We start from the raw sequence: 245,442 nt of genomic DNA, 5'->3' as shown, positions 1-245,442 counted from the left end.
TCTAATCTGTTAATGATTTTTACTGTTTATTTATACTTATATCAGTTCTTGGGAAAGGGGGTGATTAGAATTTTTAGGTTTTTTTATTATAATTTTTTTTAAACTTTTTTTTATTTTTACTATTTTGCAGACTCCCTAGGCTACTTTAACCCTAGGTTGTCTGATCGATCCTATCATATACTGCCATACTACAGTATGGCAGTATATGGGGATTTTCCCCCTCATTCATTACAATGTGCTATGACACATTGTAAAGAAAGGGTTAAAACAAGACAGACCGAAGACTGTTGACATGCTGACGGTTTGCCGCTCCCCGATGACGTCACGGGGAGCAACAATTCTCTGCAGGATGGCGGCCCATGTGCCACCATCTTTTTGAAGCCGACAGCAGGTGTTATCGATCGCGGGTTTTACCAGTAAGTCTTTGCTGCAATATGCAGGAATGTATCAAGAGAGGGATAGATGGCATAGGTAAAGGAATGGATGCTTCAGAACAACAGAAACCTAACATGCAGATGTCAGCTCACCTATCTTGATGTCATGGCGGTTGATATACTAGACAGGTTCAAGAGGAGCCTCAATGTCTTTATTAAAAGCAAAAAAATCATGTTATGGTTACAAAATGAGAATGTATTCTGACAGTATGGCGAGGACTCCGTACAATACAAGTGGCTGCTATATTATACTGGAAGTAAAAGTTCTCCTTGGGGATTCTGGGAAAATATATAAAGTTTTCCATGATTGGATAAGGAAAACCACACCTCTTTTAGCCACCTTGTAAGGCAGCTCCCTTGACATCAGGCATGACCTACAAGAGGCCTTATGACATGATGCAGGATTAAACATTATAGGTTACAGAATATGACAATACCAAAGAATTTTTATAAAAAATTATTATAATGGTATAATATATAAATATATATAATATAAACCATAAACCATATACCTTATATAATATCCAAACTATATAATGGTACTGACCCCAAGAATATAGGGGATATGTAATTTGGACTTTACATGGAAAAATGGAAAAATAAAGGCAATAAGAAAATGGCACAACTGTGTTTTCAGTCAATTGTGCTGAATATTGAATTTCCACCTTTCCAGTACATTGCACGGAATATTAAATGCTGCCCCTAGGAAGTACAATTTGTACCATAGCTGAAAATCCCCCATCTCTCATATGTCTGTGAAAGGGAGAAATAAAAAAGTTACAGTTTTTGGAAGTTGAGGATTTCAAAATTGGAAAAGGGCTGTGTCGTTAGGACGGTTAATAAGCAATGTTGCCAATCATAAAGTTACGTTTCTAAGCAAATGCAGGTTTAGTGCAGAGTAAGTGCATCTGTAACTTTTCTTTATATCATCTAGAGACTGTGGATTTACATTGCAGTTGTGCAGTGCGGCTGGAGATTTATATGATTGTCAAACATGAATCCTACAGCTTGTTAATACTTGTGGTGATTGTATCATCCTTCACTTGTAGCGATATATTGGTTGTATGAATTCAGCCTCGAGATTTATTGAGATAATCATTTTCACAATTGCCTAGTTTTTCCGAGCAGTGTGTGTATTTTTGGTGGAATGCAAACAGGCCATATAACTAATCCTACTGCTTACAAAATGGGAATATCAATTTAAACAAATGAGTATGACTTGGAGAGAGTTTTGGAAGCCATTACTGTGTGGGCAGATTTATTTAACCACTTCCTTACTACTGTACAACAGTAAGGGCTGCCTGGAGAGGGCTCCATGAAAAAATTCAAAGCACCCCTTTTTCCTGAGAACACAAATTTAAAAAAACAGTAAAATCATAAACAAGTTAGGTATACATGTGTCCCAAAATGTCTGATCCATCAACATAAAAAAACACTTATTCCCAGTAATGAACCCCATAGCTGGAAATTTTTTGATTTGCCACTTTTTCACCATTTTGCAACACATAAAAAGATCTAAAAACAAAGTGCATAGGAATGTGTCACAACTGTGTTTTTTTTGTTTTTCTACCACATTTGGATTTATATATATATCGTATATACTCGAGTATAAGCTGAGGCCCCTAATTTTATTGACTCGAGTAAAAGCCGAGGGAGGGAAATGCATTGGTCACAGCCTCCCCAGTATATAGCCTGCCAGCCCATACCCCCCAGTATATAGCCAGCTCCCCGCCCCAGTATATAGCCAGCAGCCCCTGTCCCCCAGTATATAGCCGGCAGCACCTGCCCCAGTATATAGCCAGCAGCCCCTGTCCCCCAGTGTATAGCCAGCAGCCCCTGTCCCCCAGTATGTAGCCAGCAGCCCCTTCCCCCAGTATATAGCCAGCAGCCCCTGTCCCCAGTTTATAGCCAACAGCCCCTGTCCCCAAGTATATAGCCAGCAGCCCCTTTCCCCCAGTATATAGCCAGCAGCTCCTGCCCCAGTATATAGCCAGCAGCTCCTGTCCCAGTATATAGCCAGCAAGCCCTGCCCCCAGTATATAGCCAGCAGCCCCTGCCCCAGTATATAGCCAGCAGCCCATGCCCCCAGTATATAGCCTGCAGCCCCTGTCCCCCAGTACATAGCCAGCAGCCCCTGCCCCAGTACATATCCAGCAGCCCCTGTCCCCCAGTACATAGCCAGCAGCCCCTGTCCCAGCATATAGCCAGCAGCCCCTGTCCCCCAGTATACAGCCAGCAGCACCTCCCCCCCCTACCCCATCATACAGCCAGCTCCTTGTTTCCCGTTGTGCAGCCAGTTGATTAAAAAAAATTAAAACTCACCTTTCCGGCGGCCCCGTGGGTCTTCTGTGCGATCAGCGGCAGGTCCGTGTCGCAGCACACACAATAACATTGCGGCTGATGTCAGAGCATGTGATGTCGTACGGACCGGCTGCCGCTGCAGTTTCGATTTATTTTTTTTGACTCGCGTATGAGCCAAGTTTGATTTTTTCAGAACAGATGTTTCCGACTTTGCCGATTCCTCTGTCTTGGTCAGAAAGCAAAATTAAAGGAAACCTACCACTTCGGGTAGGGCTTATAAGCTGGACATGCCGTGCACCAGCTCAGGGTGAGATGATGCCGGCGCTTATCTCCGTTATGTTTTTAAAAACTTTTTGAAAGTGTTTTAACAGTTTATTAATGTTTATATCCTTACTAGCTTCCCTGCACCGGGGTCCGCGCTCGGCACACCATGCGCGCTACCATTTCCTATTCAGATGCACGCACGGTCGCGCGCATGGTAATAACCCCAAAGGTTATCAGTGAACCTAAAACAGAGAAAACCCCTGCGTCCAAATCTCCCCTCACCCCCCTCCAATGCTCCAGAGACCTCACCCCCATACATCTTCATCCATCAGCTATCTGGGACCTTCAGGTTACCCAGCCTACCTGTGAATATCATCTTTATCGGAGAGAGAGGTACATGGAAGCAGCTAAGGAAATAGAGAAAAGAGAACTTTTCACTTTATTGTATTCACTTGTATTATTGATTGTACAACTTAAAAAAAAAGTTACATAAATCTCGTATACTTTGGTATCATAAAGTGATGTTGGCTTTTCAAACAGCACAGGGCAATAAAAGCCAGCCTTGTTTGTAATAAAAGTCACTGAGAACTAGATTGAAATTACTATTAGAAATATTTCTATGTAAGAATAAAGCAGCTGAGGTTAAGCGGGCTGATATATCATGATAACATTTATAAATATTTGTATAATATATGTTTAACAAATCAGCCTTTCTGACATTATGGGGCACATTTACTTACCCGGTCCTGTCGCAATCCCCAAGGTGCGTTGTCAGACGAGGATGAAGTCCGGCGCGATTCACTAAGATCGTGCTCCCGATATCCTGCATGTGTCGCTTCCCCGCTGAGGTCCACCAGAGTTCACCAACCCCCAGAGTTCCGCCCCTATGTGTGTAAAAAGGCTGTAGTGGAAGCTGAAATCCTCTTCTAGTGCTCCAAAGCAGTCAGGGCACATACATTACTTATATTTACATTCAAAATGTTGGATAAATGTTGTGATAAATAGTAGTAGATAAAATATTCAAAATATTCTATAAGTATCATTTCTTGTTTATGAGACCACCCTGCTGGGATTTTTTTCTGTAGAGCCTTTTTAACCTGTTTTTGTTAATATAAGACTAATTTTAGCAGATTACAGTCTGTGCGTTAAGTTTCTTATATTGTACCTACCCATATTAACTATCATATACGTCATACTATAGTATGACGGAAGAAGCCGAGGTTGGCGAAACCCAGGGTCGGGCGAGCATGTGTAGCTGGCATTCTCTGTCATTTTTGATATGCACAGTTTCAAAGCCTTTTTTGTGAGTGTATTTTAATAAAAGACCCAATTTTAAAGGAAACCTACCATTTAGAATGGTAGGGGTAAGCTCTAAGTACCAAGCACCAGCGCAGGGTGAGCTGGTGCCGGTACTTACTTTCGTTATTATCGCGGTTTTAACACTTTTTAAACTTTAGAGCAGAAGGGGCTTCTGCGCTGCGCGCGACCGTGCACGCGCAACATCTCTGCTATTTCCTATGGAGGCGCGCGCACGATCGTGCGCACGCAGCGCCGAAGCGTCTTCTGCTCTAAAGTTTAAAAAGTGTTAAAACTGCGATACCGCGGTTTATAACACTAACGAAAGTAAGTACCGGCACCAGCTCACCCTGAGCTGGTGCTCGGTACTTACAGCTTACCCCTGCCATTCTAAGTGGTAGGTTTCCTTTAAGACTACTATGCTATTTGTGCGAATATTTTCTTCTAGCGGTCTGCTATAGTTAATGGTGGAATCGGGGAAGGGAAACCGCACTAAGGAGGTGCTGAATGGTGGTCTATTCCCATTGGAGGTCTTTCACTTGCATAAATTGTGGAGAAACTTTCTTCTATCTTGGAAAGTGTTTTTTTTTGGGGACTGTTTATTTTTTCGGATCGGCCTTGGCCGTTTTGTAGCTCCTTTTATGAATAGTGCTGCACAACATAATAGAAATTTTTGTCCTATGTAAAGATAATCATGTACAAGAACAAAAACTTTACAATCCATATTATTTACATGTATAGTAAATACAGGCCTACAATGCGCATGTTCTGCTCGTGCTTTTGACGCGCAGAACTTGCATTGCAATCTGACCCATTGGGGCAGATTTACTTACCCGGTCCATTCGCGATCCAGCGACGCGTTCTCTGTGGTGGATTAGGGTCTTCCGGCGATTCACTAAGGCAGCTCCTCCAACGTCCACCAGGTGTCGCTGCTGCGCTGAAGTCCGCCGAGGTAAGGTGAAGGTAAGCGCGTGTCCAGCGATACTTTTTTTTAAATGCGGCGGTTTCTCCGAATTCTTCAGGTTTTCGTTCGGCCACGCCCCCGATGTCCGTCGCGTGCACGCCGGCGCCGATGCGGCACAATCCGATCGCGTGCGCCAAAAACCCGGAGCAATTCAGGGAAAATCAGCGCAAATCGGAAATATTCGGGTAACATGTGCGTTTAAATCTCAGCATGCTCTACTTTTGGAAGTCACGCGCGTGAAAAATGCACCATACAAGTCTATGGAGATGCATCAAAAGCAAGAGACACATGCAAGTCCAATGCGTTTTTCACGCATCAATTGCCATAGAAAAGATAGACCTCAGTCCTGAGTCCTTTTCACGCCCGTTATCTGCGTGTGAAAAACACATTGAAAATGCATTGAAAACGCATGTGAAAAACTGAGACACTGAACAAACTCTGACTGAAAACTGATTGAACTCTGATAAAAAATATAAGTTTTTCACAGACCAAACCCTTTTCGCTCCCTGATCAGACGTGAACTGCAACACAAGTGTGGAAGGGGCCTTACTGTATGTGAATAAAAATAATGCAAATACATACTCTAGTGTACTCAACACACTTATCTACATAAGATAGTTCATAACACAACTAACAATAACCAAAAACATAATGCTGCCCCTGTTCATAGTACAATATAATCCATAAACGGATGAGATTGGGACTCAGTGGTACAGGTTGTTACAGAGTGTTACAGGTTGTCAGGCATACATATGGATCATGGTGGAAACAACAGTCTGGAAAATATATTTGTAAATGTCATGCAAAGTGAAGTATTCTTTATAATCTGTCTGCGTCTTTTGACAGCATTGTTGAATCACTGTGACTTTCGCTACCTGTTGTCTCTAGGTTTCCTGCACCACTTGTTGGTGCAGCCATAACTCTGAGATCTTGTTATTAATGATCCTCCTTCTCATTACCAGAAGACATTTCTCCATTATAAATCACTTCTTACTGTAGCCGCAGCCTGACAATCTGCTAATTTGTCTTGCAGATGTCAAAACTGACTGTGGTAATACATTTCTTAAGGAATAAAGTATATACTGCAGATATACCGCAGTGACTTCTAAAGAGAATCACTGTGTCAGATACATCATCAAATGTGGAATGGACTATGTCAGTGATGGGCAACCTTTTGAGCTTGGTGTGTCAAAATTCGCCAAAAAACCGAGCATAACTCGGGTGGTGTGTCACCTTGACAAAAAAAAAACATAATTTTGTGATATTTATAGTTTAAATAACAAATATGTATAATTATTTAACTTCTAGGGTACTTTAATCCTAGGTTGTGTGATTGATCCTACCATGTACTACAGTCTGGCAGTATATGGGGATTTTCCACATAATCTATTTATTACAATGTGCTGGACAATCTCTCAGACTCCCGGCTACTGCACCTGGCCGTGTAGGAGCCGAGGATGAAACTTAACTCTCCGGCTTGGCCATCACTGGACTATGTTTTGCATCTATAACAACTAGAGATGAGCTGACCCGATGGTCGCGTTGAGGTTCGGTATTGGGGTTCGCCCACCTGACCGGGACATATTGCCGGACTGGTGGCAGAACAGTGAATCCAGCACATTGATGCCCCTACCAAACTGGCCATGGCCAGATCAAATTGATCTGTAATCCACTGGTCACTCTCTGGCCGCTAAATACAGGGTTAGTAATACAGTATATTTACAATGGACTCTACTGTCCAGTAGGAAGGGATTATTATTACTTGTCAACTCATTCTAAGGTGCTTCACACAGGTGATATTTTCTCATGTCCATCTCAAGTCTAACCTTTAAGAATTGAATAAATGTTTTTTCCCCATAACCCGTGATATTTTTTCTCTCCAGAAAGGCATCCAGGCCTCTCTTGAACATGTACATAGTGTCCGCCATAACAACCTCCTGCGGCAGAGAGTTCCACAGTCTCACTGCTCTTACAGTAAAGAACATTTGTCTGTGGTCACAGGCCTAGGTATAAAAAGATCTTTGGAGAGATCCTTGTACTGCCCTTTCAGGTATTTGTACATTGTAATGAGGTCTCCACTCAGTCGTCTTTTTTTCTAAACTGAATAATCCCAAATTTTGTAATCTGTCATTGTATTCTAATCCCCCCATTCCCCTCATAATCTTGGTTGCTCTCCTCTGCACCCCTTCTAGTTTTACTATGTCCTTTTTACACACTGGTGCTCAAAACTGTAAACAATATTCCATGTGTGGTCTGACCAGGGATTTGTATAAGGGCAAAACTATGTCTTTATCATGAGAATCTATTCCTCTCTTGATTAATCCCATAATTTTATTTGCTTTAGCAGCAGCCGTCTGGCTCTGGTCACTTTTTCAGCTCCGGTTTTACCAAGTAATTGACTGTTTAGAACATAATTATACTTTTTGTTTCCATGGCCCAAGTGCACTTTACATTTATCTACATTAAACCTCATTAACCATTTCTCTGCCCACTCCTCAAGCTTCCACAAATCCCTCTGTAATGCTAAACTATCAACCTCAGTAGTAATTACTTTACACAGCTTAGTATCATCTGCAAATATGGAAATTCGACTGTGTAAACCCACTACAAGGTCATTAATTAAAAATATGAAAAAGAAGTGGCCCCATTACTGACCCCTGCGGCATTCCACTGGTAATGTCAACCCAATCACTAAGTCAATTACTTACCCAAATACACAGATTTTCCCCTTCTCCTGGCAGTCTCATTTTATGTACCAACCTTTTATGCGGCATGGTGTCAAATGCCACAGCGTCCTCCAGATCCAGTCTGGAACTTACCTCCTCATAGAAGCCAATCAGATTATGAACAGGTTTATGAACAGTGATATACACCAAACCTATGAAAACAAATTGGGCTGAGGATTGAAAGAGATGCACAATGGCACAACAGCGCTCAAAGGTGCAGCAGGGCACAAAGAGTACAAAGGACTCATATGCTCAAAATAGCAAGCAATACCAAAAAAGAGGGGGAGCATATAGTACTAAAATAGTCAAAGTTTATTAGGTCCAAATTAAAAATAGAACATATGAACAAGGTGGTTACAAGGCATGAAACATGTAGGTGCTGGGCAGCAAATACACATATAAAATTGAATGGTAATAATTTCAATCTCTTGGCCTTGCACTATGCACTTTATGAATTTCATGTGCGTCACCAATGTCATCTCGCAGGACAGGCTTGAGGCAAGATTTCACATATAAACAAACCCCTCCCCCTTTTTTATTCATACGATCCTTTCTAAAAAGACTATAACCATCTATAGTAACAGCCCAGTCATAACTACTGTCCAGCCATGTCTCGCTGATACCCACTATATCATATTTGCGCTCCAAAATTAAGAATTCCAGTTCCTCCATTTCATTTGTGAGGCTTCTGGCATTTGTGTACATGCACTTTATATGGTTTTCCCTGTCCATATTCCTTTTGTTCTTATTCCCCAATCTTATTCCAACCCCCTTCCGCCCCCATGGACTATGACTCTTCCCAGTTCCCTATCTACACTGTCTTTTTTCCCATGCACAAGTGTAGTTGCCCTCCCCCAAAGTCTTTAGTTTAAACACTCCTCCAACCTTCTAGCCATTTTTACCATAAAACAGCTGCAACCTCCCCATTGAGGTGCAGCCCATCCCTACTGTAGAGCCTGTAGCCGACAGAAAAGTCAGCCCAGTTCTCCATGAACCCAAAACCCTCCTTCCTACACCAACTTTTGAGCCACTTATTTACCTTCCTAATCTCCCGCTGCCTTTTTTTATGGTGTGACATGTGGTACAGGTAGTACTTTGGAGAGAACTACCATTGAGGCCCTTGCCCTGAGCTTATGGCTTTAATGCCTGAAATTTTGAAGGACCTTCCACCTACCTCTTACTTTGCCATTGGTGCCAATGTGGACCATAAACGTTGGTTCCTCACCAGCCCCTCCCAGTAATGTGTCAACCCAATCCGCAACATGCCGAACCCGAGCACCCGGCAAACAACACACTGTTCGGAATGCACGGTCTTTGTGACATATTGCCCTGTCTGTACCCCTATTTATAGAATCTCCCACTACCAGCACCTGTCTGACCTTGTTGCTGTAATGTTTGCGGCTGTAATGTTTAAAAATGAAAAAACATTAAAGATATATGAATACTTTATCAACACACCATATACGGTACAAACTACCGTACATAGATTTTTATTGTATCATTAGATTTTATTTTATTATTCTAGATGCCATCAATGCTTTGCATTAAGCCAGTGTTATTACAAATATAAATGATTTTTTTTTCTGTGTTAAAATGATAAAATGATTTTACTGCTGAAATTTCAGTTATGAGATTTCATGCAGCATTAATATATAGTAATGTTACAAGAAATAGCTTTTGCTAAATCAAGGCGCAGATTCTTGGCAGTGATTTAAATTGATGCATAAAGCACTTGATCAGATTTTACTATATGCTGATGTTTTCAACTAATAAAGGCTTGCAAAGATCACTGCATGTAAGAGGCACTTGCCTGCATTTGCTTTCCTTCCTTGCTGACTGCCTGGATGCTATTACTACTACTACTTTGTGAGGACACATCTTTGATCTGTGAATGCTGTTGTGTTGCTTTGTTTTAAGTAGACAGACAGAAAAACTTCTCACCAGAGATAGAAGGCTAGCGTTCAACATTGACATCAGTGCTCTGCCTCCTATGTACATTGTTATTTTACTGGGGTTTGAAGTTGTATGAAATGCTTTATAAATATAGCGCTGCTTATTCAAACGAGCTACTGTGTGTAAGCACAAACCAAGCAATAATTTAGCCAATCAAAATCAATTATGGCTAACGATGGAGTCACCGCGCATCCATGCTATTGTCTTCAGGTTCAGAAACCGTGACAAGATACTAAATCTGTAATCCTATTCAGGGTGTAATTGTTTTCTTAAAATAGAGCTGTGTGGGGAGTGCAATGATATCAATAATGCCCCACCTTTGCATTGTACATAGGTTCATGATTAACTTGTTCTAGAACATTATTATAATTCCAGGTGTACAATTGCTACTTATTACAGTTTGACTTCAGGGAAACCATCAACAAGCTGCTGCTGAGGGAGCTGCCTCTCCCACCCATTAGCACATGCCTTTTGATTGCCTAATAATCACCTAAGATCAGCTGACAGGTAGCCTTAAAGGGAACCTGTCATCAAAAGCCCTTTTTTCAGGCTCCCCCATGTCCCCATAGAGAATAGTGTACACATTGCCAAAGAGTTTTTATAGCAAAACTGGCATCAAAGTTTACCTTTCTGTATGCAGAGCTGTGTCCCTAGTGCCATGGGACTGGCCAGTGAGGAGTGGGGCAGACATGATGTCCTGGAGGGAGAAGCGACGGGGGGAAAGAGGAGATATGGAGGACATGAGGGGTTTTTGTAAATTTCAAATCGATGCATGGCAGAACGATTTCCCAAGAGTAGGGGTGGAGGTGGGGGGAGGACCATTTCCCACTGGACATGGGTCTAGGACCACGGCTCCGCATACAGAAAAGTAAATGTTGATTAATTTTTACTATAAAAACTCTTTGGCAATGTGTACTCTATTCTCTATGGGGACATGGGGGAGCCAGAAAAGGGGATCCTAATGACAGGCTCCCCTTTAATACACTGTGCTAAATAAAAGGGATGAGGTAAGTTATCAATTGATCACAACCCCCCCCCCCCCACCTGTAAACTCTGTGCCAGCATGCAGAATGCAGCTTAGTAGGTGTTGACTCGGCCAATGTTGCTGCTTTATTTGATCTGATTGCACCACACCCAGTTCATCTGCAGCTCTGCTCTGGTCCAGTACTAGTTAACTAGCTGCGATGGACAGACCTCTGCTCTGGTCATCTGGGCAGAGGCTCTTTTTCCACCTACCATATATATGTTTCCATTCACAGCTGGTCCAGTGCTGGTTATAGTCCTAAATTACTGTAGCTTACTGTTCTCTGTGCGCTCGCTGTTCTTCTGATTATTATGGTTTTCCGATATTGGGGATTGTACTTTTGATTGCCTCCGATTTTGTGCTGTATATGCTATCTTCTTTGTGACCCTTACCCCTGACCAGGGAAAACTCACCTCGGCTTAACCCACTAGGCGGCCGAATGCCAACCCTGTATGGGAACGCCAAATCTGCTTATCTTTACCCATGTTCATTAAAGTTAGATTGCTGAAATGCTGAAAGCATTAAAAACTACTGATAACACTGGGTACTGCCCATATATCCTATAATACAGAACCACTAAATTTTATTTGAATGTCTATAATATAATCCACCACTTGGCCTGCAATGACTGACATTTGATGACTTAACTGACTAGATTATAGATTCACTAACCATCCTAATTAGGCCCAGAGAGATGATTAGATGAGTAATCGCCCATCATCTAACTCTTTTTGTGAAGAAAGAGCCCCCCCATTTGTAACCATTAGAATGAATGTCTGCCAATGATTAGGTATGGATAACATGATTAAAAGTTCATGTAACTTCTCCCATAAGATGACAGGAGGAGGATCTGTCATTTTCTTTCTCATCCTCTCTTCTCTTTTCTACATAGGATGAAGTGTGATCAGAATATTAAATGCAGAGTCATATTTTGTCTGAATTTGGGGAACTTTTTTTTTTATAGATAAACAAGTGAGATTTCAAAAAAAAAGAAGAGAGAATTCCTCAACCTGAGGGGACCAGTAGTTTAGTGGGCTCTTTAACGTTTAGGTTTTCTTTAAAGACAAAATTGAAATTTCCTTTTTCCATATCACATGGTATTTAGAACAATCTATTCCGGGCCACCTATCACCACTAACCTACTTCTTTTTGTAGGGGAGAACAATTCTCTATAGAGAAGATGTTTGGGGTCTGATCAACCTGGAACAACAACCCCGACCCCCTCTTTTTTGTACCCTCCCTCTAGAGAGGGACACTCTCTCTAGGAATTTAAGTGATAGGAAACTGCCAAAGGCAAAAATCTAAGAAAGATGGGCTCCAGGTATGTAACTTGAGGGGGTGCAGAGGGTGCTCAGAACCGGGCCCAGAGCATTAGGGGGCCCATTAGTTGTTACTTTTCCATATAAGAAGACTAGGACTATAGACCATACAATATAGTCAGGCCTGGTAAAAACTTTTGCTTCAAGTTATGCCACTGATGGGCTCTATGGAACATGTTTGATTACAAGCAGTTCTTTTGGGAGGACATTTCACCTGCAATTCTTGTGATATGTGTGTTTTGTTATGACTCAGAGTCATGCCAGATATGGCTGATGTAGTATTGCATTGTAGTCTGCAATTGATTTTATTCTGGAACTACCCGCTAAAAAAGAAAAGGATATTACAGTATATTAGCTAAACCTCAGCAGCACCTCTAAGCAGATATAAGGCTCCATATAACAGACTTTTAGCCTCACTGTAGGATTACACATGGTGCTAAACTCAATTTATCTTAACATGAAAGTAGCTAAAATGCTAAACGGAAAATCTTAAGCCTAGTCTGTGTAGAGGTTACCCGCAACCTCTCCATTCCATTACTTCTTTCACAATCTATCTGTAATTTAGACATTGCAAACTTATACATAATGTATGTATCATCAGCTACAGCTCTAAGGTGAGAAACAGGAAGTCTGTATGAGAAAGTGGGTCGAACAAGGAAACTTCTGTCTCAGCTAAAAACCTGTCTCAACTTCCTGGAGAAGTAAATATTTAAATTTCTTCCTTTTTTTCTTTTTTTTTCAGGTAGATGGTTATGTTTAAAGAAGGCAATCTAAGGCGGGAAAAAAAGGAACTAGATATAATAATGATAGTGTTGTACAATGTTATAGCATTACTTTCCTGTTTTACATACACAGGATTATAGTATAACATGAATGTTTGTGAATAGAGGTGATTGTGAAAATGTTGCTTTGTTTTATTACTTGTGATGTAGTATTTTGTAGGACTGTTAGCTTAAGGCCTCCTCCTTATTGTATATGTGCTAACCTTCTATTCCACAGCCAACCCGCTTCCCCAAATCTCTCGATGGCCATTGTTTCTATGGCTCTATGTGATATCTGACTTCCCGAGCCGCAAATTAGAACAGGTCTTATTACTATCTGTGTTTGTGGCTCAGCTTTCTCTACAGTCTTCGGCGTTTGAGCAGCCTTACCACACTGATGACACAAATGGGCTACAAACAATAAACCATGGGTCCTATGTTTGTTGCCTGTAAAAAACACACATTCATGTCCAGGTATCCTTATAATGTAGGACTTATGATATAGTTTTCCTATCTTAGGTCCATCTATACTACATTTAATTTCATAGAGAATTAATTATCTTGTCTTGTTCTTAGGTTAATTCTGAACACATTACTCCTATTCCAAGAAGCAACAGTTCTATTAATCCGCTTCAACCCAAAATCTGCATCAACCCAAAACCTCCCTGTTGGTGTAAATTCACAAAATAATCTTTCTCCACTGCTCCTATTCATGTCAGTCAATAGTACATTACATATTATCCTTTTAGAACTTTGTCTGATCACCTTGATTTGTATAAGCATGCATTTATCCAATATCTGTGCTCCATATCTGGGATAGCATTTCACAGGTCATGTACTGTAGTATTGGTCGTTGTGATAGAAAAAGAATGTATTTCAGTGCAAAGGACAGACAACAAATAGAAAACTGTGTGCAAAAATACTAAGCCTTTAGATACCATAGATACTAACTACTCTACTATACTAGAGGTCATTCAAGTCTGAATAAATCTGTTTCCTGATGACCTCATGTTGGATGATAGCTTGAAGAGTCTTATTATATAAGAATCACAATTGTATATGATCCTATCTAAAGAGTTAACTAGAATGAGAGAAGCAAGTTTGCAGTATTTGACAGCTGCAGGTTTTTAAATCATTATTTGACATCTTTGTTCTCAGAAAATTGTCATCTATTGCATTTGTGACAACAGCTCATGATCAGCTGGTGACTGGAACATGATGACACAAACATGACAGGCTGCGGAAAGAGAGGAAGCGATACCGAGGAAATTTCATAAAGATAGACCTGATATTTGTAAGGGTCGGGGGTAAGCTGGTGCAATATCCTATAAAATTTATAGTCAATATTTCTAAGTATTTTTCAATAATTTTTAAAACAGTTCAGGCTCCCTTTCATCAGATAATTCATTATAAATATTTAGTACAGAAAGAACCCAGGAAACTTGAATACATAATCACTTTTGATTCACTAAGGTAAATGAGATTTATACACTCACCGGCCACTTTATTAGGTACACCTGTCCAACTGCTCGTTAACACTTAATTTCTAATCAGCCAATCACATGGCGGCAACTCAGTGCATTTAGGCATGTAGACATGGTCAAGACAATCTCCTGCAGTTCAAACCGAGCATCAGTATGGGGATGAAAGGTGATTTGAGTGCCTTTGAACGTGGCATGGTTGTTGGTGCCAGAAGGGCTGGTCTGAGTATTTCAGAAACTGCTGATCTACTGGGATTTTTATGCACAACCATCTCCAGGGTTTACAGAGAATGGTCCGAAAAAGAAAAAACATCCAGTGAGCGGCAGTTCTGTGGGTGGAAATGCCTTCTTGATGCCAGAGGTCAGAGGAGAATGGGCAGACTGGTTCGAGCTGATAGAAAGGCAACAGTGACTCAAATCGCCACCCGTTACAACCAAGGTAGGCAGAAGAGCATCTCTGAACGCACAGTATGTCGAACTTTGAGGCAGATGGGCTACAGCAGCAGAAGACCACACCGGGTGCCACTCCTTTCAGCTAAGAACAGGAAACTGAGGCTACAATTTGCACAAGCTCATCAAAATTGGACAGTAGAAGATTGGAAAAACGTTGCCTGGTCTGATGAGTCTCGATTTCTGCTGCGACATTCGGATGGTAGGGTCAGAATTTGGCGTCAACAACATGAAAGCATGGATCCATACTGCCTTGTATCAACGGTTCAGGCTGGTGGTGGTGGTGTCATGGTGTGGGAAATATTTTCTTGGCACTCTTTGGGCCCCTTGGTACCAATTGAGCATCGTTGCAACGCCACAGCCTACCTGAGTATTGTTGCTGACCATGTCCATCCCTTTATGACCACAATGTACCCAACATCTGATGGCTACTTTCAGCAGGATAATGCGCCATGTCATAAAGCTGGAATCATCTCAGACTGGTTTCTTGAACATGACAATGAGTTCACTGTACTCAAATGGCCTCCACGGTCACCAGATCTCAATCCAATAGAGCATCTTTGGGATGTGGTGGAACGGGAGATTCGCATCATTGATGTGCAGCCGACAAATCTGCGGCAACTGTGTGATGCCATCATGTCAATATGGACCAAAATCTCTGAGGAATGCTTCCAGCACCTTGTTGAATCTATGCCACAAAGAATTGAGGCAGTTCTGAAGGCAAAAGGGGGTCCAACCCGTTACTAGCATGGTGTACCTAATAAAGTGGCCGGTGAGTGTACGTAAAAGCTGCAGCTTAAAATTATTATAGTCTAACTATACATTTCATAGGGAATAAAATGTAACTAATGGGGACTGACTGCTGAGACTCCGCAGCGATAACTAGAACAGGGGTCCTAATTCCTCCAATTGAATAGAGTAGAGGTCACACTTGTGTGTTGTTGCTCCATTCAGATCTATGGGAAACCACGTAAGCTAAATAAAGTGCTTAAGTTATATTTGTATATCCACAGAACTGAATGAAACTAGATGTCCAGCACAGTATCCGATGACTTGGGTAATCATATCACTCGAATTAACAGATAATCAGTAATATTCAGAAAAAACCTGACTGCTACTGCTTTGCTACTGTTAGTAGAGACTATTCTGCTCATTGATCAGTCTCTGGCACTCTTTATGGGGAGTTCTGGTTGGCACTGCTCACAAACGAAATCATTTGAAGGGAATTTTAGCTGCAGCTATTTATGAGTTGGCTCTGTTCATTGGGGAAATTCTGACACTGTTTATGGGCACAATGATACGAGGTCAACTGTGCAACATATGCCATGTAGTAGAGATAACCAAAGGGCTTCTATAACTGACACATAGAAATGTTATAGGGGTCTTGTGGCTATTTCCAATATTTTGTGCTCATTTACATGTGTTTTTTGTTCCTACAGTAAATACTTTGCCAAGAAAAAGAACACATGTGACCATAAAGCCCTGTGCATGGTATTCTTTCCTACAGAGCCATACAGATAATACACCTAGTTCATTGGTCCTTTATTTTCATGATAGTTTGACCTATTCTGCATTTTATTTTGCTTTGTGCCCCAACTCTGTATTTATCTGTGGGACTGGTCACTTACATATACTTTACTAGGTTTTCATTCCCCATTTGTTTGCTCTTCACTTGGGTTGAGTGGACCTGAGCGGGTACCTGAACCTGAATGTCAACACCCATCAGCAAAGATTCCACTAAATTTGGAGGAAAGCCATCATTAAGTCTAGAATGGGTTAACTAGGTTGACTTCTATTGTTTATTGTGTTTTTTACACCATACACTCCATATGTTTCTTTTTAAGCAGGCTGCTATCCGGACATACATGTCTACTATGGATCATTTTCAACATTAACAGAATTTGAACAATGTGTATAGATCTATCCCCTCATTGATGTGAACAACTTTTTATAGTATATTTTCACTGCCTACATTGTGTAATTGTCATGTTTTTTTCAATAAAACTGTTGAAAAAAAAATGGTGGCAAGCCGGTGGCATTGAATGGGTTAACAGCTGCGATTGGTGCCATCTGGTGAGGTTCGTCCAGAACACCTAACCCGCACTTCTGAACCCTATTCTTCACATCTCTGATTTGCTAGTTCGCAGCAACTCGGGGTCAATCTGGATATTTCATATGGCTGTATAAGGGTTAAAGGGTTAAAATTTGCAATGCCTTGGATGCAGCTAAGTAGACAGCCCAAGGCTCTCTTAAAAAGAGCTGATCAACACTGTTAGAATTTAGGACAATTTGTCCACTATTGATCTCATATTGTTTGGTGTAGATACAATTTGGATAAAACATATCTGTTAGGGGCATATTCTGGGCATGTCGTTTATTTACCTGACACAAAGATGAACAGATTTTGCTTTGCTCTTAAATATCACTTTTACACATATATATTGCTTAAACTCAAATTATAGAGATATTTTGAAGAACAACAGTTTTTTTTCAATTTAATAAGATAAAATAGAATTGTGTCGATAGTTCATCAAAATTGACATAATGACAGTGTGTGCTCTTTCCATTATTGGATATTTATGGCATCTGACACATGTCTCTCAGATGGAAAACATCAAAGTCTCAGACTGATTCATTGATAAGAATATGGCAGATTTATTAACTGGACTGGACAATGGTGAGAAATACAATAAGTAGAGTGAAGTGTAGAAGGTTCTGATAAATGAGCCATGTACAGGACCACATCTCAGCATTGTACAGCCCCAGTTTAGTGCAGATTGCTTGACATCTGTAAATATTAGCAGATTAAAGGGGCTTGAGAATTAAAATACTTGCATGTATCTTATAAGTTGCCCCCCCACCACCCTGTATCTGTGTTATTGTATGGTCCAAAGAGGTTTCTCAGTAGCTTTCAGATTTTCCATGCAAAGCAATATACTACCTTATATACTCGAGTATAAGCCTAGTTTTTCAGCACAAAAAATGTGCTGAAAAACCCAAACTCGGCTTATACTCGAGTCAAAAAAATAAATAAATCAAAACTCGCCTTTCTGGCGGCACCCGTAGATTTTCTGTGCGATCCATCCGGTATTGTTGTGCTGCACGACGGGGAAGGGGGGGGGGCTATATACACTGGGGCAGGGTCTGGCAGGCTATATACACTGGGGCAGGGGCTGGCAAGCTATATACACTGGGGCAGGGGCTGGCAAGCTATATACACTGGGGCAGGGGCTGGCAAGCTATATACACTGGGGCAGGGGCTGGCAAGCTATATACACTGGGGCAGGGGCTGGCAAGCTATATACACTGGGGCAGGGGCTGGCAAGCTATATACACTGGGGCAGGGGCTGGCTGGCTACATACTGGAGAGGCTGTGACCAATGCATTTCCCACCCTTGGCTTATACTGGAGTCAATAGGTTTTCCCAGTTTTTTGTGGTAAAATTAGGGGCCTCGGCTTATACTCGGGTCTGCTTATACTCGAGTATATACGGTACATGTTACACTTTAAATCTTTTTGTCAGGTTTTTTTTGGAAACTGTGTCATTCTCTTCAGTAGGTAGCTTAGTCCCATTTACTTGAAGTAGGCTAATCTGAAACACCAGACAAGAGTGGGACAAGAGAAATCAGACATATTTTTGTAATATTTTAAAGACCCTTTAAATATTAATGAAAATTTAACCCATATGTAGTTCTATCTACAGGATGAGATAATGTTGATACCAGTGGCATAACTAGTAGTGGCAAGGCCCCATAGCAGGCTTCGGCATGGGGCCCCACTTCCCACTTAAAAATTATACATATTTGTATACTCACACATGCTAGTTACAATCACACATTTATACACTTATGCACATATGCTCATATAGAGAATAGACACACATACAGTGACATTTACAAACACACAGCATATATACACACTTACAGTATATGCAAACGCCATACACTGTATACACATACAACATATACACATCACAGATGCAGCATATATACGCCACATATGTAATATACATATTATGATGTACAAAGTGCAGCATAATATGGATATAATGGTGCACATCCTCCACTCTTTATTGTGTCAGGTCTGATGACGGGGCCCCCTTACACTGTGGGCCCCATAGAGGTTGCTATGGCTGCTACCACTGTAGTTACGCCCCTGGTTGATACCATTCTAAGTATATTTTGTGATTAAAACGGAGGAGTCATTTAGAACTGTGTCCAAGAAATAAAGTGTTTAGGCATTATAAGAGCTGATATAGCGGTTTTGTGAGTATATAATGGAGCTGGCTGTGCAGGTGACTTATGATATTGCAAAAGTTCTTACATCTCTGCTACATCCCTTAGTTACACTGGAAAGTTTAACCCTGTAATAAAGGAAGACCAATATTCCTGGATAAAATTTCTCATTTCTGTAACTAATATATCAATTATCTGTCTGGGCGTCTCTGTGATCTTGTTGATATTATCCATTAGACTTGTCTGGGCACCTCTGCAAGCATCAGAGATGACTACTTAGATTCCATGTGACTAGAAGCTGAAACACCTAAAGTGTTTGACAAAGAGAAGCCATGGCCTTGGTTGACCACCATTATTTGCCTAATTAGAAACCTAATAGTTTCTATTGCAAGAATATTGTAGAATACTGTGTACTCCAAAATATTATTGAAGCAAAACATTGCAAATTGTTCAGGAGGGAGATTTAGGACACTGGATACCAGAAATATCAGCTGTTAAATGGAAAAAGTAGCAGTCCGTACATTCATATGTCAAGTAGGGGAGAAAAGAATGCAACTGCAAGGGTTACAGTATATCCATCAAATTTGATAAAAGACTGCTTAACTACCCATAGAGCAACATAACGGTACCTTTAAGGATGTATGAAGAAGGCTCACAGTTGAGGTTAATATTACCCCTCTTTCCCTAGATCATAAATATAGAATATATATGCCACTTTATTTATTCCCACAGGAAAATTCTTTTGTACAGTACTTTTCCTTTCATATTACAATTAATATAAGATACAATAGACATCAAATATATATTCACAAAAATTTGGCATACACATACATAAAAATGTTAGGTATCGTCGTATAACAAAATATAAAGACTATTTCCAGCTGTATGAGCCCTGTAATGGAAAATAACGTCCAAATGACCAATTCTTCATCATTTCGCATGACATAATATTTTTAATAAAAAGTGATGAAAAGATTGTATAGTCCCCAAAATGGTAGACAGCTTGTCTATGATTTACATTAACCGATCCCCTTTTGACATCCCCCATCCTTCAACCAATACCTGCCCAATTTCTTACTCTTTCACGTTACTAGTCCTGGTGCATCATGAGAGACAACAATTGATTCATAACACATTTTGACAATATTTTCATAAAGGGGTTGCCCCAGCAAGTTAGGCCCTATCCACAGTGGTCTCAGTGATGGGACTCCCATGGATCTCCACAGGCTGCTCAGTTCATCTTGGGGTGCGACAGGGTGCATCATTGATACCCTCCAGTGAAGAGGGATCCATCACTGAGACCCTCACCAATCAGTAAGGTCCTATCCTGTGGATAGTGCTTAACGAACTTTGTGGGACAACCCCTTTAAAGTTCCTGGCTTGATGATGTTTTAATGGGTACTCACTATACTCACTGTACTGTCATACATACATACATCTTGACAAAAAGTACTTAGTTTTAACCCCTTACCGACATGTGACGTAATAGTACGTCACATGCCGGGTACGGTTGCATGGAGAGGGCTCACGGGCTCACGGTCTCAGCACATTGTAATGAATGAGGAGAAAAATCCCCTTATACTGTCATACTGTAGTATGGCAGTATATGATTGGATCAATCAGACAACCTTGGGTTAAAGTACCCTATGGAGTCTGAAAAATAGTAAAAATAATAAAAATGAAAAAAAATTATAAGAAAAAACCTAAAAATTCTAATCACCGCCCCTCTCCCTAGAACTGATATAAATACAAATAAACAGTAAAAATCATAAACAGATTAGATATCAACATGTCTGAAAATGCCCGATCTATAAAAATATAAAAACTGTTTTTCACTGCGTTTAACCCCGGAAAAGAAAATAGCGCCCAAAGTAGAAAATGCACTTTTTTGCCATTTTAAAAAATATAAAATTTTTTAATAAAAAGTGATCGAAAGGTCATACAGTCCTAAAAATAGTAGCATTGAAAACGGCTAGGTTTTAATTTTTGTAAATGTATGAAAACATTATAAAACCTATACAAATTTGGTATCCCCGGAATTGCACTGACCCAAAGAATAAATTAACATGTCATTTGGGGCGTACAATGTAATCCAAAAAATCCAAGACCCCTAGTTACAAACGGACCTCTGGATGTTGGTAATTTATGCACCGCCGGCATCAGTGTCTTACAGCCATCAGGACTTACAGCCATAGTACACAGCCAAACATGGAGCTACAGCTGCAGTACAGAACCATACATGGAGCTACAGCTGCAGCACACAGCCACACATGGAGCTACAGCCGCAGTTCACAGCCATACATGGAGCTAGAGCAGCTGTACACAGCCATACATGGAGCTACAGCCACAGTACACAGCCACACATGGAGCTACAGCCGCACTACACAGCCATACATGGAGCTACAGCCGCAGTACAGGCATACAGGGAGCTCACGGGCCACAGTATACAGCCATACATGGAGCTACAGCTGCACTACAAAGCCATACATGAAGCTACAGCCACAGTACAGGCATACAGGGAGCTCACGGGCCACAGTACACAGCCATACATGGAGCTACAGCTGCACTAATAATCCATACATGGAGCTACAGCCACAGTACAGGCATACATGGAGCTACAGCCACAGCACACAGCCATACATGGAGCTACAGCCACAGTACACAGCCATACATGGAGCTACTGCGGCAGTACACAGCCATACATGGAGCTACAGCTGCAGTACACAGGTATACATGGAGCTAGAGTGGCAGTACACAGCCATACATAGAGCTACAGCTGCACAGAACAGCCACACATGGAGCTACAGCCACTGTACAGCCATACATAGAGCTACAGCCACAGTACAGAGCCATACATGGAGCTAGAGACGCAGTACACAGCCATACATGGAGCTAGAGCCGCAGTACACAGCCATACATGGAGCTAGAGCCGCAGTACACAGCCATACATGGAGTTACAGTCGCAGTACACAGCAATGCATGGAGCTACAGCCGCAGTACACAGCAATACATGGAGATACAGCTGCAGTACACAGCCATACATGGAGCTACAGCCGCAGTTCACAGCCATACATGGAGCTACAGCCACTGTACAGCCATACATAGAGCTACAGCCACAGTACAGAGCCATACATGGAGCTAGAGACGCAGTACACAGCCATACATGGAGCTAGAGCCGCAGTACACAGCCATACATGGAGTTACAGTCGCAGTACACAGCAATGCATGGAGCTACAGCCGCAGTACACAGCAATACATGGAGATACAGCTGCAGTACACAGCCATACATGGAGCTACAGCCACAGTTCACAGCCACACATGGAGCTACAGCCACTGTACAGCCATACATAGAGCTACAGCCACAGTACAGAGCCATACATGGAGCTAGAGACGCAGTACACAGCCATACATGGAGCTAGAGCCGCAGTACACAGCCATACATGGAGCTAGAGCCGCAGTACACAGCCATACATGGAGCTACAGCCACAGTACACAGCCATACATGGAGTTACAGTCGCAGTACACAGCCATACATGGAGCTACAGCCACTGTACAGCCATACATAGAGCTACAGCCACAGTACAGAGCCATACATGGAGCTAGAGACGCAGTACATAGCCATACATGGAGCTAGAGCCGCAGTACACAGCCATACATGGAGCTACAGCCACAGTACACAGCCATACATGGAGTTACAGTCGCAGTACACAGCAATGCATGAAGCTACAGTCGCAGTACACAGCAATGCATGGAGCTACAGCCGCAGTACACAGCAATACATGGAGATACAGCTGCAGTACACAGCCATACATGGAGCTACAGCCGCAGTACCCAGCCATACATGGAGCTACAGCCGCAGTACCCAGCCATACATGGAGCTACAGCTGCAGTACACAGTCATACATGGAGCTACAGCCGCAGCACACAGCCATACATGGAGCTACAGCTGCAGTGCACAACCGTACATTGAGCTATAGCCACCGTATAGTACACAGCCATACATGGAGCTACAGCTGCACAGAACAGCCACACATGGAGCTACAGCCACTGTACAGCCTTACATAGAGCTACAGCCACAGTACACGGCCATACATGGAGCTACAGCCGCAGTACAAAGCCATACATGGAGCTAGAGACGCAGTACACAGCCATACATGGAGCTAGAGCCTCAGAACACAGCCATACATGGAGCTACAGTCACAGTACACAGCCATACATGGAGCTACAGCCGCAGTACACAGCCATACATGGAGCTACAGCCGCAGTTCACAGCCATACATGGAGCTACAGCCGCTGTACACAGCCATACATGGAGCTACAGCCGCAGTACACAGCCATCAATGGAGCTACAGCTGCAGTACACAGTCATACATGGAGCTACAGCCGCAGCACACAGCCATACATGGAGCTACAGCTGCAGTGCACAACCATACATGGAGCTATAGCCCCCGTATAGTACACAGCCATACATGGAGCTACAGCTGCACAGAACAGCCACACATGGAGCTACAGCCACTGTACAGCCATACATAGAGCTACAGCCACAGTACACGGCCATACATGGAGCTACAGCCGCAGTACACAGCCATATATGGAGCTAGAGACGCAGTACACAGCCATACATGGAGCTAGAGCCTCAGAACACAGCCATACATGGAGCTACAGTCACAGTACACAGCAATACATGGAGCTACAGCCGCAGTACACAGCCATACATGGAGCTACAGCCGCAGTTCACAGCCATACATGGAGCTACAGCCGCTGTACACAGCCATACATGGAGCTACAGCCGCAGTACACAGCCATACATGGAGCTACAGCCGCAGTACACAGTCATACATGGAGCTACAGCCGCAGCACACAGCCATACATGGAGCTACAGCTGCAGTGCACAACCATACATGGAGCTATAGCCCCCGTACAGTACACAGCCATACATGGAGCTACAGCTGCACAGAACAGCCACACATGGAGCTACAGCCACTGTACAGCCATACATAGAGCTACAGCCACAGTACAGAGCCATACATGGAGCTACAGACGCAGTACACAGCCATACATGGAGCTAGAGACGCAGAACACAGCCATACATGGGGCTACAGCGGCAGTACACAGCCATACATGGAGCTACAGTCACAGTACACAGCCATACATGGAGCTACAGCTGCCATACACAGCCATACATGGAGCTACAGCCGCAGTACACAGCCATACATGGAGCTATAGCCGCGGTACACAGCCATACATGGAGCTACAGCTGCAGTACACAGTCATACATGGAGCTACAGCCGCAGCACACAGCCATACATGGAGCTACAGCTGCAGTTCACAACCGTACATGGAGCTATAGCCCCCGTACAGTACACAGCCATACATGGAGCTATAGCTGCACAGAACAGCCACACATGGAGCTACAGCCACTGTACAGCCATACATAGAGCTACAGCCACAGTACACGGCCATACATGGAGCTAGAGACGCAGTACACAGCCATACATGGAGCTAGAGCCTCAGAACACTGCCATACATGGAGCTACAGCCACAGTACACAGCCATACATGGAGCTACAGTCACAGTACACAGCCATACATGGAGCTACAACCACAGTACACAGCCATACATGGAGCTACAGCCGCGGTACAGAGCAATACATGGAGCTACAGCTGCGGTACACAGCCATACATAGAGCTACAGTGGCAGTACACAGCCATACATGGAGCTACAGCAGCAGTACACAGCCATATATGGAACTACGAGCTACAGAAGCAGTATACAGTCATACATGGAGCAACAGCGGCAGTACACAGCCATACAAGGAGCTACACAGCGGCAGTACACAGCCATACATGGAGCTTCACAGCGGCAGTACACAGCCATATATGGGGCTATAGCCCCGAATGTCGGCTGCGGGTGTTTGGAGAGGGCCCACAGGCTGAGCCCTCTCCATAAACGGTGGATGTTCGCTGAATATTGCCGGCAGCAGTAAAATGAGCGCTGCCATATTTGCTTAGATGGTTGCTCCCTTGGAATCCGAGGCCGCTTAGCTTCAGATCATTTGTTACAGTCATTCAGGATAGTATGGCAGTATATGGTAGGATCAATAAGACAACTTAGGGTTAAAGTGCCCTAGGGGGGGGGGGTCTGAAAAATAATTAAAAAAATAAACTAAAAATGTATAAAAAAAAATCACCTTCTTTCCCTACAACTGATCTAAAAATAAACAGTAAAAATCATAAACATGGTAGATGTTGCTGTGCCCCAAAATGTCCACTTTATCAAAATATAATACTATTTCTTACGTTTAAATGCCCCAAACAACACTTTTTCATAATTTTGCAACATGTAAAAAATGTAATAAAATGTGATCAAAATGCCAAATAGTCCACAAAGTGGTAGTATGAAAACATGCTCGCATATAACAAAAAAACCTCATGTCACACAGCTCCGTACACCAAAATATGAAAAAATTATTAGTGCAGAAGAAGGTTTTAATTTTTTTAAGTGTATTAAAACATAATAAAACCTATATAAATTGAATCCCTGTGATTGTACCGATCCAAAGAATAAAGGAGACATGTCATTTGGGGTTCACAGCGAAAGCTGTAAAAACCAAGCCCACAAGAAATTGCAGCAAATGGGTTTTATTTATCAATTTTGCTGTATTTGGAATTTTTTCCCCATTTTCCATTACACAGCATGGAAACTTAATTCATCATTGTGAGGTTCAATTTGTTATGCACAAAACAACCCCTTATACAGCTCTTAGCATGGAAAAATAGAAAAGTTATAGATTTTTGAATGTAGGGAATGAAAAACAAAAAATGCAAAATCGAAAAAGGGCCTGGTCTTTAAGGGGTTAATGTAGTGTTATATGCTTTTGTATAAGTATTTGCAAAAAAAAGTCTTTAAAAAATAATAAGAATATGGGAACATGAGCTTGTCCAATGCAAAAAAAATGACACCTTATATAGGTCCATGAAACAAATAATGTTTTTTTTGGTGCAAAATATTTTAAATTTATTAATGTATTAAAACATAATAAAACCTATATAAATTTGATATCTCAGTGATCATACCGACCCCAAAAAAATGACAGTTATTATTTGGAGTGCACAGGGAAAGCTGTAAAAACATATTCTATAACAAAATGGCACAAATCCATTTTTTGTCAATTTCACCATATTTGTAATTTTTTTTTCTAGCTTTCCAGTACATGACATGGAATATTAAATATATGTACAGGCAGTCCCCGGGTTACGTACAGGATAGGGTCTGTAGCTTTGTTCTTAAGTTGAGTTTGTATGTAAGTCGGAACTGTATATTTTATCATTGTAGCCCCAGCCAGTGGTCTCTGTGACAATTGAATTCTAAAAATGTTGGGTTGTCATAAGAACCAGGATTAACAATAAAGCTTCATTGCAGACACCTTTAATACCTGTAATAGCTGTTTATTGTGGCCTAGAGTTAAAGTACAGTAAATTGCTAATATCCAGTGGTCCGTTTGTAACTAGGGGTCGTCTGTAAGTTGAGTGTTTTTAAGTAGGGGACCACCTGTATTTTGTTACACAGGAAACAAGCTCTGTACACTGAAAAATATTGGTATATGAAAGGAGGGGAGAAAAAACTGTTGTAATATAATATATATTTATATACATTATGGGGCAGATGTACCATATAATAGCCACCATGCCCATTGCGACCGGCTAGATACAACAAGAGGCTTAGGCTGACCTGGCGTAGTTTTGCAGGAAAACCGTGCCCTTTATGCCCCCTCCTGGCAGGGAAGCAGTGATAAATCTCTTCCTATATGCATATAACCCAAACATCCCAGAGCGGGACTGTCCCACATTTTTAATGATGAGAGCATGGCCCTCTGATCCAAGAAGTGAAGGAGGATCCTGGAGAACAAAGGAACAAAAAATCAGTACATGACTGCATGAAGGAACATTACACAGGCAAATACCACTATCACTATGAGGCTTAACCGTTACGAGTTTTAATGGGAATCTGTTTGCATATTCATTGAATTACGGATGCATGAAAGGGAATCTGTCAACACTGCTCACCCTGCTGTGCACTTAGCACTGGGCAACTGCTTCAATAGAAGACACAACAGTACACAAAATATCACCAGGTAACACAAGAGTATAAAAACAGTATACTTTATAGACTTCTGGAGATGATTTTATAGAATTGATTTTGTTGCATTCTACATCAAAGTGGAATAGACAACAGCATCACTAAAATTATACAGTGGATAGTGGTGATTCTAGTGGCAATGCCTCTTAAGATGATAGTCTTGACAGGTTGGCAAGGGCAGAGGAAAAGTTGAACTGATGGTCTTTTGGACAAGCTGTCCTATGCTTCGGTGGCATGATGGACTGGGAAGGTGGGCTTTTTTCACCGTCACTCGAAATGAGAGTGGCAATTTACCTCCATAGAATAGAAAAGACTTAGAAAGTGAAACAGTAGGGCTCCAAAAGGGCTACACATTAGCTATGAATATATGTATGAGTGTATTAATATATTTAAAGGTCATTCTGATTTCAATGTGTATATATACACTTCACTTTTTTACCATTTCCAATATTTCTTTATGTATCTGTGATTGACAACATTGATTGTTAATATGCATTTATGCATAAAATCGCTGTATCAGTTTTGTTGACATTAAAGGGGTTTTCTAGGAATCCTGTTATATACCCCCTTGCAGCTGAGGCATGGATTACCTTATCCTGCTACAGATCCCAGTTCTTCCAGCCAATATTTTAGTGTCAGGGGTCACAAGGCCTGCTTGGGCCAATCGGCGGCCTTGGTTGGGCACAGGATGTAACTTGTGGCATAGAGGAAGTAAGTTGTCAGTGCCAAAGACAAAAGACCACTGCAATGACGGAACCAGGAGCCAAAGCAAGGCAAGTACACTTTGTATTGGTGACCTACCATTGTCCAGCTACCACTGCCTGCAACCTTCTGAGATCCATGGCTAGCCCACTTTGGGGTTTCTTAGTGTAATGTTAGGTTTTCATGTTAAAATTCAAGAAATTATTAGTTGAAAGTGAAGGCCACTTGTGAGACATAAGGTAAGGTTACGCGGAAATATTAGTTTTCACAAACATGATTTGTTTTGCACACAAACACAAATACTCAGAGAGGATTTGTTCACATTTGAGGAAATATTCTCTATGTAGATGTTCTCCAAGTAATACAAGCTACTACCTCTTAATGAATGAGGTAGCAGATGGAAGAAGTTTATCTCCTCTACAACAACAGACTCTGCTTTCCACTATCAATATGCATTGTGCTGGGAAATGAGTCATGTACCATGCGTCTGTGTATTTCTTCCATATGTATCACATCACTTGATTGACTCTTTGGTGCTGTGATCCAGAATATAGAGGAAAAAGAAACATGGTATATGTGCAACAAGAGTTGAGCTGAATGAGACAAGTGCTGGTTAATACATCTCCGTGACAGCTCTCTAAGCTCCCTCTGTTAAGGATATCAGAAGAGAAATCTCTCTGTATAAAGCTAACAGTGTCAGAACATTGAGATACACAGTACAAGACTGAGTCAGCAGATCTGTTCTGCCAGCACAGACCAATTACACAGTGTCCTCCTTCCAGACAGCTCGGCTGTATTATCTCCAGTGTGGATGTTTGTCTCTCCTGTCAGAATGTTACCAATCAGAAATGTTATTCATTATACCGAAGGATTATGCTAAAAGTAGATTTACATAAATATTAAAGACAACCGAATATGCAAAGTTTGTGATGACATTAGAATATGTTTTGAAGTCAAAAGGTAAGAAGTTCAGTAATTTCTGTGTTTTTTTATAATTCATGTTATGATCTGCATTTTACTTAAATGGTCACTCAGTTTTTAACAACTTTTGCATAAATTAATACAGGTAAACATTAGAAACCTTGAAATATATTTTAACAGAAAAGAATGATTATTTCTTCTTATCAGCCTATGCTGCTCCACCCTATCTACCCCTAAACTGACATTCATTCTAAAATATCCCAGAATCCATCTCAGTCTCCCCAAAATGGACTGTAGCTCACTAAAGTATCCAATCACAATGTTATTCTACGGAGAGATGAGGAGGGGTTCAATAAGAGCTAAGAAGGGGCACATGAACAGATGTAGCGCCAGATGATACTCCTGTGTGCTGTCAACACTACGTGTGAATCTTAATTTATTGTATATGTCGTGTCGCGGTCTGTGCTGCGACACAGTATACGCTGTATGTCTGTGCAAATGTATGTAACTCTGACTTATGCTCATTCAATAAAGCCAGATGATGAATAATCACAATCCAGGGCTTTATTCACATAATAACTTCTTTATAACCTTTATATGCTATGTGTGGAAGACATAAAAACACAGTCTCCATAAAAAAGACTGTCTCCATCCACCATTACTAGGAAAACTGAGAAATAAAGGTGGAGCCTGCACCAACTGTTGGATAGACTGAAAGTGCAAAATACAAGTCATAGTGATCAGACACAGTTTTATTCTTTAAGTACACATACATGCCCATTCTGAAAAGTCATGTTTAAGAATGCAAATTTGAATGTTATGAAATGAATACATTACAAGTGTTAGAGGCTTTATCCAGCGCTCCAACAACCCTCTGTTAAGGAGATCGCACTGGTTTCGGACGCCATCTTGACTACTGTCCGCAATCTTAGATACAGCGGCCATGTTCCCTGACCATTGTCAAGGTAATGTCATGATTCAAACTTCATTTTATGTAACCTGTTTGCTCGCCTGTCAGCTAATACCCTTTGACATTTAATGAGAAGCCAGTCTGTTCTTGATTATATTGTGATTCTGGAACCACTTATCTTATTCTTCTCAGCAAATTAGTATAAACAATATCTGTGTACAAGGTCTCTGAGAGCTGAGCACAATTAATTAACTTTTTCCCAGAATGTGCTGATGTCCAATAGAATCTAAGTTCTTTATCTCCTTTCATACAACACCCAAAATGCTGATTTCTCTGTATTAAAATACAGATGGTGTTTTTTTTAAATAAGCAGTTTGATTTGAGTGAATCTAAAGGCCAGACTGTGTCTTTCATTTACTCTGTCATCTCGCTGCCAGCAGCTATCTCATCCTCTCTCAAAGGGTTAATTAGGACTCACCTTACAAAAGTCAAGAGGGCTGTTGGGGCCCTGCATAAAAAATCCCTATCACCTCCCTCAGTTGTAAGGTGATCTCCAAATGATATGAGTTTTTGTTCCCAGCGCTGGGATGAAACAGCACAGAAAGACACAGACACCTGGTCATTACTGTACTCAATCACACTTTATACAGGGTGCGCAGCCGTGTATGTAGAAAACAGAAATGCTTTGCATAGGGTGTGGAAACGTGATGGGATACTGAAATGCTATAGGTTAGCTTGAATATACTTTGAGCACCTCCCCTTAGGCTACTTTCCCAGAATAATGTTGATGAACTCTATGTATCGTTTTTTTTTCTAAAAAACATTGTTCTCAAGGGAACAGGATCTTATCACTAAATGTACTGTCAATCCCACACTAGTCAAAACATGATAAGCAGGTGCTGCAGAGAAGAAGGAAAACAGCAGGAAGGACAAATTATCTCTAGATTACAGAATATGGTTTCTGAATCATGAGATGGCTGACACTGAACAAGATGGCATCTGGGTAGAAATAAGGAACCTCCAGTCTTTTCTATTTTTAAGGTAACGTAACCTCTCAGTGTGATTTGGGAAACTAAACAATCTCAGTAATTCTCTGGTATCCTTTATGCCTAGTACTGCTTTTCTGAGGGGCATTTTGGTGTTTCCCCAACTAAAAACCTAATCTTTCTTATACAGCTTACCGCTGTTATGCCCAATTATGTGTATACAATACTTGTAGGTAGACTGCACTCCATTAATGGCGGTGTTGGTCAAACCCAAGATGAATCAAACAAAGGTCCATATTTTTGTGATGTGAAATAGGTAATTTGTTATATTTTCTCCTAGAAACTAAATCACAATGAAGGAAATATCTAAGAATACTACATCACACCATGGGAGAGACCATTCCGGTAGTATGTGACGTCAGTGGGATGGGTCTATTACGTTACTTTGGGGCACATTTACTTACCAGTCCCTGCGCGATCCCCCAGGTGCATTCCCCGACGAGAATGCACAGATGCCGCGATTCACTACCAGAGTGCTCCCGATATACTGCATCTGTCGCTTCTCCGCCGGAGTTCACCTTCTTCTTCCCAGTGTATGTAAGTGCTTGCGACAATTTAAATGTTAAATCCTGCGGTTTGTCTGAATCAGTCGGATGGTCTGGCGGTCTCCCCTGATTTCTGGCACATGTAAGCCGGCGGCGATGCACAAAAATCAGATCGCGCGCAAAGCGATCCCCGACGCAATCCCCGAAAAGTAAGGAAACCCAACGAAAATGCGGCCGCGGGACCCTTACTAAATAAGCCCCTTTGTATTAAATGCTGTACCTGCATATATATATATATACCGTATATACTCGTGTATAAGCCGGGTTTTTCAGCACAAAAAATGTGCTGAAAAACGTCCCCTCGGCTTATACACGAGTCATACAGTCATAAAAAAATATTTAAAAAATAATAAACTTATATACTTACCCTCCGGTGGCCCCGACCTGCAGCGCTGCTCCCCCGATGTCCGCGCGGGTCCTCTTCTGGCTTCGGCGCCCATCTTCTGTCTTCACTAACTTCGTGCCGGGCGCCGCCATGTTTTTCCTCTGGGGGGGTCTGTGACTAATGCATTTCCCACCCTCGGCTTATACTCGAGTCAATAGGTTTTGCCAGTTTTTGATGGTAAAATTAGGGGTCTCGGCTTATACTCGGGTCGGCTTATACTCGAGAATATACGGTAGTATTTGAAAAAGGCATGTGGATGGACCGAAATGCATCCTAATGTCATGCTATGACTTAAGATTGCATAATTAAAGACACTGATGCAGAAAGCAAGTGTCGGGATCTTTGTTTGATTGTGATTCAGTTATGTGTATAGACTTGCCTCTAAGTTTTCTTTTGGGCAGATTTAGGGTTACCATAAAGTTACTTGTAGTTAATATAAAGTAGAATTCAACCCCTTGAATGTCTATTATATAATTGTTTGTCCGGTTTAGTGTATCTAAAGGATCCATGTCATTCTATTATCTCAGGAACATTACGGGGAACATACGTTGCAGAGAGAGAAACAATGGAAGAAAACATTTTGTTTACCATTTGCGACGTCCCTGTCCCTTTACTTAAAGGAAAATGAATGCACAAAGGTCTGATTTCTCTGCTCTCCAGGGCTAGTATCTAACACTATCTGCAGTTTTACATGGGCAAAACTGGTGATAATTTTAAATGGATTTGTTTTGGTAAAAGGGATCCTAAGATGTATTTGTGCTAATTGCAGTTTTGTAAATACATAAAAAACTGATTATGCTATCCTCAACACCATTTCCTCAAAAGAATTTAGGAGCTTTTAATGACTTATATGATGAAAAACATGAAAGTGTATAATTGTATGGTGGCTGTGGGTCACACATAATCACTAAAATGGGGTCCAGAGTGCCATTCAAAGTCTATGGTACTGATAGAGGTAGCAGAGTTCTGTTATCTTCATCTATTATCTTAACATGAAGTAGAGCGACTTTGCTCACGTGTGACCACGGTCCACCGGTCCAATCAAGCTGCTCTGCAGTTGAGAAATACTGTGGATAGGTAATGTTTTTCATAGATAAATCCCTTTAAAATGGCATCATATTTTTTTATTGGTATATTTCAAAGCCAATATTATGATGAATACATAAATTACAGTCAAATATGGGCTGTTTTAAAAAGGTACAATATTCCCCTTATGAGCACTGTAATAATGAGAATGCGAAAAGCATATAATGGATTTTACTCCAATTTCTTTCTATATAGACACTGCAATAAAAAAATTATGATGCAGAAAACTGGATTCTCTCCATCAATATTATTTAGCCCCTTTAATGGTACCATAGATTTCAGACACTTAATCTATACATATAACTTTCAAGCAGCTAACCTACCTCTGTGCTTTGCTGCTACCAATGCTACATGAACTAAAATGGTAAAATCAAATATCTATTATGTAAATGTGGTATATGAAAATACATTAAATCTAAATGATGATACATGAGAGTCAGGACTGAGAAGGATGTGCACTGTTTTGCTTGGATAGTGTTTTATGGAGGTCAGACACATAAATAAGAAATTCAGGGACACTGGAAATAAATGAAATTCAGTAATCTTCAAATTCTCACTTCTAGAACCTTGAAAATATATTGATACACAGGCACATGAGTCACTATGCACCAAGTGCACTGTATGGGTGTGGTAGGTAGCCCTGCCAAGTCCATTTATTGCCTTGCTTGGCTTGCCTTGCCTGCTGCAGACCATTTTCCTGGAAGGAAGCACATCACTGCTGTACAATACAGGTTCAAGAAGTCTAGACACTGGCAAGGAGCATTATGTCCACAGTGTATCTGACCAGCAAATTAGCACAAACAAGTAAAGAAAATCTCATCTGTAGGACACAAGAAAATGATGATTGATTGAATTATACATTGGTGCACAAAACATTGTACTGGTGATCTCTGCTTAAGAAAAATCTATCAATAGTAAAAAAAATGTATGGCAATAAAACTATATGGAGATGCTTCCCCAGCTACTGTCCTTAACAGGAGATGAGTACAGTTTGAGCTATTCCAATGTATAGTAACCAATAAAACAACAAAAAAATTTACCAAATATGCACAGGCTCACTTTACTTCATTATCAGACATCTGTATTTCCTTATATCTGGCAGTCCGACAGCCTGTAAATATTTTGAAACTGAAATTCACTGAAAGCATATTACAGAGAACAGAGCTACAGAAGTTAAAAGAAAAAGAAAGGCCCCAATGTAAAATGTGTAACAGAGCTTAGAAGGTGCATTAAGCATATACAGGAAGGCCTGCGGGCAATGGCCCTGGGGGCTGCTCTCTGGAGGAAACGAGGGGGGGGGGATGCCGGTGACAGCATACTGCAATGTAAAAAAAAAAACAGTACTCACCTTCAGCGCTCCCAGCAGGACCTCTTCTCCCTCCTTTTTAGCAGTAGCGCTGCTTGAGCCAAGTTTGTGCCTTATGCCCACTCTATGACGTCATGAGGAGCCTCATCATAGTGCATTGACCTTACTCTGCCTGCGCTGCTACTGAAGAATCTTCGGGAGAAGAGGAGCTGCAGGGAGCACCAGAAGGTGAGTACTGAGTTTATTTATTTTTATATGCTGTGGGCAGTGTGCTGACTATCTATATACTGTGTGGGGAACAGTGTGCTGGTTACCTATATACTGGCGGAGCAGTGCTGCGGGATACCTATATGCTGGGGGCAATGTTCTGGCTACCTACATTAGGGAGAATGGTGTGTTGGCTCCCTGTATACTGGGGGATTCAGTGTGCTGCTACCTGTATCCTGGAGGGCAGTGTGCTGGCTACATATGTACTGGTGTGGGCAGTGTTCTGGGATACTTATATACCGGGGGGAGTGTGTTGGCTACCTATATATTGGGGGGATTGCTGCTACCTATATGGGAGGAGCAGTGTTCTGGGATACCTATATACTGGGAAGCAGTGTGCTGGCTGACTATATACTGGAGGGTTCTTGTTTTTTTTATGGTACCAATCCTAGTTTTTAACAGCAAGATTTTAGGTTTCATATATCCTGATTTTTATTTACCCTTTTTTTTTTATTTACCCTTTCTATACAATATATTTTAAAAATATGCAAATCTGAGGTTGTTTTATGTCATAGAAAATGTTGGTGGTACCTAAATAACATAAGAACTTTTTGCTTTGGATAGGTCAACAACTTCATTTGCACAATGAAATCCTTTTGGGGAAAAAAAAACTTTTTAGCATCATTACCTTCCAAGAACCATAACCTTTAATTTTTTTGTCAATGTGGCTGTGTGAAGGCTTATTTTTTTTGTGTAGATTGTGCGCCCGATATCCTGCATGTGTCGCTTCCCACTCAGGTCCGCCGGAGTTCACCTTCTTCTTCCCGGTGTATGTAAGTGCATGTCTTGCGACATAATTAAAAGTTAATCGTCGGAATGCCGCAAATCATCGGAATACCCAACGAAAGTGCGGTCCGCGGACCCTTAGTAAATGAGCCCCATAATCTTGCCTGGTATCTATGCATCTTTGGAGCGAGTCGAGGGGGTGTGGCCTAATGTCATTTGACCAGGGGGACATCATCACAGTTCCTTAAGCTACTTAGCATTAGCAAACTGTACACCATGTACATATCTGACCACATAAAACAATCACAGCAGCCATCATGGACTCCTACTCCTCTCCATGCTGGCTTCTATGATTTCATGTGATACAATATGCTTGGTGTACAGTTTTCTAATGCTAGAAAAGATATAGGACCTGCAATGATGTCACCCTGGTGACATTACAGCTGCATACAGAGATAGGATGGGGAGAAGCTGCTGGATTCAGCCCGAGGAGGCCCAGGTAAAATTATAAAGTTGAAAATATGGGAATCTCAGGGGAAGAATTTTTTAGCTAAAAGAAAGGTGTCAGTTAGTTACTAGGGCTCTATTTTTACTACATGTATTTGTGAAAAATGTGGTGATGGGTTCCCTTTAAGTTAAAATTCAGTAATGTTGTGAGACATAACACTCACTAGATGCAGTCATATCTACTGTTTGCTGAAACAACTCGCTCCTTTTCATAGACTTCAGTAGACCTGAGCTGTACTCTTGTCTTCAGATTTGTGAATTCAGACAGTGCCCAGTATAGGGCAAGAAGAAGGATACGAGGATAAAAGGGAATAAAAAAAAAAATATATATATGAAATTTCTTATCCACTTGGCTCTACAGGCTCTTCATCGGCCACTCTTTTTTCAAAGTATTGCTGGTCCTTACTTCAGGGATTAGAGGTCCATTACTAAAAAGAAACATCCGGCTGTGACTTGTTTAACTTAAGACATGAAGTAGGATTTTGGCCTCTTACGCAAAGAAAGAAAAGTTACATCTGTGAATAACTTTGTGGTTTTTCCTTTGAATCTTTTAGTTTTCTCCAAATCACATGATATGGACATCACGACTTGTGACCGATAACAGTGACCGGATCACACACTGTTTTCTGTGAACAGAATATAAAAGCACAAACTGTGAACACCGCATACAAATGACCTAAAGTCCCAGGACGGAGAAGAGTCACACTAGAAACTCATGGCTAAAAATAAATCCCATAGGTCCCATGTGCGTCTCTAGATGATGGAAGTCTCTTTCCTTTAGACTGTTGCCTATGAAAACCGGACACCACATTGGCCAGGAATTGTGGATGGTGATGGAGAATTAATCTGTCATCCAATACTTCAAGGTAGGGGGGTTAAACGGTTTGGCCACTCTTTTACAAAAACTGCCTTTGCCTTTACTGCATTAATAATAATCCCTGAATGTTCAACAATTGATTAATTATCCCTGATGTTTCCTTTATTTCTGTGTGCAGACTCTCTCTGGATGTTTGTTTACATCAATCCACTGATAAATAGGAAGGACCTGTAACTGGAGTTTATGACTCATCCTCTCCCCCCCCCCCCACTCTCCTTGCCTGTTAGTGAGACAGACTGAGGTAAAAAAAAAAAAAAAACATACTGAAGGCTGCCATTAGGACGGACCGAAGGAGTGAGAAATAGGAAGTTGTATGCAAATGCAAAGTGCAGTATGTGGGAAACAAGGAAAAGCTGCTGATCTCACAGGAGGCAGACACAGGTACATATACATTCAGAGTTCTGTCTAATGGAACAAAATGTATTGAAAAGTGGCCAACTCCTTTAACAAGAAAAATCCTGGATCTCATCGATTCTTCTTGCAGTAGTAATTGCCAGACGAAAATCAGTCCCAAAATAATAGCAGCCTTCATGAAATTTTCTGAATGGGTTTAATCTGAGCTTTACTAAGAATTAAGAAGGCTTGGGTCAGATCCCACGGGGGAACTCAAGAGTGGATAAAAGGACATCCTTTCAGAGGCTTTCTAAAATCTTCTAATCCAGCCATTTTCATTGGGTCATGTGTCCAGAAAAGCACTAAGTGCTGCCATTTGTACCGGTTTTAAGGTCTCCATCTAACCCTTTTTAGAGAAGATCCAAAATATTAGAAATATTTAGAGAAACCCAAAAAAGTCTTCCAGAAATGAAGGTAGATCTTTGGTGCTAGCTTCATCCTGCTCTGAAGCTGGGTCGTAGAGGCCTTTAGTTTTTAGGAAGTTTCTTTCAGCATCTATGCTGTCAATTGTAACTTAGGAAGGTTTAGGTGACAAAATAGACCTCGACACAGAAGACCTTGATTGAAAGGCCGAACCCAAATGTGCATGTGTTGCCAACACTTGTTCTTTTATTAGGTTGTAATGCAGTGCAACATTAAAGACATGATGAACAGAGAAAAGAACGCTAGGAAACAGACATTTTCCGATATTTATTCAGTCAGGTCCGTGAATGAATAGTAGCACCTGTGCCGGAGCATCCGGCTGTGACGAGATACAAAATGTACCTGGCTCAGCTTTATAGAAAGGGCTTTGCTATGCTGTGCCACAGTGTAATAATGGAAACTTCAAGAACACATTCCTTTCATCAACACAGCTTCCTCAGTAAACTCCAGCATAGAATATATTACCTAGAGCCCATTGACTGAACTGAAACTAAAAGAACACAAATGAAATATATCCTAGAAGTGGTTTTGGATATCATTATGTACAATGCAGGAAAGGAAAACTGCAGTCTAGCAGCAATTCAGTTTGTAAAGCAAGACAAGGGAAGGTGGCTGATAAAATAACCATTAGATGTCACTTCATTACTCAACATGGTGGATACAAAAATGAAACTCAAAATTTTTCTTTTTCAAAAAGTACATTGGTTTTGAAATCCTGGAAGTTCCTTTAATGCCTCTAAACAGACATTAATACATCTCTCCACAGTGATTTTTATAATCACTTTGTGACCACTGGACTATGATGTTGAGACGTCTAGATGATTATTTAAGGGTTAATAACTTTTTACGATTTCTTAATTTCTTTTTGCAGTATATTGGGCTTTTATGTGGTACCAAAACAGTATCAGTATCTAACATGTTTGTTAATTTTTCTCCAAATGAACTCAACATTTAAAAAACTTTTCATTTTATTTTCTTCCACCCATTTGTAAACAAATATAATAAATCTCATCAAATAGTATAATGCAAAAAAATAAATAAACCTTATTCTCCCATGTATGGAAATTTACCATTGCAGTAGTGGACCTACACACGTATGCCTGCACCTCACAGCACCGCGCTTGGTGTGATTCAAGGTAGTTAATGACTAAACTGTGAAGATATTTAGAAATGACATAAGAAGGTCATGGTTTAACATACAAGAAAACGTAATAAAGGAGTTTTTCTGGATTCACTCTGGTTAGGCTAGTTATCACATATAATAGAGGCTGCATGCCATTCACATATAAGAAGCAGCTGTGCCCCATGCTGTGGGTCCGCTATCTTTTTTCCCCCAGAGAGTTGATCAGAATTGGTACAAAGTCATATGCCCATTGATAATGATAGTAGATGCTTGGGGCAGCTAAACACACAGATTCCCAATTTTATTCCATCCTAATTCTAAGGACAAACTCACTTGAAGACCTTATGCACCAAAATGTAAAATGTGCCTGCGTATTATGCGCTTAAAGTATAGCACACAGACAAATTGATGTCTGTGCGTTCACACACAGCTGTCTGACACAGCTACCAAATCCAGAGCAGATCCTATTCCAGCAGTCATCTTGACCCGTGCCACAAATAACACACTGTGTACTGGTTGTAGCAGCCGATGAAATGCACACGTTTCTTCCGGAATTGTATCTTTTCATAAAGATTTTTAGTTGTACAGAAAAAAGCAGCTATACATAAATGTATAAATACTAAAGACACAAATATCATACTGCACTTTTACTGAAAAAACAAACTCCCCTTCTACTCACATAACTAGAGAGGTCCACATGTAAAGAGCAGCAGAGATGAAAAAGGGATCTGTTCCCTTATCCAAACCAAAAAAAAAAAAAAAAGGTTTGTGTTCACTGATTTTCTTTTACTAGAATCAGTAGGGATGGGGTTATAAAGAGCACACACTAGACTAGAGTACTCTACAGAATTGCACTAGAAGTAATGCACCGGGAGGTGGTGCAGGGCAGAAATGCACCCAAGTGGCCATTTACATAAAAAAAGCCTTGTGGTTTAAAAACATTAAAATATGTAACACAGACAGCAACACAAAAACAAAATATATATGTAAGTGCTAGGGGGAACACAGGCTCCAATTTATCACCAAAAAAGTCCTATCTGCACTTAGATTCTGTCAAGAATCTCTGATTAACATTGAGGCATAAAATTTGTGTCAAAATCAGATTTCAGCTTCCTGAGGCTACAAAAGCCGCCGGCTGCACGTACCCCAAGATAAGCTTCAGAATAGACAAGAGAAATATAAGAATACAGTAATCTAGTTATATACAGATATGTTTCATTAACCCCATATAAGATGAACACATTATTCTCCCCTGTAGAATAATGACAACCATAGCTGTGTAGTGATGCTTCCCATGACGTATAGAGGTAAGTAATGTATCCAGTGTGGCGTCTTGTAATATGGACCTCATATAATAGCTAATGAAAGCATACAATTAGCTATATGACAGTGAAGATACTATACAGCATGCTATGATATATATTCATGAAGATGTTCTCTTCTCACAAACCTCGAGTCCTATTACTATGATGTGAGCCCCATTCTCAGCAGCTGTAACCGGGATATGAGTAGAGGTGTATTGGAGTGGACCCCATGTAACAGTGCTTGCATAATGGTATCCTGCATGTGCATCGGGAGCTAAAAGAGCTATAAATAAAAGACCCAAATCAGGGTCCCAGTGGAGGAGTGTCCGATTGTCTAAGCCTGCTCTGCTGAATGGTGAAGTCAGTGTCTTCTGGATACTGAAGCTGTAGTTCTTTATTTGCTATATAGTGCTCTCCTGTAAACTCAGAGAAGTAATGGGCAATATCAGGGTGCTGAATCGGTCCTGGATCTGGATGAGGTTCAAGATTTTCTGTGAGGGAGAGAAGAATAGAAAAGATTAGTACATGTTGGGGATTTATCTATTCATACAATACAATACTCTGAGAATCACCAGCAGGGGCTGGCAGTGTATGGGGGCAGATGAGAACCAGGAACAGAGAGTCTGGCTTGGTTGCAGCCTAGCCGCAGGGGTTATGGTAGAACAGTCATAGTGTAGGCCTCTTCCCCACTCAGGGCCAGCAGGGTGAAGAAAGAATATAGGCGACAATGGGTCCTGTCTGATGGTACAGGGGGGGACCATGATGTTAGTTGTTGTAGCCAAGTTTTCCAGTGTATTAGGAGGACTTGCAGAGAGCTCAGCAGTAGTAACAGGCTGTGCAAAGCTGTGGTGCAGATACCCTTGTTGAAGGGGTAGGAATTGCTAATTCAGGGTGGAGGCAGCTCTAGGACATCACACTTACACCGCAATGACTGCTAGTAAATAACAGCCAGAACAGAATGTAGCCATAAACATTAAGTCACAGAAAAGAAAAGGTCCTTAAAATCTGCTGATCTCATTTAGGTCCAGTACACATGGTCACAAATAAAAAGACAATGGCATCCATGTACAAATAATATTTCTTTCTATCAGCTGCTTTTTTAGCATGGCTATGGACTGTGGGAAACCAAGCGCAACAACGTCTCTTATCACCAGGGCCGGTTCTAGACAAAGTGGGGCCCTGGGCAAAACTAAAAGTGGGGCCCGAAATAAAACTATTTTATGACCAGTCACAGTCAGCAAGAGGCCCCCTTTAGTATGGTAAAACAAACTGTAATATGGTAGAATTTTATAGGAGATAGATAGATGATAGGGAGATTTATGGGCAGCATGGTGGCTCCGTGATTAGCACTACAGCCTTGCAGCGCTGGTCGACATCTGCAAAGATTTTGTATGTTCTCTCTGTGTCTGCGTGGGTTTCCTCCGGGTCCTCCAGTTTCCTCACACGCTCCAAAAAATTACTGGTAGGTTGATTAGACTGTGAGCCCCATTGGGGAGAGGGACCGATATTTTCTGAAAGCAGACACTTGCCCCATTTTCAAAATTGCTTCAAAGAGTTTATAGACATAGGCGCCTTCATGCAATTTTGATTCAAATTGAAACATTTTATAAAAATATACTTAAAATTTGACTTTGATGGCAAAAAATTTGATCCAAACAGAAAATGTTTACCTTCACATCTCCTAAATGTAATAGACGGACATGTGTAGAGTTCACAAATGTCCCATATTGATATGTTCACATAAATAAATCCACATAATATCACTAAAACTGTAATAACTAGATATCTTCTTTTCAGCTAGAAATTTTTAGACAGTCACAACCTGCAAAATATATCAATAAAACAGAATAAAAAGAAAAGGCGCCATAAAACCTACAGAATTTTGAAAGCAGACAACCAGGCCATGCATTTGGCAATTAACATTCAAAATTTCCTCTAAAATATGTACAAATCCAGATACTTACATAAAGAAAATATACTTTCCTAAAACAGTAAGATGTGAGGAGATCATACAGACCCCACACCAATACACTGTATTCACCAAAATATGCAGCAAATGGAAATGCAGAAAATTCACACAGATGTAACATTGTCTGTTCCTTACACAATAGTAACCCAAATAAATAACTATATATCCATAAACCTCTCTAATGAGATAATAAAAGTCACTTTTAGATGTGCGCCATTGTATTATCCGCACAATAACAGAACCCTCCCCGCTTCATAAGAATGAGAGTGAGAACGTCATAACATGGGTGTAAATAATGGAGGATGGTGGGAAATAAGAACTTTATTACAGAACATGTGTGTGTTTGGTGTTACATATAACTTTATGGACATGTTCTGGTCGCGGTGTAGTCACATTAGGCGAAGAGGATTGAATGTTCATCGTATCAGTCAATTTTCCCAACAAAAAAAAAATAAAAGGGAATAAGAGAGAAAGGGCCACATTTATCACTTTTGTGCGCCTAAGTGTAGTAGTTGCGCCTAAATTCTGGCGCACTGTTTTCCAGAATTATCACAAGCTATAACCAACTGTGATAAGGTAATTTTCTGCCTCTTATTAATCACTTTACTTTAACACAGTTTAGGCGCAATTAAGGCATAATGTTAGATTCAGGCACTTACATGTCATCCTGCTACAAGCTCCTCTCTGCTTCTCCCACATCCCAGAATGAAGATAACACCCACAGCAGCACCCAGGTGTGTGACACCCAGTGACCTCCTCAGCAGGGGCTTCTCCTGGAGGGGATCCCCCAGTGCTGGTCTCCTGCTGCACCCCTGTAATTCTGCACAGTATCCTCCTCAGACACACTGGTGATACTGTGCAGAATTACACGGGGGACACTTGTCTGTACTATGTGCAACATTCTGTAACGTTCTCTTCTCTCTTGCTTTGAGCTCAGGATTCTGCAGAATGTTTTGTAAATAGAAGGTGATGAACTGTAAATAGAGTCTGCAGCTCCTGTCTGCAGAGTATCTCATGTCTGTATTATCTGTACTCATGTCTGTAATGTCTGTATTATATGTTCTTGTGTCTGCAGTGTCTGGCTGAGCTTTGCTGCTAGAAATGAGCTGTTCTGCAAAGGGGCTCAGTGCTACTTCTCCGTTAACGCCACCTTCCGGCTGGAGTGTCTTTGCGCCCGTTTTTGCGGCCAAATGAAAAGTCGCAAGTGATGAATATCATTAAGAGCAGCAAAACATCTGGATTGCTAGGATAAATGAGGGAAAGCTGGTTATTTTTGCTGCGCAGCTAGTTTGGCGTTTAGTCGCAAAAAAGGCGCAAAAACAGTGCGCCAGAATGAAAATGCGCAAAAACAACAGAAAAAAACGATTGATACATGTGGCCCAAAGTGTGTTCTTAGATCGTTCTGCATAGAGAAGGGAGAAGGGTTAAAAACATGAATATTAGTTGATATTATCCCTTCTCAAAATGTAGTAACATATAAAGTGAACATTTCCATTATCTGTGAGGTGCAGCAGCTCCTGTGTGCAGCAAATGCTCCCTGCAGTCTGATGGCTAAGAAGTGTGTGTGTGTGTGTGTGTGTGTGTGTGTGTGTGTGTGTGTGTGTGTGTGTGTGTGTGTGTGTGTGTGTGTGTGTGTGTGTGTGTGGTACAGTTCATAGAGCTGTATCTCTGGCTCTGTGACACATAGAACCTTACTTCTTTTTTCCTATTTCCTTTTATATGAATCTAAATTTGTGTTTCTATGTTTTTGTAAAACGGAGATATTAACTGTTAAACTGCCGTTGGAAGTGATTTTTATATATAAAAATGGCACCTGATATTCTCACTTTAAACCTGAATATCTCTGGATCCATGGCACCTAGAAACACAATTCAAGATTCATTTGAAAGAAGAGGGGCCCTGGGCCCCTGCTTATCACATATCACACCACAGTATTTGGTGCATTATAGATGCCTGTAAATATCGATGTTAAATTGCCAATAATATTCCATAAATCATGGAACATCCTGCCCCAATATCAGCTAGTGGTCACTACTCACCCTGTGCAACATAACTACAAGATCCGTCTTCAAGCAAAATGCTGTAAAATGGCTGGTTTGCTCCTTGAGGGAGTTGGTGTACACTCAAGTTTTCAATCCAGTCTGGTGGCATCATGCACACAGGATCCCAGCCAAAAATCACACCGCTATAACCATATCTATATATTTCAAAGAAAGAAGACAGAAAATAATAAATGTAAACATAAAACAATGTAAAAGGAGCATTTCTAGAGATTTTTTTTTTTTATTCCTGGTCATTATAGAATCAGTGGGTGTCGAACACCAAGTAGCTTTTTAACCCCCTACGTGCACCTGGATGTTAAAGTATTTCCCAGCGGGAAGATACTTCCCGCACAGGGACATTCTATAATGCCCCGCTTCTGGGACCGGCTCACGAACAGAGCCGGCACCAGAAGCAGCAGCTGTCAGCTCTAACACTCGCGAAAGGAGTCGATTTATGACCGCAGCGTTTAAGGGTCTTCCTATGGAACGGATCCCCCATGCCGCTTAGCGGGGGATCTGATCCACTTCTGGGCAGCCCCAAGGTCTGCCAAATGCCCCGGGACTGCCCGATGTTCTTGCCAGTCAGACTGTAAACTGTCTGCGCATGCATCTGAATGCTCAGACAGTTTATACTGCGCTATAATGAATTAGTATTGTAGAGCAGTGTATTGTACTTGAACCTGTGATCAGAGCATTGGTGGTTCAAGTTCAAGTATGTATAAGCAAAATAAGTTAAAAACAATAACGTTTAAACATTAGAATAAATGAAAAATAAATACATAAAAATATAAGCCCCTAAAATGTCACTTTCCCATAAAAACACTTAAGTATAAAAAAACACAAACACACAACCCCCCCCCCCCACACACATATTTGGTATTCCCGCGTCCGTAACAATCTGTATAATAAAATAGAATCATTACTCAACCTGCATGATAAACGCAGGGGAAATCAAAAAAAAAAAAAACTTTCAGAAGATAATTTTTAATTAATACCTTTAAAAAAATGCTCTAAAAAGTGATTTAAAAAATGTGACACACTGTAAAATAAGACCACTAAAAAGAACAACTCTTCTTGCATAAAATAGGCCCTTAACCAGATTCCTCAGCCTAAAAATAAAAAGAAAAACATGCATAAGAAAAGATGGTGATGCCAAAATGAACAAGGATTTCACCAAATTAGTTTTTATTCAGTAAAATTGAATAAAACACACAAACCCCCCACATATTTGGTATTGCTGCTTCCAGAATCATTATTAGATCTGCAGTAGTGAACCCCATAAAAAACAACACTATAAAACACTCCTAAAAAAGATAATCTTAAATACCCTTTACAAAATACTCTAAAAAGTGATTTAAAAAAGTTACGCACTCTAAAATAAGACCATTAAAAAGAACAATGCTTGGAAAAAATAAGCCATTAACCAGATTTGTCTGCCGAAAAATAAAAAAAATTATGCATATGAAGTCGGTGCTGCTAAAATTAACAACATTTTTGCCAAATTACTTTTTATTCAGTAAAAATGGGGAGGGGGGGGGGAACTATATAAATGAGGTGTTTTCGTAATCATTTTTATGGTTTGGTAAACGGCCAAACACAAAAAACTCTTCCTAAACATTGATGATTTTCATTTCCTCCACCTACAAAATAGTTAATAAAATCTCACCAATTAGCTATAGATGCCCCAAAATTATGTACCAGAAAAGTGCATCTCATGTGGCAAAATAAGGCCCTATAGGTCCACATTAAAATAGAAACAAAATTATATCCTGTACAATGTGACAATGAAAATCTGCCCCCTTCCATTCTATGCGCGGCCGTGCGCCTGTACAGCAGGTTACCACCACATATGGGGTATTGGTACTGGGAGGAATTGGGTATCAAACTTTGTAGAGCCTTTTTTCATTTAATCCATTGCAAATGTTTAATTTTCCACCCAAAATGAATGAAAAATATTACAATTTGTAGACCACACCTCAATTTTATTTTAACCCCTATAAAACACCTAAAGGGTTAACAAACTTCTTAAAAGTGCTTTTTCATACATTCAAAAAATGTGAAAAATGATACCCAAATTCTGAGCCTCATAACATTCTATCAAAATATTTGAAATCTTAAAAAACCATGCCAACATAAAGCAGACATTTAAGAAATGTAAATTATGAATTTATTTGGGTGCTATGACTATCTGCATCAAAAGTAGAGAATTTAGAACTTTGAAAATAAAGAATTTTTTTGAGGCAATACTGAACATTTTTATGATTTACTTTTTTTCCTATGTGTTTTAGGGAAAGGGGGAGTGATTTGAAATTTTTTTTTTTAATACTATTTTAGGCCACCTAGGGGTCTGATCACTTATACAATACAGTATACTGAAACACTATTGTATTGCAGGGTGTTGTGAATACTCTGCTGCTGTATTACAGTTTATCTCCGACAGACTGTAATACAGGATTCTGAAAGAAAGCTGTTGGAGCCTTTAAAAAGGCTTCCAGCTTTTATGGCAACCAATCAGTGCCCTCTGATGATGACACGGGGGGCGCTGATCAGCCATAAAATATAGGGGCGCCCATATGTAGCACGGTTAGGTGCCACAGTCAAACCCAACAGGCTAACTGCTGCGCCAACCACAGCAGTTACCAGCAGGTGTCAGCTGTGTAATATACCTGCCACATACGGAGAGGGCTCGGTCCGTGAGCCTTCTCTATTCTACCCCCGGATGTGAAGGGATTAAAAGCTCCTTTCTATCTGAGCCAATTTTGCAACCACCGTAGAAATGAATAGGAATTACATAAATAGCAGTAGCAGAGTGAGCTTAGCAATTTCTGTTACCTCCAAGTTGCAGAGATGCTCATTGTGTAATGCCATTTCTGCAAGTCCTAGTCACCTATCTGGAAGTAACAGCAACAGCATAGAACAAAGTTTGTCTGTTTCCGCAAACCTGACTAGCTTAGAGTGGGATCTCCACGTCAGGCATCAATCAGATCCTACCTCTTGTGCCTCACAAGAAGTCCCACAGAATAACACACTTCTTTCTCACTGGATCTGAGCTTCACGTTTGGTCCACTGTCCTCTCGGCGCCTCTCTATATGCTCCAAAGTATGCTGGACTAGATACGCCACAGCACCATGCTGCGAAGGGTCCAGTGCTTGAATATTCTGCAGAATATCTAAAACCTAAAAGAATCAGCAGAGTATTAAAAGTTTAATGCAATGCTTCACACAGCTTTAGTTTTCTTTACAATAAAATGTTTGACTTCCATGCAGTTCACATAGCGACCGATGCTACTACTATTAATGGCCAACATTGGGAGAGAGAAAAAGAAGTGGACCGCACATCACACAATGATCTATTGCCACTACAAAACAAACTTGAAGTTACATTTTGATCAAATTGCATAAGCCCACTAACCTCTTCACCGTGACCTTGTTCTAGCGGGTCCCTACGCTATTAGGTGCGAAGCAGCACCAGCAAGGACCAATACCCATACTGGTGAGAATAGCCCCCACTAGCACTGCACCATAGAAGGAGAACCCTCATTTATTTTCCTTTTTTTTTCTCCTGGTACCAAGCACTCCACCCCATTTGACCCAGGAGTTTTTAAATTTGCAGGAGACTGCATGTAGTGGCCGCCTACTTCCTCTCAGCCAGTGTCTGACATAAAACAGTGAGTATTCAAGACCTGTTCACACATGGCGAGCATATAAGACCTGTCCACATCGTGTGGTATTGCATGGAAACTGCATCTTCTATGGTGCGGTGCTAGTGGGGACCCGGGCCCGGGAGCTATGAGGGGCTATGCCTGCCTGTATGGGTTCAGGGGAGCTGCTGGGTCTTGGTCCCAGCGGGTCCTGCGTTGCAGGTGGTGGATGCCATGTGATGCCGCACCTAATAGAATAGGGAGCCACTACAACAAGGTCACCGTGAAGTGGTTAATGCTTATGCAATTTGTTTAAAATGTAACTAGGAACCTGGAGTTTGTTTTGTAGATGTAGCCTAGCGCCAATAGATAGTTTTATATTTTGTGAGTGTGCGGTCCAGTTCTTTTTCCTCTCCTAAGGTTGGTTTACTACTAATAATGGGACTATACTAAATCATTTTCTTACATACGACTTTTCATGTTGAAGCTGCTCTGGGAACTTGTTACTACACAAAAGGAAAGGAAGAATCATTTTGGGCGCATTCATGTTCCTCCTATACAATACCACATTAGGTCATACAAGACCCCTAAAACGGAGAGGCAATATATTTCACATTTGCGCAGCACAAGAAGATGCAGAAGACATTTCCAATAGCGGTTTTATCTGAAATGGGTATGTTCTGCATGGCTATAAAGGATATATTTAATCCGTACCTTTTCAGGCCAGATCCCCAAGTGGAAATATAAGCGAGCTTGTAGCAATAGATGCTGAACACTGTCTGGATACATAGCCAGGTACAGATCCAGCGACACTCTCAGCAGCATAAAGCTCCGATCTTTACTTTCCCTTAAAGAAATTAGAATGAGAAAATACATACAGATTGTAGACAGCAAAAATCAACCACTTCATAATGTATGACTGGTATCAGCATTGTCATTATATGACCAGATGCCAAATCTGTAAATGTCAAATGTGCCTTCCAAGTCAGACTGAGTCTGTCAGAAGTTATGACACTTCAGCACCGATGTAATTGCCATACAGAGGCCCTAGAGATTGGTTTTAACATACCTGGGGTCACAGTTATGCAGATTTCATGTAGCCAAAATTTAATTTAAAATGTACCATATATTTCATATTTATTCAAAAATTGCCAAAAGAGGCAGCGCTGCTTTAAAGGGAACCTGACAAGTAAACATACTTACCCCTGCTGTGGCAGAGTGATATCTCTAGTGTCCCATTAAGGAATTGCTAGAATCACTCAGTACAGAGGGGGACAGTGTTCAGTACAAATGGCCAGGACGATGCTTGTGTTTGCACCACTATGCACATTGGAAGGCCATTCATAACCATGAAAACCATGTTTTATACCACAGAATGGTTTTGCATAGAGATAAACTATTTCCATTTTATCTAGATATTTTCTTTCCCAAAACCCACAGCACCAAGGTACAGTAGCAACACCGTGATGGTGGTCTGATAACAAAAAGCAATGAACTGTCAGACCACAAAAGGGTGGATGTATTATAGAGATTAATATATCAGTATAATTCAATAGCATTTTACTATCTCACCTTTTGCCCAGGTTAAGAAGGTTTCCCACCATTCGCTGCAGGACTTCCTTAGTGCTCACTGCTGCATAGAACTCTTCAGTAACATGTTGCCCAATCATGTATTCACATTCCTTTGCTGTAAGACATTTCCCATTTCCAAATGCATCCACATATACATAATCCGTGATGATAGAAGCTCTATAGGGGGGAAAAATGTCATCAGGGTTTATTTAAAGACAAATTACAGACTGTCACAAAAAAGTTTCTATACATTGACCTGGGAAGGATTGGAAATATTATCAACTGTGATAAAGAAATACATCTCTACAAGGTTAAATTCACACCCGTGTTCAGAGCATTCTGCAATAGAGGAAAAAAATAGTGCAGCAGCCAGCATCTTTTTTTTTTTCTTGCCGTTCTTAGTTTCCGAAGACTCCTTTTAGGAGTCAAGTGTGAACCGAGCCTAACTTATCTGTTTCAGTACAAGTTCTGGTTCCATTTGCCGAGTTTCCACTAACTCATTTTAGGTTACAGAGGTCTTCTCCACCCCTGGGGTTAAAAAAAAAAAAAAAAAATCACCGCTGTCCCATAAGGTGGGATCCCACAATAAAAAAAACCTAAGATTTCTAGTGCGAATGAAGCCAGAGAACACTTTATATGTGCATAAAGAAAGTAGTGCAGAACATTTAATAGATGTATATTGGCAAGTTACTCAATATCTTGCCACACACACATTACAGAAAACCTGTAAAGTAAAGTGGTAAACTCTTTTAAATAATACTTAAAAAGCATGAAAGTAAGCAGCATATGAATGGAGCTTAGCTGCAATATCATTCACTACCCACGGTCAAATGTGGCACTTTTTATGGGGAAATAAGCAGACATGTTTTGCAACCTCCAAATAACCCCCTTTAATAGGCAACAAAAAAAAAAAAAAAGACAGTGAAGATCTTTAAAGATAAAACATGAAATAAGATATTCCGACTGTTGATCATGCTTCATTTCACAGACAATTAATGCATACCCTTGGGCACGCTGGCACCAGCGGAGCATGAAGTGATGAGGAAAGTTGACTGGCTCCAAGCGTATTCCCAGGTGTTTGGCCAGAGTAAGATATAGCACTGACAGACTGATTGGAATGCCCGTCCTATTGATTAGGACCTAGAAAACAAAGGAAAAAAAATTCTCACAAATTCCTGGCCAGAAAGAACAGAAGACGAATAAAGTTAGATACCTCATAGAATCCAATAAAGTTTACAATGGGCATTCCTTTCACACTGCAGAAATGGTTCAGTAACATTCAACATTACTAAGGCTACATGCAGGAGAATGTATATTTTGGACATGTGCTAGCCATTGTTTCAAAAGCTAGCACACACCCCTATGTCTTTCTATGGGAGAATACACATGACCAGGGTGTTCATGGTGAATTATAGAGAAGTTATTTTTGCCCAAGTTTGCGGCTCAGGCAATCATTTTGTGTGTGAGACGATGAAACACGGCCCATTCTTTGCAGCTTGTTAAAAACACATATTGGTGTGCAGGAGACCTAATATACATAATATGTTACATACAGAAGGGTTTATTGATACTTGACTGCAGATCTCTTACCAATCCGGTGTACATGATGTTGTATTGTAACTCATACCATCATCCCCAAAGTCCATTATATAAAACATATGATATTATGTGCCGTATCCAGATACCTCTTGAACACAATGGATTAAACATAACAGCATCATGTGGCAAAGAAGGGCGGTGAGCATGGGACCCCAACAATGACCCATCAAAGCCATGGTCGTACAACACCTGGGAGCCAATCCCTCTCTGCTCTCTGATTGTTACTATAATAACAGATTGCAATAATCAGCTGTAAGGTGTCTGTAATGAAGCTTTATTGATAATCCTTGGTCCCATTACAGCAAAAAATGTTTAAAAACTCCAATTGTCACTGGGGCCAATTTTTTTTTTGTCTGGATCTACAATTATAGAGTATACAGTTTCGACTTACATACAAATTCAACTTAAGAACAAACCTCCGGACCCTATCTTGTACGTAATAAAACTAAAAATATAGTGTTCCTTCTTTGTATCTTCTCTAATTGATCTACATCTTATCTATAAAATGTCCCAATAATATATTCAATGTTTTATGTGCCATTTGAATAGTGATTTGTACATAAAGGCTGTCACATTCTAAAAATTCTGATGATCATTATTTGCAGTAGTTGAATGTAAAAAATGGTTTGCACACAGTGACCCACACAGTGTTCATCTGATAAAATGCCATTCCATTAACATTAGCCATAAAAATACTGTACCGGTACATATGCTTTAAGATTATACATGGGCCATTAACCCCTAGGCACACCAGGACGTTATAGTACGTCCCCGGCGCTAGATGCTTAGCGCACGGGGACGTTCTATAACGTCCTGCTTCTGGCACAGACTCACGAACGGAGCCGGTACCAGAAGCAGCGGCTGTCAGCTGTCTAGTACAGGGTGTTTGCGCTGTGGATCGGATCCCCAGTGCCGCTTACCGGGGGATCCGATCCACTTCTGGGCAGCTCCGAGGACTGGCATGTGCCCCGGAGCTACCCGGTCTCCCTGGCAGTCAGACCCCTTCCGGGTCTGACTGCAAACTGTCCGAGCATGCGCCTGCATGCTCAGACAGTTTACACTGCTCTACAATAAAATAGTATTGTAGAGCAGTGTATTGAACTTGAACCAGTGATCAGAGCATCACTGGTTCAAGTTCAAGTATGTATAAGTAAAAAAAAAAAAAGTCAAAAACACAAAGTTAATACATTAGAATAAATAAAAAATAAATGCATTAAAATATAAGCCCCTAAAATGTCACTTTCCTATAAAAACACTTAATAAAGTATAAAAAACACAAAAAACCCCCGCATATTTGGTATCCCTGCGTCCGTAACAATCTGCATAATAAAACAGAATCGTTATTAGATCTGCAAAGTGAACCCCGTAAAAAAAAACCCAAAAAGCTCCAGAAAAAAGATCATTTTCAATTAATACCCTATAAAAATGCTCTAAAAAGTGATTTAAAAAAAATGTTATGCATTCTAAAATAAGACCACTAAAAAGAACAATCCTTCTCACAAAAAATAAACCATTAAACAGATTTGTGAGGCGAAAAATAAAAAAGTTATGCATATGAAAGACGGTGATGCTAAAATTAACAACATTTTTGCCAAATTACTTTTTATTCAGTAAAAATGGGAAAAAAAATAAAAAATCTATATAAATGAGGTCTTTTTGTAATCGTGGCGACCCATAGAATAAAAATAATATACTATTTTTATGGTATGGTAAACAGCCAAAAAAAAAGCCCATAAAAATCTTCCTGAAAAGTGATGATTTTCATTTCCTCCACCAACAAAGAGTTAATAAAATCTCACCAATTAGCCTATAGATTCCCCCAAATTACGTACCAGAAAAGTGCATCTCATGTGGCAAAAGAAATAAGCCCCTATAGGTACACATTAAAAAAAGAAAAAAATTATAGCCTGTACAATGTGACATAGCTAATCTGATCTGGATGGCGCCTCCTTCCCTTCTATGCCCGGCTGTGCACCCATACAGCAGGTCACCACCACATATAGAGTATCCGTGTACTCGGGAGAGATTGGGTAACAAACTTTGTGGAGCCTTTTTTCATTTAATCCATTGTAAATGTTTAATTTTCCACCCAAAATGGGTGTATTGTGAAAAAATATTACAATTTGCAGACTGCACCTCCATTTTGTTTTAACCCCTATAAAACACGTAAAGGGTTAACAAACTTCTTAAAAGTGGTTTTTCATACGTTGAGGTGTGTAGTTTCCAAAATGGGGTAATTTACGAGTCTCACTATTATTTAGGCCTCTCAGTGTCAATTAGAAGTTGAGCAGGTCCATCTAAATACAGGTTTTGGTGATTTTACAAAAAATGTGAAAAATGGCACCTAAATTCTGAGCCTCATAACATTCTAGTAAAATATGTGGAATCTTAAAAAACCATGCCAACATAAAGCAGACATTTGGGAAATGTAAGTTATGAATTTATTTGGGAGCTATGACTATCTGCATCAAAAGTAGAGAATTTAGAACGTTGAAAATAAATAATTTTTCCAAATTTTTTCCAAATTTTGTTTTTTTTCATAACTAAACGCAAAAGATTTCATCCAAATTTTTAAACTAATTTGAAGTACAATATGTCATGAGAAAACAATCTCAAAATCCCCTGGATATCTCATAGCGTTCCAAAGCTATAACCACTTATAGTGACACAGGTCAGATTTGAAGAATGGGGCCGCGACCTTAAGGCCAAAAGAGGCCGAGTCCCGTAGGGGTTAAAGAAGCTCTCACATAAAAATATTTATACTCAGTCCAGAAAAGTAAATCATGTCAATTACAGGCGGTCCCCTACTTACGGACACCCGACTTACAGACAACCCCCTTTGCCCACTGTGACCTCTGGTGAAGCTCTCTGGATGCTTTACTTTGGTCCCAGGCTGCAATGATCAGCTGTAAGGTGTATTTTAACACATTTCATGACAACCTAAATTGAATATTACAGAACAAGAGAGGGAACACATTCAGTGGTTACTCACAATCCTACCTGGTGGATATATGAATTCAGTGGATTATAGAAATCTGCCACATTCCCTTTAAACTTCATCTCAGTAAATAAAACATGATTCAGAGCTTCCAGAGCTTGTCCCTGTAAATCGAGATCTTCTATGTAGGATTCACCTGTATTGACCAGAATGTCAAGTGTGTTATATTCTTGTACACGTAATGGAAGCAACATAACATAGCAAATCATTCCAGCATGGATTCCATACTACACAGCTAAAGGAAATGTATTAACCCCTTAGAGGAAATCTACCATTTGTTTTTATGCATTATGAACCAAACATACCGCGAGAATGCTGTAGCTACACAGATTCAGAAAGATACTTGTTTAATCCCTGAACCGAGTGGTTTTGCTCAAATTCAGGACTTTGGGAAAGCTGGGTGCAGACTGGCTTCCGTACATAAAAGAGCTGCCTGAACTGTCGAGACACGACTAATCAACCGGAGCTGGATGACTCATACATAACAGCTGGGGGATGGTGCAGCGATTGATTACTTCTGCCTGTTAGGGGTAACACAGTGATGACGTATTCTCAGTTTACGCTGGGCAGGACAAGGCTGGAGCGGTGCATAATTATGGTGAGGAGAAGCCCAGGAAGCCACAGGAGTGACAGAGCTTCATTATCATTATTTTATAATTTTTTTTTTTTCAGCAAAAACCACTCAGGTATGTTTGGTTCATAATGAATAAAAGCAAATGGTAGATTTCCTTTCATTCCGCAATACTAAATGTATAGGGTATATTAGCCCTTTTTTGACCAGGGGCCACTGGTGCCCAAATGTACAGGTCACAATCTATACTTCCTAGAGAGAACCATTTCATATTCCATGCTGTGCACTGGGAAGCTGGAAAAAAAATGTCAAATGTGATCAAGTTTGTAGAGAATAGCATTTTCTTTTCTTTATGGCTTTCGGTGTGTGCTCCAAATGACACCACAATTTTATTCCTTGTGCAAGAAAAAAAGGCCTACTGACCTTTATAAGGGGGTCATTTTTTGTAGGACATGATGACACTTACATTGCTACCATTTTTGGGACTGTATGAGCTTTTGATTACTTCTTATACAAGTTTTTGGCGTTGCTAAATGGCGAAAAGGTGCCATTACAGACATTTGGCCCATATTTTCCGTCACAGAGTTCACAGCCAGGAATAAACATTTTAATATTTTGGACGCAACGGTAAATAAGATATTTATCAGTCCTAGGGAAAGGGGGAGATTTGAATTTTTAGGTTTTACAATAATATATGCATCTTATTCCTCTGAACCTAGAAAATGGTGATGAAATGGCACTGTACATATCATTAACATGTTTTGGTAAATGTTTATTTAATTTTACCACTTTTTAATGAAACAGTTGTTATGATATGTAAACCTATTTCAAAGATATTGTCTAGGGAAAGGGGGAGAATTGAATTTTTAGGTTTTTCTATAATATATATAAATATTACCGTTTCATTAAAAAGGGTTAAGGCTAATTAAATCTGCTTGCTATGTTAGTGTAATACATACGTTCCTCAGACTTAAGACCATCATAGTCAGTCAGTCAGTGGCTAGCTTATGCATCTAATTTTCCATTGGTCTGTGTAGAGAGAATAGCACATGCAGTACTTTTGTCCAATTTTCTCCATGTTAACCTTTTCAGCTCACATATTCCCTTAGTTAAGCCGCCAATGATCTGTACCAATACACTGTGGATGACCGCCTAGTAGAAATGTCTACAAACCTGCCATAGACAAACTTGGATGTCTGCTGTTTTTTGCACTCAAGTAAACTTTCACCTTTCTTGTAATATCATCAATCTCTGCCTGAATATTCTCTGGGCTGACGTCTTCTAGAGGATTACAATACTGGTCGATGAGAACGGCCCCTGGGGAACGAAGAAAAAATAAATAATATATATATATATATACACACATTCGTTCCATTATCAAACATTTACACTTACATGTGGTGTGGTGAATTTTCATTATTTTTAATTTTTGATTATTCTTAGCTAGTGGCAATTAAAAAAAATCTTCTAAATGTTGTTGTCTGGTCCTTCATGATGTTTCTCATTATGATGCCCTATTCCCAACATCTAGACAAGCCTACAAATAGCTGGAAAAACAAAATTACCAATGACAAACCTTCCAAGATGTCTTGGCGATTCACAGGTGCCTGGAGAAAGGTCTTGAGCTTGCGTAGAGTCGCCTCTTGGCGCATAAAATAAAGGATTTTTTTTGCACAGTACTTTTGTGTCAAGCATTTCCTAAATTAAAAAAAAAACTCAAATATAATTCAAGATGTTTAAAACAATTTACTTTTTATCCATCAGAAGAAGCTTAAAAGAGTTATCACAATTAAAGAGCCTACTACTAATTTTGTGGAATATGGATATGAAATGTTTTAAAAGAAAAGCAGCATTTCAAGTTTGTAAAAGTAAAGCCAACTGAAGGATTATCTTTCTCTGTAAAGGGAGAAGACAGCAGACAACTACCGTAATAATAATAATTCTTTATTTATATAGCACACACAGATTACACAGCGTTGCTCAAAGCATGTCAAATTGGTCCCTGTCCCCATGGGGCTCACAATCTAAACAACCTAACAGTATGTTTTGGAGTGTGGGAGGAAACCGGAGGACCCGGAGGAAACTCACGCAAACACAGAGAGAACATACAAACTCTTTGCAGATGTTAACCTGGGTGGGACTCGATTATAAGCCGAGGGTGGGTAATGCATCGGTCATAGACAAGCCCCCCCCCCCGGTTATAAAGCCAGCAGCCCCTGCCCCCCCCCCAGTATATAGCCTGCTTCTCCTGCCTCACTATATAGCCAGCAGCACCTGCCCTCCCCCCAGTATATGGCCATCAGACCCTGGCCCACCCCCATTATATAGCCATCAGACCCTGCCGCCCAGTATATAGCCTGCAGCCCCTGCCCCCCCCCCTCACAGTATATAGCCTGCAGCCCCTGCCCCCCCTTTCACAGTATATAGCCTGCAGCCCCTGCCCCCCCCCTCACAGTATATAGCCTGCAGCCCCTGCCCCCCCTCACAGTATATAGCCTGCAGCCCCTGCCCCCCCCTCACAGTATATAGCCTGCAGCCCCTGCCCCCCCTCACAGTATATAGCCTGCAGCCCCTGCCCCCCCTCACAGTATATAGCCTGCAGCCCCTGCCCCCCTCACAGTATATAGCCTGCAGCCCCTGCCCCCCGCACAGTATATAGCCTGCAGCCCCTGCCCCCCTCACAGTATATAGCCTGCAGCCCCTGCCCCCCCTCACAGTATATAGCCTGCAGCCCCTGCCCCCTCCCCCCACAGTGTATAGCCTGCAGCCCCTGCCCCCTCCCCCCACAGTGTATGTACCTGCAGCCGCTGCCTCCCCCACACAAAATATAGCCTGCAGCCCATGCCCCCCTCCCAACCACAATATATAGCCATCAGCCCCCTCTATAAAGGGGGAAAAAAAAAAAAAGTGTACTCACCTTCCAACGTCCCTACTGCAGGAGCTCTTCTATACATCGATGTTCCGGCATCGCACGTTGCACGCACCCTGATGTCAGCCACTCGCTGACATGCCAGAGGATCAGTGTATAGAAGAGAACCTGCCTGTGAAGCGTCGGAAGAAGAGAACACTTTTTTTTTTTTTTTTTTTTTAAATAGACCTGTGTATAAGCAAGTTAGGGGTTTTCAGCACATTTTTTGTGCTGAAAAACTCGGCTTATACTCGAGTATATACAGTATGTTGTCAGTGCATGCATCCTGCCACTCACTTCAATGTCTATGGTGTGTAAGTTCCAGAACTCTTAAGACATTGAATGAAGCGGCAGGACGAATGCTCAACATGCCACTCCTTCGATTAGGGGTAGCTGAATTTCTATTTCTGGCAATTGTGCAGACAGAAATGCTATAAATTGTCAGAAATATTTAAATTTTTTGTCTATAAATTTTTATTAAAGGCCCTGTAATATCTGATCTGTAGAAGGACCCATGCTGTGCTGAGTGTAGACATTGTGCAGCACTACTGGAGGACTGGATCCTTGAAAAAACTAAATAAAAACAGCCAGCCAAACTGACTGAGCCAAATCATAGTGTGATAAACTGCAGCCTCTTACCCGTTCTCAGTTTTGAGGATGGACAACAGCTCATCTTCGATAAAATGTACCGGGTATCCAGAAGTGTCAAGGTCATTAAAGCCTTCACAAGGCATACGCTAAATAAACAGAAATACAGGTAAATAATCCATAGTTTATTTCCTTATAGTGAAGATTATACTATAACCTATGTATCCGCGGCATGTTACTGTTCCTGTGCATCTGACGATTAAGGCCAGTGACTGGCTGCAGAGTCCCCAAGAGCCACACTATTTCCCGGGAGCTCTGGCTGGGAATCAGAGGAATTGAGGCTACTACACAAATAGCAAGGTTTATTTTTGTTGATGTTGGCCTGGAAAACCTCTTTCGTGTCTGGCTGGTTTGCTCCATGTACAGGTAAATAGGGCTAAGCAAAGTGGCCTAAAGTTATGATATTTTAAAAGGTTCCTGCTCCAGCTAGTTGTTTTACGCCTAGGACACACTGAAGGTTTCCTTATATACTTCTCAAATTAAATTTTAAAAGCAGACAAAATATAATGAAGAAAATTATGGATTTTATTTTCTTAAAGATCACCAGATTTTCACTAATAAACCCAAATGATAGGGTCGCATAGCACTTTATCATTTCAAACTTAATTTTTAGCTAACAAAATTTCTGTCTCAGAAAATGAACTTTGTAAGCATACCTGCACCCTAGGGGTATTCCACTCATGAACCTTTACACTTTATGGGTAAGCTTACCGAATATAACTCTATATTCATGACTTAAAATATCATTTACCCTCCTGCATGTGGCACTTCTACCATCTTGAATTTTGATGAACTAGCTGTGAATACATACTATGATATATATATTACAATATTAAGTGACTACATTGTTGTAATTATGGACTGCTCTTGATGTGGTGTTATATGGACCTTTGGAAACAGTTTACTTGTGAGATAGATCATAGTAGTGTGATTTTTACTGGTATTTGTTTATAAAATGGATTAGGTTTTAAATTGTGTTGCAGTTTGTGGATTTGGACCAGTGTCACTCATATGTTTCGAATGTGATCTGAACTCTGCCAGAAGGAGTCACAAGGGATGAGTGTTATTTCTGCAGTCACTATGTCCCCAGCATCTCCCTCATTTCTTCCTCCGACAGAGCATGGGATGACTGAGGGAGGAATGCACAGCGACTCGCCTTAATAAAACTCGCCATGGGGGCTTGCTGCTCCTTCTGGCTGGGTGCCAGGTAGGCTTCCAAAGTGAATTTTGTAATTGGGGATTGGTGTAGGCAATCGTTATTAGTTAGGTGTTAAATAATAGTGTAATAATGACAATTATTACATGAACCCTGGAAAATAACATACATGCTCGATGATGAGCGCTTTGGAGAACACGGCCACTATTCTTTGAGCCTCTATGCCGGCCTTGTGTCTCGTCTTGTACTCCGCCCGCCAGTCTAGAAGGTCCAGTTGGTTGTAATATTTCATTATAGACGGCCACCTGGGTGACAAGAGAGAAGCTGTTAGATATGTGTCCACCAGAATCACAGTGTACGGCATGGACAGGATGGAAGCTGCATATTACGGCAGATGTGATGGAGTTTCCTCATTATTACTATTTTATCTGAAATATCACAGGTTGTAATAACACTTGGCATGAAATAGTTGAGATAATAATGTAATAAGAGTGATGACATCTGGAAGTGTCCATACAGCGCCTGCGTGTACACCCGGTGCACCCCGTACTGTGCTACCTCTGCTGCAGAGCGGCCTCTATACTGACCTAGCACTCACCGGGCACACAGCTGCCTCCGCCATACTTTGCCCCGGGCAGCGCACACGTCTCTCAGCCGCCGGCAGGTACAGGTGACACTGGCGATGTCCCTGTGTCCCAGGTCCCCGGAGCACAGCAGCAGCTCCAGCACTTCCCCCGGGAGGCTGAGGAGGCCCGGGCACCGCTGCTCCTCGCTGGGGGATTCTCCGGAACAAGCTCCATCCACATCACTGCCGCTTCTCCCTTCACCTGACAGGGAGGCCGCCATATCTTGTTTACATCGGTGACGCGGGGATGACAGCGCCGAAGGGAGTCGCACAGTGATGACGTCACGGTATTGTCGAGTCTGTGTGAGAAGGTGGAGGGAGCGCAGGACTGGGGCTTGGTTCTTGTAGCGAGTTATTGTTTACAGAGACCGAACGCCCCATAGAAGTGCACGGCTCTTACTATGACAGGCTCAATATGACTGGATATGTGACTGTAGTCGCAGTGTGACACAACTCACCTCCATTTTATTACTTGGTCTTATGTATTCTGTGAGAACATAGTATGTAATGGTGTACTAGAGGAGGATGTAATGGTGTACTAGAGGAGGATGTAATGGTGTACTAGAGGAGGATGTAATGGTGTACTAGAGGAGGATGTAATGGTGTACTAGAGGAGGATGTAATGGTGTACTAGAGGAGGATGTAATGGTGTACTAGAGGATGTAATGGAGTACTAGAGGATGTAATGGAGTACTAGAGGATGTAATGGTGTACTAGAGGATGTAATGGTGTACTAGAGGATGTAGTGGTGTACTAGAGGATCATGTAGTGGAGTACTAGAGGATGTAGTGGAGTACTAGAGGATGTAGTGGAGTACTAGAGGATGTAGTGGAGTACTAGAGGATGTAGTGGTGTACTAGAGGATGTAGTGGAGTACTAGAGGATGTAGTGGAGTACTAGAGGATGTAGTGGAGTACTAGAGGATGTAGTGGAGTGCTAGAGGATGTAGTGGAGTGCTAGAGGATGTAATGGAGTGCTAGAGGATGTAGTGGAGTACTAGAGGATGTAGTGGAGTACTAGAGGATGTAATGGAGTACTAGAGGATGTAATGGAGTACTAGAGGATGTAATGGTGTACTAGAGGATGTAGTGGAGTACTAGAGGATGTAGTGGAGTACTAGAGGATGTAGTGGAGTACTAGAGGATGTAGTGGTGTACTAGAGGATGTAGTGGTGTACTAGAGGATGTAGTGGTGTACTAGAGGATGTAGTGGTGTACTAGAGGATGTAGTGGAGTACTAGAGGATGTAGTGGAGTACTAGAGGATGTAGTGGAGTACTAGCGGATGTAGTGGAGTACTAGAGGATGTAGTGGAGTACTAGAGGATGTAGTGGAGTACTAGAGGATGTAGTGGAGTACTAGAGGATGTAGTGGAGTACTAGAGGATGTAGTGGAGTACTAGAGGATGTAGTGGAGTACTAGAGGATGTAGTGGAGTACTAGAGGATGTAGTGGAGTACTAGAGGATGTAGTGGAGTACTAGAGGATGTAGTGGAGTACTAGAGGATGTAGTGGAGTACTAGAGGATGTAGTGGAGTACTAGAGGATGTAGTGGAGTACTAGAGGATGTAATGGAGTACTAGAGGATGTAATGGAGTACTAGAGGATGTAGTGGAGTACTAGAGGATGTAATGGAGTACTAGAGGATGTAATGGTGTATGTACTAGAGGATGTAATGGTGTACTAGAGGATGTAGTGGTGTACTAGAGGATGTAGTGGTGTACTAGAGGATGTAATGGAGTACTAGAGGATGTAATGGAGTACTAGAGGATGTAATGGAGTACTAGAGGATGTAATGGAGTACTAGAGGATGTAATGGTGTACTAGAGGATGTAATGGTGGGAAAATATACAAAGGACGGGAGAAGGAAAACCACTCATCTTTTAGTTACCTTGACATCAAGCATGACCTACAACAAGTCTTAGGACATGATGCAGGATTAATAATAATAATAATCTTTATCCATATAGCGCCATCAAATTCCGTAGCGCTTTACAAATCATAGGGGATATATACAGATATAATATTACATTACACAGAACAAACAGTCATATGGAACAAAAGGAGCTTACAGTCTATGAGGATGAGGGGGTGACACAAGAGCTAAAAGAAATTGTATAATGCTCCAGCCATTTTTTTATAAGGGAACAATATAAAATAATTTAATAAATAAAAATTCTGCTGCTTGAACCAGCCATCAGCCGCCATCTTATTTACAAGGTCCAAGGTGAAAGTGACCAAAGAGAAGCCTGGAACTTGGTATATATCTGGTGTTTGCTGGATAACAGACAGGAGATAGGACATAGGATGGATTAGTAGAGAGTTGACATTTCATGCAGTTAGCGAGTGTGATAGGCTTGCCTAAAGAGATGGGTTTTAAGAGCACGTTTTAAACTCTGGAGGGTGGGTATTAGTCTGAGAGTCCGGGGAAGGGCATTCCAGAGAATTGGTGCAACTCGGGTGAAGTCCTGGATACGTGCATGAGCAGTATGAATTAGGGTACAGATTAATCTAATATCACTGGCAGATCGAAGAGCACGGGTTGGGCGGTAGACTGAGATGAGAGATTGGGAGGTGCAGCATTATTCAGAGCTTTGTGGATGAGGGTTATTATTTTAAACTGAATACAGAAGGAGACAGGCAGCCAGTGCAGTGATTGGCACAAACTGGAGGTATCCGTGTAGCGTTTCGTTTGAAAAACGAGCCTGGCTGCTGCATTAAGAATAGATTGTAGAGGAGAGAGTTTAGTGAGTGAAAGACCGAGTAGTAGGGAGTTACAGTAGTCTAGTCGAGAGTGAATAAGCACAACAATTAGCATTTTAGAAGTTTCAATTGTCAGAAATGGACGGATTCTGGAGATGTTTCTGAGACGCATGTAAAGGGGTGACAATAGCATGCTTGAAAGAAGAGGGGACAACACCAGAAGAGAGAGAGAGGTTGAAGATTTTAGTGAGGAGAGAAGTGACTGCTGCGGAGAAAGACTACGAGATGTGAGGGGATGGGGTCACTGATACAGGTAGTGGGTCGAGCAATGGAGAGGAGCCTGGACCCTTCTTCCACTGTGATTGGCTCAAAGAAAGAGAATGAACAAGGTGAGGTACCGGAAGGAAGGGGATTAGTGGGGTAAGTCGATTGAGCAATTATTTCCTGACAAAATCAATTTTATCCTTAACACCTTCGCGACTGAAAAAATAGTAAAAAAAAAGTAAAGGTTTAAATCACCCCCCTTTCCCTAGATCACATATAAAAGCAAATAAACTGTAAGAATCAAAAACATGTTTGGTATCATCGCGTCCCAAAATGTCCGATCTATCAAAATATATTAGCAGTTTTTCCCGGCGTTTAACCCCGTAACGGAAAATGGCACCCAAAGTAGAAAATGCCACGTTTTTGCCATTTTGAAAAATGTTAAAAATTCAATAAAAAGTGATCAAAAGGTCGTGCAGTCCTCAAAATGATAGCATTAAAAACGTCATCAAAAGTCGCAAAAAATGACATAGCCCACAGCTCCGTGCACTGAAGTATGAAAAAGTTATTAGTGCCAGAATATGGCAAAATTAAGAATTTTTTTTTGTACAGGTTTAATTTTTTTAAGTGTATGAAAACATTATAAAACCTATACAAATTTGGTATTCTCGTGATCATAACGAACCAAAGAATAAAGTAGACATGTCATTTGGGGCGCTCAGTGAAAGCTGTAAAATACGAGCCCACAAGAATATGGCGCAAATGCGTTTTTTCATAATTTTCACTGCATTCAGAATTTTTTTCCCGCTTCCCAGTACACGGCATGGAATATTCAATACCATCACTATGAAGTGCAATTTGTTACGCAGAAAACAAGCCCAAACACAGCTCTTTACATGGAAAAATAAAAAAGTTACAGATTTTTGAAGGTGGAGAGTGAAAAATGAAAATGCAAAAACGAAAAATGGCCACGTCCCTAAGGGGTTAAAGTAGGTGGCCAGATCTTCAGCTCAAAGGTCTGTGACAGGTGGCTGCACCTTTGGTGTTAGTAGGAAGTGAAGAGTATCAAAGAGCCTTTTGGGGTTGTTAGGAAGAGACGGTATAATATTAGTGAAGTAGACCTGTTTAGCAAGGTAAAGGGCAGAGTTATAGGTTTTTAGCATAAATTTGAAGTGTAAAAAGTCTGCAGATGTGCGCGATTTTTTTCACAGACGTTCGGCAATCCTGGAGCACTTGCAAAGGAAACAAGTTTGCTTGGTGTGCCAAGGTTGCTTGCGTCTGTGTTGAAAATTTCGGATAGTGAGCGGTGCCATCTCATCTAGCGCGCTTCTGACAGTGTGATTATAGTGGTTAGTAGCCAGGTTTGGACAGGTGAAAGAGGATATGGGGGACAGTGCAGACTGTGCACACGGGTTCCGGTATGAGTGATTAGTGATGGGATTTAGGGAAGGTGAAGGCAGGCAGATGGGACATATCATCCTTTCTCCAAGAAGTTTGATTCTAGTATCATATGTAGGAAGTGAATTCCGGACTTGTAGGAGATATAATATTCATGTGGCGCATGGCAGTCTAAATCCGCCCCTGCAGACCAACCACGGTTGTGTGCCTATGGCCTCAGCAAATGGAGTCACATTGTTGCGTCCGTGACTTTCAGGGAATCTGGATTGTTTTACAACTCGAAGTCACCATATCCTTGGGGTCACAATGCAACTCTATTTACTGCCAACAGTGCCAAACTTTACATGAAGTTATTGCAACCATGGAGTACAAGAGCATTCACTTTCATTACTTGTGAGAAAGGACTTTGTGGGCACAGTATAGCAGTATTTAACCGGGCCATTAACTGTCTAGACATTGCAGGTTCTCTATAGAAACCGTTTACCTAGGGAGTCGGTGACGAGTATTTTGGGAGGACATTTCATAAGATCTAATGGCAGGACTTTGCTGTAAACTGACTTATAAGAGAATGTTAAATAAGCTTCATATTGCAGTATTAGCAGACTTCAACAGTAGAGGTCAGCGTATAGTAGGAAAAGATGTGAGTGTAAAAGTAACTTTTATTCGTAAATTGTTAAATGTTTTCGACATTATATTTATTCAATAAAAGGACTTAAAGCAATTTTTGTGTCCATCTTTTTTTAGTCACAAAATTATTACAGAGTAGGTTCCCCTTACTGAGATGGGGTACAGGAGGATTGTCCCCTAACAATAACAGTAAATCCCCTTGTATAAGAATACCTATAGTCCTGTTGTTAACAAGGCTATTGTTGAGCGGTAAGAGGCGGCCTGGTGCAGGCTAATGGCATTATTAACAAAATGGATTGCTCTCTAGAAGTATTAAATGTATATATTATCACTGTGTTTATTAAAGAGAACATGTCACCAGTCACCACATTTTCACTAAAGAAAGGTTGTAGAAGCCATTACAACTGCAGTGAAAATCTGCCTTTCTGCCATCTCCAAGCATTTGCATTAAAATAAAATTGTGTGAAGGAGCAAGAGGAAGGAGCTGTACTGGAGCTGTACCAGAGCACAAAGGCGGGGGCTGAGAGCTGAGGAGTGAGCAGCACAGACAAGTCATCTATTGCTTTTTAAAACGTATCCAAATCAAAGCCCAACCCCTAGGACTACACAGATGATTCTTTTAGGGTGCAAGTTAAGTTATAACACACAATTACATTGTAATGTAAATTGTAATGCATTGTAAATGCATATCTGCAATGCAGATGTAATGGGCACCTGCAACACAAAGCAGTATTGATCGTGTTCTTGTGATAGAATCTCGTGGGTCCGGAGAGTTTCTATGGCACTGACTAGAAAAACACTCTTGGGCAATGTTATGTGTGTTTATTTTTACTATCTATAAACACACATACAGCAATGGCAAACAACGCTCCTTTAATATCGTATGTCAGATTCGGAGTATGCCTGAGGCACAGCTAGGAATGCTTGTCAGATGGCACGCACTGATCATACATAGGGTAAGTATCCATCAACCTAGTACTACGTTGGGCACAATAGCTCCACCATAATACACACCACTGTCATGTGTCAATAAGTAAATCTTGCAATAAACACCTATATCAGTAGGTAAAATGAAAAAAACACCTGTACATCAAAGAGATACAAGCCCATAGATGTAGTGATGGTATCAATCAAAATAAAAGTCGGAAGATACATGAATCAATCAACAACACAAGGGTAAAACCTATAGCGAAAAAAGGGTTAGCAAGGTAAGAGCTGGTTATCTAAATTTAGATTTTCAATGCTTTAATGTTTTAACTATCACAAGTATTGTTTTCTACACTTGTTTTCATATACAATAAAGCTGTATTTGGTATGAACTTTTTTCCTTACCTGCACACTCCTTGTTTCAGTAGAGGTATACACGCACTGTCACTAACAGATACAAGTGAGCCGGCACACACTGATTACACATGAAGGTAAGTAAGTAACGATCAACGGAGTACTACTTATGGTGTAGGAACTCCGTTTACTGTGCTAAGCTGCTTCTCAACATGAATCCCCTATCTGGGACTACTCTGGAATTCTACACATTCCCAACACGGAGTTCGTTTTCTACCTGGGGCGGGAGCCGCCAGTAACAGCTGTAATTTAAAGGGACTAGTTAATTGACAGGTAATTTAACCAATCCTCTTGTTTTTTTTATAATAAAGGAATGATTTTAAAGGGAACCTGTTACCTGGGACCTATTTTTCTCAGGTAGCAGAAGCTTATTAGAACTGGATTGCAAAGATGTCTTTCTGCCTTTTCTGTAAATTTGCATTACAAAATAATCGTAGTTAAAAAATAAGTCTTTTAAATTACTTTGTACCCTGACAAAATCCTGTTCTGAGTCCCAGGTTTGTTTGGGTTTAGATGCATTAAAAAAAATGTGACTTGTCTGTGCTGCTAACTCAGCTCTCAGCCCCCACCTTTGTGCTCCTTTACTACTCCTACCTCCCCGGCTGATGTCACTGTGAGCTCTGTCCTTGTGTGAGTGAAAGAGCAAATGTTTTTAGGAAAAATTATTCCAGTCCTCTGGAAACATCAGGAGGACTAAATCTCTTGATGTATCTAGAGCAACAAAGGGGGCCTGGCCGCTATCAAATCTTCCTAATTGTGGCAATTTTTTTTTACATGGTGTCCAGTGTTATATTCATGTCAGGTGACCAGAGTGACTTTAACAAACTGTACATCATGTATGTATCTGATCACATGAAATAACAGCATGGCTCCATGTAGGCTGATATTATTTGCTGATATTATTTTCCTTTCTAATTACCTATAGATTTCAGCTAGTGTCATGACCTTCCATGGTCTTTTCCATTGTGTCTTTTCTCCTTATGACATACACTCACCGGCCACTTTATTAGGTACACCATGCTAGTAACGGGTTGGACCCCCTTTTGCCTTCAGAACTGCCTCAATTCTTTGTGGCATAGATTCAACAAGGTGCTAGAAGCATTCCTCAGAGATTTTGGTCCATATTGACATGATGGCATCACACAGTTGCCGCAGATTTGTCGGCTGCACATCCATGATGCGAATCTCCCGTTCCACCACATCCCAAAGATGCTCTATTGGATTGAGATCTGGTGACTGTGGAGGCCATTTGAGTACAGTGACCTCATTGTCATGTTCAAGAAACCAGTCTGAGATGATTCCAGCTTTATGACATGGCGCATTATCCTGCTGAAAGTAGCCATCAGATGTTGGGTACATTGTGGTCATAAAGGGATGGACATGGTCAGCAACAATACTCAGGTAGGCTGTGACGTTGCAACGATGCTCAATTGGTACCAAGGGGCCCAAAGAGTGCCAAGAAAATATTCCCCACACCATGACACCACCACCACCAGCCTGAACCGTTGATACAAGGCAGGATGGATCCATGCTTTCATGTTGTTGACGCCAAATTCTGACCCTACCATCCGAATGTCGCAGCAGAAATCGAGACTCATCAGACCAGGCAACGTTTTTCCAATCTTTTACTGTCCAATTTCGATGAGCTTGTGCAAATTGTAGCCTCAGTTTCCTGTTCTTAGCTGAAAGGAGTGGCACCTGGTGTGGTCTTCTGCTGCTGTAGCCAATCTGCCTCAAAGTTCGACGTACTGTGCGTTCAGAGATGCTCTTCTGCCTACCTTGGTTGTAACGGGTGGCGATTTGAGTCACTGTTGCCTTTCTATCAGCTCGAACCAGTCTGTCCATTCTCCTCTGACCTCTGGCATCAACAAGGCATTTCCGCCCACAGAAGTGCCGCTCACTGGATGTTTTTTCTTTTTCGGACCATTCTCTGTAAACCCTAGAGATGGTTGTGTGTGATAATCCCAGTAGATCAGCAGTTTCTGAAATACTCAGACCAGCCCTTCTGGCACCAACAACCATGCCACGTTCAAAGGCATCAAATCACCTTTCTTCCCCATACTGATGCTCGGTTTGAACTGCAGGAGATTGTCTTGACCATGTCTACATGCCTAAATGCACTGATTGCCGCCATGAGATTGGCTGATTAGAAATTAAGTGTTAACGAGCAGTTGGACAGGTGTACCTAATAAAGTGGCCGGTGAGTGTATAACTAAGTTATGTAATAATTTATGGACATTGGACATTTATGGACATGTTATGGGTATCTACAGTATGACTTTATTTCTCTGCTAGAGGATTGGATGGGTTGTTGATGAGTTCCTTGTCAATCATGCCATTAGAAATATATTTTGTTGAAGTCTTCAATACTAATTTCACTCGCTAGACATGTCTACACTCTGCAACAGAATCCTCTCATGGAAATCCTGCCAAGATGTGGGGATCCGGTTTCCTTAACCCCTTCATGACAAGGCATTAATGATTTCAAGGCATTTTACCAAATTATAGCAACATTGTAAATGAATTCCCTATTTTGTGTGGGTCCCTTTTGATATATAATATGTATAGTCTCAGGCAAATGGAGTGACTTTTGCAAAAAAAATTTTTTTATAGTGTAGATGAGAATTTTTTTATGTATTGGGAAATAGTGATTTATGTAAATTTATGGGCTCATTCACACGGCCGTTCATGGGGATGTACGTGCGGCCGCATATACGTCTCCATAGATTGCAATGGCGGTATGGTGCCACACGTGTACTCTATCTTTCTGCGAGTGTGCAGCAGTGCGCCGATGTTTCCAATGGAGGTTAATGTTTTTATTATGTCTCCACTTTTCTTTAAAAATAAATACCTTAGACCAAACTATTGTGTGAACAGAACATAACTTTAATTGTGTGTATTGCTGCCCTCTGCTGGCTTTATTATACAAAGCTTTTCATTCCGATTGTTCTCTGCTGTATTTTTCCTGAAGGTACAAAGAAGGTGACAACCTCACTCAATACAGGACCCTTTTAAGGGTCATCACCAGGAAGTAATTATTATGTGAATATGAATTATTCATTTCTTTACTACATTTGTAAATATAAGTTGTAATATTTTTTTTAACGTTTTTGGGGAATTCTCAAAAAAAAAATTGCCATTATTAATTCTATTTAATAATAAACAACTGGAGTCGGCAAACTAGACCAGTGTTACTGCAGGGGGTTAACTTCAGGGGTCCATTATTATAGCATGCAGTTTTCACTGTGGCCACAAGCAGTGCTTATCCTGTACTGGTGTTCATGCAAAAGTCACCTTGGTATCATTATAATAATAATAATGCATGCCCAGAAAAGTCACCATAGATTATTGCTGCATGTGTCCATGCACCTACAGCTACTATCTGGTTGTAAGAGGTAACAATTGGTGTTACATTGCTTTTATATGTGAACAATACAAGGAGCTGTGCTGTCCAAGAAGAGGTAAACTGTGGGGCTCCCACCTAGGGATAGATCATCAGTTTTAAAGAGTTGAATAACCTCTATTTTATACTACTTAATATATTTGGTTACACTGTTGCTATATTCTGTTGGAGGTAAACAGCTGATATATAAACTGATTTATCAGGATGTCATTGACCCATCCTTAGGTCATCAGCTGCAGCTCTGGAAAAAATAATGGACAAAGCTGGAAGTTTACAGGTCCATACACTGTGTAAGCCAGGTAATGCAGCAACCTTCCATTCTGGTGCTTGTCTGGAGCTGCCTGCTGATATCAGCTGAACGGCTGCCGGGTGTTGGTCCACAACCATTCACAATCATTTGGGGTGCTTGTGGCTGCCTAACTTATTCCTGTGGGCTGCCTGGCTTTTATCTGCCACAGATTCCACTCCTAGCCTGTTCTAACCCCCCTCAAATTCTTGTGCACTGCAAGAAATTGCAATTAGTTATGTATGAACTCCACATCCACGTGGTTGTGAAGGCGCGCAGGCGCCAGCGGAGAGAGTCGGCCCTGTTCCTGCCCCACTTCCTACAATTATGCTAACATTCACCGCTGGTTGGATCTGGCGGTGTTACTGGCGTGGTTGGTGCAGAGAAAGTGTCATTTGGAGCGCAGGATGAAAGCCGTAAAAACAGCTCAAAATAAAAACGCCACCAATGTGTTTTTTTGTCAATTTTGTGTCATTTTTTTGTGGTAAATTAAGTTTGAGACCCCTAATTTGGATATTGATGTTTAGTCAACATAAGCTGGGCCCCTACCAGAAATATATATTTGCTTCATCATTTGAAAAGTAAAAAATAGAAAATTTGGATATTGGAGCTCCTTAAGAACTTAAATGCATTCCCATGGACTATTTAGCACCATCTACTAAGCAAGCTTCCCATTTGATAAAAGAAAGAATCCCGCTTGCAAATTATTTCATTATGTCAGTCTGAAGAAAAAAGGGATTTATAGTCCTCTCCCAATAATGTCTTCTCTTTAAGATGATCTGTATGCCTGAGGGTCTATAGGCCCTTTATCAGAAAGTGGATCATTATGCAGGTATCTATTGTAAGCCAGTGCACCCAGCAGGTCCAGCTGACATTAAAGGCTCCTTTTAATTGTTGCAGTAATGCTAACAGTACTTTCATTATACAGTACACGCTTTGAAATAGTAGAACTGTCACATGGCTCATAACACATCATATGTTAAAGGGGTTGGCCACATTTACATAAATATTTACCAATCAACAATAGCTGTCTTCTCAATCATGTAGCTGTTCTGAGTACTCAGCTGTCTCTGGCAAGATTAAGCTATGATTCCTTGTATTTACAGTGCCAGACGTGTCCTGTTTCTGCACTCTAAGAGGTAGGACATACTCAGTATAAACCTTTTTTACTCCCCCCCTGTTTCCAATTCAATTCGTTGGGGTTTACACAATTGGGAGTCGGATAGATGAGAAATGATGGGAAGGCATTTCAGTATAAAAGGAAACCTGTCTGCAGAAATTAACCCAAATAACACTTTCCAGATCATGTATCTCCAGTGAACAGGAATCATCCAAAAAAATAGATTTTAACCCCGTAAGGACGCAGCCATTTTACAGCTTAAGGCTCTGTCCCATTTTTTGGATTCTGACCTGCGTCTTTTTATATGGTAATAACTTTTGAACACTGTTACTTATCAAAGCGATTCTGATATTGTTTTTTCCCCACATGTTGTACTTCATTTTAGTGGTAAATTTTGGCTGATAAGTTTTGCGTTTATTTACAAAAAAAAGAAAAAAATTATGAATTTTTAGAAAAATTTGCCATTTTCGTAATTCGAAATCACCGCATTTTCAGGCAGATCGATTTACCACCTAAATAACTTGCCGAATAACATTTCCCATTTGTCTACTTTACTTTTTCATAAGTTTTGAAATGTCTGGATAATTTATTTTGACGCTACGCGGCTTACAAATCGAATAGCAATTTTCCGTATTTTCAGAATTGGCTATTTTGGGGATAAATACTGTTTGAAATTAAATTTTACATATTTAGCATTAAAACCACCCTATATAACCAACCCATTTTCAAATCTGCACCCCTCAAGCTATCAGAAACAGCATTTACAAAGATTTTTAACCCCTTGAGATCTTCATAGTAATTGAATCAAAATGGCGGTGAAATTTAGGTCAAATTTTGTCGGTTATACGTTCATTTAGCCCTAAAATTTACACATTTCCAAAAGATAAAAAGAGAAAACCCACCATACCATTTATTCTACAATTTCTCCTGAGTGCAGAGACCCCCCACATGTGGCTGTGTCTTGTTTTATGGGTGCACAGCGAGGCGCAGAAGGGAAGGAGCACCCTGCAGCTGCCAGGATTTTAGTTTTCTCGTTGCCCCCTTTTGAAGGCTATAAAATTTTTGCTTTTCCGTTATTTGGGCCATGTGACGGCATTTTTTTTTGTGGGATGAGATGCTTTTTTTAGTGTTACCATTTTGGGGTTGGTATCACCTATTGTTGAAAATTTAGGAACTTTTTTTGAGGTCATGAGTAGAAAAGCATCAATTCTGTACTGGATTTTTTACTTCTTTTTTCGTGTTCACCGTATAGCCTAATAATCCTGTTATCTTTATTCTATGGGTCGATATGATTACGGGGATACCAGACATGAATATTTTTTCTTATGTTTTACTAAATTTGCCAAATAAAACCCTAATGTGGGGAAAAATCTATCATTTTTGCATCGCTGTCTTCCAAGTGGCATAACATTGTTACGTTTTTGGCTACAGAGCTGGTTGATGGCTTGTTTTTTGCGGGGCATGTTGTACTTTGCAACAGTATCAATCTGGAGTACATATGTTTTGATGATCGAATAGGTAAAAATCATAATTTTTGGCGTTTTTTTTTTATGGCGTTCATCATATGGGTTCAATAGTTATTTAGGTTTATTCTATGGATTGTTACGGACGTGGTGATACTATATATGTGGGGTTTGTGTTATGATTTAGACTTTTTTGAGCGTTATATGTCTGTTTATATGTTTTGGGGCTTATGGGCATTTTTAGCGATTTCTAAAGTTATTTTTTATTGAAAAACATTTTTTTTTTAAATTTTTTACTTGATCCACCATGGGATATGAACAAGCAATCATCTGATTGCTTGTTCATGATAATACTCTGCAATACTCATGTATTGCAGGGTATTAGCAGTGTCAGCCTATGCAGATGCATAGGCTGACACTTTGCCTTTAAGATGACGTCACAGACGCCATCTTAAAGGCACTGCCTTCAGGCTTCTCTGGGGTCCCGATCGGATCCCAGAGGTGCCATAGCAGCGATCGGTGCCCCCGAAAACGGCGCGGGGGCGCCGATCGTGGGGTAAAGACCCCCAGAAGGCATGTTAAATGCCGCGGTCGCGTTGACCGCAGCAATTAACGGGTTAAACACCCGCGATCAGAGCCCACTCCGACCGGGGGTGTTAGCCAGGGATGTCAGCGGTATATTACCGCTGAAATCCCGCGACCCCCGATGCCGGTTCGGCTGCTGTGCAGAGCTGAACCGGCATCGTCTCTGCGCAGAGCGCTAAGGGGTTAAACTTGAATGTAAATTGGTGGTATAAAGTCATGGAAGCAAATACACCTAGTGGCAGGAGTAATTTATTTGTATTATACGAAGGAGTAGAAGTCCATGCAGGCATGTGATTCTGTGATTTTGTGTGTGGTCAGATATGTTCATGGGTTACAGTTTGCTAATATTAAGAGGCTAAAGGACCTGTGATGATGTCACCCTGGGCACATGACATTAGGCCATGCCCCATGATTCGCCCTAAAGATCTATAGATACCAGGCAAGTTTATAACTAGGATTTTATGGGCATCTGAGGGAAACATTTTTTTAGCTGAAAGAAGGGTGTCAGATAGTTACTAGGGCTCTATAGGAACTTTCCATTAGCTGTGTTTGTGAAAAATATGGTGACAAGTTTGCTTTAAGAAGTTTAGTTAAGCTCTCCACACCCCATCTGCTGTGATTGACATTGTTTACCAGATTTTAGAAGAGCTGGTTAGTGATGAATCTGAGGAATCAACTACAGCAAAGGGGGCATTGAATAGCAGGGAAAGCTTGACTTCAGTGTTGAATACTCCGCCTGTATGCAATCAGTAAAGATTTCACTTCAAAATAGTTTTTCTGGATGATGCAACAAGAAACATGTTCAGAGGTGTTAAATGGTGCTTCACAACATACTGGTAAGAGTTTATTATGTAAGTTTATGCTTTTAGGTTACCTTTAAAGGGAACCCGATGGCACATTTTCACAAATACAGTTAGTACCAGGTTCCCATAGAGCCCTATTAACTGACTGACACCCTTCTTTTAGCTAATAAATGTGTCCCTTACAACACCATGAATCAACTTTATCCATACTACCTGGCATCAGAGGGTTCATGTCCTGCTTAGCCGACCCTGCTATCTACTCCGCCCTGTATCTCTTCTCAGCAGTCAGCGCTTAAAGGGAGCCTGTCACCAGGGACCTCACTTTTACAGATTGAGATTTACAGACAGATTGTAAAAGCCCATTACACCTGCAGTGCAGAAATTCCTCTCTGAATTTTCTAAGCATTTGCATTACAATATAATTGTGTTGTAACTTACTCTTGCATCCTGACAAAATCCTTGGGTAGTCACAGGGGCTGGACTTTGGTTTGGATGCATTTCAAAAAACAACTTATGTCACTGATGTCATCTCACCAGGCTGTGACCCTTGAGAAGGAGCAGGAGGAGGAGCTGTACAGGAGCACAAAGGTGGGGGCTAAGATATGAGGGGCGAGTAACACAGAAAAAGCACATGTTGTTTTTTTAAATGCATCCAAACCAAAGCCCAGCCCCTGTGACTACCCCAGGATTTTGTCAAGAGGCAAGGTTAGTTATAACACACAATTATATTGCAATATTTGCACTACAGGTGCAATGGTCTTCTGTAACCTGTCTTTAGTGAAAATTAGGTCCCTAGTGATAGGTTCGCTTTAATGTCATGTGTCCAGGGTAATGTAATCTAAGGTCCTTTATCCAGTTACATTTAAAAGTCTACCCCGTGTATTTATCTGATCATGTGAAATCATGTTCTTCTACTCCTCCCCATCCTCCATGGAGGCATGCTGTGATTTCATGTGATCAGATACATAAATGAGGTGGACATTGCAAATGTATCCAGACCTTAGATGACAACACCCTAGTAAAATGACAACAGAGCTCTCTCAATGTTCCACACAACAGCATGTCCTAGCAGTGAGACCTTTCAGATGCAGGGCATTTTGGACCTGACATACCTTGAGAATGCTTTAACTATGCTGATGCAGAAACATATCTTGTTTCATCCCTGAGCTGAGTGGTTTTGCTGAAAAAACTATTATACATATCAGGACCTTGGGAAAGCTGTGTTGGATGCTGCTTGCCTGGGGTAGTCACAGGGGCTGTACTTTGGTTTGGATGCATTTCAAAAAACAACTTGTGACTTGTCTGAGCTGCAGGCTGCCTCCATCTATGTGCTCCTATACAGCTCTGTCCCTCCCTCACTGATGTCATCTCACCAGGCTGTGACCCTTGAGAAGGAGCAGGAGGAGGAGCTGTACAGGAGCACAAAGGTGGGGACTAAGATCTGAGGAGTGAGTAACACAGATAAGGCACATGTTGTTTTTTTAAATGCATCCAAAGCCCAGCCCCTGTGACTACCCCGGATTTTGTCAGGAGGCAAGGTAAGCTATAACACACATTTTTATTGTTATACAAATGCTTAGAGAAAGCAGAAAGGCATATTTGCACTGCAGGTGCAATGGTCTTCTGCAACCTGTCTTTAGTGAAAATTAGGTCCCTAGTGACAGGTTCACTTTAATGTCATGTTTCCAGGGTAATGTAATCTAAGGTCCTTTATCCAGTTACATTTAAAAGTCTACCCCGTGTATTTATCTGATCACGTGAAATCACAGCATGCCTCCATGTTCTTCTACTCCTCCTCATCCTCCATGGAGGCATGCTGTGATTTCATGTAATCAGATACATAAATAAGGTGGACATTGCAAATGTATCCAGACCTTAGATGACAACACCCTAGTAAAATGACAACAGAGCTCTCTCAATGTTCCACACAGCAGCATATCCTAGCAGTGAGACCTTTCAGGAACAAAGATGCAGGGCATTATGAACCAAACATACTTTGAAAATGCTTTAACTATGCTGATGCAGAAACATATCTGCACCCTGAGCTGAGTGGTTTTGCTGAAAAAACAATTATACAACTCAGGACCTTGGGAAAGCTGTGTTGGATGCTACTTGCCATTCATAAACACATTACATGGAGCTTCCTGAACTATCCAGACAGGACTAATCAACCTGAGCTGGATCACTCATACACAGCATATGGGGGATGGTGCATCGATTGATTACTTATTCCTGTCAGGGAAAACATAGTGATTACAACATTCTTTGAAGCAGTGCAACAGGAGAAGCACTGAGCCAGGCAAAGGAGCAACAGAGCTTCATTATCCTGAACTTTATTATTGTTTTTTCAGCAAAACCACTCAGCTCAAGGATTAAACAAGATATGTTTCTGCATCAGTATAGCTACAGCATTCTCAAGGTATGTTTGGTTCATAATGCATGAAGTCAAATGGCAGATTTCCTTTAAGTCCAAGACAACTGCTATTTTTCAATTTATTTAAGAAATGGACAACTCTCTATCAAGAATCCATGTGCTATAGTAAGATGTTATAAAATACATGTGTCTGAGACAAAACAACAGCTTATTTTAGTGAGTCATCAAAGATGCAGCCACATAACCTCTAAATATAACAAAGAACCCATATACTACAATGACACAATGCCATATCGTATTAGTGTTGAATGTTATTTTATCATACTTAATTTTTTTTCATATATGGTTGTGAAATATATTTAAATGTGTGTGAAATGTTTAAGTAAATGAAAACACAGAAAAACATTTGTTAGATTGTTTCATTTAATCATTTATTTGATCTTTCAAACAAACATATGCAGTGTTGATCCATACCACTTTTAGCTTGGTACTATACACAAAGGGTGCATGCTTTGACTACAGTCAATGTGGAGGTATAACATACTAAACTTGCTAATGATGAAGAATGGACAGTGAAACTCTAGTAACAGTCCAGGATATCCATGTTATTAGGCTGTGGCGGTTCTCTCAGCGTTAACATTTATTTATTCCATGCAGTGTAGTTTGTAAGGCTGTTTTTGAATACTGGGGTCATTGATCTATGGCCACCTTCTCATCCACTCATCTAGATTACACAGCTGTTATATCTTATATTTCTCTCTTTTACATTGTCCCCTGGTATATGATAATAGACATTCAGACAAATATTGGACTTTGTTTTATTCCACAGTATATAGGACATGTGCAGTATTATACTAGAGGTGCAAGTGGATCACTTTTCCTTATGTATTTTTCATTGAGAACTTCAATGCTCTTTCTTTATTGTGTTTCAGGTCATATAGTTAAGGGAATCTACCCTCAAAATCCATCATTATAAACCAGAGACACTTACTCATAGATCCAGGCACCGCGACTGTGGTAATTTTGTTATATTTGTTATCCACAGGCTCCTTCCTTTTAGACTCAACCTTTAAAATTATGCTAATGAGCCAGAAGGGCTCTGGTTGCATTACAAGAGCTCCTTGGTACTGCAGAATCACACACTGTTCCCCCTGCTCCCTCAGCACTTCCCCTTCCCTCAGCATGTTCTAATCTCACACAGTGGGAGGAGGATGTGCTCCTGCCATGGATTACAAATATAAAAAGCATTACCACAATCACAGTGTCTGGATCTATGAGTAAGTGTCCTCGGTTTATCATGCTGGATTGTAATTGTAGATTTTCTTTACTGTGTTATTCATTAGAATAAAAATAAATCAAGGCTTTTGAATAATTTTAAGTGTATATTTTTCATATCATAAAATAATAGTGCAGCAAATGTTGTAATATGCTTCATTAAAAAATAATCTTCTGTCCTGTTTTCCCTCCACTCTACCACTATAGTGAGCAATGTATCTGAAAGCAGTAGTAAAGTCATTACACAAAGACAAGGATTACATGCTAGAGTTTAACTCCTTTACAATCCTGGATAATATTTTATGGATAGACTTTTCTACTTAAAGAGAATTATGAAGACACTGTATGGAGTTAAGAAATTACAAACTTTAACATCTTCTGCTTATCAATCTGCTGTCTCTTTGAAACTCAGAGTTAAAACATAGGCACAGTGATGAATGCAGCGAGAAGGAGAAGAAAAAACTAGTTACCAAAATAAATGACATCTTCTGCAGTATTCATGCACAATACTAGAAATGTTATGGTGTTAAAGTGTTTGAGTAAATATCAGTATATTTTTTTCTTTTAAACTATGTATCTACCTGAATAAACAGGCAGTAGTTACACCGAGCCTTGGTGCATGAGGGTGCTTGAACACTCATCTGCTACTTAAGGTGGCAGCAGTATTATGAATAGCATTAGGTCAAGATTTTACATTGGATCCAAGACTTCTGTGTTTAAGAATTCCACACCAGTAATCTAAAAAGTTCAAAGGAAGAGTAAGCTGTGACCAGCACTCCAAACCAATAAAATCTTTATTTTTATTCCATATCCATTAAAAAGAGGAATTTACATTGCATAATCCAGGAGACTTGCACGGTTCGAACGTAGGCATTTAGTTCTTACTTATGGACCATAAGACATGTGCCGGTCACAGCTTACTCTTATTTTGAATTTCATACAGGCCCCCCGACAAGCCTCTTTTGCAACCCGAGCACTGGACTACACAGAAGATACTGCTTCCTTGCCTATATCAGTCCACGTGAGTGAGCGGTAGGCTCAAAATTGTTTGCATAATCTAAAAAGTTCTCTTCGGTTTGAGTTTCTAGGCTTATTTTCTCCATTGGTTTGTAGTAGCTTTAATTTTGTGTTTGAAAAGATCATGTAAACAATTTGACTTGTCACCTACATGACTATGAGTATAGCATATTCAGGAGCCTGACATACTAACAAGTTCTAAGTAACCCTTAAGCAAGTGGCAGGCCTCAAGCCTTCTGTTCCAGTTCATGTTCTCTTTTAAATGTTTGGGAATAGTACAAAATGGCTATGTATATATAACTGCATCATGATTTGAGGATATACATTGTTTTGTAGTTGTATTTCAGATGCACTAGCAATCTGTATTCAGATCCACTAGTAGCAGTACATTTATTTTGCACTGAGCGAGTGAGTGTGATCCTTTATCCTGAAGTGCTCTGTGTGTTACAGCTGTTACTCCAAGAAGAAGAGAGAGAACATTTCAGGGTAAAGGCCTGCCAATCTCAGAGCTCTGCATGGCTCTGGCCATTTAATTGTCAGAAAATATATTTGGCTGGACCAATACTGATACCAATGATTCCCATTGTAGTGATTTCTGAGAATCTCAAAAACCCCTTTAATGAAAAAGAATAGCTTCAGAAATATTAGACAATTAGAAAACATAAAGTACATGACATGTTACCTGTAGAGGTGTCATCTCTTCAAAAAATGGAAAGTAATATTAATTTAATAGATATGTCTAATGGTTTGTTTTCCAGTAAAGGGATTCTGAAGTTTGACAGTAATGCTCATAGGAATACTATAGCCAGGGAGAGAGCAGAAAGGGTTAAAACTTACTGTTCAGCTATGTGTATACAAACACACAGAGAGCAGAAAGAAACCCATATGCTCACATTAACTTAAAACAGTGCAAACAAGATTCATGATTTGTGGTGCACATTCTTTATGAATCTGGCGTCCCACTTTTTTTTCTTGGTGAACCTTTAACATGGGGCGTGGGACACACTTCTGTCGGACTTTGCATGTTAAATATGGTACATGGTCCAACTGTGCACAGGAAAGCCCATTTCAGTGCAGAATTTTGGGTAGTGCAGCCCGACATGACACAATTCTTAAATATATTTGCAAGCAGTTTGCACGTGAAAGAATGTGCAAAGTTCAACAGAAACTGGTCCAGGGGCTTTAGTAAATCTAGTAAATTTAGTAAATCTGGGTCTGGCTTCAGTAGGGAACTTATTTATCAACAAAGGGACATGTGCCAGAAAATTCTACTTCTTCAGGCCCTGTACGCTAAAAAACTGGTGTCCAAGGAATGATACATTGGCTATGTGCTATGGTATCGCAGCTGACTCAGGAATCTAAGCTTTTGGATCACATCTGACAATCAACTCTGGATAAATTTGTGTGTGTTTCCAAGGGCAGAAAAGTTGTAAAGTAACTCATGTAGATTTTAACAGAGAAATGTAGCTAAAATCAAATTAAATACAAAATGTTCGAAAAATGGTAAATGATTTACAACCAAAACTTTGCTGCAAAAAGTCATCATATGAACTAAAGTTTTATGAAATCTAAGAGTTCTACACAAATTATGTGCAGATCTGTCATGCAACATATCTGGAAACTATTCCAGCAGGAATGTAGTGTTTGGGATTCATGACAATCGCATATACACATTGCAGAAAAAACATTACTGTGGATCATGGTGCCAAAATCAACCAATGCAATACAAAGGTTGAGCTCTGATCCCCGGCCGGTGCCTGGTTGCGGCATTATACACATCCGAAACCATCTCATTGCAGCTGGTTTGTTATGCTTACAGAATGGCTGCAGGATTTCTACTGGGGTAAATCCCGCAGCCATTCTACAATGTGTGCAGGTACATTAGTGATCATTGAATGGACTACCCAACATAAAGTAGACATTTGTATAGGGATAAGTTCAGCATGTTGATGTATCAAACTGTTATGATAAAACTTTTATTATTTGGATTCAGTAGTTTTTAATCTAGTCTGTTAGCCAACATGTATTTTGTTAGTGACCCTTGGACGATCTCTTATGCTATGTTATCTGCAGACCATTAAGCTAGTATAGGAGAGATCTACCAGATATGCCATTCACCATCAGTTTTTGATGGTTATATTTACATGCACTATACATATTTCCTGTAGACCACAATGTCAGATGTTTTCACTCTATTCCCAGACACTTCATGATATTATGCATTAAATAAAGATTATACAATGAAAAACTTTGAATACATGAAATTGATGGATTCCCATGTAATGTAACTTTATATAGTAAATGACCACTAACAAAATAAATTAACTTTAACCTTAAATAATATACGCTGAAGAGAACACATCTTCATGTGGGCATAAAGCTACAAAAAGTTTTTTAATATTGTTTATGGAGATTCAACGTAACTCATTGCAGCCTTGTTAGAAAGAGAATAAATCTGGCCCCTATTTATGAAAGTGTCTTAAAGCATCCAATCACAGTACAGCTTTTCATTTTTTTCTGCTTTTCAAAAATAAAAGTTGATAATTTATAGTTTTATCAGAAAATACTCTGCATTCATTCATTTATTGTGTAAGTGTTGTTAAGAGATATTTTTAATATTGTGTTGGGTGATAAAAAAGAGTAAGTTGAAAAAGGTTCTAACAAAAAAATTCTGCTTACCTTGTAAAAAAGTTCCCTTTAGTAACACATTATTTGTCTGGTGGGAATGAAATCTTGTATGCAAGCTTTTTTAGTGTGTGTCAATGCATTGTGTTTAAACCCTTTTTTTTTATCTCTGCTTGGCTGTAGAATCCTATAAGCATTATCTTCTAACAGAACACTTATCTGTCTCTGCTCAGCACATCTCTCCTGAAATTGAGTGTAAGAGATTGAGAGTAGAAGTAATACTGCTGTGTCGAAATGTTTAACAGGAAATATTTTGCTAGTGGTCATTTAATAAGTATATATGCAGTTCCACTTCTAATACCATTAGCTACATCACAATATATTAATGACAAGATTATAAAATACTGCATGAAAATCCTCCAGCACGCTCCTTTTAAACTTGCATGCCTTGACATTGTTACTGTGCTATATAGGGGTAAAAAGCTCCTGTCTATGATAGATAATATAACTTTTTTCACTCTTAAACAATATCTTACAGTCAGGCTATGTTCAGATGAGCGGAATTATCTGCTGGTCTTTGAGCTTGCTCTACTCATTTGCTAATAGTAGAAGATTTACAGCCCATTTTTCACTCAACAGAGATAGAATCCATGATTAAAATCTGCAGGGTTATGATACAGGCTTTTATTTAATTTTTTTTTGCATATTTTCCATCCAAAAAAAAACCACCCTGCATGAACACAGCCATAATATGCAGATTGCATCTAAATAAGAAGTTGAGTTAATTTGTATATAAATTACATAAGTGACCGAGCACTGATCCTGAGTTACAAAGCTGCATTCACAGTTTTGCTAGTTACTATTGGTAACAATTCCTGTTGCTTTTGATAGGTCAAATAACGTAACCTTCTTGAGACCTATTAACCTATTAGTATGTTTTTCGAATTTGGGAGGAAACTGGAAAACCTGGAGGAAACCCAGGCAAACACGGAAAGAACATACAAACGCTTTGCAGATGTTGACCTGGATGGATGGAACAGGAGTGATACAAAAAAATGTAAACAAAAATCAAAGTTTAGACAACAAGTCCTGAAATAGATTGCTTGGGCAGTGTTGTTTTTTTTCCCTTTCAGTCATTATCTCAGGTGCTGGCTATCTCAGGATAACATTTGTTACATGTTGTAGTGGGTCATGAATCCCTTTGATAAATTGAGTCCTGTGTGGAGGGTGTCAAAGAGGGTAATACATTTGTATTACCAAATTTGTCTCTCATTTTGTGAGAGAGGGAACTTGCCCTGACATATAAGGGGACAGTCCCTTTCTGTTTGTTTGTTCATGATGACAATATTCCTCAGATTTGGGGTACAACAATCTTGAGAAGGTTATTTTATTTGACCTATCAAAATTAACAGGAATTTCTTCAACTGGCTAACACAGTACAAAACTTTTTCTTTTTGTATTGGTAACAAATAACAATATTAGACATCTTAGCTGAGCTCCCACAATGCAGTGGGCCTAATATTCCTACTGTACACATTACTGCACAGTGCACGGTGTAGAGGCCACAATTCCCAGAGTGTAAATAATCAAAGTAAAATCTTTGCAAACATTCAGGTATGCTGGGAGATTTCAGCTCTGAAGCTGACTTTTTTTTAATGCTGCTCTGTAATTCTTTGTAAAATTAAATAATGCAATGCATTTACAAAGATGCTCAACTTTTCAAGTAGATGAATCCCCTTTACATGTCATATGCTTTCAGTAACAGTAAGGAAAAGAACAGTTGCAGATCGAAGGCCATAACAATTTTAGCAGTTTGCATAATATTACATAAATGTTGTTTTTTTTAAAGATCTTATTTACTACCTGGATGTACGTCAGTTCCAAAAAACACAACGCAAGGCTTGAGGACAAGGACAAGATTCATGCACCAGGGTATGGTGTTTTTTTTTTTTTTTTTCTTGCATTTAATATCTTGTTTCAAGATGCAGCAGCAGAATCTCAAGCAAAATTATCATAGTGAGTTTATATTGAAAACAACTGAAATCCATCTTTACAATGGAAGAGATATCATATATGTCTCTTACATTACATATATTAATATATGTTTATGAGCAAAGGACAAGAACAGCACAGGGTGGCAGGCAGATAGGTGCTGATAGTCCCAATTTAAAAAAAATGCCTCTGAAGTTACAAAATCCATCTTGTAAGGGAGGCTTTTATGAGAAAGAGAAAGCGAGTTAGTATATGTAAATCTCCACATTGCCATGAGGGTGTGGAGTCGACTGGCTGTTGTCATACATGCAGTACACACAGTTTATGTATGTCTCCACAAACAGTGTACATGCAGGTGTGTTATGCCATGTGCATGGGGTGTGTATGCCTCATGACCAGTTTGCCATCTGTGTAGAATGAAATATTCCAGTTATGCACAGAAAACCCTGAAAGAGAAAGAGAAAACATATTAACGTTAGTTTTTTTTATTATCATCATAGTAAGGTGCTGTAGATAAATAGGTCTCTCTCCAGTCTCTCCCCTGGTTATGCAGTGCACAACAAATTGAGGTAAAAATCAGCCAACCCCGTCCCACACATAGGGGCACATTTACTTACCTGGTCCTGCGCGTTCCCCGATCTGGAGTGTCCGACAAGAATGCACATCTGCGGCGATTCACTTACATCGTGCGCCCGATATCGCTCCCCGCTCAGGTCCCCCGGGGTTCACCCTCTTCTTCCCGGTGCATGTAAGTGCTTGGCTTGCGACACAATCTAAAAGTTAAATCCCGTACTCTGTCCGAATTAGTTGGATCGCCCGACGGCCCGCTTTCTGTCGCATGAAAGCTGGTGCCAATGCACCAAAATCCGATCGCATGCGCCACAATGCCCTTCTAAATAGGAAAAACGCGATGGAAATGGGCCGCCTTCTCCCATGCATCCCCCATACTCTGGAACTCTCTACTAAAATGTGACCAAACCTTCAGACACAATATGAAAACCCATCTGGTTAGGATTGCCTAGAATATGCAATAACCTCACTGCTCTGCTCCCTCACCTTGTGTCTCCATCTGCCCCCCCTTCCCCTTATAGATCATGAGTCCTCATGGACAGGGTCCTCTTTCCACATGTGAACCCTTTACTGGATATACAGCACCATGGAATTACTGGTGCTCTATAGATAACAGTGATAGGTAGATTAATGCTACACAAATCAGCTGCCTGCTTTCTGTTATAACACAGAGGATTTCTTGATTATTCCTTGGGGTAACACCCAGACTATCACCTTCTGTGCTGCTAATTTTATTTCTTTTTTCTAGATAGACACCCTATATATTATGTTATTATTGATATTTAACTATATTGGCAACAGAGGGCCTTACATGTACTTAGAGGGAATCTGTACCATGAAATATGCACTATAATATGTAGTCAGTATGTTTTAGTGCAGGAAGAGCTGTGTAGATGTATTTATAGTTTTGTGTGAAAGAAACTTATCATTTATTAATTTATATCTCTGCTATTTTTACATTGAAAACTCAAGGAGGATGTCCTTTTAGTGATAGTGTCCTGCCTGCATACAGAGAAAGCTGTCAATCACTTATATGACTTCCTCTTTTACTTACAGCACAGAAAGAGCAGATGTTTTAAAAAGAGCAGAATTTTAAAAATATTGAATTTGTCACGGGTGCTCCTGCGACCCACGTCCCGGGTCGCAAGCGCAGCTGTGCCCCTCTCTCCACAGGCTTCCGGAGATTTAAAGTGCCAGCACACCAATAATTGGTGCTGGCCGGCTGCCAATTCTGCTAAATATCCAGCCTCTTCCTGTGTCCCTGCCGGATCTTTGCGCCTCATAGCCTCAAAGACAGGTTGTTCCTAATACCCTCTGGTCGTGTTGTGAATTCCCATTGTGACCCCGGTTCTGTTATTGACTTTGATTCAGTGCTTCCATGTCTTTCCGCTACGTCCCCGACTCTGAACCTGTGCTGCCTGTCCTGAGCTCCTGCCTTTCCCTGACTACGATTCTGCTATACGACTTTGTACTTTGCTTTCGCCGCCACCGCGGAAAAAGTCGTGGCCTTTAGAGCAACCTGGTGGTACCACGCCGCAACTAGTCCAACCCACTTTACAATGGGCTCTGGTGAAAACTGGGTACCACTTAGACTCCTCTTCCAGGTGTTGGCTAACGTCATCATCCGTGGTGGTCCAGTGGGTCCACTACACCTGGTGTCTGACAGAATTATTTGCACAAAACTATATCAGTATGCTCAGCTACTCTAACACGCTGCCTGTACATCAGATTGCATTTTTATGTGACATCTGTTTTCTCAATGAATAACAATTCTGGAGCATCTCTTCTCGTTGCTTGCACCATTGGTACTTCCTCTGATTATATGAAATACACTGATAGTAACATTCTAGGAGAAATCTACCAGAACTCTCATTTCATTGAAAATGAAAATTACCAGTTTAGGAGAGCTGACAGGTCTTTTTTTTAAGTAATTGGAAAATGATGTTATAAAAATAGGGAAAAAATGGCACAAGTTTCTACAAACCTAGATTGCTACTCACTCATCTGAGTCCTTTTTGCTTTCTTCAATAAATGCTATTGATTCAGATCTGAGACGATTTGTGACCTCATATGTCCGTAAAGTCACACCAAAGATGTCTTCATGATATCTGTTGTCGTCCTAAATAAATTACAACAAAATAATTAATACTACCGTATATGGCTTTAATGTGGGTCTCAGTAGACGGCATTGACCAGTCTCAAACTTGGGCTACTTCTATATTGTTGTACACGGACATATAAAAGAGACACTAATTAAACTGCCTTCTACCGATCACAGCTGGTCATGGCAGTACCTGTAAACCATGGAATATATTATGGTATCTGTGCATTTAGCTTTTATCTATTTTGGATTATGTACAATTTTGCATTATGCTGATCAGCCATTATATTAAATTCTCCTGTTGTTATAGGGTGTAGTTCTCCCCCATCCCTCTACAAAAATGCAAGCATATCATAGAGCTTCAAGAACTGAGGAGACTGTTAGAAAGTTAATGCATAACATGCCTAATGTGCAGAAAAATATGCAGTATAATTTCATTCAGTAAAATGTCTGCTTTCCCACTGCTGGAGGGGTGCACCAAGGGGTGCTTTCATCAATGACTGTCAGCCCTATATGTATTAGTGTATATATAAAAATAGATGCCTGACACTTGTAAGACTGCCTTCATGACTTATAAGTATAAAACGAGTGAATAATATGACAGCTGTCACATGTTGTGTTCTTGGACAGTTCTAGGACCGTTTCTAAACACACTGAAAATGCATGCAAAAACGGTATGTTACCATGCGTTTGGATGGTTTGTTTTACTTAATTTCTGGAAGTGTAAGCAGCTGTGAAACAAATTAAAACCAGCCAAGCACATGGGAAACATACAAAAACGTATGCATTTTCAGTTTGTTTAAAAATGGTCCAAGAACAGTCAAAAACATTTTCAAGAATGCACCATGTGACAGCACCCTTACATGTGACTTGCTGATGAGAAATTCAGGAGGGAGGGGAAAATGAGGGAGCTGAGGGAAGCGCTGGAGAAGAGAAAACATGCCCCTTGGGACTAGGTGATAGAGACTTTTTTTTTTTTAAATTCTTTTGCTAAAGATATGAGCTGTGGAGTTTTATATTACAAACAGAATGGGAAAAAGTGAGAAGACTTCTCTGGAAACCGTTCATTAGGTTTAATGGTGAATACCTAATGGCAGGTTCTCAAATACAATCAATGGGAACGAAATAAGGGTATTTGAGAAAAGAGGAAAATTATAGTAATATTGCGGCATTAGAGTGAATCACCCATAAGTGGGGCTGGTACAATCCTTCACTCACCCTCAGTTTACTGATGAAGGCTCCTGCCTCTTCAGTGCTCATGTTGCCACGTTGTTTTACAATCTGTTGAAGGCTTTTGAGTACATCTCCAGCCATAGTGACATCACCACACACATAGATGTGTCCTCCCTGCTCTTTCAGGGCTTTGAAGGTCACATCAGAGAGCTGTTCACGCAGTACATCTTGCACATATTTCTTAAATAAATATAAAGTATATAAATAACATAAATATGCTAAACTTAGATTTTTTACTATAATATATGGAAAGTCCAAATGGCACACAATCAAAAAAGTATTGGGTGCACGCCCAATAAGACCAGGCCTCAATTCCTCCAGCAATATACAAACAGAGAAAGAGCAGCGCTCCTGTTTGTGGTGATTCAAGGTGAGTTTTTCTCTTCATTCCATACCAGTGTGAACAGCGACGTTTTGGCTCATCAAGAGCCTTTTTCAAGCCCTTCAAGCTCTTTCTTTGCTTGTATGTACATATATATATTAGTGTCTGCCACTTAGTTTTGTCTAAGTTTGCATTAAAAGGTGTCTTTGGAGCTTGCACATGTATTTACCAACACTTTTCAAAACTGTGCACCTAAAGGGACGTGGTAGTGTATGTTCCTAGATTGCGCCACATTTAGCAATGCGGCACCATTATGCATTAATAAATGTGGTGTCTGCTTTTCCAGTTTGGAGCTCCCAGTATCACAATCCTGATGCGATTTGAAATATGAGATTCTTACCTTTTAAGAGCATGTTTCAAGGTATTGTAGAACTGAAGATAGGTCTCAAAAATTAAATATGAAATGAGCTAAGTACGCCTCTCTGTTCATTTTAATATTGATTGTTTAACCCCTACGGGACTCAGCCTCTTTTGGCCTTTGGCCTTAAGGACGCGGCCCCATTCTTCAAATCTGACCTGTGTCACTATAAGTGGTTATAGTTTTGGAACGCTATAAGATATCCAGGGGATTTTGAGATTGTTTTCTCGTGACACATTGTACTTCAAATAAGTTTAAAAATTTGGATGATATCTTTTGTGTTTAGTTATGAAAAAAAACTAAATTTGGCAAAAATTTGGAAAAATTCTTTATTTTCAACGTTCTAAATTCTCTACTTTTGATGCAGATAGTCATAGCTCCCAAATAAATTCATAACTTACATTTCCCAAATGTCTGCTTTATGTTGGCATGGTTTTTTAAGATTCCACATATTTTACTAGAATGTTATGAGGCTCAGAATTTAGGTATCATTTTTCACATTTTTTGTAAAATCACCAAAACCCGCATTTAGATGGACCTGCTCAACTTCTAATTGACACTGAGAGGCCTAAATAATAGCTAGACTCATAAATTACCCCATTGTGGAAACTACACACCTCAACGTATGAAAAACCACTTTTAAGAAGTTTGTTACGTGTTTTATAGGAGTTAAATCAAAATGGAGGTGCAGACTGCAAATTGTAATATTTTTTCACAATACACTCATTTTGGGTGGAAAATTAAACATTTACAATGGATTAAATGAATAAAGGCTCCACAAAGTTTGTTACCCAATCTCTCCCGAGTACACGGATACCCCATATGTGCTGGTATCCTGCTGTATGGGCGCACGGCCGGGCATAGAAGGGAAGGAGGCGCCATCCAGATCAGATTTGCTATGTCACATTGTACAGGCTATAATTTTTTTCTTTTTTTAATGTGGACCTATAGGGGCTTATTTCTTTTGCCACATGAGATGCACTTTTCTGGTACGTAATTTGGGGGAATCTATAGGCTAATTGGTGAGATTTTATTAACTCTTTGTTGGTGGAGGAAATGAAAATCATCACTTTTCAGGAAGATTTTTATGGGGTTTTTTTTTGGCTGTTTACCATACCATAAAAATAGTATATTATTTTTATTCTATGGGTCGCCACGATTACAAAAAGACCTCATTTATATAGATTTTTTATTTTTTTCCCATTTTTAGTGCATAAAAAGTAATTTGGCAAAAATGTTGTTACTTTTAGCATCACCGTCTTTCATATGCATAACTTTTTTATTTTTCGCCTCACAAATCTGTTTAAGGGCTTATTTTTTGCGAGAAGGATTGTTCTTTTTAGTGGTCTTATTTTAGAGTGCATAACATTTTTTAAATCCCTTTTTAGAGCATTTTTATAGGGTATTAATTGAAAATGATCTTTTTTCTGGAGCTTTTTTTTGTTTTGTTTTTTACGAGGTTAACTTTGCGGATCTAATAACGATTCTGTTTTATTATGCAGATTGTTATGGACGCAGGGATACCAAATATGTGGGGGTTTTGTGTATTTTATTCAATTGTTCTTAATAAAAACCAATTTGGAGAAAATCTTGTTCATTTTAGCATCATCATCTTTTCATATGCATAACTTTTTTATTTTTCGGCTGACAAATCTAGTTAGGGGCTTATTTTTTGCGAGAAGAGTTGTTCATTTTAGTGGGCTTATTTTGGAGTGCATAACATTTTTTAAATTACTTTTTAGAGCATTTTTTTTATAGGGTATTAATTAAAAATGATCTTTTTTCGGAACGTTTTTGCGTTTTTTTTTCTACGGCGTGTACCGTGCGGGTCCAGTAACGATTCTGTTTTATTATACAGATTGTTACGGACGCGGCAATACCAAATATGCGGGGTTTTTTGTGTTTTTGTGTTTTTTATACTTTATTAAGTGTTTTTATGGGAAAGTGACATTTTAGGGGCTTATATTTTTATGTATTTATTTTTTATTTATTTAATGTGTAGTGTTAAGTGTTTTTGCATATTTTTACTTATACATACTTGAACTTGAACCAGTGATGCTCTGATCACTGGTTTAAGTTCAATACACTGCTCTACAATACTATTTTATTGTAGAGCAGTGTAAACTGTCTGAGCAAGCTTGCGCATGCTCAGACAGTTTACAGTCAGACCCGGAAGGGGTCTGACTGCCATGGAGACCGGGCAGCTCCGGGACACATGCCAGTCCTCGGAGCTGCCCAGAAGTGGATCGGATCCCCCGGTAAGCGGCACGGGGGATCCGATCCACCGCGCAAACACCCTTACACGCCCCGGTCATGTTTGACCGCGGCGTGTAAGGGGTTAACACCCGCGATCGGAGCCGGCTCCGATCGCGGGTGTTAGCGCAGGCTGTCAGCTGTACTAGACAGCTGACAGCAGCTGCTTCTGGTACCGGCTCCGTTCGTGAGCCGGTGCCAGAAGCAGGACGTTATAGAACGTCCCCGTGCGCTAAGCATCTAGCCCCGGGGACGTACTATAACGTCCTGGTGCGCCTAGGGGTTAATATAGATTGTTTTGCAGATAAACAGGCACAATTTCACATAAAAGAAGGAATTCTAGAAAGGAGATTTAATACCCTACCTGAAGGACAATTACTTAATGCTGTAAAATACGGTGTCTCTTTAAGTAATTGCATATTTCAAACTAAAAGAACAAGATGATTTGTAAAATTTCAATTCAGTGTTAGAAAATCATACATTTGACTACCTTTGGTTTATTTGGTTCCCGGGAATATGCTGTAAATAGTTCTTTAAACACTCCTTTGTTCTTTGCAAGCATTGCCTCTTCTTTGTAGATATGATCAATCTTTGATTCCCGACATCCAAACACAAGGATCATTGGACACGGTTTTAGTCCTATAAATATGAAAGTCATTCAGCATAAGCTTAACAAATGCAATATATACAGGAACGTAACTAGGAGAGACAGGGCCCCATAGCAGCCTTATGAATAAGCCCCCCTCCCCTCTGACACTGTGGGCCCCATTGCAGCTGCTATGGCTGCTACTCCTGAAGTTATGCCCCTGAATATGTATATGTGCGTGTGTATATGTATATATATATACACTCACCGGCCACTTTATTAGGTACACCTGTCCAACTGCTCGTTAACACTTAATTTCTAATCAGCCAATCACATGGCGGCAACTCAGTGCATTTAGGCATGTAGACATGGTCAAGACAATCTCCTGTTCAAACCGAGCATCAGTATGGGGAAGAAAGGTGATTTGAGTGCCTTTGAACGTGGCATGGTTGTTGGTGCCAGAAGGGCTGGTCTGAGTATTTCAGAAACTGCTGATCTACTGGGATTTTCACGCACAACCATCTCTAGGGTTTACAGAGAATGGTCCGAAAAAGAAAAAACATCCAGTGAGCGGCACTTCTGTGGGCGGCAATGCCTTGTTGATGCCAGAGGTCAGAGGAGAATGGGCAGACTGGTTCGAGCTGATACAAAAGGCAACAGTGACTCAAATCGCCACCCGTTACAACCAAGGTAGGCAGAAGAGCATCTCTGAACGCACAGTACGTCGAACTTTGAGGCAGATGGGCTACTGCAGCAGAAGACCACACCGGGTGCCACTCCTTTCAGCTAAGAACAGGAAACTGAGGCTACAATTTGCACAAGCTCATCGAAATTGGACAGAAGAAGATTGGAAAAACGTTGCCTGGTCTGATGAGTCTCGATTTCTGCTGCGACATTCGGATGGTAGGATCAGAATTTGGCGTCAACAACATGAAAGCATGGATCCATCCTGCCTTGTATCAACGGTTCAGGCTGGTGGTGGTGGTGTCATGGTGTGGGGAATATTTTCTTGGCACTCTTTGGGCCCCTTGGTACCAATTGAGCATCGTTGCAACGCCACAGCCTACCTGAGTATTGTTGCTGACCATGTCCATCCCTTTATGACCACAATGTACCCAACATCTGATGGCTACTTTCAGCAGGATAATGCGCCATGTCATAAAGCTGGAATCATCTCAGACTGGTTTCTTGAACATGACAATGAGTTCACTGTACTCAAATGGCCTCCACAGTCACCAGATCTCAATCCAATAGAGCATCTTTGGGATGTGGTGGAACGGGAGATTCGCATCATGGATGTGCAGCCGACAAATCTGCGGCAACTGTGTGATGCCATCATGTCAATATGGACCAAAATCTCTGAGGAATGCTTCCAGCACCTTGTTGAATCTATGCCACGAAGAATTGAGGCAGTTCCGAAGGCAAAAGGGGGTCCAACCCGTTACTAGCATGGTGTACCTAATAAAGTGGCCGGTGAGTGTATATATGAAACTGTAATTTAATACATTTTAAACCACTTTTATGTCTATTGATAACAAAAATCAGGTAGTATATCAAATAAAAACCCTTCCACTTAAAGGGCCCAAGCTACCAATACCAAAGTTTGTTAGTACTTCCAATGATATCCCATATCCTGCGGCACTCCTGAAGTCCTAAAGGACTACTTTGGTACCATAAGTAGTGTCTATTTTTCTGCAGTTCGATAACTGATAATACATGTAGAGACATTTACATAAATATAGAAGCCATAAACCATACTATGAAGAGTAAAAAAAAGTGCTGAGAAATACACATAATGGGGCAGATTTATCAAGCAGTCTGAAAGTCAGAATATTTCCAGTTGCCCATGGCAACCAATCACAGCTCAGCTTTCATTTCACCAGTGCTCATGAATATTTTAAAGGGGAGCTGTGATTGGTTGCCATGGGCAATTGGAAATATTCTGACTTTCAGACTGCTTGATAAATCTGCCCCAATGAGTACTTATCTGTACTTAATAATTAGTACATGTTTAATATACAAAACTCTGACCTTTATGCTGCATATCATACAGGCGCTGTTGCCAGAAGCTCCTAAAGGGTGCAATGCCTGTCCCAGGACCAATCAGTATGCAGGGCACATGTTGATCTTGTGGCATTTGGAAACTGGGAGCTCTAAAAGTAAAAAAGTAATTTACTGTAAGGCACAAATTACGTCACTGCAAGTCAGAAAATAAGGGATAAGGAACATATGGGGGGACATTTATAGGAGTTCCTGCGCACTCGCCATGGGCTCTGAGTGTTCACCATTAAGAGTTTGCATGTCTTAGTGCAAATTTGGTCTAAGTCTCCTGATTTATCTGCTGCATCTGGGCGCTTCCATCATACACCAGCATATGATAAATTCCCCCCATGGGGTTCTTTAAGGGGTTCTGTAGTAAAACCTAGGATGGTGCTGATTTTTCCTTCCATTCTTTATCATCTATAATCAGCAGCAACCATACCTGGGTATGGGTATGGGTATACTAGTAGCTGTTATGCCTGCATGTCCATGGAAATACAGTGTATGTAAACAACTTTACATAATGGCTAATGCATATTATAGTGACATTGTTAATATTGTTTTGTGACTTACCCTCTTACAAAACAGGGTACCACTTCATCAGGCTGTATTCTATTTAGCCAAGAGGAGCAGACACCATGATGTATGGGACCATCACCATCTGAAAAAAAAACTTACTGTAAAGACAAAATAAAGTATTCACATGTGTCCACTTGAAAACACTTAGATTTTCTTTTCCTCCAAGTGTTGACTTGATAAAATTTTGATATATAAAGTGTAAATATATATTTATAACAACAAGGGAAGGCAACCAGCCAAGGTAAGTTTACCTCTTGTACGATAGGAAACAACTGCAACGGTGAGGTGAACTTCATCAGGATACATGTCAGGAGATGAGCTGATGGAGTAGTAACGTGGTTGCAGCAGTGGTAGCTGTGTGAGCAGGAGAGATGATGGCATCTGAACTGAGGGGAACTCCTCTAGCACCTCTACAATGGTGGGGTTCTTGTACCACTTCCACTGTTCATACTCTTGTAAGCCCTAGAAGCCCAAATGCATTTTGTTAACACAGAAAACCAAAACAACAATGAAAAAATTCATCGATGAAATTAATTTGTGGGTCTAAGTGATTTTGAAGAGATTTTCAACCTACTTAAAGCATCCCATGGACTTCAAATTCATAAGCATTTAATAATAATAATTTCTGTAGTCCTAGCAGTGTGATGTATAAATATTCATTCTATAATATTTCTTAGTGATAAAATAAAGATACTATATTTTCTTTAATATTTGGTAAAAAAAAAAATCATAAAAATTATACCTTGCTTAAAATCTCCAGGCGTTGCTTGTCTTTCTCATTGGTAGCAAGACATGCTATTTGCTGCATAAGGAGTGGTGTGGGTGGAGTTGTGATATCCAGGAAATATTTGAGAGCTTGGAATATGGTACATGGGGGAATCCTTTCCTCCTCTGTCCAATTACTAATTACACCTGCAAAGATGATCAAACATTTTTTTTAAAACCAGTGTACTGAGTGGCAACTGTTTTTAAAGACCCCGGCTACAGGCACGTTCAGGACATGTGACAGAATTGAAAACTACCAGATGATAAATTGACCCCTTTGTGTTGTTCATGTTTTGATTAAAGGCCTCTTTCACACAAACGCATACTCGCCTGGGCTGTAGGGGGGATTGCGGCATGGCCGTACTTATGGGGAAAGATAGAGCAAGCACTGTCTTTTTCCCCGTTTATGGTACAGTGGACAAACTGTCTATTCAAATGGATGGACGTATTGCCCATTGAAATGCATGTGGCTGTATGCTGCTCGTACCGAAACACCACGGTAGAAGTAGCATACAACCGTAAAAAAACTTTTTGTGCAAGGAGCCTAAAGGTGGGTATTAAAGGGGGTTTCCAATGTTACTGTTAGTTAATAGAGTGTCTTTACAAAACAAGGAATGCATACATATCTCACCCGATTTGTCACCAACCTCCACCGCTACCTACTTCCTCAACACTCACACATGCGCACCAGTCTGAGGCAGGACACAAATGATTGGCTGATCGGGCACAAGCATTTATTTTCAAAACAGGACCAGAGTGTAGAAACCAGTTTTATTTTTATGCCCAGGACCTGATGCCACCTTTTTTTTGCTGTAATCTTCATTTAAAGACGAGATATAAAAATGTCATATTATATGTCCCTGCTGAGTTATCATGAAATGAAGTCACAGAACAAATGGAATAAAATCTCACAAATACAGCTGATGAAATTAAGGAGTAAAAATCTAATAAGCCATCAAACTGTTTGACAGAAGAAATGGTTGTCTTACCTAGAGCTGTATTTCTTTCCTCCAAGATTTCTACCCTGACAAGCTGATTTACTGGAGGTGCATCTTCCAATCTCTCAATCAAGGCATTCACAAGGTCATCATGGTTGCCAGGGAATACTCCCAGGTGGTCTCCTGGTTTATATCTTAGCCCTTGGTGTCCATTTGTGTGTAGTCGAAGGAATATAGTAGACCGACTACAAATAGAAAACCACCTAGTATAAGCCTGTGATTTAAAATACTTTGGAGTATCCTTAGCTCCCAGTGCCTGGCCAGGCTAGTACACACCCCAGTAACCTCTGCAGTTAATTAACATATTAAAATAAAGTTTTTAACAAGTTAGGTTCCAGGATTATTACATTACAGATTAGGGCAGAGGGAGGCTGGGGTAATCTACCATCAGGTCTACTTCTAATAGTAGATTCCTCATGGTAGGTTTCCTTTAAAGCCTTTGCGCCAGATTTATATCGGACTTTGCCTCTAGAAAAAACATGCAAACTGCTTGCACACATATGTGCACTATACCTGATGTGCCACAAATTTCTGCACATAAAAGGGCGATGCTTAGTTGGAGTTTACAACACATTTATCATGCAGTGTCTGACAGAATTGTATTGTGTGCTTTATGTTAGAGGTGCACCAAAATAAAGTTGGCGCACTCTGCCAGAGCACTTTTATAAATCTGGCGCACTCTGCAATGTGGCTCATAGTATTTTGGCATGAGATAATTCAGCAGATCCTATGCTTTGCTACTAGCTGAGGTCGGCACTAAAATTCTTCTTAATGTCAGACATGAAGCTTTTCTGAGCTATTTATTCACCGCAATTGGATCTAAGGTAAAGAGGATCTGTGACAAGAGATGCATAAGAAAGCTGGCTAAAGGAGAACTTCTGCTCAGTAGTGGGGCTAGTACAATCATCACTGAACACATCTTAGTTAGTCACAGATCCAGGCACTGTGACTGTGGTAATTTTCTTATATCTGTTATCCATGGCCTCCTTCCTACTAAAATCAACTTTTAAAAATATGCTAATGAGTCTGAATGGCACCTAGGGGTGTTACCAGAGCCTTTGTATGCTGCAGCCTCACGGTCTATTACAGTCAGTGAGTTATGTACAAGATAGGTTCCATAGGTTTGTTCTTAAGTTGAATTTGTATGTGACCTGTATGCACATGTACAGCCTGATTTTCAGTGTGATGCAGGCGTGTTTTAGTGGTTGGGACGGCACTGCAGGCCTGCCAGAGATGGAGGGTGCTGTGGCTGAATGTGAGCACTATGGGAGAATAAGTGGTTTATTGCTTCTCCAGGCCATATATAACATTTTTTTTTAAATCCCAGACAACCCCTTTAAAGTTTTAGAATTGTAATGTATATATTTCTTATATTAATGGTGAAACGTCTTTTTACTGAATTATACCATGTACTGTAGTTGTGTTTATGGGGAATAACAACTTATTGTACCTGGATTTAGCACTTTGTAGATTCTGACGACCTAGCAGCCTTGCACCATACACCTTCTTTCTGTGAATACTGTACAGGGCTGGTAAGACAGAAATGTTGGATTAGAAATAGTATATTAACAGTAATTACACTATTTTTTAGATTATTAGAAGAACTGTTAATCCTATACACTGTGCTGTACATCTCCTATTGTGTTTCCTTGTACCTGAGCTAAGAGGAAATGGCCATGATAGAGCAGTATAGGTAGCAATGTATTTAGTACTGTCAGATTGCACACACAAACTTCCATAAAATCTAATGATTTAAAGGGGTATTCCCACAAAGATTCCTAAATATACTCAGGATAACAAAATAACACATTCTCTAATTCACTGTTATTAATAAAAATACAGAATTTCACAGATCTAATTCCAACCTGTTTTTATCAACCCTGGTGTATACAATTTTGGGTGCCCTGGGTCAGGCAGGACAGATTCTTCTTATAGATATCTTCTTCTCTCTGTCTCCTGCCCCTCACGCCTCCATTACAAGACCAGTTCACACACAGACATTCCCTGCTGGCAGGCAGCATCATGCAGAGTTTACTCTTCAAGCTATAGACAAGATAAAGATAACTCTGTGTGTGTGTTATATCTTAGATGTAGCATGGTCTCGGGCTTATTTACTAAGGATCCGTGGAACGCACTTTCGTTGTATTTTGGAAATTATCGGGATTTGTGCCGCTGTGACAGCTATTTAGAAGGGGGATTATGTCACAATCGCACCGACTTTCATGCGACAAAAATCGGGGGTGGATCGTCGGACGATCCGACTGATTCGGACTGAGTGCGGGATTAAACTTAAAAATTGTGTCGCAAGACAATGCATACACATACACTGGGGAGAAGGAGGTGAAGTCCAGAGGACCTGATCGGTGAAGCGACACATGCAGGAAATCGGGTGCACGATCTAAGTAAATCCCAGAACAATGCATTCCAGTCTGACATTCCGGATCAGGGAATGCACCAGGGACTGGTATGGAAATGTGCCCCATTGTGTGTTATATTCATCTCATCTCTGATCTGTCTCATGTATGTTTTTCTCTGTGTCAGATACTAGTAGAGCCTTCAGAAGCTAAATAAAAGTGTACATAAGTGTGTACATAAACCTGTAGCCTGAAAATCTAAGCACATTGTCAGCACACAGCATCTCACAGGATTTTCTGGCCACATTTCCTATTAACAGACCTGCCTTAGGGGTTTAGAGATCTGTAAAGATATAGGGAATTCCTCATTATTAACCCTTGCCTCTTTTATACTTTTTGGTGAGCTTAAAGAAAAAAATTATGTATTTAATTGACTAATATTATGTAGAAACCTCAGGTTTAATTTGCTATAACATATATAATAGATCAGTAGGTCATACTTTGCCTAATGTAACTGTAAATAGAATTTACTGCAATAACTTGAGATTTATACCTTGAGTAAGCTCTGGGGCCTCAGCCACAAAGCTGATACGGTATTTGCTCCTCTTCCAGCTGCGATCATTACTAATCAATGAATTGTTAGCTTTTTCGATATTCACGTCATCTCCCACACAAAAGACATCACAGGCAGCCTGTGTAACACAAAGCAAAAATAACCCCTTATACCAGCAAAAAACTACTTAACTAAGGACCTCTACTGGATAAAACATAGACATGACGACATGGAGCTTGAATTGGTCACAAATAATTTAATTTCTGTTTTGTTTCAATAGTACAGGACCGTGCAGGGCCGTATTCTGGCTATTGGGAATCCCTCACTAAGTATAGGTGATAAAAAGGTATTTTGAAAATATTTGTGTATATATTTTTTAGGCACAACCTTGGATAGATTACGTTCAGCTGCCATCACCCTCAACACTTCTAGCCCCTTAAAGCTCAGTTTGCTTTATGTTGACGCTGACTCATTTATTTGCATCACTGATCACAATACACTACACTGATAGGTGTTCTCGGATTATTACTAGCCCCTCCCTTCTCTTTCCCTATGGTGTCCTGTGTTTTCCTTTCTGTGTTTTGTACAACCACCCTCCCCTTTCTATGTTTTGACCTTGTTCTGTTTCGAGCTGGGTGGGAATGCACTCCCTGCATGGGAAATCTCTGCAGCGAATTGTGCTGCTGATTCATATCTCCCCTGATTTTTTTTTTTTTATTGAAAAGACCTTAAACAAAAACTACAATAATATTTTACCTTAAATACTTTTTTAGCCCACGTTCGGAAAGATTCCTCTTGTCCACATAATTCATCGCCTTCCCCCATTTTGAGGATTCGCTCTCCCCCCATTTCTTCTAGCAGAGTATCCACCGCTCGGGCAAAGGCACAAAAATGAGGGTAAGCTCTTGAACCAAGTCCAAAGACTGAGAATCTACAGTAAAATAGAAAAAAGAAATCAAACTATAATACTGTAAAACTACTTAACAATACATGTAAATAAGGATGGAAGTGATTTACATACAAAATAAATAATCCAGCCAGGGCCATATGAGGGATAATAAAGTTAACTTTTAACCAAATTGTAAATATTTATAAATTAATAGAGGTCACAGTTTGCAGAGGGGTCCGTCTGTAACTAGGGGTCGTCTGTAATTCGAGTGTCCTTAAGTAGGGGACTGCCTGTACTTTCAATACCAATGTCCAGCAGTTCCTTTGCTATCCTTCACAGTTTAGCAAAAGTCTGTGTATCTTATCTCCTTATCTCTGTGCTGTACAAATAAGAAAACCAAGTGTGCACAGTGGAGAGAAACCTCAATAGAGAGGGTGCAGAGCCTCCATCGATCCTGGCAAATCCTTCAGTAGTAAAGTTGAAAAAAGTGTAGGCAGCACTGCAAAATTCCAAAAGGTGAACTTTATTGAAACAGTGGTGACGTTTCGGTGTGAACCACCTTTATCAACTTTTTTCAACTTGACTATCTCTGTGCTGGTTTTCTCTGTGATGAAATAGAGTATTTACACAAAAGATACAGGATGGCTTCACAGATAGGAGGGGTTGCCGCTCTGTGCCCCCCTGAGGAGGCATAGGGAGGTCATGTGCTGCTGCAGTGTCTAGCTAGCAGGAGAGCCTTGTGTCTGCAGCTTTGTGGATGCAAAAGTCTCCTACAAATAAATAGTGAGGCAGAAAGTCTTCCCTGTTCTCTGCAGCCAAATATATATTATAGCATAGTTAACCCTTAGTGTTCACACAACACTGACTTTATGCTCCATGTAACTATTAGACAGCTTTTCTACTACTTCTTCCCTTTTTTATGCTTCTCCATCTTATGAAAGCTCCCAGGACTATAGTCCTTTATGTACTCACTACTAGAGATGAGCAGGCACTAAAAGGCTCGGGTGCTCATTATTCGATACAAACTTTTCCCGATGCTCGAGTGCTCGTATCGAATAACGAACCCCATTGAAGTCAATGGGAGACCCGAGCATTTTTTCACGGAAAGAACACATTAAAAGAACAGTGCAGAATAACACATTAAAGATGTTTACCTTGTAAGAACATATTGAAAGAACACTATTCTTCACATTGCAGGTGTTCGCGTGTCTTCCGCTAGGTTAGGAGATGTGCGCAAACATCTGGAATGTGAACAATAGTGTTCTTTCAATGTGTTCTGCACTTAAATGGTCCTGTGTTCACTGTTTTCACAGTTTTTATTCTTTTCTTCACATTGCAGGTGTTTGCACGTGTCTTCCGATAAGTTCGGAAATGTGCGCGCACATCTGCAAAGTGAAGAATAGGATAAAAGCAGTGGAAATAGTGAAAAAAACATTGCTCACTAAAGATGCAGAAAAGAGCAAAGCACAGGACATGGAAATTTTTTTTAGTTGATAAAGTATATTCCGAAGTTTATTATTATCAACTGCTCCATTCATTTATGGAAATTAAAAAAAATGCTTCAAATATTTAGTTATGGCTTTAATACAGATCCCAAACGGCTATTATATGGGATGTCTCAATATATACATTGGTGGAATAACCTAGAAATATTACAATTTTGTAAGGTTCTGACCACTGGCAAATACATTTTGAAAAGACTTTGAATGGACTTCTGTAAATAGCTGAAACTGTACATATTTAGAGATATATGTCATATAGATATAGGAAGCAGAATATTTAAACCTTACCTAACATTGGCGAGGGGACCTGCACTTCCAAAATTATCACCAGGGCCTGTCTCATCTCCAGATGACTTTCGAGCATCAGCATAGGAGGACACACTGTTAAAACGCACCTTGTAGCTTCTAAAGACAAATACATATCCTTAATATTTAGAGACAAATGTATACTTTGTATTGTAGGACTTTGTATAAGGAGTAAGGCGGATTGACACAAAGTAGACAAGCAGTCACTTTTTATGAATGGGTGGCAAACATAACAGATTCCCACTTCATTATGAATGGGACACTTGAAGAAATTTCTAGGAACAAATTTGGCCATGGGTGATTTCACTCTAATAATTTTATTTCTTTGAACCACACCATTCATTTGAAAGGGTTTTTTTTTTTAACTTATAGCTATTGATGACCTATCCATATAAAGTAGAATAGGTACTGACATTTGTGAAGGTCTGACACAATCTGATATTGGTGACCTACCTGTATTAATAGTTCATCAATATCAATAAGCTGAGAAACCAATGTAAAGTAAAGTTATTATTGGCAAAGGTTTGAGTTACATACTGGTTTTAACTATAAATATAAGTTATCTAGGACACCTAATTAACATGATCTGTAAAACATACATCAAGAAACTGTCTGGTCACTGTCATCAAAATTTGACAGCGCTTCCTATAGTAGCCAAAAGGAACTTACATTGACTTGTCATTATTTATGAATGGCACATACTATATATTAATATTTTAAGAACATATCACAAAATTCAAAAGCTACTTGAGATTTAAATATATGTTTATAGGAAAACATTATCTTAACTGTGTAACAAAACAATTGCCCATAGAAACAAATACTTTAGACAGTTTTCATACTTTATCAAATATGATGAATATCAATGATTCAGACCTAGGCATCTGCCTCTACAACTTAACATTAACTCACGTTCTCTCCTCCATGTTGGAATTAGGGTGTCTCATTTCCATCAGGGCGCAGCCAAATTTCTGTAAGAGAGAAAGCAGTTTAGTTTTATTAATTATATTTATGGCACTGAAGAATCTGCACAGGTGTTATGTTATACCTTACAAATTATTTTACTATTATATACATACGGTGGAGCCTATTATCTGAGGTGAGGGACCATCCCTTTAAATCGTAAATGCGATGTGGCATGCAACGCAAATGAATTATATACACCCCTAAGATGTGTGTACACCAGCCTTCGTCTGGCTTAATAAGCCGAAACGCGTGTCGGGGCAGGAGCTACCCGGGTCACGCTGACTGAGACTATCCATATGGGTAAGGACATACAGGCGGTCCCCTACTTAAGAACACTCGACTTACATACGACCCCTAGTTACAAACAGACCACTGGATATTGGTAATTTATTGTACTTTCGTCCTAGGCTACAATTATCAGCTGTAACAGTTATCACAGGTGTCTGTAATTAAGCTTTAGTGTTAATCCCGATTCTTATGACAACCCAACATTTTTAAAATCCAATTGTCACAGAGACCAAAAAAGTTCTGGCTGGGATTACAATGATAAAATATACAGTTCCGACTTACATACAAATTCAACTTAAGAACAAACCTACAGACCCTATCTTGTATGTAGCCTGGGGACTGCCTGTATCTGTATTTATACCATAACCATATATTTCTCAGGCCAAAGGCATTTTCTTGACATCTGGACACATGTGCAATATTATGTCGTGCCTACACGGGCAGAGCTTCTTTCTGTGTATCCCATCTACTGCTGTAATCAGTTTTAGAATCTTTTGTTGATCTTGATTTTAACCAAGTTTAATAAAGATTATTGTTAATTCAACAAATTTAGTCGTGCATAATTTGGCTAGATCTCCGTTTGGAGACACAATAGGTCATATATAAATTATTTTACTACCCAAAAATATGTGCATACCTGTAAATGTATACATAGATCTGTACATATATAATAACACTAGATTATTCTCATACCTATTATTATACTCTATTATGTATGTGCTTCATACCTCTCCATTTTCTGGTGGGTCTCCATTTCCAAAGGTGCTGGTTACCACTAAGACAAGAGTTTCATGCTCTAAATGTACAATGTCATATTCTTCCATTGGCATGGCCTGGAGTTAGAAGGTTTAACTTTAGTGACACTGAAGTCAACAGTAAATGATACAATAGTACAGAAACATGTTTTGTAAGATAATAGGGGGAATTTATGAAGCCACTTTGACTTGACTTCTGGCGCTTTGCTAGCATGCAACAATCCAGCACAATTCTCTATTGATGCTTAAAACTATTTCATCCTTTATTTCATCTTTTAAAATCTTCACTTATAAGATATGATGGCCTTCAGTACAACAGGAATTAGTCAAATAGATCGGCGTGTTTTTGCCATGTTGGCTTTAGTCATGATCTTGCTGAAACGCTTCAATCTATTTGACTTATTCCTGTTGTAATGAAGGCAATCATATCTTATATGTGAAGATTTTAGAATTGGGCTGCTAGCAGAATCTATGGTCTCGGGCCTATCCATGCACATCAAATGGATACAATTGGAGTGGTGGGGTGAAACCTTTTTCTTCTTTTTTTTCTATTGTTAGAAAACACTTTGTGACACATTTATTAAGGCATTTAGACAAATTTCCCCCCTTTCTAACTTGTCTGACAAAGAGGGTGTAATATCTGGGAAAGGGGTGGGGCCAGACTGAAAGCGGGTCTTAAAAAGAACCGGATAGTCACTGCACCAAAATTCATCATCACTATGATGAATCTGGCACAACAAAATAATCGTATCACCTACACAACAGTAATAAAATCCCCCCAAAATTTCCCCCCAATATGACAACCCCTCTTATGAGTGGTCAGATAACACTAGGTTATATCAAACCATGATGCTCTTTACCCGTTTCCTATAGTTGAACTTAAAAGACAGCATCTTCATTGGAATGTGTTATATATTCATGCCAGTAACTCATGCAGACATGTAGATGTGCTTGAGAACGTCTTGTCTTATACAGAGAAGAAATGTCAGGTGTAAGATATATGTATGAGTTGCTGATATGAATAAATAATACAGTGAATATCCCACTGTCGACTGTCTTCTGATTTGGATTGTGAAAATCAAGCTGTTGGGTGTGAAATATTACTATTAAGATGAAAGGGCTATTTTCTACAAATGATTTTTATATTCTATTATATAGGGCTTATTCAGACATATGTATTTGGTCTGTGCAATACAGAACACATGCTGATTGGACTACAGTTATATATTCCAATGTTTTTTGTATGGTGCTGTTGACACAGATCAGACACACAGCAGAACATGTTCCACATGCAGGATCAGAGCAAAACATGGTCTACATGTTGGATCGGTAATTTGAAAGGTAAGAAACATCAATTCTCTATTAAAACTCACATTTAGACAACTCTTTCTCATATGCCGGCATAGACTATATAACTTCCTAGAGAGGTCCTTTGACTCACCATGGAAACACTGCTATTCTTCTCTTTAGCAACATTTGGATCAGCAGTCACAGCTTCCTGCCCTGAGAGCCCCTTCTAATCTCTCATGACCATTTATATAACATCAAGCATAACAATGTTCCTGTGAATTACTTACAGAGTACAGCTTGTATAATAAAAAGACACTGGGGAGATTTGCAGAGGTCTTATGTTCACATGTATCAGATTTGTTGCTGAAAAATCAATGACTGTAAGTCCCTTCCATACATTTGCATGGAGATGCCTTTGAAGCACTTGTGTGGATTTCCAGAAGCTCCAATCATTTAATTGGTACAGTTTTGAGCAACAAATCTGCAATATGTGAACATAACCTTACATTGCTTGTCTTGTAGTAAATGCTTGGATCTCAATAAGATAGAATGCAATCTTAGCAGAAAAGAAGAGTTTGCTGTATTTCCCATCAATCCATAGATGACAAACACTGACATCCTCTATCATGACATTGATTAATTAATGCTAGAAACACAATAGGCTGAGAACAATCTAATAATGCCTTACCTTAGCATCAAAGGCGTGCTTGAATATTTCACATAATGTTTTTGCATAGACTTCAGATTTGCCAGTTTCAGTCGCATAAAGGATTGTAGCCTTAACTCTTTTTGCCATCGCTTGTCCCATTAATTTAGCTGAAAATTTAACTGCCCTGTGAGAGGAATAGAGCAGATATTTACAAAAAGGAAGCAGTATTGATTCTCAGACACTAGGTTACTATACCCTACTCACTTGGCCAACTTCTTGAATCCAATGGCTCGCTTCTTTGTTGGTGTCCCATTCACACCTTTCCAAACATGAGTATTCCAGGGGTCCGGCTGCACATATCAATGTATACATGTATGTTATTTAACCCATATTAAGCCTCATGACTGATACAGAACATGTCTGCAATTTTTCCGGGTTTACCACTCCATTTTGTAAGATATACAGCTCTGTAGCTTTGATTATTGACTACAGTTGACCTGCATTAGTCTTGGGTAAAATGTACTCTGCGCTCAGTATACACATTCAACTGGACAGTTGGAAGAGATCACTGACTGTCCTGATACATCTGACAATTAATGATGGAATTTTGGATATAGTTTACTAAAAATCACAAGCGACCAACCACCAGTCTGAATATGGCAAGATTAGCCAACCGTTTAATGTGCATAGGCACAAACTCTCCCCAGGTTGGATTTCATCATGCATACGCCTTATGTTCAGATGTGTGTGACTTGCATGAGTATTGGAGAACATAAAAAGGAGTCTATTTAACCATCTTGGTTAGTCTGCATCTAAATCTTCTGCATTTTACAAATGTATTATGTTTATGGTCGTAATATTTATTCCCTAAAAGATTGCGTGCAATGCAATAAAACTTTCAATTCTTTTTCTATGTAAGAATCATATTACCTGATATTCAAAGGAAGGAGTCAGACGATAGTTGAGCATTTCCTGGTGAAATACTGGAGTAATACTTCCAGACATTGGGGGCACTATCCAGACCCAGTCAGCAGGACACCCCCCACGGCACCGGTATTCATTTTCCATATGCTTAATAAATGATTCTGTAGCAGAGTGATGATCCACTATGGTTACTTTATCACTCTAAGAAAAAAGGAAAACAGCTAATTATGAATAATAAGTTTTGCAGAAACAGATTCCTTTGAAGTGTAGCATTACATCTTATCCTCATTCAAGTAAATGGACACAAGCAGCTCCACACATCTGCTACGCTATGTACCCCCAAAATATATCCACCACAGTTATAGCTTCGTGACCTAATGATGTGCTCCCTTAATCACAATGGTATAGCACAAATGAATGACATACCTGATAACTGTACAGAACAGCAATATTAATTTCCACCAAAGCTTGGTCTTTCCACAGCGAAGACATTTTTCTTGTGTCCAAGTTCATTCTTTTGGCAACTTCCTGCAGGAAACAGTTTTACTGAATAAGATCTGTCCAGATGATAAACTATAACATATGCAGAACAATGCGCCTGGATTATTTTAGCGTGCATGAACAATAACATTGGTTATAAAGACATCTCTTCACACTGAATAAGCTTTATTCCTGATGTAGTTTTTTTCTAAGTTTGCACATGTATTTATTAAGTGTTTGCTCCATTTTTGTGTTGCGGTTACAACAACTGTGCCCCCAATGGGGGGTGTTAGTTCTTAGTCAGAGTTTGTAGCACATTTATTACTGCGACTCAACACAGTTCTATCGCAAAATCATGAAGCAAAAAGCACTAAGTAAAAGAAGGTGCAACTGTGTGCACATCCTTAAAACAGACCACATTAACTAAGAGCGGGTGCCACTATTGGATTATTTGGCGCAAAATACTCATTATAGAGGCAAACTGCATGACGGCAGATTGCAATACTTTTCATATATTTTGGCCATTGCATGTACATTTGTCATTAGATACAGAACTGAATTTTCCCATAAACTACCTTTGTGGTATAAGTCAACATTTGTACCTTTTTTTCCCTCTAGGGATTTTTGTTGTTAATAAAATAATAATGTTGTCCGCCTATTGTTCATCCTATCAATACTTATTTTTATGTTATCAGCATTCAAAAATATAGTACAATGTAAATTCTAATACCCAAAATAAGAAAATTACAATGATTACAGTGATGTTTCATTATCTAATGCTACCAAAAGGTGGAGCTCTTTACCAGGCCACAGTACCTCCAGTATGTTATAGCGGGAGTTATCACAGTAATCTCGAACTCCAATTTCAGTCCCCATGTACCATCCACTGAAAGGACAAGCAGTAAATTCCAGGCCACCGATCTCTAACAGTAAACTGGACACAGCTGGCAATCCGTACCACTTCAGTCCCAGATCCTTGAACCATTCTAACCTAAAAATACAGATTATACAGTGGTATGAACATACATACACAAAGGCTCTTATATGTATGTGGTGCAATTCATGTGACAATAATAACTGGAAATCTCTGCTTTAGCACATGATTATACTATTGCAATATATCAACATGAGGGATGGCATGTAGGCAGAGAGTTAGGTGACAATTTAATATAAAAGTAGCAATGCTTTTTTTTCTCCTTTTGCAAAAAGATTACAGTGGGGTTTCTGACTTACAAATCCTGAGAATATGTCATCAATAATAGAAGTGCAAGTAGTGAAATTCACCCAGGGAATAGAGACCAAAACACAGCTAAAGGAGGACCAAGGATCTGCAGTAACCTGTCACTATACAGATAATGAGGATTTGTTTCTGGTTTTGTTTTCTGTATACGTTTTGGCTCCGCTGCTGTTAGCCCTTTGTTCATATGGTTCAGTACAGTGAACTTGTGGACTCACTTTTACATGATTGCAGTGAATGGACACTTATTTTCTATTCTATGTAAATAGGATGAGTGTTCTTAAAAGGACATCTACCACCAGGATAAAGGCTTGTGAACCAAGCACACTACATACAGGTGTTTCCCCCCTCTGGCAGGTTCTGCTCTTCGTTTAGCTTCTTCTGCACTTATTTTTAAGAAAAAAAAGGCATAATTTTTAAATTTTTTTGCTGAAAAACAGGGCATGAAAAGCTAAAAGAAGAACAGATCCTGATACAGGGGTACACACCAGCATGTAAGTGCGCTTGGTTCACAAGCCTTCATCCTGTTGGTTTATTTCCTTTAATGGGAAAAACTATTTTACAGCAAATTAATATATAGTCTTATATATAATTTTTGCACTACAACCGATAGAAGTCTCTGGTTTTGATTATCATACTTAGGATGTCGGATTTGGACCTCCATAATTAATTCTGGTGGGATCTCAAACAGTTCAGGATCATTGCCATCTGCTTGAAGAACTAGAGGAAGGACATCGAAACGGCCTCGTGGAGCTTTCCAGCCTTGCTGCATACAAATCTGAATTTATTAATAAGGAAGACAGAATTAGTAGCAATATGACCAGTTAAAACTCAGAATCTTATCAAATTGATCAGCTTAAAGGGAGTCTTCCACTTCAAGCAATTGTTATAATCTGCTGGCAGCATGTTGTAGAGAAATGCACTGTGATTTTCAGCACATCTTTATTATTTCCAAGATATTTCTAGTTGAATCCGTATTCTAATGAGGCTCACAGTTCTCCCAGGGCACTTCTTCACCTAAATCACTTTCTCCTTCTTCTATTGTCATCCCCTTATTCTCACAAGACAAATCTACTGTTTATATGATGGAAGTGGTCAGACAGGAATAACAGGCTGCCGAGAACATGCTCTTTTTGCCTCAATAGCAAACAGGTTAAAATGGGAATTTCCCAGAAATAACATAATGGGCAGAAATAATTAAGGTATTTTAGAAACCATTCTGCATTTCTCTACAACATGCGGACAACTGATCAGAAAGCTTAGAGAGGTGGTAGACTCCCTTTGATAATGTTATTACCTCGGTTAACTCTACATTAGCTGGGTCCCCAAGCACCGATCCATCGGGCTGCTTATATCCAGCATATCGGATAAGTTGTGCATTCCAGATCCTGAAGTCATGCTTTCCATCAGTCCTTTGGGGGAAGATAGTGATTGCTGATCTGTAAAGAAACACGAGACAAACTTCAATTAACTCTTTAATGCCACAATCCTTTTAGGTTTTTTTGGGTTTATGTCACTAGTTAAACTATGACTACATTACAAATTGTGCAATTTACATCCAGAAGCTGTAGTTTTTATGTTAACATGGGGTAAAATAACATGTAATAGGTGGAGTTAAAGGCATTTATATGTAGAAATATATTTTTAAATGTTTCCTTTCTTCAATTGGGCTAATAATTTTTTTTTTTTTAAAGAATGGCCATTCAAAGCAATACTTACGTTTTTTCTTAAGGCTTCCTAGTAAAAATGATGGTAGCCCACAGTTTTAATAGCAACTTTAGAGTTACACAACCGAATGGTGTCATTTATCTCTGGCCGGGGCATTTGGCACACTATTGTGAAAATGTTACCAATAGGAAATGTAATATTTTTGCGCTACATTTGTATTATTATTAATTTTTTATTAACATTGGTTTTTTTGTGTTTTGTGGAAAAAAAGCTGTGTGTTTCTGTTTTGCTCTTGAACTCTGAAACCTCACCTGAGATTGCCTTTGTTGGTGGCATACTTGATATGGTTGCAAATATAATTATACATTCCATGTGCAGTGGTACAGTCTCTAGCATCAAAGACCTGTGACAGTATAAAGAGAGTCGTGTCATTAGTCCTAAGGAATTAAGTTTCTCATTTCCGCAGCGCATGTCTAAAAATATAAATTTGACTTTTTTATCTGCAATTTCTTTATGTTTCATTATAAGTCATGTTTCTAGATGTTTCTCTGGATGATATGAAGTCATAATGAGGCAAAAACTTCTTTTTAAACTATGTTTTAAATTACAGATCTACACAATCCGCACAATGAATACAGATATAATCCTAGATCCTGATACATCAGGGCCAGGCATTATACACCCTGCAAACCACATCCGGGCCCACTGAGTATCTTTGACTGGCCCACCTGACCGCAGAAAAGAAGACCAGGAAAAGGTGAGTATTGTCTGTTTCTGTTTACTTAAACTGCCATAAGAAGAGGAGGATGGAATAGTTGGCACTATAAAAGGGGCATAATGACAGGGGGCAGTATAAAGGGGGCATAATGACAGGGGGCAGTATAAAGGGGGCATAATGAGAGGGAGCACTATGAAGGAGGCATAATGAAAAGGGGGCATAATGAGAGGGGGCACTATAAATGGGGGCATAATGGAGGGAGCATCATAAAAGGGGGTATAAGGAGACAGAGCATTATAAATGGCGGCATAATGGAAGAAGCATTATGAATGTGAGCCTAATGAGAGAGGGCATTATGAATGTGGGCCTAATGAAAGGGGGCATTAGGTATTGCATAGAACTGAGTTAAGCATGTTAGTGTGGTCCCCTAAAGTCATTCCAATATTTTATGTGGCCCCATGGGAAATTAATGGCCAACCCCTGTGATACATGAATGGGATATAGAGAGGAATGTCTTACCTGCAGTTTAGACCATTGGATTCTCCCCACACATCGAGCTGCATTGCGCCATGCATGTTTCGCTCCATATATCAACTCAGTGTCACGAAGCTGGTAGGTATCAGTCTCTTCAATCTCCCTTCTTACTTCTTCTAGTCTCTCTAAGTGAGCCTTAGAACCAAATCTTCAGTAATAAAGGTAAAATAGTTTATAGATTCATTAAATATAATATCACAAGAGACTTTATCACAACAATACTATATTATAAACTATATTCTTATTAATTGTTTAAGGATCATAATAGGAATATAGTAGCATTTTCTAAAACCCATCTAAAACCCATCACTCATGTGTCACTAATACTCACTCATGTTCTCTCTGACATTTACAACTCTTTAAAAAGATAGATAAATAGATATACAATAGATAAAACAAAATATGCAGAAAGCGATAGATACATTTTAGCTTTTGTCAAGCAATAATATGGTCTCTCACATCAGTATATACAGTGTGCAAGAAATTAGATGCCACTTAGCAATGATATATACAAGTTGCCTAATATTACATAATTCAGTGCATACAGAAGATGTGATTGTATGATCTAGTAGTGTATGTATTATAAATTTGATGTGTACAATCACTTAATTCATGTATTGTAAGGGCCACCTGTCTATTGACAACCCTTTGGAATTGTAGCAGGATTAAAGGGGTTGGCCACTATTGACTATTCCAGCCCATCCTCATGGCATAACCCACTGATGATGCCATCCCACAGTCAGCTTCACTGACAGAGGAAAAGGGAGAGGGGAGGAGCTCCTGCTGCAGCCCCTTCTATTCATCAGTGTTCAAACTTGTAAACAAAGAACCACAGAGAGGGTGCAGAGAGCACATGCATACATTTCAGGGATTATTAGGGATTATCAGGGATTATTACTAAGCAGTATAGGCTCATGGGCAATTTATGTAAAAGAATGGCCAACCCCTTTAAAGGTCTGTACCAGGTATTATTGTTATCTTGTCCACGCTTTCCCATTCTCATTAAGACATAGGCAATAAATCTCAATACATGCTTAGTACATGTCCACACATGCATAATAGACAAGATTGGTGCATCCAATGTCTTCGATAGCCAAGCATCTTACTATGTACTGCACATGTCCCTCATGCACCTCATCTAATCTACTGCTTTAGTGGAATTAATAGTTTAGGTACTTAACTGACTAAAGTCTTTATTCAGTAAAAGAATTAAAGGGAACCGGTCAGCAGGATATCACATTTTGACCTAATGACAGGCTATTTTATACTTATTCACAATCTTCTTTTATAATAAACATTCTTAATTTCATTCTATTTTAAAGGTACGTAAATTATACCTGTCTCCCTGCAAGCAAAGATGATTGAGTCACAGGGCCATTTATGCAAGGCTGTGAGTCCCTGTATCATCATTATCTCCTCTCTGCTGTCTCCTTCTCCTTCCTCCCTCCCCAACCAATCATGAGCTGACAGAGATTTGCTTGCAGCACGTGGTCAGTTCACATCTGCATGAGGCAGGAGGGAGCTGGAGGGAGACAGCAGAAGTAGCTAGCAGAGAGGAGATAATATTAATGACACATGGACTAACAGTATTGCACAGATGCCCTCGTGTCTCGTTCCCCTTTGCTGAAAGTGAGCCTTGTATACATTTATGTACTTTTACTAATTAATGGAACGAAAAATGTTTGTTATAAAAGAAGATTGGGAATTAGTATTAAACAGACCATGGGGCCGTTAGTTCAAAATGTAAAATTCTGATGACAGGTTCACTTTAAGTACAGATAATAAACAACAACTTTGTTGCCAAGGTCTCTAGTATAAGGTACATGTCTCGGGAATAGTGTATGTGAGATGGGAAAACTATGGAATAGTCTACCTACATGAGGGATACTATTCCATTACTAGAATCCTTGTGTCCTTCAATTATAAAAAGCCTTACCTTTTTATTGAAGTGTAATATTGATCAATGAATTCCTTGGCAAGGTGAAGAAGTTGCTCTTTAGGGCGAATATCTTCTGGTTTACGGACATACAGTGAAGGAGTCATGACTGCTCCCATACACATCTGTTGGGAGCACGGAGTAGGCTAAAAGGTAAAAAGACATTCTATAAAATGTAATAAAAGAGGTTTCTATAACAATTACATTACTGATTCCTATCTGGCATTTGGACCTTCCTTGTGTTCAAACACAATACATATAGGATTTTAAATGTCACTCCTCAGTATTGCATTGGAGATAATGGGGCAGATTTATCAAGCAGTCTGAAAGTCAGAATATTTCTAGTTGCCCATGGAAACCAATCACAGCTCCCCTTTAAAATATTCATGAGCACTGGTAAAATGAAAGCTGAGCTGTGATTGGTTCCATGGGCAACTGGAAATATTCTGACTTTCAGACTGATTGATAAATCTGCCCCAATGAGTTAAACATATGTTAATTTAGGGATTTTTGATGTTTACTTGATAGTTTGGCATATCAGTCCAGCTGTTGATTTTGATTCTTTCCCTTGGTATATATGTACCCAGTACCAAGTCATGTAACCACTGAAAATTCCTTACCATTGAAGCCTTGAAGTGCAGTGTGTCATGCAGTACAGCATTTGTGTCCCAATTTTTCACTCTCAGATAACGAGGACATTTGGAAGGACTTCCATTCACCTGGCTCTTTGCAGGGGACTGTCTACCCGAGGCAGAAACCTGGAATTATAATAGGGAAACAATGCCAGTGCCCAAAGGGAAGGAAAGGAAGAAAGAGAAAGAGGTTTTAAGTTGTATATATCTGTTTGGCAGCCCAGTTGAGTTTAGACGTGAAGCCAAGACAGAAATAAATAATTCTTCACAAAAAGACCAACATCATTTCATAATTAAGTCATTTGGTTGGCAGAGGCGGTGGTTATTACTGTATCTAAAGCAGTTTTACATTTTTTCTTTTTTAAAATAAAAAAATATTTAGCAGGCTGGAGCTCCAAATAGAAATAATAGCAATAGATTTATTAAAATAAACATTGTGAAGAACACCTCAGGCAGGTAAGACGGCATCAAGGAAGAAAATTATAGCTATTCCGTCACACATCTAAAAATCAAGTATAGACTAGTACAGGCAAAACATCCATATTGATGTTTCTATGCATAAGAATTGTTTACTTCTTTGACTGTATTTTCTACTGGGTTTGCAGAATACATGTGTTTGTGATGAATGTGATGAATGTCTGATTCATTTGGGGAACAATTGCCTTAGTAATATTGATATAGGAGGCCTGTAATTGTCTGTGTGAATAGAGCAGTGGTGCACATGTTTAACCAAGAAATAAATAGAGCAGTGCATAAAAATCTACTCTACTACAGACCCCTTTTCTTTGCCAGTGGATGAAATGCACTTTCCCTCAAGTATCTACAAACTTGATCAATTTATTCTAAGATCCTTCTTCTATAATAAAATAAAGGGTTAAAGATTTAATAGATTGATTTTATATATTTCATTAAATAGGAATCTAAAGTTAATTGCTCTTGGGATAAAGATAATATTGCATATTATCTTTATTACCAATCTGCAGCAGTTCCTTTGCTCTCCTCCCCACTTTAGCCTGGCTCGGCAGTAGCTTTGTGTCTCCTGACTGTGCTGATTTCTCCTGTGATTCTCTAGATTTGTTTAGAGATACAAACTGCTCACTCTGGAGGGAGGAGGGAGAGGTCATGTGGCATAGCTCTCTGAGTGTAGCTGAGTATGTTCAGTGCTGTGCATGCAGAAGTCCCCAACACAGAATAGTGAAGTACAAGATCTCCCCTCTTGAGTACCAGTCCCTTTAAACCACTCTGTAATTCAGCAAAACGTTTGCTTTCCCTCTCTCTGGACCTCATACTGTGTCTGTCATACACTCCTCTGCAGCCCCCTCCCCCACTTTCTGCTCTCCTGGCACTTTCTGCACATCAGAGAAGCTATTAATTCTTAGTGCTTACTATCAGTATGTGAGTAGAGTGTTTAGTGGATTTACTTGTAGGAATCTCACTGGATTTACTGCAAAATGACATAATGAAAAAACACAAAGCATCATGGAAACTGTGGACATCCTTAATTTGACTCAGCTTCAAGGCAGATAAAGGAAGTGGTTAGCTACTGCTGTTTGGAAAACTGCTTTATAACAGAAAAGGCAATGGAAAAAGGGCAAGCAGCACAATATGTTTTTGTTGTTTTAAAAGGGGGAATCACATATGACAATTTGGAAAAAATCATTTTGACATCCGAGTTAGGCTTTAATTTTTTTTATTCTTTCTAAAAAAAAAATGTAATATGTAAAAAATATTATTTAGGTATGTTTGCAAAAGCCAAACGTATTGCAGATACAGTACTTGCAGCAAGATGGGGAGCTCTAGGACCTGGTATTAGAGGAACCCATGTAGTTAGTATAGAGTAGCTGTGAATCTGAACAATTCTTCACAAGACAGAAGTGGTCTTAGTCTTTATGGTTGCACTCTCTTTTGGAAAGACAGGTAATAGGAGAGAATGTGTCATATGACTATAAGTTAGACGTGACAAGGCACATGTGAAAGAGGTAATAGTGGAAGAATCGAGTTAGCAGGTTCCCTTGAGAATCTTGGGAACAGTTAACAATATTGAATTCTCCTAAACTATGAAAAGTAAATACAGGTTGGGAAAGAAAAATCTTTTAATTAAAAAATCCAATATTTCCCAGGTAAGGGCTGCACTTCAGGATCAGACTCGGAGCAGATAGTGTCACATATTTATACTGAAGTTAAATAGAAATCTAGCCGCTGAATTACTCTGGGTAATTATATTACGGACTGTAACTGCAAAGGGAACAAGTATAGATGTGTTAAATAAAACCTCACATGGCTTATAGCTGTGGTTAAAGGGGCAAATAAGGTAAAAAGAGTTTGTTTAAAAAACATAAACCTGAAAGGGTCGTCTGAAGCCTTTAATAATAGATAATCAGTTAGTAGTTTAATAATCTGCATGCAACAAATTTCCTTGGGGGAGTAAATTAGTGAAAGTCTATTGTTGGCCTGGGTGTATTTGTAGATAATAGATTGTATAACAGCATGCAAAGGCAATTAGCTGCTTCCTAAGCCTGTTGGATCTTATGTATTACAAGGAGACATGTAACGGCAATGTAATTTTTTTTCGATTTACGTAGCACAAGTTCAGCCACACAAGAATACACCATGCAGTCCTGATTACCAGTTGGAGAGGGTACTCGAAGAGCCACAGGAATGATAAGGAACATAGAGAATCGCAGTTGTATATAAATATATAAATGTCCCGTAAAAAAAGGGTTAAAGCTGTTCCATATTAAATCATCTCAAAAGACAAGGAGGCACTGTCTGCCTCTGGAGAAATGAAGGATTGATCTTTAGAGACAGCAAGGCTTCTTTACTATATGAACTGTGAATCTGGGGAACAGCCTGCCTCAGGAGCTGGTCACAGTAGGGACAGCAGAGAGCTCCAAGAAGGGTCTAAGTGCCTAATTACAGCAAAAGAGCATTGGTAATGTAATTGTATAGAATGGTGTTCCCTTACTTTCTATCTTTATCTCTGTGACTTGCCTTCCTTGGCTAAACTTTATAGACATATGTCTTTTGTCACACATACTATGTAACTATGTATCCTCGAGGATAGATAGCAGAATATGTTGAACTGTCTTTTATCTGTACTCTATGAGGGTCAGATAGCAGTATATAACTTTAGTTATATATCTCCATGTAGTAGATACAAGGGTATCGAGTACATGGACACATATACTTTATTTTTTCTTACATTTTAAGTTTTTAATTCATTCTACAATTTATTCAATTATCCCGCACACCGCCTTTTCTATCATTGGAACTTTAAAGGGGTTGTATGGTCCCTGAACCTCCAAAACAAACTCCTGGGTGTGACAAATACACCCTCTACTACAATACCTTCCACTAAAATGTTGTGGTAATTGCGATTTTTACAAAGAATTACCTTTTTATTCCTGGAGACAGGAACAGAAGAAGCAAGATGGCCGCCGCACTCTGCATTGAGACTTCAAGTCCCATGATGCTTCACTCCCACCAGAATGCACAGCACAGCAGCGATTGGCTGCTAGAGTTCTGGGCTTGTGTTGTAGAGGAGGCGGAGGCGGGCACTGTCCATACAAGGAAGGAAGCTGCACAGAGAATTACACTGTGTGCAGCACATATGCGGGCACATAGGATGATGAAGACTGCCTACCACGCATGCGCGGCCAGCGCTGGGGACTGGGAAGTTGTCGTTTCCCAGGAGATGAGGTAGTATATACAAAAGCTGGCCTTATAACTTCAGATTTCATTATCTGTAAATGTTCCTACAATCACTGATACAATTGAATTCATATATGGAGTTACTTTTGTTTGTCTGCAACATGCAGGGCAATGTCTGCCACCTTACAACCCCTTTAATTAATCTGTTTACATGAACTCTAAATCCATAATATTGCTGAATGAATGATACAAAGCAGAATAACATGGATTACGTTCCAGCATCTGCTCACAAGGGGATGGGTATTTCATTGTGGATCAGTCCTGGACTGGTAGGGAAATCCTGCATTTATGTCAAAAATATGAGTTAAAAGCCGATTATGTAGTATGTGTAGTAGCGCAGAATACAGTAACAGGGATTAATGTGGAGCTTTGTAGAGAGAAAGATTCAGCTAAATGTGGCAGGGGAATCCCATAATCTGTATGAGCAGGGAACATTTAAAGGAAATCCCAGACACTATGAGAAACCTTTTTACCTATGACTGACATAAATTGTGACATAAATATTCTTAAAATATAGTGTATAGAGGGATTCCTAAATGTACTGTTTGGTTATTACTTTCTCTTTGTATCTATAAAGACATTTACAGTAAACCATAAATTATAAAATGACATAGAAAAGGTATATCAGTAAACTAACACCATGGCTTTTGCCACTCACAGAATAATGTGGAGAGAGAAGTGCTTTGGAGGCGTTAATTAGCATGTAAAGGTGGAACCTCAGGAAGCATTAGCAACACACCCCGAAGCACTTCGGCCTAATTTGCATAAGGATTATAAATTGTTTTTGAACAATTTGGGCAGTACAATTCTAAGTAAAATTACATAGATAAATTTCTTTTAACAAATAATTATTTATTGGCAATTATTAAGGCAATTATAGGGAACAGACTTTCATCAAAAACAGGCACAATAAACTTACTCATCTCCCACTGTACCTTTCTTAAAAAGTGCAATGCAGATGTCCCATCTTAAATCTGCATCATCCTAACAAATCCTAACATCCTAATTAAAATGTTTTTTCTTTGTCCATTTGACTGTTCTCCCTTTGTCTCCTACCATGTGGCTCCACCCACCATTGATTGGCCTAGCCCACCAACGAGGAAAAGATCCACAGTTTTCCATACATTCAGTGTTAAATTCATTATGCATTCTGGAAAGGACAGGAAAGGAAAGAGGACAAGAAGAGGACTTCCTGTCAGCTCATCCCGAGATATCAAGAGACACAGAGCTGTCAGTCAAAAGAAGGAGGCATGGACCCTATTTTAACATTTAAATTGGAATTATTTCACATGCTTTAAATGTTTAATATTTTGCACAGTAACCTGTTTTTTGAAAATTCAGAAATCTTTGCATTTACATTTTTAAAAAAATGTATTGGTTACTTCTGAGGTTGAGGCCAGAAGTTGCGTTTAACGCATGCATTTAAAAATACATTGCAACAGCTGAGATTCGCCTAATTAAACAGCTGTTAACAATTGCATTAACACATGTGTTCACATCGTGTTTACTGTGCGTTTTGTAAATGCAAATGTTAACAGTAATGTAATAAGGCAAATCACCTCTCCTCAGCTGTTGTAATAGGTTTCAAAATGCAATCAAAACGCAATGTGTGACTACACCCTTAACACCACGTGTGACCGCAGCCTCATATGTCGTTATCGCCCTGGGGTGTGACTAGAGTGCTTAAAAATGCAGGACACAGCCTCAAATCCTAAATTAACAGTAATGTCCACTCCTGAATATAACCCGCTCACATGGCTTGTGTCCACTCCTGCATATAACCCGCTCACATGGCTTGTGTCCACTCCTGCATATAACCCGCTCACATGGCTTGTGTCCACTCCTGCATATAACCCGCTCACATGGCTTGTGTCCACTCCTGCATATAACCCGCTCACATGGCTTGTGTCCACTTCTGTATATAACTCCCTTACGTGGCTTGTGTCCATGTGGATTTGAGACATTTGCAACAGAAAGTCTCAAAAAGAAGCCAAAATTTGGTTGCCAAATGTCTCAAAAATTCACCACAGAAAGACAAAACTATGATACATGTCCCCCATTGTGTTTTACATCCATCTCATGGAAAAGGTGATATAGGGAGGACTTTTAACCGTTTACCAGCAGGTATTACTGGTGTAAGGGATACAATTCTTTGAAGGGGTTACTGTCCCTTAATTGATTTCTAATGTTATATACAGTGGATGGAGCTCTCTGCTTTGCATTCTATCCCCTGAATAGGAACAACTGGGGAGCGAGTGTTATACCCCACTAATTTGATACTGATGAGTTTTCTATTGATAAGTTATTGATCAGTTCTGAAATCAATTAAAGCCCATAAAACCCCTTTATAAAATGTAGTAAACAGATTGCACAGTATGGTCAGGTGTTGTCCTAATCACTTTCGCCGTAGAGGTTATTCATTTCATTTCTCTATTATTACCCTGCAGCCCCTCAAGTTTCCAGATTTAATTAGTGGGCAGGAAGCAAACCCAGCAAGAGGGCATGGAAGTGTTTTATATTGTGTGCAGTGTGCCAAAGGCAAAGGCATTAATAAAATATTTTAGAAATTTCATTTGAAAATGTGTTTTACACTCCACTTAATTCTCATTTGCTTTTTTCGAAACTTTAGACGGCTGTAATTTCTCGCCGTACGTCTCGCTGAAATTACAAGAGGCTTTCGCTGGAAACATTTTTAAAAACTTTTTGTTAAAGCGTGTCAATTCAACGATGTATAATATAGGATGTGTCATAGAACAGCTGTAGAAATGTATGTAAGCAAGGTATTCTAACTATGCCACAGTGTCAGAAGACAATCTAAATTATGATTGGGAAAATGAACATACGAAGGATGATCTGTTGATCTGTTGCATCCTGCATGTACAATATACTGTGATATGCGTCAGTGGGATGTGGAAATGCGAAGAAATAACTGACAGCCTTGATTCTTAGTCAATACTGAACAGCAATTTGTCCAGAACAAATATGACAAGCGAAGGATCCGCCAAATCTTGATAGCATAGAGACAAGGGTAAAATGTAATGCACTGAGAGCTGACATACCTGCTCACACTCCAGGTAAGGGTTGTTTAGCACGACTGGCATATTACTGTTGCTCCTCCATAAATCATTTAAGGCTGCATCATTGCCTCCTCCTTTCTGGGTTTTGCTGAAAATAAAGCATTAAGTTTACTCAATTATATCAATATCCAAGGAGGCCATTTACGTAATATTTTCAATAATCAATATTTTTTATACTTTTCATCAAACATGTTGGATGATATGTCATAAACCATTTGCTATTTATCTTTATTCACAAAAAGTAGTCATAAACCCACAATGTACCCAAAAAGGCAACACATAAATCTAGATACAAAGATTTCCGCATCAATTAGATAAGGGGAAAATGTATAGAATGTTTAAAATGTAGTCAGGAATCAGACAATGAAGCAGATTTATTGGTCAGGAATAACAGAAGAGACATTTCAGGCCCAAAGAGGGATGTTAAATTACGGGGATATTAATGAATAACAAAGAGAATACAAACATAGCTAACCAATGATACACCCACTGACCCCTAGATTGGGGGCCCTGAGCATCTTCCTAGTTATGACCGCAATAAGGAAGAGATGAAAGAATGATTGAATGTGCTGCTTCTCCATTCAAAGGCTACAAAACTGATCAAACCATGGATTGGCAGGTGATAAAATGCTCTCCAGGACTTCAGCAAAGTTGAGACAATACCTGCTAGTAAAGACGTCAGTGTGTTTGTACTGAAGTCTCTAAAGGTCAACCGGGGAGTAGCTTATAGCAAAACACATGTTGGGGAATTTTTTGTCTATTGCTTTACTTTACCCATTTTATGTTCTTGCACTCCTGTATATTGGTTTGGTTAATCAGGAAGTCCCCAACTTAAGGAGGCCCAACTTACAGACGACTTCTAGATATAGATGGACCTCTCCACCCACTGTGGCCTCTGGTGATGCTCTCTTGATGATGGTAATTTACTCACCTTTAACACTAGACGGCAATGATCAATTATAAATGTTATAAAAGGTTCCTGCAATAAAGCTTTATTGTTAATCCTTGTTTACATGATAACCCAAAATTTAGAAAATCTTATTGTCATAGGGAGAAAAAAACTTATGAGTAACACTTGAGTAGACGACTGTCATACAGTTGCAATTTAAGAACAAACCTACAGAACCTTAACGTGTTTGTAACCTGGGGACTGCCTGTATATTGTTACTAATTCTGAAATAAAGCATTTTAGTACTAAATGTACCACTATAGGAAAAATAACAAGGATGGTTACACATTATTTTTCTGTGCTTTCCCTATCAATAGGACAAGTGATAAGTGACTTATCATGAGAAAGGCTGTTCGACCACCTGATGTTGTACTCAGATATATCTGTCCCATGGAAGTCCCATAGCAGTGGTCAGGCATGGGCACTATGGACCAATTAACAATGGGAGATATATATGAAAATGTTTTAATGAGCGAACCCCTTTAACAATTGAATTATTTTGGAGACATTTATAGAAGTGTCTCTCACCATATTGCAGTGCCACAGGAAAAACAAATCTTCACTGCAAATTTTAATCCCGCACATTTTACAGCAGTGTTGCAGTAGACGATGAGACTTTTCCAAATTTATAATTGGTATCGTCTCTGCCGCTGTGTCTAGGACTTCAGCCCAGCTTGTTTTATATCAACCATGTTGAGTTGCAGTACCATGGACAGCGCTATGTGATATTCAGTGCTAAGTGCTCTTTATTTTGATAATCAATTGAAGTTCCATGTTGTGGCACCTTAAGATCCTCCAATAAAGTCAACCAGAGGCATTGGACATATTAACATAAATGGTGCTTTAATGCTAGTTATCTATTAAATTGCATAAGAAAATGTAATAGACTGTATTACACGGTATATATTATACTTTTCTTCTACCCGTACAGATGCAGCGCTGGTTCCCTGTTCACTGTTCCCTGTATTCTCTCACAATACACTCACACTTATCATGGCTGGTTTACGGGTTAAGCCAGTCATGTTAACCAATGCTGAATCTGTACGTCAAGTCAATTTGTTACCAAAATAGCTAATAAAAATACCTCTGTTTATGGAAGCAGCAGTTTAGATTATGGAAAATACAGCTTAGTTAATATTCCTTTAGAGTTGTTCTTTATGTTGTTAGCCGTAGGACTGTGGATTTCCAATGCAGTATAGTCTTTTCTTTAACCCCTTACCGACGTGTGATGTATTAGGAACTCAGAGGGATCAGTCCTCTCCATACACGCTGGGTGTTTGCAGCAAACACCCACAAATAACACCCGCAATCAGTGCTAGTGGCACATTGTAAAAGATGATGTGTAAAATCCCCATATGCTGCCATTCTATGGTATAAATCAGACAACCTACGGTTAAAGTACCCTACAAGGTGTGAAAAATAGTACACAATAGTACTATAATCCCTAAATCAAATCCCTAAAACTAATCTAAAATAAAATAAACAGTAAAAATCATAAACATGTTAGGTATCGCTGCATCCCAAAATGTCCTATCTATCAAAATATAACCGGAATTGAACCCCGAAATGGGAATAGCACCCATATATCCGAAAAGACTCTTTTTCGCCATTTTGTAGAAAAAGCTATTACAAGGTTGTACAGTGGCCAAAATGGTAGGAAAGAAAATATCAGCTGATTGTATTAAAACACAATAAAACCTATATTCATTTGGTATAATTTGGGGTGCATAGTGAAAGCCCTGAAAACCAAGCCAACAAGAAAATGGCGCAAATGCATTTTTTCACTAATTTCACTGAGTTTTGGAATTTTTTTCCCACTTCCCAGTATACATGACATATTAAATACTGTCACTTTAAAGTACAATTCGTTATGCAAAAAACAAGCCCACACACAGCTATGTGCATGGAAAAATAGAAAATGTATAGATTCCTGAAGGTGGAGAGTGAAAAATGGAAACGCAAAAATGAAAAGAAGGGCTCTGGGGGTGTTACCATGCAGCTCCATGCAAAGAACACAGCAGTGTGAGGATATATCCCCAGTACACATATACAGTTTTGGGATACAAATACATATGTTTAGTCCTGTCGCTGTGACAACAATAACAACATACACAATATTGGTTAAACCACTTTCCAAGTTTTAAAAAAACTAGCAAAACTCTATGACTATTTAGAGGTTTAACCCTAGACACTCTTCTGAACAACAACAATAGATATACTCAGGCTCGGACTGGCCCACAGGTGAACAGGTGGATCCCATGGTGGGCCCCTGAGTTAGGTGGGCCCCCAGGCAGGATAAGTAGTGCTGGCCAGGTACCCTTTCTGTAATTTATATGTTTATTTAGCATAGAGCATCTGAACTATCAAATATATTCATATTATTATATTAATAGATTATGTAAAACTTATAACTGTGGTGGGCCCCAAGATCAGATTACTAGTGGGCCCATGGTATCCCAGTCCGACACTGGATATACTACTATATGTATATGTATAGCCCCCCCCTTCCTACCCTGTATTATGTAACTTGAGGTTTTTTGTCTCCTTATTTTCTTTGTGGTCTTTGTTTGCATCCTCAGTGAATGGGGTCATTTTGGCCAATCCCACTGTAAGGCTTAGAGTCTTATTGAACTAAAGAAAACATGTTTTAAAAATAAAAACTAGCACAACTTCTTCAAGGTTCCTTAAATACAGTTTTCTAGAGTATAACAGGTCAAGGATGGTCCTTTCATAGCCATGTTAGCATTTTATTTTCTTCCTTGACAACATCTCAAACATTAAAGAGAGAAAACTATTTGATATTGACAATTGATCTTCATTCCTTACAGACACGCTCACACAGCTCGGCCAGACAGGTTTTAGGCACTCTTTCCCTGCATCAAGATTTTACATACTGACAATCGGCGGGAACATGAAGACTCAACTCAAGTGGCCTCAAGTCTTGGCCTCAATGGACTTATGAATTGGCTTTCTTCCTATAGAAGCAATTAACATAGGCCTGAATATAGACAGGAGATAAATATGATTCTGTATTGTATCTCTGATAACACTCAGATAAAACTCCTACTGGAAAATAACCAATAAACCAAAAGGTTATTCTTTCCAAAACAACAAAATGTAATATAAAAATACAGTGTAAGGCTAAATTCACACTGCCGTGAGCCTGCCGCCCCGTTAAAGGATAAGGATAAGCCCAGGAGTTCCATGTAACAATTTCTTTGTGTGTGCATTATTAGTAGCAAAATATGCGTTTATATTCCAGGATTGTAGCTGGACTTTGAACAATGGGGGAATCTCTGTGTTCTGTGGTCCCTGCATTAAACTACTACAGAGCCCTTCCCCTCTGCTGTAATATTGAAGCAGAAGCCTGATACTACTCTTACACAGAGCAGATGGTAGGGGCCATGTAGCAGTTTAGTCGAACTGAAAATCTAAAAAAGAAAAGCATTGTTTAATTTCTTAAAACTGTGGGCAGACTCCTTTAATGGACTATTTTAGTAATTTCTAGTTACTTTTTATACACATAGGTTGATTTGAAGGGAGATACGGGGTCCAGCCACTAGGACCCAACTATAAGTTGAATCCCCCATGTGTGGCTTGTTGTACCCTAAATGAATGAAGTGGTTGGTCCTGTGCAAGCAGTCACTCAATTCACTTCTGCTACACTTAGCAGAACGCTGTAGTTTTCCTTGTCCCATGCATATTTCCCAGAACCCCCTAGTGGAGGATCAATGGTTATAAGTCTCCACACATCTCCACACATTAAGGTGGCCTTAATTAGCAAACTCTCCGTAAGGAGACATCTTATTCCCTGACCCATGACTATTCCTGGCAGTCACACAATGAATGAATGAATGAATGAAATGGCAGAGCAAGAGTATAAAGGACCATGTTCTTGTGATGGATGGGTTGGGTCCTAACAATGATTTGTTTCAGATCCTCTAGATATGGGACAACTTAAAATTGCCAGTAAGTTCCAGTAAATATTGGAATAATTCTATATCATGGTGGACAGATTGCAGAAACAATTAAAATGGCATGCATGTAGAGAGAGGTGATATTTATTGCGTATTCATTAGGTAATATAGTCTTATGCTCACTGCTATTAATGTAACCTAATACTCCTAATACATAAAGCATATGTGAAATCTCTTGTTGTGGTCATAGATAGCTGACAAATAAAGCAATTGTCTAATCCACCATTAGGAACCAGAGCTTCAGCACATACCGGAAGCTACAATGGGGCACATTTACCAAGGGCTTTGCGCCACACATTTGTCAGACTGTGCACGTTCTTCTAAGCTAAAACTGCTTGCATGGTTATTTAAGAAGTGTCTGCACCATTATTGTTTCGCACGTGACCCCTTTGTGGCGCAGCTGTGCTGGCTTCCTTGTGCCACAATTTGGGGGCCGTGCCATCAGTCGGTCCGACTGATTTAGAACGAGCGCTGTATTTAACTTGCAAATTGTATGTTAAAGGTGCACCACAAAAAAGATGGTGAACTCTGTTGGGCCAGTGCAGGGAAGCGACAGAATTATGATTTCCGGCACACGTTCTTAATGTATCGTCGCATGTAGCATTATATCCGGAAATAACACTTTTTGTGCAGTTTACGACTTTCTAAGTAAATGTGCCCCAATGTGTCTGTCTGCTGTGTGAACAGCATTGTCTTTCTGATTTAACTTTGGTTTAATGTGGTGAGACATCACAGGGGCTCCTCCAGGGGATGCAGAATTGCTTAATTGGAACTAATAGTTAACACAGAAAGGTCTTCACACATTGTTGTCACAAAAGGCAGAGGAGCAAGAGGTGAATGTGTCCACACAATTCTCACTGCTGATGAAGATGAAACTAGTCACAATCTTAGATGACCAAGGCACTACAAGGCATAGCTACTCTGCATTATTGCTGTATACTTACAGAACATCCTACAAGAAAAACACTTCACCATCACCTGACATGTATTCACATAATATATGTAGAGCATCTTTCTTTAAAACACTGTACAAAAGATGATGAATTGTTTTATTGTAGGACATATACAGGCTTTCCCCTGCTTAAGGACACCCGACTTACAGACGACCCCTAGTTAAAGACGGACCCCTCTGCCCACTGTGATGTCTTGTGAAGCTCTCTGGATGCTTTACTATACTCTCAGACTGCAATGATCAGCTGGAAGGTGTCTGTAATGAAACTTTATTGATAATCTTTGGGCCCATTATAGCAAAAAATTTTGAAACTCCAATTGTCACTGGGGAAAAAAAATATACAGTTTTGACTTACAAATTAAACTGAAGAACAAACCTATGGAATCTATCTTGTACGTAACCCAGGGACTGCATATACATTACTACTAGGAAAGTTGTGTTAGGAGGTATTGTACCTTTCTGATTGAAGGGTCCCCTCCGAATGAGCTGGGAATCCCACTACCTACAGCAATGTAAAATTACTTGGTGTCCACTGAAATCATTGCATTGTATCCATTCCCCAATCTAGCTTATCGATGAAGAACATCTCTTTCCCCTCTCTTTCTTACCGTAATTTCATGTTATAGTATTAAGTAACTACAGGATTAATTTATCACATATTTTTTTATTCCTATCAGGTTATTGCCCTATTTCCTTTTTGGGACATACAGATTCTAAGCTACAAGGAATTCATATTTCTTAATAAGCATTACAAAGCATTGAAATGTCCCAGCAAATGAAAGCAAAAAGAATGAAATGAAAATATTATGTAAATTATGTAATCAGATACAGGTCAGTCCTTGGCGTTCCTGACTTATTACAGAATAATCAGCCTTCTATCTACCTACCCTGTGATGGACATGGGGGAGGGGCATTGCAGATGTGATTAAAATTACTTTTATTTTCTTGAAAGTTACTTTCAATAAAGATATACACTTACCTATGTAAAATAATTGGACTTGGAATAACATTCCCCATTGTATTGCTTATTGTATTGTGTTTTTTTTTTGGCTAGCTACTCACATAAATAAATCAGCCAAACAACAAGGGCTTTCAAACTCTCCGGTGATGGCAGGGGAGATATGCATCAGGTTTTTGGATGTCAATTTACCAAATACTTTTGTTTTTTTGAGAGATAAGTGGCCACCAGAGGTCTCGGGCAACAGTTTTTGCCCCTCTCCCAATTCATAACAATGCAAATTATACCCAGTGGAGGTGTATGTGCAAATATGTATTATGTATGAGAATGTATATGGCGTTTCTTTTTTGCACTTCTATTTTATCCCTACAATTATACTGTAAGTGCATGACATTGCTTAGTCGCTCCATATTGTATGCCCTAGGTCACAGACAAGAACATTTCAAACTTCCCTGTTGTTTTAAACTATGTTTAATTAATTGTTGATTAGAGAAGTCTCAAGTGGGAGGAGGGTGGGCGTGTGAGTGTAAGAAAGATTACCAGGTACAGAAGTTACAGTTATTATTTAGAGGAAAGTATATCTTCAGTAGGTAGAATATCAGGCCCAAATCAGATTGGTTAAACAGACCTGTTAAGGGTTTTAGTGTGCACAATCCTAGAACAAACGTCCAATACGAATACAACCGTATGTTTTGTATTGGTGTATTTTGGCCATAAACACAGGATATTTTCCACCTCTATGAGAACGTATGGCACTGTATCCATACCATATCCGTATAAAGTACGGTGTGCTGGATAACGATGGCTGGCTGACAGATACTGTATATCTGCACCTATATATGGTAGTCTTTGGTGCACAACTGTATGCAGCGCATATGCAACCCATTTTTTATACGGAACGTAAATACATGAGGGTATAGGACATGTCGTATATGTTTTTATGTCTCGCTCACGGTATGGTACGGTGCCGAATGTGTCCATTAAAATGGATGTCCGTATTGTCTATTGTAATGTATGCTACATGTAAATATGTCCGCCATTTTGTAGGTAGTAATTCTTTGTTTAGAAAATGTTCTCATTTCGCCATATAACTATGGTAGGGGGAGCCGCATCTATCAGTCGTCACCCTCTATTTATAACCTTTTCGAATGCTGTTGGCTCAGAGATGCCAAAAACAGCATAGGTAGAGTGAAGGAAGGACTTAAACAGGTTGTCCACTTTTATAAAATAATTAATGTGGTTTGTGTAAGGAAAAGTTATACAATTTTCCAACATTCTTCCTGTATCAATTCCTTACGGTTTTCTAGATCTCTATAGATCTGTCTCTATAGATAGAAAGCCAATGGATAGAAATCTGTCCATGGTCTTGGGATGGACATTCAGGTGCTCACATAAAGTATTAAGAGCCCTGCTATAGTAAAGGCTTGTGTACCTGCATGTCCATCCCAAGACCATGGACAGATTTCTAACCACTGGAAGTAAACATAGAAGCTTTCTATAGAAGGACAGCAATCAGAGATCTAGAATACTGTGAGGAATTGATACAAAAAGCTTGTTTGCTAAAGATGGACAGCCCCTTTAAATGTCTAACTGATGCAGATGTTTAACTGATATCAGGGAGATAAGGAAGGTAATTATCATAAGTCAACTATCTTCTTCAGAAGTAACAGATAAAAGAGCACTGTTAAGTTCCATCTAGCCAGGCTTTTTACTTTGTATCTATATAGCAGGTTTGTCAAAGCCAAATGGGTTGACAACCACCTTATTCCAGCCAGAACTTCAGCTGTCTCCAAATCATCTTAAACAATGAAAGAATTTTGCAAACGCGGTCTGCATCCCCTAGCTCAGTGATGGCGAACCTTTTAGAGACCGAGTGCCCAAAATTATGAAAATCTTCTTGCTCCGAGCTATACCACAGCTTTCAAGGGTCCTGAGGACACCAATATCATTGACAGAAGGTGGAAAACTTCAGATTGCCATTGGAGCTTCCCTTGAAAATCCAATGAACAGGAAGAATTGTGGGGCCAAGAGCAGGAGCTTACTGGCTCCAATGATACTCTGACCATGTCCTCACCTTCTCTTCCTGCAGTCTCAGGTAGACCCAGATACTTAACGTCAAGGGCTACCTGGACCTACAGGAGGATCCCTTAAGTCCTGTCTGGTGAATTCTGTGCTGGTGCAACAGCCTGAGTGCCCACTGAGAGGGCTCAGAGTGCCACCTCTGGCACCTGTGCCATAGGTTCGCCACCACTGCCCTAGCTGAAATGGTTGTAAGACATTGGGGCACATTTACTAAGGACAGTGCAAACTGTACTATGTGCTGTTCTTCTGTGTAGTGTGCAGCGTGCACCAGATTCATGATTTATGGCGCCTGTTCTTCATGAATCTGGCGCTCCCAGCACTGCCCTGACAGAGTGCACCATTTTATTTTTTGTGCACCTTTAACATGGGCTGTGCAACATATTTCTGTCAGACTTTGCATGATAAATGTGTCGCATGGTCCGATTGAGCACCGGAACGCACCTTTTAGTACAGAAATCTTTGCATGAAGAATAGTGCAGTGTGCGACACAAATTTTGATTATTTTAGTGCTTTTATGCCAAAAAAACTGGAAATAAAGGAAAAGATGGACAAATTCACAGATTTATGTAAATACTCTAATTTCCAAAGGTAAAACCTTGACATAAATACCTGTGCAAATTGCTTGATGTGTTGTGATAGTTTTGTGTCGCGGCTGCATTTTGTTTGTCGCAATACTAAGCTCTGCACATTATGGGGCATTCTGGTGCCGATTCGCACTGTGCCAAACATTTATATAGTAAGTCTGTCATAAATGTGGTTTGTGCTTCTTAAACTGAGAGCACTATAAAAAAACTGGTGCACTCAGTTTAAAGGGGTATTTTCGTCTGGGCATTCACATTCAATTTTATTAATCTGCTAAATATATAAACATTTCTTCAATTAGATGTTATTTAAAAAAATTGATCTGTGTGAAGATAATTTCTCATAAATGTAGTCTTATGGTCCCTTAGAAACAAAACTGTGGCCTAGGATACGACCACCCCTGCTGTAGGGATTGCAAAAAAAAACTAAATGTTTTTTGTATATGAAATGTCCGGAAGTTACTGCATGTCCTACAGCGGTCCTGTGGTAATAAACGCTGAATGTGGTCAGGCAGGGCTCAATAGCGCATATCTGGCCACCTCTGCCAAAATGTGAGGGGGTCGTATCCAAAGAAGCTAGCTTGTTTCTAAGGGTCAACATGGCTACATTTATGAGGAATTATCTTCACACAGGAACATTTTTTAAAATAACATCCAAATGAAGAAATGTTCACATATGGCAAATTAATTAAATTAAATGTGAATGCCCATATGGGAATATCACTTTAACTCTTCATTAATCTGGCATGTGCAGGGTGTGCCAGATTATTGAAGACTGTGCACCAGTATTCAATAATCTGGTGCATCCTGCACATTACTGAGGCAAACTGCACATAGTGCTTCACTATTAATAAATCTGGTCCAATAACTTGATTCAATCCCCTAAGGCCAATATCACTTTTTCATTGCAATTACCCCTCAAGACCTTTTTGGACTGTTTAACTCAGTGGGTAGTGATAGTTTCTGCTAAAATGGATATGAGATATAAACTAGAATAGTGCAATAATAGCTTAAATCCATACAGATTTTTCACATACTCAGGAGGTAGAGCTGCCAACTGAAGGTGGATTACATTTTACAGATTTTATATGAGACTATTCAATTTCTTTTGGTAATGAATATTAATACAGCCAATGAGGGTTGACTAATAATGATAGCTCATTATGGAATATCTTACCTTTCGACTTGAACTTGGGCATCCTTTCGATCTGCTAGATGGTGACCATCTCCGTTTAACTCTTTACATGAATTCTGGAGCAAATTCACTACAGGTTCAATCTCTTTCATAATATCATTATTTTCCTCTCCCCCATTAAGGCAAGGACTTATACTGATGTCATCTCCTTTGACTCCATCAAGTCCATTTAAGTGAAGAAGTTGGTTGACTTCCTGCCATGAAGAACCAGCTGAACTTGTGGCACTATCCACCATATTTTGTTGGTCTTTACTACACAGGCTTTGACTTGACAAGTCACTTGACTTTGACTTTGGGCACAGAGGTCTGGTAACTCTAATTGTCTTGGGTGTTCCATCTCCTGTAAAGGTGGTCTCCAAATGAGTTGTGAACCCTTCGGGGCCTCTAAGAATGAGCACCACAAATGTCTCTGAGGGGATTCTGCGTAGCATATCCAGGGCGGATTCATAACTGGCATCTACAAGTGGCCTATCGTTCACTGCTAATATAATATCACCTACTTGCACAAGACCACTTTGCTCTGCTGCACCACCTCGAATTAAATCAGAAATTATTACTGGGGGTTTGCTTCTTCTTTGCTTCACTAGAAACCCCAGGCCACCCACTTTTCTCTTGTAGAGGCGGACCGATATAACATTCGGTTGTAGCTGTTTAACACTAAATTCATATTCCTCCATGACAAGGCTCTTCAAAATCTGTCAGAAATCAATGAACTTGTCAGAAGATTATGTCAGTATCTCAAGTAACAAGGGCAGTATGTTTCTGAGTCTACAGTTGTCAAACAGGAGGACTCCTTAGATGTTTAACGAACCCTTGTTGAGCAATTTTCAGATGTAAAAAACTGCCTCTGGATCTTAGATGAGCGTAGCTTTACTTCACCTGTCTCATGCTTCTGGTCCTACTTTCAGGAAACGTGCTGTGAAAGCAGCCTATAGTTCTGAGGTTTCCCAGGTAACACTAGATCCACACAAAACCTGGATCTGTCACAGGACGTCTGGTAGGCTTTTAATGACACTTAATTTATAGGTAGCTTAACATCTCAATTCTCAAGCATCCTTGAAATGGTGTGGCCAGTCTCCATCAGTATTTTTTGCAGCTGTAAAAATAAAATACATTTTTATAAATCATTTTGCATATTTTAATTTCGTGTTTTATAGAACAGTGTACTGAGGAACACAAACTGCTTATGATATCCTGAAGGTCCAGCTAACATGTTGCTATAAAGTGCATCCTAACACATAACTAATGCATTTAATATTAGACCACAGTAGGTTTCAGTATACTGTATAATGATCTTTATCTGCAGCTCCCATTCCTGACTATGCTTAAAGGAAACCTACCACTTCAGATAGGGCTTCTAAGCAGCAAATGGCGTGCACCAGCTCAGGGTGAGCTGGTGCCGGCGCTTATCTTCGTTATGTTCTTAAACGGTTTTAAGGCATTTAAACACTTTATTAATCTTTATATCCGAAGTAGCTTCCGCGCACCGTGGTCCGCGCTCAGCGCACTATGCACCTATTCAGGCGCACGCACGGTCACGCGCATGGTGCGCCGAGCGGATATAATGATTAATAAATGCCTTAAAACCGTTTAAGAACATAACGAAGATAAGCGCCAGCACCAGCTCACCCTGAGCTGGTGCACGCCATTTGCTGCTTAGAAGCCCTATCCGAAGTGGTAGGTTTCCTTTAACTGTATCTGTATCTTCAAGTCTGTTGTCTGCAGAACCACAATCATGATGCATTTGGACAGATACATTTTCATCTTTCCATTGGCACCAAAGTTCTAACTCCTGAGGCGCCCAAGATAAGATGGTCTGAATAGAAACCCCTCATCCAGTCTCTAAAAGGGATGCATCTCAAAAATCGATTCCCTCTTCCAAGCACATTTGATATGATTTTGTAGACAATTTTCTTCACAGGTAAACAGGCTGTTTTTAACATAAATGCTAGGAAGGATATTTCATACCCTACCTAAAGGTGCTTATAGTTTAGTGCTGTAAAAGTTATCCCTTTAAATTATTTTACATGCTATTGTTTCATGTCTTTAATTGATTTTTATATAAGTTTTATACACTTAATCCCATGCCTGCCATGCTTTTCCCCATATCCCTTTTATTCGGATTTTCTTCCTGATAAAAAGTAAGCATTTGGTTTATAAAAGAATCCTAGATTTTTTTGCAAGATCTGAGAAGGTTTTATTTCTTCAGCACCTCAGAGTATTCTGCAGAAGATAGAGCCTATAACATTGTCATCTTATTATAACCCAGTTGTTGTATCCTTTCCCTTGAGCTCTAACAATATACTCCTGGGAAAATAACTTCCATCAACTCAATTCCCTTCATATCTACCCGGGATTGTCTTGTGAAATATTTATACTCTCTGTAAAGATATGAGAATTGTCATAGAACACTGTAAGCCATCTTTTCATTGATAATATCCACAATTACACATCGTATCTATAAAGTCATACATATTCCTACAAATTTGGCTTTGGGTTGTACCCTGGATGTGTTCAATATACTGAAAAGTGTTTTTCATCTTACTTGATGACCTTAATCACATCAGTAATGTTTCGGAAATTGGGACCCCCACCAATCAAATGATCCAGGATACCCCTGGCATCTAAATCAACATGGAGAGTAGAAAATGAGTAGGTAAGAAGCTACACCTTAGCCTCTATACAGAGAATGGAGCTGGTTTTCCCATCTCGGTTCTGTGTGGTGATTCTGATATCTATTGCAGATGGAATTAGTTGATCAATTGATTTGAGTACAAGAAATTTTTTGTTAATATAGTGGGGTGCCACAATTTTGCCAATTATCTACTGTACTGAGATGTGTCCCAAATACCTTATAAATGTGGTACATACAATGTATATTCGTTTAGTGTAAAGCAAATAAAGGTTATCTTTCTGTTGAATATTCATAACATTTACATCAGTGAACACCATTCACGTACACACCCTACAAACCATATTGTTTGCTTTTAGCAATTTGATTTGTGTTTTATAGTACATACATACATTATAGATCTATGCTATAATATACAGCAGCACAGGTGACTTCAAAATGACCTGCTCTGGAGGTCACGCTGATGGAGGTCTAGAGGATCTACAGAGATAAGGGTGGTAATATAAATAGCAGATTGAATCAATGCCTGTAGAGATAACATCTCAGTTCTAAGGGCATCTGGCATGAGCAGGTACAACATGGTAGGATGAGTGCAGAAAACAAATGCAGCTGAAAACTTTTCTCCTCTCCCATCATTTTACTAGAGAAACATTACATCAATCCTGTGAAATAAGGCAGATGTGAAAAAAATCTAATAAACTGAAAGGACAATAATTCCTAATCCTCTACATTCAAGATCTATACTTCTAAATTAATGTAGCGATTCAGCCATTCAGAGTCAGCATTAGCATCGGTCTGTGACGTCTATTACAAATGTTGCTTTATGGTAAAGAAGGGTTGCCAAACTTATTTTTAAAAGTTTCTCACTGTATGGCTTACTATTATCATGATTATAGCAATAACTTGCAAACATTTACCAGCATATATGTTAGACTGGTTGGTTGGTATCTCTAAGCTAATTCCACAACAGGTCATAGTTAGAGGAAACATGCACACTTGGCTCACTATTGAGAAAAAAGGGGAATATAACAACATTTTGCCATACTATCTATTATTTCTATCATCCACATTAGTTGATGTATGAAGGATAAAACAATCATTGAGAAGTAGTTTATCAGAAGAAAATCTCCGGGTATAGAACATTTCTGAACATGATCTATGTATAATGTACAGTTCTTATGATAGCTGTTTTTAAACACAACATATTTTAGTGGGATTGACAGTACAAAAACATCTTATTGAGAACATCAGTCATAGTCAGTGGATGAACTAACATTGAATGGTACAAAGGAAATCATCCATTCAGAACTCAAGGGATCAGAAATCAGCTCTGTACAAAGGCTGGTGCACTTCCCCTAACGCATGCAGTTATTTATCAGGCAAAGATTACAATACTAGAACATCCCAAATGCTTTAGACAGACTGCTAATGAACATTGGGAAACGCTGTCACGCTGCTCCTTTGCTATTTATTGCCAGTGGAGAATTTATGTCATATAAAGACGATGGGAACTCACATTGGAAATGTCTGACCTACCTGCCATGTGTATTAAAAAAAGGGGGGCCGGGCAGATTGATATGTACTTTTTCAGGAAATATTCAGTATAACCTAATATGTTGAGATTGTGGGTATCCAGTGGGTAGTTTCATTCAACAGTTGGCAGCCATCTCATGAGCATGTGTAGCAAGACACAAAGTAGGACTTCCCACTAGGCTCAAGCCCAGAAAGGCTTTGATTTAAAGTAAAACTTATGTATAATGTTATCCTTCAAAACTATGTATCTATGCATATTTTGTAGTTTAGGGTGACTAAACGTGGTGACAGGTTCCCTTTATATCAGTATCTGCTGATAATTGGTGAAACTTAATATAATATATGCATTCCCCATATTACATTATTATTCAACGATTCAAAGGTTTCATGTAAATATTTTGTTTGGGTCACAATCTATGCAGTCTAAACCTATGTTGTTCCAAATGTCCTGGGAATTTGTTTAAACCCCCCACACAAGTACTTCAAGACACAGGTTTTTCCATGTAAAGCTCCTTTCTATAAAAATACTTTTAATTTTCTAAAGAAAAGATTCAGATTTGATTCGATGACAGAAAAATGTATTTGTACTAAATCTAAAGATTAAAGAATAGATTCACTAGATTCACTTATGTGTAGTTATACTACTATATTACTATCTCATCCTCACAGTCCTCTTGTTATGTTATAATTCACCTTATAATTCACCATCTTCCGTGAAAGTGTACAAAAAGTAAACAGATCTCATATTCTGTGGTAATAATGTAGTCTAAACTAATCCCCCATTACTGTACTGAGATACAGTGGAGTCTACAGTCCTCATATTCTATGGTAATACAGTACTCTATTCTCATCCTCCATTGTTGTACTGAGAAAGAGACACTCTACAGTCCTCATATTCTGTGGTAATACTGTACTCTAATGTCATCCTCCATTGTTGTACTGAGATACAGACACTATACAGGCGGTCCCCTACTTAAGAACACTCGACTTACATACGACCCCTAGTTACAACGGGCCTTTGAATGTTGGTAATTTATTGTACTTTAGTCCTAGACTACAATAATCAGCTGTAACAGTTATCACAGGCGTCTGTAATGAAGCTTTAGTGTTAATATTGATTCTTATGACAACCCAACATTTCTAAAATCCAATTGTCACAGAGACCAAGTTCTGGCTGGGATTACAATGATAAAATATACAGTTCCGACTTACATACAAACTCAACTTAAGAACAAACCTACAGACCCTATCTTGTATGTAACCCGGGGACTGCCTGCACTGTCCTCATATTCTGTGGTAATACTGTACTCTAATGTCATCCTCCATTGTTGTACTGAGATACAGACACTCTACAGTCCTCATATTCTGTGGTAATTCTGTACTCTAATCTCATCCTCCATTGTTGTACTGATATACAGACACTATAGAGTCCTCATATTCTGTGGTAATTCTGTACTCTAATGTCATCCTCCATTGTTGTACTGAGATACAGACACTATACTGTCCTCATATTCTGTGGCCAGAGTATTGATTCTGAGAAGCAAGATTTTGTTTGCGGAGTTAGTTTTAGTCACACATGGTTATCGCCATTCAGCCAGGAGATCAGGTTGTGATTGGCACGCCTTGGCGTACTTGTTATTATTACAAGCACTGGCTAAAGTGCTTAAAGTTTTGTTTTATGCCACTAAAAGTATTTTTTGCTGTCAAGGACCTTGCCAACATCTTGTGTTTTTCTGATTGTTATATTCTATGCTAATTTATGTTGTTATTTTACAGATTGTATCTTCAAATAATAATAAAGCTGTGACCATCACAATTATGTATTGTGTATTTTTTAGTAAGGTGGTGGTAGGCAGCTGTTTTCTTCCTTCTCTCAGCCCATTTTCTCCTGAGTCAGCCCCTGCCTTTTCATATATGCTAAACTCATCCTCCATTATTGTACTGAGATACAGACACTATACAGTCCTCATATTCTGTGGTAATACTATACTTTTATCTCGTCCTACATTATTGTACTGAGATACAGAGGGATATACAATTCCCATATACTTGGTAATACTATATTCTTGTTCCAGCCTCTATTATTTTACTGAGATACAAACAATATACAGTCCTCATATTCTGTTGTAATCCAATACTCTCATCTCATCCTCCATGATTGTACTGAGCACTCATGGATGCCTTATAAAATAATTCAACGTCAGGATTCGGAAATTCTGGTCTCATAACAAGGGTTCCCAATCTACCTTGTACAACATCTACTAAGTATATTCATTGCTTGCAGAATGTTTCCAAACTGAGCAAATACGTGCCAGGCATTACAGGGCACACTGATCATATGTTGGTCTGAGTTCCAATCTCAAGTGGAAATGGGTTTGAGCAGCACATCAGAATGAGTTATGTTCTAGTTGGAGATGATTTTGCTCATAAAAGAAGAAAAAAGCATGTTTGTAAATGAGTGTCCCCCACACTGCTGGCTGCTACTATCCACCAGCAGACCATATATAAATGTATACTCTGTATTACTTACCAGTTTATTTTTTGATTTGATATAACAGGAGAAGAGCATGCCCTACATAAGCACCTGTCACCAAAAAATGACCTAATAAGCCACAATATGTATATTTTTAAGTATCTTCACACCTTGTCTAATCACACAGTGCCAATATTCGGGACACCAACTTAAAGGACATATACCAACAGTTTAGTGATGGTAGATGTGCCCTAGTAACAATGTTCCTCGAGATTTCTTTTATTATAATTCTATATCCCTCAATCATGGAAATATAGAGTTATAAGAGTTATGCAAATTAGCTTTGGGGGCTCAGGCTACATTACCTGAGCGCCTCAGGGAGCCTAGTATTTTAATTTATGCACACCCCAGTAGCGCTAGCAACCCCGTTGTTTCCGCTCCTCCCCCTACCCACGTGAGCATAGATAGGTGACGAAATATAGAGTTAGAATGAAAGAAGTCCTGAGGAACATCAAACTTCTTACTAGGACACATCTACCATCACTAAGCTGATGGTAGATGTCCTTTAAGCGAAATGCTAATTGGTTGAATAAAGTCACAGAGGCGGAGAGTTTAGCATCAAAGCTTTCCCCGGCTCAGAATACCCCTCATACTGTGATTGACATCATGCAACAGACTTCAGCAGACCATCAATTACAATGAAGGGGTGTTCTGAGGTGGGAGAGCTTGACTTCAGCACTTATCTCTCCATCTCCAGGATTTTATACAACAATTTGCATCTCGCTTCAAAGTTCATTTTTTGGATGACTCCACCACACTGCACAATGAAAAGTAATAATTAACTGGTAGTGATTTATTTGGTCAATTTCTGCTGATCGGTTCAATACATATTTCACATTTTAAGGGGTGTATCATCTGTACAGTCTTTCATTGTCATTACTGATAACATTGTGTAGGGACATACACCTAAAACATAGACTCCATGTGTTATTTTATTGATATATTTCTAGGAGTTTATTAGTTGTTGTGGAGGATATTTGAGTCCATTCTGAAGGCAGAGGTTCTCTAATAGATGAGATGATAATAGTAAACTCTGTAATATACTTAATTAAGTAAAGCAGTTTCTCTGTTTTTGTCTGCTTTTCTTCCGGTAGTAAGCAGTGTATTTAAAAGCCTTCTAAATTCCATCCACTTCAGACTGATAAGGAGACTAATGATTAACTCTTCACATCTAGAGAAAATCTCCTTTGATGATTCATCTCCCTAAGGCTACATGCACATTGCCGTTGCCCGGCGGGCACACAGGTGCGCGCGGGGAGAGGAGGAGGAGGTGAGCGCTGCTCACACCCGCCCCTCCCCATAGGAACATATGGCGCACGGCGCCATAACACGGAAAAGATAGGACATGAAAGCGTTAAGCCGCTTTATAAGCTTCTTTATTTGTCACCTGTCACTGGAGAACACGACACAAAACTGAATTACGCAGACTGCTTACATAAGGATGAAAGGAGGGGAAAAGAGACACATGAACTTATTTTTAATGATGTATGTTACAAAGTTTACTATTATCATCTGCACTGATGATATATAACATTTTCTTGAAAGTTTAGTTATGCTTTAAACAGGAAACCTGCCCTCTATAACAGGAGTTGTGCCAGTAAGAGATCCTTTGTCATCATACATTTTCTAGAGGCTATCCCTTGTACTTTCTGCATCTTAGTCTAATAATGGTGAAAGCAGATAAATTACCTATTTTTGAGGTAAAAACAAGGCAAGAATATCAAACTCCTAAAGAAGTGGACCTGACAGTTTTCTGAGCTCGTCTGTTATAGTAAATGATTGTAATAACATCTTATATTCCAATAACATTTCTGAAGATCTGGATATCTTCTCATCACTCTGGGTTGTGCTGTTCGTACCATATCTCCCTTTAAATACTTTGAATAAACTGACAACTGGGTGTAAACATTCTCCATATCAAAGGGGTGTATCTACACAGAAACTGACAATATGAATTGAGCTGTGTGAGAGTGTAGAAGGACACACCTCATAACAGTGACACCCAGTTGTCAATTTCTTCAAAAATATGTTTGAGGAATAACAGAAGAACAACACAATTTACAGTTATAGGCAAATATACACTAGAATAATTGTTTCTTAAGGGCCACTGGTGTTAACTCAGACAGACATGTGGGGGAAGTGACAAATCCACTAAAAGGGGTTTGTTTTGTAGACAAGGCAATAAAAATAAGACTCTCCACAGCAATGATCACATGCACCTAATAGTGATCCTTTATGGCAGGTCTCTTCTTACATTTGACCATATGAAAGTGGAGCACTTCATCATTTTACATGAACGGATGAGGACAGAAACCACTTATAGCAGCTAACAGGTTAATATTTTCACATCTTCTATATTTCAGTCTGCATATGCATTTTCTATGTCTTCTATTTATATTATATGAAGGAGAATGGCAGCTTTTTGTATATCTTCTTTCAAGCAGCAAAGCAAATGTTATTTTTATTCTGCTTGTTAGATTTTTTTTTATTTCAAGCCTTTTATGTTTCCCAAGTATTTATTTTTGAACGCATGTGTTTACTTGCAAAAGAGAAGTTTTTGAATTATCTATGAATGTAGCAGATCTTCTCTAGCAATGAAGGTATTAAGAAGTATGTCTGATTATTCTGTTTTACAAAGTGCTATGATTAAACAGAAGCAATTCAAAGGAATCACTGAAACGTCTCATCCGAAATAACTATTGTATTTCATATGTGACATAATTTACTGATCTAACAGCGACTCGCTGGTGTTTATGAATACATAGATAATGCATTGACTCCGGAGACTTTATAAATAAATATGTCCTTGCCTAACAACATGAAAAATCATTGTCATTACATTTTTATGTTCATTAATCTCAATCTCTGAGTTTATATAAAGGCTTTCCTTAGTGGAAGATACAGCCATAATAATCGGTACTTGTCTACTTATAAAGTTACTCTGGTTTATATGTTATCCTACATTCCTACATATACTAAAAAATCTTGCTGATATTTTAGTTTTTCCAAAATAAAGTTGTAGCAACAGAGAATTTCATCTTGGAACACAGTGCTAATCTTTATAACAAAATAATGCAGATTATAGATGTGTCTACTGTTACCTTTGCTCATTACTTCTCATGATAAAATCTCAATTTAATGTTACATCCTGCGAACAAAACCTGTGACAGGCTGCAATAAACAACACAGCCACTGGGTGGCCGCAGAAGCGTGCAGCGTAGACATCTCATGACAGTATAACAAAATCATGTTTTTGGAAAAGGAACCTGTCAACAGGTTTTCACATATCAAGTTAAATGGGTTTGCCCATGAAAGAAAGATCTCAAATTTTAATCCCCTAGTGATGTTTACACAGTAAAGATCATTTTTATCCCCCTTACTTTACAATTTTACTGTTTTAGCTCCTATCACTCAGTGATGGTCAGTGTAAGATTGCAGAGCGTGGGCGGGGACTCTCTAAGCAGACACTTCATGATTCCTCTGTGCCATGAGATGCTGTGCGCTGACAATGTGCTGAGATTATCATGGTTTAGGGTTTATATACACTTTTATTTAGCTTCTGAACATTGTACTAGTATCTGACACAAAGAAAAAGAGAGATTAGAGATGATGAGACACTCTCAGCCCTGCTAACTCACCAATATCATAGAGTCAGCTCTGCTACATTTCGCCCTCCCTCTACCCTGGATATAGACCATATATGTCTGTAGCTTGTAGAGTAACTATTTATAGACTGCTGCTTACCAGCACGATGTCCCTGTGTCTTTGCTGGTCTTGTAATGCAGGGGGAGGGGCAAGAGGCAGAGAGCAATGCAGTGTGCAGACAAGAGAAGCTATTCATGGGAAGAATCAGACTATAGTGAGAAGATTTACAGTTCAAGTTCAACCTCCTTTGCACGGGCTCTGGTGAAAACCGGGAACCATCAGTTCACATCTTTCACAGTAAACAGCCGAGACAGCAGCTCAGATAAGAAACGTCAGAGGAGGAAGAAGGGACAGCAGGACACCAGGACTAGGGATTTTCCATCTCTACTTCCTGCATGTGATCAGCAGCTACTGGGCCCTGGGATAAGAAATCTACCAGTGAGTATTTATATATTTGTGTATGAGTGTATTAATGTATGGATGTGTATTGTGTGAATGGTATATACTGTATAAATGTATCTATATGCTGATGTGCCCGTATGTGATGTGTATTTTCTCTATGCGTGCATATGCAGTAAGTTAATGTATGTGTGTGCATATACCACAGGCAGTCCCCGGGTTAAATACAAGATTCTGTATGTTTGTTCTTAAGTTGAATTTGTATGTAAGTCAAAATCAATATATTTTGGAAGTGTAACTCCTGGGGCACATTTACTAAGGGTTGTGCACTAGTTTTCTGTCGGACTTTGAACGTACTTTCTAGTAAAAACTGCTTGCACAGATATTTGAGAAGTGTCTGCACCACAATTTTTGTAGCGCAGCTTGACTAGTCATCATTGAACACAAATTAGGGGGCGTTTTGTTGCTCAGTAGGACCGTGTGCCAGATTTAGCTTGCAAAGCCCGACAGAATTGTGTTGCATGCCCCAAGGTACACCAAAAAAAGTTGGTGCTCTCTGTCGGCGCAAGATGCATGAAGAATGGGCGGCAGAAATCCTGAATGCACAAAGCACAGGCAAGCTGCATTTAGTGCAGTTTGCACTACTCTAAGTAAATGTGCCCCAGTATTTTCTTTGTCCCTGTGACAATAGGATTTTCAACATTTTGGTCATGGGACCAATGATTATCAATAAAGGTTTATTACAGACCACTTTGATAACTCTTATGTTGCCCATTGAAGTCTGGGGCTAAAGTTCATTAAATTACCAAGATGCAGAGATCTTAAACAGAGGTCACAGTGGCCATAGAGGTCCATCTGTAAGTTGGGTGTTATTAAGTTGGGAGCTGCCTGTATGTACTTGTACATGGTACGTTATAGATGTGTATAGATGTGTATATATGGTGTGTATATACTGTATGGTTAATATGATGTATGTATTCTATATGTTTGTGAATTTTGGGTGTAAGTACTGTATAAGAGTATGTGGGTATAATATGTGCAGATACTTTATGTGTCTATAAAAAGTGTATATACTGTATGCATAAGTGTATAAATGTACATATGAGTGCATACATGTGTGTGCATTAATGTATAAATGTAGGTATGTGTTTAACAGTGTATAAATGTGTGTATATAAATGTGGGTAATTGTATTAACATGTGTGAGTGTACAAATATGTATATTTGGAGGAGGGAGGGGGCCTCATGCAAAAGTCTGCTTTGGGACCCGCCCTCAACTAGTTACACCCTTGATAGCTATCTCTATTCAACTTCTGGAGCATGAGTCATATTGGCGTCTCAGCAGAAGCTCGAGACATGGAGTCACTATTGGAAACACGTTCACATGACTCAGACTCTAGAGGTTGAATAGAGATAGGTACCTTTTCTAAATGTGATTTCTAAAAAATAAAGCACAAGCTATCTTAGTCATGTTTGTGTTATGTATAATGAGACCTGCAGTAGTATGCTATTAATCTGATATGTGAAATCCTGCTGGGAGGTTCCCTTTAAGTTGTTAGTCATCTTATATTGTATGAACCATTAGGAAATGTAATGTAGGGCATATCAGTATGCATTGTTCTGCTTTGGTGACTGAAAATTCAAATCCTGTTAAAAGCAAACCATTACAGGTACTGCAATATACAGTATTTATATGTACAAATGTTTTAGGTGTAGCTTTGTATGTGTTAGAACATGGGCTTTTCATTCACCAGTTTAGAGCTTTTTTCCATTTTATGATGGCCAACTCAGAGTTTAGAATTGAGAATGTCTGTTTTTGAACATAAGGCAGTGAGAGTCAGGAATTACTTATATGTATAGGAAAATCAGAAAAAATGTTTTGGGTACATCACCAAAAGTAGCTGTTAAAACTTTTTAATGATGGAGAAAACGTGGAGTACAGGTGAAGCGTTTCGGGCTATTACTTATTAGTCCTTAGGTTGGGCAATGCCTACTTGTTTGGACTTTTTCAACCTTTAGCAATAAAATGTATGTTTTAACAGCTTCTATTTCACATTTGTTCATATTTTCCTATGTTTATCCAGGTAATGGGACCAGAGCCGTAAGTTCTGTTCACCTATATTCACACCACCGAGGAGATGATATACTGCTAGCAGTCAGCTGACTTTTTTCTCTTTTTTTCTCCTTATGTCTTTGTTTTCTGCTAGCGAATAGTTAAAAAAATGTGGATAACAACCAGTTCTATTAAAGCTGCCAATGAGAACTTATGCTAGTTTTAATAAAAATCCACTAAACAGATCTATCATTGATACAAATTGTGTGTATAAAGTTAGCTTAAGGTGACAAGGTGTCTTATTCTCACTGTCTACCACCTGCCTTTTGCTTAATGTAGTCTTTTTATTGAAGGATTACTTGCACAGGTATATACAACAGGTAAACTTATTTGGGTGATACTAAATGGCTTTTCTTATTAGATCATGATTCCATAAGTTGGTAATTGGTTGAAAAACTTGGAAATTTTAGCCCAGCTGAACACAACAAACCATAGAGATGAGAATGGAATGGACATTTCCTATTTTAGAATACGGCTTTGAATGTTTCTTGCTTTGAATATGAGTCTGATCTCATATACTTGTCTGAACATGTTTTTTGTTTCTTTTACAACGGGGGAAAGAAATCAACATCTAGATCTCCATTGTTTTTATCAAAGAAAGTGTTAGATGAGGGTCCAGTTATAGGATTTGATCACATATAATAGGCATAAAATGTATATAACATAAGGGAGCAGTGGTTGAAATCAGAACAAAGGATGTGCCAAGTCTAAAGCCAATCATATTATACAGTATATGGGTTGGCAGGTCTTGCCGTTTTATGCCAACAAAAATCTAATGTCACTATCCAGCAATAATTCCCTGGGGAAAGGAAACTGGACAGGATGAAAGACAATCATCTCTCTTGCTACTATGGAGATTTATATGTAATTTTACTAAGCCAAAGCATGAGTTAAGGAGAAGATCAGCAATATGCCTCCCCAGTAAATGATCGCTGTACAAGATATCTCTAGCAATCTAGAGCAGAACTGTACTTTTTTATAGACAGTCCCCGGGTTACGAACAGAATAGGTTCTCTAGTTTGTTCTTCAGTTGAATTTTTCCGTAAGTCGCAACAGTTGAATTGGTATACTGTAACTAGAGCCAACTATTTCTTTATGTCGGCGTGACAATTTGTCTTTGTCCCCGTGACAAATTTTGGGTTGTCATGGGAAAAGGAATTACCAATAAAGCCTCATTACAGACATCTTTGATAACTTTTGAAGCTGATCATTGCAGCCTGTGGCTAAAGTTCAGTAAAGTACCAACATCCAGAGAGGATCACTAGATGTTACAGAGGGTAAGTAGGGATCATCCGTAAGTCAGGTGTTCTTCATTTAGGGACTGTCTGTATACTGTTTCTCTTATGCATTTGAATAACTCAATAAATCTGGATAGTTTTGTACATTTACCTGTATGGAAGATCAAAGAAGACACAAGGTGTATTGGTAAATCATAATCTGTGCTCTGCTATGAATATATTGTATAAGACTGCATGTCCACCATCTGTGTGAAGTACGTGTCTTGTTCCATGTTGAGCACTTTATTCTGTAATTTCGATACTCCCATCCTGCTTTTCATTGCTATCACCGCCGCCCCATACAAAAATGTGTCTTCACAGTAGCAGTAGTCATCAGATTGTATATTTGTGAGCTAATTCCCCACCACCTAATATATACCAGTGATGAAACTGTCTAGTCTTCTGTCTCTGCACAGCTTAGTACAGGTCTATGAAAGAGTCTTTGGATACAAGATTTTTCAGAGGTTTGGTTGTCCTTTGACTATATTTGGACTGCTGCTTAAAGTAACTTTAGAGATACATAAATATTATGTAGCTACACTGCTTATGCATTCTTCTTCAAATAGTCTTTATCTGTGGTATAACTCCACCTCTTTGGTTTTAGTATTGGAAATAATTGATATAATGGAAAGGAATGTAAAAATCCTACAACCTCTACATTGACTGTTCACGAAGTTATAGTAGGATGATTATTCATAAGTAAGATACTAAAAATAAAGTCACATATATATATCCGTAATATCCATATTTTCAAGGCACCTGAATTTATGTAAAATGTAGTATCTAGGTTTTTAATTGCTTTTGTAAGTTGTGTTAGTTTTACAGCCTTATACTTAGTGAGTATATAGTGAGAAATGAAAGCTACATTTCGGAAGATTTCCAATGCCTTTGGAGAATTGTTTATTGGTAATGTAAACAGAAATCGGCACGGATTGAAGGAATGGGGAGTATCCCATAGATTCTGCTCAGCATAAACAAGCAATATGTTCCATAAGATTACACTCTCTGTGATAATATCCAGGGGAAAAAAAATCGCTTAGCACTTACCCCTCCAGAACTCAAGTCTCAAACAGTGTAGCACATAATTCTACATGTGTTTTGTTCTGATAATAGTTTCTCTGATAGTAGTTTTAAAATCTGTATCAATTGTTATAGGACATTATCAGGTCAACCAATCTATCACATATAGTGATATTATAGAAATGATATTATGTTGGGCTGCGACAAAATAATTTTAGTAAGACAAAAAACATTTCTGCTACATCTGTGTGTGAATAAAGATTAAAACATTCATGTAAATAGGTTAAAAGGATAACTGAATGACACCAAGACCTTTTACTGTCCCCAGGGATATAAAATATTATGTTAGTCTCTACTCCCTTCTATGGTCAATACTCTAATACTATGCACAATTATTGGATGAAGCAGCATAGGGTCTACATGCAGCCAGAAGAACAGTGAGTAAAAAGATATTTATTTTAAGCTATACCACAAGGTTTTGTGCGCTTTCTCATCAGCAGCTACAGCAATATGAAGCAGAGCTGAGTTTGTGGAATGTAGTAGTTATAAGTTTGTCAGACAGCAAAGCTCAACACTGTGGTATGATATCTATAATAGCCCTAGATTCCTATAATCCAGTATAATAATTATAATAAGGACATGGTTTCAAGCAATGCTGTTCTATGAAGTAGTATTATGTTTTTCAGAGAGTAGAGTTCATTCTTGTGCTGTGTTATCCATGATAGGTCTTGATGCCTTTTATTATATTACAATACATATATACATGTCCTAATGACAATTAGGGCTTTACTTACCCACAAATATGCTGCTGATGCTAAACTATGTACTACAATCTCCAAAGACCAAACCCATACTTAGTTACGGAGGTACAGCAATAGCAAAGTATGTTCCACTGTGTTACATGACACCCAAAGCCACTTCTGAAGCAAACCTTAGATTAGCAGTTTATTATAATGGAGTAATTATGTGAGAGTGATCAAGTGCCTCTATCATTTCATTCGCTAATTGAATGCCCACATCCCTCTCCATACTCTATTTTGATATAATTAGATTCTGCCAATGCTTGTTCATTTTCATGTAACAGTGGGTGATACAATGCAACAAGTCAGAGAGCAAAATAATCCTTAGATCCTGTAGCAATTTACCACTAGTTTACATGGAACCAGATGACTCATGTTGCTAATTTTATTCTTGGTAACAAGACAACATTCTGTGGCAAAAAAAAAATTCTAGGTTTTATTGGTAACTAAGCAAACTGGCAGCTCTATGCTCAATGTAAATGCACAGTCTACATTATCTCCTACAGTTCAGATTAAACCTCACCAAGTTACCATTGTCTTGAAAACAATACCCCAAACCATTCAATATATCATATAGCAAATTTGGGCTGTTTCCTGCTGACATTTAGCCAAGCAAAAACAAAAAATGTGTTCCTTCTGAGTGATGTGGTGGAGTTACACCTAACTATTTCCTAATATTGTATGTGTAACATATGTACATGATATCAGCAGTTCATGTTAACAATGGGTACCACACAGACCATCTGGCTTTACTAAGATATATTTCATTACCTTCTGTGGTGTCTTAAGCATTGCATCCAGTGTTAGTTTTACTTAAACTTTGATTTTGATGCATTGAATGAACTGAGGTTTTAAAACACTAGATCTTCATGATAATATGTGAAGAACAGATTTACACAGACTAAAATATTAAACCTAGTCAAAGAAACTAGGAAAATGAGAATTTGTGACTATCCTGCTATCTTACTTATCTGCATATAGGGTATACACATAGGGTATATATATATATATATATATATATATATATATATATATATGGACTTGGTGGAATGCTTGGATTAATATGAGCAGTAAATAAGATCAGCAACCCCTAATACAATGTTAATAGAGTAGACAGAGTTAATAGAGTTAACTGAGTATAGTTGTCGTTCTCTCAAAGAGAGAAAAAAAGCATCTTCAAAAGTCATTATCTTATCCTTGATGAAACATATTGTAAGTTTTCATGAAATTCTATTTTAGTTTCTAGAATGTTTAGAAGTATTTAAGGTAGGAAGGGAAGCTATTTAGATTATATGTGCATAAGCTGCTATTTAAAGGGTTAAACATAGCATTCCATACAAATAAACTTTAGCATTGTACAATATTTAAGTATACATCACACACATGCATCTCTAACCACTTACTTTTGGTACATGACACTAGAGGTACTATTGTTTCTACTCTTTCCATCTTCTTTAAAGTCAGTTATGGAGTCAGAAAATGGAAAAGCTATGATCCTAAGAGTCATGATATCCATAGACATAAGCACATGGCAGGTCTCAGTAGGCAGTGGGTGACTTACCCTGCTTGTTCTGTGCTCCCTGTAGCAGGCTGGGCATGCTGGATGTTGAGATGCCTTCAGCACCTTGGAGAGCGCTGTGCCTATAGGAAACAGAGCTCTGTGCACACTGAGCTGTTCCTTCAGCACTGATCACTCTGGAAAGTAATGTGCAGCTGCACCTCCTTCTCTGGCAATCCAAGACTCCTCACAACGTGCTCTTGTTATATAGCTAATGTACCTGCCCTCTGCATACAGAGGCTTCTGCGCATATCTACTCCAATATACAAGTGTCAATGATCTTTGTTAAACCTCATATCCACAGCAGTGGATCTGTACATAATACAGCTATGTAACCTATATTGCACTTTGCACTACAGCTCTGCCTGTGTTAATGGAAAGACATTATGATAATTCTGCAAACCTCATCAGCCTTTGCTCTGGCAACAAGAAACTAAAAATGATATATAGCATATAGCATTACATTGTGAATTAAATATGGATTGTAACACTTTGTAGCACATTGTTCCCTTGTCCTAAACTTCTGCTGTGTCCTTTCTCCCTACTACACAGACTGATAACCACTGTTATCAGGAATGTGACAGATGGGATATGCAATGTAAAGCGGACACTGTGTAAACAGCTGGGAGCTGCTGCTGCTGCTGAACATATTTTGGCCATCAAACTTCAGAAGCACATTGCTAATTGCTGACAAGTTTTTGGAACCTGGTATACAGTGTAATGGATTATTATGCAATGGACTGCGAAGCAACTCACATACATAAGGCTGATGCACAAAACCTTGGCACTGCAAGTATAATCTCTATATAAAACAGTTCTCCTTTATGAACCTCAAATTACTGCAGTCTGGTTAATACATGTCTCTAAACCAGCACATACACTGTACATTTCATTGACTGGCAACTGATTTAAAGGGAGGGGTCCAGCTACTCAGTATTACCAAAACTACATATGAATGGGCTATAGACTGTTTATTAAACAGATGCAGCTAGCCCTTCTTGTATCCATTTCATCAATCCTATAGTGAACATAAGGGTTGTCATATTTCAGCACAGTCTTTGAAAATCATTAACATATCCTTTCCTTTACACTTCGCCAGATTTGAGCTTGTCTGCCAGTATTTATCTGTGTTCATCTTCATAGATAGCCTCAAATACGCAATTAGACAGCTAAACATAGAACCCAGGCTATGTGTATTCAGTATATGATGCAGCCTGAAGTCAGGAACTTACTAGTAAGAGGGTGTCCTGTGTAGAGGTCATTTTTTAGGCTGCATGCTACATCATGACCAAATCACTTTGCTCCTACTCCATTTAACAGTTTCATACTACACTAATCTTAACCTACACAACATTTACAAAAGTAACATTTCTAAGCACTAGTAACCAGCAAACAGATAAATCCAGTCATCACTGAAGCTTATCTGTAAACACTATAGGAGCTTAAGGCATCATTTAATGCTATGGAGTACGGATCTAGATTTGTATTCTGTGAATGAAGAGCTGTCATTTGTATGAGAGCCTCTGCTTTTAGATTGACATTATTCACGTCATATACACAGTCCATACGATGGGGAGAATTAAGCTGTATATAAAATAACAATACTGGACACTCCAGCAAGAGAATTAAGTCCTAAGTAGCTTATATCTTGCACTGGTCTTAAACTCCCCTAAAGAGATGAACTTTTATAGGTTGGAATAAAAGTGAATAGTTTCTTTACTATCCCTCTCTTATTTTCCAAATGACTGTCATTAGCATATAGAGTGAATACAATGTAGCATGTTTTTTTTTGTTTTTTCTTTTTTATATAAAAATCTAGTATTCTGTTATCAGGGCTTTACCTCTCTGCTCTACAAGCTTGGTCACCTTGAGCTAATGAAAAAGAGAAAATTGTAAAAGCTAAACTTTTTTCCCTTTCAATACATATATTCATACATAAGTGTATAAATAGAAATTTGCAGTCAGATAGTCTAATTCCTCCTCAAAGTTCCCAAACAAAACATAAAGTTTAACTTTAAAGTCTAAGGTGAATACGTTGTTTCAGTAATGTGATGCAAATATAATTACCTGTTTGATTGAGAGGAGGACCAGCTGCTAAGTGAATCTGAGGATGATCACCTAAATCCAGACAACACTTGTGCAGTAAAAAGACAAGTAGTGTTACCCACCTCCTGCAAGATTCCCTTTCCCTTCCTCAGAAAGAGTTTTCAATGTCTGCTCTCTTCTTCAGTATACACAATGGGGGATACAATTAAACAACCCCCACCCTTCCTTACTCCCTCCCTCTTATTTACTCTGCTCCTTTCTACCACTCCAAAGAGGATATGGCAATGCAGTATAAATAAGTAGGGAGCATAAGCTCAAACAGGATGGAGGAGGAATTTATTGCTTAATGTACCTCCTTTACCCTTTCATCATTGAAACGAATTAACATTGACATCCAACCAGAGTTTTATGGGTGTGGAATGATACCAAACAGTCCTCATTAACAGAAAACCAGCAGACAAGATAAATCAGGCATCTGTTACATAACCTAATTCCCTATATCTCAACCATCAGGACTACTGTATATACCTTCAATTAGCCACCTATTAAGAATAAAACCAAAGGAATTATTCCTTCTTTCTTCCATACTGGTATGTGGTTTACCTGTTGACAATCCTCCTCTTACTGCTAATGAGGCTGGGAAGAATCTGTTGAAATACTCATTAAACTGAGAAGGCTTTTCTTGGAAATGAAATAATGGGAATGAATAGAGTCAGTAAGTTCTCTTGAGGATGAAATGAGAGCCAGGTGGATATCTCAGTACTTTCCTATTTGCCACAAACATCACATAATAATTTATATTACATGTGCAATAAACCGATACATTGTCCAGTGTTAACCATTGCAAACGACTGCTTCTATGCTATTTTATAGCATCCATGCTACATGAACAGATCTCATAATGACGCAAGTTTTTACAATGTAAAGCAAATGTTATTTCTGTTATTTGGGACAATATTTATTGATACATTGAGTGCAGGGCAAATTTCAAATAAAATAATGATTGTCAGTACTGCTCCCTATTTAGCTGCTTTCTTCCTTGTAAAATCATTTGCCTCTCACATTCTGCTGGTCCTCAATGTTTCTAGTCCCAGTGGTGCAATTCCCTTGCCTTTTGGCTATGGACACCTTGGTGCATGAGAAATCAATATACAAATATAGTTCTAAGTAGTTTCAGGATTCACTTTGTTGTTCTTTGTCTGGAGCTTTTCTTTTTGCATTTATAAATCATCATTCCCATATTGTAGCCTCTTCTCTTTTGACTGTTGGCCGTTCCTAGTACTAGTCAGATGTTATATGCTGTCTGTTAGTATCTCCCTGGCACCAGCACTCTGCACCCCCTCCTTTCTCCATTCACAGTGCGTAACTTCTATGTCAATATATAATTCCATAAGACTTTTCCTTCTCCCTTGTGTTATACTGATAGAGAGATGGAGAGAGAAATATATCACAACATTTTACCTTTTATCTACAGACATTGCTAGACATGGTAAAGCAGTTACACATAGAGCGTTACACATAGAGGGGTAGGAGGCGTGGTTGAGGGAGGGATTGAGTTGTATCACACTGAGCTGTCTGTTGTGAGATCGGTGCATGGATGAGCACTAGTACTTGTAAGAGACACACATTCATGCCCGGTCTGCAAATCGGGACCATGTTGTGGGTGAATTTCACAGACCTAACACAGTCCTTATAATAAAAACCCTTTCTTCCTCGCAGGAAAAACATTACTGAACTTTAATCCTGATTACACCCTGGTACACATTAAATCTCAGGTTTAACACTTGCTAGTGCATACACTCAGCAGCAACTTTAGTAGGTACACCTGTCCTACTGCTCGTTAACACTTAATTTCTAATCAGCCAATCACATGGCGGCAACTCAGTGCATTTAGGCATGTAGACATGGTCAAGACAATCTCCTGCAGTTCAAACTGAGCATCAGTATGGGGAAGAAAGGTGATTTGAGTGCCTTTGAATGTGACATGGTTGTTGGTGCCAGAATGGCTGGTCTGAGTATTTCAGAAACTGCTGATCTACTGGGATTTTCACGCACAACCATCTCTAGGGTTTACAGAGAATGGTCCGAAAAATAAAAAACATCCAGTGAGCGGCAGTTCGGTGGGCGGAAATGCATTGTTGATGCCAGAGGTCAGAGGAGAATGGTTCGAGCTGATAGAAAGGCAACAGTGACTCAAATCACCACTCTTTACAACCAAGGTAGGCAGAAGAGCATCTCTGAACGCACAGTATGTCGAACTTTGAGGCAGATGGGCTACAGCAGCAGAAGACCACACCGGGTGCCACTCCTTTCAGCTAAGAACAGGAAACTGAGGCTACAATTTGCACAAGCTCATCGAAATTGGACAGTAGAAGATTGGAAAAACGTTGCCTGGTCTGATGAGTCTCGATTTCTGCTGCAACATTCGGATGGTAGGGTCAGAATTTGGCGTCAACAACATGAAAGCATGGATCCATCCTGCCTTGTATCAACGGTTCAGGCTGGTTGTGGTGGTGTCATGGTGTGGGGAATATTTTCTTGGCACTCTTGGGGCCCCTTGGTACCAATTGAGCAATCGGTACAACGTCACAGCCTACCTGAGTATTGTTGCTGACCATATATACAATGAAGTGAATACCCTGCACTACCCCTTGAGGACAATTTTTTCCTTTGCGTCCTTCTCCAGTCAGGGATCTAGGCTGCACTAAGGTGGTGCTCAGCTGGTAAGTAGGATACAAGAATGATATCACTGTAGTAGAGAAAGCAAGAAGCGGCACTCACCGGATTCGTGCAGAAGATTTATTCAGATACACAGAGTATAGACGTTGGACATGGTGCAGACCGCGGCAAGCGACGGGCCGTTTCGCGCCTGTGTGGCGCTTTCTCACGCTTGAGAAAGCGCCACACAGGCACGAAACGGCCCGTCGCTTGCCGCGGTCTGCACCATGTCCAACGTCTATACTCTGTGTATCTGAATAAATCTTCTGCACGAATCCGGTGAGTGCCGCTTCTTGCTTTCTCTACTACAGTGATATCATGATTGTTGCTGACCATGTCCATCCCTTTATGACCACAATGTACCCAACATCTGATGGCTACTTTCAGCAGGATAATGCGCCATGTCATAAAGCTGGAATCATCTCAGACTGGTTTCTTGAACATGACAATGAGTTCACTGTACTCAAATGGCCTCCACAGTCACCAGATCTCAATTCAATAGAGCATCTTTGGGATGTGGTGGAACGGGAGATTCGCATCATGGATGTGCAGCCGACAAATCTGCGGCAACTGTGTGATGCCATCATGTCAATATGGACCAAAATCTCTGAGGAATGCTTCAAGCACCTTGTTGAATCTATGCCACAAAGAATTGAGGCAGTTCTGAAGTCAAAAGGGGGTCCAACCTGTTACTAGCATGGTGTACCTAATAAAGTGGCCGGTGAGTGTATATGCATTGTGGAAAATGGTATACTGCTACACTACTGTGGCTAGAAGGGTGATGGACATTGGGAAGTGTGGGGCAAGCTGATATGGAGGAACTATTCTGCTGCTACAAGTAAAGAAGTAGAAAGGAATTGAAAGTTGCTGACATTAGGGTAGGGGGGGGGGAGAAGGGGGAAACACCATTCACAGTCTTGCAACAGTATGGATAGTATCAGGCATTTCAGAGGTGGAATTTTTTGCATTGGATCATTTCCTTGGTTCTGTTGGGTAAATATTTTTTGCTGCACTTTGGTATTTGTTTTGCATTTCTTGGAACATATTTTCTGTAGAATGATGCACTATTGAGGTGGTATTGTGTGCCGAATTTTAGTATGCATTGCCTCTGAGGCAGTATTTTGCTACATTGTGCTACTTGGAAGGGATCTAATGCGCAGTGGTAATTTTTGTGTGATTTGGAGCAATATCCAATGAAGTACGGTAATGTGGTTGTGGTTCTATAATCTTTGTTTGGTAATATTGGAGAGGTTTATTACTAGGGGCACTGCACAGTGTGAAGTGCTTTGTGCTGCAAGGTAGTATTTGGTGGAGCCTGAACAAATTTTATGACATATGACGTATGAGAACCAGTGAATCTGGCTATATAATCACACACTCTCTAACATTGCTGCTACTCGTTTGTTGCACTGGGTGACTCCATTAAATTTTTTTTTGATCCAAAAGGCAATTTGGCTTTGGATTTGACTTATTCCTGGTAATATGAACAATTGCATTTTTAATTGTATAGTCTATATTTATATACAGTATAGATAGATATAGATCATTATAACTATAATATGTTGATCAATAGGTCAAAGCTTTACAGTAGTAGCCTCTGTATACTTGGATGCTTAGCATATTGCACAACAGCATTTAAATCTCATTAAAAACTGATCAGTCGGTGACTGTTTTATTTAGAAAATTGCAGGAAACAGTCCCCCCTCCTAGCTTTGCACGAATAGACAATGCACAGCCAGACACAGTTTAATAATATTTAGTGCAAAATGTATTAACAGCAATGACAATAATTATCAGAGATCTCTCATGTAATAATCGGGGAGAGGGGGGAGGGTTTAGGATGTTAAATTAATCAGGGTTTTCTATTCACTGACAGAAAGCATAGTTCTTATAAGAATTTTATTAGACTTTTAATAAGTCTAATCCATAATTTCTAGAAAGCCCATGTCTTGTCACCTGTCAAATAATATGAGATCAAGTTAATGCACAACCTATTCCTTGGTCTAGTGTCCAGATTACATCTACCAACAAGCTACTACTGAGCCTGGTCAAGGCTTAAACATCTAGCACTGAAATATTGATCCCTGGTTAACTGTTAGTGACCTTTTAAGGTTTTTTTACTTATCTGGGACCCACGGCCATTATTTAGATTGATGTTAGGGCACAATGTCATTGTTACACTATTGATCTTCTAATCATGAATTGATCTGGCAGTTACCTTTCAGAGCAGAAACTATTAGAAGATTTCTCAGTTTAAGAGAAATTGCAGCATCTTCAAGATATGAAAAATACAGGGAGGCTATGCCACTTCATTTAAGTGATGTTTGGAAGCGCTCTTAAAGGGGATGTAACGCCTATATTGTTGATTACTAAATAAATCTAGATAATAATACAAATAGCATTATGTAATTATTATTACATTATGATTATGAGGACAACCATCTTTCCCGAGCTTCTGTAAATAACATACAAAAATATATTTATTTCAGCCACATAAACTATAGGAACCTATAGTTTGTAGATTTACATTAATTTCTATGGGACAGTGTTCTAGATATGTTCTGTACCCTATGCAGGGAGGAAGAGGTGACGCTGTAGTCTCTGCCATCTACTGGAGTGTTGCTGCTGTTGTCTGAGAGGCATGGGAATGTCTCAGATTTTAATCGCCGAGTGATATTTAAACAATAAAGATTTAACCCCTTACAATTTTACACAGTTTTATTGCTGTTTTAGCTATAACTCAGTGGTAGTCAGTATAAAATTCCAGAGTGTATGCAGGGACTCTCTAAGACACTACATGATTCCCTTGTGCTGTGTGCTGACAATGTGCTTAGATTATCAGAGTCCAGGTTTATCTACACTTATTATTATTATTATTATTATTATTATTATTATTATTTAGTTTCTGAATATTCTACTAGCATCTAACACAGAGAAAAAGAGAGATGAGACAGATCCGCGTCAAGATAAAATCCATGAGATGGATAAAACACACAATGACACTCTCAGGTCTACTACATCTGATCTATAACAAACACTGTCAGTTCTGCTATAACTCCTTCCCCTGCTATAAAGATCTTGTCTGTAGCTTAAAGATTTAGTCTCCTCACACTGCTGCTTGCCAGCAGGAAGTGTGTATGTGTGAGCCTGTCTTATAATGCAGGGGATGGACCAATCCAGTGAGGAGATAGGAGAAGATATTCAAGAGAAGAATCTATTAGAATTGGATGAATATTATGTTATCTTGAGTATATTTATGAATCATGTTGTTATGTGAATACCCCTTTTAAGGGCAAAATTACTAATTAGGCTAAACTGCTTCCTGATGAGAAGATTGGTACACAATTATCAAATTATGTACTTGGAGACTTCTGGGGACGAGGCATCGAGCATGGCCGTGTTTTACCTCCAGTGGGGAGCCAGACCTGGGCAAAAGTCAGCTAGGAGGAAGAGGAGTAGGCCAGCCCTTTACCCCAGCACAACTCACCGCCACATGCTCACCTGCTGCTAAACTCCTGCATGTTATCATCTAACACTAGAGCTGCAGGCATTTTCAGATAAGTAACTTGTTCTGCCATCTCTGAACATCAATGAACTGTTCTATTATTATCTTGCTATCTTCACTGTTTCTCGGATCCTGTGATCACATATTGCTCTAGAATTAATCTGCTATCTTCATTGCTACCTGGATCTGGGCAGCACATACTGTCCTAGAATTATTCTGCTATCTTCACTGTTACTCGGATCCTGGCATCACATACTGCCCTGGAATTATTTTGCTATCTTTATTGTTACCCGGATCCTAGCATTACATACTATTCTGGAATTATTCTGCTATCTTCACTGTTACTCGGATCTTGGCATCACATACTGCTCTGGAATTATTCTGCTATCTTCACTATTACTTGGATCCTGGCATCACATACTTTGTTGTCGTATCCCAGTACTGTACGCTGCTCTGCAGTTCTGTACGGACTCTGTCACAACAAGTCATCCTAGAGTCACTCTGCTATCTAGCTACCCACCAAGAGTTTAAATTTCTTTTGTTGCATCAATCCCCTGGTGCCACCTAAAGGCCTTACAGGAGACAACAGACTTACTGACCAGGCGAGATATACGATTGGCAGATATATACGAGATAATCCTATAATGTGTTTCCTGAAGAATACAGAATAGTAAATCTGGGTTGTCTCTGAGATCTGCCATCCTGACCCCTGCTGCTAGGACGACCATTTCCTTTCCGGACTTTCAGCGGACTTTTGAATAAACTATGAAGTGATTGCATAACATCGGCTCCTTAATTTAGCCCCCCCTTTGTTACATCTTTGCCTAACATCGGGGTATGGAAAAATACCTACTGCCTCTACAATCCAATATGCCCACCAAACCTTCACAATCTACCTCTCTTAAAGGACTCAAAGCCACAGAGAAAAATCTGAAGCTGGCCCGCAGAAAGACACATCTAGAGGCACCACTAGTACACACCCTCAAAATGAAGCACCGTGCTCGCCACTGTCCTCTGTGGACAACATCGTGCCACCAAATCTGTCACCAGCATATGAGGTATAGAAAATGGCAAGAAAGGACAGGGAGAAAGCGCTAATAGTGTGACATCTTAGGGGGTAACAAATGGACATAAAGCTGTAGATTGTGCTCATCATTTTAGGTTGTGCTGCAGATAGGCACAACACTATTGTAGGCTTTGTGGTGATAGTTTTTGTCTGGTGCTGCCTCCAGAGGATAATCTCCTAGATGGAGTTGCCAAAGGATGGCGAACACAGAGGTGAGTATACTAAAAATTTTTATCCAAGGTCTTTAAAACACAACGCGTTTTGGGGTGTTCTACCCCTTTCTCAAGTGAACAGAAGACAGATGCCGAGGAAAGTGTGGTTTCCTCCTTGGGCATTCCCCGAAACGCGTTGTGTTTTAAAGACCTTGGATAAAATTTTTTAGTATACTCACCTCTGTGTGCGCCATCTTTTTGGACCCCAACAATAGACCACCAGCATATGAGGCACCCTCATCACTGGAACCCACAATGGATAGGGCAGCAGCGGTTAGTCAAGAAGATTCTTGGGTCCTGGAGCCTATTATAGACAAGAGACTGGAAGCTCTCAACACCTACATAGACAACGCGCTAGTGCAAATCACCAACAACACGCAGTGCATAGGAGAGCTGGAAACTAGAGTCTCGGCCACAGAAATGTTGGTCACTGTGCTGTAACAATCAGTGCAACAAAGAATCACAATGGAGGAGTCTCTACAAAACAAGCTGGAAGATCTGGAAAACAGGAACCATAGAAATAATCTGCGATTTGTGAGTATTCCAGAATCAGTCACCAGAGATAACTTGACCAAATATCTCACTGATGATCTTCCCAGAGCCCTCCAAATGGACTGCCCTCAAGACCCTATGTCCATTAAGCGGGTACATCCAATAGGACCCTATCTTCATTGGGCTTTGAAGGAAAAAATTCTTAAAGCCTACAGAAGCCAGGCACAGCTCACAATTCAAGGGCAGCGCATCCTCTTATCCTCTTCTTACCAGGACTTCTCTGCCCTGGTATCACAGCATAGAAAACGGTTCGTAAAGTCTGCCGCTATCTGCACGACCAGGGCACAAGATTCCAACTCCAGTACCATGCCCGCCTGCGAGTCCAACACAATGGACGCACTTTGATGTTTGAAGATCCAGAGGAAGCTAAACGTCATTTCAACATAGGCGCTGTAGACTGAAATATAGCGAAGATCTGGGGAGCCTAGATCACATGACATCTGCGCTTTAAGCTGCTGACATTGCCTTTGATTATTTATGTTTCTAGTTGTTTGTTATTCTTGTGTGACACTAACTCATTATTCTTGTTGTTAGTGCAGATCTCAGGGGATGGGGGGGTAAGGCTACATATCCCCCGTCTCGTTTGTCTGAGCCAGAACACAGAAGTCCTCCTGCTGTCCAGGAAGGTAAGATACTTTACCAACCTTCCAAACCTTTGTTCCTTGATACAGATGAGTAATACCGAATTTACATTTAACACCACTGACCCATACACGACAACCGCTGACCTTAAATTCCTATCTTGGAATGTAGCAGGGCCAAATACCCCCATTAAGCGCTTTAGACCAGACATCGTATTACTGCAGGAGACGCATTGGAAGCGTTCAACAGAGGGTTCACTTAAAACTCACTGGGTGGATGCCATCTATGCATCTTGTTACACTTCCAAATCTAGAGGGGTGGCGATCCTGTTTAGAAAAAGACTTACTTACTTAGGGCTGTTTTTTATTACTCAAAGATACTGATTGAAGGAACCCGTTATAACATACTAAACATAGATGCCCCAAATCAGTCCAACACTGACTTTTTTCCCAAACTGATTGAAATGATGCTGGAGGTAGATGTATAAAATCTAATAGTGGGGGGAGATTTCAACGCAGTGACTGACCCTTTACTTCACCACTCCTCACCTGACAGCAGACCAACACCTTCCTCTAGATCGCTATCACACCTAATGGAACAACTCTCACAACGTGATGTCTGGCGCACGACTCATAACACTGATAAGGAACATACATGTTTTTCAGCCGTACACAACAACTTTTCCCATATAGATTTATATCTGTTACCCATCACTGATAGATTCCCTCCACTCGATGGACATTCCCCCTATTACCATTTCAGTCCACGCTCCGATCACACTGACTCTAACAGTCTTACCAGAACACACAGAGTCCTACATATGGTGCTTCCCTACATATCTAGCAGAGTCGGAGGATTTCCCTACCTTCCTCAAATTGGGCAACTGACCTAACTTGGAACACTCTGATGACCCAGCTTTAATGTGGGCAGCATCAAAAACAGTCATTAGAAGCCACATTATAGACAATGTAGCACACAAATGCAAAGTCGCACTGGAGAAATTTGAAATTCTTCACACCTCCTTACTGCAGGCACAATAGACATATGTCACCCTCACAACACCACAAATTTAAACAGGCCTACATGGACGCTAAGAGACTGTTGGGCACTTATGTCCATGGGCAGGCACACTGGAGTGTTGGGCAAACACAAAACAGATACTATAGGGGAGGTAACCATATGAGCAAACTTCTGGGGTCTTTAACCAAACCCTGGAGAGCCACCAAACCCATTTTCTGCCTACGAGACCCAATTTCAGGCCAGCTAGTCACAAACCCTGAGGAGATAGCGTCCCTAATACATAACTATGAAGATCTATATCGGGTTGTACCCAAAGACACGGCCATTATTGAGACACTCTTTGACTCTCTCTTTACCAGGGGTGGCGGAGGCACAGAGGTAGTTCCTGGAGCCACCCTTTACTGAGGAAGAGGACAAGGGTGCCATTTCAGAATCACACTCAGGGAAGGCGCTGGGGCCAGATGGCCTATCAGTGGAATATTACTAAATATTAGTCCCTGAAGTAATCTCTCTACTCACTGAACTGTTTAATTTAACATATCGGGAGGGTATCATGGCGGATAGAATTACAGAGGCCAGGACTATAATTTTATTGAAACCTAATAAAGACCCTGACTCTCTTAACTCCTATTGTCCTATAACTTTACTTAATAATGACTATAAACTCCTGACAGAGAAACTTTGGCAGGCCTTTTCAAAACTTAATTGACTCTCTATACACAGGTTCCTACACAACAATCACGGTTAATAAAAGGAACACTCAACAGATAGATATATTTAGGGGAATGAGACAGGGATGCCTTTTCAATATTTCTCTAGACACCCTGCTCTATCAGTTACACACTACTTCCAGTTTTCAGGGCATGCAATTGGGAACCAGAGAGATTCGGGTCTCTGCCTTCGCAGATGATCTATTGCTAGTAGTATCTGACCCTAAGACACATTTACAACCATTACTGGAGGACATAACTAGGGTAGGTTGCCTGTCAGGATACTCCTTAAATTCCCTTTAAGTGACAGACTTCCTCCCTCACATACTTAGGCGTACAGATTACCAAACAACCCGGCAAGCTCTATAACACTAACGTAACCCCCTACATACAAAACCTGGAACAGACAATCTCCAAATGGCAACATCACTCCCTTTCTTTCATAGGTAGAGCCAATCTACTTAAGATGGTGGAGTTCCCTAAGCTGCTGTACCGACTACAGTCTCTACCCTTGACTCTTACACCCAAAGACTGATATAAAATTGACAACCTCTACCGAAAATTCATCTGGGGAGGACGTCGCCCAAGGATACCATTTCACATCCTCCAACAACCCAAGTGTAATTGGGGCCTCTACCTCCCTAATACTAGGGCTTACAATCAAGCGGCTACCATGAGGGTGATTAGAGATTGGATACACAGCACCTCTATTTACACAGACATCTTGATAGATCAATGCTTTGCAGCAGGCGTGGGCCTACCCAACTTGCTACACGCTAGATATGACCGCCTGACCACACAGACGAGATCTAACCCTTTTCATATGTTCACCTGGCGGGCATGGTCAAGGGTGAAAAGACGTTTCAGTCTTGATCCTTCGTATTCCCCATATCTGTCCTTCATCCGTAATCCAGACTTCCAACAGGACAACCCACACCGCAATTTCAGAACTACAGGAGAAATTCCCTGACCTGCAGATTGCTTTTTTTTCGATATATGCAGGCCTCACACTATGCAGCAAAGGTGTTAGCAAGCTTGAAAGAAAATGACTGGAACCCCAGCTGCAGAACTTTGTTTAATAGGGCCAATGGTCAATACAAGCAAATCTCCCTAAATTATGCCCTCCTTCACCCCCGCTGGATTATGAGACCTTGCCTGCCCCCTTGAATAAGTGGCAGTTAGATGACCCGTCTATCACCCCTTCACAGCTCCTGAAGGCCATGGATAATGCCTATAGATCTTTGCCCTCGCCATGCTTCCGGGAAATGTACCTCTTATATCATATATCACTCCTATATTACTCCAACTAGAGGGTTTCATATGGGTATATACGACATAACAGCATGCTGGAGATGTCATGATGAGGGAGCCAGCCTTTATCATTGTATGTCGGCATGTTCAGTCGTCCAACCTTTCTGGCTCACAATTATAGCCTTCACAACTAAATATATCACAAATTATGTCCCTAGAGACTCACTGTGGTCGATCTTTGAGTAAGTAGATACAGAAACACACGTTACTGACAGCAGTAGCAGTAGTGGGTTGTAAAAGCATCCTCCAAACCTAGCTCAGCCCCACAGCCACCCTTTCAGATTATTTCTAGACAAGCTCACGTATATAATGGACTGGATAGAAGCCTCCCTGAGTAGGGAAAAGCGAGTACAGTACTTTTTCACCACTTAGGAAAGTTTTATCAGTGTGCTGTCACCAGAGATGAGGCGAGATATTAGGAATTGCTTTGTGAACGCAGTGTGGTACCAGGAACGACAACTTGTGGGAGACGTCCCTGTGGAACTTGACTGCATTGGATTAGGAATGGTAGTAGTGGTAAATAGCAAATAAATGTGGTAACATTTTATAATATACCATGCTTGGGCTGGGGGGGGGGTAACCCCTGGGGATGAGATGATGACGAGTTTCATGATTCTTTGGTTTCATTGTGTGTTAATTATTTTGTGTTTCCCTCCCCCCATCTTTCCCACCTTTCCCCCCATCCGTTTCCCCCAGAACTATCTTGTAAAGACGTTAATTTGCCAGCCTACACCTTATGATTCTGGACCTCCAAGATGAAGACTCTACTACTGGCAAGAGAGGACTAAAGTTGTTAACTGGAACTAAATAAATTCCAATAACCTACTGAATGTCATAGGTGTCCCCGTGATCCATGTCACGGATTGCGGGCACACCCGCGCTCCTCTCTGTAACGGCATGTCTGCCCTGGACCCAGACTTACCTCTCCTGGCTCCTGGCTCTACTCCAGTTTCGGTTAGGCCACATGCCTGCCTCCTGTCCTGGGCGTGTGCTACCCCCGCTAGGGTGCGCGCGCCGCCACAGGATTTGAAGGGCCAGCTTAGTTGGTCTCATAGCAACCCCTGCAGTGGTCCAGAAGGTCCACAGACTCTTCCCAAAGAGACTCTGACAGTTCTACCCTAACAAACTTTTACACTGAACCTCTCCTCCCCTTTTTCTTTCCTTCCCTCCTCTTTCCTATGGGTCCTAGACCCAACGTTTGTATTGATGACCCTTTGTTGGGGTTTTGTTCTTTTGTTTCATAAAACTTGAAAATTATTTAATTAATACAGTTTTTAAAAAAGTATGTATTTAACATCAGATTTTTACTTATGCAGCTTATTTGAATAAAACAACATCAAACATTTTTATCTCTCTTTATATTTCTTTATTATTTGTTCAACAGGCTCCTAGCATAGCAAATCCCCATAGACATGACCTTAAAAAGAGTGTCCAGTTTAAAAAAAGAAATACTATTTGTACAATCAAAAGTTCTACAATTTTCCAATATACTTTTTGTATCAATTCCTTATGTTTTTCTAAATCTCTGCTTGCTGTCCTGCTTTGGGAAGCATTATTGTTTACTTCCTGGTGTAATGTCACGTAAGTGCATGACTCATTAGTATGACAGAGCTGTGTGACATAATTAGACGTGCACCTACGTGACATCACATGACCATGGACATATTTTTATACACATTAAGCAAACAATTAAAGTTTCCTATAGAATGACAGCAAACAGAGATCTAAAAACTGAATAAATGATACAGAAAGTATATTGGAAAATTGTACAACTTTTCATTATACACATAATACCATTTACAATGCAGCAGGTCTCTTGGGTTGTTCCTGATATACAGTAGTTACTGGCCCAAAATAGAACATCTGGTGATCAACCAAAAGGGTAATGGCTAGTGTTAAGCGCAAATTCAGGTTGACAATGATAACACCCGCAATCAGTGCTGGCAGCCATTTTTGATAGGATCATTGCTCCTCGATGAAGCCAACTTTTCCATTTTTTAGTCCCATCTTTCACAACCTATAACTTTTTTGATTTTCCATGTGCTTAGCTGTATGAGGGTTTGTTTTATGCATGACAAATTGTACTTTCTACTGTAAGTATTCAATAACTTTTGATGGGAAGCTGGAAAAACAGTTTGGCAATTGGCAAAAAAAACACATTTGTGCAATTTTCTTGTGGGCTCTGTTTTTACCGCTTTCACTGTGAGGTCCAAATGACACCTCTTCTTTATTCTTTGAGTGAAGACCAGTGTAAGGTGTCCTTTTTTGCAGGACAAGCTGTTTTCATTGCTAAAATTTTGGCATTATACTTTTGGCTTTTGATCATTTTTATTCAAATCTTTATGTGTTGCGAACAAGTGGTGATTCGGGCAACTGGATATTTTTTTCTATTACAGTGAATTATGATATTTTAATAGTTTGAGCATTTTGGGAAACAGGTATACATGACATGTTTACAACTATGTTTGATTATTTAGTTTTATTTCCATTATAGGGAAAGGGTATGATTTGAGCTCTTATTGTAAATGCCATCTGAATTAGCCCCTGTTCCTTGGTGTCACAGCAACAGATCTCCACCTCCTGATGTCAGCCAATATAGCGACACACATGTGTCGCTGTCATGTCATGTGTTGTTATAGAGGTTTTCCCATGAAACAAGTTAGGCTGATCAGTGGGGGTCTCAGTTATGAGATGGGGTCCGTCGGAGGTACATCAGACCCCAATCGAACCTGCTGTTCATCACTGAGACCCCCATTAATCAACAAGTTAGGCCCTATCCTGTGTTAGAACCTAACTTGTTTTGTGGGAAAACCTCTTTAAGGTCCAATGCCATTAGGAAATACAATAGACTTACCATCCAAAAAGTTTTTCACTGATATAGCTTAATAAATGGAAGTATAGAACAGAAAAACAAAGGCAGAAAAGGGCTTTGATAGGATGGGGTTATAGGTCTTAGCAGGAGACAAAATTTGTAATCTAAGTGGTGTATAATTAAGAGAAGCTTTACAATGACAGCATTACCTGTGTGAAATAATCCTGAGAAATTTTAATTGCTTAATAATTCTGCACTTCATATATGACAACTCACACACAACAGAGATCTGCAGATAACATTTTAGCAGCTGCATAACAGATGAGTTATGAAATGCATCTGCTAAGTAAATTATTTGGTATGAAATAAAAGGGTTTCTAAATATGAAATAGTGTAATTGTAATCCTATAATCCTTTAGGAATGACCTCAAAACCAGCAAATATATAATTTGTACTCCTACAATATCTTATAGACATAATTAGAACAATTGCAGTTTTACAAACTACTGTCATTTATGATTTTAAAGCAACACAAGTTTTTTTTTCAATAATTAACACATCAGTTGAAGATTCTATCAAATACAACACAATTATGCATAAAATAAAAGACACCTTGATGGAAACCCAATGGACCAATTATGGTCTAATGAGTTCGTTAAGCACCATTGGTGTCTGTCATGTGAAAGATTGAGCACTATCTACATTTTCACTTTTCTGCTCCTGTGATGAAGCGCAGCAGTTGTGAATAGCCCACATGTGAACTAAGCTTTAGAAGGCAGGAAATGTCTGTACAGAAAGTAATTTTACAGAAAGTAATTCTCAAATTTATTTTCTTGACCAAAGTTAAACATTTATATTTGAACAAATCTTGTTCAAATATTATGCAACAAAAAAAGCATACAAGGCACTCATTGCCATGGACGAGTCCAACTACCTCATCCAAAGGCTATTGACCATATACAAAAAATATTCGGGGTAGGGGGCAAAAACAATCAAACCTGACTAACAGCTGACAACCATGGGCCCAAATCCTGTTTCAGGGCATCTGTCTTATGGTCTATGTAAGCCTGAAGCAAAGCCGCCCAGAGTCCAATGTCCTAAAGGGGCTCCCTGTATAGGGACTTTTGTGGGCAGAGGATTTATTGCTCTTTTAATACCCCTTGTGGAATGTCCGGGTGAAGATGCTTATCATCCATCTCCTGTCTATATATCTATACATCTATCTGTCTAGCTATCTATCTCCTATAATTTGTTAATTTCCTATCTACATATATCTGTCTATCTAACCAGCAATCCATCTTCTATCCTTCTTCTAATGTATCTATCGATCATTTCTATCTAGCGACCTATATATAATCTACATTATATTCTGCATATATAAATCTATCTATAATCTATCTATTAATCTATCATATTTATCTTCTGTCATCAATCTATGTATCGTCTGTCTATCTCCTATAAAATTCTCCTACAGTTCTGGCGGCTATAGATAGAGCAGGCTTTGTCTTTTTTGCGGGCACAACACAGCACAGTGAGCACCAGTTGTGCTCGCTGTACCGATTTGCGTGCCATACACGTGGTACCCATACGTCTATGGGGACGTATATATATATATATATCTGGATGCAAATTTGTGGCCGAATAAAGATCCCTCAAACGGTTATGTAAATTGGGCCTAAGTTAGGAATATAAGAAATGTCCATGTCTATAAGCACATCTGACCTCTATTATGCAGCAAGGCTATACATGTGTCTTAGGAGTGAAGGATTCATTGGCTTTTAATGCTCTTCATTGTTTATACATAACCTTTCTTGAAAGTGATCACAGAACCTAAAACAATTTCTCTACTAATCTCACACATACGATGGCTCATTACATCCACAATCCAAGCACAACATTTAATGTTATAATCATCACACTCTTACTTCTAGAGTCTTTGGCAATGTATCTCAGGGAATCTTTGGTGTGCAGAAAAATTCTACTTGCTTTTGAAAGATAATAGTCGGGTACCAGTCAGTGAAATTATACCGCAAACCAAATAAGCCAGTGATTTGTGCAGCTGGTAACATGTTTGTTAGTTGATAAAATGTATTTATCTGGATAATTAACTGTGAGGTCCTGGCATAATAAAAGAAGCAATTGAATAATGTACTATTTCATAGTTTCAACACTAAGGAAATTATCTTGAGAATTAAAAATAAACATGTCCTTTTATTTCTTTTTAGGAAAGATTACAAAATGTCTTGAAATTTTTATGGTTATTTATTTACATTATAAGGAAATTGAGTTAGGGCCCATGCACACAGCCAAATTACCGAAACATTTGCCCATGTGCATGGACTTATAGAACATCCCATGAATCTTCTCTACCTTTAAGGATTCTGTACAAAGCACCATGCCAGGCACCATGCAGTGGCACATACTTTATTGTATTTTTTGGGGTTCTTTTTATTTGGACATGTTTGTACATACGTTCCAAGACAATATTATTTTGGGATATTTTATCACTATGTACAGCTCCTAATTAGTTTCTTAATCAGGGTCCTTAAAGGGAAACTGTCAGCAGAAAGTTACCATATAAACCACTAGCAGTATGTTGCCAAGCATATCAACACCTTTCAGATCATGTTTTTTGGGTGAAGGTGGGTGAACGGGGCTCTCTGCCTCTGCCTATACAAACAATTTACACCTAACTTCAAGGTTGATTTTCTGGAAATGCCACCACACTGGACCATGAAAGAATCATGATCTGGGAGATGTTAAGCTGCTTGACAAAAAAAACTAATAGTGGTCTGCTGACAGGGTCCCTTAAGAGGAGCTTAGTATTTCATATTACATTTAAAACGATCCAACCTCTTGCACAAAAGTAAAAAAGCAATACTTCATAAATCCAGGGATAGCCAAATCTAATAGCACTGATTGCTGTAACAGTCAGTTCTAGAGAAATAAAATCAATTCCAACTGTGTATAAGTGGAGTAAAACCTTATAAAGGATGCAAAGCAGTTGGTGGAGGTGATGAAAGGTCCTCTTTCAAAGGAAAGCACCTTCAACCAAATGTGAGCAAAGTTAAAGGCGTTTTCAAGGAATTCTAAAATAACCATTGGGAGCTGAGACAGAGGTGGCAAACCTTAAAGTGATCCAATTCTTGATATCCTAGCGTTTTTCCACTTTTGTCTGCCCCGAAATGCCAGGTGGTTTTAGGAGCTGTTTTGTCCAATTTGTGGTCATCCTGAGAACAATGGAGACCAGAGCCCATCTTGGTTCCACCTTGGCACCTCCGAGCAGGCACCGGTGCTGAAAACTTGAGGTATCGGCATGATGTAGAAATCAAAACATGGAGCAGGATAAGTAGACTTTTTTTTAAGCATATTCTGCTTTAGGAATTCCTGAGTGGATAAATCTATAGATATAGGGAACATTATACAAAGTTTTACTTGGTTTTGTACTTAAACAGTTGACAGTGAGTAAGACTGAATTAGTCTGTGATTTGTTTGCAATTTCATTCAATGATTAGATCTGTAAGAAATCATTAGAAATCCATGTGCTTATAGAATTTTTCTCTTAACATATGATCAGAAAGATTAAATTGTAGTGAAATACATAAACCCACATGGTGATCCAGATAACCCACAATGTTCCTGAAAATCAAATGAATTAAGTGTAATCTTTTGTGTGACTCCTGGTTATGAAGGCAAAGGTGTCATTTTCCTTCTACATATATCACATATCCAAGCAGCTTTTGTCTAGACTTTATATTGCCAGATACAGTACATATACTATTAATGGTATTTTTAGCTATAAAACCTACAGTAACAGGGCTTGGTCTAACTATAAAGGAGATTGATACTACGCACCAAACAAGTACGACAATGAAAGAGTTATTGGTTTTCACATTTACCTGAACAATAAAGGTTTTCTACGAGCGTCGAGGAAGGAGGGGGTGGAACCAATTCATTTTACTGCTACAATAGCTCACCTATCAATCTGATGAATGTCTGTATCATATACTGTCAACACCAACTTGTGACATTGCCAATTAGGCTTGGGAAAGACTCCACATCCCCATGGCAACCACCAAGAAATAATTCTAAGTGATTGTGCTTATATTCGTCAGAGTTAAACATCATTTCCAGATTGGGAAGTAAATCTCAAGCTAATGCCAAGTAGCAGGTTATGCTCAATCCATTGCCGCTTACCTTGCAATCACAATCTGTGTTACAGCTGAGAAAAAAAAACTTTAGAAATATTAAATAATCTGCATTTTAGTTCATTTGAGTAAAATAAACTTATATATATATATATATATATGTATATTCAATTCAGATGTCCACAACCCATAATGCTGTGATATTCATCCCTGACAACTTCCTGTACATAGGATCACGTTACCATGATCCCACTGGAAGTCATGTAGTAATCGAGGTTTTCAGACTACTGGCAGTCCCCTACTTACAGTCGACCACTAGTTACAAATGGACCTCTGGTAATTGGTAATTTATTGTACTTTAGTCCCAGGCTACAATAAACAGTTAAAATCCAATTGTCACATAGACCAAAAACTATTTGGCTGGAGTTACAATTATAAAATATACAGTTCCGACTTACATTCAACTTAAGAAAAAACCTACAGAACCTATCTTGTACGTAACCTTGGGACTGCCTGTACTACATTCCTCCCATGCTCAATCTGATTGGAGAAAACACCTAAAGAAATACCAGGAACCCAGCAAGTTCCTGTTGGAACTTGTCAGGCCTTGAGCTGGGTGGCATCTGCTATACAATGAGGACAGGCACTCAGCTTACACTGGCTGTTAACAAGTGAAAACTTAAAGTTTTTCCCAATCTATGAGAGGGTAGATGGAAACACTGGGTCAAGGACCATTAGGTGATGGGAATAGAATACTATGTACTATGATCTGCTAAGTTATTCCTGCTCTATAACATGCTGCCTTCTGCTATGACAGTATGTACAATGTGGTTATCTTCTCCCCCTATGTAACATGTTGCCTGCGGCATGACACTATATACAATCTGATCAGCTCATCCTGCTCTTTAACATAGTTTGCACATAGGACAATATTCTCAGCTCTCCCTACTCTATTTCATGGTGTCAGCAAATGCAACTCTATTCGCAATCTGATCAGCTCCTCCTGCTCTATAACATTCTGCCTGTAGAGGGGACACTATACACAATCTGATCAGCTTATTCTGCTCTTTAACATGGTTGCTTGCAGGTAGGACATTATTCTCAGCTTTCACTACTGTATTTCATTCTGCCAGGAAATACAACACTGGGGCTCATTTACTTACCCGGTCGAGTGGCAATCCCAAGGCGCGTTGTCCGACCAGGATTCGGGTCTGCCAGCATTCACTAAGATCGTGCGCCCCAATATCCAGCAGGTGTCGCTGCTGTGCCGAGGTTCGCCGGAGCTCACCTTCTTCTTCCCGGTGCATGTAAGTGCTTGATCTTGTGACACAAATCGCTTTTTAAATTCTGTGGTTTTTCCGAATCCGTTAGGTTGTCCGACGGCCAAGCCCCCCGTTTTCTGTTGCGTGAAAGCCGGCGCTGATGCGCCACAATCTGATCGCGTGCGCCAATATCCCGGGGCAATTCGGCGCAAAGCGGAAATATTCGGGAAACCCGCCGAAAGTGCGGTGTTCGGACGGTTAGTAAATGAGCCCCGCTGTGTGCAATCCCACAGCTCCTCCTGCTCTATAACATTCTGCTGCGGGATCCTATAAAGAATCTGATCAGCTCATCCTGCTCTATAACATATTGCCTGCAGATAGGACAATATTCTCAGCTCTCCATACTCTATTTCATGGTGCCAGCAAATAGAAAACTATGTGCATTCTGCCCAGCTCCTCCTGCTCCATAACAAGCTCCCTGCTGCTAAGAAGCACAATGCCTACAGATTACACTGCATTTTCACGGTGACTTATTCCCTTTAAAATCAATGTACAAGTTCTAAAACACCTCTTCTTCTGGTGTTCTTAACATTTTTTATGTAAACATTTCACAGCGCTTTCTAGATTAGCAGCACATTGGTTTTCATGCATTACTTATGTGATTCCTTGTCTGTGAATAGACTAGTTTCCATAGAAATGGATGTAATTATTTGAAATAGTAAGGTGCTCGTATTTATGGCTAACTTGACAATGTGGGTTGCTGATATAAAGAGTTGAGTTATGTAAAGCACATTTATGAAGACATACAAGGTGGACACATCACCAGGAGGACCATATATTGCCTATCTCTCTGAGCACTAGGCAAATTTTGGAATTATAAGTGCAGCTGGCAAGAATTATATTACAATCTTTGGATCCAAGTGCAAATGGAATGAATGTAATACCAATAGTCAGGTTTAATACATTCCCCCTGCAGTAATCAATAACAATTTCTGAGTGGAGAACAGGTTCAACTTTGCAGAGATTAAAAATATTTTACCTGATTTTTTTTGTACAATTTCTCATTCTATGACACTAATAACCTATCTCAGGAAAAATGTTGTACTTGATATTGACCCTGACAAAAATGGTTTTCCTTCTTAAGAAACCAGTTGATTTATTATGAATCATCAATCTGTAGATTCATGTGTAAGCCATCGGAGAAGTCATTTCTCTGACAGAATATGCAATGTGTACAATCGTATATAGACCTGTTGAATCCATTGCACACTAATGAATATTTTGACTAATGGATTTGTCAGATCATATTCATCAAATCGTACACGGGATGTGCTCAAATTTATTTGTTCTTTTTGCAATTGTAACTATAAGTATAAATCTTAAAATCATTTTCTACAAAAGTTATCTCTGCTCTGATATGTACACTGAACGTTGTGCTGCCATTGCGTTCATAGATATGTTTGAGGTGGAATATGAGTTTTTAGTTTCAGGCTTAGAAGGTATTTAAAGGGTAACTAAACTTGGAGCCACGTTGCATAAATCAGTAAGGCAGATGATGATAATAAACTTTGTAATATACTTCATTAAAGAAAAGTCTTTTTCCTCTTTTTCTTTGTGCTTTTAGCAATGTATATAAATCAGCTTTCCTACCCATATTGGCCTTTAGCGTTATAGCCTTCAGTATTACAGGTTGTCTAAGGCTGACAGCGCCCCTTGGTGGGCTTTATTACAAAACTCTTTCCACAGGAAGTTTCCCAGGGAATATAGGTGGAAATCATGTTAGTTTCTGCAAGGCTTTTCTACTGAATTCTCGTTGCTACTGTATATACTTGAGTATAAGCCGACCCGAGTATAAGCCGAGATCCCTAATTTTACCACCAAAAACTGGGAAAACCTATTGACTCGAGTATAAGCCATGGGTGTACTATACAGATAGCCAGCCCCCATGTAGTATACAGCCAGCCCCCTGTAGTATACAGTTAGCCCCAAGTAGCATACAGCCAGCCCAATGTAGTATACAGACAGCCCCATGTTGCATACAGCCAGCCCCATGTAGCATACAGCCAGCCCCAAGTAGCATACAGACAGCCCCCATGTAGTATACAGCCAGCCCCTATGTAGTACACAGCCAGTCCCCATGTAGTATACAGCCAGCCCACATGTGGTATACAGCCAGCCCCCATGTAGTATACAGCCAGCCCCCTGCCAAGCGCATAAAAAACGTAATACTCACCCCCGATCCTCAGCGCGGCTCCCGGCGGCTTCTGTCTTCTTTCTTCGTTAGCCGGCAGAGTCACGTCCATGCGACCATGCGCATCATAGTGTGCGCCCGCTGGCAGATCGCATGGACGCGACTCTGCCGGCTAGAGAAGAGAGAAAAAAGAAGTGGAGCCGCCGGGAACCATGCCGAAGATCAGGAGCCGCGCCAAGGATCTGGACAACGGAGGGATTATTTTTTAATTGACTTGTGTATAAGCGAGGTGAGGTTTTTCAGCAAATTTTTTGTGCTGAAAGACTCGGCTTATACAAGAGTATTTATGGTAATCGGGGTATGCTCTGGCCAGTTTCCTGCCTTTTTTTGATTTTGTTACCATGCTTTGTTGATCTATTGTGTCCGGAAAAAATTGGGTTGAAACATCGGGCTCCAAAAAACTGCTTGCTCCTTTATTAATCCATTTGTAGATACATAGAACGTTTCTAGTGTACTAGACACGTTACTCATGGCTGCTCAACAATGAGTAAGGGTGTCTAGTACACCAGAAACACAGCAGATTTTTACTTGATGGGGCTCATTTACTAAGGATTGCGTTGCTCACTTTTGTCGGACTGTTCACCTTTTTCGGGAATTATGCGGCTTGCACAGGTATCTAAGAAGTGTCTGTGCTGGAATTTTGGCACACGTGATCCTTTTGTGGTGCAGATGCGCTGGCTTCCATGCGGCACAATTTAGGAGGCGTGCCGTCGCACTGTCCGACTGATTCGGATTGAGCGCAGGATTTAACTTTCAAATTGTGTCGTAAGACAATACACTTACATGCGCCACTAAAGAGATGGTGAGCTCTGTCGTACTTGAGCGGGGCAGCGTCACATGCAGGATATCGGGCGCTTCACGATCTTAGTGAATCGAGATAAAATGCATTATCGTTGAACAATGCCCATTCAGTGAACTCTAGAGGCACTGTAAGTAAATGTGCCACGAAGTGTTCTATGTATCTATAAATGGATTAATAAAGGAGCAAGCTGTTTTTTATGGAGCAGGATGTTTCAACTGTTTTTCTTTGATGTTGATATTGGATTCTGCTGGAGGACTTTACATCCATGTTGAGGACAAAACAGCAAGTGGCCAATTGGGTGAGCTGGAAAGACATTTTCTATAGTGACTTTTGTGTCGGACCCTTGAGCCTCAGCTCGTTGCTTCAAACTACTGACTCTTTACACACTCTGTGAGTGCCCTCCTTGCCAACGCCTGGGACTGTACCTGACTATGTGCTTGTTTGACTCCTGGTGTTTTGAGACTTAGACAACACCCTTAGGAGTGTGGTCCACACCCAAATTGCTTTGGTGACACCATGGTCCACAAGCCACACAAAAAAACAGGGATGAGTATTGAGTTATGTGTAGGGGCTCTTAGTACAGTTATGCTATATGTCTGTATCTGCATACTCAAACTGACACAAAAAAGTTCTATCTATTGCAAAGCAATTCTATCATGTCATATATTTCAAAATACATTTATTATTGTCGTTGATATGTTTTTAACAGTAGAATTTCTGTGATATGTGACAATAACCATGGGAAATACAAAATGAATCTGTATCATACACAACAGTATCACAATGGGAGTAATAGAATATCAAGCATCTTATTTCATGCCAACTTTGAATCCTCAGATAAAAAAATGTCTTTACTTTAAAGCCAATTTCCCTAACGTGTTGGCTATATGTGCTTCAAAAAAAAAAATCTAGCATCTAAGTCACAAATGTATTCTCTAGCTTTCAGTCATATATCTTATTGAAGAATCATATAAAATAGGGATACCTACAGTACTGTTCAAGTGAAAGCTACAAATTATTATATAAAATTATATTAAAAAATGAAACTAAATCTTTGACAGATCTGAGTCAGTTTATGAGACCATATGTAATAATGACCTGTTCACAAGGCCGGATTAAGTTTTGTGGGGGCCCCTGGGCACAAAATCTGGTGGAGCCCCCCACTGATTGTAGCATGCATACATGTACTTCTGCTTACTATTTACCATCCCACCAGTAATACATCTACATACAGCTGCCAACCCCCCAGTAATACATCTACATACAGCTGCCAGCCCCCCAGTAATACATCTACTTACAGATGCCAACCCCTCATTAATATATCTATATATACAGCAACCAACCCCCCAGTAATACATCTACACTTACCGACCACTTTATTAGGTACACCTGTCCAACTGCTCGTTAACACTTAATTTCTAATCAGCCAATCACATGGCGGCAACTCAGTGCATTTAGGCATGTAGACATGGTCAAGACAATCTCCTGCAGTTCAAACCGAGCATCAGTGTGGTGAAGAAAGGTGATTTGAGTGCCTTTGAACGTGGCATGGTTGTTGGTGCCAGAAGGGCTGGTCTGAGTATTTCAGAAACTGCTGATCTACTGGGATTTTCACGCACAACCATCTCTAGGGTTTACAGAGAATGGCCCAAAAAAGCAAAAACATTCAGTGAACGGCAGTTCTGTGGGCGGAAATGCCTTGTTGATGCCAGAGGTCAGAGGAGAATGGGCAGACTGGTTCCAGCAACAGTGACTCAAATCGCCACCCGTTACAACCAATTTAGGCAGAAGAGCATCTCTGAACACACAGTACGTCGAACTTTGAGGCAGATGGGCTACAGCAGCAGAAGACCACACCGGGTGCCACTCCTTTCAGCTAAGAACAGGAAACTGAGGCTACAATTTGCACAAGCTCATCGAAATTGGACAGTAGAAGATTGGAAAAACGTTGCCTGGTCTAATGAGTCTCGATTTCTGCTGCAACATTCGGATGGTAGGGTCAGAATTTGGCGTCAACAACATGAAAGCATGGATCCATCCTGCCTTGTAATAACGGTTCAGGCTGGTGGTGGTGGTGTCATGGTGTGGGGAATATTTCTTGGCACTCTTTGGGCCCCTTGGTACCAATTGAGCATCGTTGCAATGCCACAGCCTACCTGAGTATTGTCCATCCCTTTATGACCACAATGTACCCAACATCTGATGGCTACTTTCAGCAAGATAATGCGCCATGTCATAAAATCTGGAATCATCTCAGACTGGTTTCTTGAACATGACAATGAGTTCACTGTACTCAAATGGCCTCCACAGTCACCAGATCTCAATCCAATAGAGCATCTTTGGGATGTGGTGGAACGGGAGATTCGCATCATGGATGTGCAGCCGACAAATCTGCGGCAACTGTGTGATGCCATCATGTCAATATGGACCAAAATCTCTGAGGAATGCTTCCAGCACCTTGTTGAATCTATGCCACAAAGAATTGAGGCAGTTCTGAAGGCAAAACGGGGTCCAACCCGTTAGTAGCATGGTGTACCTAAGTGGCCGGTGAGTGTATATACTAATAAAAATAATAACATTGTACTCCCCCTCCTGCATTCCCCCAAGGAGCTGCAACCTCCTCCTGCCGTCCCACGGTATCTGTGTACTGTCGCAGACAGTAGAGCACGGGGTGTTGGTGTCCTGAAACACGTTACTCACGCCAATGTCCTCCACACTATCGTGAGCTATTGTAGAGCAGGGAGCGTACTGTTCCCTGCTCTGCCTCAGACAAAAGCATACAGGATAGTCGTATCACGGTATATAGTGAGTGATTCGAATTCCTCACACTTGCTGAAGTCCCCCTTAAAGGCAAAGTGGTGGGGGCCCCAGCGCTAGCGCCCCACATGCCCACTCTTTAATCCAGCCCTGTCTGTTAATATGATGTGGTACAGTATGGTAGTAAGTATGGGTACTTTCAGACTACTGGGACTCTGTCCCTGCCAGTGCTATATTACAGTTGTGGTAGATGTGATCCCTCACCCATTAGCAGAGTCACTTACTTAAACAAGTCATTGCAGAAAGAGTCACTGTGGGTCATCACAAGACAATATAGCAGGGTTCACCTTAACAGCACAGTACCTAAAACAAGTCCACCATCAAAAGTGGGCACATATATGCGAGATCAGACTACACAAATAGTTTATTTGTATTGTCTTTGAGAGACTGTAATGGTGACACTGAACTCAGGGACGAAAGAAAAGACGGTGAACCGTAAATCTCCAGCTCCTCGACAGCCCTGTCTGCTTCAGTGTATCCTAGGTGATACAGGGCAACCACAAAGACAGTCCCTCCCTGCACCAAGGTGTGGACAAACAAGACAAACAAATAACACAAAATGAAGGTCGGTAGTCCAGGTCACAACAGAGATAGCTAACAAGGTCCAAAATCACAGATACAATTAATAGTAGGAGAACGAGAGCCTTAAACCAGAAATCAGAAGTACAGAAATAGTGAAACAGTAGCTCGAACAATAGGGCTGACAAAGAAGACTTTTACCGGCAATGAACATAGCACTCACAGAATATTTATGTGAACAGGAACTCTAATCCAGGTGGAAGGGGCAGGGCTCTGAGAGTCAGAGCATGTTAACCATTGCCAGTTGTGAACAAAGCTAATCAGCAGCAGGATCAAAAAACAAATCAGCCACCCAACCACCAGGGCAATGTTCGGACTGCCAAACCACATATTCAGCATCTCCTCAGCCTGACAGTACAAACTGAAGAATATGCTGACACAGTTGTAACAGAGGAATTGTTCTGGATGGAAGCTGTATACACAAAATGAAAGGAGGTTTTAAGGAAAACAATCTGTTATCAAACAGTAAACAGTTGTTACAAAAGGGAACAGAAATCTTAATATTTGCCCGCTATTGTAAAATACTAGGATGGAAATTATATAATTTCTCTATATGATCCCTGCCTTGTAAGCATGTTAGAGAAATCCCATGTGAATTCTAAAATGCACTGGTCCTGTTCAGAACCATGTACAAAAAGAGTATAATACATTCTTACAAAAATGATCTGCAATATTTCATATTTGCAGGAATAAAAGATCGATCCATTCCAGTAATTGATGGTATATCTTCTCTGCTTATATTTACTCATATGAACAAATTCCAGGTCTAATCCATAGGTGGCACTGATCCTTCATTGTTATGTGGATCCAGTTGCAGGATGTTTTGAAGGGGTATCTTTGTACATTAAAATGTACAGGTGATCGTGTTTTTAAAGAGATTATAGGATGTTCTATAATAATTTGTTTAAAGCACTTTGCAAGAGTTAACCAACCTTATAAGTAATTATTAGTAATAATCAGTAACTTGCTTTAATAGCTACTGCATAATGTGCAGACCATGTAATGTCAATATATGGTTAGTGAGTGCATGGAACTATCTAACATTTAAATCGCTGTCATGGCCTGTTACATCGGATGGAAGAGTGTTTTACATAATGTTATACAGCATTTATATTGTTATAAAAACTAAAATTTTTCAAATGCCAAAGACTATTTCAATAAATACAGGTACATTTCTATCACATACTTTATACAGTACCAGAACTTTTCATTTAATGGGATATTTTGGGAATATGAACGTCTGATACAAAAACCCATAATGCTATAAATAAATGAATATAACAAAACGCAATGTCATGGAGCTTAAATAGTTTGATTTTATGATTCACAAAATGTAATGGGCTTTCTAAAGTAGGAGGAGTTATCATCAAGATGGCCACCACTGGAAACTACAAGTCCCATGATCCTTTAGTTTTCTGTAACTGCTCCTCCCTTTTATGCTCTGCTCCCAGTGATGATGTAACAGACTTTCTTGCTCAGTTACCATGGTAATGATTTGTAACTATCATCACTGCACACTACCTCAGTGAGATGACGTCTTACCACTGCACTGATCATACTGGTTGCACTGAAACCTACTACACCCAAACATAATGTGGATCACATGACCTGCCCAGGCAGGTGCAGAACATGTGATATGGACATGTGTCCTGTGTCTGCTCCGCTCGGAGGAAATCAATGGACTGATTAAAGGCCCAGTAGCATTTTAATTGTTCATTACAATGTACAGTACAGGCCAAAAGTTTGGACACCCCTTGTCATTCAAAGTGTGTTCCGTAGTTTCATGACTTTAAAAATTGTAGATTCAAACTGAAGGCATCAAAACTATGAATTATATATATGTGGAATTATATACTTAAAGGAAACCTACCACCACAAATCTACCTATAAAGGTAGATTGGGTGGTAGGTGCATCAATGGGACGTGAGGATAGCCCTTTTAAGGGCTAATCCTCACGTCCCCTCACTTTTTTGGTAACTTTTATTCCACATATATTTAAATTTACTTATGCGGCTACCGGGGCGTGGAGTAGCCGCATATGAGATTACATGAGGCGGCTACTCCACGCCCCGGTACCCACTTTACCCCTCCTACTCACCCATCTTCGGCGCGCAGCTCCGCGTAGCTGCGCGCCCTCGTCCGGTGACCCTGCCGTCTGCACATGCGCAGAAGAGCAGGCCCGCGCCTGTTTCGGAGCAGTGACCGCGCAGGCGTGGGCCTGCTCTTCTGCGCATGCGCAGACGGCAGGGTCGCCGGACGAGGGCGCGCAGCTATGCGGAGCTGCGCGCCGAAGATGGGTGAGTAGGAGGGGTAAAGTGGGTACCGGGGCGTGGAGTAGCCTCCTCATGTAATCTCATATGCGGCTACTCCACGCCCCGGTAGCCGCATAAGTAAATTTAAATATATGTGGAATAAAAGTTACCAAAAAAGTGAGGGGACGTGAGGATTAGCCCTTAAAAGGGCTATCCTCATGTCCCATTAATGCACCTACCACCCAATCTACCTTTATAGGTAGATTTGTGGTGGTAGGTGCCCTTTAACTAAAAAGTAGCCACCTTTTGCTTGATTACTGCTTTGCAGACTCTTGGCATTCTCTTGGTGAGCTTCGAGAGGTAGTCACCAGAAATGGTTTTCACATCACAGGTGTGCACTGTCAAGTTTAATAAGTAGGATAAGAAATCCTTATAAATGGGGTTTGGACCATCAGTTGTGTTGTGGAGAAGTCAGGTGGATACACTACTGAATAGACTGTTAGAATTTGTATTGTGACTACAAAAAAGCAGCTAAGTAAAGAAAAACGAGTGCCCATCAATACTTTTAGAAATTAAGGTCAGTCAGTCCGTAAAATTGGGAAAACTTTGAAAGTGTCCTGAGGTGTAGTTGCAAAAACCATCAAGCGCTACAAAGAAACTGGCTCACATGAGGAGCACCCCAGGAAAGGAAGACCTAGAGTGACCTCTGCTGTGGAGGATAAGTTCACCCGAGTCACTAGCCTCAGAAATCACAGGTTTACAGCAGCTTAGAGACCAGGTCAATGCCACACAGAGTTCTAGCAGCAGACACATCTCTACAACAACTGGTAAGAGGAGACTGTGTGCAGCAGCCTTCATGGTAAAATAGCTGCTAGGAAACTACTGCTAAGGAGAGGCAACAAGCAGAAGAGACTTGTTTGGGCTAAATTATGTGAACATAGGCCGTTATTGTAGCTTTACAGTGCAAAGCTTAGAATTTTAGATGGTGCCACTATGAAGTAAAAAAACAAGTCCTCATAGGGTTCTGTACAAGCAAAATAAAAATGGTTTTTAGTTGGTGGGGAGTGAAAAACAAATGCAAAACGGGAAAAGGGCTGCAGCATTAAGGTGTTAAATATGTGCACAGGGTCAAGTAATGCACCACTCTGCTTTAGCCAAAGTATGTAGATACAAGCTAAATGTAATCCTTATCTGAGTCCACAGTTATAGTGCCAAATGAGAACTAATGTTCTATATCAGTGATGGCGAACCTTTTATAGACCGAGTACCCAAACTACAACCAAAATCCACTTATTTACCGTGAATTGCCAACATGGCATTTTAAGCAGTAACTTATTGCTACTTGTTCTTCCACATCTTTCATTTGTATCGGCCCCCTGAGGCCACCAATACAGTTGACAGAAGAGGACAAATTCAAACTATCATTGTAGCTTCTCTCCAGGGCCTCTCTGTGCAGGAAGAATGGTGGGTCTAGCTGGATGACCTCCAAAGATAATGCAGTTTTGTCAACACCTTCTCACTATCCCCGCAGTTCCAAATATCCAACAGTGTCACTTTAAAATAGCACTGAGAGCAGCATCTCTTAAGTTGCCTGGCACTGCAGGAAGATTCAGTGTTTGGTGAACTCTGTCCTTGGACGATGGCCTGAGTGCCCGCAGAAAGGGTTCTGAGTGCCACCTTTGGCACCCATGCCGTAGGTTTGCCAACCTAAATTTGTATTTTTGTCTGATTTAGCAGCGACCTCATCTTATTTCCATCCCCAAAAAGAATGTTTGAGTTTTGACCTTCTGTGGGTCAAACAAGAACCCAGCAGTGGCCAGGCGGACTCTCCTTTCAAAATTTAGGTTTATAACATATTTATATCATTTTATATCTAAGTTATGATAAAAAGCCGAAAAAATTTAATGACACACTGCAGAATATGGCTTCCTCATTCTCATCAAGCTGTTTCATTGTTTTATTCTTATACAACATGAACATGTTCTGTTAAATAGACTGAGAAATGAAGAAAGAAAAAAAATCGTTTAGTTTATATTGAATGTAAATGTACATTCTGTATTATTTCCCAGGCAGTGAAACAAATCTAGAGAACTTTTGGAAACAAAAGTTATGCAAATGAATGTAGCATTGATTGAGTTAAAATACTGGAGGCAAAAAATCCTAGAGAGGTAAAAATAAGTTTAATTGATGTTTTGCATAAAGAGTTGTTCATTCTAGTCTTACTTGTGCATAGAAAGAAGTAGAAAACAGAGAGGTGTCAAGTTTGCAGTAGTGGATGTTGTGACGGGTCTTAGAGTGTGTAGGGAGCACCTGCGAGCCATGAGAGACTGAAGAGGCTGCTTACCCAGCGAATGCACACAGTGTTCTAACATACATCTCAGGCATCCAGGGATATCAGGCACTGAAAGGAACTTTCCTGAGGGCACTTGATAACAAAGCCATCAGGAGCCAAGAGAAAACTCACACAGCTCTGTATAGTGATATAAAGGCCTAGGTGTAGAAAGAGTGCAGGTGTTTGGCAGCTATACTGCTCAAGAGGGGGAAGAACATGAATATTCGTGCTGCTGCTGTTCAGTTTAACCCACAACAATACTAAAACTAGAAGGTGAGATTAGTTTTTTTAATGAAATACGTTTATATTTTAGAGAACACTTCTGGGGAAACTGATATACTTTGTTATGATTGTAAGGGAGGTTACATGAACTTCTGTTATTGTATTGCACTTTGTTTTCACTCTTATTTAATTGGTGTTTTATTCGGCAGCCTTTTCAGAACCTTTACAGTGTTAATAGATGTCAATTAAGTCCTGACAAAGGGGGCATAGTTTGTGATGCTGTAACAGGCAGGTTTGTTCTTAAGTTGAATTTTTATGTACCGGTAAGTCAGAACTGTATGTTTTATAATTGTAATCCCAGCCAAAATTGTTTTGGTGTCTGTTACAATTGGATTTTAAAAATGTTGGGTTGTCATAAGAACCAGGATTAACAATAAAGCTTCATTACAGTCACCTGTAAAACTGTTACAGATGATTATTGTAGCCTAAGGCTAAAGTACAGTAAATTGCCAACATCCAGAGGTCCGTTTGTAACTAGGGGTTGTCTGTAAGTCAGGTGTTCTTAAGTTCATAAGATGATAAGATAAGATTAAGATAAGATAGATTGATAAGATGATTAGGTAGCAGGAATAACCATCTAACTGTCTAACCATTTGGATTATGGCTTGTACTGTGTCCTGAAACTTATAAGGAAAATGGGTCGAGAGAAGAGTGCTAATAGAGTAGTAGTGATGCCATTTCAATACTGAAGTGATAAAGGTAGAAGGCTCATCAGATGTGGTTTTGCAATATTTTGGCACAACTATATTTAGGGGCTATAAAAAAATAAAAATTTTACACTCGCCTCATCTGGCGCTCACTATTACCCGTGACGCTATCGATCACTCTTTTCCTTTGTATACACAGGCTTTCCCATCTGAACCACTGCCACACGCCTGCTACAGCATCAGTTTCAATGAGTAGCTGGTGCAGTAGTCACTAATGGAGCCCCGGCGTGTGTAAACATACTTTGGCAGTGATGTGAGGTGCCATAGGTGAACGGGAATGCAGAAGTAAGTAAGTACAAGAGTTTTATTATTTTTATAGCCCACAATCCACCCCAAGCCTTATATAACATTTGTTAAAATCCCAAAAAACCCTTAAAGGTGTATGATTACATGCTGCCATAGGAGATTGTCAGGCCACAGTTGCGAGGTGATGGGGGGGTGATGGAATCGTATTGTGTGCCACTCCATCCCATCACTCCTTCCTTCCTTCTTACATGCTTTCCCCCTAGTCCTGTGCCTTACCTACCTTCATTGAGTTTGATGGGCATATGTGTTTTTCCAACTAGTTTGTGTAATTTATTTAATTATTTAAATGGACATGTGACCTGTTTGCTGAAAAATTGGGTTGTAGTCAATCGCATTGACAGCCTGTATGCAATATACAGTGCTGAGCCTGGTATTTAGTGGAGAGGCTATAAAGCTCTCTTGAGCCCTTGGCTTTTGAAAAGCTCGCATCAACGGAGCTGAATGTAGTTGGCCAGAGTCAGATTAAGGGTCCTAACAGTATGGAGCTCCTCATTTAGGATGACCCACCGGCTCGACAGCCAGTGTGGGACCCCCTCCCTCAACAATATATCTAAAACATGCTCTGCTTCAGCTTTAAACCATATATTCGCACTAATACCAATAAGTTGAAAGAATGAGGGGAAATTTTAAATATCATTGTACCATCCGTCGAGGATGACAGGAAGAATCGGAGCTCACAGTAAGTAACCTGCTCTGTCCCCAACTCCTCTCTCATCCTGCAGTCTCAAACAACCAATAAAGTGTTGTGGCTGGGAGTACAAGAGGCCATGAGTCCTGTCTGCTGAACTCTATGCTGGGACAATGGCATGGGTGCCCACACAGAGGGCTCTGAGTGCCATAGGTTCGCCACCACTGATATATACTATTTCAAATACCAACCCAAGCAGTAAAGATATTAGAAACAATGGTATCTTTAGTTTTACATTAGTTCATAAATCTAAACCTTTACTAAACCAATTCCAATTTTGGCCCATGGACAACCAAATTATGATAATACTATCATACTGCTACCAAATAATACTACCACAAGACCAATACTCCAATCATTAAAGCTACAGTTTTCGAATGATCCCTCCAAACTGAGTCCCACAGCATTACCACAACATAAAGAAAATACCACCATATTGATAATGAACACAAGACTCTATACACATACCAGGATTACCAATAATTTCACAAATATAAACTCCATTTACTGATGATTTTTACTGCTATACTGCAAAGGATGATATAATTAATGATACCTCTGTACAAGGCCCAAATAATACCACCATACCATGACCATTATATTACAAAATGGCTGAATGAAAACCTATACACACCGCCCAATATTTACCACCATATATATGACCATAAAGTAGTAGAGACCAGTCTTGCACAGAGGCTGCAGGGTAATGAAATGACTTACAGATGATGTCTCGGATGTTATCTCTTCTTCTTGGTCTGATCCTTCAGGCCACTTCTTCCAGCCATGACACATCAATACGGGTTTAGCATTTAGGGTTTCAATATACTTCTTACACCTGACCCTCACATATATCATATATACTGGATCTCCTCTTCCATAATAATGCATTAGACAGGCCCCCCAACCTAATCATCCTTTAGGCAGACTCCTCTCCCATAATCATCCTTTAGGTAGACTCCTCTTCCATAATAATCCTTTAGGCAGGCCATCACTGCACTCCTGCGCATTAAAGAGGTCACGCGACAAGGGTGCCAGCCATAGAATAGCTTAAATGCAAGACACCAAGATTCTAAACACACTTAAAAAAGGCTAATGGGTCTTATGTATTAGTGATTTATGCTGTAGACCTCTTCTCTATTTGTAGTCTTGTTCAAATTAGAAAATAATGTAAAGTTTGATAATAATACGCATCTTGTTAATCTTTGCCTTATACTTATTTCTAGTGTTATCATATAAGTTAGTAAATTTTCACTTCTGAACATTCAATATACAAATGATATTCGGTGTTAATATTGTATTATGAAATAATGACACAATCTGAAAGGGTTAATGCTGTAATGATTACAAGCTATAAAACTGAAAGAAGAGAAAACATTTCCATAAAGGTTATTCTCACCTCCCTAGATCCATCCAGAACATCTCCGTGTCCATATTGACCATTAACTTAACATCCTCCCATGATGATTAATGAATATGACATTATAGAAAGAGGCTTTGGGGAAAAGTCATTAAAAGGTGATAAATGTATCATTGGTCATGTTAGATAAATGGAGTTTGTGGAAAATATGAAGAGGGATCTGTTCTTAAACGGATCGTCTTGCAGTAAATCAGGATTAGGAGATAGACTTTCAGATGATTATTACTTGGACCTTGCATCAAGATGAGAACAGATGAAAGATTCCACTTTATATATTAAATAAATTTTAAAAAGACCCACAGACCTTTCTAAAAATTTGTGTTCCTTGCTACTTTGTAAGACACCCCCCCCCAGTTCACCCCCCCCCCCCCTGTGCTGAAGAGACGCAATCACATCAAAACAGCACCGTCTACAGTTGGGAATCTACCACCAGGATAAAGAATTGGTGGTGAGTGTGCCCTCTGGTAGGTTCTGCTTTTCTTTTAGCTTCTTAGGACCTTATTTTTACAAGAAAAAGGTTTCACAAATTATGCAAATGAGCCTCCCGGGCTCCAGGCTCTATAGATGTCAATGGAGCTTGGAGCCTCGAAGGCTCACCTGCATAATTTTTAAAACCTCTTTTTGTTAAAAACAAAGGCATACGAAGCTACAAGAAGAGCAGATCCTGACAGAGGGGACACGCATCAGTATGTCAGTGTGCTTAGCTTACAATCCTTCATCATGGTGGTAGATTTCCTCTAAGTAATAAATATACTGGTTTGTCTCCCATCATGTCATTTGTCTGCCTGAAAAAGTCATGCTTAATTTTAAGGAGGCTGCCTCGTAAGGTAGCTAAGAGACAAAGTTTCACTTATCCAATCCTGGAAAACATATTTGCATATTTCACTTCCCAGAATCCCCAGTGGAGCATTAATGGCTGAAAATCTCCACACATCTGCAAATATGGCCTTTGATGGCACAGTCTCCTTAAGGAGTCTTCTTAATTCCCTAACCTATAGCAAAATGAGACGGATAGAAATAAGATACAGCTAAATGCCGATATGGAGTATTGAGGTTTTGTTCCTTACAGTCACCAGAAAAACAGTTAACAAAAGGAAATAGTGTCGGCACTCACTTGTTACAATGCACATGGAATGTTCTTTATTCAACCATGATAAAAAGCACTAAAAGTTATAGCCATGAGAATAACTGGTAAATCTTACGCTTTTCAGACCTATTGAGGTCCTTAGTCATAGACTCAATAGGTCTGAAACGCGTAAGATTTACCGCTTATTCACATGGCTGTCATTTTTAGTGCTTTTTATCATGGTTGAATAAGAACATTCCACGTGCTATCGGAATAAGTGAGCGCCGACCCTTTGTTAACTGTTCACTGAGTGGATGGTTTTCTCCTGGAGTCGAGCACCTGAGGTTAGAGCAGACCTGTGCTTTTTTCTTTAGTCACCAGAAAAAGACCACATTTTTGGGTCCAATGAAGCATCCCCTAGTGGCTCAGATCATCCATGTGCCTACAATACAGCTAAATTGTATTTCCTATTATATGTGGATGAAGCTGAACATAATTCCTCCTGACACTTCAGATTTCACAGTAAAATGATTGCTTACGTCACTGCACACTGAAAGAAAATATTCTGAAGTTTCTGTTGTTGCATTAGCGGCATATGATACATAGCAGAACAGTATTAAACAAATCACCATGGAAATGAAAGCTTCGCTTGATCTCTGTCACAAGATCCTTTGGGGTATAGAGTGCTTGGAGGAGTTACAGGAGGCGGATGTATTAAAATTCAAATAAAATCAGGCAAATGTTTCTATATACATGTATCATCTATATCATCTGCTGAACCTTCCTGCTACAAATCAAGCCCTGCCACTTAGAAAGTAATTTAATAAAGAATATGTCAATGATCAATTTATTATAACCAATAATAATTATAATAATATACCAGCTCTATAAAAAGCAGAAGCTTTTATTGATTTGGCCCCTTCAGGTGTGTCTTACGATGAAACACATAACAATCTTAACCCCTTACCAACATGTGACGTATTAGTACATCACACTACGGCTGCTGCTGTATGGAGAGGGTTTACAGGCTAAGCCCTCTCCATACAAGATGGGTGTTTGCTGCAAATTGCAAAAAGCACCCATCGTTAACCACCTAGCACCAATTGCGGGTGTTAAGCCTGCATGCCTTCTTGGCTTTAATCGTTGTTCCCCGTGATGTCATCGGCAAGTGATGATGTGTTGTTATGACAGCCTCGAGTCTTTGTAAGACCTGAGGCAGTATAGCGTCTGATCATTCATTACAATGTACCAGTGGAAGATCATAAGACATGATCAGTAAAATCCCCATTTACTGCATTTAGTGCATTATGGCAGTATATGGTAGGATAAGTCAAACAACCTAGTGATAAAGTAGCCTAGGGCAGTGGTGGCGAACCTATGGCACGGGTGCCAGAGGCGGCACTCTGAGCCCTTTCTGTGGGCACCCAGGCCATCACCCCAGAATGAAGTTCACCAGACAGGACTCTTAGAATCTTTCTGCAGAATCTTCCTACAATGATAGATGAATTTGCCCTCCTCCTTTTTAACTGTGTTGGTGTCCTTGGGAGGCTGAAGGATTGAAAATTGTCAATGAACAAGGAGAAATAAATTACTGTTTAAATTGCTGCGCTGGAACTTTGCAATAAATAAGTGGCTTTTGGTTGAAGTTTGGGCACTGAGGCTCTAAAAGGTTCGCCATAACTGCCCTAGGGAGTCTGAAAAATAGTAAAAAAAAAATAAGAAGAAAGAAAATTTAATAAAATAAATAAATTAAAAAAACCATCACCCCCTTTCCCTAGAACAGATATTAATATAAATAGACAGTAAAAATCATAAAGATGTATCAAAATATAATAATGGTTATTTCCTGCATTTAAGCCCATAACGAGAAATGGCGTCCAAAATGCCAAGTTTTTTCTATTTTGCAAAATATAAAACATGTAATACAAAGGCCGTACAGTCCTCAATATGGTAGAAATGTAAACGTCATCTTAATTTGCAAAAAAAGACACCTCACGCAGCTTCATACACCGAAGTATAAAAAAAAGTTATTTGCGACGTAATATCGCAAAATGAAGAATTTTTTTTTTTACAAAATGTTTTCGTTTTTTTAAATGTATTAAAACACAATAAAACCTATATAAATTTAGTATCCATGTTATCAAACTGATTAAAAGAATAAAGAAGACATGTCATTTGGTTCCCGCAGTGAAAGATGTAATAACCAAGACCACATGAGATAGGCACAAATGCGTTTTTTTTCACCAATTTTGCTGCAATTGAAATTTATTTCCCACTTCCCAGTACATGGCATGGAATATTAAATACTAACATTGCAAAGTGCAATTAGTTACGCAGAAAACAACAATTATGGGGGTTATTTATTATGACTGGCTTTTTAGGCATAGTATTCCCTCCCTACGTCTGCATGCAGCAGCCCTGATCTACTAATCTCTTAGCAGATCATGTACCCTACTCCGCCAAGTTAGGCCTGTTTAGATCCGGTTTGATTTGGAGATTGTAGCTAGTCTAGCTGAGACTATAGTACATATGGCAGGTCCACACCTTCTGACGGTCCTGCTCCCCAATATGGCATAGAGGAGGAAAGGCCCTAAAATTGTTGAAAATGGGGCTTGTTGTATGCCCATTAATCCAGTTTTCTGGTAGAGAGAGCATAATAAATTTGGGCCAATCAGATGCATTTTAAACAGGTTAACCAGTTGAGTACCTTGGTGGTTCATTCCTCAACGTAAGATCGCCAATCTGGTAATTTAGTTACCTCCAACACCCAAATACTGTCAGTATTTACTGATTTTTATAAAGATTTGTATATCTCTGTGAGACCAGTCTGGTTTCAAACTCGGCAACAGCACAGCGTATAAACTGTGGAGGGCTACGCTACTATTACAGATAGGTGTTGACCAAGGAGAAGATTGGACCTTGGCCTTTCCGGATTTAGTCAAGGCCTTCAGTTCCATTGTGTGTGGCTTCCTGGTGGTGATACTTTATAGACTCGGATTTGACTCCTCCTTTAGCCACTGGATCTTGATTAGAGATGAGCGAGCACTAAAATGCTCGGGTACTCGTTATTCGAGACAAACTTTTCCCGATGCTCGAGTGCTCGTCTCTAATAACGAGCCCCATTGAAGTCAATGGGAGACTCGAGCATTTTTCAAGGGGACCTAGGATCTGCACAGGGAAGCTTGGCCAAGCACCTGGGAACCTCAGAAAAGGATGGAAACACCACGGAAATGGACAGGAAACAGCAGGGGCAGCATGCATGGATGCCTCTGAGGCTGCTTAATCGCACCATTATGCCAAAACTATGGGCAACAACATGGCAATGACAGAGTGACCGAATGAGGCTAGATAGCATCTAAAACATCCAATAATTGACCCTGACACTATAGGGGACGGCATGCAGAGGCAGCGGCAGCAGCGGCATGCTAGAGAGTGTCTTGGCAACATACCCCAAATGGACTCAGGCTTAAAACCAATGGGTGGCAGAGAGGAACCAAAGGAGGTGAGCAAGAAGCGCTCAAATAATATCGGTAAATGATAAAAGTTTGCCAGTATATTTTGTGGATTACACAGCAGGGTGGCGACAAAGTTAACAAGTTTGATGAGGAAGCCATGAAAACAACCCAAAATTCTGCCTGACACAGCTGGTTTGATAAGGGGACCATGTATGGAGGCAGTGAACTAGTAGTAGATTAAAGGTGCTGCAGTTAAAACTATGTTAGTTGGATCTTGGGATGGAGCTGGCGCTCCGCTGCCAGGCGAGCTTTCGCCAATCCAAGCCCCTGTCTCTAGGCTACTCCCCAAACAGCACTTCTAAGAACCTTTTGTATAAGATCAAGTGTAGTAGCGTTCTTATAAGTTTAGGATATGGCGGGTGAGGGGAATGTAAACAGATGCGCAAGAAGCGCTGAAATAATATTGGTAAATGATAAAAGTTTGCCAGTATATTTTGTGGATTACACAGCAGGGTGGCGACAAAGTTAACAAGTTTGATGTGGAAGCCATGACATAAAACTGGCAAAGGCCTTGTAAAGCGTACCCCTGCCAGTGCTGGACAAGCTGCCTGGTCGCCTACACTCCCTCGCTACTTGTCCCGCAGAAGTACGCCCTCTGCCGCTAGCGCTGTCAGAAGGGAAATACTGTTTCAGCTTGTGCACAAGGGCCTGCTGGTATTCATGCATTCTCACACTCCTTTCCTCTCCAGGGATGAGAGTGGAAAGATTTTGCTTGTACCGTGGGTCCAGGAGAGTGAATACCCAGTAATCGGTGCTGGAATAAATTCTTTGAACGCGAGGGTCACGGGATAGGCAGCTTAGCATGAAATCTGCCATATGCGTCCCAACGTGCAAGAATTCACTCCCCTCACTGGCCTGACTGTCCATTTCCTCCTCCTCCAACTCCTCTTCTTCTGCCCATACACGCTGAACAGTGAAGGACTGAACAATGGTCCCCTCTTCTGTCTCGCCAACATTCTCCTCCTCTTCCTCCTCATCCTCCTCCACCTCCACCTCCTCCGATATGCGCTGAGAAACAGACCTAAGGGTGCTTTTGCTATCAACAAGGGAATCTTCTTCCCCCGTCTCTTGTGACGAGCACAAAGCTTCCGACTTCATGCTGACCAGAGAGTTTTTCAACAGGCCAAGCAGCGGGATGGTGAGGCTGATGATGGCGGCATCACCACTGACCATCTGTATGGACTCCTCAAAGTTACTCAGCACCTGACAGATATCAGACATCCACGTCCACTCCTCATTGTAGACTTGAGGAAGCTGACTGACCTGACTACCGGTTCTGGTGGAAGTTGACATCTGGCAGTCTACAATCGCTCTGCGCTGCTGGTAAACTCTGGATAACATAGTCAGTGTTGAATTCCACCTTGTGGGCACGTCGCACAACAGTCGGTGAGCGGGCAGTTGGAGGCGGCGCTGCGCTGCCCTGAGAGTAGCAGCATCTGTGCTGGACTTCCTGAAATGCGCACAGATGCGGCGCACCTTCGTGAGCAAATCAGACAGATTGGGGTATGTCTTGAGGAAACGCTGAACTATCAGATTTAACACATGGGCCAGGCATGGCACATGTGTCAGTCTGCCGAGTTGCAGAGCTGCCACCAGGTTACTGCGCCGTGATGCCCTGTAATAACTCTTGGGCGGTGTGCCTTTTATCGCCTAGGCTTAGCGATGGCACTGCTGCTGTGCCTAGAACTACCGACTGATGGCGCCATGCCCACGGATGGTAATTCAGAGGAGGAGGTGGAGGAGGGGTGGGAGGAAGAGGAGGCATAGTAGGCCTTTGAGACCTGGACCGAGGTAGGCCCCGCAATCCTCGGCGTCGGCAGTATATGACCAGCCCCAGGGTCAGACTCGGTCCCAGCCTCCACCAAGTTAACCCAATGTGCCGTCAGCGATATACAGTGGCCCTGCCCGGCAGCACTCGTCCACGTGTCCGTGGTCAGGTGGACCTTGTCAGAAACGGCGTTGGTCAGGGCACGGAGGATGTTCTCTGACACGTGCTTGTGCAGGGCTGGGGCGGCACATCGGGAAAAGTAGTGGCGGCTGGGGACCGAATACCGAGGGGCGGCGGCCGCCATGAGGTTTCGAAAGGCCTCGGTCTCTACCAGCCTATAGGGCAGCATCTCCAGGCTAAGCAACTTGGAGATGTGGACATTGAGGGCTTGGGCGTGTGGGTGGGTTGCGCTATACCTCCTTTTGCGCTCCAGCGTCTGGGGTATGGAGAGCTGAACGCTGGTGGATGCTGTGGAGGATCGTGGAGGCGAAGATGGGGTTTTCGCACGGGAGGTGTTTGGGCCGGGGTCCTGGGCAGGGGGCTGACTAGCAGATGACACAGAGGAAGGAGCAGTGGTGTGCCCGGCCGGAGGTGAACAGGCTTGGTGCCATTGAGTGGGGTGTTTAGCATTCAGACGCCTGCACATACTGGTGGTAGTTAAGCTAGTAGTGGTGGAACCCCTGCTGATCCTGGTTTGGCAAAGGTTGCATACCACAGTCCGTCGGTCATCCGGTGTTTCTTTAAAGAAACACCTCCAGACTTCTGAAAATCTAGCCCTCGCCACGGGAGCTTGACTACGGGCAACATTTGGCGCTGATGCACCAGCTCTGGCCCTGCCTCTCCGTCTGGCCCCACCACTGCCTCTTCCAACCTGTTCTGCTATAGGACTCGCCTCCGTCTCAGAAGCACTGTGTTCACCCGGCCTATCAACCCAGCTTGGGTCTGTCACCTAATCATCCTCCGATCCCTCAGTCTGCTCCCCCCTCGGACTTCCTGCCCTGACAACAACTTCACCACTGTCTGACAACTGTGTCTCCTCATCGTCCGACACCTCTTTACACACTTCTTCCACTATGTGAATAATGTCATCATCACCCACAGACTGCGACTGGTGGAAAACCTGGGCATCGGAAAATAGCTCAGCAGCAGCAGGACAAGTGGTTTGTGACTGTGGGAAGGGTCCAGAAAACAGTTCCTCAGAGTATGCCGGTTCAAATGCCAAATTTTGGTGGGAGGGGGCAGACTGGGGGGAAGGAGGCTGAGGTGGAGGAGCTGGAGGAGTGCCGATTTCGGTGACATGGGTGGACTGCGTGGAAGACTGACTGGTGGACAAATGGCTAGAAGCATTGTCCGCAATCCACGACATCACCTCTTCGCACTGTTCTGGCCTCAACAGTGCTCTACCACGAGTCCCAGTAACTTGAGACATCTGCGGCGTTCCTCTGCTCCCCCATCTGCAGGTGGTGTCTCACCCCGCCCAGGACCACGGCCTCTGACCCGTGCAGTAGTTGGACGCCCACGTCCACGCCCTCGTCCTCTACCCCTAGCCCTCGGGTTAAACATTTTCCAAATTAAAGTGTAAACTTGAAAAAAAAAAATTTTTGTGTTTATTTTTTTTTAGTTTTTTTTTTTTTTTAACAAAACGATGCTATCCTTTTGCTATGGCTAGTTTCTAACCTACACTGACAGCACACAACTGGATTTTGTGCTTTGCAAAATGAGTTTGAGCTATAAAATGAAATAAAGGTAAAAAAAAAAAAAAAATCAGCAGACTGTGCCTAATTCTACTCAAACCCCTAATAAATTGTCCCACTTCGGTGTTGGAGGTGGATATGCGTGTCACTAAGAGCTAAACACAACGGTCGCAGGTCTCCCAGCAAATTCCTCACAGTATGGTACTAGCTGCACTACTAGTGCCAGCAAGGCCAGCCACAAGCAAACAAAAAAAAGGGAAATATAACGCTATTGTAGGCCTAAGTAAGCCGTTGGGGTTCTCCTATGGCTATTTTGTAGCCTACAATGAGAGCACACTGCTTTGCAAGAGGAGTTTGAGCTATAAAATGAAATACAGCTAAAAAAAAAAAAAATCAGCAGACTCTGCCTAATTCTACTCAAACCCCTAATAAATTGTCCCACTTCGGTGTTTGAGGTGGATATGCGTGTCACTAAGAGCTAAACACAACGGTCGCAGGTCTCCCAGCAAATTCCTCACAGTATGGTACTAGCTGCACTACTAGTGCCAGCAAGCCTAGCCACAAGCAAACAAAAAAAAGGGAAATATAACGTTATTGTAGCCCTAAGAAGGGCTGTTGGGTTCTTGTAGAATCACTCCTGCCTAACACTATTCTAATAGAACACCCTAACGCTTTCCCTGACCAGCAGCAGCTCTCTCCCTAGCGGCATCCAGACACAGAATGATCCGAGCAGCGCAGGCAGGGGCTAGTCTATTCCAGGGTCACCTGATCTAGCCGGCCAACCACTGCTATCGACGTGTAAGGGTACCATGTCATGCTGGGTGGAGTGCAGAGTCTCCTGGCTTGTGATTGGCTCTGTTTCTGGCCGCCAAAAAGCAAAATGGCGGGAGATGCCATTTTCTCGAGCGGGCGCAGTATTCGTCCGAGCAACGAGCAGTTTCGAGTACGCTAATGCTCGAACGAGCATCAAGCTCGGACGAGTATGTTCGCTCATCTCTAATCTTGATCCTAATAACCATAGTGCCTATATTTCAATTAATGAACAATCTGAGTGGTCCTTCATATCCATTGCTATGTGCTTTGGCTTTGGAGCCCCTGGCGGCAAAACTCAGCTCACATGCGATATATACAGGAATACTTAGCTCTATATGCTGACTATTTTCTATTATTCTTATCACTTCCAGAACACTCATTGGACCTGTCCTTCCTTATTATAGACAACTATGCAGCCTTCTCTGTTCTCTGTGTAAACTGAGATAAATACTGTGTTCTGTTTTTCGCAGGAATTTGGGGGGGGGGGGGTTGATGACCCTGGCTGAAGACTGTGAATAGCATGAGTATCACTCTATGCTATTAGCTTAGCCAAAAATTAATACCGCCCCATTGCTACCCCTATTTAGATCCAAGCTTGACATGTAAGCAAAACTTTCTCTGTCTGTAGTGGGACATTAACTTCATTAAAATAGTAGTGCAACCCAAATGTCTATATAATGGTCAACATTTTCTCTTTAATACCTATAGCCTTTTTAACTAATACCTGTAACCTCCCATGATTCCCTTTGTTTGGGGTACTAATAAGTTTTAGAGGGGTTGTCCACTTTCAGCAAATAATTGATATGGTTTGTGTAAGGAAAAGTTTTCTAATATACTTTTGTATCAATTCCTCACGGTTTTCTAGATCTCTGCTTGCTGTGCTGCTATGTTTACTTCTAGTGGATAGAAATCTGTCCGTGGTCATGTGATGTCACACAGGTGCACGAGCCGTTATGATCACACATCTATGACTACTCTCTGTAATAATAATGGCTTGTGGCTGTCCATCACATGACCATGGACAGATTTATATGGAACGTTCGCAAAAATGGAAGCAATTTTGGAGAATTGTATAACTTTTCATTACACAAACAATATCAATTATTTGCACAGAGTGGACAAACTCTTTAACTTCAAACTACAAAGACCAAAGTCTCTTGCAGGAATGGCAAAATTTTTATATATAAAATATACTGGATTTTTATGATTTCTTAGAAAGTAAACGGATGATGTATGCTAACATACAGAGAGAGATAGAGAGGGGCAGATGTCAAAGACTTCCATCAGAATAAAAAAAAGCAAACATCAAATTGTGAAATGAGCCCCCCAAATGCGTTGTTGACATTGCTCAAAATTGGCCAGACTGTAACTTAGCTGCACTGTTCGCAGTGAGCCCTAGCACTTACAGCTTTACCCACTATGAATGCAATTTGTTTCATTAGGCAGGAAGGTATCTAGAAGGATTAAGTAGACAATCAAATGTGCAAGCAAATCTGCAAGTATTTGCGATAAGATGTGAGCAACAGCTCAATCTAATGAAAGCCCAGGTCCCAATCTATTCTCACGGTCTGGGGATATACATATTGCTCCAACAACAAGCTCAGAACAAGCTTTTATCTATGTAATGCTTCTATACAGCCGCAGATGTACTTTGTGGATTAAGAAGGAACAAACTGATTCAGTAGCAAATTGCAAATATGCTGTGTATAAATATCCTGAAATGTTTTATTAAAAAAATTGTTTCCATTTACTTGGCATGCAGTGACAGAACTCTTACATAACTTACTGTATAATATTGTACATCCGTGGAACCTGAATTGACTTTGAAAATAAAGAATAGTTTAGGCTGTTTATTAAAGGGACTGTCTCACTAAGACAGGGGTCAGGAACCTTTTTGGCTGAGAGAGCCATAAGCGCCACAGATTTTAAAATATAATTCTGCGAGAGCCGTACAATATGTTTAAAGGGCCACTGACAGAACAATTGTTCCAGCAGTCATTAGTACAGCAAAGAGTGTTCCTCCCTCCTGTACTAAGCCACAACTGAACCAAACACTGGTAATTCCCAGTAAAATAAAAAATAGATAATTTACTCTGGAGCTTGCGATGCATGACATCTCGTCCAGCACTCTGGCTTCTATTTAAGTTGCATGACTGGAAGCTGGCACTCTTACCACCTGATGATGAGACAGTGTCAGCTTTCAGGCATGCACAGAAGAAAGCAGAAGCCAGAGTGCTGGATGAGATGCCAATACCTGCACCAGCTGCTGCAGAACCTCCCAATAATTGCGCCAGCCACCGCATAACCCCCCAATACACGCACCAGCTACTACAGAACCCCCCAATACAAGCACCAGCTACTACAGAACCTCCCTATACACACACCAGCCGCCACAGAACATTCCAATACACACTCCAACCGCTGCAACACATCCCAATACAAGTGCCACCTGCTGCAGAACCTCCTAATACACATGGCAACTGATGCAGAACATCCCAATACACACGCCAGCCGCTGTAGAACCTCCCAGTACACACGCCAGCCGCTGCAGAACATTATCATTAAAAAATAAAGTGTCTGCACCAGTTTTCTGGTGACTTTGCACTGGAGAGAATATCTTTGGAGCTTGCACATGTATTTATTAAGTGTCGCGGCTGGTCTGTGACCCACAAGACCTAGCTATTACGTATCTCAGCTTCTGCAGTACCTCACAATGATGTAGAAATGCAGTGGTGGGGTAAGATATGTGGGGATGATGCAGAGGGGTCTCAGGAGAGCTTCATAGCTGCTCCTGCACACAGCACACTAAGTGGTTAAGGCAGAGTTTGATAGGAAGACACTTGGGGGAGGGAGAACTTATCTCTGGCTGATTCTCAGTGGGTCTCCTGACTCCTCAGGTGCTGGACGTTCTCCGAGTCCCTTCTCCTCTGTATGAGGCTAAGTCTCCCACGCTGCTGATATCCAGCGCCGGGATTGGCTGCTGACAGACAGTCTCCCCCCTCACTTTCTCTCACACGGAAGAGGCTGCTGCCAGGACGGAGAGGGAGATGCCTGCCCCTGAATTAACCCCCGCGTACCCCTGCACTGCCGTTTACATCCAGGGGCATAACTACAGCTAGGGGCACAACAGGGGCCCCGGACATACGGCTGAATACAGGCCCTTGTTCTTGGCAGGCAATGTAGCAGTTGATATGGCTGTAGTTACGCCCCTGGATAGGAGCCCTGGCTGCAAGCCAGATGCGGCCATCAAAAGAGCCACATCTGACTTGCGAGCCATAGGTTCATGACCCCTGCACTAAGACAACACCCACTAAAATTCAAAACAGCTGTGACAGGCTACAACTACAGTCATGGCCATAAGTTTTGAGAATGATACAAATGTTCTTTTTTACAAAGTCTACTTCATCAGGTTTTATAATGGCAATTTGCATATACTCCAGAATGTTATAAAGAGTGATCAGCTTAACAGCAATTAATTGCAAAGTCAATATTTGCCTAGAAAATGAACTTGTTCCTCCAAAACACATTTCAACTTCATTGTAGGCCTGCCTTAAAAGAAGCAGCTAACATAGTTTCAGTGATTGCTCCAGTAACACAAGTATGGTTGTTGATGAGGACAGGACTGGAGATCAATCTGTCATGATTAAGTAAGAATCACACCACTGGACAATTTAAAAGGAGGCTGGACCTAGGGATCATTGTTTCTCTTCTGTTAGCCATAGTTATCTCTAAAGGGAAGGGAAGGGAAGGGAAGTGGGGAGGGAAGGTAGGGGAAGGGAAAGGGGATATGGGAAAATTGTATCATGTTTTATAACAAAAAAACAAACAAAAAAAAAATTAGTTATCTCTAAAGAAACAAGTGCAGTCATCATTGCACTGCACAAAACTGGCCTAACAGGGAAGAGTATCACAGCTAGAAAGATTGCACCTCAGTCAACAATCTATCGCATCATCATTGTTGCCAAAAAGGCTCCAAGAAGGACCAGCAAGCACTAGGACTATCTCTTCGGGATAGCTTCGGGATCAGGCTATCAGCAGTGCAGAGCTTGCTCAGGAATGGCAGCAGGCAGATGTGAGTGCATCTGCACGCACTGTGAGGCAGAAACTCTTGGAGCAAGGCCTGGTGTCAAGGAGGGCAGCAAAGAAGCCACTTCTCTCCAGAAAAAAACATCAGGGACAGACTGATATTCTGCAAAAGGTACAGAGAGTGGACTGCTGAGGACTGGGGTAAAGTCATTTTCTCTGATGAATCCCCTTTCCGATACCACCAGTCTTGTCTCATGCCAACTGTAAAGCATCCTGCAACCATTCATGTGTGGGGTTGCTTCTCAGCCAAGGGAATCGGCTCTCTCACAGTCTTGCCTAAAAACACATCCATGAATAAAGAATGGTACCAGAATGTCCTCCAAGAGCAACTTCTCCCAACCGTCCAAGAGCAGTTTGGTGATCAACAATGCCTTTCCAGCATGATGGAGCACCTTGTCATAAAGCAAAGGTGATAACTAAATGGCTCAGGGAACAAAAAATAGAGATTTTGGGTCCATGGCCTGGAAAATCCCCAAAATCTTAATTCCAATGAGAACTTGTGGTCAGTCATCAAGAGACAGGTGGACAAACAAAAACCAACAAATTGTGACAAAATGCAAGCATTGATTGTGCAGGAATGGACGGCTATCAGTCAGGATTTGGTCCAGAAGTTGATTGAGAGCTACCAGGGAGAATTGCAGAGGTCCTGAAGAAGAAGGGTTAACACTGCAAATATTGACTTGCTGCATTAACTCATTCTAACTGTCAATAAAAGGTTTTGTTACTCATAATATGATTGCACTTGTATTTCTGTATGTGATAAAAGCATCTGACAAACACACATTAAAAACAGTGGGCAACAGATCATGTGTAAATATAATATTTGTGTCATTCTCAAAACTTATGCCATGACTATAGTCAAGCATACAGATGTAGCATGGAAAGTGTGTTAAGTCTGTTAAAGGTATTCCAGGAATAAGCAAAATTCATATTTAAATTGGTCTTTAAATATAAGCAGTTCATATGGCTGTAGTTACACCCCTAGATAGGAGCACTGGCTGCGGCCATCAAAAGAGCCACATCTGGCTTGCAAACCGTAGTTTCCCGACCCCTGCACTAAGACAACACCCACTGAAATTCAATATGGCTGTGACAAGCGAGAACTAGTCAAGCATACAGATGTAGCATGGAAAGTGTGTTAAGTCTGTTAAAGGGCTATTTCAGGAATAAGCAAAATTCATATTCAAATGGGTCTTTCAATATAAGCTAATATGTAATTAGTTGTTAAAATTTAGCTCCCCTTAGCAGAAAAATGTTGTGGACATACACTGTAATGAATAATTAAGATACAACTGGCCATTTAATCAGTCCTGTGAATTTTTCCCTGTGGAGGAGATACAAGACAGTAGATGGCTAGCACCGATCGCGGGTGCTGCAATCAAAGAGATGGCGACGCATGGGCATCTTGTTGGACATTGTCGCTCCCCCTAACATCATCAGCAAGCGGCGATCGGTTTCTATGCGTCACATATGAGTTTAGTGCTAGCCTTTAGAGATGTTCTATCTTTAACCCCTTCACGCTCCGCGGCGGATATATCCGCCACGGAGCGCAGTGACTTAGCGCTCAGTGGCGGATATATCCGCCACGGCGCTTATGCCGGCTCGGCTCTGGATCAGAGCCGAACCGGCATCGGGAAACACGGGGTGCCGGCTGTAACTAATAGCCGGCACCCCAGTGTAACACCCGCGATCGGAGTTGTCTCCGATCGCGGGTGCTTAACCCTTTAGATGCCGCGGTCAGCGCGACCGCGGCATCTAACAAGCATCTGGGGTGTCTTTCCCCCACGATCGGCCCCCCCGAACCGTTTTCGGGGGGCGCCGATCGTTGCTATAGTAACTCTGGGGTCCGATCTGGACCCCAGAGTTACTAGCAAGAATTGCCAGTAAGATGGCGTCTGTGACGTCATCTTACTGGCACAGTGCCAGCCTATGCAAGTGCATAGGCTGACACTGATAATACTCTGCAATACATGAGTATTGCAGAATATTATCATGAAGAAGCAATCAGAGGATTGCTTCTTCATGTCCCATGGTATAAAAGTGAAAAAGTAAAAAAAAAAGTTATTCAATAAAAAAATAAAGTCATAAATCACTAAAAATGCCCCAAACCCCCAAAACATATAAAGAGACATATAACTCAAAAAAAAAGTCTAAATCATAACACAAACCCCACATATATAGTATCACCGCGTCCGTAACAACCCGTAGAATAAAAGTAAATCATTATTGAACCCGCACGATAAACGCCGTAAAAAAAAACTGTTATAAACCCTCCAAAAATTATGATTTTTACCTTTTCAATCCCACAAAAAATGCTATAAAATGCGACCAAAAAACCATATGTACTTAGACATGATACTGGTGCAAAGTACAACATGTCCCGCAAAAAACAAGCCATCAACCAGCTCCGTAGCCAAAAACGTAACAAAGTTATGCCACTTGGAAGATGGCAATACAAAAATTATAGATTTTTCCCCACATTAGGGTTTTGTTTGACAAATTTAGTAAAACGTAAGAAAATATATTCATGTCTGGTATCCCCGTAATCGTATCAACCCATAGAATAAAGCTAACAGGATTATTAGTCTATACGGTGAACACCAAAAAAAAAAAAGTCAAAAATCCAGTACAGAATTGATGCTTTTCTACTCCTGCCCTCAAAAAAAGTTCCTAAATTTTCAACAATAGGTGATACCAACCCCAAAATGGTAACAATGGAAAAAGCATCTCATCCCGCAAAAAAAATGCCGTCACATGGCCCCAATAACGAAAAAGCGAAAATTTTATAGCCTTCAAAAGGGGCCAATGAGGAAACTAAAATCCTGGCAGCTGCAGGGCTCTCCTTCCCTTCTGCGTCTCGCTGTGCGCCCATAAAACAAGTCACAGCCACATGTGGGGGGTCTTTGTACTCAGGAGAAATTGCAGAACAAATTGTATGGTGGGTTTTCTCTTTTTATATTTTGGAAATGTGTAAATTTTAGTGCTAAATGAACGTATAAGGGAACAGTATGACCATTCTAAATTTCACCTCCATTTTGATTCAATTACTATGAAGATCTCAAGGGGTTAACAATCTTCGTAAAAGCTGTTTCTGATAGCTTGAGGGGTGCAGATTTGAAAATGGGTAGATTATATAGGGGGTTTTGATGCTAAATATGTAAAATTTCATTCAAAACTGTATTTATCCCCAAAATAGTCAATTCTGAAAATCTGGAAAAGCGCTATTCTATTTGTAAGCCGCGTGACATCAAAATAAATTATCCAGACATTTCAGAAATTATGAAAATGTAAAGTAGACAAATGGGAAATGTTATTCAGCAACTTATTTAGGTGGTAAATCGATCTGCCTGAAAACGCAATGATTTAGAATTTCGAAAATGGCAAATTTTTCAAAAAATTTATCATATTTTCTTTTTTTTGTAAATAAACGCAAAACTTATCTGCCAAAATTTACCACTAAAATGAAGTACAACATGTGGGGAAAAAACAATCTCAGAATCGTTTTGATAAGTAACAGTGTTCAAAAGTTATAACCATATAAAGCGAAGCAAGTCAGAATCCAAAAAATCGGGCTGAGCCTTAACCTGCAAAATGGCTGCGTCCTTAAGGGGTTAAGCAGGGGTAGTGTTCCTGACATTGTATTTCATAAGAAGTTATTGGGCTCTGAGGAATGCAGAGCAGAGGGGCTGCAGGGAAAGTTAAGAAACAGAATTTTTACAAAAAGGTACAATTTTGAAGATGAAGAGATGTAATTTATTAACATAGACATGTGATACTAACATAGAGCTGTGTTACCATATATGGTTTATTACCGTAAAGATGTAAAAACAAATGTATACACAAAGTGTACCACCAAGATTATAAAGATGATTGGAGGCAACAGTTACAAATAAGCAAAGCAGCACTTAGAGGCCTAGGACAGGGCAATATAAAGAATTCAGATTTATAATAACAATCTTTTGGGATATAATAAGTAAAATTATATGTGCTAGGTGACAGAAACACTGAGAGACCATGCTTGATGGGTGTGACTATGGACGTATGACGCCATTCATATGGATCAATGTATATGAGTGAATACTGCACCACTTGTAGGTTTCACTTGGCATCTATAACCAAGAACATATTGAATGTCATATTTTAGGAATGTAACACTAATATACCGCATATAATCGAGTATAAGCCGAGACCCCTAATTTTGACCAAAAAAAACCTATTGACTCGAGTATAAGCCAAGGGTGGGAAATGCATTGGTCCGAGTCCCCCCAGTATATAGCCAGCAAGACCCCAGTTGTATATAGCTAGCCTGCCTCCTGAAGTATATAGCCAGCCAGCCCCCTGGAGTACATAGCCAGCCAGCCCATGTAGTATATAGCCTGCCAGCCCCTCAAGTATATAGCCTTCCAGCCCCCTCGACTATATAGCCTGCCAGCCCCCTGGAGTATATAGGCTGCCTGCCTGCCCCCACAAGTATATAGGCTACCTGCCCCCTTGAGTATATAGCCTGCCTGCCTGCCCCCTCGAGTATATAGCCTGCCAACCCCTCCCGTTGCTTCGCAGGCACCATGATGTCAGCCGCAAGCTGACATCAAAGTGTGTGCCGATGCGACTGACGTCACGAAGACTGTGACGGACCAGTACCCGATGTCGAAACCTCGATAGATGCCGGGGAGCGTCAGAAAGTGAGTTCACTTCTTGTTTTTTTCCTTGACTCGAAAATAAGCCGAGTTAGGGTTTTTCAGCACATTTTTTCTGCTGAAAAACTAGGCTTATAACCGAGTATATATCTCTTTAGCTATGTTTTTTTCACAAGTATTAAAGGAGAGTAACTGGTTTTATTCTTAAGGTTATTCCTCACAATTAAACTGCTTATTCCCTAGGTCAACATATAGGGGCTAAGAGGCCAGAAAACCATGAACATAAAGCAGGCTTTATATATGACAGAAGATTGATGCTAAAAATATCCACAGCTGCCCAATCAAGTGACATAAATAATGGTAAAATGCGTTAGTGCCCGGATTATACCATCTGCTTCCATCTCCAAAGCCTAGTACAAGACTCAGAGTGCTGCACTAATGTGACCCTATCACCAGAAGGGATAGGAAAGATGGAAATCATGCTAAATATATAACATATTCTCTTCTGCGGTGAATCCATGGCAAATGTTCCTTACATGCCAGTCATTCACAATTCTACATCCATTCTTAACTGCTCTAGTTTTCCTGCGGGAAAGAATGAGCCCCCACACTAGAGTAATTCAGTTTGTCTTAGAAAATACAAAAGAATGAAGAATTTTCCCTTTATATATTTTGACTCAGCATGCCACAGCCTTGATAAACAGGCATATTGCTGTTTGCGACAATGACCTTTAAACCAGAAGATGTGGGTGCTTTATGCATATAACCTTTCCCCCTCCCTTTGGCTAAGAACAGGGATGATTGAATGCACTGAGTATCTGCATCGTGCTTCCCTTTATAACTGAATGGGTACTGACAGAGCTATTTCGGAATAAAATAATAATGACGGACAGCTCCTGGCCATGTGGTGACAGATAAGCCTGTTGGAGTTTATATATTTCATTCCAGTAGAGTCAGGTAGTCACATTATTCACAGGGAATGGGTGATACACATCTATTCTTCGTGCCTCATTTCCAAGTGCACCTCCTCACCTAGGCAAATTCTTCTATTATATAAAACATTTTAATGATTCATGTTAGCCAGGTTATAAGAATAGGATACATTTTACAAATATCAACAATAACATTAACACTGTAATTGCTGTTTACAAAGTCTAGTCGAAAACATGACCTTCTACCATTGTAAAATCATTACTGAACTTATGAGCATCATATTAATCATATGCCAGCACTCATGCACCAGTCAAAACGACACCAGGTCCGACCTGCGTAAAAACCTGAGAACAAAGGTTTAAAAAGCAGGAACGTCCAGTGGTCGTGCTCCTTTGAACCGCCTCCGCGTCCCCACATGGCATGGAGGTGGCATAGTCGCCATAGTAATTACAGTGTGCAAGTTTACAATTATTTCAGAGCTTCCACACCAGAAACTGACATAGAAGCTCCGGTAAATCTCTTCCCATATGTGTAGAATTGTCTGCATCTCTTATTAGTCAACGTCAAATGTTCTTTAAGATGAATGAGAATTATAGGACTGTTTTTTTAAGGAGTAGTCTATGGGACTCTGGATGATAAATAGAGAATAGTGTCAGCTTTTACCAAAGTTTCTGAACAGTTGAATGCAGTGGCAGCTCACATACCAGACCAACACACCATTCAACCCAGGCATACAAGGATCTTGTTCTGGTGATCGGCAAAGGTCCAGTCAGTGAGAGCAGCTATTAGATAGTATTCCAAATCCTGTGGATAGACTAACTTGTAAGTGCCGGAATATCCCTTTAAGATATTATCATAGCTTGAAGGGCACTTTATGTTTGATGTGGGTACAGGACAATAACCAAGCATTTTAACAGAATTGTATTCAGTAGCAGATATTGAGAACTGGAGTGATGGGAGTGACTGAATCTTCAAGAAATAGTTTCTTACAAGACCAGACTTTCAGAGCAGGTCTATTTTTGCCTTAAAGGAAATCTCTCATGATAAACAAGGGACACTTACTCATAGATCAAGGCACTGTGACTGAAAGGCTCTGGGGGTGGGTTTTAACAGATCTCCTCTGTGCTGCAGCTTCACAGGCTGTAACACTGTCTTCCCATCCCCCTTGCTTCCCCTCCCTCTGCCTTCAGTGGGAAGTGCTTCTGCATAGTGTAACCGCATGGAGAGTCTCTGGTAATGGCTCATTAATTGATTCTAGAAGGAATTAGGCCATAGATAAAAAAAAATATAAGATTACAGCAGTCATTATACCTGGACCTATGAGTAAGGGTCCCTGGTTTATCATGCTGGATTTTGATGGTAGATTTCCTTTAAAGATCCAAGAATATTTTTTTTACATGTTGTGGAGGCTTGCACTGATCAAGCTTTGAACTGTCTTGATGTCCAAAGACAGGTCAAAGCACATGAGTTCGAAATGAGCTTCTTTTCAATTTTTTTAAAAACCAGTAAAGAAGCAACTACATCAAACCACTTTGGAGGGCCCTATTGATCACCGAGTCCTCATGCAATCGCATCTGAGCTTTTCTACCTGAGGGGTACAAAGACCCCTTTTTCACATAAGTTGATGTCAGTATAGTAAATGGCATATGGTACATGGGGGGCTCTATTACACATATAACATTGGAACTTAGAAGCTTCAGATTGTTTCACTGAATTTAACCCAAACTCCTACATACGTTTACTGCTAATTAAAAGTGTTCCTCTAATGTATATAGTTGGATTCTGTTCCAGAGCTCCATGTGCCCATATGCACATACAGTATACAGAGAGAGGAATGACGCATGTGAGAAATAACCTCTTTATACACCATGATCACAAAGAATAGCTGCCAGGATAATATTGAAACCTACATGCCCTCTGTTAGTTGGCAGCAGCTGATAAAACCTATAAAAACTCCTTTGAGACTTAATTTGCCATTGTCTGACATTGGGAAAATTTGTAGTAAGTTAACAATTAAGGGAAGACCACGTGTTTCCTTTCCCTTCCCTTGTTCAAGGCTACGCTGTATTTATAGAGTGATTCTTATCCTCTTATTACTGACTAGTTTGAGATTAGGTACGTTTTATTCGGAAAGTAACCTAAGGGCATTGACTGTCTCTTTCTTCACATGGCACAGGCTAATTTATAATATGGTAAGATCTCATAATATGAAGTAGCACCTGCACGTATCACCCCTAAGCCAGTGCAAACTCTGTAGCTTTAATGTTTGGTGCTATGTATTGTAAAACTTCTCAAAGTGGAAACTACAGTAGATTCCAGGGGTAAGGAGAACCAAGACTGTCAGCCTTTCTTTCTTCCCTCCATTTTTATTTGTCAAAACAGTTTACACATTTCAATCTCCCAGGAAGATGCTCTGTGCACAACTTTTGTCAGCAATCCCTTCCATCTGCCTCGGGTTACTTCCCATCCTACTGTGCTGTAATCAAATGCCTATGAAAACTGAAGCCACATAGTGTGAAGGGAGCTGTATAGAATCTGGCTTACTCAGCAACTAGCTAAGGAACAGTAGTTTTATACAAACATAAGATCAAAATTTCAAAGTAACCCCTTCTTTGACAATCCAAATACATACACAGTCATCATGTACCTGCTAAACAGAGAGAGACCAAAGGAATAAGACACTTTCAATTCCACTTTAAAATTTTGCCTCATTGGACTGTTGCAAAGGGGCCATTCACGCTAGTACTAGTGGATAAATCAAGTGCATAATAGCTGTGGGTAATGGATAGAGGAAAGCTTACAGCTCACTACAGAATGAAAATGACTCTGAGGGCTCACTTTAATTGCAGCATAAATTATGTTGGAAAGATTAAAAAAGATATCAGTTTGGCTTCACCTCCTTTGGGCCTCCCGGGCTCTGTAGTAGCAAAGGCATAGAAATTACATATCACCACTCGTGGCATGTCTGTTTAGCAGGGCCAGTTTTAAACAAAGTGGGGCCCTGAAAAAACTATTTTATGAACAGTCAGTAATAACTTTTTAGTTACAAACAGTAGTATGGTAAGGCAATCTGTAATATGGGATTGTAGGAGAATTTTATAGGAGATAGATAGATGATAGGGAGATTGATGATAGAATATCAAGATAGGAGATAGATAGAAGATAGACAAAAAGTTACAAAAAAGTAAAAAACAGCAGCACAGTCCTTTGTATAAATAGAAAGCTATGGGTGCTATCCTACACTTTCACCAAAAAGAGCACTCCAATAAAGTGAAAACAATGGTGTTTATTCCAACCTCTGCAATATTTCACCTGTAATCCCAGCCTTGCTTGACAAAGGCTTGGATTATAGCCTAAACGTTGCAGAGGGTGGAATAAACACCATTGTTTTCACTTTATTAAAGTGCTGCTGTTTTCCATGGATAGACAAAAAGTTAGATAAATAAATGGTTAGATAAACATATACATATATCTATATATATATATATATAGATAGGAAAGAGACAAAAAATATAAAAGATAGATAACTAGACAAATAGACAATATATAGACAGGAGATAGATGATAAGCATCTTCACCTGGGCATTCAACCAAGGGATATTACAGGAGCAATACACCCTCCGCCCACAAAAGTCCACATCCAAAGGGTTAGGACAGGGGGCCCTGGGCAAATGCCCAGTTTGCTGCCCCCTAGCCCCAGCCTTGTTGTTAAGTAAAGAATTGTGTTTCGTTTGGAATAACTATTTCAGAGCTTGAATCTTTCTTGGAGTTTTGACTCTGTTATTTCTTACACATTTACAACATGTTGTTTAACAGAGCTTTATTTTATGTTAAAATACAGAGTTCAAAGGCAAATGCTGCTAAATTGTTACTATAAATAATAAATATTATAAATAAATAATAAAAAATGCAAAGAATAACATATTTGAATATCTGAATGCAAATGTTCAGATATGTCAAGAGACCTGAAACACCTGTATTGACAATGATGCCCTAGGTCAGTGGTGGCGAACCTATGGCACGGGTGCCAGAAGTGGCACTCAGAGTCATTTTTGTGGGCACTCAGACCATCACCCAAAGACAGAGTTCACCAAATGGGACCAAATCTTCCTGCAGTCCAAGGCAACTTAAGCGACACTTCATTGGCTGTTTCGAACTGCGGGAAAAGTGAGGCGTTGACAGAACTGCAATATCTTTGAAGCTTATCCTGCTGGACCCACCATTCTTTCTCTGCAGAGACCCTGGAGAGAAGCTACAACAAGAGTCTGATTTGCCTTCCTTCTTTCAACTGTATTGTTGGCCTCAGGTAGCCGATATGATTGAAAAATTAGGAAGAACAGGCAGTGATAAGTTACTGCTTAAAATGCCATGTTGGCATTTCACAGTAAATAAGTGGATTTTGGTTGTAGTTTGGCACTCTGTCTCCAAAAGGTTTGCCATCACTGCCCTAGGTACAGCACCCAAGTAAACTGGTCTCTCAGGTACAAGCAAAATAACTCACATCCAGCAGGAGTACTGTGGACTTTTATAGTGTCCAAGCCTTTCCCCTGACAGCACAAATCAGATAGGACATGTTGGATTTCCACATGCCTTATCCCTGGATTCAACAGGCAATGCCCGCCTGGCAACAGCTACACCATACAATGGAATCAGAGGAAATAACTGTTCTGTACACATTCGTCTCATGTATATGGCTTTATTAGATAAAAATAATGTAACTTCTGTTACCAGCACAGGATTATTGACCCTATTCAAACACCATGAAATAAGATAATGATATGATTGAAAATAATATTTGGGAATTGATACTCTAAAGATGTTATAGGATATAGGAAATATTTCTAGAATTGTTATATTAAATTGCTTTCAACAATTATATTGTATTCAAATGCAATTTTCTATATTAAATTCTTTCATTCTAAAGTGCAATGTGAATAAATACCCTGTCATTAACATTGTGACAAGTGATGCAAATACTACATGAAAGAAGCATAAAAAACTTATGTTAAGTCAGATTGCAGGATAACATAGTGTCAACATGTAGTACAGAACTACAATGATATGACTATCAATTATTTATGGAGTAATTGAGTTCTTCAGATTAAGAGAAACATCTTACACATTTATAGGACTGTTTGTACTCTGTAATGTAATATTATATTTGTATATGTCCTCTATGATTTGTAAAGCGCTGCAGAATTTGATGGCGCTATATAAAAAAAGATTATTATTATTATAAACTGGTTCCATCACATTAATATTTTTCATGTTAGTCCCATTACAAAGACTAATATTTATTCTATAAACAAGATTGCTATTTATTATATGTATTATGCGTTATGGTTATTTTACCATCAATGTATGCTGTGCATATGCACATGTAACTAACAGCATAAATACACCATCTACAAGCTAATGCACTGCTCCATCTTCACTACAAATATTACTAATTAACTAAAAGGAAATAAAGTCCAGGATCCTCCTGCTTATTGGCTACATATTGCAATATTTAGGGTCCTTTATTTACCCCAAGCAGTTAGTATAACATGCAATTAATCTTAATACTGATACATATAACCATCAAAATGTCTTGCATTTGCCAAAATATTTTCATTGATATAATATATACAAGTAAATCATAGTAAAGAAAGTTGTAACGCACGGGCTTCTGCACATAGTAGGTGTTCCCCATATCTTCTTACCTTTTCAGGATCAGTATTTAGAGCTTGTTCAGGTTTCCATTTCTCTATAATAAGATTTTGGTTCTCTGGAGAAAACATGGTCCCCTTGTTTAACGCATCGTATTGTTACAGTAAACCTACATGAGATGTGAAGTAGCCCACAAGCAGGCAAGCCAAGTGTAGCTGTGGCCGTAGTGTGAGAAAAGAAACAGGTGGCACAGTTCTCTAGTCTCGCTACACTACAGCCTGCGAGCTTGTTGGCATTGTGCAAGGGCTAAACCGCCAGAGCCACACACAAAATACAATATCTCAGTGAAAACTACATTACTCTACAGTGTAGAAATCTCTCACTGGCACTAGGAATTTTATACTGACATATCTTTTGAAGCTAAGCTTTTACCATCTGTTCTCTCATTTTACTGCAACCTCTTGAAACCTTGTAAATCCTGAGTGTTTTTGTTTGTACATGTCCTTGGGATTTTACACTGTAAAAGCATTTAATGTTTCTGAAATGAAAGCTAAAGCCCAATGCTCCAAACATGAAAAACACAAATAAACACAAACAATGACATTTCTCCGCAACGTCTTCTTTACAAATAAAATGCAAATCACAGTTTTATTTTAGTGGACGCTCTTTGGCCACATACATTGTATGGTAGATCAGGTCCATAGAGTCCAAACTCTACTCCTAATCCAGAAGGAAAGGCATTATTTTATAAGGCAACAAGTCTTCTTTTGCTGTGGTGGTAGATGAGTTTACCCAGGATTTACCCGGTTTACCCAGGATCAGGATATTGATAGCCTTTTAGAACTTTAATATCAAATATGTGTTGAATTCAACCCTCAGCAACCCTGATAAAAGCTGATGTGGCGGTACAGGGTATTGTGCGTTTATTTCAATTACTTGGGTGGGATGAATCTGAATCAACTTGCACCACACCTTTTCAGTATATAGTGACCGGAAAGGTGGTCAGATGTGAACAAAGAAGAAGCTGCAGCATTTAGTTGTGTACTGTCACCCTTTCAAACACCTGATCCCCTGATCAGTACCAGTACCAGTGTCAAGACTCTGACTCCCTTGGATATTACAGTGATGTCAAATCCTAGCAAACATGTTAAATATGAATACCCTGAAAACTCCTTTTCCCTCTATAGCTGCATTTTGTCAAATAGCTGGTAGGTTTGCCAAAGCCAGAATGTTATCAGATATTTGCAGATCAAATTTTGCAGAGAACCAAAAGCATTTCTCTGCTGTCATTCTGCCATTGGAGGCAGCCATATATCAGAGGGTCTGATTGTTACACCCCTACCATCTGATGTCATAAGGTTTTCACATGCAAACATGATACATCTAGTTAATATAGGGAATAAAAAGCATATCAATCATCCAATATTTACTAGGTTGTTTCGGACATGACATATATATACAAAAATAGAATATATATACACTGCTAATAAAGGGAACACTTAAACAACACAATGTAACTCCAAGTCTATCACACTTCTGTGAATTCATACAGACCAGCTATGAATCAACAGTAATTGTGAATCAATTTCTCCTGCTGTTGTGCAAATGGAAAAGACATCAGGTAGAAATGAGGCAATCAGCAAGACAACCCCTATAAAAGCCTGCTGCTATTTCTCTAAGGCAGCACTAGGAGAACAGAGCAGGTCAGGGGCCGCCTACAGTGAGATAGATCACTGGAGCTCTCAGCGAGCGGCAGCATTTCCTGTGTGGGTGGAGCTCAATTATGAATATGGAGAAGGCAGGGCATATGGTGCGTGTGCCATAGGTTTGCCACAACTGCTATAATTGGTTGCTTATTGCCACAGCAGCAGCAGACAATGGCTCCTGTATATGGTCGTTAATAAGTAGATTCCTTTAGTGGACATACATACATACACACAGAGACATATATACACTCAGCTTTATGTATTAGATAGATATATAGTTGTAATATTATACAAAATGGTTGAATAAAACAATAAAATGTATGTGGACTGTCTCAATCTTTTCCCTCATAACACATTTATTATGGCTACATTTCACATGCAGCCCTCAGGGTTTGGCTGTGGTCACATCGGCAAAAGCCAAAGCATTTCCCTGAAAAATCTCTTTGATCTCAATTTCTATAACTGCATTAATAAAGTTCTGCATGTCGCCAGAATAGCATAACATATTTGTCATCTTAACATTAGAATTGGTGCATTATAGGGTTTCCATGATTTCTTTCTTGGTGGAATTTCAAGGATTTCATTAAATTTTTAGTAAAACTTTTTTACTTAGTCTCTAACTTTTTCAATCATTAACTCTATTAAGGGGTTATGTGGTTTAATTGAAGTAATGCTTGATGCATCTACTGTGGTAATAAGCTTTGTGCTTTAAAGTGTTCCCTGAGAAGAGATCTTAGACCTCACCGCTTGCAGGGCTGCACAGATGCTCTTCCAGGCAGAGACGTCTTTGAGCTTTATTGCAGTTTATGTACATCATAGTTGTGATGCCATTTGTATCTTTCGTGAGATGTATGAGCAGTGGAAATGTATCCCATGCCTTGAATTGGCTACATGGGGCTTGGGGAGGCAATTGGGACAAAGGTTCTGTTTATTTCTGGCTGTGGTACTTGTCTTAAAGCCACATTTATGTATTGAGATGCAGTGTAAGGACTGTAAATTGAATTAATGAGTAATCATCAGAATCATACTGACCTACAGAATTATGCTAACACATTGGGGGATATTTATCAGGGCCTCTGGCCACGTCAGTGCCGTAGAAGCCCTGAAATAATCACAAATGCTAGCTTGCTAGCTTATTGCTAGTACTTGCAATTATTTACCCCAATCTGCCACCTTCACAACAGTGTAGCGTGAAAGGCCGTGAAGGGGGCGTGGCATAGAAATAAAGGCTGCGCAGGACCAGCCAGCGCCTGCGTATAATAAATATCCCCCATTGTGTATTTATGCCAAAAGGTAAATGGCACAACATCTTGATTGAAAAATTAACTTAGTACAGAGTTATTAGAGTTATTAGTACAGAGTTATTAAATCTTGTCAGTAAGTCATAGAAATATTTCTGAATATATAACTTGTATAAACAAAAGAACCCGGACTTTAATGGCTATATTTACTAAAAACTGAAAACTAAACTAAAAAAGTTAGAGCCTTGAAAATGTGAAAGAAAATGGATAAAGGAAGAGCAGTGAGGCAGATATTTTTAGATCAGTGCCTTGTGAACTGCTCTTAATTATCTGATCCCGGGTCACAAACCTGTCATTTTTACATGATAAGAGGTTCCAATAGCCTCTGGCATGTTGATTTTAAAAATGCCTTTCTTGTGAACCTGAATAATTTCAGAGTTCTTTATTGATTTCTTTAACATTAATTGGCTCCTTGCAAGTAGTGTGTGGTGAGTTCCGGGGGGGAAGGGATGGAGGGCAGTTCAAACTTCTCCTCAATTCCTCCTCTGCTCATTCATTACCCTCCCTTTCCCTCAGCCCCTTCCCTGCTCCTTCCCCCACTTGCACTAGGTTCCTGTTGTAAACTACTTTTGTTAACACCCCCCTTCCACTCACCACCCACTGTTGGCAAGGTAATGTTAATGAAACAATTAAAAATCAGTGGAATTATTCAGATGCATAACAAAAGCATTTTTGAAATCAACATGCCAGAGGCTATTGGAACTTGTCATAAAGTAAATATTATCTTCCCTTTAAGAGGTCAGAACCTTCCACCCAGTCAGATAATTAGGATCAGTTCACAAAGCACTGATCTAAAATATGTGCCCCATTGCAATTCTTTTATCCATTTTAATGCAGGCTTTAACAATGCAGGCTGACTCCCTGCTGCCTGGATTATAGCTATAACCTGCCCCAGTATTCTGGTGCCTTGTTCCCCTTCTCACTTTTTAATGACAAGTAATTGCAACATTTATAATGCCATTCACATCAGAAAAATGGTGTGCGTGGCACGATAGATCCCCCCAAAACTGACCTTTAAAATTTTAATGTCTTCTTGGAATTAGACCAGTAAAGAGATGTGTAAACAAATCACTTTACTGAATGAATATCCTTACATAAATCATCTTTATTCAACGCTAATTCATTTAATTTAATATTAATAAGCTGAAATAAACAAGTGCTGTTCACCTTAAATGAAAACCTGTTTGAAGCGATGAGCAATGCAGTAAGTACTGTACCTGTAATGCTCATAAATAATGACGTACATCTCTCTATGACCCACAGCATAAACACAGACATAGATCTGGTAAGTAGCAAACCTAATCACCTTATTTATTACATTGTAGACAATCCCTAAATATCTTAGGATCTAACAGATATCTGGATTTCTGCCAAATTAGGTTGATATGAGTAGGTCAGATTTATTAGGGGCAAACATACAGTCTACGTAATCCTTTTTCCACTGTAAGTCATTCTAGACTTTGCAATGCATAGAATAAGATTCCGAAATGCTGTGACATTATTTTACTCAGTAATTTTCTCAATTCCAATCTGGATTTACCAGAATAATATAAGGGGATTATCACTTCTTGATGCAGCAGGGGGTGGCTATGACTGCTGGTGCTCCTGATTTCTTCCATATAGATCTTCTTTCTATCTAGTAAATCAGTCATTATGTGAAGGGGTTGTGCTGAACTGTGTTGGGGATGTAGAATGAAGATACTTTGTGCACAAACTATTAGAGCCACTCTCCTGGTGCACCAAGAAGATGCTTTGCATAAATATAAAAATAGTATTTTCGCATCGGTCCTTACCCTGTGTGAACTTAAGGAGTGGTTCCCAACACTATCAATGTGCATATAAAACACCCCCATAGCATTTACATATATCCCAGCAGGGGACGCATGATGAGGATCTATCCTATTGCTAACTGCCCAAAATGTGGCCCAGGTGAACCTGCCTTTGTGACAGTCCCCACATTTAGCGATTTTGGACTCTAGTCATATATTTTACCTGTCCACAAATGAAAAATGTTGTGTTCTTCAATCCCCAATGGGAAATTTTTGGATGGTTAGTCATCTCAGATGAGACCACTGAGGCATTAGAAAGATGCATTTTACAAAAAAAAAACTATTCCTGGAAAATTGCTATTTATATTTCATATGGGCTGGGTGGAGGCATATATGCACAAAGAAAAGAGGGAGAAGCACTTCTTTGAAAGACAGAATGCAGCAATCAGAAACATAATATTAAATCTTGACTACTGACTTTGTTCTTTTTTATTGTTTCTTGTTTTAGTTTATTGCCTTATCCTGCTCAATAAATGGATGTCTCCTGGTTGTACTCTTGATCCTTATGCATCTACTGCCATTGATTATCTACCTGGTCACTTCTGCAGCGCCTTTATATATTTGTCTTTTGTTATATACAGTCATATGAAAAATCTTAATAAACACATGGAAAAATTGTATTTTATCTAAAATGGAAGATTGCTGGGTAATAAGAAATATAGCTCTGAAATAGGGTAACAACAAATGGTTACACCAGCTCACCACTCTTTTAGTGGAACCGCTTTTGTTCAGTGCGCAGATAGTCCTGATGTTTTGTGGAGAGAAGTACATCAAAGGAAGAATGTTCCAGCACTCACATGGATGTAGCAACACATTTAATACAGCAAGCATAGCGAAAGGTAGACGTTATATACGATATACACTCACCGAACACTATATTAGGTACACCTGTCCAACTGCTCGTTAACACTTAATTTCTAATCAGCCAATCACATGGCGGCAACTCGGTGCATTTAGGCATGTAGACATGGTCAAGACAATCTCCTGCAGTTCAAACCGAGCATCAGTATGGGGAAGAAAGGTGATTTGAGTGCCTTTGAACGTGGCATGGTTGTTGGTGCCAGAAGGGCTGGTCTGAGTATTTCAGAAACTGCGATAATAATAATGCGCCATGTCATAAAGCTGGAATCATCTCAGACTGGTTTCTTGAACATGACAATGAGTTCACTGTACTCAAATGGCCTCCACAGTCACCAGATCTCAATCCAATAGAGCATCTTTTGGATGTGGTGGAACGGAAGATTCGCATCATGGATGTGCAGCCGACAAATCTGCGGCAACTGTGTGGTGCCATCATGTCAATATGGACCAAAATCTCTGAGGATGCTTCCAGCACCTTGTTGAATCTATGACACGGAGAATTGAGGCAGTTCTGAAGGCAAAAGGGGGTCCAACCTGTTGGTGTACCTAGCATGGTGTACCTAATAAAGTGGCCGGTGAGTCTAGGTTTACGCTTTACGTTTTAGCATTGCCAGTAACAGCTACACCTTACTCAATCTAACTATAGTTGGTGACATTTTTAGATCAGTGGGTCTACCTTTTGCTGTGCTTGCTGTCATGTTGCCATTTTAAAGGGCTATTCCCACTCAAGTTTATATGTACTCAGGATAGAAAATAACACATTCACTGTTATTAACAAAAATACAACATTTCACGGATATAAGTCCAACCTGTCTCTATCAGTCCTGGTGTACACAATTTCAGCTGACCCTAGACACGACCCTGTAACTTCGGACTAAGGGTCGGTGGCCGGCATCTTGGATTCCTTTGTGACTCTGTGCTGCCGAGATTTATGTCTCTCTGCTCTCTAGCTCTGCCCCCTGCAGTACAGCATGGAGCTCACAGACACTCACTGATTTCCTTCCTGCAGAACCACATTGTGATGAAAGGGAAGCAGCAAACTACAAACTCCAGGCAGATAAGTGATCCAGGGGAAAGGGGAGGCAGGCACTTCTCGGTGAAAACAGAGATGTAGCAGAGCTGACAGTGTAAAAGTTTGTCTCTATGTAATAGGCATCTCATGCATCTCATCTCTGATCTGTCTCATCTCTCCTTCTATGTGTCAGTGTGTTAGTACAATGTCAGAAACCAGATGAAAGTGTATATACTGATAAGTGTATCCTGATAATCCAACCACACTGTCATCCTATAGAACTAGATGGATCATAATGTGTGTGCTTATAGTGTTCCCACCCATACTATGGAATATTACACTGACCATCACTGAGTGATAGGAGCTAAAACAGCAATAACACTAAGTAAAATTGTAAAGTAAGGGGTTAAAATTATCTTTATTGTGTAAACATCACTAGGGGATTGAGATGTGAGAATTTTTATGGGAAAACCCCTTTAACTATAAAGTATTGGACGTTTGTTGCATCCAAGTAAGTGCCAGAACATTCTCACTTTGATGTACTTCGCTCCCGAAGCCTTGGGACTATCTGTGCACCAATCGGAAGCAGTACTAGTAAAAGAGCAGTGAGCTGGTGTAGTGATCCCAGGTAAAGTGCATTACTCTCTCTTGAAATCACCCATTCCCACAGCATAGGTGACACTGGGGGTCCTGTGTCGCCTGTTTGATACAATGTTGTGCATGGACCCTACAGCATGGACCCCCCCTTGCACTTGAATATAAAATAGCTGAATGATTTGCAGCTCATTCATCTGCATAAGTCACATAGACTGCGAATAGAGCAGGATGCAGGAACAACCTCTATTTTTGTGATCGTAGGGGACGGGCAACAGTACATCTTCTCCGCATCTTCAGCTGACTATATTGTGATTGTTGTTTGTTTTGTAACAATATTGCTTGATAATATGGAGGTGTAGTGTTCCTCCCTTCACTGCTAGAATCATGAAGTACCGTACCTGTAGCTGAATCAAATATAAATCATAAATCCAATGTATACACTGGTGAATAAAAACACAAACAAACGTAATTATAATAACTAGTTAATTGTAAAGGCTTAACTAATTATAATGACTAAAGCTTTCCTTCACAACAGATAGAAATTATAGGGTGAGTCAACAATAATATACATGTAATTCTTTCCCCCCACAATTCTATGCTTGGTTTACTTATTGGGATCCTTTGTTACAATTACCATTAAAATGTAGGTTCATGTTTGGTGAACCTAAAGTAAAGCTACGCTATTTACAGAGAGAGAACTGCATTGGCAGAGATATTCTTTTGTACTTTTATGTTTAAATCTCTCTCTATGAGGGAGATTTATCATATGTTGGAGCTAGGTGCGCTAGTGCAGTGATTTTCAACCTGTGTGCCGGTTGAGTGTGCCGCGGGGAAAATTCCCCGAACCATGGTGCCCCCGTGTAGTGCTGCCGCCGCGCCCCCGTGTTTCTGCCCCATACTTACCTACAAGCCCCACGTCGGCGATCCGCCCATCTTCTGCAGCTCCTGCACCGCGCGACCCATGTCACGTGACTGACGCGACCTGACGTCAGGTCGCTTAAGTCACGTGACCAGAGGTGCGCGGTGCAGGAGCTACAGAAGATGGGCGGATCGCCGACGCGGGGTGGCCATTAGGAGTGAAGATACGCGGAAGAAGACATCAAGGGTAAGTATATAAGGTTATTATTTGTATAGGGAAGGCAGCTAGGGACTTTTTTTTTTTATTAGTAAAGGGAGGCTGGGGCTTTTAGTTAGTTAAGGGGGGCCTCTAGGGCCTTTTAATTAGTTAAGTGGGGCCTTTAGGGCCTTTTAATTAGTAAAGGGTGGCCTCTAGGGCCTTTTAATTAGTAAAGGGGGGCCTCTAGGGCCTTTTAATTAGTAAAGGGGGGCCTCTAGGGCCTTTTAATTAGTAAAGGGAGGCCGCTAGGGTCTTTTAATTAGTAAAGGGAGGCCGCTAAAGGTTTTTATTAGTAAAGGGAGGCCGCTAGAGGTTTTTTATTAGTAAAGGGAGGCCGCTAGGGGTTTTTTATTAGTAAAGGGAGGCCTTTTATGACTGTTTTAGTGTCATTTTGTGCTATTTTGGTTTGTGGTGTGCCCCAGGATTTTCTAAGTATAAAAAGTGTGCCGCGGCTCAAAAAAGGTTGAAAATCACTGCGCTAGTGAATGATGTAACCCCCTCTCTTGTCATGTCGGATTCATTTGGAGGCTCTGACCTTTTAAAAAAAATTCCGAGGGCTGTGCCTGTTTCAGGTGTTGCACACCAGTTTTCAGGTGTACAAGCCCTGCTAAATCTGCTTCCATCAGTGGGCATTTAACTGTGCATCACAAGACCCCTAGCATACAGTCAGTTTGGTTCCTCCTGATGGTGCATCGAGGGCCAAAGTTACAGCTGACACTGCACCAACCACGAGCCTGAGGACATCCCTGTTAAAAACTAATTTGCACCTGAGTTTTTATATACTGTTACCTCCTTTAACCCAAAAGATTGAAAGGACAGGGGAAGATTTAACTGGATGACTAGATAATGAAAGGATCCTAGATGCATGGTCCCTAATATATATATATATATATTATGCAATAATGAGCTCCAGAAGTTCAACCATTGTAAGACTGAAGTTTCCAAAAATAAGTGATTTGGTGAATTGGAATTTTTTTAAAGATTCATTTGGATGAATTGGAAACTGTCTGCTGGCATGAGAAGGGACATAATGATCGTGGTCTCTATGGGTGTGACCAAGACAAAGCCAGAGATGGACATTTCATTAGTGAAGCAAGGCTACTTGACATTTCATTAGTGAGGGGATGCTGCTGGATATTTGATTAGTGAGGGGAGGCTGCTGGACATTTTATAAATGAGTTGAGGCTACTGAACATTTTATAAATGAAGGCAGGCTGATGGACATTTTGTGAATGATGGGAGGCTGTTGGACATTTCATTAGTGAGGGAAGGCTACTGGACAATATACTGTATAAATAAGTAAGACTACTGCTTTACAGTCCCTATTTGGTGTATGAGCATTGTGTTGTGTGTATATGTCTATATATTGTGGGGGATGGGGAAGTGGCATTGAGAGAAATTTTATGGTGCCCTGATGCAAAGTTCCCACTGGGGCCCACTGATGTCTTGTAACATCTCTGGTCCAGAGACCATTTGACCTCCGACAATGGTCAGAAAGGCTTCCATTGGTGTTTCAACTGTTATGACCATAAAACAGTTATTGTTACTGGGTTACTAGGAGCTTGTGGAGCTGACGTCCTGTTGCTCAGCTTAGCTTAGCACTCAATTTACCTTCAGGAGAGATAGGAGTCAAGCAAGCAGTGTAACTGCAGTTCAGCTACAACCGGAATAAGTATAAGTAGATTGTATTTTTTGATTTTTTTAAAATCCTCTATAGAAATGTGAAAATAGGAACTGTGATTGTAAAAGTTTCTTATTATTCTAGATCACTAGTCTAAAAGGTTACACTCAGCAGTAACACTACAGTAGAGTGTGGTGCTTTGTATAATTACTAGTTTATTTCTTGGAAGAAGTTTACAGCAGCAATGAAGGAGTCCAGAGTGACAAGAGATGGTGTGAATCTAAAATGTCAAAATGGCTTTGTTAATACTGTATGAATACTAGCGGTGTGCATTGTTCTTTTCTATTTCTTTCTGTCTGCTATGAAAGAAGGTAAAATGATAAAACAGGTACGAAAAAAACAAAAGCAAAATGACATTTTTCAATTACTATTAATATGGATTTCTTTTTTAGTCTAAAATAAAGACTAAAAAAGACTAAAAAAGAAATGCATATCAAACAAGGTACTATATTTTTTGACTATAAGATGCCCCCTACTGCAAGACAAAAAAGAAAAAATATTTGACAACAATTAAAAATTCCCTGGTGGTCACACATACATCTCTGCAATAGCTCCACTGCTTGCTGACACAGACAGCCTACTACATACAACTTTGCTATATTTGCCCACAGACAGCTTTGCTACATCCACACACAAATACCTCTCCAACATATATGGAGTGTTCTGTGTTCATTTCATATAATAAATAGATTGATTGTCAGAGTGTGGGACCCACGACCTATTTAAGATTGGCTATTACTTATTCTTTGGATAGGTCAGAAATAACATTGAAAAGGTGGAAAACTTAGAATGGGGACTTAGGGCTCATTCTCACAATCAGAAAACGGATGTAAGCCATCTGTTTTTAGTCAACCTTTTTTAATGGACCGTGCAACGATCTGGTACAGCAAATTAGAAAATTTCAAGGTCTCCCTCATAGACTACAGTTCATGAGGATCTCTGAGGTTCTGAGAACTGGCTCAGTGGTGGGCATATAACCTTGCTCCACTAAAACTAAAAAGTGCAGAAAATCGAGAGGTTATAACTACCATAGTCTATAACATCTACTCTGCTGTAACTCAAGACATTTTAATTAACCCTTTTCAGTCTTTTCCTCTGCTGATTGGTGAGATTACCCAGGGAATAAAACAGACTGCCCAGCTGCCAGCTCTAGATACACATCAGCGCACAACACAAAGAAATACCACCAAGATGTTACAATGGCAGCTGCTGGTAGCCCTGTGCACAGAAACTTGGGTCATGTTGATACAGACAGTGTGACCTGCATTCAGACAGTAAAGAGATGCTATTGCTATCCAATTATTGGTAAGTATACACACTGCCACACAGGACTTTTCCTTGACTAATTTTACGAAAAGTCTTAGTAATATTTTATAACTACACACTTATTGAAAGGAAATCTATTTATATCAAAGAGTGCATTTAGTTAATAACGAAGGATATATTTTTGCGTGAAATATTTTCCCTATTTTATTTTTTCTTTATGAGTGTGCCATGCATGAACTAACTTTTATAAGAATTACGTTAAAAAGCTGTGTGCCCATGCAAGGCATGGATCAGGTCAAAAAGCCATATGCACAGGGAAAACATGACATCATTATAGTATTAGTGTGATTAAACATCCAAACCACGTCACTGGCTTTTCTTTCCTTTTTTAAAGCTGCCTTTTTAACATGACCCTTATTTTAACTATTAACCCGAACTTTAACTACTTTTTAAATAATCTTGAAATCAGTAACAATGCTGGAGATCTGCTACATTATTTTACCATTTTTCACTGAGAGCGACCCGACCCCCTATCTCGGTGCTTTTGGTTTTTTCTTTTCATTTTCTCTACTATAGTTCTTTCTTCTCTACTACATTGATCAGTGTTATACACACATTCACCAGCAGCAGCAACAAACTACTTACTAACTTTTTTGTAACTTAGAGTTTACCTGGAAAGTGGAGGCAGACCCCCCTTACACCATCCGCATTACCTTCTACCCTACCAGTTATGACCTTTCTCTGGCTTCAATCTTGAAAGCCTCGAGTATCATGAAAGAAAAAGCACTGATGGGGTAAACATCACCGAAAACAGTAAATCTTTAGTGTTGCACCTGCACTACTTGATGCTCAGTTAGTGATTATTTTCTACATATCCTTTCATCAAACCCACAATTGTCTGTAAAATGCGTAGGTTTCTCAAACAAACTGTTATGTCAACATGCCCCTAAAATGAAATGGTTAATATCTGCAAGCTAACACTTTTGGATCACCCTTCCTAATAACCTCTTTGGATAGTAGATGCCCGTAATTAAGTCATCTAAAATACAAATAATATTTAATTAATGTGGCATGTACAATGAATCACTGACTTCTACTCTATACTTCTGCAAGTTAAACACTGTAGAGTACATTAAATACTAATGTCAGTTTATAGCAGAGTGGAACAGAAATACTTCATTAAATCCACTGGAAATAGCTTTAATGACATTTTCCTCTTTGCTTCATTACAGAATTAATTTTTCCTTTAACAAGGAAACCAAATGGAGAAAGAAAATCCTACTGGGGCTATGAGTGCTATTAAGTTGTGCCAATTCTATGGTAACCCATTTATTAAACGGTATTCACTATTTTGTACTAGGCAGAGAGAGCACCTGCTTAGGCCCATTTCACATCTCCGTTAGCTCTTCAGTTTTTTCCATCAGTTATTGTGAGCCAAAGCCAGGAGTGGTGGAACCCACAGAACAAGTGCACATCTTTCCAGCGACTATACAGAAGCAAGGAATAAAGAAGCGCAGGCTAGAGACAAAGTATTAGATGGAGGCCCCGCATCTGCATGACATTTATGCAGGGACAGAATTGTTTGCCTGGAAGAATATGAGGGTAGTTGGGTATAGGGGAGCATACAATGACAGAAAGCCCGGGAGACCATAACCATCTTTTTACTTGTGATCTCAAGTGAAGACATCGACCATCCTCCGCCCTCAGGGTTTTGAAAAGTAGGGTTGTTTTTTTTATAAAGATTATATGATGGGTTAGGACACATGCAGTGGACTTGTCACAGCGCCATTTGTGGAAGGGGTACTCAGAGTTGGGGGAGGGAAATAAGAATTGCAGGTGGGGGGTCATGTAGGCATTGACTCCCTAAAATTAGAATGGCCAGGCAGGATTAAGTTATTGAAAAGGATCATCCGAATAGGCTTTATGTCTTCAAGTTGGGAAACTTTACTTGGGTTTAAGAAAAGATGGATAGCGATGGAGGAGTTTATAATGCAAAGACTTGCACTTGTTCTGTGTGTTCAACCACTCCTGATGAAAAAATACAGCCAAATATTTTTTAAGGTTATGGCCCTTATGTCACTGATTATGCCTGGTCATTAAAGCCTTTTCAGGAGTTCAAATACAAGAAAGACAAATTAATTTAATGAAACTGACCCATAGAATAAATATATCATAGAATAAATAAATCATCTGGTAGTTTCCAGAAACCCATAATGAAATGGTGCAACTACATATTTTTTCCAGAATTCTGCCTGATACTGAATCATTGGGAATAATTTATCATTGGTTTTGCTGGGCTTTCTTGGTGTAAAAAATGTCTTAAAAAGTTGCATTGAGGTTTTTTGTAACTTTTTCCTGCTAAAAAGACATTCACGCCTATTTCTGCCACTTCACTATTCTGCCGTAAACATACAACTATTGCTGGTGCCACGCTGTGCAAAGCCAGATTCATGACTTGCAACTTTTTTTAAAAATTGCATAAAACGTCACATTTTTCACTCCAGTCTCCTGCAGTCTCCCTAAATTAAGGCAAATATGACTCTTCTTACCTTATTTTTGCATGATATAAGTCAAATTTATTGGTTACAGGGGGAGTGTCTTCTCATGTGAAAATGGGATTGAAAAAAGTCATATTTGGGTGAAATAGATACGTAAACAAGTGAAATTTTACATAAAAGAGCAAATTCTAGAAAGGACATTTTAAAACCTACTGGAGGGGGCTAGCAGTTTACTGGGGTAAAACCAGCTGACATTCTCTCTTTAACTGCATCTATTTTTTTTAAATGATTTTTTCATCCAATCAGATACAGGGTAGAATGATTCCTAATACATTTTACATCTATAATGATGTCTAGTTTTCATGTCACATAGTATTTTATTATTTACATGTTTCCATATAAAATTGCACATGCAGCTGGGCTCATTCAACTGTCTGACAATGTAAACAGAATGATGCTATATGGCTGGACTATGTAAATGCTGCCGACATGTAAGTACCTATATATCAAAAACAAAAATGATTGTGTGACAGAAGTTAATACCACGGTGGCTGACATGAGGCAGCCAGGGATTGTGGAGTCCCAGCATCAAAGTAATAGCTAAATATGGACATGCTCAGCTATTGTAATTTACTGTATCATGACATGGAACAGATAGAAGCCAATTGCCAGCCATTCTGTTCTCTAAGCAGCTTATTGCCAATTAATGTTTCTGGCCAAATACATTTTTAGCCAACATAAATGAATAAAGTAAAATCTGTAGTACTTAGATTAAGCCTAAAATGTGTGATTCCATTACTTTATCAAAGTTAGAACTTCTAACCAAAAATCTGTAAAGAAAATAAATGTAAAACTGTAAAAAATAAATCTGTAAAACATAAATGTAATCCTTTTTTTACGTTCTCTATGACCTAACTAGTGCTGCCATGCTGGCCCCAGAAAAGCTTTATAACAGGTTTGTCTTCCAGAAATCTGGCAGAATATAAGTCAATGGTGGCAATTTGTGTGGCTAACTCTCAGCCGCTCTATACAGATATGCGCATGAGGTTTTAGGGCCAGGAAAGCAAGATTTCCTGGTTGCCCTGGAATAATTTCTAAAATATTTCTAGAATACAAAATAAGCATAATTGGTCACGATAATCAATAGAGAAGAAAAAATGACTGGCACCGCCTAAGACACAGTTATGGGATCACAGTCCACGTCCGACAGACACAGCCACACATCGGGACCGGCAAGGAGAATCCTGCTGCGGGGTGCACATCCAAGCTTCACAGAAGACACAGTATCAATATCCACAAGAGGTAAGAAAGAGTGGCACTTACCGATCTCAAGCAGAGGAAACTTTATTTCAGGAAGAAATCAGGGCAGGGGTGATGCACGCCACGGCAGGCGACGGGCCGTTTCGCACTAGGAAGCGCTTTCTCAAGCCTCGGACTTGAGAAAGCGCTTCCTAGCGCGAAACGGCCCGTCGCCTGCCGTGGCGTGCATCACCCCTGCCCTGATTTCTTCCTGAAATAAAGTTTCCTCTGCTTGAGATCGGTGAGTGCCACTCTTTCTTACCTCCTGTGGATATTTTAAGCATAATTGGTATTGACCTGCCATAAAATGTCACCTTTAAAAAAAGGAATTTAATAAATGAAAAATTTTAACTAAATTACACAATGCAGTTATTTTACAGTTTTTTTACATCCTTTACAAAAGTAAAAAAAGCAATATTAAAAAGTGCTTAAAAAGGCACTAATAAAAACTTTGGCTACCCCTCCAAAATACAAGCCCTCCACCAAAGAAAAATGTTGTTATATCACAAAATGTCACCCAATATAATAACTATGTACAATGTCCATGCAAAAGTGAAATCCAAAATATTACTTTTGTAATGGGGTTGTAATATTTCTTTTACAGAGCTATGACAAAAACAGTTACACATCCTAAACATTGTATATACAGGCGGTCCCCTACTTAAGGACACCCGACTTACAGACAACCACTAGTTAGAGACGGATCCCTCTGCCCACTGTGACCTCTGATGAAGCTCTATGGATTCTTTACTATAGTCCCAGGTTGCAATGATCAGCTTTAAAGTGTTTGTAATGAAGGTTTACTGATAATCCTTGGTCCAATTAAAGCAAAATCATAAGCACCTGACATGTTCTCTCATACACATGTAAGAGACACAGACATCAGCTACACAAGTACATGACATGTTCTTCTATACACTTGTGTGAGACACAGACATCAGCTATACAAGTACCTGACATGCACTGCTATACACATGTGAGAGACACAGACATCAGCTAGACAAGTACCTGACATATTATGCTATACACATGCAAGAGACACAGACATCAGCTACACAAGTACTTGACATGCTCTGCTATACACATGTGTGAAACACAGACATCAGCTTCACAAGTACCTGACATGTTCTGCTATACACATGTGTGAAACACAGACATCAGCTACACAAGCACCTGACATGTTCTGCTATTCACATGTAAGAGACACAGACATCAGCTACACAAGTAACTGACATGTTCTGCTATACACATGTAAGAGACACAGACATCAGCTACACAAGTACCTGATATATTCTCTCATACACATGTAAGAGACACAGACATCAGCTACACAAGCACCTGACATGTTCTCTCATACACATGTAAGAGACACAGACATCAGCTACACAAATACCTTACACGTTCTGCTATACACATGTGAGAGACACAGACATCAGCTACACAATTACCTGACCTGTTCTGCTATACACATGTGTAAGACACAGACATCAGTTACACAAGCACCTGACATGTTCTGCTATACACATGTGTAAACACAGACATCAGCTACACAAGTACCTGGCATGTTCTGCTATACACATGTGTGAAACACAGACATCAGCTACACAAGTACCTGGCATGTTCTGCAATACACATGTGTGAAACACAGACATCAGCTACACAAGTACCTGACATGTTCTGCTATACACATGTAAGAGACACAGACATCAGCTACACAAGTACCTGACATGTTCTCTCATACACATGTAAGAGACACAGACATCAGCTACACAAGTACCTGACATGTTCTCTCATACACATGTAAGAGACACAGACATCAGCTACACAAGTACCTGACATGTTCTGCTATACACATGTAAGAGACACAGACATCAGCTACACAAGTACCTGACATGTTCTCTCATACACATGTAAGAGACACAGACATCAGCTACACAAGCACCTGACATGTTCTCTCATACACATGTGAGAGACACAGAAATCAGCTATACAAGTACCTGACATGCTCTGCTATACACATGTGAGAGACACAGACATAAATGCTCTGCTATGGCTGCATCCTGGAGCACTTGTATACACACACATGCTGCAGGGTGCGCCAGCACCAGGTAGTACATAGAGAAGCCAGCACTGGGAATGTCACATCATTATACAGGCTGTCAGTCGGGTGTCAGTCGGGTGTGGCTGTTTCTCCCACTCATGAATAAGCTGGACAGCTGAATATGATAATGATTCATTGGAGCTCTCTCAGGTCATCTGCATACTGTTTTAGTATCAGATTGCTTAAGTTTACAGGCATGTAGAGGGACAATGACTGGAAAGGGACAAGTCTTTCTAATGGAAGTTTATAAAAAATGTATTTAGTGTTGGGGGTTAATTTGCCTGACAGGTTCCTTAGGTGCCCAAATACACTACTCAAAAAATAAAGGGAACACTTAAACAACACCATATAACTCCAATCAAACTTCTGTTAAATCAAACTGTTCATTTAGGAAGCAACACTGATTCAATTTCACATGCAATTAGCAAGACACACTCAGAGGAGTGCCTCTGCAGGTGGGAACCACAGACCACTTCCCAGTACCATTGCTTTGTGGCTGATGTTTTGGTCAGTTTTAAAGGTTGGTGGTGCTTTCATACTCGTGGTAACATGAGATGGACTCTACAACCCACACAAGTGGCTCAGGTAGTGCAACTCATTCAGAATGGCACATCAATGCAAGCTCTGGCTAGAAGGTTTGCTGTATCTGTCAGCACAGTGACCAGAGGCTGGAGGCACTACCAAGAAATAGGCCAGTACACCAGGAGACGTGGAGGGGGCCATAGCAGGGCAACAACCCAGGAGCAGGACTACTACCTCTGCCTTTGTGCAAAGAGGAACAGGAAGAGCACTGCCTAAACCCTGCAAAATGGCCTCCAACAAGACACAAATATGCATGTGTCTGTACAAACAGTTAGAAACAGACTCCATGAGGATGATATGAGGACCTGATGTCCACAGATGGGAGTTGTGCTCACAGCCCAACACTGTGCAGGATGCTTGCCATTTGCCAGAGAAAACCAGGATTAACAAATTCACCACTGGCACCCTGTTCTCTCACAGATGAAAGCAGGTTCACACGGCGCACATGTGACAGAAGTGAAAGAGTCAGGACATGCCATGGAGAGTGATCTTCTGCCTGCAACATCCTTTAGCATGACCGGTTTGGCAGTGGGTCAGTAATGGTGTTGGTCGCATTTCTTTGGAGGTCCGCACAGCCCTCCATGTGCTCGCCAGAGGTAGCATGACTGCCATTACATACCAAGATGAGATTCTCACAACCCTTGTGAGTCCATATGCTGTTCCATTTGTCCTTGGGTTTCTACTAATGCAGGACAATGCTAGACTTCATGTGTGTGGAGTGTGTCAGCAGTTCTTGCAAGTTGAAGGTATTGAAGCTATAGACTGGCCCGCTTGTTCCCCAGACCTGAATCCAATTTAGCACATCTGGGACATCATGCCACACTCCATCCACCAACGTCACATTGAACCACAGACTGTCCAGAAGTTGGTGGATGCTTAAGTCCAGGTCTTGGAGGAGATCCCTCAGGATCCATAACCATCCATAACCTCATCAGGATCATGCCAAGGTGTTGTAGGGAGGTCATACAGGCATGTGGAGGCCACATACAAGACTGAGCCTCATCTTGACTTGTTTTAAGGACATTAGATCAAAGTTGGATTAGCCTGTGATGTGTTATTCCAGGATGTGTTAGCTGAGTTTTCCCTTTATTTTTTTGAGCAGTGTTTCTACAACATAGTGCAGGTTGATTGTTGTTGGATACAATAAGTGCTACAGTGGGCCATGGTGATATGTTTATGGCTTAGGATTTTCATTGCAGCCCTGTTGCTGTGTGACTACATAGAATATTCAGAATAACATTAGACTTTTTCTGGGGACCAGCATTACCTTGGTGCAAACAGTAGAAATTAGCTGAAACATTAATGTAATAAATAATTATACATTTACTTCTCTTTGCTATTCAGGCAGTCCCCGGGTTATGTACAAGATAGGGTCCGGAGGTTTTTTCTTAAGTTGAATTTGTATGTAAGTTGAAACTGTATATTTTATAATTGAAGATCCAGACAAAAACATTTTTGGCCCCAGTTACAATTGGAGTTTAAACATTTTTTGGTGTAATGGGACCAAAGATTATCAATAAAGCTTCATTATAGACACCTTACAGCTGATTATTGCAATCTGGGCCTATAGTAAAGCATCCAGAGAGCTTCACCAGAGGTCAGAGGGGTCTGTCTGTAACTATGGGTTGTCTGTAAGTCGGGTGTCCTTAAGTAGGGGACCGCCTGTATACAGTATATACACAGCCAGGGTTAAACAGCTTAGACTGCACTGATCAAAGCTAAATCAAAGGTGTACTTTCCCATTGAACTTGGAATAATTAATCTACACTATAATCCACAGGAACTTTCCCCACCAATTTTGACATTAAATAAATTTATATGCAAAAAATAATTCTGTCTACATATCTTAAACTGGGTGGGAAAACAAACAATTTGTATCCAGTGTTACCGGATTTGTATATGTTTAAACACTTGGATACCTACTGCTACAGTATATTTGAATAATAAGGGATCTGAATCACAGCAGTGACCTCGAATAAAGATATTTACTAGTCACATCATCCAAGGTTTTAGAAGACAGGGTAAACAACTCTATGCCTCCTTAAAGGTTTTTAATCTGGCATTAATACAGAACACATAAACCCCAACAAAAAGTAGTCTAAATTAAACATAAAAAATCTAAACTATACATAAACACAACTCTAGATCTAATTATATGATCATAACTACCTTCCAATTGTACTGCTTTCTCTTGTTCCTGATGATTGTTTCCTTGACATTCTGCGTTTCTCCTTGTCTCTAGTCTTTTTATCCACGTTTTACCCATAGATTATAATGTGGTCTGTCCTCATTGGTCATACCATAGATAATTGTAGCTTTGTGATGGAATCCATATAGATATCCAAATTAGCATAGTTGACCTGCCCCCAAGCGATAACCAACAAGTCTGGAGATGCATACAGGACAAGTGGTTTTTCTGGATGATGATGATCAGCTCCCTGTTAATTCCTAAAGAGTCCTGATATCCAACACACAAACACAACCAGGAACATGTATATTCCACTACCCAATTCACCCAATAATCCAATATCCATAGACACAATGACACACAAAGTCCCATGTTACCAGGATTATATAGATCTAAATACATTATGATATATAAATAGAATATACATAATCATACGGTCAGGTTATAAGTTTGGAGACTTCTGCCCAAACTCGTCTTCCTTGAGTAGCGTCCCTGCAGGGCAAACACAGGATTATTACAGGAGTGCTCGTGTTGGGGGATGAACATACAAGTTCTGCCCAAGGTGAAAGGTTGAACTTGGATGGATTCATCTTTATATGACATTTATATATACCTTTCATTTATCGATTAACCCCTTCACGTTGCAGCTTTTACAACACTTTCTTGTGGGCTCAGTTTTTACAACTTTCACTGTGCGCTCCAAATGATACATCTACTTTACTCTTTGGTTCAGTATGTTCACGCTGATACCACATTTATATAGGTTTTATTGGGTTTTAATACATTTTCAAAAATTAAAACAATGCTTACTAATAACGCTTTCATTGCTAACGATTTGAGGACTGTGCAACTTTTTGATCAATTTTTATAAACATTTTTTATGTAAAAGTAATTTTTCGGAACATTTGGGACACTATTTTCTGTTATGTGGTTCACTGACAATAACCGTTTTTATATTTTGATAGGTCAGGCATTTTGGGATGCAGTGATACCTAATATGTTTGTAATTTTTACTGTTTATTTAGTTTTATATGACTTGAATTTTTATATTTTATTTTATATTATTTTTTTAACTTTTTAAAAATTTTATTGCAGTATATGTGTTTTTACATAGGATTCATTACAATGAGCCAATGAGTTATTGTAACGAATCTTCAGAAACCATGCACCCTCTGGTCTCACTAAGGCTAAAGTATGGATAAAAAAAGAGTAACAAAAAGAAAAAATACCAACAACTTACTAGTTTCCTTATAGCTTGGTTAAATGGTTCCATCTTGTGTGTGAACAGTAACCAGGATTACAAGGAATACAACTATAGTATGTAATCCAAAACACAAAGAGATGAATAATCCAGCATTCGTTGTAGGTAGAAAAACCTGAAAACATTCCTTTATTTGAGTATTTAAAACACTACGAGTTTCAGATGCTCGTTTATGAATAAGGACAAAAATATAAATGTCCAAGAAGTCAGCTATTATTTTAGATAAAAGTTTTTACAAGCGGTCCCCGACTTAAGAACACTCAATTTACAGACAACCCCTAGTTACAAATGGATTCCAAACAGTCCAAAGCTTCCATGCAATGAAGATTTATTGTTAATCCTGATTCTTATAACAACTCAAAATGTAAAAATCCAATTTTCACAGAGACTAAAAAAATTTTGGCTGGGGTTACAAATATAAACTATACAGTTCCGACTTACATACAAATTCAACTTAAGAACAAATCTACAGAACCAATCTTGTACATAACCGGGGACTGGCTGTATATGTGACTTTTCCATTAATTTAAAAAAGGACTGTTTTTATATATGTCTATCTATGTGTACTGGATTATTCATTTCTTTTTTTATATACAAAAAGAGTCCAGAGATCTACAATCAAGGAGAAATCTCTTGGGAACAATCACAAGAAACAAGAATCTAGATCTAGAATAGTGTGTACACTAATTTTGAAATATTCAGTTTAGTTAGTCTATTTTATGTTGGGGGTTATGTATTGTTATAGGTACTGTTTTACCCAAGCCATATAAACCTTATAAGGATGCATAGAATAGTCACCAAATATCCAAAAAAATAAGTGCACTTCCCTTACAGTTAGGGTTTGGAAAGGACAGGGGATGGAAGGGATGCCTCAAAATTTACAACTTTTTTTGCAGCTTTTAAAAGCAATGGGGATTATTTATAATACACCGGTGTATGATAATGTCGCAGGCTCTAGCCTCTTGATGTATCCAGTGGCTGGCTGCGAAGCGGTTATGACTTCAGTTGCATTATGTAGGCATTTTCTTTCAAACGTAGGAAAAGTACTGCAGCCACCCTCATTTTTTCCAGATGCCTGCCTGTACTGAACATAACGGATGACATAAAATCTACAATGATGTCAATGGGATTTGTAATTGATACTTTAAACCTCCATTCTTAATTTTGGATCTAAGGAACAGAAGTTTGAACAGTAGCGATTAGATAAATCAAACAAGCCCAAAACCCCAAATAAAAAAAAAGACCGGAACAAATTTGCAGACTAAAGATAAATGAGCGCCTATGTGTTTTGAACATATGAATGCAAACATCTATAAAACTGTGAGAGCATTTTGCCTCTAAAAATATTAAGCCCTGCAGTAATAAAGAGGAGTTTTGACAAAAGTGCAGTGTTCATCGCTGTTTAATGAGCCCTGCAGACATTTTCTGTATCGGCAATGATTTTTTTCTATATAATTTGTTGAGTTCAAAATACAGCATAGTGGAAAGAGCAGCTGGTTTGTGTTATGTGTTTTTTTTTTCTGTTCTTTAATTTGCAATGCACTGAACTGGTGCACAGTTTCCTGTCTTTGGTACGCATTGAATATTGCTTTAAAAATTCAATTCTTTATTATAGGAGGCAGCTTTGTAGGTTGTCTGTGTCATGTTGGATGAGACTGGCTGGTTGTAAATAAATAAAATTAAGTTCTCTTTATCAACTACTTATTTTTTTTTAGAAAGGACTGTTTAACCCCTTTTGTAACTAGAAGCAGCAATAGATTGAGGTGCTCAAGGCATCAGCATAACTTGCCATGGGGCCCATTGTATTGCGACATGCGAATATTACCCGACTCAATTTCTAAAATTTTAAAAACATTTCATTTCATTTGGCCTGGGCTTAGTGTGTATCCATCTGAGCCAAGGATGTATACTTTCACAAAAGTTGCTGCACGTTAGTTGGAGATTGGAGGTCACTGGGCTACATCAAGAGAGTTGCCCGAATTGACAAAGATATTGGTTTACCTTTCGCTGTACCTAGATGTCATCTAAGCAACCCGATGTGTTTAGGTAACCATAAACTGGATAGTCTATTAATAAAATTCCCAGTTTATTATATGGGTATATAGGTTGGTTAAAAGGCTGAATGCTGCCTATCACTATGTAAAGCAGTGAGATTGCTGTGCCATGAACCACTTGCGTAGGAGGCTGTGGGTCAATCTAATACAGGGGATCCAGCTGCTACCAGGCAGGACAGTCCATGAATGAATGCAATTATTGTCAACTTGATAAACTAACAATATGTAACAGATAGTTAAGGAACAAATAGAACAGATGTGATAGCTGCACGTATATTTATTTATGTTAATTTTACTATCAAACAAGATTTGTTTTTTTGGATATACTCAGTTAATATGTGTGTATATATATGTAGACGTGAGGATAGGTTACTGATTGTAACTCCCCATGTGGGAAAAGCAGACGTTTGAGGGCGCTGGTACTCAAAAGTTAGGATTTCTTTATTCAGGAAGGATATTGACAACACGTTTCACACTATACAGAGTGCTTCATCAGGTCTATTACAATACATAAGTAAAATAAGTAGATAAAATAAATAAACATGGATAAATCATAAAACTGGATGCTGATACATAATGAATACTAGCATATGGATGGATCGTGGCGGAATGATGATGATTGGAAAACATATACATACATCTATATGGATAATCACTTGACTGCTGTACAATGGACATGGGTACATGATGGACGTTAACTGTATATACATTAGACTTAGATAAACATTACACATGGGGTAACTCTAGGGTACATACATTAATGATAAAGTGCTTGGCTAATGAGTGAGTGAGAGCGGCGCTCATTTGGCTTACCTAGTTCCTTGGTTTAGCTTGTGTCTGTGGCGTGGGTGGTGGATCTCGGCCTATATTTAGTGGTACGTGCGCACCTTTTTGGTGCGCCGCATGTGGTGCTCCGAAAGTGGTGCTCCAGTGTGTGTGTGGAATGCATGATGCGTTCCATGTTCGATGTCTTACTGTATGATGGAATTTCTGTGTTGATATAAATCAGGATTAGTTACCATGGGGTTTGGGACAGGGTTATAGTGGAGTATTGCTGTGAAATAGAAGAATGGTCAGCACAACCAAAGGTCTACATGAGCTGGTGCAACAACATTTACAATCAATGAACCAACGAGAAAAGAGGTATGCTGATAACAGGTTTAGTAAATCTTGTTGGTTTAATAAATACTAATGGATGGTGGTAATGTGAGCATTATTAGATAAGGGGAGGGGAAATATTTACTCTGGTATATATGTATACCATAAAAACTGACCACAACAATGGTCCCGCAGAATTTCCGAAACCCCAGCGGAAAACTGAAACCATCAGAATGTAAAGCGTTAAAAGATCTCAAAGAAAACCATGACCTAGTTTTCAGACCAGCAGTCAAAGGTGGGGACCTAGTCATCATGACTTATTCTTATTATCATAAGGGAACCCTAAATATCCAATCAGATACCACCTATCACAAGAAAATAGAAAATAACCCGATATCCACGCTACAAAAAAAACTATTGGATACAGCTCTTAAACAAAAAAATATTGCAAGGGAAGGGAACAGATTCCTCTTCATACCTTTCCATACCACACCCTATTTCTATATCCTACCGAAAATCCACAAGAATGACAAAAACCCACCCAGCAGACCTATCATATCGGGCATAGGCTCTCCAACCAGCAATATTTCACATTTTTTGGAACTGCACCTCCAGGACTCCGTCATGCAACTACATAGTTACCTAAAATACTCAGACTACCTCATCCGAGACCTGGATGCGATAGAGCTACTGAGGGAATTTTCCTTTCTGACAATGGATGTCAGTGCATTGTATTCCAACATCAATCACAAGAAAGGAATCAAATGTATGGAATACTATTTGAATAAGGATCCGAAACTCTCTGGAGACTTAAAAAAATCTCCTGATATCTCTCCTGACAATAATTCTGGAAAACAACTTTTTTCATATGGATCCTCCCTATACCTGCAACAGTGTCGCACGGCCATGGGTACCCAAGTGGCCCCATCTTATGCAAACCTCTTCATGGGGACATTCAAAGACCAGCTCATCCTGTACATTAAGATACCCCATTTTCTTCTACCGAAGATATATTGACGACCTGTTCTTCATCTGGACAGGCTCACAGAATGAGGCCACTCTTTTCTTACAACTTCTGAACCAAAACGCTTAGGTATATGTGCATGTAAACAGGTACCTGTGTGTATACAGGTATTTATCTAAGAAGGAAGGAAGGTCTTATGTGTTATACCATGTCACTTATTCCTATGTATCTGCTATAATAGCAGGAATAGAAAATGCAGGATGTGATTACATGTAGGAATAGATGATCCCCTCATTTCCTCCTGGTGATGAAAAGGTGTCAGTCAGTGAAGTAAAGATGAGATACTGGCATGACAGGTAAAAATCAGAAAAAACAGAATTAAAGATAATGAATTCTCAATGAGGAACGAGACACAAAGGCTTCAGACAGCACCCCTATAGAAATCAGGGAGAAAATTTATTTCACAAAGAGATTTCTGCTGAGAGAGACACAGATATGCGACTATAAGGTAAAGGACAGATATACCACCATTTTTGACAAAATATTTACAGGAAATTTCTCATTCATTTCTCATTCATTTATTGGTCCGTTGAAATACGCTGCAGTGTTTTGCAGTGATGGAATCATTTACAGTGACCAAGACAGCGAAATAAAGAAAAAAAAATTTATAACATCCTGTGAATTATTATTTCTAAACTGAGGCCTACGAGGACATTTGCATGTGGTAAATACAATGAGGATTTTCTTTCAGCATCTGCAGTGAAACAAATTTCCTTCTAATGCTGCAGAAAAAAATTCTGTAATAGAAAATCTTGACCTTGAGTTCAGATTTTAATTCTGTGTCATAAAAGTTATGCTGGTGATCAGGGGTGTAACTAGGAGAGGCAGGGCCACATAGCAGGCTTCTGAATGGGGCCCCCTTTCCCACTTAAAAAATATACATATTTGTAAAGTCACACTTGCGAGATACAATCACACATTCATATACCCATGCACACACATATAGGGGGGATTTATATTTTCTGGTGTAAAAGCTGTGGAATAATCACAAATTATTGCACAGCGCAAAAATTTGCAATTAAAATGGTGAAAACTCCACGCCATGTGGGTACGGAGGGGGCGCAGCAGGATGCAGCCGCTGCTGGAAGGGGTTCTTTGGCAAAACCAGCAAACTTTTGTTCATTGGTCTTTATGCAAAATTATGCGCCGCCAGCCAGATACATCCGGAGGCCTAAGCATTATGTTCTGGATTACTTATATGTGGCATCAAAAAGAACTAGCTACCAGATTAAATAAATAGGAAAGTGAGTGCAGAAATATTGCAGTGTCCAGGTCTTTACAGACAATTATAGATTACTCCAATCCCTAGGGTCGGTAGTCCATTGATTTGCATTCACTCCTATCTTACACCAGTGCTAAACTCAAGATAATGTGGGGTATAAAATGGCAGGCAACTGTACTACATGAATTGGACACTAGAGATATAACACAGCCTCCATCTACACAGTGATTTTAGATCTCATGTGTAGCCAAGTAATATTGGTCTATCTATGTTCAGTACTTTTGCATTGTAAAATAGTTGTATAAGAACCATATCATTCATATTTCCAAAAGATGGATAATGTGTATCACAAACCAGGTTATTTGGCACCATCCAGGGACAGCGCATGTAACTAGACTAGTACCCTGTTATCCCAAGATCAAGTTTATCACCCCAAAGAATGGAAAAAAGAATCTAATCTGTGTAGGTTGACTGGTAGTTTGGGGATTGGGGGGGGGGCTATGCTTCAATGTATAGGAGGCTGCCAATATAAGGATTGCAATATTGGGAAGAAATATGGTGACCATTTTCTTAACTTGAGGTTTTGAGGAAAAATTAGGGAGATTACAGTGAGAAAAATTCATATCATTAAAGGGTTGTCCAGATACCAACCCCAAAATGGTAATGCTGGAAAAAGCATCTCATTCCGCAAAAGAAATACAATCATATGGCCCCAATAAGAAAAGCTTACATTTTATGGCCTACAAAAGGAGCCAATAAGAAAACTAAAATCCAGGGCTCCTTCCCTCTGTGCGTCGCTGTGCACCCATTAAACAAGCAAAGGCCACATGTGGGGGTCTTTGTACACAGGAGCATTTGCATAACAAATTGTAAGGTGGGTTTTCTCTTTTTATCTGAGTAAATTTTAGGGCTAAATGAACGTAAAACCGACAAAACCTCAACTCCATTTTGATCTAATTACTATGAAGATGTGAAGGGGTAAACAATCTTCCTAAAAGCTGTTTCTGATAGTTTGAAGGGTGCACATTTGAAAATGGGTTGGTTATATAGGTTTATGTTAAATATGAAAATTTTATTAAAAACAGTATTTTTGCCCAAAATAGTCAATTCTGAAAATACGTAAAATTGATATTCGATTTGTAAGCCGCGTGACAATTATGAAAATGTAAAGTAGACATATGGGAAATGTTATTCAGGTGGTAAATCTATCTGCCTGATATCGAATTTTAAAAATGGCAAATGTTTCAAAAAATTCATAATTTTTTCTTTTTTTTTTGTAAATAAACGCAAAACTTATCAGTCAATATTTACCACTAAAATGAAGTACGTCATGTGAGGAAAAAAAATATTAGAATCGTTTTGATAAGTAACAGTGTTCAAAAGTTATAACCATACAAAGCGACGCAAGTAAGAATCCAAAAAATGGGGCTGAGCCTTTAGCTATAAACTGGCTGCGTCCTTAAGGAGTTAAAAATAAAAAGATTAGATTTCGAGAAATTATCAAAATAACCTATACTATTAATAATATTAGCAATGATCATTGATGTAGTTAATCCTCATTTATATCCAGAAACATCTAAAAATGAAAACATGTTCATGCTAGTTCAATAAAAAAAAAATCATTAAATAAATAAGAAGGACAGAGAACAAAGACTTGTAGGAAGAGTTGGAGCAGAACAAACAATTTTAGCAACATAATGCAAGGAGAAGTGTCAGGAGAGATGTAACACACAACAATCAAGGCCCATTTTACCAGGGACACAGGCTCGTGCTGCTCTGTTTGGAAGCAGAAACGTATGCACAATTTGCTACATTGGTTTGATAGCCATTATCCATACTAACAGTTCAGACATGACGAGACTAATTTAAGACATGTTGACGCATGAGTCACAGAATACAGTGTAGCTTGTACTATATGCCAATCTGAACTGTGATAATCTATGCTGCAGGACAGACAACATTACCTAGATACTGTATATATATATCATAGATTTTCCATAGATATCGGAGATGGTAATACCCCTTATAGAAGTAATGTCAATATTTCTATATATACACTATCACCCCTAACTATAAAGTTGTTACCATATATCAGTGAGGGTATAAGTGTATGTGAAGAGGGAGACATCAGCTTTAGCTGTTTATCTGCTCATGAAGGAAGAATGCATTGACTGATACAATGTAGGGAAGCAGGGGCTGGACATTTTAGGGAAGATTTATCAAGCAATGTTTACCAGTTTTCTGGCTTACAACCTCTAAAATAATTGCAGTTCCTGGTGCATGGTGTTCCTGCCCCGCGCCTGCACACTACCCATATACACTCAGATACAGAGCCCAACTGTAACAACAACCCAGCTAGCCCACAAGCCCAATACTTTAGGTTTGTAGTGTTTTATTACTGCATTTAAGGTTTATATTCCTGGATATTTTTATCCACATTGCTAGACTTTTTGTTAAGTATCTTGTTCATGATAATACTAGGGTATTAGCAGTGTCAGCCTATGCACATGCATAGGCTGAAACAGTGCCTTTAAGATGATGTCACGGACACCATCTTTCAGGCAGTGCCTACAGGCAGCTCTGGGGTCCTGATCGGCACAGGAAGGGGGGGGGGCGATCGTTGGGCAGTTTAAATGCGGTCGCACTGACTGCGGCATTTAACTGGTTAAACACCCGCGATCGGAGACGACTCCAACCTCAGTGTTACACTGGGGTGTTGGCTATTAGTTATAGCCGGCACCCCATGTGTCCCAATGTCGTTTCCGCTCAGATCTTGGGCTGAACCGGCATCAGCTCAGCGTCCGATATATGGGGCAATGAGCTCCAAGAGGTTTATAACTGATATGTTTACACAGCTCTACAAGGCTGTTTCCTAACAATGCCTGCAGCTTTGCATGATCAAAACTGTTGACAGATTCCCTTTAAGCTTTTGACCTGCAACAGCGTATATGTGTGCCAAACTTCCAATTATTCTTATAGCAGAATTAGGATAAAAGAAGTTAAACCATATAAGGTAACCTCTCCAAAAGACCACCTCTTTGAGAAGACTTCTTATGTAATGTAATTATTCCTTGCAAAAATCTTCAAGGTTGAGAAAAGGCAAGTTATAAGTCCTATAGTTTATGTTCCTGCTGTTTTAAAATCAAACAACAAAATCAAATTCCATAAAAATACATTTTCAGTGACTAACATATTATATTGTTAACACAGTTCTAAGATATTTAAAGGGCATCTATCACTAGGATGAAGGAATGAGAACCAATCACACTGACATACTGGTGTGTGCCTCCTCTGGAAGGATCCGCTCTTCTTTTAGCTTCTTATGCCCCGATTTTTGCCCAAAAAAGTTTTAAAAATTATGTAAATGAGCGCGAGGGCCTGTGGGCTCCATAGGTGTTAATGGAGTCTGGAGTCTGGTGATGGTGAGCTGACAGCCAGCTTCGGGTTGGAGTCTGGCTCATTAGCATAATTTTTTAACCCTTTTTTTCTTAAAAAACAAAAGCATGAGAAGCTAAAATAAAAGTGGATTCTGCCAGAGGAGGCGCACCCCAGTATGTCAGTGTGCTTGGTTTACCATCCTTCATCTTAGTGATAGATGTCCTGTAAGAAATGGAATGTTACAAATAAAGACAAACTTTTTGGCAACAGTGTTACATATAAATCCTTTTTGCATTTCAGGTGATGGATGCAGCCTGCAAAGATACCCAAGTAATAATAATAATGGTGACAGTGGTCATACAATGGTCCATACAATGGTCATTCTTTATAAGGGAGCAGAATAAATAAATAATTGTTGCAACAAACACTTTCTATATTTACATGGTTACTTTTTAATGACCTGCATCTTAATATTAGTGGTATTATGCATCCTTATTAAACCACACCTGTAACCAGGATTTTTAGCTGGTGACAGGTTCCACCACATGCTGCTGGCAGGGATCCAGGTAATGTGAATGAAACTAGTATAAAACACTGATATGATTCAGAATGCTGACAAAGGCATTTTTAAAATCAGCATAGCATGGACTATTGGGACCTGTCACCAGCTGTCACCATTCCTGTCACCATTCACTTTAAAATGGTATTATGATTTCCAATATATAATTATCTGATTAGAGAATAGCATTTCATACATTTTTTAAAAGTTTTTTTTTAAAGTTTTACAAAATGTTGCTTGCACATCTTTACTATATCATTGTAGTAACCTGTCTCTAGGAGAAGTGACAAGGACTAAGTCATCAGTCATGTAGCACATCACATATCCCCTGGCATCCAGGAGATTTACCTGTTTATTTATAACAGGCCATCATTACTGAGGAAGCCAGCAATGTGACAAATCACCCAGCGATAGACAACCATGTACATGCACCCTAGTTGCTAACTCATTGCCAGGGGACACATACTGTGTCACATAATAAACAACATAAAGGGGATTTACCAGACACTGGTTAACATGAAGCACTGGTGCACCTGATAAATCCACCTCCATGCTTTCCTCCTAGTCTGTATCTTCTCAATTCCTTCTATTCTACATAGAAATAATACACTGTGGAGGTTGTTTAGTTTTATTTAATTGGTTATCCTTTTTTGACATTAAAAAGTCTCCAGAAAGTCGCATTAAGGATTTTTGGGACATTTCACTGCTAAAAAGTCTCACAGGACTATTTCTGTCATTTCCTTAATCTTTCATAGACATAAAACTACAACTAGTGAAACCCATGCAACGCCGTGCAAAGCCAGATTCAGCAGCTGGGAAAAAGCCCCATCAAAAGTTTCATAGTTTCTCCAGTCCCTGGCTGGTGTATGTGCTGGGACTTTATATGCATTTTGAAACTTTTTGGGGAAAAAAAAATCCAGACTGAAAGTAGAGCATAAGAACATTTATTAAAGGGCCCCTTAAATGAATCTGATGGGCAGTGGAGCTCCAAAAATACCCTGTCCCAAGGAGCCGTCTAATGATAAATAACCCCCATATGCATTTTGCTCCATAAATGGCACGTGCGTACAGGATACTCTGTACAGTGGGTTGCAATAGTAATCACACCTATCCACCGTTTCCTCATTGTTATACATTACAGCCATAAACTTAAAGGGAACCTACCACCCCGATTCTACCTATAAAGGTAGAAGGGGTGGTAGGTGGATGGATGGGACGTGAGGATAGCCCTTTTTTGGGCTAATCCTCACGTCCCGGGTGTCTTTTACAAAACTTTATTACATGTATATGCTACCAGGAGCTGCGCGCCGAAGATTCCCTGGTAGGCGGAGTAACGCGGCTACTGGGGCATGGAGTAGCCGCGACTAGTAGCCTCATGTCCGGCTACTCCACGCCCCAGTAGCCGCATAAAAAAAATTTGCATATACATGTAATAAAGTTTTGTAAAAGACACCCGGGACGTGAGGATTAGCCCAACCACCTACCACCCCTTCTACCTTTATAGGTAGAATCGGGGTGGTAGGTGCCCTTTAAGCTTGTCAAACAAGCCAGTAAAATTGCATCATTTTGTAAGGATATTCTACAAAAAAGTATACTGTATAAAACCATAAAATTATATTTCCTATGGACACATTTAACATAAAGTGTTTGAAAGATAGTATGCTTAATTTAATTTCTTCTAAACAAAAAGATACAATATTACTATTTAAAAGACAAAAGCCGAAAGCAACACAAAAGAAATGCTGAAAGAAGTTTATAAGAAATTTTGTGTAATAAGTGTAATTTTGAACACAACAAAAACTAATATTCAAATAGATTCCTGGTGAAAGGGCCAGGTTGGCTTTAGCCAGATGAAGTACCGTAGTTTCCCACTTATATTGGATACTACCAAGGGTTCATTTCTTCCCGCTAAGTAGTATATTGGGGTCCTGAATAATGTCCAAATCTGACCAGGTCAGAGAGGTGGAGGGGAGGCTTGTTGTTAGGGGAATGTCCTACAGCTCGCCATTGATGGGTCCACACAGAGTGGCAAAGCTCTCAGCAATCATAATTTGGGTTCTTAAAGGGGTATTCCCACTATGGAAAATTAATGTTATTGTTTGCATGATGAAAAATTATAACATTTTCCAATATACTTCTGTATCAATTCCTAGATCTTTGCTTGCTGTTGTCCTATAGAAAGCTTCATTGTTTATTTCCATTGGACAGAAATCTGACCATGGTAACACATGGCTCATTATAATCAACATCTCTGATTACTCTCTGATACTAACGAGCTATGCACCTGTGTGACCATGGTCAGATTTCTGTTCAATGGAAATAAACAATGAAGCTTTCTAAAGAAGAAGAGCAAGCAGAGATCTAGAAAACAGCAATGAATTGATACACAAAGTATATTCAAAATGTGTATAATTTTTCATCATACAAACAATAACATTAATTTGCCGAAGTGGGAACACCCTTTTAAATATCTCCAAGATGTCCTCAATGGTGGACCGACAAAGCAGCTTCCTTTAATTGGGGATGTTTTGGAGATGAAGAACCATACAGCTGCAGAATATAACTTCCTGGGTGTCTAATCTGCAGTATGGGATATGGTCCAGGAGCTTAGAATCTTGAGGCAGCTGGGACCAGGGACAGCTGGGGTCAGTTTCCAATAGGTAGACGTTTTTACAGAAGGCTGGGGCTCTCCAGGCCAATTTGGGCAGGCATGGGCAGCTAGATTTACTGTAACCCCAAATTTTGGCTGCTGCTGGAGAGGAACCTAATGCTGAATGCCAGATGGGCCAGCAGCTTTGTCATTTAGAGCATCCTTAACATCTACTTTAGGATTCTCTAGGTTGTCTGAAGCAGGACTCCCCACCACTTTGCCCTTATAGGGGCCCCCACCAACTGTTGGCCACCGAAATCAACCACTATATTTGCAGGTTCGACTGTTAATGTAGCAGCCAATGCAGAGAGCTGGGTAGCAGTGTTACTGATGGTGGCAATTTGTATAAAAATGTGTTGCTGGGGTTGGAGCTTTTCTATATATGTGCTACTGGGTGTGGCACTGTGTATATATATGTGTTACTGACATTGTATACTAGGGAGCTGTATATATTCTTTACTGAGGGGGGCTGTATATATACTTTAGTGAATGTTAATCCAGTCCTGGTCAAAAGTCTTTAAAGAAAAAAGCAACAAGACAAAAGGCTCCAAAATGTCCAAAGATAGGGACGTTTCCCAAGCTGTCCTGGTCCACTTTTCCCCCTTTCATTTATTTCTTCCAATATTTCTCCTGACAGGAGGTCCACCCATTCTTTAAAAAAAAACATAAACATAAATGTACAATCAAATCAAAAAGATACTCATTCATTTGGGTATGGCCCAGGTCATTGAACTTTGCCCACTCATCAAGATATAACTCCTGCACCTGCTTGGTCAACATATGCATCCATCCCCTTATCTCACAAAATTGTGCGGGAATGCACCAGTGTAATTAGTCTCTCAACAAAAAAATGTTGGTTCTCTCCCCAAAAAAAAATCCCAGAGTGCTTACAGAAACCAGTTCCCTACGCTGTACTGAGGTGACCCAATTAGGTCGAAACAGCGTTGTCTACAGTTGGGAGTCTGTTTCCTTTGAAATAGATATACTGGTTTGTTTTTAACCCCGCATCATGTCATAAGGCCTCTTGTAGGTCATGCTTGATGTCAAGTGAGCTGCCTTACCAGGTAGCTAAAAGAGGCGTCGTTTTCCTTATCCCATCCTGGAAACAACAGGACAAGGAACCTAAACATACAGCCAAAGCTTAAATGGAAGGGTTTACCAAAAAGTCCCAGTCCAGGCATAAGAATCTGTAGCTTGACTGAAAAATTGCTGTTCACAAACATTCGCCATCCAACCTGGGAGCAATGATATGAGGTTGTTCTAGTGAAATCTCCTCTATTGTGCCAGAACATCCTTATTGCCTACACAAAGAACACTATGGGGCAGATTTATCAGGGCTTGTGCACTCGGAATATGGCCTATTTCTGCCTTTGCACCACCCCCAAGATAAATGGGCATGGAGGGGTGTGAATTGTGGAATGTCTAGCGGCTCAGTTGGCCAGCTCAGGGCGCTCCTGCCCTTGTGCCTGCGTACTGCCTATAGCCTGCACCTGATGCAGGTACTGTGCAATTCTATACAAGGCTGCACTGTGCCAGAGGGGCACTGTACACAAATTTATCAGCAAGCTAGAGGTGTCTGGTGCTGCGGACAGGTGGAACATCATATACTTGCAAACTTAATGCCTGCGTATGATAAATGTGCCCCTATCTGCTTAGCTTAATAATATGCTGCCTGCGGATAGGACACGGTGTATAATCAGTTCAGTTCCTCCTGAACTGTAACATGCCACCCGTGTATTGGACACTGTCCAATCATCTCAGCTGCTCTCCTGCTCTATAACATGATGCCTGTAGAAAGGAAACTACCGTATATACCAGCGTATAAGACGACTTTTGAAGACTGGGTCTGGGGTCGTCTTATACGCCGGTTATGTTTCTTCTCACCTTTCCCGCGATCCACCGAAGCTCCACTGCTACACTTCGGCTGCCGGTGACAGCTCCGTGGGTGCCGGCGTCGCAGACAATATGACGTTGGCACGCGGCTCTGTGAGCCGCCAGCGCTCAATGAGCTGTCACCGCCGGCCGGAGTGTAGCAGCGGAGCTTCGGTGGATCGCGGGAAAGGTGAGAAGCTGTTGTAATACAACATGGCCGCCTGGCCGTTACCTTGGACCCCTCAACGCTGCTACCGCGGCCTCCCGGCACGCTCTCCGGTCCCACGGCCTCCCGGCGCACTCTCCGGTCCCGCGGCCTCCCGGCGTGCTCTCCGGTCCCGTGGCCACCCGGTAGGCTTCCTGGTCCCGCGGCTGCCCGGAAGGCTTCCTGGTCCCTCGGCCTCCGGCTCTCCACACTGCTCCCAAGGCCACTCACCAAGTTGCTGCCCGGCCAGCACACTTCCCAGGCTCGCAGTATGCCTCCTAACCGACCCACCCCACTGCAAGATATGTAAGTCCCTATATATGTGTGTATAGTTAATAAATGTATGCTATATGTGTGTATTTGCTTACAGTATGTGCTGTATGTATGGAAAAAGGGTAGTCTTATACGGCGAATATATCTTAAACTCTATATTTTAACAGGAAGTAGGGGGGTCGTCTTATACACCAGGTCGTCTTATACGCCGGAATATACGGTATATACAATCTTTTTAGCTTCCCCTGCTCTATAACAAGCTACCTACAGATAAAACAGTATATACAATCTGCTCTGTTTGTCCTGTACTATAACATGCTGCCCAAAGATGGAACACTCTGTATAATCTGCTCAACTCATCCTGCTCTATAACATGCTGCCAAAAGGTGAGAGACTACCTCTGCATATAAATCCACTATGTCAACCTGCTTCTTGAAGCTAGATCCCTATATACAAGCTCAGCTCTTACACCTCCATAAAATGCCGCCAGCAAATAGATAATAACTATGTACAGTCGGCTCAGCTCCACTTGCTCTATAACATTTTCATGGTGACACCTTCACTTACAAGATAAGAGAAAACTGGCAGAAAACTGTCCCCTTTTTGTATCATGAAGCAGTATGATTAAATCATTTATAATGATCTAAATCCAGGATCTTGCAAAGTTGCAGAAAAGTGCCTTATAATGTTAAATGTCGCTCTTTTGCCATCAAATTATGTGAATGATACCCCAATTCTGCTACAGAATTCTAGTAAAAAAACTGTTTTGCAGAAAGAAAAACCAGTGAAGAGATCATATTTTTAGTAACCAATATCTCTTTCTAAGCTAATACTGTACCATGCTCCGTACCTGGAATCTAGCTAGATGTAACCTCATAATATATAGGTATTTGGAGTTTGCATTTTGGCTCTAATTTTGCATTTAAAATGACTAATATTTCTCAAAAGTAACATCCAGTGTGACGTCATATAATCCAAATGTCAGGGTGACATCTGCGTAGGAGCAGGAAGAAGATGGGTGGGGTTTGAACAAGGACAAATTAATCACAGTGACCTCGTGTCTCCTGTCCTTCCATCCATCACATTAAAGACATGCAATTCCTGGTTTACTTTCTACCAGCTGATCATAAATCGAAGGTGATCTAGGAACACGGCTGGGACCTAGCTGTTCTAAGCATCTCCCACGATGAAAGGCTGAATACTAGGTATAATGTGGAATGTTGTTATATTCCAAGGAAAAGTTCTCACCGTTATCTGTGATCTCTGAATTTAAATAGCACTTGTGTATAATACATGCAAGTTACTTATGCCATAGCTATACAAAACACACAGTATAGTAACGCAGTTCTCAGAGACAAAGCTACCTAGGTAATAATAGGTAAAAATCTTACTTTCATGATTCTTTGGCTTGCATCACTCTGTCCAGCCATCGCTCACATTCTCTCTTTCTTCTTTGCCTTCATTTTCCATGAACCCCCACCTCTATCGGGCCCTTTTTTACATCTGGAGTTCCTAAGTGCTAATTACTCAGTGGGAGTCCTGTGGCTGCTTTACTGCTTGTATAACGGGGACTGTACTAGGATTAACCTTCCTTCTCTGTGCAAAGCTAGCACCCATAACAATCTCCTCCTTCGCACAAAATAAAGGGGACCGGCTCCACTCACTACAATTGCAAATCCTTCTCAGGATGCTCCAGCTGCTTTTCTGGAGTCCTCTCATCCCTTACACTGCTCTGGGAATTTTCACCGGCTACAAAGCTTCTTTAACAATGGCAAGGAATAATCACTATTTATACTGAGAGTTAATGTGAGAATTCCAACATTCCAGATTTCTGCCTTTAAATCTGACATAAACCTACCTCCAG

The 245,442-nt window shown here is 40.0% G+C and overlaps 2 protein-coding genes across 8 annotated transcripts; both read right to left on the bottom strand.

Moving 5' to 3' along the window:
- Positions 1-37,693: 37,693 nt before the first annotated feature.
- FBXO21 (F-box protein 21) lies at positions 37,694-59,877 on the bottom strand. Of its 2 annotated transcripts, none has more exons than XM_072142534.1 (12): positions 59,570-59,877; positions 59,141-59,276; positions 57,807-57,904; positions 55,836-55,957; positions 55,433-55,576; positions 53,691-53,824; positions 50,095-50,231; positions 49,092-49,268; positions 48,234-48,366; positions 46,871-47,055; positions 43,877-44,034; positions 37,694-40,359 (listed from the first exon to the last, which is right to left on the bottom strand). In XM_072142534.1, the coding sequence occupies exons 1-12, from the start codon at positions 59,815-59,817 to the stop codon at positions 40,172-40,174; spliced, it is 1,860 nt and encodes a 619-aa protein (XP_071998635.1). In that variant the 5' UTR covers positions 59,818-59,877; the 3' UTR covers positions 37,694-40,171. The 2 variants fall into 2 exon arrangements, with proteins under 2 accessions (XP_071998635.1, XP_071998626.1); XM_072142525.1 differs by having other exon boundaries at positions 59,559-59,722.
- A 22,927-nt stretch (positions 59,878-82,804) lies between these two features.
- Positions 82,805-245,176, bottom strand: NOS1 (nitric oxide synthase 1). Of its 6 annotated transcripts, none has more exons than XM_072142576.1 (29): positions 244,970-245,176; positions 129,880-130,993; positions 119,186-119,291; positions 112,404-112,541; positions 111,784-111,929; positions 109,833-109,995; positions 108,907-108,998; positions 108,225-108,366; positions 107,566-107,705; positions 106,507-106,681; positions 105,637-105,738; positions 105,217-105,411; positions 104,551-104,636; positions 104,326-104,470; positions 102,321-102,425; positions 101,251-101,309; positions 100,321-100,437; positions 98,398-98,572; positions 97,642-97,780; positions 96,185-96,263; positions 94,726-94,919; positions 93,714-93,883; positions 93,223-93,433; positions 92,966-93,053; positions 92,384-92,505; positions 90,257-90,405; positions 86,759-86,953; positions 85,440-85,558; positions 82,805-83,315 (listed from the first exon to the last, which is right to left on the bottom strand). In XM_072142576.1, exons 2-29 carry the CDS (start codon positions 130,572-130,574, stop codon positions 83,300-83,302), a joined length of 4,263 nt encoding a protein of 1,420 aa, XP_071998677.1. In that variant the 5' UTR covers positions 130,575-130,993; positions 244,970-245,176; the 3' UTR covers positions 82,805-83,299. The 6 variants fall into 6 exon arrangements, with proteins under 6 accessions (XP_071998677.1, XP_071998666.1, XP_071998683.1 ...); XM_072142565.1 differs by lacking the exon at positions 244,970-245,176 and adding an exon at positions 207,998-208,270; XM_072142582.1 differs by lacking the exon at positions 244,970-245,176 and adding an exon at positions 149,575-149,677.
- Between the last annotated feature and the right edge of the window lie 266 nt (positions 245,177-245,442).

Source organism: Engystomops pustulosus, chromosome 1, assembly GCF_040894005.1.
Source record: "Engystomops pustulosus chromosome 1, aEngPut4.maternal, whole genome shotgun sequence".
Classification (NCBI taxonomy): Eukaryota; Metazoa; Chordata; class Amphibia; order Anura; family Leptodactylidae; genus Engystomops; species Engystomops pustulosus.
The sequence above is the reverse complement of the archived record's forward strand: the minus strand, read 5'-3'. Positions and strand labels throughout refer to the sequence as shown.

What these genes read in the sequence shown, in the direction of transcription:
- NOS1 (XM_072142576.1), bottom strand. Translation starts at nt 130,574, where the DNA reads ATGGAGGAATATGAATTTAGTGTTAAACAGCTACAACCGAATGTTATA. An exon ending in TCCAATGGTCTAAACTGCAG is followed by an intron (nt 108,999 to 109,832) that starts GTAAGACATTCC and finishes ATACTGTCACAG; the next exon opens with GTCTTTGATGCTAGAGACTG. An exon ending in CCTTCATCAGTAAACTGAGG is followed by an intron (nt 85,559 to 86,758) that starts GTGAGTGAAGGA and finishes TAATTTATTTAG; the next exon opens with GACGACAACAGATATCATGA.
- FBXO21 (XM_072142534.1), bottom strand. Translation starts at nt 59,817, where the DNA reads ATGGCGGCCTCCCTGTCAGGTGAAGGGAGAAGCGGCAGTGATGTGGAT. An exon ending in AAGCGCTCATCATCGAGCAT is followed by an intron (nt 57,905 to 59,140) that starts GTATGTTATTTT and finishes CTGTTTATTTAG; the next exon opens with CGTATGCCTTGTGAAGGCTT. An exon ending in TGGGGATCTGGCCTGAAAAG is followed by an intron (nt 47,056 to 48,233) that starts GTACGGATTAAA and finishes TGATTCTTTTAG; the next exon opens with GTTTTAGATATTCTGCAGAA.